General features: G+C 42.3%; 6 protein-coding genes across 13 annotated transcripts in view; 2 read left to right on the top strand and 4 right to left on the bottom strand.

The window, feature by feature from the left end:
- The window catches only part of PODN (podocan), a 22,670-nt gene extending 19,146 nt beyond the window's left edge, over nucleotides 1–3,524 (top strand). For all 3 annotated transcript variants that reach the window (XM_053392418.1, XM_053392417.1, XM_053392416.1), the window contains 2 exons: nucleotides 1,237–1,451; nucleotides 2,848–3,524. In XM_053392418.1, coding sequence (XP_053248393.1) covers nucleotides 1,237–1,414 — 178 coding nt within the window. In that variant the 3' untranslated portion in view covers nucleotides 1,415–1,451; nucleotides 2,848–3,524. The remainder of the gene's footprint in view (nucleotides 1–1,236; nucleotides 1,452–2,847) is intronic.
- An 8,885-nt stretch (nucleotides 3,525–12,409) lies between these two features.
- SLC1A7 (solute carrier family 1 member 7) lies at nucleotides 12,410–51,410 on the bottom strand. The gene is made up of 11 exons (XM_053392415.1): nucleotides 50,935–51,410; nucleotides 49,551–49,630; nucleotides 37,956–38,171; nucleotides 32,050–32,092; nucleotides 31,649–31,868; nucleotides 25,170–25,269; nucleotides 23,456–23,689; nucleotides 21,568–21,762; nucleotides 19,125–19,259; nucleotides 15,719–15,818; nucleotides 12,410–15,101 (listed from the first exon to the last, which is right to left on the bottom strand). The coding sequence occupies exons 1-11, from the start codon at nucleotides 51,073–51,075 to the stop codon at nucleotides 14,865–14,867; spliced, it is 1,701 nt and encodes a 566-aa protein (XP_053248390.1). The 5' UTR covers nucleotides 51,076–51,410; the 3' UTR covers nucleotides 12,410–14,864.
- A 2,220-nt stretch (nucleotides 51,411–53,630) lies between these two features.
- Nucleotides 53,631–67,160, top strand: CPT2 (carnitine palmitoyltransferase 2). Of its 4 annotated transcripts, XM_053392410.1 has the most exons (5): nucleotides 53,631–54,186; nucleotides 56,713–56,793; nucleotides 58,650–58,756; nucleotides 64,104–65,408; nucleotides 66,655–67,160. In XM_053392410.1, the coding sequence occupies exons 1-5, from the start codon at nucleotides 54,011–54,013 to the stop codon at nucleotides 66,984–66,986; spliced, it is 2,001 nt and encodes a 666-aa protein (XP_053248385.1). In that variant the 5' UTR covers nucleotides 53,631–54,010; the 3' UTR covers nucleotides 66,987–67,160. The 4 variants fall into 4 exon arrangements, with proteins under 4 accessions (XP_053248385.1, XP_053248387.1, XP_053248386.1 ...); XM_053392412.1 differs by lacking the exons at nucleotides 53,631–54,186; nucleotides 56,713–56,793 and adding an exon at nucleotides 63,559–63,753 and having other exon boundaries at nucleotides 58,732–58,756; XM_053392411.1 differs by lacking the exons at nucleotides 53,631–54,186; nucleotides 56,713–56,793; nucleotides 58,650–58,756 and adding an exon at nucleotides 58,765–60,289.
- A 2,558-nt stretch (nucleotides 67,161–69,718) lies between these two features.
- On the bottom strand, nucleotides 69,719–79,391 carry CZIB (CXXC motif containing zinc binding protein). Of its 2 annotated transcripts, XM_053392408.1 has the most exons (8): nucleotides 79,191–79,197; nucleotides 79,009–79,092; nucleotides 77,640–77,696; nucleotides 76,771–76,852; nucleotides 74,900–74,931; nucleotides 73,593–73,670; nucleotides 71,154–71,219; nucleotides 69,719–70,149 (listed from the first exon to the last, which is right to left on the bottom strand). In XM_053392408.1, exons 1-8 carry the CDS (start codon nucleotides 79,194–79,196, stop codon nucleotides 70,072–70,074), a joined length of 483 nt encoding a protein of 160 aa, XP_053248383.1. In that variant the 5' UTR covers nucleotide 79,197; the 3' UTR covers nucleotides 69,719–70,071. The 2 variants fall into 2 exon arrangements, with proteins under 2 accessions (XP_053248383.1, XP_053248384.1); XM_053392409.1 differs by lacking the exon at nucleotides 79,009–79,092 and having other exon boundaries at nucleotides 79,159–79,391.
- A 2,012-nt stretch (nucleotides 79,392–81,403) lies between these two features.
- Nucleotides 81,404–84,994, bottom strand: MAGOH (mago homolog, exon junction complex subunit). The gene is made up of 5 exons (XM_053392407.1): nucleotides 84,826–84,994; nucleotides 83,627–83,685; nucleotides 82,806–82,916; nucleotides 82,408–82,490; nucleotides 81,404–81,642 (listed from the first exon to the last, which is right to left on the bottom strand). Exons 1-5 carry the CDS (start codon nucleotides 84,950–84,952, stop codon nucleotides 81,543–81,545), a joined length of 480 nt encoding a protein of 159 aa, XP_053248382.1. The 5' UTR covers nucleotides 84,953–84,994; the 3' UTR covers nucleotides 81,404–81,542.
- Nucleotides 84,995–93,237: 8,243 nt separating this feature from the next.
- LRP8 (LDL receptor related protein 8) lies at nucleotides 93,238–287,446 on the bottom strand. Of its 2 annotated transcripts, XM_053392404.1 has the most exons (19): nucleotides 287,253–287,446; nucleotides 286,252–286,371; nucleotides 172,348–172,470; nucleotides 142,264–142,392; nucleotides 125,641–126,009; nucleotides 117,720–117,842; nucleotides 117,264–117,386; nucleotides 111,157–111,276; nucleotides 110,898–111,023; nucleotides 108,846–109,017; nucleotides 106,478–106,705; nucleotides 105,568–105,686; nucleotides 103,404–103,543; nucleotides 99,838–99,979; nucleotides 98,509–98,661; nucleotides 97,600–97,881; nucleotides 96,060–96,128; nucleotides 95,241–95,413; nucleotides 93,238–93,751 (listed from the first exon to the last, which is right to left on the bottom strand). In XM_053392404.1, exons 1-19 carry the CDS (start codon nucleotides 287,320–287,322, stop codon nucleotides 93,713–93,715), a joined length of 2,820 nt encoding a protein of 939 aa, XP_053248379.1. In that variant the 5' UTR covers nucleotides 287,323–287,446; the 3' UTR covers nucleotides 93,238–93,712. The 2 variants fall into 2 exon arrangements, with proteins under 2 accessions (XP_053248379.1, XP_053248381.1); XM_053392406.1 differs by lacking the exon at nucleotides 117,264–117,386.
- Between the last annotated feature and the right edge of the window lie 912 nt (nucleotides 287,447–288,358).

Here is a 288,358-nt window from a genome sequence, read left to right as displayed (position 1 = left end):
AACTCTTCTTTGGAACACCTAAAGTGTTTAGACAGGCCTGGTGGGATTTGTTGCATGTTAAATTGAACAACGGCATACCACCCACTCAGTGTTGTATCTAAAATTATCATTAAGAGTCTCCTCTGTTTTATAAGCGGTTGATTATGTGGCATGAGGAGATGCAATTCAAGAAGTCTAAAGCCCTCTTGGTCATGCAGAACCTAGCTGTGTGATTGTTGAATTCTGGCCATAGCCCTTTGCAGGTAACCAGAGTACAAATGACCAACGATCCAAACATTCAGATTACTTTTGCTAATCCAGATGTGAACATAAGGAGAGTTCTACTGGATCAGACCAAAATTCGACCTAGCCCAGCATCGTGCTTTCAGAAGTGGCCAACTAGATGCCTATGGGAAGCCTATAAGCAGAACATGAGCATGATAGCATTCTCTGAATCATAGGTAAAGGGACCCCTGACCATATAGGTCCAGGCGTGACCAACTCTGGGGTTGCGGCACTCATCTCGCTTTATTGGCCGAGGGAGCCGGCGTACAGCTTCTGGGTCATGTGGCCAGCATGACTATGCTGCTTCTGGCGAACCAGAGCAGCGCATGGAAACACTATTTACCTTCCCACTGGAGCGGTACCTATTTATCTACTTGCACTTTGACATGCTTTCGAACTGCTAGATTGGCAGGAGCAGGGACCGAGCAATGGGAGCTCACCCCGTCGCAGGGATTCAAACCGCCGACCTTCTGATCGGCAAGCCCTAGGCTCTGTGGCTTAACCCACAGCGCCACCCGCGTCCCTAATCATGTTCTGCAGCAACTGGTATCCAGATGCATCATGACTAGTCAACCAAGTTGGGAGCCATCACTAAATTTTGTGAAAGTGAGTTCCATCATTTAGCTATGCAGTATGTGAGGAAATACTTCATTTTGTCTGTCTAGGAGACTAGATGGATTGTCCAGAAGGTGGATTGGGATCTACTGGTAGATCTTTGGGTTAATAACAGTTTGATTATGATGGAACAACCTCCCCCCTCACTCCTCCTGCATGTGTTCTCCTGGTGGTTCTCCTGACGTCCCCACAGCTGATTGAGGGGACTTGGGGGTGAGGAGAATTGTACAAACAGGAGCACTTGCACTGGCTCCGGCTAGTGGGACTACTTAGTTGAATCCAGCCCCTGGAGAGAGCCCTATTTGCAACCCTGGGGTTAAGTTCCAACACCAGAAACTCTCTCTTTTTATCTTCAAGGTTTAACAAGATTGCATTCAATGCAGTAAAAGAAAGCACATTCCAGAGGCTGAAACATCTACAGGTGTTGGACATAGAAGGAAACTTTGAATTCAGCGACCCTTTGAAGAATAGGGACCATTCAGAGGAGGAAATGGAAGAGGAGGAGGAAGAGGAAGAACAGGAGGTCGAAGAATAATGAAGATAAACTTCGATTGAACCAAGTGTATCACATGGTAGAAAATTACTTTCAATGCTTTTCTAGTTATACTGTCTCTTTACACAACCTGCTTTTCTATGGCACCCCCAGCCTGTACACAAAATAATATTTGTGACCCAATTCTGTTAGTGGTTGGGTTGACAGATAAATATATATGTAGGTGCATGAATGTGTGCTGGTACAATGACAGAAGTGGATACATCACCAGGTGACCAAGTGTTGCATAGGGATAGCAATATGTGCCCCAGCAGTAATGCCTAATCCCTTGTGGCTTTCTGGAATGGCACAGTTAACTCACACATGGTGCTTGTATGTTTGCTGTAGTTACATCAGTTTTCATTCCTGATCCTGTAGCTCAGGTGTACTTTCAGTTCATAACCACTGTGGGATAGCATTATTCCTATATGAGTGTGTCCTGGGAGCATAGAAAACAGCCTCTCTGTGGCTGTCTCTATGTACTGGCCATACTTGCAACGGCACATAAAGAGGTATTTCTGTGGCTGCTGTGCAGCATAAAATGTAAGAAGCTGTTGTCTCCTGAATCAAATGAACCTTTGGTCCATCTAGCTCAGTGCTGTCTACACTGATTGGCAGCAGCTCTCCAGTATTTTTGAAAGGAGTTTCTCTGGCATATAGCTGGAGATGTCAGGAATTCAACCTGAGCCTTTGGGCATGCAAGTGCTCTGCCACTAAGCTATAGTCCTTTCCCAGTTTTTAACACTTCTTTTTTCCAAAGGCCTGTAAAAGCCCGAGTCTGGGGATTATTTGGAAGACTTGTTTTTATTCAAGCTTTTATTTTAAATGAGATTCTTAAGTCCTTTGCTTCTGATTTCCTTGTTACTAACCACCTTGGATATCTGGATAAAGGTAAAGGTAAAGGGACCCCTGACCATTAGGTCCTGTCGTGGCCGACTCTGGGGTTGCGGCGTTCATCTTGCTTTATGGAGCCGGTGTACAGCTTCTGGGTCATGTGGCCAGCATGACTAAGCTGCTTCTGGCAAGCCAGAGCAGCGCACAGAAACGCCGTTTACCTTCCCGCTGCAGCGGTACCTATTTATCTACTTGCACTTTGATGTGTTTTTGAACTGCTATGTTGGCAGGAGCAGGGACCGAGCAACGGGAGCTCACCCCGTCGTGGGGATTTGAACCGCCAACCTTCTGATCGGCAAGTCCTAGGCTCTGTGGTTTAACCCACAGCGCCACTTGTGTCCCGGATAACTGGATAGAGCAGGCTTTATAAAATCTAAACAACTACATTTCTGCCTTGAGTTCTGATTCTTTGCTTAAGTTCTTGACTGCATTTTGAAAGGTAGCTGCCAGCGTTACGAACTGGGATAAAAATAAATGAATAATGAGCTGGGATGAACATGCAACAAATACATGATTAAAATTTTGATTCTCATGTTTTTCAGGAACTCCTTCAGCAAAGCGGCATGCATCCCTGTGTTTATGTATCTATATATATCTGTATCTCCATAGATATACAGAGAGCAAACAGTGCAATGAATTTCATGCAGGCGGTTGGCTCATGTGATGGTGCTTGGCCAGGCCAGCTGAAGAGAGTCTGCTCATGTTGGGGGGAGACCCCCAAGTGCCACCCCATGTCTTATACTTCATCTTGTCCAAGTACTTTCTGGATCATCAGGGATTCTGGGGGAATTTTCAAAAGCTGGCTTTTGTTCCCCTTCTTTCACTTCTCTCACAGTTTTCCTATGCAAATGAAAGCGAAACTGTTTAAAGCAAGTTCCCTCAAACAGTGTTTCTGTGTCACTGCATTTCAGTGAACCACTGCACTCAGTGATGGGAGAAGGGAGAGCATCCCGTGTGGTTTTGTTTTGTAGAACAACCTGAAGCATCTCAGAACCATCAGATGGCAATAAGACTGACTTACCACACTGGACATTTCTGTCCCCTTTTTTGGTTCAGTTCAGTATGTATATTTGGATTAAGAAAGAAATCCTATTACGGCTGGATCCCATATATAATTTATCCCCATTCCCAAAGCCTGCAATATGCATCCACCTTTATGAAGGTTTAAAATATCAAATTATTATGTTTTGTGAAAATTAAAATATATTTTTGCCTTTGAGAGATTTGTTCCTTTGTGTGTGTGGGTGCTAGGTGGTTGCTAATATCCCTTGGACAAAGGAAATTATATGGACATATAAAGTTGGTCCATCTAACCAACTTTATTGGTCTTCAGTTAGTGGGTCGGGACCTACCACTGGATTACAGTCTGGCCTAAGGCGGGTCACAACAACACTGTACAAATATAGGATAAAGAGAAGTGGATCCTCAAGTACATTTTTGGAATGTACCTCTCCCTACTTTTTCTTTAAGAAATATTGTCTTTGATGCCTCTTCTCATTTGGGTTCTCAGCTTCCACACATGGGCACACACTGAGAAACAGTGTTTGTTGACAAATCATGTCTTACGCTAGCTTGTTCAGGCTGTCTAACAAATGGGTAGATCCACACCATCCATGCAGAGCACATTCAAAGCCCATGACTTGCCCCATAGAATCCTGGGAACTGTAATTTCCCCTTCACCAGGCAACAGTTCCCAGCAGCCTTAAGAGAACTACAGGATCCTTTGGGGAAAGTCATGTGGTTTAAATGTGTGTTGAATGTGCATGTGACTATAAGTGTGGAAATCTGATTTTACAGTGGAGAGTTCTTTCTTTTTACCGCTCACAACCTTATTTGAAGTTCCTGTGCACAATTTCATATATATATATATATATATATATATATATATATATATATGTATGTATGTTTGTGTGTGTTTGTGTGTGTGTGTTTCCCCTCCTTTCTTCCCAAACACAGTTTAGCTTTTTACATCTCTTGACTAGTGGATAAGCAGCACTGTTTCTGTTGGGGCTTAGCAAAGAGCTTGGAACAAGAGGAGCATTTGAAATCCAGAAAGAGAAGTTTCTAACTGTAGACCAGCAGGGAAAACACCTGATAAAAATCTGTGCCAACCAACCTTGCCAATAAATCTTGACTTTAGGATGGCCAGCTACTTCCTTCCCAACCTGGGCCTCTCCAAATGATCATGTTATTGCACAATGCAAATGCAGCTGTTACTCAATTGACCAAAGGATATGGAGAGGGGGGTGTTTCTGCTGTAGGGACGCCTCATGTTTCTTAACCCTTTAACTGTAATATTTTCTTTAGGAAATGTAATATCTGCTTGCAACTACAGAGCCACTTGCAATCTCTGAAGGGCAGGGTAGAATGTGGGTGCAAAGTTTCATTTTGATGAGTTTCAGTGATACCACCAGTGCACTATTTCAAAATTTTGATGTGCATGGTCACAGATTATGGGAATTGTAGCCCAAAACATCTGGAGGACAGCATGTTAGCTGCTCCTGTGCTATATTTCAGCTCAGTAGTAAAATCCCCGCTGCTTTTTCCTTAAATTCACCAAAAAGTTCACTATGTGTGTAAGTGTGTGTGTTTGTTTAGACTTTGGGCTTCAGACAACCTCTTTATTGAGCATTCAACCTGATTTGCTTGCACAATCCTTATGTGGTGGTTAGACTCTATCTAGTCTTTATTGAGGACTGATTTTGATTTGTTTCGCAGGACAGTTATTCATCAAGCATCCATCCAGATCTGCAGGGTGTGTTCACATCTCTCTGTTAATCATTAGTTTATCTCACACATTTCACCTTCACTTGCATTTTTTTAAAAGCAAATTTGCTGAGCTAGGACAAGAGTGCTTTAATTATGCCAGCCTAAAAGTTTGACATGCACTTGAATTCTTCCTGCAAAGTACCAACATCCTGGAGACACCCATACATAGTGATAGACCTCTATGTACATCTTGTTTCTTCTCTGTGTGTCACATGTAGCCTAGATATCTTTAGCAGCCACAAAGAATACTCCACAACTTGATCCCAAAGTCCCTTAAGTTAAGCCCAGAGAAGCTGAGCTGTGGTAGTCCTAAAGCTAAGGGCCTCATTTGTAATCCCCTTTGCCAAAGGCAGCACACTTCCAGCCCTGACCATCTGCTCACAATACAGCACTGCTGCTATCAGTAGAAGAGAAATCTCTATAACAATGGATGTAAACAACCCTTTTAGCCAGATGGGTTGGGTTTTTTTGGTGTGTTTTTTGTCTAATATATATTTAGATGCTCAATAATATCGTGACACCAGTGTGCAAATTTATTTGTTATTTGCTCAATTTATTTAGCTGGAGTTCATCAAAATATTCCAGGGTAGCATACATAATAAATACAAGAATAAATACAATGAAATCATATCAGTCAGATCTCACAACAGCTAAATATATCACAATATCTGATACTAGAATACATCAAACATTCACAGATCCTTGGGTAATGAGATGTGTCTTCAGGCTCTATCTAAAACTGAGAACTAAGGAGACCAATCAGATGTTTATTTCACACCAATCAGATGTCCTGGGGGTGGGCATTCCAAAGATGTGATGCCACCACCCAGAACACCCTGCAGTGCATCAGCCCGTGGTGAACTCCACGTATTGCTGGGAGTGCAGCAGCCTCTCACCCTGGCAGAACTTAAGGCTTGGGTTGGTAGATATCAGGACAGGTACTCCTTCAACTATCTGAGACCCAAGAACCTTAAACTGGGCCCAGTAAGCTATTGGTGCCAGTGTAGTGTGTGCAGGGTCAGTGCTACATGACTTCAAATAGCATACCACACAACACCCTGACAGCTGCATTCTGCAGCAGCTGCAATTTCTGGAGCATCTTCAAGGTCAGTCCCATTTAGAGCACAGGACAATAAACTAATTAGTAAAGCATGAAGCACCATGGCAAGGCTATGCTGTTGCTTGTGTCTCACTGGGTGTTGGAAAGAGGGCCTCTATGAAAGAGATGAATCCCAGACGTACTCCCAAGCTGTGTACCTGCTCTTTCATGGGGAGTGCACCCAGGACATCTTCCCGGTTCCTGGACATGAGAACCACCCATGCCTCTGTCATGTTGATGTCCCTTTGTTGACTCTCATCCAGCCCCTTTCTGCCTCTGGGCACTGGCCCAGCACCTGAGGAACCCCACCTGATTCCAATGACATGAAGAGCTAGAGTTAGATGCTGGTAATGCTGCACCCAGGTCCTCAGATGACTTCTCTCAGTGGCTTCAAGTAGCTGTTAAGAAGCATTGGGGTGGCAAGAGGCTGAACAATGGCTGAGCAGAAGTCCTCCACTGCCACTCTCTGGAAATATCCCTGCAGGTAGGAGGGCAACCATTTCCTACTCCTGCAGATATACTCAAGGGAATACCATGGTTGATGGTATCAAAGGCTGTTGAGAGATCAATGAATAACAACATTGTACTCTTCCTGTCTCTCTCTCAATACAAGTAATAAGGGAGATCAGGGCTGTTTAAGTCCTGAAACAAGGCCTAAAGCCAGCTTGAAATGAGTCCTCTGTGGTGCCATAGTAACCTTGCTTCTGGTATGAATCTAGGCCTCTGTTTTCCTCCTCATTCTAAGCTTCAGTGCCTAGCAGCTATGGAAGAGTACACTGAATAGAAGGCAGACATCACAGTGTATTAAGCGGGCTAACTGGCTTCTTATGCTCTCTGGAGCCAGCCACCTGACTTACTGCTACCACTAGCCCAATAGATCTCTCCTCTGAGCAGTCCTCGCCTCCCTTGCAATCACGCCAGATGCTAGCAACTGGAGTAGTGTATTAGGAAGGTGTGTCTGTCTCTGTGTGTGTGCAAATGGTTTTATGAGAGAGTATGTTTATTTGTTGGTATGAAAGGGTTTGTGTGTGCGTACAGCAAGTAAATATTTTTCAGGGGCTTAATTCATTGAATTTATGCCATGTTGTGATGACCTGTATTCTGTGGTTAAATTGGCTCACTTTTGCTTTGCGTTGGTTTTGAAATCTCTGCAATAGGTTCACTGTCCTTTGCATACAATAAATGCTTAGCCTACGTGTTTCTCATGTGTAAAACAAGTAAATATTATTGTTAAGAAATTAAATATTTAGATTACGTTCTAGGCAACCATTTAGTAAATAGTTTGCGATGTCTTCTAAATGCTTGATTCCTTAGTAAAGGTAAAGGGTAAAGGGTAAAAGGTAAAGGGACCCTTGACCATTAGGTCTAGTTGTGACCGACTCTAGAGTTGCGACGCTCATCTCGCTTTATTGGCCGAGGGAGCCGGTGTACAGCTTCTGGGTCATGTGGCCAGCATGACTAAGCCGCTTCTGGAGAACCAGAGCAGCGCATGGAAATGCTGTTTACCTTCTCGCCGGAGTGGTACCTATTTATCTACTTGCACTTTGACATGCTTTCGAACTGCCAGGTTGGCAGGAGCAGGGACCGAGCAACGGGAGCTCACCCTGTTGCGGGGATTCGAACCGCCAACCTTCCGATCGGCAAGCCCAAGGCTCAGTGGTTTAGACCACATTTGACTGCAATCCTATAAACACCAGGGAGTAAGGTCTACTCAACTTAATGGGACTTACTTCTGAGTAGACATGCATAGACTTGTGCTGTTGATGTATAATCTGAGGGTCTGCTTCATTTGGTTGAACTGTGCTCTTTTAGTCCGTGGTGGCGAGAGGTCTTATAATCATAGTCTTCAGCTTTACACCTTAGATGAACAGGTTATTTTCAGTGGGGTTTCCTTTACTACTTGTGGGGCTTTCCTCCTGGATGCATAGATTCTACTGTCTCTTGACACTGCTGGGCTAAAACTCTGTGTCTTAGAAGTTTTTGATTAAAGTAATCAATAAACGTGTCTCATCTTGCATTGGCTTACAAAGACAATTAATTATTCCTCCTCTCTTTTTCTTTAAGCATACCATTGTAAGCAGACAAGCAAGGACTAACAAGCAAAGCTGTTCATATAAAATATAATTTTAACACAGGATTATCCTCCTGGGAACCATGATGTGGAAATTTTCAGGCTTTTTATCTTTGAAGAAGACTCTCTGCATTCTTGCTTGCCTTGCTCCACACCCACTTTCCTTTGTAGAAGATGCTGGGACGTGTTCTCAGGTGCACAGTCAGCACAGGTCAGGCCTGGGAGACTTCATCATTGCTCACATCAGAGATGGGGAAGCTGTGGAACTTCAGGTGCTGTTGCATTTCAACTCCAGTCAGACCCAGCCAACATGACCAGTGGTCACAGAAGATGGGAGTTGTAGTCCAACAACTTCTGGAGGCCCACAGGTTCCATATTCCAACCCGTTGTGTCTTGAGATTGCTACAGATGCAGCTTGCAGGGGAAGATTAGTAGCCTAGTGATAGGCGAGCTGTCTTTTAGCCAAGCTAAATGTGTACTAATTTTATCAGTCATGAATCTTTGCTAAGCTTTTGAGGAACAGTGGAGTTCCCTGGAGCATGGTTTTATAAGTATTGGGTTAGTAGGTCAAAATAATGCCGCATCATTATTGGAATCATTGTTGTCCCATAAAATGTCACTGGGAAACAGGAGAATTCTAAGTTTGAGTGCTAGTTGGCTGCCTTTAGTTCACTCAGGAATAGATGAACAACCAGCCAGATACACTTAAAAACCACATGAGAGAAGAAGGAAGTGAGCTGTTCCTGTCTCTGCCCCCCCTCCTGACCTTCACTCATCCTTGACCTGCCTGAAATTAGAGCAGGGAAAGAAATATCTGTGGAATAGCTATAACAACCCTTTTTTGTGCCTCAGCCTAGCTACTCCTAGAACAGGGAAGGAGTGGCTTCAATATGTGGCATGTTTTCCATCTCTCCCTCTCTCTGTTTAACTAAAATCTGTACAGTCCACCAACACATCCACTTTAAAAAAAACAAGAATGAACACTCAGGATCTCTTGACAGTTAATCAGTAGCTAATGTATGTGAAGTTAGCCTGAGTTTGCACCCTTACGTAAGAATATTGAGTGCTGAGGCCCACACAGTCACCCAGCATTCTTTGAAAGAATCCCAGAAGCCCATAGAAAATAAGTGACCCACTGGAATTTGGCCAGTGGTCCACTACTAAGTTGACCGTGGCCTGCTTTTGACCTTCCCCTGCTGTAGAACAAAGGAGGCAAACTGTGATGTAGTCACTGACTGGTGGAAGATACATTTATTGATCCTAGACAGCATCCCAGAATGCCTGAGTTTTAACTGCAGTGCAGCTAGGATACCTTGACTTAACATGGAATTAGAAAGACAAGGGAATTCTGGGATGAAGAAGGAGGGCGCCTGGGTATTAAATCATAGTTTTCATCTCATAAACTGAATCATGTCTATTGTTTCTTAGGCTCTCCGTACATCAAGTCACAACATGCGGATCTTGAGTCAGGGGTGCAGCTCAGCTCCCAGAAAGTTAAAGAAAATTAGTAAAAGTAGCATTGAAACAAATTCCTATCATGCACATACACTTGGGCGGGTCCACGCATCACTTTCCCCCAGCTACATATGCGATCTAACTGGAGAGAGGCTAGAGGGAATTTGCAACACCTAGTCTGCTGCAGGAAATATTGGAAATCTCTCAGACAGGCATTGAAAGCTGCTGCCGAATTCACTTTTATTGCTCCACTTGTAAGGCAAATGAAACTCCAGCCTAAAGTTTCCCTAATAATGAATTCTTGGAGTGTTACATTGCCTATTTAATTGATCTGATTTCCTCTATTATTTTCTCCATTTAGTATTTGCCTCTCCTGATTTTCCTTTCTGCGTTCTCCAAGCCTGTTTATATAAAATGTAAATTACTATTTCAGTTTGGGGGTGGGGTTTAAGGCAGAAGGAAACAGCAGCAAACGTTGCCAATTCAAAGCTATTTCCCTTCCATTGAGCGGTATGGTATCTCCCGTACAGAATGCAGTTGTGATTTGCAGATGGTTTGCTTTATATTATCTTCTGAGCCTGCGGGGATCACATGTTTGTTGTCTCCTGGAGAACATATGAGAAGCATTTTCACCAGTACAAAGTATCTACACATACCACTTACATAATCAACAGCTGCAGTGATATATTGCAGGAAAACAAGACCCAAGCCATATGCTTTAATGTGAGACTGAATTCACAGTTTGCCTACCTAACTGGGCCCCGTCTTCCACACTACTGAAATGGTTTCTGTTGGGCGTGCACAAATAGAGAATAGAAGCAAATTCTGTGGCAGCCATATGTTTCAGGACTCTAACTATAGATCTCTTAAATAGTAAACTGTGGGAAATTATAATTGTGGAGAGACATGCGCCAAATCCATGTCATAAAGGAATAAGCAAAACAGCCTCCCCCCTTCTTTTTTGCAGAATGGAGTGGTTTTGGTTTTCATACTAATAAGAGTGATATAATAAAATAATAAATGCTACTAGTATGACTAGTATAAGGACAGTTTCAGCCCAATATGTATCTGATGAAGTGTTCTGCAGTCCACAAAAGCTTATGTCAAACAGTTTAGTATTTAAGTGCCACAAGACTCTGCTGTCCTATGCAATGGTATCTCACAAGTCAGGCAACTTTCTCTGCATCAACCAAAAAAACTCTTGCATATTTTAGAATGACTTGGGTCATGTCCAAGAGCGCACTCAGTTCACCTGGGCCACTGTTGGGCCTCACTACTGTCCACTGTTAACTGAGAATGTGTGTTAGAAAACATCTAGCATTCTCTTACAACTGTGCACGCCACTGGAAAATTAGTAGTTATGTACACAAATTTATTTTGTCCCCCATTAGTTATCTTCTCGTTGAGGAACTCAAGGTTCCCCAGAAGCACTCTGAAAACCACTTTGTATATAACATTTGACTGTATTTGATTGTTGGCAAACAGTAGCTTTTAATATTGAACAATATTTGGTAGTTATGATGCAATGTTATTAATCTGACATCATTTCATTAACATGTAATTATATGTAGTATCTGACGTGTTAGATTTCATATGCAAACCCTGCAAAGATCAAGACAATTGAGAGATGGCAACATGTCCAAAGTATTCAAATTTAAATTTTCCAATAATAATAATAATAAATCTTCTTTGAGAATGCAAATTTGAAAGCTATAATCAAAATATCTAATTCAAGAGCTGTAGAACATCTTGTCAGATATCTGACAATATTAATCTCTGTCTGAAGGTGAAAAATCATCTCATTTAAGTAGCACATAGGCAAACCTCTTCACAACGGTATGTTTATTAAAAACATTTCCCACCGAAAACACTGGTAATCAATATATGGTACAATTGGTCATACTGGTTGTACAGGGAGAGTTGTTTTATAATTTAAGGATTCGAGAAATAAAGAAAACATTCTTAAAGTATCTCAACCTATATATAAAAATAAGAAGCCAGGGTCCACAGCAAATTCCCACCAATATAAAAATGTTAGGGGTGGCTCTGATGTGGCAAAGATCGTGTCATCGTTTCCTCCTTCCCCCAAAGGCCCCGTCTCTATTTCTCATCAAACGATGTGACATAAAAGTTCCTCCCTCCCTCCAATGAAGGAATAAGGCAGGGGTGGGAGACCAGCGAAATGCCAGCGTAGTGAGTGATCCGTGAGAAAGTTTTTTTAAAAGAAAGGAAGGAGAAGTGAAAGAAAAGAGAACGAAAGCAGATGCAGAGAGAACAACTGTGAAGTCAGCTCAAAGTGAACAGAAGGGTTTAGGGAAATAATCTTCTGTGAAGGACCTCTCTTCTTCAAAGCAGGCACTGAAAAGGAGAATAGCTTCCAGTCTCAGAAGCAGGCAGCTTTCCAATCCGACCCTAAGTCATGGCCTACCAGATGAACCTGCTGATCCCACATCTGCTGTCCAGAGGCAGAAGAGAAAAGGGTTCCCACACTTTTAATGGTTCTGCAGAGGAGAATTTTGGCAGACGTACCTTGTCATCATGCAGGGGGCAAGAATAAAGCTACATCACCTGCTAGGTTTCTAATACATTTTTATTCTGCCTTTCTAAGGAGCTCTAGGTGGCACACTTGGTTCTTCCCCACCTTTCGAATCTCAAGAATTTTTTTAGGCTGGGTGACACCAAATGGCCCAACCCTAGCTAGAAAGCATTTTAACCCGACTCTCCTCAGTCACAATCCCAGGGTTGTAGACACCTAACTTTTACTCGGAAGAAACCCATTGAAATTAAGTTAGATATGGTCATTAATCTCAATGGGCCTACTCTGAGTAAAAGTCACTTGAATACAATCCCTACATCACACTAGCTCTCAGTGTAGAATCAATTCCATCTTCTGTGCAACAAGACTATGGGAGTCTTGGCTGCCTCTAATAACCTTCTGCCAATTAGACTGAGAAATTGGCATAGCCTATTCAACAGCCACAGTCTTCCCCCATCCTTCAAGCTGCTTCGACTTCCATTCCCATTATTAGAAGCACAGGAATGTGTGGCTGGATACTTGGAATGGAGCTGAAGGTCTAGCTGTGTGTGTGTGTGTGTGTGTGTGTGTGTGGAGCATGGTTATTAATTCAGAAAAACAAGTTTAAGGATGGGAGTTCACAAGAACATTTACTATGGAAGTGAGGACAGCATTACAATGAAAATGTGCCAGTCATGTACACTGGATCCCAGCCTATGTTTAGTCTGCTCTCTGACCACAAGCTCTATATTAGTCAAAGGATCTGGGCCATAAACGTCATGGTATATATACAGTCTATACAAAGAAGAGAACGTTACGTACTCTTCTGTAGCACCAGGTTTTGTGTGTGTGTCTGGACTCCTGCAGTCTAGATGCTGTGGATGCTGTTATAGAATGGAACAAGATTTTTTTAAACGAAGAAAAACGAAGAAGAGAAGCACATGCATCTGGCACTTGGAAGGCAAACATGATGGGATATTTGTAGACAAACTTAATGCCTACCTTTGAGAATCTCTTCCAAATAACAGGTTCATTAAAGAAACAAACAAACAACCTTCTCATTAGTTCCAAAAAGGTAATATACATGGCAACATACACATGAAAACTTTAAAAAAAGATTAGCCAAGTATCAAACACTCTGTATTGCAAAAGAAGTAAAAGAGAAAAGGATTTTGAGAATCCCTGATTTGCACAGACCCCTTTTTTGTACTCAGTCATTACCATCACAGCCAACGGTGATACAGGAGAATGCAGCTACTGAAATGCAATGAAATTGCCATAGGGCTCCTCTAGAAAACCAGTTTATTGAGTTTGCTTGCACAAAGCTTATGCAGAGGTTAGATTATAACTGGCCTTTATTGAGTATTCATTCTGTTTTATTTGCAGGGCAGTTATACAACAATGAGTATCAGTCCTGCATTCATCCTGATTTGCTGTCACGATATTTATACATCTTCCCATTAGTCATTTGTTCGTCCCTCACTTTTCAATACATTTCTGTCAGTTTCCAAACTGCAAAGGGTCTGATTCTTTTTTTAAAAAATGGATTTGATGTGAAGTGGTCCTTTTAAACCACTTTAACTGCACAAATCTAGAGTGCTTGAATTCCTCTCACAGAATAGTGAGTCAACCTGAGTACAGAGAGACTAATATTTCAACAGAATAATGGATAGCATGGAGAGTTAAATTGCAATTCAGAGTGGTTTGCTACATAATAACTTACTGGCGTGATTCACACGAACCACTGTTTCATATGACACACATGAATCATATGAGTCTTCTCTTTCCTCCTCTGGCATGCTACGAGGAGGAGATGGGAAGCATCCCCCTCCATTTTAAATTAACCGTGGTTTGTTTTTATGTCCCAACCAGGAACTGTGGTTAGCATTCCTATCAATTATTGAAATAAGCCAGGATCAATAACCATGGTTTAAAGTTGAGTTCTTTCAGTAAACCATAGCAAACCCTAACCACAGTTTGTCAAGGTTTGCATATAATGACAATCAGCAGCTGGCTGAAAATGAAAGCACATGCTTATGATCTCCTTGCAGAGATCATGATCTCTGGAGGAGAGGGAAGACTCCATGAGCTGATGTTGCCATGTGCAAACATATTTAATTTTGTAAGGTTTATAATAATGACGTCCCATTTCAAATGGGAAATATTATTACTTTGGCCTTTTGCTAAGATAAATGCCTTTTTGATTTGTTGCCCTGTTAATTGAATGCAAAAGTTTTACTGTTTGAGGCTAATGTTAATTTTGAAGCTGTTCAGTGAAATAAAGGAATTGTGAATATTGACGTTATCTTCACGATTAGGAGGACAGTGAGATGGTGAGCTCTTATGAATCATTTTAAAGGGGTTAGAGTTCTTTTAAAGAGCATCATAAGCAGAGTCACATAAGGTTGCCTAGAGTAAACCAAAGTTGTCCACTGATCAGTTCCTTTGTACCAAAACCAACCAAGCTGCTGAAAAACCCCCAAACTTGTTGAAGCCTTCTTTCTTCTTCTTCACAGATGTTCACAGCTGGCCTCACAGCCGTAGTTTGCACATGGCAGTCCTTCCATGTTTTCCCATTCAAGGCAAAAGGCTGTCTCCCAATTCCAGCTGTGAGGTAGTCATTAGGTTTCAAATACCTCCAGAATAACAGTTACACATTTGTCTCCAGTTCATTGATTTCAATAGTGCAGTGGTCCTTACTGCTAGATTTCTCTGTATGAGTTTCTGTCGGGTTTTCTTCTTGCTCCACTTGAACAGGTATTTGATGCTGGAATGTCTTTGATGGTTCAGGTCCATGAGGCTCATTCATGTTCTTCACACAGCCATTTCTCTGGTAAGCCATGATCTGGTGGATACTGATCGGTTTTGTTTCACAGATCAAAGGCACCTATAAATGGAACAGGGAGATTCCCATTACTATTTTAGAGATGGTAAACTATTGCATGTGGTATTGTTAACTTGTATGGAAACTTGGGGCCTTCAAAAGCTAGAGAAGAATTAAACCACACTCACTTTTGTGTGCTGTGAATTACCGTATATATTTATGGTCACAAGGGACACAGCTGTCAAAAACCAATAGGGCATTGCCATGTTTCAAAATGGCAGGATTTACAATCCAGATTGAAGCTGCAAATTCAGAAATCTATGCCCCTTCTGGAATTGTACCAGTTCAGATTAGGGGGGGTGTGCATGTGCGGGTGTTCCCTACACTAAAACAACAATAACTTCCTGCATATTGAAAGGCACACTTTAAAGCAGGCTCCAAAAGTATAGGGTTTTGAAGTAAGGGGAATCATTTAAACACATGGGGAAGGGTCATATTTCAGTGGTTAAGCATCTGCTTTGCATGCAGAATATCCCAGGTTCAATTCCAAGTTGAGTGATTCCCATCTGAAACCCTGGAGAGCCACGGCTAGTCATTGTAGACAGTGCTAAACTAGATGCACCAAATGCAGTGCTAAACTAGATGCAACACTATAACTCCATTGTTAAATTTTCTCCCACCTCAGACCCATCCTTGGTGAATTCTTTTCTGCAGATGTGAGCCATGATTCCAGCAGCCAGAGCATCCCCCAGAACGTTGATCATTGTTCGGAATCTGTCTCTGTCAAAACACAGTGGAGGCATTAAAGACGCCATTTCCTTTTGTTATGCAAATGCTCACAGATTTAGACTTCTCTCTGTTATACTCCCATGCAAAATAAAAGTCCATGAATGTAATCTGATATCATGCTAAAACAACCAGTTATGGAGAATTGGAAATAAAGGCACCTACTGAGTGTAAATTCATATATTACCATATTAGACCAAATGGGCCAAATACGGAAGCACCTTGAACTGATCTTATGATAGATTCATCCCAATTTGCTTGCAGGGAGGTGAGACAACAGTGAGTCAAAGCAAGTGTTATCCTACACATTCCAGTGCATACCCTCATCACTTTCCTTACTGCAAAAAGCCTAATCTTTGGGGGATGTGGGTTTCTTGCACAAGACCTTCCAATCAACCAGAATTTTCTGGTATGTGTGTCAAAACCATTCAAAAATAGGGGCAGTCGGGAAGCATCCCATGAATGCCAAAAAAAGTAAAAGGATATCACCCCAAAAAACAAATCTGTGATTCTACGCCATGACTGTCTGTTCTTCTGCACCTGCATTTTGTATTTAATTCCCCCATGTATTTTTTTTCCAAGGATCAAAAAAGTCAATTTAGTGGGGCGAAAACTCTTATACATTTTGCTTGCTCTCCTCTTTGTCATTCTAAATATTGGCATGCATGGTGGAATGCAAAAGCAAGAAACATGGAGCAAAATAGCATTTGGGTGGTAGATGAGTGGCTAAATTCACTCCGGATTTCCCTAAATCAACCTCCTTCCCCCAGCTGACATTGCACTTCTGGTCTCTGGATTCTATTTAAATGGCACCAGAAATCTCTTGAGTGGGTTGATCTGGAATTAATTCTGTAAAGTGTGGAATCCCGTGCAGCAGCTTTAAAAAGTTTGCAAAGAAACTTCTATCAGTCCTGAAATATTAAGGACCTTTTGTGAATAATGAAGGAAGCAATCTTGAGCCAAGGATATAAAAATAAAACTGGAATGTGTTTTAAAGACAAAAACAGGAGAACAAGGAAGGAAAGTGTACTTCGTATGGTGTGTTTTTGTGTGTGTGTGTGTGTGTGTTTTTAGACGGAATAAGCAGGAGGAGCCATTAAGCACGTCCAGATGGAGAGTAGAACACATTCTGATTCCCCTTGGAAAAGAGAAGGCACTCGGACATTTTCAGGGGCCAGGAGTGTGTTGGTTGAGCTAAAACAGGGATGAGGAAATGTGGCCCCTAATTTAATGTTCGTGGTGGTGGGGAGAGCTCAGAGAGGAGAAGGAAGGTGGGAGGCAGTGGTGGCTAGTGGCCTTTAGGACCGGTGGGGCGAAAAGCAAGGATGCCAACTGTATCAGTTATAACCAATGACGGGCAGAGACTACTAGTTCTCGGTTTGTCTCCTTGCTGAGTCCTACACAAGCAAAGCTGAGACTACGGAGGAGGACGCTGACAGCCAGAGCCACCTGTTGGATTGATGGTAAGAAGGAAGCAGCGTTTGGTGAGCTGGCTGATGGCAAACCGAGGTTGGCGGAGCAGTGCTCCATTTGCCCTAAAGGACCAGCTTCCACTGGTGAGAAGGGGGAAGCAGAAGGGCATCTGATATAGATTGAGCAATGGAAGAAAGCTCTTTGCGAGTGATCACTTCAGTTCCTCGAGTTGCTAAAGGAATGAAGTGGGAGAAGATATAGTATGTTTGGCACTGCAGTTTACATGACTCTCCATTACTAGCATTTACTATTACTGTGTGTATTAGCTCTTGGTAACATTTTTGTTTTAAAATGATATATTTCCCACTTTATTTTCTTTGCACGTAGGTTGTTTTGTAGTCATAAGGTAAAATCCATTTCATTTTCACAGAGCAAAAACTGAAAGAGAAACGTTTGTAAAATGCAGCTTTTAAGCTGCTTTGAACATACAAAATTGAGGTGAAAGGGCAGGTGTATTAGCTGGCACTACTCTTAGTACATTATTTGAAGCCGAGTCAAATTCATCTTGGCAGAGCTGCATTCAATCTGAAACACATCATGTGATTTCCTTATTTTTCCAATGCAAACAAGCACATCTGAAAACTCAATCACATTGGTTAATATATTGATGTGGGTCATAAAGCTGAAATCCAGGAACATCCAGATGTTTGGCTTAAAAAAGCAAAGGGTGGTCCAAGATCAGCATTGTCCAGGTTTTCTTTCTTTCTTTCTTTCTTTCTTTCTTTCTTTCATCTTAATGGAGGTTAGGTTGAACCAGAAAGGTTTTCATATGTTGTTAAGTAGATATGTGTATGTGGGTGAAAACATGGATCTGCCACTGCAATGTTTAGATCTGCCCACAGTCACAGCCTGTCCCACTGTCAAAGCTGTAAGCCCAAAAAAATGTAAAGGCAGCCCTCAGCAAAGTGCTCCCAGGGAATCCCCTCCCACATCCATGAGCCCTAGTGGCAGCGAACAGCAGCACTGCTAGCTGCCATTTTAGTTTCCCACAATGCCACGGTTATAGGCCAGAGGCATTTCACTTTTTAAATTTGGCTCTTTTTCCTGTCACCGTGAGGCAACAGAAAAAGACAGCAAATTCAACAATTGCATAATTACAGCTGAAAATGAAGAAGGGCTTTATGTTGTAAAGTGCCCTGTGATCTTTGGATGAAGGGTGTTCTAGAAATTTATTATTATTATTAACAACAACAACAGGGGGGATACTCAGAGTGCATTCCCATGTCTCCCTTTGCAGCTGTAGCTTGAATTCAAGCAGACGCTGCAAGTAAGAATATTTGTAGCCGCGATATGAATTCTTCTTTTAATTCAAGCCAGGGTCACAAACAAAGAAATGAAGAATCAAGAGTGTACTATTCTTCCTTTGCAGGCCACAGGTTCAGTTTAATCATCTGATGTCATGTGATTGACAGGTAAGCAGCCCCACCCACCCATCAAAGTGACCTACAGAAGGGGGCAGAGTTTTGGATCAGCCCACCATCCAGATCCAACTCCTTCCCTCTCCCCATCATAAAATCTATGATCTATTGGATCTAATTTTCAAATTCACAATCAGTATGTCTCATCAAAGGATGATTGCCATGTCTTGCTTATGGGCATCCTATGGGCATCTAGTTGGGTTGGCAATAGTGTCCTGTACTACAGAGCTTTGGTTTGATTCAGTCAAGCAATTCTGTGACTTTCATGACATGACCACACTCTATTGCACCTTTCAGCTCACAGTGTGCTGTAGGTTGCTATGAATGCAGCTGTTCCAATAGTCACACATTCAGTTTGGTTTGAAGATGAGAGAAAAGTCTAAAAAAACCACACCATCCAGTTACTTACAAGGCCCAGTCGACTGCAATGATTAGAGTGATATCATCTGTAGGAAGCCCCACTGATGTAAGAACGATAACCATAGTCACAAGGCCAGCTTGCGGGATTCCAGCTGCACCAATGCTGGCAGCAGTTGCTGTGATACTTTTACCAGAGAGAGAGAGAGAGAGAGAGAGAGAGAGAGAAGGATATTAATGATCTAACATGGAAGAACACATATTTGGAACCAACAGAGAGTTTTCCTCCATGCTTATATTTGATCCACACCTATAAGTGACTCTCAAATGCTCCAATCTGAACTGAGCTGGAACAGAAGTCCATTGAATAGGCTGGATGGGTTTTTTTGATGTGAATGGTGATGCACATCACTATCCGGGGCCTACCAGAGCCATTTCATGCAACAGGCTTCACACTACTAGAGCTGGATTGGGACCCTCCTTCACAAGAAATAGTTGATGGGAAAATTTTGTGCCACTGTCCCGCCACACAAAGCTGCCAAACTGGGCTTGATACTGTGTGAATACAATTAATGTGCCAGGCATGTCGCTGCCAGTTCATTTCCAGGCCTAATACAAGGTGCTCACATTAGTGTTTAAAGCTCTAAATTACTTAGGCCCCAAATATATGAAACACTGACTCCTTCTGTACAGCCCCCAATAATTCTCTCAAGTGACACTGTTAAAGTCAGTGGGATAACATCAGCAGAAGGTTTCTGCAGAGTCGGAATCCAGTTCCTTGTTTTCAATACACCTTACACACCTTATTACACCTTAGTGCAACTTGTGACCCATCAAGCTCGAATGCAACCAACCAACCAACCAACCAACCAACCATGTATTGTGCCATACTAATACTTGGCTACTGCCAGACATGACCCACATTTGTCTGGCTGGGTTGCACACTGGGCAGTATGACATTTAGCATAGAACAGAGCAATTAATTGCAATAAAATTAATGGCAGGAATCCCCCTGCTCTTAACAATAATCCCGGTGAGCACAAGAACTGAAATGGCAAATCACAGCTACATAAAAACATAGTCTGATATAAAGCTGATTACTTTGGTTCAGTCTGAACAAAATTATGAAGGATCTAGAAATGACACAGTCATGGATTTAAATATTCAGTAGTGAGTAGTTTTGTTTTTGGTCTGATAATTCATTTACCACTACTTTACTGGAAACCTGTCTATTTTATCCCCATCCCAAACACCAGACATCCTGTGTTTAAATTACCCACTCCACAGTTTGGACTCTTAGCCATTAAAAGCTTGTGAAATTTACAGCGCTTAACTATGAAGCTAGGCTTCACCAGGTCCGCCCTTTAGCATCCCAGGATTCAGCCCTGGCACATGCAAAGTAATAAATAAATCATAGTACGTCTTGGAGCATGAAGAGTGTCTTTCCCTAACCACTGTGTGACCACAAGCAGCCACACACTTCTGGAATTATGAGAAAGAGCTTCCAGATCAGATGTTTTAGCTCACAGGCTCATTTGATCCTTGAGCTTTTTTCATTTTAGAAATTCACAACGGGGAATCTGCTTAGAAGACAAATGTAAGCTGAGCCTAGTTTACAAGGAACAGAGCTCAAAGCACACAGAGTCTTCTGGCAGGCAGGGTAACAGAACGGGGCAAATGAATGAAGCTATCTCCAAGTCTCTGAAGTTACATGCAGTTTCAGAGAATACCTATGGTGGCGATCAAAAATTGTATATTTTCCTACTACATTTCTTTCTGGTCCGAAGTGCTATCCTTTGTATGTTAACCCAGAAGCAAGTCTCATTGTGTTCAGTGAGGATTAGGTAAAAGGTAAAGGGACCCCTGACCATTAGGTCTAGTCGTGGCCGACTCTGGGGTTGCGACGCTCATCTTGCTTTATTGGTCGAGGGAGCCGGCGTACAGCTTCCGGGTCATGTGGCAGCATAACTAAGCCGCTTCCGGTGAACCAGAGCAGCGCACGGAAACGCCTTTTACCTTCCCACCGGAGCAGTACCTATTTATCTACTTGCACTTTGACATGCTTTTGAACTGCTAGGTTGGCATGAGCAGGGACTAAGCAACGGGAGCTCACCCTGTTGCGGGGATTCGAACCACCAACCTTCTGATCAGCAAGTCCTAGGCTCTGTGGTTTAACCCACAGTGCCACCTGCGTCCTCCTCAGTGAGGATTACTCCCAGGTAAATGTGCAGCTCTAGAACTTGATCCCATAAAAGCATCATAATGCTAACAGAGAGGCTTGCCATGGGGCATCCATTCCGAACTTTCACTTCCCACAAAGCACTGTGCCTTCCTAACCAATTCACAGAAATATACTCTACGCTTTCCCATATGTAATTATGAATGAGGATGCTTGGATCATGTATCAGCAGTGTGCACAGTACGCAGATTTGCAGGAAATATCTGCAAGTCAAGCTTGCTAAATATGGGACCCCCTTTGTAAACTGGTTTTTTACCTTATGGTGATGATCTGCCCAAAGTCCAGCTCGTAATTGTTTACTTGAGCAATAAAAATAGCTGCTACTGCTTCATAAAGGGCGGTCCCATCCATATTGATTGTTGCCCCCACTGGGAGCACAAATCGGGCAATCCTCCTGTCCACATGGTTATTCTCTAACAAGCACTTGAAGGTTATAGGCAGAGTGGCTGAGCTGTGGAGCAAAAGAGAGTGAAGTCAGCAAAACTATAAGGTCTGAAGTAGGGGGGCTATCTCAAACCTGCAGGTGGCATTGCCAAGATGCATCCGTAAAAAACTATAGTCCTACTGGCAGGGTCAGTACTGACTGTAGCCGTACCCAGGAGGATGAGTTGGCCAACAACAGATGACAATAAAAGGTGGTGTTCTCTCTCCCCATTCCCAAAATTCAGTTGTGCTTCCTATCTACTGTCCTTCCCTCTCATTGCCTTTCATTCCATTCATTTTGCACTTTTTGTGCAGTTCAAATAACTAGCTGAAGAAGCCTTGCTGCAGGTAGTCACTCTCTGGAATGCACCAGGGAGAACAAGTCTTTCAGGATTTCTTTTGCCATCATATGAGCTGTGATGACCTAATGCCAAATGAGAAGCCAGACTGAAATGGATATAGATAATCAGCTTCTGTGAGGTGCTTAAACCTGAGCCTTAGTTCTTCTCTAATGTTACCTAAAAACACGGAGATGGAATTGAGTAGCAGCTTGTTGTCACACTTGCAGAAATAGGGGATCAGCCATTATGTGTTCTCTCTTTTCCAGGAGGCCTGGGTGCAACCCCAAACCTGCAAAGCGCCTGATATGACCTAACTCGAATGTCTCCCACACTCCATCTTAAGACCTAGCAGTTGCAGACACAGATGGAATGATCAGCCATTACTAGTCTTTCCGCACCCCTTTTGTAGTCTTTTTATCTTCAAGCTGACAAAGAATTCTGAGGAACTCAAAATCTTGAGCACTGTTTTTTGATGTTTTGGTTGCCCTAATAAACAAAAAACATAGCTTCGATTTTTTTAAAATAAGAAGAATGAATGCATATTATTTTGCCCACAATGTACTCAGGTCCAGCAGTCATCCATCTCAATATAATCAAAGCAAATGCTTCCATTATCACAACTACCTCTGCCCTTCTCGTGGCTGTCTTTGGAACTCTACCAGGGCATCATCAGCACCACATAACAACCTCCCCCCCCCCATGCAAATAGGACTTTTATCTCCAACTGGGTATTGGGTTGTTCTTATAAGAAGACTACATATGCTTGCCATTTGCATTGCTGCACTATTTCTCAAACTGCAGAAGACTGCTGGTATGAGACACCTGGTTTGACCCTGATCTCTCTATTTATAGTTTGGATTATGAAGTTAATCTGTAGAGCAGCTCTTGTGTTATGGGAATGTGGGGAAGTATTGCAGGGACCGGCCACAAAGTACAACATTGGGCTTCTTGCCAGGACCCTTCTTGAGCTTCTGTTTGTCTAGTGACACCACAAAGGATGATTTCTATGGGATGGGCAGAAGATTTCCAGATCAAACCTGGCTACATACCAAAGTGGCAAGAGGAAGCCCCCTGCAGATTAGTGTCCCCTATCCAAGTAATCCAGAAGGATTGCTATGGGTATTGAAGCCGCTGACAGATCCAGGAAAATTCTCTGAGCAAGGCAGGGGGGAGATGGTGGGGCCGGTGGAGAAAATGCCAGTGCTGTAGTCAGATGGATTGGACATGTCATTGTCTCACAGTTTAGAATCCAGGGATTGGGAGACTTGGATTTGGAGACCCTGCAGCATGAGTGCCTTAGTGAACTGGGAGTAAGGGAGCTAGACAAAAATAAGGAGTGCAAGGTAAAACTGCGCCAGTGTTTCATTCATTATATGGTACCTGGATGAGGTGGCCAGAGCAATAAGCAAGGCTTGAAGAATCCCTCTGATGAAAACAATGGGGTTCTTCTTGGTGATGAAGAAGTATGTCATTGGCAGAATAAAAAGTCCATGTACCACCAGGCCACAAACCACAGTAATAGCGTAAAAGCCTAGCTTCTTCCCGATGGCTGATGGATCATCCATTTCCAAGATCTTACCAGCAATAAGGAACACTATTCCAAATGGAAAATACCTGGGGAAGGAGACAGTGATATTCAATGTGAAAGAACACTTCCACCCAAAAACTGAAGGAACTTATGTGTATGTATACAGAACTAGTTCTGTGACACAGGCCATCTATTACTATACCCCCTCTGGCCAGTTCCAGAAGTTTTTAGAGCCAAACTACATGCGAAACAGGAGAGTTGTGATTAGTTAGTCTCCTGATTAGTTTTTTTAACCCGAAATGCACCCTTGGGAGCATTGCAAATTTTATTTTGCATCATCATGTAGTGTATATCCTGAACCCTTCTTCCACTACAGGCCATTTTTGCAGTCCAAGTTGAGTCCCTAAGCCACTAATTTTCCTCCAGTGATGCTGGTGTGTGTGTGTTAATAGTCTCTGTGGGTGATTTTCCCTGTGGGTGAGAAAGCAACTGTAATGGTGAACTTTGCTACAAAAACTGCCCCAAGTTAAAAGGTTAAGCATGCAGCAGAACTGGCTTACCACATTTTGAGGTAAATTAAGTAAGACATCTAAAAAGCCACTGCAGTAGATTGTTACGCCCAAAGTTTAAAATTACTGTACCTAATTAATAGCACCATTGATGCACGCCCAACAGCTGCTGCTATAATTAAATTTGTGGTTCCCAGATAACACACTGTGGTTAAAAAAAATAAAATCAGAACCATGAGTCTCCCATATCACATGTAGTTTGGCCCATAGAACAGTGGTTGTGGCACGCGATACTAACATAGCGCTTGAGTTCCTGTTAATAGGTGCTCTCTTAACAATTCTCAGTACCATTAACAAACCACAGTTCTCAAGATTCTTTGAGGGAAGTCATGGCTGTTTAAAGTGGTATGATACTGCTTTAGCTATTGTCATGGACTGGCTGGATGCAGAGGAATGGTGGGAGGAATCAGGTGGGGAACCCCAAAGGAACTCCAACAGAAGAAGGCTCAGAGCCAAGGGATTGGTGGTGGGAAGACAATGAGTAGTCAGAGGAAGAAGAGGGAGGAGGATGTGTTGGAAGCTGAGGAGGCAACAGGGTTTAGTGCACAGCAAGAGGCTGTGGCAGACAGCAATCCAGAGTGAAGACAGGCTGTTGAAGAAGCCAGGGAGTTTCTCCATTCTGTTGTGACCAGCTCTCCTCCTCCCTGGTCTCCCAGAACCAGCAGAGGAATGAAGAAGGCAGAGGAAAGCGACACAAGAAGAAAGGAGCCTTAGGTTGTTGGGGAAGGACCCTGGAGGAGCCTTAGAGAGCAGCAGCAAGGCGAGGACCTTCAGTCCTTGCAACTGCTTCATTGGGGCAATACCTACTGAGAAGAGTTGCTGTGATCACTAGGCCTCAGCTGTTTTCGTTTCTTTGAATAAAGAGTTAACTTCACTGACAGCGGGTGTTTTATTGCTGACCTGTGCCTGACTCCAACCACTGAAAGTTATATATTGCAGATGGGGGCCAAACTTTCACTTGCAAGTTTTATTTTTTCCTAACACTGCATTTACTTACCATACGGAAACAGCCACTATCTTCATGACAGATTCATTTAAGCACTGGCAAAAGCTAACCAAGGGAACGCCACTGTTGCCCATCCTCCCCAACATTATTCCTGCAAATAGATAAATATTGTTTCATTTTATTCACCATCATATGGATTTACATCACAGGCCACATTAGCATATAAAACTTAAGTGTGTATATCTATATCTATCTATCTATCATCTATCTATCATCTATCTATCTATCTATCTATCATCTATCTATCATCTATCTATCTATCTATCTATCTATCTATCTATCTATCTATCTATCATCTATCTATCTATCTATCTATCTATCTATCTATCTATCATCTATCTATCTATCTATCATCTATCTATCTATCTATCTATCTATCATCTATCTATCTATCTATCATCTATCTATCATCTATCTATCTATCTATCATCTATCTATCTATCTATCTATCTATCTATCATCTATCTATCTATCTATCTATCTATCTATCATCTATCATCTATCTATCTATCTATCTATCATCTATCTATCATCTATCTATCTATCATCTATCTATCTATCTATTATCTATCTATCTATCTATCTATCTATCTATCTATCATCTATCTATCTATCTATCTATCTATCTATCATCTATATCTATCTATCATCTATCGTGAATTGCTGGACTCAAATTTGGGACCTAAATTCGTGGGCAGGAACTGCTTCACTCTGTTTGACAACTGTAGACTCTGACCCCCCCCCGAAGCCCCATGAGTCTAATTTTCACTTCCATTCATACTATGCTAGTGCATTTATTATATAAGTATATTAATACCAAAATAAAATTCTATATTTAAGTAATTGATGCTACTGTTCCAGATTTGAATTATTTAAGCTACTACAGTGGTACCTCGGGTTATATACAATTTCAGGTTATATATGCTTCAGGTTACAGACTCCGCTAACCCAGAAATAGTACCTCAGGTTAAGAACTTTGTTTCAGGATGAGAACAGAAATCGTGCTCCGGCGGCGCGGCAGCAGTGGGAGGCCCCATTAGCTAAAACAGTGCTTCATGTTAAGAACAGTTTCAGGTTAAGAACGAACCTCTGGGACGAATTAAGTACTTAACCCGAGGTACCACTGTACATTTTTAAAATTAGCATTTATTTGGATTTTCAGTTCACAGAATTAGAAATGTTACATATGAGCAGTGATGTCTAATTTATGAGGGGCTGCAAACCACATATGGTACCACAATAAGACCCCCGAAAATTTGTCATATGTGTGTGTTACACTGCTGTTATACGTTTCCCACTGCAATGCCACAATACCAAAATATGTTGTGCCCCCCAACATTTTAAAAATGTTTTTAAAATTTCTAACCTTTTTTTAACCAGTTGAAAAGAAATAATCTTAAAAAACTACTAATTCCTCCATAGGTACCCTGATATTGTGATACCAAAAGTTGTTTTTTCTTACCATGCCTACTTTGATATGTGGCACCCAGAGGATTGACCATGAGTCTGTGCACCTCAACCTGAAAAAGGGCAGAGGTTTCTGCAGTAATATAAGCCAGACTCTATTATTCTGAATGGAATGTAGGCTTTTCTTCCTTGTACTGCCCAAAGGAAAAATACTGCTGAATCTCATGCATGTTTATCCAGAGGTAAGTTATGCTGAGTTCAAAGAGATTTACTCCCAGGTAAATATGTACACGATTGCAGTGGGACTTACTTCTGCATAGAAGTAAACCTACATTGGACTTAACGGTAAACCTACTGTGGGCATAACACTGACCCATAATACCCATTAGACACAAAATTATAACTTTGTGGTGGCTGTAAAGTGAATTTGGAAGTTTCAGTCCAGATTCTAGGTGAAAACTAGGTGAAAAAAGCCAGCATGCTACTCCTAACTACACTTGCCTTTTTTGCTTGGCAACCTTAGCAGACATAAAGAAACTATGTATGAAATCCCAGATGTCTAATTTCTACGCAGCAGAACAGACAAACAAGAACTTGACAAAGGCCAGGAACTGCTACAGGTAAAATCATTATAATTATGTATTGCTGGGTTTCCATATAGTAGGGTTTAGATTTACGGATTTGACACTCCTGTTTATTCATTTCAATAAGCAGTCCATCTGCTACAAAGGGTTGTGGCTGGTAGCAATATGTTTTAAAAAGGCATCACAAATTATAAAAACAATAATGTGTCTGCTTTAACTATCCAAAGCACTTAATGGCGGTATTCATTGCCCATGTTGCGCCAGTGCTTGGGTTTCCATTTGTGCAACAGACCTTTCTCCTCCCTCCACACGCAGCCCATACCCTCCCCAAATCTGTTCCAGGGGGTTGGGGTAAACCCTAGAACAAATTTAGGGGGTTCACGGGGAAGGAGATGCGGAGAATGTCCCATTGCGCAAGCAGAAATCCTTGTGGGGATGGAATGAGGGGTTTAGTGCTAGGTTGGATTCCACCCAAAGTGTCTACATGACTTCTGCAGGGTGAGTCCTTTAAAAGAGTATAAGATGCCCAGGTTCAAGCTGAAGTGACTTTCTGACAGAAGGCAAATATCATGACTAAACACCTGAAGGAGCCAGGACTGAACATGTGGCACTCCAAAGGGCATTATGACGTTGTGTACTTGGCTAACTGCCCATGCCATTCAGCATGGTACACAGGAGCTGCTATCAAAAAGAGAATAGCTCTCTTGTAGCTTAATGTCACTGCAGTCCTGAGAGGAAATGATCATTGTCTGAGGGTGGCATCTAATGCTAAGCATACTCAGAGCAGACCCACTGAAATCAGTAATTTATGTTCCTTGATTTCAGTAGGTCTACTCTGAGCGGGTGGCACTGTGGGTTAAACCACAGAGCCTAGGACTTGCCGATCAGAAGGTCTGCGGTTCGAATCCCCGCGACGGGGTTGCTCGGTCCCTGATCCTGCCAATCTAGTAGTTCGAAAGCACGTCAAAGTGCAAGTAGATAAATAGGTACCACTCCGGTGGGAAGGTAAACGGCGTTTCCGTGCGCTGCTCTGGTTCGCCAGAAGCGGCTTAGTCATGCTGGCCACATGACCAGGAAGCTGTACGCCGGCTCCCTCAGCCAATAAAGTGAGATGAGCGCCGCAACCCCAGAGTCGGTCACAACTGGACCTAATGGTCAGGGGTCCCTTTACTTTTACCTTGCTCTGAGCAAGACTTAGTTGGATATTACCCTGAATGCTTTGGACATTGCCATTAAACAGAACGTGGTCTATCAGCTTGGTACTGTCACCTGCCTGTTGCTTAACCCACCACACCCCCTTTTCCCCCAATCTTTGGTTGAAGTCAACAGAAACTGGAGGTTTAGGGCAAGAGCTCAATGGACGCCCGGCAACACAAACCTGTTCAGCAATTCATGCAACCACACCTGTGGATTTGACTACTTAGAGTGGGAGGAACAGAGTCACACTCATGGGCCACACTTCCAACCTCCACACATTCATCGGTAGGTCCGAACAGAGCATATCAGGGTAGAAATATGTATGTGCAGGCTGCAATCACAGATAATCACTGGAGAAAATGCAGGGTCCCTATGTTTAGGGTGAAATCCTACAGCCACACATTAGTATGTGTGTAGGCTCTGAGTCTATCCTGATAAACATGGGGCAGTAGAGGGGAAAATAAAGAGATAATAGATCCATGATCCAGCAGCTGGAAACGAAGTTAGGTCCCTTGCCAAGAACCAAGTGGGGACAGTCTGAGAGAAGTCCATAGATCAGTCACTGAAAAAAATGCAGGCTCCACATTCAGGGAACCATTTCAACAACAAAAAGAATACTCTTGAAAATGATTTAGTGAGAATGATTTTGGTTTTTTCTAAGTCTCAGTGAACTCTCATATCTGTCTGTACAGCAAATATATCCCAGCCAAGAACTGAGTGTCAGAGCTCACGTCTGTGCTTGTACAGCAGGTTCCAGGTCTCAGCACTAGTCTTGATTTAATGGCAAACAAGCTGATCTGCTGTCAAGATGCAGCCATTTCACAACAACACTTGCTCACTTGCTAATCTCTGGCTCGCCATAAATTTCAAATCTGCAATATGTTTTTTGAATTATGTTGCTCCTTCCTCTTAACATAAATTTGAAGGGCACTTCAGCATTTTAATCCAGTCTGGGCTTATTATGAAATGGCAGCTTCAGGAGAACATGGATATTCCATGTTGAAAAGTGGAAATGGTCCCTGTCCATAATCTAAAGGTGGAGGGAGAAGACAGAGAAGGCAAGGCTATAGGCCACATGAAAATGAATAGCAGGCCTGGGCATATTTCTCCATGTGACTGACAGAAATGTCCATCTCTGTAGTTCAGATTCATATCACTTCCATTCAATTTGGCCAGTGGGGATTGGTCCCTCCTCAACACCTACGTTTCATATCTCCTTTTCTTCGACCCAAGACATAAAGCAATGAATGAAAGGTTTGGGTGGATGTGAGTTCAGGGTTGGAGAAGTGATGCAGGTTCAGGGCCGCCACTGGGATTGCAGCCTAAATCCACTCTACCCTTTCTCACAACTGCCCTTGTTGCAATACTCTTTGCATGTTATATTTCCCTGTCATTCACCTTTCTGAAAGAATCAGTAAGAAGGAAATAGGTGTGCACAGCCAAACTGAGCAGGGTTCAATCCTACCCCACAATAAGCTGTGAGGCTGGCTTGGGATCCAGTGGGGTGTGGGCTAGCTTAGCCCCACACCCTTCCTAAGAATGTCCTATTTGGGGGCTTTCCACTTACGGTAACTCATCTGGTGGGGATATTGGCAGAGGGCCTCTTGCCCACCCATTCAGTGAGCAGAAGAGGGTGGTTGAACAGGAGGCCAGCTGGGCTGGCAGAACGGAGTGGAGGGAGGCCTCTGCTCAGTCCAGCAGCCCCACAAAGGCCAATGTAATGTAGGGGATGGGGGTGGACTGCAGTCTTACTCACCATTTTTCTAACCAAAAAAGGACCAAACGTTGTAACCTTTCCTCACAGCAGAGTATTCTCCACCCCCTTGATCATTTTGATTTCCCCTTTCTGAACCTTTTCCAACTTCACAATATCCTCTTTGGAAAGGGCTAAACAGCTTTTCATTTTAGATTAATCTGCTAGCATGCTTGCTCCAGAAACTGAACTTTACTTTCGGATGCTACAAACTTTTCCTCTTTGTGAAGTTGCAGTCCCGCACATGAATCAGTCCTCAGCGTGACAATCATGTGATAATTCATGCCAGCAAGATTTATGCTTAAAATAAAATTGACATCATTTTATTGGAGCCAATGCGTTGGGGGTAAATCAAGGAGAAGAGAGTGCTCAGCTACTGAAATATTCCACTGCTCCCTGCAGGGCATTCTGTGAACTATTACACCGAAGCTCCTAATATAGGAGTGCAATGAAAATTCACCAACAGGAAAACGTGAAGGACATTTCAGAATCTTTAGGCACCAGGCAAAAACATTCCTCTTAAACCAGGCCTTTCGCTGATTGACATCCAATGCCCTTTTAAAATGTGGGGGGGGGGGGCGGTGGTTATTGGGTTGTTTCTGTTTTTATTTTGATTATGTATTTTGTGATTTTATGTTGTGACTTTATGTTGTAACCACCCTGAGACCTGAGGGTATAGGGCGGTATACAAATGTAATAAATAATAATAATAATAATAATAATAATAATAATAATAATAATAATAATATAACAACAACAACAACAACCACCTCACACCAACATTCTACCATTTGATCACGATCTCACAGCCAAACCTACCTCACAGAGATGTTGTGAGGGAGGGGAGGACAATGTATACTGTCTTTAGCTCTTTGGAGGAAATGTGGAATATAAATGCAGTTATTAACTAATAGTAGCAAATAGTAAATATTATTGAAAACTGGGCTGGAATTGGGATGGGGCAGACTGGGGGGGGGGGTTTAATAGAATCCACAAGCCATTCCTCCCACTTTTAGCCAAATCATGGCCCCCTGTAGCGTTTAAAATCAGTAAGTATGTAGGCAATCTCACAATGTATGGGAGACTGGTCTTCACTGTTCCAAAATTTGAAATCCATAGAGAAGAATTTAGTGATGACTAGCAAATCCATTTCACTTTAATGGGGATAAGTCATGACTTGGGTCTGCTAAATTTTTCAGTGCAGTCCCCTAGCAAACATGAGACATCCTCTCTCAGGGTTTCCATGAAGAGATGTGGCCCTCAGGCCCCTAGCCCTGTCACACAAGCTCTATGAATTACAGAGGGAAGTAAAAATACCAGATGAGGAAACTACAGAGCAACGTAGGACAGCTGAAAACTGCAGCATGCTCTTTCGCAGGTGACTGGAAGCTTGGCTCCAATGCTCAACAAAGCTATTTCAAGTGGGTGCTATTGACGTGGTGAAAGAACATAAACGGCACCAGGGGTTCCAAACAGAAAGGTTAATTCTTCTACATCAAAGGACAACTTCACAGATTACAACCACATACCCATGGTAGCAGAGAATATTACAATCCCCAACACGTTCATGCCTTCGCTGGTGCCTGGTTCTGACTTGTAGATAACTTCGGGTGGTGGTGTGATGTCCAAGGCAAAATTCTGGATGTTGGATCCATTTTCATCCTGAACCCCGTAGATAATGATTCGGCGTGTGGTGCTTTCAGACGCAGCTTTGTTGGCTTTCACAATCGGGGTGCTTTTGGTTCGGTACTGAAAGAGCGGAAGAGCACCTCCATTACATGCAGAAGGATATTTTCTTGCTTTGAAGTTCCCTTCATGAACGGAACTTTATCAACAGATAACGGAATACCTCTGAAGATTCATTAACTCTTTGCCTATTTGAAGGGGAAATTTCCCTAGTGTTCAAACTAATAGTGGTCCAGACACTCACCTGTTTAAAAGTGGCCTCAACAAGGTTGGCAGGGAACATGTTCCTGAAAAGAGATAAGAAAGATGTTTGCCAAGGTATTAGGTAAGAATTGAACTCACTGGGCCACTAATCTTTATAAGTTACTTTCTCTTTTAGGTGGCCACTTCTATCTGTGTAGCATTTTATTTGGGAATCAATCACATTCCAATATTTCCCGTTGTAATATCTGCAACCTGCAATATGTGCCAAACAGGAGCTAAATGACATTCTGTTAATTGAAGCCTTACTACAGCTTCTTCAAAAGCTTTATTCCTCTGCTGTAGACACACAGAAGCACTGGAATCAAAGTGCTGGAAAAAGTCTGAAAATCATCTAGTCCTATTTCAGTAGGGTCCTGCATGCCCAAACTTAGCGAGATACTACTGTCTGTCCATCTCTATTTGTTAAAATACTTATATACCACCCTTCTGGTGCAAAACTATCACTAAGAGCAGCATTCATCATTTAGACATCCCTATTTTATTAAACAACAGTATAAAACAATCAACCAAAGAGATAAGGTCAGCTGTTAAAACCATAGAAACATCACCTTTCACATCCAGCAAAAACCTGCTGGAATAAAATGGTTTTCAACAACTGTTGCAAAAAAAGCAAAGGAAGGAGCCAGCCACATTTCACAGGGCAAAGTCTCCACAATCAGGGAGCAGACACTGAGAAGTTCCTCTCTCTTATCGCAGTCAAACATGCTTCCACCCTAGAAGGTACACAGAGAAGGTCCTCCCCTTTTGATCTTAGGAAGCAGTCAGAATGATTTAACTCTATAGCTCTTCCACAACGATGCGACTGAACATACAATGGAGACTCAATCAAGTCCTGGCATCTTAGGCAAACATGTCAGACAGTTTTACTTACATGCACGTCTGTTCAGAAATTAGTCCCACTGAATTTTCATAAGACCATAAGAAGAGCCTGCTGGATCAGGCCAATGGCCCATCTAGTCCAGCATCCTGTTCTCACAGTGGCCAGCAAGGTGCCTGAGGGAAGCCCAAAAGCAGAACCTGAGCGCAACAGCATTCTACCCGCTTGTGATTCCCAGCAACTGGTGTTCAGAGGCAGAGCTATCGTAGCCAGTCGCCATTGGTAGCCTTATCCTTCAATGGGACTTTCTCCCCATGGAGTAAATGTGCATAGGATTGCAGCCTGAGTTTTGTTCATACATGCATGTTCATCGCATGACAACTGCTAGTTAATGTGCTGTGTCACCTGTGTGGATGATGAACCATCCAAGAGCAAACAGCGTAGGCACAACGGTCTTATCATCTGAAACAGTGCAGTCATGTCACACATTCTGCTAAGAGTCATCCAACACTCGAGTAATCCAGAAATGGAAAAAGCAGAAAAAAAAATATTGTGGTATGAGTGCTAGAAAGTGTGATGTGAAAGATGTTGAGTTTCTCCCCAACATCAAGAGAATAACATCTGTGCAATTAATTACTTCTTGAGTAATAAAATACAGAGGTACCTCGGGTTACACACGCTTCAGGTTACAGACTCCACTAACCCAGAAATAGTACCTCGGGTTAAGAACTTTGCTTCAGGATGAGAACAGAAATCATACTCCGGCGGCGCGGCAGCAGCAGGGTGCCCCATTAGCTAAAGTGGTGCTTCAGGTTAAGAACAGTTTCAGGTTAAGAACAGACCTCCGGAACGAATTAAGTTCTTAACCCGAGGTACCACTGTAATTATTTGAGGGGGGGGGGGAATGCATGAACATCTAGCTACACCTTTACAAAACCGAGAATTTCCCTTTAACTTGCCTCTCAAATGATGCTGACTTCACCGGGACAATTAGTCCCCATGAAACCTGCATTCCATCCACACACATTAACTAATTCATGCTTGTCATGCAATTTTTGGATGCGAGGTGCTACAGACGTACAAAGGATTATTGCACTGATTAAATTAGTTTGCGATGGATAATTCATCTGGAGCAGCAGATTCCCATTGAGGATTTTCCTTCAACCTGAACTGAAGAACGACACATGTGGCCCATGGCAGCTCTGAGAGCAGAAAATAAATTGAATGTGGCTTCGCTCCCTAAACCATAATTGGCAGCATTAAAATGCAACTGGGACTCCACAGGAGAAGAAATATCAGATGGTTAGTAGCTAGATTTAATGTTAGCCAAATTCGTGGAGGATTACAGCATTTTATTTCTTGATCATTCTTTATCCTGCAGGAATTACAACTGCTCCTCTTAATACAGGGATCTGGAATACTTCCACTATATTTTAAATAGATTGCTGTTTATTTCTATGGTGAAGAAACATTCTTTGAGACTAGCTTTTTTGAAGTGACCAAAAAAGGATCACTTCCAGGTAAAAGGATGGCCTTCATATGATTGCAAAATATATGAGAAAGAAAGAAAGAAAGAAAGAGAATTTGCACTACTCCGCCTGGTACACCACCGTAATGTCACGCCAGCAGCAGAATGTAAAGTCAATAAATAAAATAAAATAAAGTAATTCATGTTGTACTGACTGACAATCTGATGCCTCAAGGGAAGAAATGGGGTCTCGAGAGAAAGTCACATGTTTAGGTATTGTCTGGCTTGCAGTGAAGCCCAAGATCAATAAAAAATTAAGAAATAAAAAATATTTTTATCACACAGAAGTACAGGTGAGGGGAAGGAAACTGGCGCATAAAACAGAACAGAGTTTTTGTTGGCTGAAATTCCAGACAAATGCCCAGTTTTAGCATGCAATATTAAATTTTTTAAATATAAAAATGTTTTGTTCCTGTTTAGTAAAGATAGGATGGTCCACACATCTATTTCAACACTCTCCTTAGCATTGTTTGACCAATACTGAAACCTGTATACCAGATACATGATCAACTTCTGTTCCTCAGCACTTTGTAGCTCTCACACATATTGGAATACATTAGGAAACAAATTCCAGAATGATGATTCAGGATCCACAGTTGGCTATCAGGAAGCATAGGGGCAGTTTGTTAATCTGTATTGAGTAATGGTGACAATACTCTTGTGGAACAGGGTTCTATGTCATTTTAAATGTGCTTGTGGGAGAGGATTGTTGGTTTGTTTTTGTTTTATTATGTATTTTGTGTTCTCATTTTGAATTGTTATGTTGCGAACTGCCTTGTGATCTTTGGATGAAGGGCCGTATTCAAATTTTAATAATTTTTTACATCGGGAGCCGGTGTGGTGTAGTGGTTAAGGGCGGTAGTCTCGTAATCTGGTGAACCGGGTTCGCGTCCCCGCTCCTCCACATGCAGCTGCTGGGTGACCTTGGGCCAGTCACACTTCTTTGAAGTCTCTCAGCCCCACTCACCTCACAGAGTGTTTGTTGTGGGGGAGGAAGGAAAAGGAGATTGTTAGCCGCTTTGAGACTCCTTAGGGTAGTGATAAAGTGGGATATCAAATCCAAACTCCTCTTCTTCATCATCAATGTTATTGAATAGTTTTGATGAAACCAATGTAAATATATTGTCAAAATAATTGGTCTCATATATAATCTTGGCAGCATAAATAGAAATTGCAGTTTAATGGAAAACAGTCCCAGATCTTACACTGATTGCTTGGTACTGCTCACTCTGGAGAAAATCACACATAATTTGTGATTTCAACAAGAACTATAAGCTCCAGACACTTTTTATATAATTTAGCATTCCTTTTATGACATATACAGCAAAGCCATCATTATAAAGACAATACGCCTCACAAGCCTGGCAAATCTGGAACTATACCTGATCTGATAAAGTGGATAGTCTTTACTTGGGCTTTGTTATTTTAACTCATGTGCAACTACTCATTCTACATGCCTATTTTATAGTTTTTGTTTTTCATCTTTTCTTTTTTGTCTGTTGTTATAATTGTTCTCTTCGTTTTATATATATTATAAAATGAAATAATACAAAAAAAGCTCTACGAATAAAAGTAAAAATTACTTCCGCTTGCAAAAAAACCCCAGTCAGAATAAAAATGTTTACACCAGCTGACAAAAAGGATCTGGAGAGGAGTCCATCCACTGTCCATGGACAAAGTATTCCACAGGACTGAAAAGTCTGATTTAGAGTTAGCAGGCATGTCAGCTCAGAAAACAGATCATAGCTATAAAAAAAGGTCACTCGCACCTTAATTCCTTCAATATTTTAACAGATTCAAAAGCACGTCAAAGTACAAGTAGATAAATAGGTACCGCTCCGGCGGGAAGGTAAACGGCGTTTCCGTGCGCTGCTCTGGTTCACCAGAAGTAGAAAGAAACCAGATATTTTGTATCTTCAAATAGTCCCTCCTTCCAGATGTTACGTAAACAGTATGAAACTCAGTCATAAGAAAGGTTCCTATGCCACTCTGTCAGTACGAACCAGGGTTTAGTTCAGCCTTCCTCAACTGGGGATCCCTAGATGTTGTTGGACTATAGATCCCAATGTCCCTGATGATGGACCGTGACACTTGGGGATGGTTTGTTTACTTATTAAAAGCATTTATAATCCTCTTGTCACCCAAAGGTGCTTGAATGGAGAATACATAACTATGCAACATCAGGTATTAACACTATGCGAACGCAAGTGAAACAAATGATGGGGATTGTTTATCTGGCAACAATCTGGGGGGGTCAAGATGGGAGGGGTGCTTTAGTTTGTGCTTCTTCAGGCCTTAACAGAGACCCGGCTGTCCCAGGCAGCCAGCTATTGATGTCACTTCATATTTTGAGAGGCTTAGCCTCCTCAGCAGGAGTCCAGCTCTCAGCCAGGTTGATGATTTCTTCTCTGTCAGCCAAGAGACAGGCCACTTTCTCTTGCCCTACCAGACAAGGTCAGCTTGGATGCCCGGGTTACAGGTTTTCATTTATTTAAAAGCATTCCCAAACTGCTTAGTATTTTTCAAAAGTCTCTAAGTGGTGTACAACATGAAAGCAATCAACAATATTGTTATAACAAAAGCATAACATAAAAGTAGTATAAAAGCATACAAAAACGACAGGAGTTGAGGGGATTCAAACAAATAGAAGCAGGGCCACCAGCACAATGGACCACTTCTACTTTCTCCTCATAAGTTGCAGGAAGATAATAGCCTGCTATCTTCCTTCAGCTGTTAAGACAAATGGTGGCCACAAAGAAAGAAGGGACTTTCCATTCAGTACTTCCCATTTTCCGAGTTAAGCCCAATTCACACAGGCTAAAATCCTGTATGCAAAGCAGTCTCACAGTTACAGCTGTCAATGCACTGCAGTCATTTTGGTTCTTGGTGGCAATTCACATAAACGCAGGATGTAAAAATACCGTATTTTTCGCTCTATAAGACACACCAGACCATAAGATGCATGTAGTTTTGGGAGGAGGAAAACAAGAAAAAAAATATTCTGAATCCCAGAAGCCAGAACAGCAAGAGGTATTTGGCTTCTGGGATAGCCTCTTGCTGTCCTGGCTTATGGGATAGCCACACGCAGCCTCTCCTGGGCAGGGGGAAGAAGGCTCCCCTTGCCCGGGAGAGGCTGCACGTGGCTAAGGCTCCCCCAAGAGCTGTGCTCCCTTTAAAGAGCATGTGGAGTGTGTGTGTGTGTGGCTCTTGGGGGCTTTTCCCTGAGGAGGGAGAAGGGCTCTTTAAAGGGAGCGCTGAGCAGAGCCTCTGCCTGCATTCGCTCCATAAGACACACGTTTCCCCTTACTTTTTAGGAGGGGGAAAGTGCGTCTTATAGAGTGAAAAATACGGTATGCTTCGCTCTGAGCATTTTTGAATTATATTTCCTGTATTTTCAGAATCTGGTGATTATTTTGAACTACCCTATGGAGAATTCACAGACTTCAAAATGTATCTTAAAATGCTATCACTCTTCCCCACAAAGTTACAGGATGCGTAAGATTTTACCTTTCATAAAAGCAGTAAGAATGAATGTAGTTACCGAATTAAGTCCAGCAAGGCATCTGCAGAGCTCATGATTGGCTTCCCACTTTCCTCCGTGTTCTCCTTCTGGGCTGCCCCACCAGGATGGATAATGGAGACCATAATGATTCCCACAATAACAGCCACAAAAGTGGTCCAAAGGTAGTATGTGACTGTTATGATGCCTAATCGACTAGATGTCTTCGCATCGAGGGCTGCTAGCCCAGACATTAAGCTGTTGAAAGAAAAGGCAAGATACGTGTTACCCTTTCCACATGTTTTCTGAATGAGATCTATTGCTCTAGGCTGTGAGAAGAAATGGACATGGTAAAGATATATCTCAGACGCTAGTTAACTTAGACTGACAGTCCTGACAGATTTGTACACTGTAAGTTATAAATGCAAAACTCATCCTTAAAATGAAAAAAGGCAATAGGCTGCATCTTTTTTTAAAAAAATATATTCTAATAACATAAATATTATTAGAAAAAACGCAACTATTAATTTATGTTGCTCCCCAGTTTTCTGCATTTTTCTTCTATTACAGATTGAGTAGTGGGGCTTGGGATGCTATTTCTTTTCAAATGTGGGCTGATATGAGTACAGATGTACAGATGATTACAGCCCCTTCCCAACTCAAACATACACTGGCACATATCTAAAAGAAGCACCACCTTGTGCAACATGACCTAAATTACAGGTAAGTTTGAAATATTGCAATTTTTGCATCTCTGTAATTCCTGTAATTTCTGTAAACTATAAGACCTCAGAACAGGCCAACGCGATTGTGTACACAAACTCAGCCCGGAATTAGTATTTTTCTGGGAACGCATTGAGGCAACACCGTACGGGTTTACATGGAAGTAGGATAGGAAATTGGAATGTGCACTTCCAGCACTTGGCTTTTAATCCATGTTCGCACAAAGTTGCCCGAAATGCATTTATATCCTGTGCTTTGTCATAAAAGACTACTGAATGATGCACCCTTTCTTAAACCATTTGGAGTCCTAATTTCTCTCTAGACAAGGTTTGAACACCTTTGCACAGGGTAAAGACACCCCGGCCCACTAATACTCCCTGGTGTCTACACAAACAGAAACAAACCTGACACTAATGAAGCCATGCTGATGTGAACATCTGAGGTGGGCAGAGAGGGGGATATTAGAAACTTGCAAGGTGTGGGATATTGAAAGGAGCATCACTCAACCTTCCTTTTATAAGCAAAAATATGAATGGGCGGCAGGAAACAGCAGCATGATTTGGTAAGATATGTAACAAGGCTTCCAGGCTGTCTTCTAAAGATTTCAACACTATTTATTAACAATAACCAAACAAACTAGCAAACATTATTAATTTATCCTAGATACCAAAATTCCCCCAAACATGACAAATGTCATTTGATGAATCTGTCTAGAGGTCAGGCTGAAAGGCAGCTTAACCTTTATAACAAATTTGGTGAAAACATAGTGGTAGGATTAAGCCATCAGGTTCCACTCATCCAGTAAATTAATTAAGAAAATGCACTGCTTAACTGGTTGCCAATCTTTAATCCTGCAGGTTTTGTTTTCAGTTCGATGCATTGGGGGGAGGGGCAGGGGGCTGGGACAGAGGGAACAGAGGGAACAGATTTTTAGCTTCATTGTATTGTATTTTCACTCTCTGCCCTAGAATTCCTCTCCTTTAATCCCCAGGTACTGGAGGGGAACTTGTGATTAATTCACAGTTATATTTTAACGGCTGTGTTCAAATGTGGCGAATGCTATTAGATGCAAGTTAAAGAGATACCTTCTTAAGAGATGGCATTTGTCAGCTTTTTTTTAAAATGAAAATTGCAAATTGCTGTTTACTCAAATGCATTAAAAACATTAGCAAAAGTATCGTTCATTATTTTTGCATTTATCGGCATAAGTTTAAAAAGTGAAATAATAAAAGTCATCCAAATACATTAATAATCCAAACGCATACAATATATAAAAGACTAGATTGTATCCCTCAATTAAAGAGATAAAAGGAAGAGATAAAAAGCAAAAGGATCAAGGCCTTGGAAGCAAATTTGTTAGGTGGTCAGGGTGTTCCTGCAACATTTTTTTTTTTTGAAGTCACTATAAACCCTTTCCAGGAAGTCTGTTTAACATATTTAACTTCTGAGAACATCTGCATTATAATCCGGCCTGCCAGGCTACTCTGAAAGAAAGTAAATCACAATGAGGTTGTTTTGTGCCATAATGACATCAGTGAAAATAAGCAGAATGTCTATTCAGTGAAACTATGCAGTGTACGTGAGTCCACCAATGCTCCCCCCCCCCCAGTTTTACTGTGATCCCAGTAGCATTTCATGTCACTTATTTTCTCCCAATGCAACATCCACTTGCAATGTCTTCCTGTTTCTGCATGAAGCGTATTTGTTTTACGGTCAGATTGCCAGGATATGAACACCATGCAATCTAGAGTGACTTTACTACAATCACATGGTCATAATGCGGAAGTAATAAGGAGCTGTTAAACAAGTGGCTAATCCTGGGAACTGTAGTTTTTTAAGGCTGCTCGGAATTGGAGCTCTTGGGGGATAAACTACAATTCCCAGGATTCTTTGGGGGTGGGGATGTGCTTTAAAGGTATGACATGTACACAGCCTTGCAAGAGGACAGGTCCTGCCCTAATGGAATAGGTAAAGGGTAAAGGGACCCCTGACCATTAATTCCAGTCATGGACAACTCTGGGGTTGCGGTGCTCATCTCGCTTTAATGGCTGAGGAGGCCGGCATTTGTCCGCAGACAGCTTCTGGGTCATGTGGCCAGGATTACTAGGCCGCTTCTGGCGAACCAGAGCAGTGCACGGAAATGCAGTTTACCTTCCCGCTGGAGCGGTACCGATTTATCTACTTGCACTTGTTGTGCTTTCAAACTGCTAGGTTGGCAGGAGCTGGGACAGAGTAATGGGAGCTCACCCCGTCGTGGGGATTTGAACCACTGACCTTCTGATCGGCAAGCCCTAGGCTCTGTGGATTAGACCACAGCGCAACCAAAAGACATAGCAGAGACACAACAGAGGAAGCGGAGGGAAATGGAGACAGGGATTTCTTCTGTCTCTTTTTTAGCCCGTGGCAGTACTACTGTTCTAGTCTCAAAAAAGGAAAAGAAAGACAGAAATAAATTTTCACATGATATCCCACCACCACGGGAACACCAAGGATAGACTTTCTGATGAGTCAAATTTGGATATAATTCACCCCAAATACTAAAACAAGAAAGAAAATGTAGAAAATGTTTCACTTTGACCTATCGGATTCATAAGAACTTAAGTAGAGCCCTGCTGGATCCAGCCAAATGCCCCTCAGGTCTAGCATCCTCTCCTCGTTCTGGTCAACTAGATATTAATGGAAAGTCCAGAAACAGGACATGATCACAACAACGCTCTCCCCCCTTTTGATTCCCAGCAATTGGTATTCCAAGGCAAACTGCCTCTGAAACTGGAGTTACTACATAGCTATAATGGAAGAGAGTCAAGGGTAGATTTATCCTTCACAATTTGCAAAGAACATTAAGGTAGAAGAAAATGATGACCAGTTCAGATATTAATCTAACAAAAGGTGCAGCATGACCTGCCACATCTCTCACATATTTACAGCAGCTTGGTTACAGATGATGCTTGATCACCAATCATGGTATGGCCTAGAGTTAGTGTCCATTCATATATTAGCTCCAAGGTGACAAATCCTAGAGGGGTCTAATAATGAGATTGTCCAGTCTTTGGAGCATGTTCATTAATAAGATCATCATCTGTAATAAGATTACTCTGTCACCAGATAATGTAGTGAGAAGAGTTAGAATTGTAAGGGGCAAGTCCACAAAAGTAATTAACTCTTTAGAAGCAGTTAATTAGGGGTGCCTCCTGAAAGGGTGGAGAGTCAAACTAAGGCTAAATGTTGCTAATCTAAATGCAGAATTCTGTGCGGAACCCAGGAATAGCAAACCAAATTTTAAAAACAACGCAACGCAAGGTGAGGTGAGGGGAAGGTATTTCTCTCTGTGTATGTATGAATGTATATACAGTATAGCCTAATAAAGACAGATGGCTTACACTGAATAACAAAGTAGTAAATCTACTTGCCAAAGATGACGATTAAGGCCACTGCATATACAGGCCATCCTTGTTTTGTGTGGGGGTTATGTTCTGGACACCACCACCTGTATGCGTCACCCCTCGGCGCTGGACCTCAGTGTCCGGGCTGAATGATGGGGGTGGATACGCTCCTTCAGGTATACAGGATCAAGGCCGTTTAGGGCTTTAAAGGTCAGCACCAACACTTTGAATTAAGACTACTGCATATACTGGCCATCCTTGTTTTGTGTGGGGGTTATGTTCTGGACACCACCACCTGTATGCGTCACCCCTCGGCGCTGGACCTCAGTGTCCGGGCAGAATGATGGGGGTGGATACGCTCTTTCAGGTATACAGGATCAAGGCCGTTTAGGGCTTTAAAGGTCAGCACCAACACTTTGAATTAAGACTACTGCATATACTGGCCATCCTTGTTTTGTGTGGGGGTTATGTTCTGGACACCACCACCTGTATGCGTCAGCCCTCGGCGCTGGACCTCAGTGTCCGGGCTGAATGATGGGGGTGGATACGCTCCTTCAGGTATACAGGATCAAGGCCGTTTAGGGCTTTAAAGGTCAGCACCAACACTTTGAATTAAGACTACTGCATATACTGGCCACCCTTGTTTTGTGTAGGGGTTATTTCTGGACACCACCACCTGTATGCGTCAGCCCTCGGCGCTGGACCTCAGCGTCCGGGCAGAATGATGGGGGTGGAGACGCTCCTTCAGGTATACAGGACCGAGGCCGTTTAGGGCTTTAAAGGTCAGCACCAACACTTTGAATTAAGACTACTGCATATACAGGCCATCCTTGTTTTGTGTGGGGGTTATGTTCAGACACCACCACCCTGTGTGCGTCAGCGGTGCCCGTATAAAACATTCTGCCCTGGCACACCCTTTTAGTGACCTTTTCAGGTCACCTTCGGGTTTGGCACCACACACACAATCGCATGTCAATCAGACACGTGTAAATCGGTCGTTGTCTGTAACGCATAGTGCTAAGACCACATTCACGTTATACATCTAAAATGCTATGGTATCACTTTTAACAGCCATAATGAAGGAATGGGTTAGGATTAGGGTTACTTCCTTCCTCCCGTCCGGAGCAACGCAGACCCAATCGGTCAACTCCAATAAGGCTACAATAACTTCCCACAAAGAATTCTGAGAGCTGTCATTTGCTAAGAGTGTTGAGAGTCCCCCTCACAGGGGTACAGTTCCCAGAATTCCCTGTGAAGAGGAATATATTACTGAACCATTCTGGGAATTGTAGCTGTGATGGGAATAGGTATCTCTAACAACTATCAGCACCCGTAACAAACCACAGGTCCCAGAAATCTCTGAGGGAAGCCATGGCTGTTTAAAAGATACCATAGCGCTTTAAATGTATGGTGTGAATGTGGTCTTACAAGAGAGTTCATAGCAACACATATAGAAAAGGAAACGTGTGTTAAATTAAACTCAACTCAATTGTCACATATTCACACTTGGCTTCAAGTATCTGTTGACACATGATGGAAAAAGAGCCCAATCTGCATATACATCAGCCTTAATAAAGGCATCTCCTGGCTATTCCTGGTCTACTGCTTTGACAATGACAGCTGGCAATACTTTCGAATTGGTGACAGAATGATAATGGACCATCTACTTGTCTGTTCCATTCAGCTAAAAGGTTGTTGGAACATGGCAGATATATATTTACCTGGAAGCTCCTGGTTTGGAAACCATTTTCAGGTGCTGACGTGAACACAACCATCATTCTTGCTTTTCTCACATTATTTCTGAATGTGACAATAAAACTGGCCAAATGATTCACAAAGTTGAGCTCCTGCACTTTTAAGATTAAAGTGAGTTTATTTATAAAGTGCAGTTGTTTTAATCCGCATGGCTCTCTGCTTAAATAACTGTCAGTCTCTTTCTGAATGGGGTTAGCCTCAAATGCCATAAACCCTGGGAAAGGGAAACATAAGGAGCTGACTGCAAAGCCCATTCATCTCATGCCTCTCTCTCTTGCTCTCTTCCTCCTCCATCAGAAGCCATCTGGATATTGCTTTGAAATAGATGGATTATGGATACAGTTGTCAAAGGGGATTAGTGTGATTAGAAAGGCATTAATCTTGTCAAGAAGTAATGGTCAAGTATTAACCACCAGGGCAGTCGCTAGAAGATGCTTGTTTGTTTTCATTCATTCACCTCCCGGTCATGTTCTCATTTCCTAATTGCTTGCTATGGAAAAGCCCTTCCTAAGTAAGAGGTTACTAGCGAGGTTCCCCTTTGTCAACAACATTAGTGATGATTAAATGTAGCATGATTATCATTGGCAGAACAGAAACATCAGCTTCCCTGGTTTGCTACTGCAAGGTCATTTTTTAAGGTCTTGGGGAGGGGAGAGAAGGGTGTATTTCATCTCTGGATCATAACCAATTCATATAAAACAGGAGTGGGGAACATGGAAGTTCTCTGGACTCCAGCTCCCATAAGCCAGCATGGCTAAGGGCTGATGTTCCCCACCTCTGACAAACAGTTTGTAGGAAATGCCTTTATTTTTCTAAAGACACTTTATTGTCAGGCCAGTTCAAATATAAACATACCCGCAAAACATTTTACAAAATGGGGCAAGCCTGTATTTTACTAGTACACATGTTAGTGGCTTTGGACATGGAAGAAAAAATGTTACTCTTCACATATGGTTGAAAGAAGCAATCTAAGTTTATGTACAACAGAAATACAACTCCCCCTATTATGAGCATGTAATTTGCAAATCTGCAAATATGAAAAGCCCACAAGAGGTATGCTGGGACAGAACAAGTGCATATCAGTGCTGTAAAACATTACAGAAAGATGCTTAAGGTGGTGGAGTGTTTTCCTAACTAAACACACATTTTGCTTAACTTGGGGAATCTGAGCAGAAATACAGAGAATTATCACCATCACAGCATTATGGCCCATCTTGTAAAAGAAGATTGCTTTGCATTTAGCTATCTAGAATTTGGATCAAGAAACAAAAAGCAAAATGTGGCTCTCCTCATTAGCGTGTCTCTGAAGATTTCAAGCTATACTATAATACTATACATATATATTAAGGATTTTATCAAAATTAAAACTTCCTCTTATCCCTGGTGAGGTGTTGAAAGTTGAGGTGTGTTGGGAATGGAGAGACCTTCTTGGAGCAATGGACTGCGGCAGGGATGGCTAACTTCTGGTCTGGGGGCCTGACCCACAACCCCTCTCCCACAAATTTTCTGCCACCTCCTCCACCAATTTTAAATGCTTTTAAAGTAATCTCACTGCTAGTATAAACCTCTTCATGCTCCCCTTCACCCTAATGAAGATGCACATCAGCTCTACCTCGTCAGCAGAAGGTAGGAAGAAGGGGGTTCTGTGCCTGTGTGTCTTGTGCCTGTGAAAGTGTAAGGTGCTAAACTCACTTCAGATCACACCCACCAACCCCAAGAAGGTTGGCTAAGGGTGACTCTGATCCTCAGCCTATAAAAGCTTAGCTACCAATGGACCAAGAGGAAGCAAGGTTTGCAGGATGGGACTCCTCTTATATTTAGATCTCTTCATTTGCTTTGTACGTGAATAGGGTAGATAAATTAATGATGGACCCATTACATACAGTTTGTAGTAGTGGGCTGCATGGTGGCCCCTGACCTCTTGATAGCGGAGTTGCTGTTGCTTACCAGGAAGGAGAGTGGAAGGGAACAAGGAGGCTGGCATAATACAAATGCACCATCAGGAACACTCTGCTGGTGCATTTGCACCACACTAAACTCCCTGCCACCTTGCCCCTCCCCCTCTTCTTCCCGGTAAGCAGCAGTGACGGTGCTGTTGGGAGGTCAGGTGAGCACCACCAACACATCACACTGTCTGCTATTGCCAGTTTGGCTCCAAGTGTCTCCAATGCACAAATGTTCATTTGACCCAGAACTTTATATGCAGGATTCTAACTTCCTTTATAAGTGTGTCCAAAATAATTCTAAAGGTAAAGGTAAAGGTACCCCTGCCCGTATGGGCCAGTCTTGACAGACTCTAGGGTTGTGCGCCCATCTCACTTAAGAGGCCGGGGGCCAGCGCTGTCCGCAGACACTTCCGGGTCACGTGGCCAGCGTGACAAGCTGCATCTGGCGAGCCAGCGCAGCACACGGAACGCCGTTTACCTTCCCGCTAGTAAGCGGTCCCTATTTATCTACTTGCACCCGGGGGTGCTTTCGAACTGCTAGGTTGGCAGGCGCTGGGACCGAGCAGCGGGAGCGCACCCCGCTGCGGGGATTCGAACCGCCGACCTTTCGATCAGCAAGCCCTAGGCACTGAGGCTTTTACCCACAGCGCCACCTGCGTCCCTTAAAATAATTCTAAGTGCTGTTTATTGAAAATATATACAGTGGTACCTCGGGTTACATATGCTTCAGGTTACATACGCTTCAGGTTACACACTCCGCTAACCCAGAAATAGTGCTTCAGGTTAAGAACTTTGCTTCAGGATAAGAACAGAAATTGTGCTCCGGCGGCGCGGCGGCAGCAGGAGGCCCCATTAGCTAAAATGGTGCTTCAGGTTAAGAACAGTTTCAGGTTAAGAACGGACCTCTGGAACGAATTAAGTACTTAACCTGAGGTACCACTGTAATAATAAAAAGATCATAAGTATTACTGCAGAAGATTACTGCAGAAGTATTACGGTAGAAGATTCATACTTCTTTCAGAGGTACGGTACACTGTGCAGGCTTATTTGCAAGTAAATCCCATTTATTACAGTGGATCCTACCCCCACATAAATATGCCTAGGGCCTCAGTCATTTTCTTCAAAACTACTACATTAAAATGCAGTTGTCCTGTTTAATCAGTTATCTTTTAGGGACATGGGAAGCTGTCTTACATTGAGTCAGACCATTGCTAGCTGTGGGTCTGCATCTAGCAGCTGCTCTCCAGAGTTTCAGACGGGGGCATTCCCAGCCCTGCCTGCAGATGCTGGTGACTGAACCAGGGACCTTCTGAATGCAGAGCAGATGTCCAACCACTGAGCTGTCACCCTGAAAATAGGCTATTAAATTACCAAATTGTAAATGCTGCCAATTGAATACAAGTTTTCAATGTATGCCTATTTGATAAACGTTATGAATGGAACTGCTATTAGTTCAAGAAACCGGTTTTAAAAACCCATTCTTAAGACACCAGTGCTAATCAGATGCTTGTTACGAGGAAACTCATTCTAGCCATCAGGCTGTGTTTGACTAGATGCTTTCCTTGTCCTGCACTCACCTTCGGCACAGGGCATCTTGCTCCCATGAGGTTTGAGCACATGGCAGACTATTGTCTGGATGATGCTGACTAATCTGTTAGAAGTCTCCATCTCAGAGGAGATGGACAAAATTCTAAACTTGGCCAAGTGACATTATAACTGCGAGGAATTGTTAGATACAGATAAGGGTCTACAGAAATGCTCTTTGAAGGGTGAAAAGTTGTTATGTTCCAGTATGGACAGTTTACATTTCATCAATTAAAAGTAAAGATAGCGGATGGTCTCCTGTTAGTTGAGGATCTCTCTTGAATATTCTGAATGAGACACTATCAGAGCTTAGGTGACATCCCCTCCAGCTAAGGTGAGGGGCAGAAAGGCCTTGGAGTGCCAGTCATCAGATGGAGTATCATACTTCGCATGGGCACAGCCAGGATTTTTGCTAGAGATAATAGTAATAAACATCTGATGGGAGGGCATTCCACAGGGCAGGAGCCACCACCAAGAAGGCAATTTAATTTTTTTTATTGATTTAGGTGGCAGCTGCCCCTCCCTGTCCGCCCCTTGGCTACGCCCATGCATGGAAGCATGCTGTGTATCTGTTATTGTTGCTGACATCTCTGGTTCAAATCTTCTGCTGAGTGTGTGCTGCACAAGTATGAAACCACTATCGTATTTGTTGATCTGCAGTGGTAGTTTTCAGTAAGTGCATGCACAGGCAGGCATAGAAAAATGAAATTTTGAAACTCCAATATGATGGTGTCTAACAGGCAGGAGTAGGAGTTAAATGTCAGCCAGGGGCAGCGTGTTCGAAACTTAAGAACTTTGGACTCAAAGTTTGAGCCATGACAGGTGGTGGAATCTCTTTCCTTGGAGGTTTTAAAGAAGAGTTTGTATGGCCATCTGTCATATATGATCTAGCTGGTGTTTCTGCATTGCAGGGGGGTTGGACTAGAATCAGCGGTTCTCAACCTGTGGGTCCCCAGATGTTGTTGGACTACAACTGCCATCATCCCTGAGCTCTGGCCTTGCTAGCTAGGGGTGATGGGAGTTGTAGTTCAACAACATCTGGGGACCCACAGGTTGAGAAAGGCTGGACTAGATGAAGTCCCTTCCAACTCAACAGTTCTATGATTCTATAATAAGCACTAAAACATTCTGTACAAGACCTACATTTTTTTATGTTAGTATTCTGGAGAAGAAAGCGTACCTTTGCAGGAAGCATCATAGAATAGGTGTGGTATATTGTACAATTGCAATATCCACCTTAATAATAATTCATTTCTGTGGGAGGACAAAGTTTGTCGCATTTGCATTGTTATTGACAGAATTTGTTGTGACTTATTAATGTCTAATGCTGTATTGTTTTTAATATTCAGTTGGAAGCCGCCCAGAGTGGCTGGGGAAACCCAGCCAGATGGGCGGGGTATAAATAATAAATTATTATTATTATTATTATTTGAAGTCAAGTACACCCAATATTTTTCAGTATAGTGTATTCTTAAATACAAGCCACACACCATAAAGCAATCAATCTTTGTCAACTACTAGGACACCATAAAAGTGATATATTACGGTTATATTATATCTATGTTATACAGCAACAGATGGGAGCTGGAACAATGTTGTTCGCCTTGTAATACATATTGGCAAACATTATATAACATGTTTTCCTCTCAGTGTTATTACCTAAACAAGGGATTATTTAAAACAACAACAAATTACATTTTCTATATAACAGTCTGTGTTAGTTGACAATACTTGATTTAGCTTGCTAGGTATGCATTGTATCCAAAATGCATATAGGAAGGTGTTAACTATAATGCACTGCAAGCACAGGCAATGAAGCACTAACTACATTTTATGTGCAAATGCATTTATATTAGAAACCCCATCTAATATAAAACAGTCTTAGGAGAGGGAAGTGGTAGCGAGAAAGGAGACCCTGAATTTTCCTTGTTCCAAACCACTCCTCTTTTTCATTACTTCTCCCCTCCCCCCCAACATCTCAAACACATGTTTGCCTTGAGTTACAAATAATCTGATTTAGCTGTGAATTGCAACTATATTTTCTACATATTTATACAGTATTATCATACCCTTGCTTGGTAATCCTGTGACATTTTCAGCTAAGACCATAACTTCTTGCTAAATCAATTGATCACAAATATGCATGTGCCTTTAAGGGATAAGCAACTTGAAAGTTAATTTTGTTTCTTTAATCAAAGGAACAAAGTTGGGTAGATCATGATACGGCTCGCTATCCACTAGCTTACCTTGAAACAACCAGTGGTAGAATCAACATTTTCAGCATTCTCATCAGTAACTCCCCAGGAAACTGGAAATAGCTTATTTCCTATAAAATAAGGAGGTGAATCAGTTATTTGAACATATACACATGTATCTCTTTGTTGAATCACAGTTAAAATGTGCTGAACTCTTTAATGCTACTTTCATCTCATTTCATCGCATATCATTTCAAATGATGGAGAGACATGAAAATCAATAGGAGATAGCACTATGGCTTGGGGGGAAATAATAAGGTTTCTCTCACAGTTAGATAATTCAAAATAATGAACCCAGTCTTTACTGCACTAACTTGAAAAGGTTTTCAAAAGCGATCAGATGACAGACAATCTGAATACAGAAACGAATTTGGTCTTAAGCGCTGTTAGGAGAAATAACACTAAAGCTCCTGCCAATCAAAGACATCTGTCCATATCTCTACTAATATCACAATGACCTGAAGGATAGTTTATATTAATCAAACTTAATCCTGAAAATGAAGCGCAAAACAAGCAATAAATAAGGGTATACTTCTGGCATCAAACACTACACATGATTTTCTTTTGGCTTAATGTTTACTCTGTATGAATGACACCCCTAGGAATGAAATTCAGTTTTCAGTTACCAGTAACAATTAATTTATGTCTAGATATATAATACATTCAAAACAGCAACACAGCATTCCTATTATATGCAAAAAAGAAAAAAGAAAAAAATCAACAGCCTATTTCTCTCTGGCTTGTTCAGTGTTTCCAGTTTATTCTGAATGGGGAAATCCGTACTGTTGAACAGATGAATTCATCAGATTGCTCGAACAGCTGGAATGTATTTTTGAAATAATTGAATTTTGTGCCCTGATTCCAGAATAGTATTTTGGCTACAAACCAAACCACTGACCTTGAAGCATTTTCCCTAAAACCTTATTGAAATTGTAGGGACTGCTCTGGGGTAAATGGCTAGCTGGGGGCATAACCTTTTTACATACTGCAAACCTGTTGCCACCAAGACAAAAGAACTTAGTTTTTATTAAAAATTAAGACACCCAAGCATACCAGAAATGCACCTTAAAGATGTTAGGAATCATTTCTCCTGCAGTTTCTTCTCTTCCAGAATCTAACATTTTATGCTCATGTTGGTGTTAGCTGTGAGATCCTTGTGATACCTGTAGCTTTATAGTCTATATAGCCAACATATTTAAAACTCTAAAATGAGCAATTCACGTTCTTTCCTACAAAGAGCAACACTAGAACCAGACAACTTGCTTCACAGATTATCATGTTCTGCACTGTGACACACTGTTTTATTTCCTATTTCGTTATGTAACAAAGACCTTTTTAAAAATACACCACTGCAACACCTGCTTATGTCACTGACCTGCTGAGAGAGGCGTCTGGTCCTGAGGAAGAACCCAAGGAGACATCCCACTATGACGGATAACACGGAGAGAATGAGCAAACCATTTCTTTTACACACATCCTTGACCCGAGCCAGCATTGCATCCAAAGCCACTGCCATGCTGTCCTCAGTGCTCTCTGGAAGAGAATCAGCATCCCATAGAGAAAGAGACCTCACCAGCCTCTCTTGTTAGAATAGCCAGCTCTGGCTTGGTATAGATTAGATCAAAGCGTTTCTAGTGCTGCTTAGCTGACCTGCAATGTCACCTCTTCTGCCAATAGCCACCAAGCATGTAGCTGGCATTATTTCCAAATTAATACCAACAATCCTATTAGTGACTACATCAATAAGAACCTGGAAGAAGATTACCGACTCTGGAAAATTAGAACAGAGTAGAGTAGTACTTTTGAAACAAGAGTGATATCTAAGCAAAGCAACACCCTATATGAAAAGCAAACACAGCTCAGTTTCAATGTTAGCTATAAAAAGAAGAGAAAAGGGTATGCAGCAATTCAAGTGTTGGGTGAGTAATGCTGGATTATCACAATAGGACAGACTAGGGGAAGAGACTGGGCTTCTTTAATCAGGTTTGCTTTTCACTATTAGTATCAGGATTAAAAGGGCAAGTGCACCTGTAAATGCATGATTTAAGACATATCCTAACCAGTAAAAATGCATATAGAGGCTACTGACAAAAACTGCCATTTGTGGTTAGTTTGGGAGAACAATAACATTAACTCAATAACCATCTTCACTTAAAGCAAGAGAAGAATTTGATTTATGAAGATTTATCAGCCACAAATATGTCTCACATTTTTCAAAGGGTTTGCCTCACTTATTTATTTATTTAGACAATAATTACTATGGCATTTAGGGAGCCTCTCTTGTAGAAATTATTTCCTTCCTCCCCCATTGGTAGCCATCCAGCAGAATTATTCCAGTGGTGAGGGTTTTTGTTTTTTTATCATCAGCCTTGATCAACAGGGTATTGGAACACTCAAGATACCTGCGGGGACAAATCCCTCATCTCTGTGCTGATTTGGATGCTATTTAATACAGTTCTTAACAAGCACACTGTCTAGTCCTGACCAAGCAGATTCAATATCTGGTGAATGCCTCATTGCATCCTGAAAGCAGTGGTAGTGCGACCACTTCATAAGGGCACATTGGATCTCAATTTATGTAACAACTACAGTGGTCCCTCGGGTTGCAGACGCTTCAGTTTACAGACTCCGCTAATCCAGAAATAGTACTTCGGGTTAAGAACTTTGCTTCAGGATGAGAACAGAAATGGCACGGCGGCAGCGGGAAGCCCCATTAGCTAAAGTGGTACCTCAGGTTAAGAACAGTTTCAGGTTAAGAGTGGACCTCTGGAATGAATTAAGTTTTTAACCCGAGGTACCACTGTACCAGCCAGTTGCTAATATCCCCTTTTTGGCAGGGGGCTCAAGAGGGAAGTGGTGACACTGTTCCAGACGTTCTTGGGGGAAGCAATTGCCTAGACCAGCCTTTCCCAAGCTTGGGTTCCTAGATGTTGTTGGACTACATCTCCTGGCAGCCTCAGCAGCATGGCCAATAGTCAGGGATTATGGTAACTACTGCACCTTTGCCAATCTGGGTTCAGGCTGGTGTTTGGGACTGAAGCAGCCTTGCTTGCCCTGACCGATGGATTGTTATTGTGAGAGGGACAGGGGAGTTACTCTTTTGGTTCTCTTTGAATTCTCAGTGGCTTTTGATACCATCATTATGGTATCCTCCTCGGATGTGACTCAGTAGGATGTGAGTTGGTTGATGTGGTTCCCCTCCTACTTGCAGGGCCCCTTGCAGGGAGCGCAGGCCCTGGGAGTCCCCAAAATCACTATGGAGTATATGATGTATATGCACATGTTGATGCACTGCCGCTATTGCAGTAAGATTAAACATGGGAGAAGCTTCCCATCCTTCTTGCACCACGGCACAAAAACATGCGGGTTTTTTTGCCCTTCCTCGTCGCCTCACCCTCACTTCAGATGCTCCAAGTAGTTTGGTTGCGTAAAATGACAATTTTTAATGTGGTTGTGGTTATTGTAACAAAGTGATTTATTTTTCTGGGATGTGTGTGCTGGTACAGCCCTTTATCAAGGGTGCAAAGGACCCTCGATATGCCTCTGAACATGTTTAAACATGTCACACAAGATCAAAGCTTTTCAGCAGATAAGATGCTTGTGCATCACGTAGGTTTCCAAATGGTGGGGAGAGCCTACAGCTAAGCACATAAGAACAGCCTGCTGCATCAGGACTAGCGACCACCACGGATCAGAAAGGGGGATGTCGCCGCCAAACATTGCAAAGGCTCGGTGGGCGCCTTGACGGACGACGTCTGTAGCCGCATGACGAAGGGGCCGCCGCTAGCGGAGCGTTCCTCGGAACTATGTGGCTGCCGTCGAGCTTTTCTTGTTAGCACGAGCAGCCAGCGAGAACGGTGCTCCCCGGAAGCCTCCTGGACGCCAGCCTGGAAACTCTGGAAACTGGGAAACAAGCTGCCAGCAGCGGCCCTTGCCCGCGGAGGGCGCGGAAACCTGCACAGCAGCTTCTTTCCTGCCCCGCTGATTTATGGGGCGCTGAGCGAAGTGCGCCTGTGGAGCAGAGCAATCCCCGGGCAGGGCACAGTGCTGATGCGCCAGAAGGCAGGCTCTGGTGGCCGCCTCCCAGCTGAATGAACAGCGGCATCCCCTTGCGGGAGGGAGGCCGCTGCTGAGAGCTGCTCCCCGTCCCTTCTCGGCAGCACGAAGCGCCCAAAGCCTCTGCAGTTTCAGGAACTGGGAAGCTGAATGCAGGCGGGACAAAAGGGTCTTGCGTTTGCCATGACGCTGGGTCGGCTGAGTGTCGCGGACCACCAAGCGGTCCCTAGCCCTTTCCTCCTCCGAGGCTGTGGCCTACAGCTGCCGTGCTCCTGCTTCCTCCTCCCAGGGAGGCCCAAGCTGACTCCTCCCAGGGGCGGCGCAGGAGTTGGCTGCGGCGCGGAGGGAGGAGGAGGAGCTGGCGGCGGCCGCACCGGGAAAGTGACGAGCTCAGCATGGCGACGGCGGCGCTGCTCTTCTCTCCTTGGCCGCGCTTCTGCGGGGCGTCTGCCGCCCTGCTCCCGCCTGCCCTGGCCGGGCCGCGGAGAAACTACAGCCAGGACGGCTCCGTCTCCCAGTATTTGCACCGCAGCCTCGTGCCCACCATGCATTATCAGAAGAGCCTTCCCCGGTAAGGTGGCGCTTCTGCGGCGGGAGGAGGAGGAGGAGAGGGCTGGGCTTGGCCTGAGGCGCCCCCGCTGCCGGCCAGGTTTCTTGGCAAGGGCGCCTCTAGAGCAAGTTTGGTTCCTGGCTCCGCCTCCTTCCTTCTGAGCAGGGCGGTGCTTTTCGGTGCTCAGCCTTGCCAAGATGGAAAGCGGAGCGCGGGTCTCTGGAGCATGTGCAGGGGGCAGAGTGGCTAGAGCCTGGGAGAGGCCAGAGTTCAAATGACCGCCCGCCACCCTCGGCCGCGAAGCTCGATGAGCTAGTCACTCTCAGTCTAACCTCCTTCCCTCACAGGGTTGTTGTGAAAATAAAATGGAGAGGAGGAGGATGACAACCATGTGCACCGCCTTGAGCTCCTTGGAGGAAAAATGGGATATAAATATAATAAATCAATACATGCAGGGCTTTACAGGGAGACTGGAGGCAAGGCACGTTGTAATTAAGCTGGGCGTTGAAGCATTTCTAATTAGATGTTGCCAAATCCAGGACACAAGAGACCTTTATTAAGAACCCCATTAGGTGAAAAAGAGAATGCTGTAGGATCCCAGTTCTCCATCACGGTGAAGTGCTGCATTTTTTACAATCTCCCTTCAATGCGAGTCTTAAAAGGTACAGGTGTGCTTTCACATCTGGACCTTTCAGCTGTAGCCCAAAGAATACAGTTTGCCTACCCTCTGAGTGGATGTCACAAGCAGATCAGCGAGGGGGAGGGGGACATTACCTACTGGATGTTGCTGACTGAGGCTGATGGGAATTGGAGTCCAATAGCATCTGGAGGGCACAGGTATCCCACAGGTTTTTTTAATAACTCAGACAGCCACCCACTGGAGGGCTTCCTCTTTGCCTGAAAACGCCAGGTGTCTCTCCCCCTGCCCCCATAGCGCACCTAAACAAGATTGTGCCCTTTTTACTCAGTGTTCAATCAGTCAGGAAGCACTATCACCCCTGGGTTACATTCATTAACTTGACATAGATAAGATCCCATGGATTGACTCACAAAATTACATTGCATGGATAGAAATGGTACAGTGTTTCAGTGAGTACAGCAGCGAAAGGATTTGCTATGTTAATGTGATCTGGAGAGGTTCCTTATGTTAGTTCCTACCGCTTTCAAAAGCAAATTAGTTCTGGAAGAGGGCACAGTTCATTGCCAGAGAGAAAGAGGAGAAGCATATGTAATACAACTGGTAATGCAAAGCCTTCTGTCTTCATTTAGGCTGAGATAAAGGTACAGTATGTAGGTGAAAGGTTAGTGCTAAAAGCAGGGCGTGATTTTCATGATTGCCATCTATATTTAAATTTAAACTAATATATTAGTTCCCTCATGCTTTTTTGCCTACTTTAAGAGTACCAGGCAAAAACATATGGAAAAGTTTGGAGAAAATAAAACTGTTTCAGCTTGTTTGCTTCGTGTATTGTTTGCTGTGATGTACTTCTAAATAAACATATTTAGGATCACACTGTAAAGATAATAGTTATATTCTTAGTGTGCCTAAGTACCAGAGAAATTCAGTGGAATCTACTTTTCTTTGGATTGTGACTAATATGTTTTAGAAGTATATTTGTCATATAGCAGTTCCTTATAAGCCTTGAAAACTTCCAAGTTACAAAAATTGGTAAAAGATTTGCAGATCTGGTGCCCCTTAAATGTTAACATAAAAGTAGAACCTGCAGCAAAATATTGCAGTGCTCCTGTTCAGAGTTCAGCTTTTCCAGGATAGTCCATTCCATCTCCTCCCTGTTAGCATTCTGTGCCCACTGAGAATGGTCAGTTTTTTTGTGGCTGTTTTTTGAGCTGTAGATTCAGGTAGGTAGCCGTGTTGGTCTGACGCAGTCGAAATAAAAATAATAAAAATTTAAAAAATTGTCCAGTAGCACCTTATAGACCAAGTTTGTTCTGGTATAAGCTTTCGTGTGCATGCACACTTCTTTTGAGCTGTTGTTTTTGATTCCCCCTCCCATTTAGGTTTTTCCTGCTAAATGTTTTTTTCGGGGGAGGGGACTTTAGCAATCCTTGGGTTTCCCCAAGGCTTTGTTGAAGGTATGTTATTGGTTTGGCTACCTGAATATTGGCACTTGAAAAACAAGTTTGCTATTTGTATATACTAGGATACTGTATATTGTACCATAAACTTTAATACAAGGTAATGGACATTCTCTGTAACTTTCAGAACCTTCTTTATTTATTCTTCTAACTTCAGAGCAGCTAATTGGGATTTCAATGACAGCTATGGGGGCTGTCATCCAGAATGTCAGGAAGGTACCAGGCAAAGCCTGATCTAAAGAGAAATGGGGTCAGTGTACAAAAGGTTAATGTGTAGTTAGTAAGGGATTATTTTAGACTGAGGTCCTTTCATACCTGCATTTAACTTACAATAAATTGCTAGGGAAAGCTAGTTATTACACAGAACAGTATTATTCTTGCCTTTTCCTTTGGAATGTTTAACATGGTGTGGCCTTATATTGTTTTGCTTCTCTTCTCCTGCCTTATTAGTTTGCCTATTCCAAAACTTGAAGACACAATCAGAAGATACCTAAATGCTCAAAAGCCTCTTTTAGATGATGCCCAATTCAGGTAAGAAAAAAGAAGAAACCAAAGACAGTATATATATCAACAGTAGCAATGTTGAAGGATTATGCACCTCTGTAGGGAGGGAGTTACACAGTTTGGGGGCCACCATGGAAAGGACCTTGTCTCTCAAGCTCACCAGTAGCATCAGCCTGGCAGGTGGGCATATGAGCAGAGCTTCTGAGGCAAATATCAATACAGTCATACCTTGGATTCCGAACACCTTGCAAGTCAAATGTTTTGGCTCCCAAATGCTGCAAACCCAGAAGTGAGTGTTCCGGTTTGCGAACGTTCTTTGGAACCCGAACGTCTGACGCAGCTTCTGATTGGCCAATCTGCAGCCAATCAGAATCCGTGCCTTAGTTTCCAAAAGTTTTGGAAGTCGAACAGACTTCTGGAATGGAATCTGTTTGACTTCCATGGTATGACTGTATTCTAGGAGACTTGTATTGTGTTCCTGGTCTTTTAGAGGACACAGGCTCAAGCCACTGGTGGCTTTAAAGGTCAAAATCAACACTTTGAATTGGATTCAGAAACACAACCTGCAACCAGTACGACTGGTACAGAATAGGAGTTGCATTCTGTGATTACTGTGCACCATCTAGCAACCAAGCAGCAGCATTCTGCACCAGTTGAAGTTTCTCAACTTAAAGGCAGCAGTCTGCCCACAGTTGTCTGTCCTAGATGTGAATAGTGTGTGGATTACTGAGGCAAGGTCTGATCTCTCTAGGTAAGGCAAAAGCTTGCATCCTAGCCTCAGTAGGAAAAAGGCGCTCCTAACCACAGATGTAACCTGTGCTTCCACAGACAGTCCCAAGTCCAGGAGAACTGCCAAACAACAAATGTAGTCGTTCAGGAGAGTTCAATCCTGTCTCTTTAGCCAGATAATTCGGCTTCCCCACCCAGAGCACAGGTATCTTGCCTAGATACAGTTTTAGCTAATTGCCCTCATCCAGTTAAAACTGTTTCCAGGTTCCTATTAAGGTTTCACAGACTCCTTGGGATTAACAGCTGAAAGAGAGAGTAGAGCTAGCTGTCATCCACATATTGGTGACACTGCAGTCCAAACCTTTGGGTGAGTTCTCCCAGCACTTTCATATAGGTGTAAACCAGCAGGGGGGACAGAATAGAACCTTGATGCCAAAGGCCAAGGGGTGCAACTTTCCGGGACTGATCCTCCATGAGGAACTGGCACCAACACAATAGTGTGCCCCCCGTGCCAACCCAGCAAGATGGCCCAGAAGGATACCATGACTGATAGTAGCGAGTGCAACAGAGAGATTCAAGGGGATCAATAGAATTGCACTCCCCTTGTCCAGTTCCCAGCATACATCACCCAGCAGGAAAACCAAGGCTGTTTCTGTCCTGAATCTGGGCTGAAAACTGGACTGAAGTGTTTTTTTAAAGAAATCAGTATTCTCCCAAGATTGCCTGGCTGCTCCCTGAGTGGCAGGTGTGAGCCTAGAACATCAAACCCTCCATGAAATATTAACCATTTCTGAAATGCAAGTCTTCGAACTGTAGACTTCAGTTTATCCATATCACACCAGGTTGCCTGAGCTGACAGGTACCTATGATAAAATAGTAGCACAGTGCGCCAGTCCAAACTAGTTCTTGTATCCTTACACATTCAGCATAGTGATTACAGAACCTTCTTCCAGTGTAGATCCAGAATGGATCAACTTCAGCCTTTGAATTAACAACAGCCTTTCCTCATTCTTAGCCAGGAGCATTTGCAACATCAAGGGTGGGGAAGGGAGGAGTCATACCAGTCCAGCCACACGGGATGTTTTCTTCTTGACTCTCAGAAAGGCACCACAATTTTACTTAATTTCTCTCTCTCTCACTCTCTCTTTTTAAAGGAAAACTGAACAACTCGCTGTCAATTTTAGGGATGGAATTGGTAGAGAATTACATGAGCAGTTGGTTGCACAAGACAAGCAAAATAAGCACACTAGTTATATTTCAGGTAAGGAAGTAATTGTGAAACCTGCTTTGCATTCTTGGTATCTGTTCCTCAAACTGCTTGCTTGAGAACATACTAGAATCTGGCACGTTAGAGGGCGCACTCTGATCATTAACTCTTCTGCAGCTTGCTTACTTGCATGCATCTTTTGAATGCTCAACATTTGATTCTCTGTGGCATGTCTAAATTGATGTCATTAAAAAGCTTTGTGTTGAAGGTAGTAAGTATGAAAGTTCATTCACACTTGCAAGTCACCCCGATGCTTTAGCCAGCTAAGTGATAAACAGGCATGTTTATCATTAACCTTAGTTATCATTAACCTTAGTTTCAGGTTAATGAAGCTGGATACTCTCTGATTTGAAATGCTCTTGACAATGTTACAATCAGTACTCCAAAACAACTGACTTATCTTTTCCCCTGAAATAGCAAGATGTCATGGAAACATCTTCACCTGGCAAGTAATGTTGACCCAGACATACTCTTTAAAGTACAGACAACCAGAATCAAAGTATCAACAACATAAAAGGTGCACGGTCCCTTGAGCACAGCACCATTCATTACTTTAGGCACGTTTGGTTCTGAAGACTTCATTCTGCAGTGTCTTGTTTCTTGGTTTACAAAGTCTAATATCGACTTCTAATCCCATAAGAATATGATGTCTTGGACTAAAAGGTCATTTTATGCAGAGAGAGGGAGAATTGGTTGCATAGGCAGATTCCTGGAGCTGTGTTGATGGCTCCAGCATTGGAACTTGAGGTCATAGCTAACTGCTAGGTCACTGTGCATGCCGAGGGCCTCAGGCTTAATCCCTGGCATCTCTAGTTAAAGGATTTCAGGTAGTACATAGGCACCACCTCTGCCTGCGACGTTGGAGAGATGCTGCTAATTGGAACAAACAGTAGTGAACTAGATGGGTCAGTGGTCTGACTTGGTATAAGGCAACCTCTTGTATCTCATCTCTTGCCTTGGAAAGTGGCAATGAAGGAAATGGGAAGGAAAGCTTACCACTACAATAAAATATCCTAAGTTGTCTCCAGTGTAGTACTAAGTCCATCAGTGCAAGGATCTCTGCTTGTGCGATGGAACAGTCTTCCCCTTTGTGCCACTTAAATTTATTCTAGGGGTTCCCCCACCCTCTGGAGCAGATTTGGTGAGGGTGCAGTGTGGGTGGGTGGATGGGATGAATTATTGAATGCCGCCTGTGTAGTTCTTAAACGGAAAGCACAAGGAAGGGAAATAGTTGCTGCGGTGATCCAATGAGTGCCTCAAACCACATGTAAATCTATTTCAGGATGTTGAAGCAAGTCCCACCTTTGGAGAATCTAGTCAATACTATAAAATGGCTTGCCTTTGAGAAGGCAGGCAGGATGACAGAGAGAGAGAACAGCGTTTCTTTTATCAAAGAACAAGAAAGATGAAAGATGCAGACAGCAAGACCAGAGAATAAAGAAAAGGAGACGGCAAATTTAATAGGACAAAAGTGATTGAGAGACAGAGACAGAGGAAAGAAAGCAAGAGAATGTCTATAGTGTTTAGGTTAGTGATTTTTATTAATTTAGCCCCCAAAGGCACATTGTTGTTGTAGCTTATAAGGATATCGGTGGAGAGCAGAAGAGTTTATGTACAGAGCAAACCTGGTATCTGTAAATTCCACCCATATTCTCCACTATTGTAATTCCTCATCAAATTAGCTCACTGACTACTGAGTGCTTGTGATGCCTGACACCCAAGATACTCTGCACTGCACATAAATGATAGTGAAATTAGTGAGTGTGAACTGCAATACAGTGGTACCTTGGGTTAAGTATTTAATTCGTTCCGGAGGCCTGTTCTTAACCTGAAACTGTTCTTAACCTGAAGCACCACTTTAGCTAATGGGGCCTCCCACTGCTGCCGCGCTGCTGGAGCACGATTTCTGTTCTCATCCTGAAGCAAAATTCTTAACCTGAAGCAGTATTTCTGGGTTAGCGGAGTCTGTAACCTGAAGCATATGTAACCTGAGGTACCACTGTACTTTCCCCCCTTTTTTTGATACTCAAGAATGTTAAAATGATGTTGAAGGTGAGCCAAATTATAAACCTTCCATTATAAATGAAGAATAAAGGGTGATATCCATGCTATAGCCATGGATTTAAAGGGTCGTCTTCTTCTTTGGCAATCACTCGTAGCCGAGTAAGATTGTCTTCCATAAACACTGTTTTAACAATGAGTCCATAAGTGACTGGAAACCAATTCTGGACCCACACATCCCTTCCACAGTGGGGACATTGGTTCCCCCGGGCGGGAGTTGAAAGGGTTCTACACTGAAATATGGCTGACATTCAAATATGGGGACCAGGGGGAATTGGCACGTTAGTTCTGCTGTTGCAGTTGTCATGTGAAAGAGGAAAAAATCCTGTTCTCTTTTTTATTCATTTGATTTTACTTGAAAATGAAGTAGTGCCTGGCTATTCCTGCATTGCAGGGGGTTGAACTAGAGGACCGTGGGGTCCCTTCCAACTCGACAGTTCTATGATTCTAAGACATTCATCTATTTTTTATTTGTCTTTGATGAATAGGAGAATGAAAGGTAAGGGTCTCCCTTCCTAGTAAACAGGCAGTGACCTAGTTGATGTTGATACAGGGATAAGTGGGCATTTGCAGATGAAAGAGCAAATCATTCAAGCCTAATGGCTGCAAACAATTCAAGCCAGCACCACAAAAGAGAGCTGAACTATTTTGCAGTGAAGGTGTAAGTGTTGCCCAATCCCCTGAAGACTAGAATTGGTGGGCTAAATATGTGCAATATGTGCCATTGCCCCCCATCATTGCCACTCTTCTGTCATATCTCATACCATGGTTGCTTGGTATAAAACATGCAGCTTATTGGTTTTGTCAATACCTGTGGATGATTTTCTTAAGTACCGTATTTTTCGCACGATAGGACGCACCGGTCCATAGGACGCACCTAGATTTGGGGGGGGAAATAAAGGGGAAAAAATTTATTCCCCCCCCCAGGCGCGGGGCTGGGGCGGGGAAGCCCGAGCTTCCCCCTCCCCCAGAAGGGGACCCAGAGCCATGCCGAAGCTGCGCACAGCTTTCGCATCGCTCTGGGAGCTTGCGGGGCTGGGGGAGGAGGAAGCCCTCCACCAGCCTCCAAACCATGTCGGGAGACAGCGGGATGGCGCGCTGCGCCTCTCCCGCTGTCCCCCGAGTTTGTGGGTCTGGCGACGGGGAGGAGCAGGCTTCTCCCCCCTCCCGCCAGCCTTCTAGCCAAGTCGGGGGACAGCGGGAAGGGCGCGCTGCGCCTCTCCCGCTGTCCCCCGAGTTTGCAGGGCTGGTGACGGGGAGGAGCAGGCTTCTCCCCCCCCCCGTCAGCCTTCTAGCCAAGTCGGGGGACAGCGGGAAGGGCGCGCTGCGCCTCTCCCGCTGTCCCCCGAGTTTGCGGGGCTGGCGACGGGGAGGAGCAGGCTTCTCCCCGTCGCCAGCCTTCTAGCCAAGTCGGGGGACAGCAGGAAGGGCGCGCTGCGCCTCTCCCGCTGTCCCCCGAGTTTGCGGGGCTGGCGACGGGGAGGAGCAGGCTTCTCCCCCCCCCCGCCAGCCTTCTAGCCAAGTCGGGGGACAGCAGGAAGGGCGCGCTGCGCCTCTCCCGCTGTCCCCCGAGTTTGCGGGGCTGGCGACGGGGAGGAGCAGGCTTCTCCCCGTCGCCAGCCTTCTAGCCAAGTCGGGGGACAGCAGGAAGGGCGCACTGCGCCTCTCCCGCTGTCCCCCGAGTTTGCGGGGCTGGCGACGGGGAGGAGCAGGCTTCTCCCCGTCGCCAGCCTTCTAGCCAAGTCGGGGGACAGCGGGAACGGCGCGCTGCGCCTCTCCCGCTGTCCCCCGAGTTTGCAGGGCTGGCGACGGGGAGGAGCAGGCTTCTCCCCCCCGCCAGCCTTCTAGCCAAGTCGGGGGACAGCGGGATGGCGCTCTGCGCCTCTCCCGCTGTCTCCCGAGTTTGCGGGGCTGGCGACGGGGAGGAGCAGGCTTCTCCCCGTCGCCAGCCTTCTAGCCAAGTCGGGGGACAGCAGGAAGGGCGCGCTGCACCTCTCCCGCTGTCCCCCGAGCTTGTGGGGCTGGCGGTGGGGCTCTCCTGAAGCCTGGAGAGCTAGAGGGGTCGGTGCGCACCGACCCCTCTCGCTCTCCAGGCTTCAGTGAAAGCCTGCATTCGCACCATAGGACGCACACACATTTCCCCTTCATTTTTGGAGGGGGAAAAGTGCGTCCTATAGTGCGAAAAATACGGTACTTACTGAAGTAATTGTGTGTGTGTGCGTATGCATTTGCATGCTGTATTATTATTATTATTATTTTAAATGAAATGGCTGATAATACACATACATATATAAACACATGAAAATTTAAAACTGAAGACCATCCACTAATGATTATGGAAAAATGCTTTAATTGCCTGGATAAGCCTGGCAGCATGGGAAAATTTTCAGCAGGCGTTTAAAGGTTGAAACAGAAGGTGGCTTCTGCATCTCTGTTGGCAGAGCATTTCACAGGACTGGGTCACTTCCTTACCTAAGGGCTTTCTCTGGAATGCTTTATGAATTAAAGAGGGCATGCTAAACACTAAAGGGAATGTTCAATTTTACATTTCCCTAGGGTTTTTGCTGTTGTATTGCTATTTAAAAACCATCCTGCTGTAAACTTTGAATGTTACTAAGCTATAAAACTGAAGAATTTTCAAAGCATCAGCTTGAAAATTATTCTAATGCATTTATGTTACTGCTTGAACTGTGTAGAGTGTTGCCTTTCATCTCCCACTAAAATTTACTTTGCAGCCCCTGTATTTGTGAAGAAAAACCACAGGTTTTAAGCCAAGTGTAAAATTCAGTTACTTTAGTGGCTAGAATGAAGACAGGGATTAGACATGAAACCATGGCTGAGGAACTGAGACTTGTTGCAGAAAAGAGGAAGAGGAAGGAACAGAAAAGGTAAAGGAAGATGGTGAGGAAAGAGCAGAAGTGGATAGGCAGGTAAACAAGTAAATGTTCTTTCTCTCTTCCCCCTCCCCTCACCCAAGACGACACAACACAATGGTATGTCAAAAAGGAGAGCAAATTGTGAATGGATCATAGATGCAAAATTGTAGCCCTCAAGCAATAAACATATATTATGCATGTTAATTCCACAAAGAAGAAATCAGAAGGTGATATCTTTTGGATTGCAGGAGCTTAGAAACCTAGCATGTTTACCATACCTCCTGGCCCACAAATTAAAAAAAGAAGGTCCCTCTCATAAACATTTGCCCACATTTCATGTTTATGAGCCTTGTTTGTCTTATGGTCTTTTGTGTTGATCTGTTCTGTCCGCCTCTCAATTTTAGGTCCCTGGTTTGACATGTACTTACGGGCACGTGAATCGGTGGTTTTGAACTTCAATCCGTTTATGGCTTTCAACCCTGACCCCAAAGCTGAATATAACGACCAGCTTGTGAGAGCAACTAACATGACAGTTTCTGCTCTGCGTTTCTTGAAGACTCTCAGGGCTGGCTTTTTAGAGCCAGAGGTTTTTCATCTCAACCCATCCAAAAGCGACACACAAGCTTTCAAAAGGTTCATTCGGTTTGTGCCTTCCTCTCTCTCGTGGTTTGGTGCCTATATGGTGAATGCCTACCCACTAGACATGTCCCAGTACTTCAGGCTTTTTAATTCCACACGGCTGCCTAAGCTCAGCAAGGATGAGCTGTTTACAGATGAAAGCAAGCGGCACTTATTAGTGCTTAGAAATGGAAACTTCTATGTGTTTGATGTTCTAGATAGAGATGGGAACATAGTGGCCCCTTCAGAAATTCAAGCACACCTAAAGTACATCATTTCCGACAGCAGCCCAGTTCCAGCCTTCCCTCTTGCTTGCTTGACTAGCGAAAACAGGGATACATGGGCACGGCTGAGACAAGAGCTACTTGAGAATGGCAATAAGGAAGCTTTAACAAAGGTGGATTCCGCAATCTTCTGCCTGTGCCTTGATGACTTTCCAATTAAAGATCTCAACCACTTGTCCCATACTATGCTGCACGGTGATGGAGTCAACAGGTGGTATGACAAATCCTTCAACCTTATTTTAGCCAAAGATGGCACCGCAGCTGTTCACTTTGAGCACGCCTGGGGAGATGGTGTAGCTGTACTCAGATTCCAAAACGAAGTGTTTAAAGACAGCACCCAGTTGCCTGCGATTGCTCCATCATCTCAGCCTGCTACTGTTGATTCTGCCGCAGCTGTACAGAAGCTGAGCTTTAAATTGAACAATGCCTTAAAAGAAGGAATTACTAAGGCCAAACAGAATTTTGACGCCACTGTGAAAACGCTGACTCTGGAGGCCATTCAGTTTGAAAAAGGAGGCAAGGAGTTCCTAAAGAAGCAGAAGCTGAGTCCTGATGCTATAACGCAACTTGCCTTCCAGGTGGCTTTTCTACGGCAATATGGCCAAACTGTTGCCACCTATGAATCTTGCAGCACAGCAGCATTCAAACACGGTCGCACTGAAACCATCCGTCCTGCCTCAGTTCATACAAAAAAGTGTTCAGAGGCTTTAGTCAGGAATCTGCCCAAGCACAGTGCCGCAGAACTGCAGCAGATGATTGCGGAGTGCTCCAAGTTCCACAACCAGCTCACAAAAGAAGCTGCTATGGGTAAGTGGCAAGGTGACTTGCGAAGCCGCCTCTCTCAGTTCGTTTTTTAGCATCGGATGCAGTCCCTCTCCCTGGTGGCTTTGGTCAAGATAGACCAAATGGGTTCAGAGCAATTTTCACCTTGACGCAGAGTGTCTTGCTGGACCCTTGCATCACATTCACTCACACAGCTAGCGTGTTTGCAGAGTTAAATACGTTCCCTACATTTAAATAGCGTTTTGAAAAGACTTATCCAGAATCTGTCTTCATTATATGAATGTTTGAAAAATACTTATTTGCAATATGCAAAACAGCCTTTCCAGGTACATTTTAATTTTATCCTTGTGTTACTGTAGTGAGCTGGATCTAAAGGTGCTTTTATATTCACGACAAGGACGTTTCTGTAAAGGCTCCTGTAAAGGAGGTTGGGGAGTAATTACCACCAATTCCTCCATCCCATTTCCCAGGCTATTCTGAAAGGTTCCCCCAGTCCTCTGTAGAAGATTTTCAAATGACTCCCTTGTTTTTGGTACTCCCTTGTTTGCTTGAGTTTCTACTGCAGCCTTCTCAGCCTGGTGCCCTTCAGATGTTGTTTGATTACAACTCCCATCAGCTCCCCAAGCCAGCATGACTGATGCTCGGGGTGATGGGAGTTGTAGTCCAAAACATCTGGAGGGTACCAGGTTGGGGAAGAGTTCTCTACTGCAAGGCCTTTCAGCAAAGAAAAAGGGCAACTTTGGATAGTCTAGTTGTGGTTTTAGTATTTGTTTGAACAAATGAGAAAGATGTGCACATATTTTGGCACAATAGCGCTTTTATTTTTTAAACCAAGCAAGAGCAGCTTGTCTATTAACTTTGTGGCTTTGGAAGTAGAGTTAAGCAAGGGGTAGGCAACCTAAAGTCCGTGGGCCTGATGCGATCCAATCGCCTTCTCAATCCGGCCCACGGACAGTCCGGGAATCAGCATATTTTTACATGAGTAGAATGTGTCCTTTTATTTAAAATGCATCTCTGGGTTATTTGTGGGGCCTGCCTGGTGTTTTTACACGAGTAGAATGTGTGCTTTTATTTAAAATCCATCTCTGGGTTATTTGTGGGGCATAGGAATTCGTTCATTCCCCCCCCCCAATATAGTCCAGCCCACCACATGGTCTGAGGGATGGTGGACCGGCCCACAGCTGAAAAAGGTTGCTGACCCCTGAGTTAAGCCATAAATACAGGAAATGTTTTCTGCAGTGTCATTCATTACTGCATTTTGTCTTGACAGGTCAGGGATTTGATCGACACTTGTACGGCTTGCGGCATCTGGCAGAATCCAGAGGTATCCCTGTGCCAGACTTTTACCAGGACCAAGCTTATGCCCAGATTAATCATAACATTCTCTCCACAAGCACTCTGAGCAGTCCTGCTGTGAATATGGGTGGATTTGCACCAGTGGTGCATGATGGTTTTGGTGTCGGATATGGAGTTCATGACAACTGGATTGGATGTAATGTTTCTGCCTACCCGGCTAGGAACGTGCAAGAATTCCTTCAGTGTGTATACAAGTCACTAGAGGATATTTTCAATGTTTTGGAAGGTAAACTTGGTAGCAAGTAAGACACAACAGGGCTAGTCTTCTGAAATGAATCTTCAGCCTAGAATTTTTGTACAGCACCTACTGCTTTGTAATTCCTTGGGGGGGGCGGGTGCAGCTTTCCAGGGGAGAAAATCATGAATTTGATTCTGCATGCACAGCTCATTCTAATAATAACGTTTAGAAAATAATTCTGCCTTTGTTCTGGTACCTGTCAGCAAAGACATGTTCTCACAGTCAAAGTTGCTAGGTTGCACGAGGTATGGCATAGCCTTCGTTCCTCACAAATAATGTACGTGGACATAGAGGACTCAGACTATTAACTTAATATATAGTTAATGCTCTTGTCGTCATTCAGATGTTTAAGACCAGCCCTTCTGTATCAGACCAAAGCCCATTCAATTCAGCATCCAGTTGGTATTCAGAGGCCAACTGACTCCAACACTGGAGATGGCACTGCAGCCGTCATTACCAGTAGCCATTGATAGCCTTATGCTTCATGAATTTGTCTCTTTAAAGCTATTCAAGTGAGTGCTATGGCTACATCTTAAGGTAGCAAATGTGCTATGTGAATAAGTACTTCCTTTTGTCTGTCCTGACTCTTCCAATATCCAGCTTCAATAGATGACCCCAAATTCTAGTGTTATGAGACCGTGCATAATTTTATACACCTCTATAATGTTGTTTACCTTTTTTCTAAACTAAAAAGCTCCAAATGTTGTCACATTTCCTAATAAGTGGGTTGTTCCAGCCCCATGATAAATCTTTGTTGCCCTTTTCTGAACTTTTTCCAGCTCTACATCCTTTTTGAGGTGCATTAATGGCCAGAGGTATATTTGAAGTGTGGTTACACTGTAGATTTGTATAATGTCATTGGCTGTTTTATTTTCAGTCCCTTTCCTAATGATCTCTAAAATGGTATGTTGGTTCAGACTCGGGGATCTGCCCTCCATCTTCAACAATGAATACAGATGCAAAGAATTAACTCAGCTTCCTGTAATCTCTTTTTCTTCCCTTGTCTTAAAAGGTTAGCTGCCTCCCTAGTCCTTTTGTTGTTGTTGTTGCTTCTAATGTATTTAAATACCGTATTTTTCATCCCACAGGACGCACCTACTTTTTTTGGGGGGAAATAAAGGAAAATTTCCCCCCCTTTATTTCCCCCCCAAAACCAGGTCGGGGAACAGTGGGATGGCGGTGCTGCACCTCCCCGCTGTCCCCTGAGCTTGTGGGGCTGGCCGATGTCTGCCCGGCGCGAGGGGTGCTCTGCATCAGGGCGCCCCGCGCGTCGGGCGGCAGGCTGCTATCCGCAGCGTGGGGAGCCCTGCGGGAACTCCCGCAGGGCTCCCCACGCTGCGGATGTCTGCCCGGCGCGAGGGGCGCTCTGCTTCAGGGCGCCCCATGCCCCGCGCTGCAGGCTGCCACCCGCAAGCCTTGCGCTCCCGGGGGGAGTTCCCCCGATGCGCAAGGCTTGCCGACACCTGCGCGAAGCACGGGGCGCCCTCCGAAGGGCGCCCCGTGCTCCCGCAAGCCGGGCGCGCCCGGGGGGAGTTCCCCCGGGCGCGCAAGGCTTGCGGATAGCTTCCTAGAGCCTGGAGAGCGAGAGGTGTCGGTGCGCACCGACACCTCTTGCTCTCCAGGCTTCAGCAAAAGCCTGCATTCACCCCATAGGACGCACACACATTTCCCCTTCATTTTTGGAGGGGAAAAAGTGTGTCCTATAGGGCGAAAAATACGGTAATTGTTTTATCAGTCTTTGCTGGGATGGCTTGCTTCTTTTTAAAATTCCCCATTGTCTGCTTGCATTTCTTTCCCCCCAATTTTATGTTTTTTCTGTTCATTTGAAAAAGGCGTCCATTTCCAGAAACTTCTTACCTCTAACAGCTTACTTGATTCTGCTAGTTAACTACACTGGCATACTCTCAGGCTCGGTGATATCAGTGCTATTTTTCTAGAAAAAGAGGTGCCAGAATTCACCATGAACACCTCCCTTGTCCTTTAACTGTATACAGTGGTACCTCGGGTTAAGTACTTAATTCGTTCCGGAAGTCCGTTTTTAACCTGAAGCACCACTTTAGCTAATGGGGCCTCCTGCTGCTGCTGCGCCACCGGAGCACGATTTCTGTACTCATCCTGAAGCAAAGTTCTTAACCTGAAGCACTATTTCTGGGTTAGCGGAGTCTGTAACCTGAAGCGTATGTAACCCAAGGTACCACTGTAATGACAAATGGCACCCACCTGACAGGTGCCGGAACTGAGTTTCAGCCCTAAACGTTCCCATGTAAGAATCTAAATACATGCACATGAAATATATGTATTTAAAAAAACAGCTGCCTTATTTTTGTTGATCAAGCAGAATGTTAATCTAAAATGTGCCTTTGTTGGAAACCATTTTGCTTCAGAAGGTTTAAAGTGAAACTCAAATGTGAACTGTTAGCAATCTTCCATCAAATATTCAGATGGTTGCAGAATGTACTTTTATTATAATAAACAGTCTAAAAAATGCTGGCCTGGATACTAACGTTACTTGCATGAACTTCAACTTTCTCATCTTCCCCTCCCTTCTACAGTCATCTCCATCCCTCACCCCAAAAGCCTCTCTAGAAGGCCTGGGGCTGCACCTGAACAATATGGAATTGTATTATTAATTAAGACTGTTTAGTCAGCTAACCTTGGAAATCTAATTAGATATATCCAGTAGCTTCTTAAGATTTCAAGATACATTTCTAGGTATAAGGCACCTGCAATTATACATAAATGTGAGAGAAGCCAAGAACTTTAATGGCAATAATAGTTATTACAATAGGTGAGCAAGCATCTTTCCCACCCTCCTATGAAAGCTCTTGGGCCTTACAGGAATAAACCTTAATCAAATTCTTTGAAGAGGCAATCCCAGCATTAACCAAACTGTAAGCATGATAAAAACTAGTATATTTTTCTGCATAAATATTCTTATTTGCATTTATATTTAGAGTTTGGTATAATAAAAAAGCTAAGTCCACAAGTGTTGAAAAACAAACCCTGCAGAAAGTATAAGACTTTTATTCTAGGTTCTGTAAACACAATTTAAACATGGCCACATAGAAAATGATCCCACACAAAACAATAGCTTCAACATTTGACAAACCTATGTGTCACTTCATAGATGCCAACAGATTCCTTTATTTTTTCATCGTAGTCATTCCAGTCCTGTGGAGTTAAATACACATTACAATTTTAGAATTCTCTGCTTAGGAGTCCAGCCTGAATTTCAGGCACATTATGAACTTCCTTGCAACCCTAGTATTCTTTAAAAAAAATAGCTTCAAGTTGAACATTTTTAGCACAAGGAATCAGATTTTCTGTGTGTGAAGTCCACAGTCTTACTAATAGGCAGACTTGCCATCTCCCCTGGTTGAAAGGATTAAATTGGTTGAGCTATTGGTGGGTCACCAGACAGACTGATCTTTGTGCCAAGAAATGGAGCTGATCCAGACACTGCTGCTCACTGCTGAGGAAGGCTATCAGTGAAGATTTGCTAGCCTGAGTTTTCCAAGAGTTTATCTGACACCATCTAACATTACAGAGAACAACAGTGAAGTCAATCTGAATTTGTATTCCCGGAAATTGTATTTTTGCATATATTAAATACTTCAGGGCTACGCCTGTCCCTACATTATACTACCACAAAGTTGGAGTTTCTCTAGAGCTTCTCATGCCGCTCCCATGGGAGCTTTCTTTGGTACATAAATAGCAGTGTTGGAAAGGTATTCTTGCTGATATTGTGATTGAGAAAGAGCTCACACACCCCTTGCCAGAAATCTTGAGGCTGCCCTGGTATCATTCTGGCTGCTATTTCTGTAATTAAAATATGCCCTTTATTTCCGTTAATATTACATCTAGTTTGGCTGCAAGAAGGTAAAAGGAATATCGAGAACCACAAAGCCCAAAGAATAAAGATTGCCACCTAGAACCTGTCAGATGAGAGGCTTGATTCAATAAAGTGATCCTGCCTTTACTTGAGAGCCTTCCCCTGTTTAGCTCTAAGCAAGCAGGATAACGTCTTCAGGCCCAAAAAACTTTATAGTGGTGGATACATTTAATATAAGGATGCGGGGCTAACTTTTCAAATGGAAATGTTTGAAAAGTCTGTTTGGGTGGGTAGAGGGGCAGGTGAGGTTATTTTAATAGATTTTTTTTTTCAGAGACAGTACCTTTTCCAACAAGTTGATGTCATCAAAACGTGTGCCAGATTCTGCGCCTTCTGCAGAAAACCCAGCCTATAAACATAGAAATATCTTTAGAACACAGCCATATATATATGGTCCTTCCCACACAATACAGGTGGAAAGAAACAACAAAGGAACTCTCCTGTGTGACAAAGGAGAGTTATACATAACTATATAGATCTATATAGAAGTATACATTCCTGCACCAGATCTGAATTCCTGGAAACACATGGCTGAGATGCCATCCATGGGGACAGCTGTGTGGGAAGGACCATTTCTCATTGGTTCAGCAGCTGTGTTGCATGAAGGTAGCCCCTGAAGGACCAGGTGCGCAGCCTGGGAGTCATTTTGGACTCACAGCTGTCGATGGAGACGCAGGTTAATTCTGTGTCCAGGGCGGCTGTCTACCAGCTCCACCTGGTACGCAGGCTAAGACCCTACCTGCCCGCAGACTGTCTCGCCAGAGTGGTGCATGCTCTAGTTATCTCCCGCTTGGACTACTGCAATGCACTCTACGTGGGGCTACCTTTGAAGGTGACCCGGAAACAGCAATTAATCCAGAATGCGGCAGCTAGACTGGTGACTGAGTGGCCGCCGGGACCACATAACACTGGTTCTGAGAGATCTGCATTGGCTCCCAGTACGTTTCCAAGCACAATTCAAAGTGTTGGTGCTGACCTTTAAAGCCCTAAATGGCCTCGGTCCTGTATACCTGAAGGAGCGTCTCCACCCCCATCGTTCAGCCCGGACACTGAGATCCAGCGCCGAGGGCCTTCTGGCGGTTCCCTCATTGCCAGAAGCGAGGTTACAGGTAACCAGGCAGAGGGCCTTCTCGGTAGTGGCGCCCACCCTGTGGAACACCCTTCAGATGTGAAGGAAATAAGCAGCTATCCTATATTTAAAAGACATCTGAAGGCAGCCCTGTTTAGGGAAGTTTTTAATATTTAATGCTATATTGTTTTTAACACTTGATTGGAAGCTGCCCAGAGTAGCTGCAGAAGCTCAGCCAGATGGGCGGGGTATAAATAATAAATTATTATTATTATTATTATTATTATTATTATTATTATTATTTATTATTATTATTATTATTTCCTGGCATGTCTAGGGAAGGCTTTGAAAAGACTCCATGCTGAAACCCTGGAAGGCTACCTGTTGATCTGTTGCATCAAAAAGTAGACTCTTGTGGCACCTTGAAGTCTAAATCCCACATCCAACTAAGTTTTGCTCATCCTGACAAGGATGAATCTAACTTAGTCTACATCTATGACTAGCACTATGATTCAGCCCTAACAGATTTACTGCAGCACAACTTAAGTGTTTATTGCGTAAAGATGCTCTGTGCTACAAGAAGTCTTAAGTCTTTGTATTATGTAAGATTTTATAAAGAGATCCAAACACAGTATTTTGTTTAGTAGAGAACTGAAATTTTTGCTAGAGTGTCTCGAATGGGCCAGCTGCCCCCTGCTGGCTGTTAAAGGAAGAAGCAGCATTCAGACATATTACAGAGGAAATCGCAATGATCAATGTAAATAATTTAATGTATAATTCCCAATACCTAGACTCCTTGTTTCCTGGTAGATGCTAATAGAATGACTACACCACCTCCCTCTGCAATATACAGTACTTTATCCATTTTTTTAAGCAGGCTGCCTTTGGACAAAAGGAAAAAATTCAGGGCCACTGACCCTGCAAGGTTTGTGGCCTGTGCAGATATAAAACTAGAACTTATGTCTACATGAACATGTGGAGTCTCCTGTGCTGATTCTCCCTTATCCAGTCTCAGAATTTCCTACCACCTGCTGCGTGCTGAAAATTCGTAGGATTTTGGGTGCCACATAATTTCAGGATTTTCAGAATATACCGTATTTTTCGCTCTATAACACGCACCCGACCATAACACGCACGTAGTTTTTAGAGGAGGAAAATCCGTAGGCATGCCACCCGTAGGCATTCCCTCCATAACACGCACAGACATTTCCCCTTACTTTCTAGGAGGAAAAAAGTGAGTGTTACGGTGCAAAAAATACGGTACTGTACTGGGAGGAATTCAAGGAAGCACTAAGCAGTTTGTTCCATCAGCAGAAGCATTTATGCTTGCCTAACTGAACAATCTGCCCCCTCCCCCCCCCCACTCTGTCCCGGGGATTCCTCAAGCCTCTCCATTGGCAGCGGGGGGAGGGGAGTCCTGTTGCGCTAGCAGAAGTCCTTGCGTGAGCTTCCACTGTTGGTGGAATCCTGCCTAATAGCTTGTAAATGTACCTATTGCACATGCCACTTTATCAAGAAATACATGTCTAGGAAATCACCATCTGCCTCTTGCCTCCTGGCTGTGTTACTAGGTCCCAAAGGGACTATTTACTGAAAAGCAAGTTGAATTATAATTCAGGGTTCATGTTCAGCAGAACATTCATGAGAACTTGCCTGTGGTTGAAAATCCACTGGTTCTAGGCCACGGCACTCAAACTCCACTATGGTCTTAAATGTCTCATTGTCTTCAGCCTAGGATGAAGCCAAAGTAACATCAGAGGAATAAAAATAGGCAGAACACAAAATTTCCAAAGTTATCATATCCCATAAAGATACAAAATAATGCAATGATTCTAACACTAATAAGTTACTCAGAAACGTTTGTTGGTCTCCATTAATAGTTTCAAGCTCCCAGGAAAAGGAGATAAGCAATCATTCAAGTGTTATTTAAAAAGGTAAAAGAAAATGTACATTCTACCTTGAACACTGAAGCTCATTTTAAGCTACAGGCTGTAGTGAAATAATCAACAATCAAATATCTGTTGTATCAAGCATGCATTGAGTAGGACAAATTAATAAAAATAGGTTACATCTTCCTATCCAATGGATTTGAAATATCCTCAGAATGTATCACTACATTTCTGTAGAGTTCTGCATGCTCAAATAATGCTTTCATATAAAGCAGCACAAATATTTTCCCTCTCTATCCTAGAGTGGCAAAAATACAAACATTTGGGAAGGTCCTGTGACTGAATCACCTACAATGCAATTCTAGGCACAGCTACTCAGAAGTAAGTTCCAAGTTCAATGGAACTTATTTCCAGGTAAGTGTTTCTAGGATTGAAGACTAAATTAATCTGCCCAATTGTCTTCCTCACACTGCAGAATCTAAGGGGATCTCACTACACATGGAAAACAAGAACACATCCGCCACTCAGCTTTCCATGTGCAGACAGAATATCAACACAATACGAATAATTAGTATCCATCATAATTTGCTTGGTTCTCTATAGGCTGAGCTCCAACAAAATTGTCACGGAGAAGAAGAGTTTGGATGTGATATCCTGCTTTATCACTACCTGAAGGAGTCTCAAAGCGGCTAACATTCTCCTTTCCCTTCCTCCCCGATAATAAATACTCTGTGAGGTGAGTGGGGCTGAGAGACTTCAAAGAAGTGTGACTAGCCCAAGGTCACCCAGCAGCTGCATGTGGAGGAGTGGCGATGCGAACCTGGTTCCCCAGATTACAAATCTACTGCTCTTAACCACTACACCACACTGGCTCTCAATGGGAGGTTTACAATGGGGAATCATAATACAAACATGAATGTATACCCATATGTAAATCCAGGTACTTGTGTTTATATCCCATTTATAGTACTAGCCACATGCAGAGAGTCATTCAAAACTGTGGCTATGTGCATCAAGCCCAAGAAGACCAGTATACCACATCCACAATAACAAAAATACAACAAAACTTACATTGTAAGGCTTCATTGTATGACTTAAGATATCTGAAAGAAGTGGAAAATGCATAGCAATGAAGCACATCTATGAAAGAACAGTGGAAATCACATTGTGTGCATCACTTCCTTTGGTATCAACCAGTTTTGAAAACCAGATGTCTCCACTTATAAATCCAGGAAAGGAGAAAAAGTAGATGACGTGTAGCTGTGCACTCCTAACACTTGGTTCTACTGAATTCTGCAAAGTGAGTTTAAGACTGCAACCTGAGCCATCTACAGTGTGATCCTAATTCCCCCTCCTGCCAGTGAGGATGCCCACATACCCTGTAACTATAGAAGTTTTTTTAGCTAGTAAAGCAGAGTGGAGGGGCTCCTCTGCTCAATCCACCACCACTTCCTAGCCCGGCATCGGGGGAGATACAATTGGTTTGTTCTGTTGGCTCTCCCTTCCTAAGAATGGCAAGCTTCCTAAGGGAGGAAAAAAATGGCAACAGTTTGGCAGGATGCTTGTAAATCTTAGTTTAAATGGGAAATAAAAACATTGGAATATATATATATATATATATATATATATATATATATATATATATATCACACACACACACAGTGGTAGCTTGGTTTAAGAACAGCTTAGTTTATGAACAACAATTAAGAAAGCTGCAAACCCATACGTAGTTTCGGTTTGTGAACTTTGCCTTGGAAGCAGAACATGTTCTGCTTCCTGTTGAGTGTGTTCCATTTGTAAATTGAGTCCCCCGCTGCTATGGGAAAGCATGCCTTGGTTTAAGAATGCTTTGGTTTAAGAATGGACTTCCGGGACGGATTAAGTTAGTAAACCAAGGTACCACTGTATACACATAAAAACAAACAAAACCGCTTAGCTACTTCACATTTGGCCCATTCAAAAATAGAATGTGAACGAATACATGGGGGTAAAGGCTGCAATCCTATACATACTTACCCAGGAGCAAGCCCTATGGAACTCACTTCTAAGTAGACATATATAGAATTGCACAAAAAGACCTGCACTGGAACTAATGCTGAGCATTATTATGCCAAACAGTTAAGTCCTGTTTAGCTGTGCAGCACTTAGTCACTTGGGCCTTGCAGTCATTTGCTGTTTATTGTCAGTTCCACTTACACTTTCCTTCAACATTTAACTGAGCGTTTACGATCTGTACTGCAAACATCACTGCTGGCATGCCCAGCACCCCTTAACATGGCTGCCTGTCAGAACTAGGCAAACTTCATGGGACTTTAGCTTGTCAGGGTACAAAAAAAATGTGTGTGGATGGGAATGACACAAACTGGGTCTGGCTGTTTTCCACAGGGTGTCCTTATGAGACAGCATTTCTTACCTACTTCCCCTCTTCCCCTTGGATGTCTTACAATTGTGCTTGTAGCATGGCAATACTGCAATGTCTGTGAGAAAATGTTGATAATAATAATAATAGAAGTCCACTTGAAAGGGGGTGAGGAGCGAGGCGGAATTGAAGTGCATTCAAAAATAGGAACAAGGGAGGAATAGACAACTAGGCTCAAATACAACATAAAGCAAATGGAACCAGCAATGCTGGAGGCAGAGGCTGCATGGTAAGGATGATTTTAATAGTGACGCTACACAACAGAAGTGAAAATCCTTATAAGGTTAGCAAAAATGGAATGCCACTTGTTCGAGCTTGGAATAAAGCTTGGAAAGATCGTACTCAATAGTCCCTGGCTTTGGGGAAATATTACCCCCCCAATTGTATTTTCTTAGAAGATATCCCTCTAATTTAGTATATTCTGCCCTCCATTTTGAAAATCTAACTGGGTCCCACAGCCTGCAGAGAATCAAGTTTCCGGCTTCTTTGTGCCTCTGGCATGGAGGTGCATGAATAGGCTTACCTATGGAGTTTTCTCGGGAGCACAGTTTGCATTTCTGCACCATTGTGGCACTTCCCCTGCCCCCTTTGAGAGGGTGGCTGTCCTAAAAAAAATGTCAAAGGGAGGCATCAACATCAAGGCATTCACCTTTTAGAGAAGAGACATCAGGAAACAAAGTTATTTTCCCCAGCAATAATGGCTAATCCTAATCCTGTAAAGTGTTGGCTAAGGCTGATGGAACTGTAGTCTAAAACATCTGCAGTTACCTGAGAAAATGCCTTAAAAAATAACTCATTGATGTTTGTTTGTTTGTTTGTTTGTTTGTTTGTCTGAACTCCAGTCCACCTTGTACATATAACAAAAGTCCATTTCCCTGTGTGTTGGAAGGGATGTTAAGCTTCCACATGCATGTAGTTAATTTGCAGGAGATTTTTTGAACATATAAGCTATGGGATATATAGAATGCTGTGCCAGTTGGCTTCCACAGCATCAGCTGGTTTTCTATTTTCCCTCATCCTCGTGTGCTCCAAAGATCTACTCTGGAGCAGACTGAAGGTGGAGGGGCAAGAAAGGAAGAGAAAGCTATGTTGCACACATGCAAATCTATTGCTACAGCGGAGCTGTAGTGTTAGATACCATCTTATATAAATGGGTAACGATTATACATTTTTTATATTTATGAAGATCACACCTCCCAACGGCTCCTTCTAGAGACAGGCTGAATCTGTTCAGACTTGTTGATTTGCCACCGAGGAAGATTTATATATAATCATTTTTCCAGAAGTAACTATCATTTTCCAGCATCATTTGAGTCAAATATAGATCTGTGTATGTCACACAGACAACAAACGGATAACTTAGCATGCTTGTCTTGTAGTTCCGAGACCTACCATTAATCGTAGATATTGCCATTTTTCTGAAACCTCAGCACAGTTTCCACACTTCAACTGAAAAAGAAAAGAAAACCAGACGCAAACAATGAGACACTTAGTGGAGTCAACAGCAGAACAGGTAAACAAAAAATAATATTTTTGTTAAGATTCAAAAACAAAGGTATGTAATGGACACAAATCGCAGAAGTAGCACTCCCATGAAAAAGAAGACCACAACAACTTAAACACAACAACTTAAACCAACAATTTTCATATGGTCGGAAATTAGCCCCAGATATAGCACAAAAGCAGTCTCACAGATTTGAGAGGCTTCCTAGAATGCATTATAGAAGGGAAATGTGCTATTGTGGTGCACAAGGACGGAATTTCCACCCTTACATTGCAGAAATGACATACAACTGCATTTGCTGCAGCCTAAATTGGTCCAAACCTGTTAGTGTGCACTTTCACTATTATCATGACTACAATATTTATATATCAGACAACGCAATCATAGGTATGATTATCCAGAAACAAGTCCCATTGAGTTTCCAACAGTAAGTTCGCAGGACCCATAGGTGTGGTGGGGCAGCATGAGAGTGCATTGCTTGCATATTCATTTGAAAGCATGCCAGTTGCCAATTGCATGGCAGAAATGCTAACAAAGAGCAATAAGATGGCAAAAAAGAACCAGTGAGATGAACATAGTACACAATGCAATGGTGACAAATTGTAGGGAAAAAATGTCTATAGCAGCATTTGTAGTGTTGGGGCTCAAGGCAAGCTATGAAACAATATCCACTGATTTAAGAAAATGATCCCTGAACAGAAGGTTGGCGGTTCGAATCCCCGCAAGAGGGTGAGCTCCTGTTGCTCAGTCCCTGCTCCTGCCAACCTAGCAGTTTGAAAGCATGCCAGTGCAAGTAGATTAATAGGTACCGCTCTGGCAGGAAGGTAAACGGCGTTTCTGTGCACTGCTCTGGCTCCCTGGCTCCCTCGGCCAATAAAGCGAGATGGGCGCCGCAACGACTGGACCTAATGGTCAGGGGTCCCTTTACCTTTAATACCAGATGTATGGGATATTGGTTGTGGTTAGTGAGGAGAGAAAGGCACTCTGCAAAGACTTACAATGTACCAAGAACCAGCAAATCCCACTAACTTATGGCTTAGGTCATGTAATAACATTCCCTGCCACTTTTAACACTGCTAAATTTAATGCGGTTTTAATGCTTCGTATAAACGAATAAGAAATCCTTCGGCCAGTTAACAACATCGACGTGCACGTTAATAGCAATACAGGAAATATTGTCATTGCAAACCAAGTGCATGGAGCGTTTGCGTGTGTGTGTGTATAGCGTGCACAGGTAACATCCGTCGAAGGCCCTACCTTCAGATACCATCGGAAATCCTCCCCCACCGGCCGGAGATTTGTAATATTTTCCAGAGTGGCTTTGAGCTGCAGCCCGATCTTCTGCAAAGAGAAGTCACCGTGTCAGCTCATGTACTCGAGGCATTCCCAGCCCCAGCCCCAACTCACGTTGTCTTTGCACAGGTGAAGCTTTCTCTTACCCCCATGGCTTCAAAGGGCAGCAGGCAGCCAGAGGAAAGCCTCGGAGGCGAGCGAGCCCGCTTTCCTTCCCAAACACTTACAGGATCACACAGGAGCTGCGGGGGCTTTGCAGAGACCCAGCGTCTCTCAGAGGGCGGGGCCGCTGAGAATCAAACCTCGCGAGACTTGATACATTACCGTTTTCTTGCGCCTCCCGTGTTGCCCAGTCCTATTCGTCTGTAAGCGGCGCCGAAGCTGGAACTTGCCCTTACTCAAGATGGGTGCCTCTCAGCTAAACTAGATAGTCGATCCATTAGCCAGCCTATCCTTAGGAGGCGTCCAGGGAACAAGGATGAGGTGCTTGAGATTCAATACAGCGTGAGGTGGATTACATGCCAGCGATAGATAGCCACCCAGAGTTTAAACAAGAAAATGCCTCTTGTTTTAAAAGCACTTGCCTACACACCACCCACCACTATAGCGATTCTGACTTTAGGCGCTATCCTTGGACAGTAACCCCAGCATAAATTGAGTGTCACCTGTAGTTACATTTGCAGCACTTTTTATTTTTTGTAAAACAACCCTCACCCTACAGTCCATTTCCCTGTAAGTTTCAAGTCTTGTTTTTCCTTTTGCATTTTTTGAGGTGGATGTGCATTCTTATCAAAGAATAAAAAAAAACACCTAGAAAATAGCCTGCAAATTAGCTAATACTTTTTGATGTTTTATAATCTACACAAACTTTAGTAGTGTTCCTGATAAATTATTGGTTTGCTTTACCAAGTGGTTGCATAGAGCTACAACTCTTAGGCATACTTGCTTCCTCAATTAGGATTTTTTTAAAAAAGCAACATACTTACGATTCAGGATATTAGGATTTAGCCAGTTATGATAAAAGATTTCCAGCTTAAAATACTGTAGACCTAGCTACCCTGCTCGTACAGTAAATCACATTCTCCTTTCCTAGCCCTTCAGATATACAGTGGTACCTCTGGTTACATACGCTTCAGGTTACAGACTCCGCTAACCCAGAAATAGTACCTCGGGTTAAGAACTTTGCTTCAGGATGAGAACAGGAATCGCGCGGCGGTGGTGCGGCAGCAGTGGGAGGCCCCATTAGCTAAAGTGGTGCTTCAGGTTAATAACAGTTTCAGGTTAAGAACAGACCTCTGGAATGAATTAAGTACGTAACCAGAGGTACCACTGTAATAGTCTCTGAAAAAATGCATTCCCTAGCTAGTTCTGACATTGCAATGAGTACAATTTGGGCAGAAATGTTGCAGACATGTTTTGCATGGTATACAGTATCCCCAGAGTTCCACTTCCCTAACAATACTTGTGCCATTTTTGTTAGTTTCGAAAGGGAGAGGGTGGTTTTTAAAACATAGGTAACACAGTCCAAGTGCACTTGCACCCAAGGCTAGTACAGTCGTTTTATTTTCAGTCCTCCAGCTAATGATTCCTATCATAGTATTCACCTTTTTCACAGCTGCTGTATGTACACTGGGTTGACATCTTTGATATATCCACTACAATTACAAGGTCTTGTTCCTGGTCAGAAACCACCACTTCAGAGTCCATGGGCATATATGCAAAATCATTTCTTTTGCCCCAGTGTGTAACACTTGCTTACACTGAATTGCACTTGCCATTTAACTGTCCATTTGCCAAATTTGGAGAGATTCATCTGGAGCTCTCTGCAACCCTTTATTGTTTTAACAACCCTGATACCAAAGCAATTTGGTTTCAGCAGCAAACTTGACGACTTCACTGCTCATTGCTCCTGTTATGCATCAGACAAGTTTCATATCTATTTTCCTTTGGCACCTAAGAAACAGCTTCTTTCAACTATCTTTTAGTGGAGATTGTTATCCAATCCCTGCAAATTTCTTCTTTTTTCACTTTTCTAGAACTCTGAAGAAGGGATTCTACTCTCAGTTGTAATGTTTCAAAGCAAGTAGACACATTCATTGCAATGTATGAAACAGCTCTTCCATGTATTAATAGTGTTGGCATCTGAGAATCAGCCTCAATACTGCACAGGAATATCAAATATCTAATCCTCATTAAAACCTCACTAAAAAGGGATAGATTAACAGATACTTTAAAATGTCCATTGTTGTGTTGCTGACCCTCCTCTTCCCTTTCCAGCAGAAATTAAGCCAGCCATACTTTTAAAAAATCTTAATGCTTTCCCAAAAGTTTAGTCTCGATAACAAACACATTTTAAATAAAAAGGGAAAAAAAGCTTTTTAGCATTTATTAAATTCACTCTGTAAAAAATCTGACACACATAAAACCAATGAGAGATAAGGAATGGAAAGTGACCCCACCGAAAGAAACTTTACAGTACAAATTTAAATCTATACAATTTAAATTGGCTTAATCTTGAAGTGTAATCCAATGAGACTGAAGACGAGACACTTGAGGTCCTGGACAAGGTAGTAAAACACTCTTAGACCTTCTGGATCCCTGAAGTGCAAAAGGAAAAACAAATAGAAATAAAATATTTTTAAAAATAGTATGTGACCAACTCATAATCATTACTCTGTGTCAGGAACTCAGTATGAGAATCTCCTAGTCACTTATCAAAATTCAAGCATCTTTTGGTAGTACAGTGGTACCTCGGTAATCCGTTCTGGAAGTCTGTTCTTAAACAGAAACCATTCTTACACTGAGGTGTGCTTTCCCTAATGAGGCCTCCCACCGCCGGTGTCCTTCCACCATTCAGCTTCCGTTCTTAGACCGAGGTAAAGTTCACAAACCGGGACACTACTTCCAATTTTGCGGAGTTCGTAAACCAAATAGTTCGTAAACAGAGCTGTTCTTAAACTGAGGTACCACTGTACTGCAATATTTATTTGGCTGGCTTTTAGCAGCTGGGGATAAACCAGATGGCTTTAGTAGGGCATTTATGAAAGGTTCTGTTTGTCCTCAGGGTAGATTGAGTTAAATGAGTGAGCAAATAATGCAATGCCACAGCTGAGACAAATTCTATATGCTGTTCTTCAGGTTTGCTAAATTATTATTACTTAAAATCAATGTAATAACTGTATTTCCAGATTGGCCACAAATACATGGTACAGCATTTATAGAGGCATCTTAAGCAAGACAACTGGACAGAGCTGCACTGCTTCTGTCTCACCTTCTTCCCAATCTGCTAACAAAACTAGCTTCGTGAATAGTCTTCAAAAAGAGCACTACAACAGTTGTGGCGGCTGGTCAAAGAGCACTTACTTGGACTGATTTACATCAATAAGAGAACCAATTTTTGATGTGGTAAAAGAGATGTGTTCATCACCAATTACAATTTCAAGCTCCTGGAAAAATAAATAAATAATTTCAGAGCACTGTTTGAAGATCAATAATAAAATGACCATTTCACACCTACTCAGAGGGAGGGAGGGAGAGAGAGAGAGAGAAAGAGGAGAGATATGGATCGCTTGTTCCCACCTCCAATAACTTTCTCCCAGATGTCTTTCAAGATCTACTCCAACAAGATATTCTGTTCACAAGAAACAGATATAAGATTTCCACCCATCTGTTTACAGAAATAGCAGCTGCAAGTGTACACATTAACTGCTGTACACCTGTCAACTTAAAATATTTATATGGGAAGCCGTGAATTTGCTAACCTGCCGGCCAACTCTGTCAGGAGGTGGCCATAATGCATCATCTTCTTTCGTGATTTCACTGTCATCGATTATCCTCTTTAGCTCTTCCATCACACTTTTGTGTACGTAGGCCTAGAGCAGCATGTAAATAGTAGCATTTTAACTTTAAAATAAAGTCTAGTACAGAAATAAGTGTGTGTCGTTTGCCCACTACCTTCTTGTTGAAGTATGTGTATTAATTTATTTTGATCAATAACTAAGTACATGCTTTGCTATCCACTGGAATGAGCTCAGCATATATTGGACAAAACATCTGCAAACAAATTTATAGAGTGAATACTAGATGTAACTTTTGAGATACATACATAGATTATTTATGACATTTTTTGTAGTTTGCAGATTTTTACTATCCAAATACATACACTTAAGACATGTGGAGATATGTAGAGAAACAAAAAGCTAAATTCTACTAGCTACAATTGAATATTTTGAGCCCAAGTTTCAATACTACAGCTAAAAGGGGAACATTAGATATGTAGTAAAAGACAGTAATAGGCAAATTTAATGGCTTGCATTGAATGCACAGTTATATAAACTCAAGACATCCACTGGTCACTCTAAATCACAAAAATACAGTTAAAATACAAGAGATGTCAAGATTTTTCCACATGCTTAATTTGTTTTTATTAACTAAATTAATAAAAATTAAATATGCATTAATTAGATTTTAACATGTATATGTTATATTACATTTATATTTTAATTTGTGTTGTGAGGTACCCAGAGAACTCACGCTGTAGGACACAAAAATTCTATAAATTATTTAAACACAGTCAACTTACTTCTTTTCTGATCATGACATCATTTTTATAATTGCTGTTGTTTGCATATCTCAGTTTCCCTGTTGAAAGAGATAATATGACATTCAACACTACACTACACAAAGCAGCAAAACAATACAGAACTTGGGCTTAATTTAATTTACATTCTTCCCTTTAACTTGTGCCTGCAAAGTCTTGAAGGGGCTAAAGAAGGCAATGGGTTGAAAGTCAGGTCAGGGATATAACTGTTGCCCAGTGACTTAAAAAGGGTTTCTGAGCCCCTTTCTGTTCAGCATTCACACATCCACACACCTTAGATACACTCAAGTTCCGCAGGCTCACAAAGACCATTACTTGCAAGTAGAGTTTGCTCCCTGCAAAGGGAAGTGTTCTGGACCACTATAAGGAGTGACTTGCTCCCTCCTCAGTCAACCAACAGGGAAGGAGGGCGGGATGTACGATCAGCTTCACAGCAGAGCGGATGCTTTCCTCTCCCTTCCTCTCACCATAAGCTCTCAGAAGGCTCTTATTCTAGCACTCCTGCAGCAAAAGACAGCTCTCAAAAACCCTCCGCCAAAAACTGTAACTTACTTTACCCCACTGAGGGTTTCACATAATAATAATAATGGGCGGCTTCCAACAAAACACTAAAATACAATAACCTATTAAACATGAAAAGCTTCCCTGAACAGGGCTGCCTTCAGATGTCTTCTAAAAGTCTGGTAGTTGTTGTTCTTCTCTTTGACATCTGGTGGGAGGGCGTTCCACAGGGCAGGTGCCACTACCGAGAAGGCCCTCTGCCTGGTTCCCTGTAACTTGGCTTCTCGCAGTGAGGGAACCGCCAGAAGGCCCTCGGCGCTGGACCTCAGTGTCTGGGTAGAACGATGGGGGTGGAGACGCTCCTTCAGGTATACTGGGCCGAGGCCAGCCTGCCACTAACCAACCCCTCTTGTTACTGAAATGCCCGTCTCCCCAGGAGCCACCTTCCTCTCTTCGGCTAACTTTCCCCCGACCCCATTTCCTTTTCTCAACGAGCAATACCCCCTTCCCGCCTCCCTCCACGCCAACCACCCCCCGGGGGTCTCTTCTCCCTCCTCAGGCGACAGGCCCCTTCTTCCCTTCCGGGTGCAAGGGGCTCCCTCGCTCCTCCATCCCGCCAGGCCTCAGATCCCCGGGGAGCTCCTCTCTTGCCTTCCCTAAGCGGAAATCCTGAGCCTCACCGTCAGGGCGGAACTCGAACTCGAGAAACTCGTGGCCGAACTTCCCTTTGTGCCCAACGTAATAACGCAGATAGAAGTCGCTCGCCATGGCCGCATATGCCCCGCCGGCCCGCCGAGACACCAGCATGCACCGCGCACGGGAAGCTCCTTGCAAGCGAGCGAGCGAGCGCGGGAAATGTGCGTCACCGAAGGGCAGGGTTGCGCAGGCGCACACGGAGGAATCAAGGTTTTTCTTGTCGCGGGCCTCACAGCGCGGTTTAAAGACCATAGAGATAGAAGTTATATAGAGTCAAACGCCATCGCTGTCAATATCTATGCTCACTTCCGACTTTAAATGCCCTGCTTTAACTTCCAATGCGAAGTGCGAAGGGCTTTCGCCATAGTGATGACGAGGGTCAAGTAGAGCGGAGCCACTAGACTCAGGCCGATGTATAGACTTACGTGTAGATTCATATAGGCTGTCTAGCTTCCGGGCTCTTTCCCCACTTTTGCATGTTTATTGCAGGGCAAAAGAGAGTATGGGAATTCTATATCTTTTGGGGGATGAATTGTTATCAACAGCGATAAAAAGCAAATTATCATCATCATCATCATCATCATCATTATTATTATTATTATTATTATTATTATTATTTCAAAGCAGGATTTTAGCGTGCTGTATTTGTGAATTGCACCTCCGCCCCCTGAAAAGTTATTACAAAGGGGAGCCCCATTAAAAATAATGAATGGGGTTCTGCTGGGAAGAAATGCTTCTACCGATCGCTTTCCAGCCCCGTTAAACGTTGCGGTTAAACCCAGCAGCGCTCAGAAGAGAGCGAGGGAAGAGCTTCAGCATTTCTGGGGTGCCAACCTAGGCAGGCTCCTAACACGAGATGACTGGCGGTGATTCAGTTGGGGTTGTCCGGTTAGCCAAAATTTCATATTGGCAGTTGCGTGACAGGTTAGAAATCCGCGAGGGGGTGCGCTTTAAATTCTGGTGGTTATTTTTGAAAAGAGCCTTCTGCCCCCTACATATGCTCAGACGTGCTCTCCCTTTTACATAGGATGGGAAGGCGTTTGGTATATTCTTAGGAGCAACCCTAAATTTATCCAGTGCCTCCTTGATGTAGCGATGGAGAAGGCTGTACGGTGTCTTGTTTCTACAAAGTTGCTAAAGGCACTTTAGTCCTGAGACAGACAATGTGGCAACTATATTGTTCACTATTCAGCCAGGATATGTGAACTGTTTATGGTCTTTCAGGGTACAGGAACGCCAAAATTGGTGCCAGGAATTCAATTGGCTTTAATTGGGTCACCAAGTAGGGATAACCTGGATTAAATTAGGATTTGCATTGAGCACTTGAATTTGTATTGAATCCACGGCATTTCAGTGAACAGCAAAACTATAAATCCCATTTGGTGTGTTTGTGGGATTGAGGAAGGTATGTATGTCCCATTTCATCCCTTGGGAATCTTCCAAGTGCATACTTGAAAGACAAAAGTACATTGTGCAGTTCAGATACAGCACATTTGGAGGGTGGGGACGTAGAGAGGAGAGTTATATTGGTGTTACAGTCGCCCTGCCCCTGGCATATGTATACTTGGGAAAAAAAACCCCAGTGCAGATGTGCGCGATAGGAAATCCACAACCAATTTTAAAAAATGACAGAAACAAGTTTTACTAAATATAGATGTCATTAGAAAACAAGAGTGTTTTCTAATTATTTTGAAGTTGGCTATGCCAATTGATGTTGTCTGTCTCTTTTTCTAGAAAAATAGCACTGGCATAAAGGGTTTTTTAAAAAAAATAAAGTTTGATTGACTTTAATGAGACTTACTCCTAAGTGAATATATGTTGGAGTGTAGCCTAAGTAGCTTTTCTTTGCAAGTAGCTAAAAGGTACAGTTATTGAGAGAACTGACTAGTTTCATGGGAGGAAGACTGATGTTAAAGTCCACGAGTCAGAACAAGCTTGTAAATAACCACCTGTGACATATAAAATATAAATCAAGGCAAATAATTTTTGTAAATGTGGAAGCGTTAGTCCTGCTTGCTTCCAATTTAGGCCAATGACATCCTACAAATGGTTAACCTAGGTTTGTGTTCATACTGAAATTAGCCATTTGTGCTAAACCCATGTGTAGGCTTGTGTGTGTAATCTGTCAAGTTGACTTAGGAGCAGTTTGATATTTTCTTCAGCGGTGGTGGGTGTCATTAAACAAAACAACACATTACAATCTGCCAATAAAAAAATTTAATCTCTATAGAAACAGTGCACTGTCTTACAAATGTATTCATTTGGTTTTCAGTACCCCCTACTGATGTAAGTACAGCAAATGTTATAAATAGCAGAGCCCTCCCGCATCCCAAATCCCTAGACCTTTTGTTCAGAAAAACAGAAACACAAAAGGCACCAAGCAAGAACGCATCCTAATGGAACTTCCATATGACAAAGACAGAGGTCAGAAATGGTTACAATGTTAAACAAGATTATAACGCTCCCAATTAACACATGGAAAACAAATCATTTTTCTTTTTTTAAAAGAAAATTTGGTTATTGACTTGATTTAGTTACAAATCTGTCAAGTTGGAAAGCAGGAAAATGTCACATTATAGTAATTTACAATGATTTGGGGGGTGGGGAATTCCAGCCTTTTTACACACAGGATTTATACAAGGTTTTTATTGTTTTTTCTTAAAAAAGTATCAAAACTGTAGAGCCTTCAAATCTATTTACAGATTGAGGTTAGTTACAGTTATTACATACAAAGATCTCTCCTTGTTATTGTTCTTCATGCACATAGTGCATGACCTTGTAGTAAAATTAACAATTGAATCACATTTTCTTTTCTCCCTCTCCAGCTTTCTTCAAAAGTATGTATTTACTCATAGGCCTCTGTTTGCAAAATCTAGCAGAAATGGGAAATATTTGTTTTTCAATACATATTATAAACAAAGGGCATATCTTTCTGAAAGTGCAAATTATACTACATCCTTAAAAAACAAACAAAAAGTCTTTTAATGGGACCTGTGTGGCCAGTTCAAACATGATTTCATCACTCATTTGTCATTAAGAGATGACTCACACATGTGAATGAACTATCAGAGATTTCATATAAAACAATACTTTCCATGAGGACAGTTCAAGCATTCAGCTGGAGAGTCATCATACCAGACAAGTAATATATAGTGGGTGTGTAGAACCTTTGACACTCCAGATGTTGCTGAACTACAACTCCCATGAGTCCCAGCAAGCATTGGGATGATGGAAGTTATAATTCTGCAATATCAGGCAGGCCAAAGGCTCCCCACACCTGATGTATAGAAATGTGTGAAAGAGCTGACTGACTGGGGAAAAGGGCTGTGCACTGATTACTGCAGGTGTAGCAATCCTTACATTTTTATGAGTAACTACTATTGCCTTCCACCCAAGTGCTGCTTAATAAACTGCTTTTGCAACTGGGAGATGAACCACGGATATCAGAAAACATGGGAAACTCTGACCTGGTTTGCATGTCATGCTAAACTATGGCTTAGTACAATATGCATGTTAGAAAACAAGCACCTCTTGTTCCCTTTCTTCCTGCACAATGGGAAGGACGACTTCAGCAGTGTTTACTTTTCATTTTTCGGCTTGCTGTTGGATGCGAATCCGGGATTGTGGTTTATAACAAACACTGGTTAATTAAATTTATTTTAATTTAACAAGCCAGATCACGCATGGTTTGAAATTGACTGGTTTTGAAATTGACCCATTTGTTACAATTCAGTTTTTGGTCTGCATCTTACAATCAACTGGGACTGTGTACTTATTAATGTTTACTCCTGCTCCAGTATGCTCACACCACTGGTGTTTGAAGCCGAATACATATGATGTTATCCGCAATATGTATCTTGAGAAATAATGCTATTTAATGCACTTCCTCTCAAATCAGCTTCCATCTAATTTGAAAGTATAAACTGTGCTTAAGCTGAGATATGTACATTGGAGATAACTGTTGCACATGTGTAGATGACAACTTAACTGAATAGTTTGATGCAGGGGAACAAATCAGATAATGAGCATTGGGTGGAGACATCCCTGCTCCATCTCTGAGGTGTATAGTGGTGTAAAAAAACAAAAGAAAAGTGACTTGAAAAGGAGTGTGGGAAAAGGACCTTGTTGCGTTTTAAGCTGCTAACACGCATATAGCCTGAGAGGCAGTAAAAATGAAAGTAAACAGTGCCGAAGTCTTCTTCCCAGCCACACTGGAAGAGAGGGGAGGGGGAGAGTGTGTGAGCCTGCTGCTCATTTGGGTTTGTTCCAGCTCATGCACATCATGCTAAGCCAAGCTGTCATGTATGCCAAAAGCAGTCAAAAAGTAGAGAAGAGAGACCTTGCTAGACCAGCATTTGTTGGAGAAAGAATGCAAACTTGAGTTTCAAGTATCAAATAGTTTGGGAAGTGTTCTGCAGTAGATTTAGAAAAAATAAAAACCACGAGTGTGTAATATGCCGAGTCCACACATAATATACATATATCACGTCATGTCTGCAGTGGAACATGTGAGGCATTTTGTCTGAGGTGGCATAAAGCAATATGAAAACCGTGCCGGCTGGGCTTCATCTGCAATGGCTGCTTAACATACAAAGTAAAGGTAAAGGTACCCCTGCCCGTACGGGCCAGTCTTGCCAGACTCTAGGGTTGTGCGCCCATCTCACTCAAGAGGCCGGGGGCCAGCGCTGTCCGAAGACACTTCCGGGTCACGTGGCCAGCGTGACAAGCTGCATCTGGCGAGCCAGGGCAGCACACGGAACGCCGTTTACCTTCCCGCCAGTAAGCGGTCCCTATTTATCTACTTGCACCCAGGGGTGCTTTCGAACTGCTAGGTTGGCAGGCGCTGGGACCGAGCAGCAGGAGCGCACCCCGCAGCGGGGATTCGAACCGCCGACCTTTCGATCGGCAAGCCCTAGGCGCTGAGGCTTTTACCCACAGCGCCACCCGCGTCCCCAACATACAACATACAACATACAAAAGTCATCACTTAAATCACTTGAGGTGAAATCCAACAAAGTGGAAGTGAGCTGCTTCTTCTCATCACTCCCCCTTGCATGTCCCCTAAAATCTGCTCTGGAGAGGTAGCGGACCTCCAGAGGAGAATTTTTGGGACAAATAAGGGGCTAGAAGGAGGAGAAGAGAATCCTTAAGAAAAGTATCCATTGTGCAAGTGGATTTATTTTATAAGTGGGTTGGCCAGTATGTTTGCAAAATTATTTATTTTCTAAAAGTGATATAGAAACAGCAGTGTGGTCTATATAAATCAAACAGTCACATTCTATAATAGACTTCCATTTTCTCATTTGCAGACAGAAGGTTTGACTCAAGTATAAAAACAGCAATTTTTTATTTATAACAATTAAACTTCAAGTCAAAGGCCTGATTCCACATCATGTTAAGTGTTTCCTGCAAGATGGAGATTCCTTCATAATGTCAATCCAGGGTTTTAAGTTACTGATGTTAACTTGAGACTACTAAGCAGTACAAAATGTCTGTTCAGTTCTAGTGGGATTCTTGTGCTAATGGATTGATCTGAAAAGACTACAGCTGAACTGGAAACTCTGCATTTTACAGGAGCTGCAAGAGAGTAACCGCAGGGAAAATAACCAGAATGATTGCAGGTTGGAGGTTCAGTGGCCGTAGACAGCTACAAAATTATATGAATTCAACAACTGTATGGCTTTCTGTAGACATCTGAAGACAGCCCTGAATCGGGAAGTTTTTAAAGTCTTCTTGTGTTTTTTATATTCTGTTGGAAGCTGCCCAGAGTGGCTGGGGCAATCCAGTCAGATGGGTGGGGTACAAGCAGTAAATTATTCAGCCAAAAGTTTAATTAGACCTCAAAGGTTCAAATTCCTGTTGTCAGAAAGCTTTCTGGGTGACCTTGGGCCTGTCACTCACTCTCAGCCCAACCTACCTCAGAAGGTTGCTGAGAAGATAAAAGGAGGAGGGACTCACATGTGTTGCCCTGAACTATTTGGGGGAAGGGAAGATAATGATAACAAATTTTTATCTTGGGTTGAATCATGGCCAGACTGTCCTGGGCTCTGGGGGAGTACATTTTCTGCTTTCCCATATCTGCTAGCTGAACATTTTTCAAACTTTCTTCAATGAACCCTTTGCAATTACTTGTCTACTGAGGAACTTTACACTTGTTGCAGGGGATTCTGGGGACATGTTTAAGGATGAATATTCAGACCACATGGATCTTTTTGGTCCTCACAGCCCATCTACTGAAAATGCATCCCAGGACACATTCCAAGCTCCCCTACAGCCATGGATTGCAGGGGAAGATCAGTAATGGTGGCCAAGATGCCTTTCAGGGAAAGTTTGTGCTTACTGATCTTCTCATTGAGGAACTACTGATAAGATTTGCAGGAAGAAACTCTTGAGTACTAACTGTTGCAATAAACATCAACAGCTTTATATAAACAAGCAATGATGAGATAAGCTGCAGCATATTGCACAGAAAAAAGTGAAGTCCCGACACACAAGCTAATAGTATGAATCAGTCTTCAGAAATTAGCACAGGGTGTGTATAAAAACAGATCAACATGTTTGGATTTCCCTGCCTCCAGTGTGGCTGTGAAGAGCTTAGGAGCCTTTGCTTCTGATTTCAATGAGCAACAGTTCAGTGTGTCATTTGCCTAAACTATGGTTAGTGTTAACTATAGTTTGAAGTTGGCTGTTTCAAAAGAGCCACAGTTAAAATTAACCACAACTGGCCCTGTTCAGATGATGCACCAAACTGTGATTAATTATAAGCTGAAGTGAAAGCTTCCAAACTCCTCCTAGCAGCTGCTCTGGAGGAGAAAGGAAGAATATGAGCCTGAGGTTTGCTGCAGCTCATTCTCATTATGCTAAACTGATTAAGTATGATGTATGTCTGCACCAGCATATTTTCATGCATTCTGCAACTTCTGCCTTTGTCTTAGCTTGCATCTTGGCACCCTGGCTAGCATTCTACTCTACAGGTGTTTTTCACATGCAGGTTAGTACCTTGTTAATGTTGCCCAAATATATACCTCTCTCATTTCTTTTTTGAGAAAGAGAAAAAAGGTATTTCTGTTTTTGAATAATCTAGGCTCCTTGACATTCCCACAGACATACCTCAGGTTCACTGATCACAGCAGATGGAAGCTACACCCTAAACCCCTCCACTTATGCAGACTGGGAATTAGGATTGCTCAGTTACTTCCAAGTAAACATGCACAGGGCTGCATTAAAGTTTCTCCCACCACCTCATACTAAAGCTATTGGTACAGAGATGGGCGCAAGGGTGAATTGTTATAGCAGCATGAATTTGCCATGATTTAAACCACCCCACAAAGGAAATCCATGAGGAATTGCATGAATGTAGGGAAATGGGTACAAATTAAGACCAGTACAACAATGCACAAAGCTAATCAGAGTGAAGTAAAAAACAATGTAAAGTTGTGCTGGTGTAGACATACCCTTGAGGGCATAATATTATTCAGCACCATTTGTCTTACTGTTCAAAAGCTACAGAAATCTGTCACAGGAAAGTGTTCAGATTACCTCTCTGGATACCACTGTCACCTTTATCATTGACTTTTTTGTCCTGTGTGCTGTTGGTTTTTTGTTTTTTGTTTTTGAAGGGGGGTGGGAGGTATAACCAAATCAAAACTGAGAATAATCCATGGGGCAGAGCAACCCAACTCACCCCCATTAAGTGTAATCTTAAACATGCACACTTTGAAGTATATTCAGTTAAACTTAATGAGACTTCTTTGAATAGATGCTAAGATTGACACCCTAAACTCGCTAATGTATGTCTAAACCTGCCAGATTAATGGTTTGGGATTGCAAGCATTGCCCTCGATGTCTGTGCTGAGGTTCTGGGCTTCCCCATTCACTTCAGTGGAGAGAAGACACAGCCCTTTCTGTGCAAAGCTGTTCCCTCCATTTACAATGAATGGGGAATCGTATTCGGGAGGTTCACCATGTGTGTGAGTGAGAACTCCTGTGCCTATGAGGATTTCCTGGAGTGCAACAATTGTGCAAAGACGTCTAAGCCATGAGCTGGTTCATCTGCCAGGACAGAATTTGGTTTGTTCATTATGGGGGCACATTTGTTTCTTTGACAGTCATGGACTATCCTACTGTAACAGCTGTAATCCTTACTCAGAGGCTTTAGATTTCAAAGCAAAATCTTCCACAAAACATCCCTTAAGAATTTTATTACCCTATTTCCCATAAAGCTGGGCTAGTCTTTCTAAAATATATTCATATATATATATATATATTTATATATATATACTTATTTATATATGTGTATGTCTATATACCTATCCAGTGTAGATAGGTATATACACAGATAATCTATGCACAGCGAGCCAAGCATACAAAAAATAAATACTCTCATCCTCTAAGTGTATGTACAGAACAAACCTTATATCCAGAATTTGTTAATAAATATCCTAAACTGCTTGTATAGACCTCTTTTTTTCCTTTTCTTTCTTATGTTGATGGATAGCCACAAAGTATGTCCGACATATTTACAAAATTTCTATAAATATAGCTTTTAAAAATGACACATATGCTACCGACCCTTGGGTCTGGCTGGTTCTATACACCGAGTTAGTAGCCCCACAGTAGAGCAGCCTCCTCGCCATTACGGATGGATAGTGCAAGAAGCTTAAAAGGTGTATAAAAGATTATACATACTAAACTCTCACATCCTTTGGATGTTTGCAGTTCATTATTACTTTGTGGTTACCCTTCTGCAACATAAATAAACCGTTAAAGGAGAGAAGGAGATAAAAGAAAGTGGACTCCGTGATCCACAGCAGGCGTGTTCAGTGCATATCTATCAATCCACCGGCTGTGGGGTTGGTGCAGGTGCGGTCCTCATGGTAACCCATCGTCTTCTAGGCTTAATGCTACACGCTGTTGGGAAGGAAAACAGAAAGGTGTCAATGTGACGTTAACATATATGAGAGAGTGCTGGAGGGGAAATAGTTAAATAGGTTGCACAGACAGGACCCAGGGGGGTGGAGTCAGTGGGACTATAAAACCAGTTCTGGGAGGAGTTCGTTGGGAGTTGTTGGTGGGTAGTTGGTTGGTTTTAGTGGGTTGGCTGGTTGGGAAAGGCAGTTGGTAATAGAGAGACAGGGCAGTGGGTTCTTGAGTGTGGGGAGGTAGAAGAGATAGAGAGAGGGAAAATAAGACTAAGAAAGTAAAGAGCAACAACGTTTAGAATGCCGTAAAAGTTTGTTTGTGTCTGAAATAAAATACACTCTTTTTATTAATTGAGAAGCTGACTGAGACTGAAATGATTTTACCATGGAGGACCTGGTTGGTGGCAGCGGATTAGTGGTGTACGGTCAATAGTCCGCGAGACGACCAGAGGCTCCGTACGAACGCCACAGTCAGTGCCTCTAGTTTTGGTGTGATGTGGGGAAGAAAGGAATTGCTTCCTAGAAATCACAGTGTGGGGCAGAATACTGGTGTCATGGGCTAGCTGGATGCAGAGGAATGGTAGGAAGCACCAGCTGGGAAACCCCCAAAGGAAGCCCCAGGGAGAGGCTCAGAGTGAGGGGCTTGGTGGTGGGATGACGGCGACGAGTGTTCAGAGACAGAAGAGGGAGCAGAGGAGGAGGAGGTGTCGGAAGCTGAAGAGGGAACAGGGTTTGCTGAGCAGGAAGAGGCTGTGGCAGAGAGCAGACCAGACTTGGAGGCTGAAGCGGAGGCCAGTCAGGGATGATGGGTACTGTAGTATTACATCTGGAGGGCCACAGGTTCCCCAGCCCTGGGTTAGTGGAATGTTTTAATATTCAGAATCAAATTCTGACATCCTCATTTATGCGCAGTGGTTTCAGTGTGACTGCTCACAAGGCAGAGGACAAGAGTACTGTAAAAATATGCACGTTTTAAGAGTCTGGATGATGGGAAGCACCTGACTCTTAATCTCTACCCATATTAAATGAAGAAGTGCTGCTCTTGCTCTTTCCTGCTCTTCCATACCTCAAAAGACATCTATCCTATACATTTTTATTTGAAGGTAATTCCTAGTGTATGGAAGGGAAACCTTGCCCAATAACTATGCTTAGAATTGTAGCCTTAAAGGCACATCTGCATGATGCATTTCAGGGACTTGATATAATTTTGCAGCACCTAAATGATCCATATAGCTCATGCGTGTGCCTGAGGCTTTAGCTTGTTCTGCTTATTTGTAGATACAACTGTTGGAGGTGATGGTCAGTGTCATGACAATATAATGAACATGGCCAATGCAGTCTTTGGTGGCTCACACCAAAATGCATCTCCTTCCTCTACACTGTGAAGCTAAAATAGTTAATGGTTTTGATATACACCCACATACCTTATAAAAGCGGATACCAGGAGACCATTAAGAAAGATAAAATCAGACACTTACTGCTGGATACACATGCCCAATCTGTGCTGTTCTCCCAATATGGATTTCATCTTCATCTTCCTCTTCTGTAGTTTTCCTGTACACAGGATTGTCAAAGTTCATGCTTTTCGTGTTTTTCCGTTTCCAGTTCCTCCAGATGAGATACCCTCCCATGCACAACAAACCAATCACCACTAGGGGGGTAAAAGAGAGAAGGGAATAAGCATATATGGTTGCCACAAGGGAGACTATAGTTCTCAAATTGGCTCTCCATGGGTGTTTCCATTCTTAATTCTTTATATCGGTTGTTAGCCGCCCTGAGCCTGATCTTGGCTGGGGAGGGCAGGGTATTAATAATAATAATAATAATAATAATAATAATAATAATGCCAGTTCAGGTCCACAAAATGGAAGTGAACAGGAAAACTCACTCTTTAAATTGTGGAGAGAGGCTCAGAACTCACAGGGTTAAGAGGTTCTGAGTGACGTCTCACATTTTGAGGCGTGGTTTAGAATACTGAGGGGAGGGTTTTACTGCGTCTCTCAGTGTGTGTTTGCTCCGTCGAGAGAGCAGCAGCCATGAGTGCATTGTCACCAGGCAGGAGATTTATAGCTGTTGTGTTTTGCTAAGGAATAAAGACTTAAAGCATAGATAAGGAGACTACTCGTCCAGCCTGAGTTATTGCCCTCACACAGAACGTTCCTGCTTCTGTTCCGCTGTGTTTACGTGCTGCTGAGTCGGAGGTCACTGGGGGAAGACCAGAGCCGCGCAGAAGAAGTGTGTCGGACCCCCGGACTGGCTCAGGTTTCGGAAGATAAATATAGTAAAAACATGCTTACCAACAGGAACCACAATTCCAATAATGGCAGCCATCACCGTTGATCCGAAACCTTGTCCACTGTTGGCATCTGCAACCAGAGAAGATTCAAGCAACAATTCATGGACAGCACCAGCAAATGCACCAGAATATACAGAACCCAGCTTTTCTAGAAACAGAATTATGTTGCTGTTAAAGTACAGAGAAATCACGGCTCTATGTAGCGCAGCAAGTTTCAAACTACTCCAATGAGGATCTACTCCAGTGAGGGAGCAGGTGGAGTTGCCACCAGACTTTGCAGGTACAGTATAGCCAATTTAATAGATCTCACTAGGCAAGGGTTAGGCCCCTAGTCAGGCCCCTGTAACTGCCACGCTGATTCAGTGATTCATTAGCCTGTCTGCTTAGAGGCCTTTACGTCTGCATGGTGTGCACTAGTGGAATAACCCCATTGTTGAAAAGGCAGAAAATTGTATGAAAATTTACTGTGCCATGTGTGTTTGGAAGTCGAAGGGTAACAGAGCGTTGTGTGCTTTCACACAAGAATGGATGCAGATAACTCTTGAAGCCATTCATGCATGTGAACTAGCTTTGAAAATACAATGGGAAAGGCAAATGGGAGCTCCATCTCAGAGCTGAGAAACAAGGAACACCTAATATCTGCCAGGCATTTGCTTCTTTATGTGAATGGAGACTTTGGATTCAGACACACCACCATCTGCTGATGTTTTCCAGGGCCTGCAAGGAAGAGCAATTCCTGTGTGGTGATTTCTTGGGGCTCATTGGCTTGGTTCAAAACTGGCTTTTTTCCATAGTGTACATTGGAGTTTCTACTTTCAGTGTGACAGGCTCTCACAAAACTGTGAAGACTGTAAACCACTGGTTCCAAAAGCATTTGTTCACACTTAAAATATCACTAAGTGCTAAGTAAGGAACCTCTGGTGCCTCTTATTTTTTTGTAAGAAAGAACTTAAAAGGCCAATTGTTATCTGAAGAGAATCCTGATGGCACACAAGGCTATTAACAAGAGACATTAGCTTGCTAATAAGGAAATAATGTTGCTAATAAGTACTACCACACCCGCCAACGTTTTAATAGGCACATGGCCTCATTGGTTTGGCTTGCAGCCTGAGGTAAAAAAGAAGTTGGGAACGAATTTCAGTATTCACTCTGAGTTTTGCTACGGAAACAAATCAGGTATGTATTAACATCTGGAGGACCACAGGTTCTTCACTCCTGAGGCAGATCTTCCATTTTAATTAATTAATTAAAAAATTGCTCCTATTACCATAGAACAGACTATGGTACCCACAGGAAAACAAGGTTCTTGAAGAAACTCCTGAAGCTAGATTCTTTACTATGGTGATGAGAGTTTATATTAAACTGATAGGAATTTTATTAAATAAAGGGTGGGAATAGACAAAAGATTCCCAATTTTACTTCTGCAGGGAGATGTGCAATGCCAACTACTTCAACCAAACTACACCATTACTAGCCTAACTGTCCAAGTTATGAGCCTTGGAGAATCAGAATGAAGAACGGTTCAAAGTCACTTCGCTTACAGTGTTGGGAGAGGTTGCTGTTTCCTGTTGTTGTAATCTTAGAGTCTGCCAGGCTGGATGTGGTTGTGGGTGAATGTAGGCTTGTAGTGCCCAGGAAGATGCGCGATGTGGTCTCTTGGCCTTCTGTACTATCGTTACTGTTGTTGCCAGTTGTAATGGTGGTGGTAGTAGTAGTAGTCATAACAACCGTAGTGATGGCAGTAAAATTGGACAAGTGAGTTGTAGCAGTAGCAACAGTAGTAGCAGGAGTAGTAGGCACATTAGTTGAGGTAGTTGGAAGCTCTGAAAACATAAACGATATACAGTCACCTCAACAGCTACACAGAACAGCTTCATTTTCCCCAGAAGACAGGGAATTATTTCACATTGAAGCTAATTGGAAATCTAGTTAAAGAGAAGGCACCCAAGTACTCCCGGTTTAGAATACTGCATGCAATCTTGCCCAAGAAATCTAATTCACTTATTTAAGGATTTGTTGTTTTACTGAACTGTTTCCAAGATCTTTCACAATAAGAGAAGCCACCCTCCCACCTCCCAATTCTACAGCTGGTGATAAAGGACATACAACATTAAGTACCCATGAACCCTCTCCAATCATAATTGTCTCCACCCATCCCAGTTCACTGATGAATGAAGTTCAGTGTCTCTAGGGATACAGCGGAGCTGGAGAACAGAGAGGAAAAAATGTCAGCTATCAACTCATCCTACATCTGAACGGAAACGACTGAGGGGAAAAGCAAAAGGTGTATATAATGCCATGAAAAGTGTAGAATAAAAACAATGAACATAACATGTTTATTCACAGAGTTCTGAAAAGCAGAAATGGTGGAGTGTCTATTAAAAGCAGAAGTGGATTTGCCCTAAACAGTGTGCGGGAAGGTTCACAGAGTAAAGGCTAATGCTTTTTACCTTTATAGCACTTTTTCATGTCGGGACCCAACCACATATTATCAGGACAAACACAGGTATACTTGGGAGAATGTGAAGAGATTTGGGGTGCAGGAAGACATAGGTATTCACAACCTCCATTTGGCAGAGAGCTGAGCTCACAAGCATCTGGAGCTATATGTGGGAAGAGAAAATGAAAAAGGTCAATTAAACATTCTTGTTAGTGCTTTTTTTTTCTAGAAAAAATGGTGCTGGAACTCGCCATGCAAGGGAGGGCTCTCAGATCCTGCCAGAGCACTGCACCTTCTTCCCTAAGCCGGGCCGAAGTTTCCCGGACTTTGGGAAGGAGGCGCGAGGCCTCTAACAAGATCCTGGAGCCCTCCTAATATCAAGGTAGTAGAAGATTATTGTTTCTTTAATCCATAACTAGTTACACTAGCTTCTAAAGACCCAGGCTCTCTTGGATGAGATGGATTTTCTAGATTCAATTCAATTGAAATTTAGTTCTGGGTTTGGCCTCCATGTCTGTGTTCTGGTAACCTGTAGGTTAGATTACTGCAATGCATTGTATGTGGTGCTTGCTGTCTTTGAATATGGTTTGGAAACTGCAGCTGGTGCAGAACTGAGCAGCCAGATTGCTAATTGGAAGTAGGAAGTTTTATCATACAACACTGATCCTGACCCAAGAGCACTGGCCACCAATTAATTTCCAGGCTCAATTCAAAGTTCTGGTTTTGACCTAGAAAGCCTTAGGGACCAAGGTTTTCCCCACATGATCCAACTCAGACTTTGTGTTCATCATCTGAGGTCTTTCTTCATGTGCCTCCTCCAACACAAGGTCACCAGAGATATGTGTCTAGTGCCATCACTATCAGTCTTTAGGCACCAGATGAAGATGTTCCTATTCACCTACACATCTTGCTCTTAATTGGTGTTCACCTTTTAGTTGAGAGGGATAGGATGTGCCCCTTTTATGAACACTTTTTGATGATATATATATTTTTAATCTTCAAATGTATTTTAAATTTGGTATTTTAAAATTGTAATGACTGTCATAAATAAAGACTATTAGTACTTCAGAACTGAATGGTCCTCATACCCCAGACTTCCTCAAACTTGTTATCCTCCAGATGTTGGATGACAGCTCTCATCATATCTAATCTTTGGCCATGCTGGCAGGGGCTAATGGGAGTTGTATCCCATAACATCTGAAGGGCACCTGGTTGGGGAAGACTATTTTTTCCTGTACTGGTTCAATGACTGGATTTGCTAATTATCCCCATTCAGTGAACCAGAGACAGCTACACAAGCTCTCGGGACTGTTTAAGCTTCAAAGACCAATGGCCTTACCTTTAGGTTGCTTTAGCTCATGAAAGACTACAATATCATGAGGGTTATTGAGGTTCTCCGCTAAAATGGAGATGTCCAGACCATTCAGTCTATTGGCACTGAAGATTGCTTCATTCTCCAGATCAGTCCAGAATACCCTATCCTGCAAGAACAGAGATCACAGGAGCCTTTTGAGAGTGCATCAATAACTTTAGCATTTTTAACAACCAATTCATACACAATACTGTCTAAATAAAAAGAAATGAGACATTTTCTGAGTATTGTGAGGCAGGGGAGGCACACTTCAGGCTTGCCAGATCTACATTGTGTTTTAGCAGAACCTCAACATCCAACAGCTGGAGCCATGTATGAAAAACATGTAAAGAACATGTTGCCTCTGAACAGCTGCTGAGCACAGAGAGTTGTTCTGAGCTCCAGAACTGAGCTCATAGGGCCAGATTTCACTAATCTGGTGTACAAGTGGAAGCCAGCACAAGGACCCCTGCTAGTGCAACAGGGCTTCCCCCCTCCGCCGACATGCCCCTTATGCTTCTCCCCAAATCTGCTCTGGAGGGTTAGCAGAACTCTCAGAACAGCACATGGGGAGGATCAGGTAGATCATTCTGTCTGGCCAGCAGAATTACTTGTGCTAATGGAACGATGGTCTGTGTGCACCATAGAACTGCACCACTGCTCCTTTTAGATAAAAAAAATCTACTTCTGCTTACACCCTTATTTCATCATCTCAGCAGTATCATTTGGGGAGGGAGTCATTTCATTGCTGCTACCGTTAAACAATTGGGAGTCAAAAATCTTTGCTGACGTACTGCAGATTACCCAGGGATCTCTACCAGTAGATCCTAATCTACCTTACGACCACCCCTGTTGTAAGATACCATACAGCCCATTGAAATGGATGGTGCCCAGTATATTTTAGGCCCATAGACTTAACCATCATGCGATTTAAATGACTGAGTCCTTCACTGCAGAATTAACATAAGCCATTTTAATCAGTGTCCAAATGACATTCGCCTTCCATTACTGGCTAGAGTTTAAAAACGGCACTGTTCACACACCAGTTCCCACCTCCATTCCTCCCTCTTGATGCTGCTACTTGAAGTAGTGTCCTTCCTCTTGCTGCCTAGGGTGGCCACCTTCTTCTTTAAAAGGAAAGAGTTTCTGTCCCATGGAGCAGTGACTTGAGCTTGACATTTGGGCTTTGAAAATTCTACACGGGCCCTTGGAAAATGTTATCGATTGTGTATGTGTTATGCATATCGGATTAACTTTTTATTATATAGTTGTGGGGGACCTGCCTATATAACAGCAAACAACAGTGACAATACACACATTTATATTTCTGTTTCAATGGAGAAGAGTAACAGGACAAAGAGGACATTTTTCTCCTTTTCACTCTTTCTCTCTAGCCACACCTTCCTTACCCCAATCCAACAAATGAGATTCATTCATGGAGGAAGGCTCTCTTATCGCACGTATTACTTGCTCGATCTGACACAAATTGGAGGTGCATCCAAGTGTGGCTGCTCCTTATTTACCCTGCATTTTCCCCACTAGGATGAACATTTGGACGTACATCTCCATTTACCTTCAGATGCGCATCTTATCAATGCAACACAGTGCTGAGAGACACCACTTGCAATTTAAGATGCACATCCAATTTATGCTTATAATTCCTGATGCACAAAATCACAAGCAGATGGAAGTCCACTAAGAGGATAGGCTGGAAGCCTCCAGCCAGGGTTTGTTTTGATTTTTGCACTGTTCCTGGTAATGCTAGGCAATCTATAAACAATGCAGCAATACCAAGTGCTGGAAAATTCAGGCTGATTAGCAATCAGTGCCCAGAATTAGACTGTGAAGAAGTGAAAGGTGTGAAGAAGGTAACTTCCCTGCTTTCTTTGTGAAAGGAAAATTTTACTTTGAATTTATCCTTCACTTTCAGAGACAAATCCCCCCTCCCATATTATATTTTGCAAAAAAGCAAAGAAGGTGATGTCTGTATAATCAGGTTATGATGATACTTCCTCTGACGTAACCCTAAGAGTTATGCAGACGTGCCTGGCCTACTTATCAGCAGTCCAGCTTGTGCTCTGAGCTGCATTTCTCTGACTTGTGGTCAGAATGGTTCATGAATAGGATTTCAGGGGATTTATTAGAAAGTGGAGTGATCCCTGGCATCCCAGCAAAAATGGCATCCCAGGCTAATCTTCTTTCTCTGTCCAAACGTGTGGCCTGCCAATTTCTTAAAGGAGAACTCCGTGGCTCGAGATAGGCTGTAGAGATATACGATTCAAGAGGAAGCAAAACAACTTTGCCTTGCTATTCGACAGTGACACACACTTAGTGGCAACTCCTACATGTTGAGGAGATGAGATAACAGAAAAGAGAAGATATGAAAGCCTACCATTCAAGAAGGAGCTGCATTTCATTGTAGAACGGTGAAGATAGCAGCAAAATGGTAAAATTACATGGTAAAGCTGAATGGGAGAAGTGAAAATGGAAACTTGGGGGAGTTAGGATTTAGGGGTTTTCGTTTTTTCTAACATGACTGGTGATATTGGCATAATACTTTTGTTATCAAATCCCTTGGCTTCTCTGGCTGCCAATACATTTGATAATAATATATTTAGGTTTAATTCAGAGACCTACACATTGTGGCAACGTTTTTGATTTTACCAACCAACCATTTTAATAAATAAATTTTGTTACACAATATTATTTTGATCTGATGTTAAAAGTTGTGGAGCCCATAGACCAGTGCCTACTGTGCCTATTTGGTAATCCAGCACTGCCCCAAGCCAATTGTTGGGGCGGGAGGCCACACAGAGGAAAGTCCTTCTGCAGGGCTTATGCTAACAGGACTAGTTAGGTGAATACTAGTCCTGGCCAGAAACTCTAAATTTTGGAGAAGGAAGCAGTAACCCTGAGTGCTGCACTCAGTGTTAGTTATAGAATTCGAGGAATTTAACACTCTTAAATTCACTTAATTAGATTGTGGCTTCATGTTTATCTTTATGTGAGCTGCCTTGTCAGTGCTTTGCAGGGCAGCATAGAAATTCTTAACTAACTAAATCTGGCCCTAATTAAACAGTAATGAATCCACTGTGTGTGTGTGTGTGTGTGTGTGTGTGTTGTTTAGCATTTTCCATCCCTACCAGAGTGAGAAAAAGTTTCAGCCACAACTTTTGACCAGTTCTGATGCGAGAAAGGAAAAAAGAAAGATGTGATCTCTTATTACATAGCTATTACTGAGCCCAATTCATTTCAAACTGAGGTCTTCTGCAGGGACACTCTTGAACTTCAGTCCTAGTCTCTTCTCATTGTTGCAAATTAATGCTAAGGTCTCCTTTTTTTCTTTAATTCTGATGTTGACTCATTCCTTTCTTTGGTGCTACTCTCACCCACAACACAACACACACATCCCTGTACTTCTTGAATGGGAAATATGGCTTGTACCTCATCTCATGTTCAACCATTGTTGAGCCATATGCTCACAGTGCCTCTCATTGCTACCTTGACTTAGATAACTGACTGGCTAGTGTTGGTCTCCAATCCACATCTCATACCTCAAAGACTGCTAATCCAAACGGATGGCTGAGGTCATCCACAGAAGAGATGAGAACTTTCCTGTTGCTGCCATTGAAATCTACGCTCGAAAGCAAGTGCAACTTGGAGTCTACCCAGTAGAGGCGCTGATTTAACAAATCTGAAGAGCAAACACATCAAGGCAGAATTATATCTAGGTACATTTGCCTGTTTGACACTTACTACTGCTACTGCTTCAGAATTTTGGGAAACTGTAAATAAGCCATTTCTGCAAATAACGAACTGAGGACAGAACCTGAAAGTGAGTTCATGTGCTACAGGTGGAATTTCTTAATAATCTCAGTATATTCGACTACCACACACCATAGGGTGGGGAACCTTTTTCAACCTCTGAGAAATGGACCCAGAACTGGCTCATCCTGCATGTGACATTTCTGACAGGTGTGTGGGGCCACCCACCAGTCAGTCACCTGACATCAGGTGATTGAAAGTTCAAGCTGAAACAGGAACAGGCTTAACTCCAGGCTTAGTGCTGTAGTCCCTCAACACTGAGATCAGAGACAGAAGCCTCTGCTTGCTCTTTAAAATGCACCAGGCAGAGACTAACATCTCTCTGATCTTAGCACTGCGGGATCAGAGCACTAAGATCAGAAATAAATCTCTGCTGCTGCTGCTGCCATTTACCATCAGAGAGCAAGCAGAGGCTTATTAGCAATGTGATGCATAGCACTGAGATGGAGATCCCTTATCATATGATGTCCAGTGTGGAGATAGGCTAAGTGAGCATGGTTTGCCCCAAACGGCCTTGTGGGTCACATTTAGAGATCCACAGACCAACAGGCTGTCGTCATCCCAGTCATAGAGTGGTGGTGTCTGGACCCAGGTTAATTCTCTGTTCATTTATGCTTCATACAAGGAAGAGTCAGGCCTGCATAGAAGCCAAATAACTACAGGAACAATGTTGGAATGAGGCAACCCTTTGCCATACTGTCCTCACTTTCTGGGCTGACTTTTCTCTGCACTTTTGGATTGTGGGGGAGGATCCAAACAGAGAATCTGAATAAATTCATAGACATATTATCTGAACGCTCATTAACATCAACAGTTGGCATTTTTTAATCATATCTTATTTTTAGTCTACGACATTAACTACCTATATGGTTCATTTGGCTAAATGGCTTACCAACTTACCAGCTTACTTGCTAATCTTGTTCCACAAACATCTACTATGCAATTCAGTGAAGGGCCAAACTAGACAATACTTGGTGGGGGGTAGTCTCCTGCCTTTTCTTCTTTTTTAAGAAAAACTGCACAGCAGCTGTGAGAGGATGCTAATTTCAGCAGAGGAAAGGGGGAATGGCAGCAAAGAACTTTTCCTTCCTGCTATTTGTTTGCTTGAGACCCACCCCCGCTTCCTCAAGTATTCCCCCCCCCTTGCATAGGGAGAAAAATGGGAGGACAGGGTTGTATCAATTCCTCTGTAAGTGGAGAAACAGGTGAGAGGTGATTCTGAGTGGGAAAAATAGCAGGAAGGAAGACTAGTTAGCCGCTTCCTCCCACCTACCCTTTTCTGCTCCCAAGAACAGAATTTGATGATGCTTCTCAGTTTTTTTGAAAACATGTACTGTCTAATTTGGCCTTATAGAAAGGTTTTGAAGGAGGCTTCGAAGGGAGCAGAAATTGCTGAATCAACAGGAGAAATTCAGGAGGAGCTGTGTCAGCAAACCTTTTGATTGGATTGAATGGACTGTCCATATATATAAGTGAGTGGTGAAAAAACCCACCTGAGACTAATACAATTATTCCCCCCCCTTGCTTAGTTAGCTTTAAAAACTACAGATATGAGGAGTCTGTGGGAAGGGCTGTTGCTCAGTGGTAGAGCATTTATTCTGAATGCAAAAGGAAGATCCCTGGTTCAATCTTTGGCATCTCTAGGTGGGCCTCAGAAAGACTAGCTGAAACCCAATGCGAAGTCACTGTAGACAACACTGAGTTTGCTTGGCCAATGGTCTGGCTGGGTATGCGACAGCTTCCTATATTCCTATTTCCAGGAACATTGGTAATTTACAATGATCATTTATGCACCTTATAGAAAAATCCTAATCACGTCTACTCAGAAGTAAGTCCTATTGAAATTCAACAGGGTTTAGGCCCAGGCAAATGGGTTTAGGATTGTAGCCTTACCTAGTGTGATGCCATTGGGCCATTCAATGTTGTCCATCACAAGCACTTGCCGATCTACGCCGTTCAAGCCAGACTTCTCAATTTTTGCTATGTCACCCCAGTCAGACCAATACATGAATCTATCGGAGAAGGGCAGAGAAAGCAGATGAGAAGGCCATGTGCTATGACAAAGCTCACACAATTACTGAACTGAGCTGCCTTTAAAAATGTGGTGCTAATTTTGAGTTGCTGTAGACTGCTTCTGAAAACTTAAACTATTTCAGATGATTGGGTTCTGTAAGGAGGATTAATGTGGCCGAGAACGGTCCTACATTCATTTTAGTAGTTCTCATGAACTCTAGGTTAACCACGAAGCAGCAAGTCAACCAATGGCTGCCTAACACAAATATCTAGCGATGCAGCTGTGTGATGAGCCTCTAACTATAAAGACTGATTTGGCATAAATGCACTGAGGAAGAAAGCCATTTGCAGCATTCTTCATATCACTTCAGCAGAATTGGGAGATAGAGTTGATGAATTCATAAAACAGAACCAGACTAGAATGGGCCAATCTGGGTTCTAAAAAGAACTATAAAGATGGGAAGAATACAAAAGGACATCTGATCCAATTTCCTGTTCTGAGGAAGGATCCCACACCCTCTAATGTTCCTAACACTCCACAAACTCCAATCCCTTGGTTAATCATGAAGAACTGTATGAATCAGTCCTGCTGATACTGTCATTTTAAAATCATTCTGCCTAGCAATCAGACTTCTGTATGCTGTAATGCACTGATTATCTTAGCAAAGCGCCCTAGACAATAAACTCTGATTGCATTGCATTCTACAGTCTGGCAAGCTAGAAGGACCAAGGGAAAGCAGGGAATATGTTTAGCAATATATGACATGAGTGTTCCCTCTTTTACACCTACCCCCGTGTTGGATCCACCACAATGGCTCTGGGCTCACTTAAGTTAGTACTGAAAAGTGTCCTCCTCTTACTCCCATCAGCTGTGGCGACAGAAATGGTCTTGTTTCCTGAATCTGTCCAGTAGATGTTCTTGTGAACCCAATCCATTGCCAGGCCTTCAGGAGAGTTCAAGTGGCTATCAATTAGGACCATTTGCTCAGCTGTGTCGCTGGCTTTGTCTATGTAGGCACTGCGGAGAGGAGACAAAATTATCACCGTATTTATTTAGGGAGGTGGAGGAAAGGCCACCTTTATGCAGAAGGAAAGGAAAAGAGTTGCAAACAAGGCACGAAACTTCACCATTAGGATCATGATAGGATAATTCTACATACCCAGTTTGACATTCTACAATGAGAAAAGCCATACTAAAAAAGGGAAAGCTTATTCATAAAATAAACATATTATGCACATTTGCATGTTCCTGGATAGGGGCAGCTCTCAACATGCACAGTTGTTTCTACCGACCAGCTCTTCCATTCTTGAGAAATGGTTTGATAAGGAAAGACTGTTTAGCAGCAGGACAGAGGCAGCTACTGCTTCTGGTGTTTTCCCCCAAAGCCCAACTTGCAGGCGGAAATAGCACTTTTCTTTTTCCTTCTCAAGAAGAAGGAAAGGTAGTTTTGCTCTGAATTGTGGTTTTTCGTAAATTGCCAGACATGCCTCGCTGTTCTCTTGCAGAAAACAAATGGGGATGGAGGGGAGAGACATATTCACATCTTCTATATTCCCTACATCCCATGCAGAAAATAAGTGGTAATTTATTTCTGACTTCCCCCAAATTTTTTTCAGGAGGCAGAAAGGTACAGCTAGGTTGTTTTTTTCCTTTTTGTGGAAACAAAACTCTCTTGTCTTTCCTCCACAGAGAACAAGGAAGAAAGGTGAGGTGGCTTTCATCCTGTTGTACTTTCCTGGAGCTTATGTCTATATCAGGCCCACCTAGATCTGGCACACCTGGTCCAGCATCCTGTTCTCACAGTAGCCAACCAGAGCCCTGTGGGAAACCTGAAAAGCGCTCTCCCCTCCTGCAGTTTCCAGCAACTGGCATTCAGAAGCATTACCGTCGTTGACCATGGAGACAGAGCATAGTTATCATGGCTAATAGCCATCAATAACTTATCCTCCATGAATTCATCTTATCCTCATTTAAAGTCATCCAATTGGTGGCCATCCCAATTGGTGGGTGAAGAAGTACTTTCTTTTATCTGTCCCGAATCTTCCAACATTCCTCTTCATTGGATATCTATGAATTCTAGTGTTATAAGACAGGGAGAATAACCGTTCTCTACCCATTTTCTCCAGTGCCTTGCTGCTTTTGCCCCCTGCAGAATTCCAATGGGAAGGGGAAGCTGGACCCTTCTTTTCTCCATGGAGAGTGGGGGGGGAAGAGGGGCGCTTTATCTCCCTTCCTGTTGAAGGAGAAGCAAGCAGCAATAACAATATACAGCTGCTGGTTTCTGCAAAAGCAGAACTTAGGGCATGAAAATCACCTCTCTTCCTCCATCCCTATGCAGAAAAATAGAAGTGTAGCTTATTTGATGAAGGCAACAAAAGTCAGCTGCCCATGCCATGGGCTTCAAACGGGCACCGATGGAAAAGCAACAGCAATAACCATAACCAAGTATAGCTATAAAGCTCAGGGCAAAACTGTTACAGTTGCTGGTAACGAGGAGAATAAACCCTTGGCAATAAAAGAAGCCTGAAAGATATTTGCTGCCGGTACGGTATAGGAGAAGTGCAATGTTAAATAATTATCCAGGTTTTAAAGGGCAGATCCTAGCTTTGTCCTTTATTATACATTTTGCAAGGTTCACAGTTTATAGAGCAAGCCTCCCTTCCCCCACATTTCTGCTGGCTCTTTCTTTTTTTGTAGGCTCCATCACTCTCTTTGAATCCCCAGCCAGCTATTTCAGTGTTATTAACTGGCCATATCTTAGAAAAGCTTCCTCTTCTCCCGGAGTTGGCTTGCTGATCTTTGAAATCACCTTTCCTAGTCTGCAGGTCACAGTGAACCTGCCTCTGATTATTAGCTGGAAACAAGCATGAGGAACTACAGATGGTGCAGCAGGGGGCAATAGTAATTCAGATCTGAGTGCCTAAGAGAGACGGTCAGCTTTGTTGCATCAAGCAAATGCTGTTTCACTGTGTAATTAGACACAGTCTCAGCACATGCATCTGGGCGTTGCACCCCAAAGGCACACAGATGCACACTTTCAACAGGCACATTTCCGATGCCACATTGAAGAGGGGAAAAAAACCTGAGTTCCGAAAGACCTTGCAATTAAGTTGACATAAGATGTGGCTGTTTGGGTATGCAAATGAGAGCCCCACACCTGTATATTTTCCTGTAGAATAAATCACACCAGTATATCCTGTTTGTTGCCACCTCCACATCCAAAGCAACCACGTTCTTCAGCATGGGGATGATGCGAGAGTAGTCCCTTTTCACCAAGTCTATCTTGCGTACTTCATGGCGATTTGTGAAAACCAAATACGGGCTCTTCCCTGCATGGAACAGAACTCCGGAAGTTACTTTATTTTATTTTTTTAAGCAGCTTACAAAATAGCATAGCTCTCTGGTGCAGAGTTAGATCTCACTTCTGTTGCTTTGTCATAAGAGCATGTCTGAGCTGGAAGGAAAATAGAAGCTTTGGGAGCATCTGAAACTGGCTAGAACAACAGGAAGGATCAGTAGTGGCTGCTGTTCTTACCAGCACTAGCAAATCACATTTGCTGTAGCTAAGTGGCAACTCACACATTATTTCTCTCAACTTGGCAGATGGAAGAGTCACTCACACACCTGAACAATTGGAGGATTGGGAACATTGCATTAAGAGCAACACAGGAATCTCCCCTGCAGTGAAATCTGTCTATTAAAAAATAAAATCAAGGGCAAGTTTCATGAAATATTGGCTGAGCAATTGAAAATGGAAGGCAAAGCTTCCAAACTCATCCTTGCAGCTGTGCTGGAAGAAAATGAGAGGAGTGCATGACCTGGGGGTGGGAGCTAGGCTTACTTCCATCATGATATTTATGGTTTATCATGAGGTCCTAATGCAGACAATGTTCCACAATTAGATTTTTCTGTCATTAAAAATTTAGAAAGAAAATGCTTCAAGCAACCATTATTATATCTAGTTACTGAAGAAATAATTGGGAGATTCCCCCCACCCCGTCTAGATTAGAGATATACCGTATTTTTCGCACTATAGGACGCACCGGTCCATAGGACGCACCTAGATTTGGGGAGGGAAATAAAGGGGGGGAAATTGTCCCCCCCCCCGCCAGGCGCGGGGCTGGGGCGGGGGAAGCCCGAGCTTCCCCCTCCCCCAGAACGGGACCCAGAGCCATGCCGAAGCTGCGCGCAGCTTTGGCATCACTCTGGGAGCTTGCGGGGCTGGGGGAGGAGGAAGCCCTCCGCCAGCCTTCTAACCAAGTCGGGGGACAGCGGGATGGCGCGCTGCGCCTCTCCCGCTGTCCCCCGAGTTTGCAGGGCTGGCGACGGGGAGGAGCAGGCTTCTCCCCCCCCCCGCCAGCCTTCTAACCAAGTCGGGGGACAGCGGGATGGCGGCGTTCCGCCTCCCCGCTGTCCCCCGAGCTTGTGGAGCTGGCGGCGGGGCTCTCCTGAAGCCTGGAGAGCGAGAGGGGTCGGTGCGCACCGACCCCTCTCGCTCTCCAGGCTTCAGCGAAAGCCTGCATTCGCACCATAGGACGCACACACATTTCCCCTTCATTTTTGGAGGGGGAAAAGTGCGTCCTATAGTGCGAAAAATACAGTATATGCACACAGACATGCACACCTCCACAGCTTCCTCAAAGGGGCAGGTCTAGAGAATTAATCTAAGATGGCACCAAGGCATTTAGGAAGGAGTACAGATTCTATTACAGCATATTAAGCTTGTATTTTGCACAATTTGTATTCGGTGTTTGTTTGATAATGTGTGGTTTGCTATGCCTAATAAAGGATATTTGAGTATTACAGCATATGTTGACTACCACCTCACAGATAATGCGAAAGCAAGAGGGTTGCTTGATGAAAACAAATTCTATATACCTTGCAAAGAAAACTAAACGTTGTAAGAATTCATTTTAGAATTCTGCAAGTAACAATTCATTCATTAGGTTTTCCTTTGCAAGTACATGGAACAGCAGTTCCTGCCTGTTTCTGCAGAAAGTAGCATGTGAATTAGTCCAAACAGAGCTGTTTGCATCCTCTAGATTTTAGAACAAGCACTTTCCTTCCACTCTGCAAACTGAGCCATCTATCATGTTTGACTTTTGAGCAATCATCTCAACAGAGTTACTTGTCAATTCTACTTGTGGGTCCTCAAGCCTGCACCTGGCTTTCTATGGATCATGCAGAATGGATTAGAGCATTTCCTTACCTACAGCTTTGCAGTTTTTGGACAGAGTGTCCATCTCGTAACCCTCATAGCATTCGCATTTATAGTCTCCCTTGTAGTTGATGCAGATCTGGCTACAAGCGTCAGGATTCTCACATTCATCTATGTCTGGAAGGGAAGTTTAAAAATCATCAGTAACTTGTAATTAAGCCCATCAGGATGTGGAGTGAGCCTGGAGTGACTATAATTATGTGCTGCTGTACAGAGAAAAACAAAGAGCTGCTGCTTCTATGCAAATTACCTCCACATGTTTTCTTGTCGAGAAGCTTGTATCCAGGAGGACACTCACACTCATAGCCAATCTTCAAATCTCTGCATATGTGGGAGCAGCCGCCATTGTTGAGTGCACATTCATTCACTCCTAGAAGAGAGGTATGGGCTATTTAGACTTAACAAAGGTTCAGTCCTAAGACTGCAAATTTCAAAAAAGACTAGAATATTAAATATTACCAGGTATCACTGATGGTACTCCCTCAGTATAAGATGTCCTAAACAGAAATAGCCACCAAATCTCTTTTTCCCCACAGCAGCAATTTGAATGGAAGACCTGTTCACATAACTTTGCCTTAACGTGTATCTCCTTGTCCAAATTACTTTTATTGTTTGTTTATGATCTGTTATACAGTGGTACCTCGGGTTAAGTACTTAATTCGTTCCGGAGGTCCGTTCTTAACCTGAAACTGTTCTTAACCTGAAGCACCACTTTAGCTAATGGGGCCTCATGCTGCTGCCGCGCCGCCGGAGCATGATTTCTGTTCTCATCCTGAAGCAAAGTTCTTAACCCGAGGTACTATTTCTGGGTTAGCGGAGTCTGTAATCTGAAGCGTATGTAACCTGAAGCATATGTAACCCGAGGTACCACCGTAAGCCAAAGCAGAAGGATGGAACTTTTAAATAATAAGCAAGTTAGCAAAAAACAAACATCTACTCATCACACTGATCACCAGTGTTGGGAAACCTATCAGCCCTCCAGATGAGTTTTTATAGTTATTTCATAGAAATCATCACTGTTTTTGACAATAAACAGTCCCAAAGCTGTGTACAATGGTAATAAAACAGCATACACAACTAAATTAAAATGAATTTCACACATTACAATACAACTAAAACAATACAGTACACAGCCTAGAACTAAGGCAATATTAGTACTCCCAAAGGCCTGGGGAGAAGATGGGCTGTAACTAGGTGACATTGCTGTCTGCTCTTCTAAGGGAAATGAATTTTAGAGTTGGGGAGCAATCACCAAGAAGGCCCTGTCTCACATTCCAAGACAATGAGCAAAAGAAGTCAGTGAGACTACAAGCGAGGTCCCCTTGATCAATTTCAGTGATGGCTGGTATGGGGAGAGGCTGCTGCATCAAATGCCCGGGTTCCAAGTTGTCCAGCACTTTAAATATCAAGGTAACACCTTGAATTGGGCCAGTTAACATATAGGCAGCCATGGCACATCCCACAAGGTAAGTGTAAGATGGCGCCTCCACAAAGTGCCTGCAAAAACTCCAGCAGCAGCATTCTGCAATAGATGCAGTTTTTTGCACCTGAAATTTCTGGTCTCCTCTGTCCCAGTCTGGCACTCTAACCAACTGCACTGTGAATTAACTAAGCCAATCTATGTCAGTTTTTCCATCTGAGGAACTCAATGGAAGGAGGAACAAAGGAACTCTGCAGTTCCAGATACCCTGCCAGTAATAATCCTGTCTAACCCTGACAACTTGTAGGGGGTGGGGGGGTGGGGAGTCCAGACCATTTGTTCCCCCATTGGCAGGAGCTGAAATTGAAAATCCACTACAATTTTATCCTGGCAACTCTAAACTGCTGAGGGGGTTGAAGGAGGTCATTTCAATGCCCGAAACAACATTTCGCTTGCCATTTCAATTAACCTACACAAAGTGAGGCACAATGTTTTCTTCCTAGTGTGGGATTTGCTGTACAGTTCAATGTAGGAATCCCGCAGTAAGAAGATTTGTTGGGACCAGTCTGAATCTAAGACATGAGGGGGAAAAGCTGCTGATGCATTCTCTCCCTGAGCCTCGCTGTCCAACTACCCGTCTTTTCATGCATGCAGTTATTTAGTGGGTAAGACGTGAACCTTGGAAGAAAATGTAACAGGCGGAAAACACTGTACAGGAAAGATTTCCACAACACCTTTGGTGCAGCATTCTCACCCTATCTGAACAAAAATGTTACAGTTAACAATGTTATTAACAGGAGGAAGTACACAGAGACCAGAACAGTCCCTCAGATTATGATGGTGGTGCATGTTGCCTGCTATCCATTGTTTAGATTGATCTTGCTGTGACTATTGGCTAGATTGGACATTAGCCAATTAGGCCATACACATAGTGAAACACTCCTGAAGGTTGCTGGAACGTGAAGAAGGTCTTCAATATTAATTGTTATTTTTGTTTACAGTAGGTCGTTGCAGCATAGTATGCCAAGTTCTATAACCATCTTACTGAAACGAGGAGAATGACAGGTTTACTCAACACAGCCTACGCCACATCTGTTAAAGCAGTCTCGCTTCTGCAAGTCACTCTCATGTCTCAAACTGGGTGTATAACAAGTGCCCCAGCAGGTGCAATGACCAATACAAAACCTTTGAACTGAAAAAGTCATGCCTCTGGGCTCTTGACACTGAATAGATGCTTCTGTTGTCAAACGGTATGATTAACACTAATTCTGAAACACTGGGATGACTTGTGGGAGTGCTCATGCGCCTGGAAATAATTAATGTTGGAGGTCTTGTTCAGAGGTTAGCAAGGAGAACAGAGGAACTCCTCATCTCTGCCTCAGGGCTTGTCTCTGCACTTAGGGCTTGTCCACACTTGAGCATTTGGCTGTTTATCTGCTTTTCTCCCATACAAATTAGACCAGAGTAGTCCACAGATGTATTTGAATTTATAAATGAGGAACAACTTTGATCTTGCCCATTCATACCAGCAGGCATTCTCTTTTGTGTTTGTCCTGCTTTCTAATGTGCTGATTCTATTTATGCCAATTAAGTACAGACAGGGCATGTGCATAGATAGCTGTGGAGGCACCTCGTGTGTGTGGTTTGGTGTTTTTTTTTTAGAAAATATTGTACACAATTGCGGCATAGATCGTATAACAACATTATGATTTTTGCAGTTTTATTTTCCATCCCTTTGTAATTTGCAAGTAATCATGCTGCTGCATTCCGGACCAACTCAAGCTTCTGAATAGTTATCAAGGGTTATCAATGCCGAGTGCATTACAACAGTCCCATATTGAGGATGTCCAGACACACATGACTGCGGCAAGGTCCCCATCTCCCAAGAGAAGGTGCAGCCAAACATGGAAAAAGGTACTTTGGATGAGCGTTACTACCTAGCCATCCAGAAGCACAAGCAAATCCAAGAATAACCCCCAAATATCCCTGACACAATTCAGAACAGATGGTACATACAATTGCTAAGCCATCTCTGACTTTTCTGGACTGAGCTTCAGCTTGTCAAGCTTCAGCTTGAGCCAGTGTGGTGTAGTGGTTAAGAGCGGTGGACTCGTAATCTGGTGAACCGGGTTCGCTTCCCCGCTCCTCCACATGCAGCTGCTGGGTGACCTTGGGCCAGTCACACTTCTCTGAAGTCTCTCAGCCTCACTCACCTCACAGAGTGTTTGTTGTGGGGGAGGAAGGGAAAGGAGAATGTTAGCCGCTTTGAGACTCCTTAGGGTAGTGATAAAGCGGGATATCAAATCCAAACTCTTCTTCTTCTTCTCACCCAGCCCAACAGCAGGGGTATGGAACTGAGGTGGTGTCCAGCTACCACCACCTCTGACCATTGGCCATGCCAGCGGGGGCAGATGGAAACTGGGTCCAAGGGTCCCAATTCCTGCACTAAGATAATCCTTACCAAAGCCAAATAAGGCAGACTTGCTGTTGCCCAGAAACAGAAACTGGGGTAAAAAGGTGAAACCAGGGGGCCAAGGCACAGAGGAATGTTCTACACAGCACCTTATCATTGATGCTAAATAAATAATAAATAACCAGAGCCTTCAAGATGTCACAAAAACAAACAGTCATGTATGGTACCAGCAGTAAAAGCAGTCTTAATGGTAAGATTCAGTCTGTTCAATCCCCTTCTTGACAATGTATTCAGAGAGAATCTGATTCTGTTCGTGGCCAAGAGCGTATTCAGCAGCGTTAACAGTTCAGTCATGTCCACATCAATAAGAATAGCTTTGTTTGATCATCCTAGAAAGAGATCTTATACTTTCTCTGCTCTAAGGGAACACGCTATTCTGAATTCATGATCACTTGTCAATAAAAAAACATGCCAAAAGAGACGACTCTGTTGGTGAATATTATTCAGTCAATACATATTTGGCTTATTTAACGATGTGATCAGGATTCTTCTATTTTTGAATACACCTCTAAGTCACAGATAACTGAATTATTCCTATATCTTAATGACATTTGCCCAGCGCCTCATCACTCAGAGCTTTTACAATGAGTTTACATGATACATTTTTATGGAAATAATCAGCTGCTGTTCTTCCATGGAGACCTTTTCTTATAAACACACCCCTGCTGAGTGCAACCAAAATAAAGGCAAATTTTAAGTGAGGATGCATTTGCAGAGTCCCATTCAGGCACTTACCCAGGTGCCAACACCTCTCACATGGCGTGGGAGAAGGTAAGCCTCTTGCCCCTAACAACTTCATGCATATCAGTGATGCCCATGTAGGTATATGCTGTTGTGGATGCCTGACTTGTGTGGTCCTTAGGAAAGAGTAGTGGGGCTTGTGTAAATAATGCCCTGTGTGGAGCTGTGTGTGACATTATCTGTGGACTGGAGAGTGGGGCATGTTTGCCCACTTCTCTACCACATGTATGCTGTCACTACCTGGGTGCACATCTGAAGCAACATCGTGGGAGGGGTGTTTCCAGCTACCCCACCCCTTGCCCTTGGAAGTCTTCTAAGAAGCTGCAGCAGGAGAGGGACACTGAACAACATCACAGGAGGGGTGTTCCTAGGACTAAGGTGAAGCTCGGGATTGCGCTATTTTTGCTACTTGATGCTGCATGCTGTTTAAGTAACCCAGAGGTCGGCAAACTAAGGCTCGTGGGCTGGATCAGGCCCAATTGCCCTCTGGATCTGGGCTGTGGACGGTCCTGGAATCGCCGCTTGGATTGGCGTGATCGTTCGGGCTGCGCCATTTTTTTTGCAATTTTTTCGGGCACCATTCCCCCCCACACACCGTGGCGGCGCCTCCTCCCTAATCCCGGCTTCTCTCCGCCCTGCAGAAGAAGGGAGCTGGGCTTTGATTGGTGCCAGCAGCCAGCCAATCCGAAGCCTCGCCACCCATGCACTGAGGTGTGGCTCAGACTCGCCACCCACCCGCCGGCCTCTCCGTCCATGGCCGTGCTATGGGCATCGTGACGGGTGCATTGTGATGGTAGCGTCATGGGGCTTCGGCTGGAGCTTGGCACGCCTGCTGGCCCCACGCCTGGCACCCAGGAAAGCTGGTGACCCAGAAAGGAGAGGCGCCACCGCCACAAGCAGCTCCCAACTGCAGGCAGAGCAGCGGAGGAGGTAGGAAAGGGAGGAGAGGGCTTGGGGGAGAGAGGGAAGCCCCCATCCACTGTGTGCATTGTGTGTGCATGCAGTCTGGCCCACCACTGAGGGGCTGTGAACCGGCCCCCTCCTAAAGAAGTTTGCTGACCCCCGAAGTAACCATATTATATTCATGGTATTGAAATGTATTTGGGGGGATATGTTATTATATTTGCTATTGTTTTGCTACATTATTCCTATGCCATTGTTTTGCTATATTATTGTGAAATTGTTTTTGTAGTGTTCGGTTGAAAGGCATTCCTGTATTCTTTCTTGTAACCAGTGTTGAGCATGATTTCGTTTGTGCAAAAAAGGCATACAAATAAAATGTATGGAAGAATGAATTGAGCCTGTGTGTTGACTTCACGCCACCCATTTATAAGACCTAACTGTAAGAGAAATGTGAACATTCACATAAACCTTGTCTTATACTTTACGATAGCTACAACAAATAATTAGCATCAGCAAGAGGTCAGGAGACGAGGGAAATTCATATCATGTGTGAGTTCAAACCTCTTTGCAATCAACCTGGATTTATTTCCTGATGTGACAGGGCATTTCCTCAGAACAATGCCTGGCCTATGACTCAAACTATTAGATTCCAGTTCCTTTTGCACCCATGCAATAGACACACAAACAAGGCGAGCAGAAAAACTACATTAGGCACATCACCAGCAACCATATGCCCCTGTTCTGACGGCCCTAAGCAGACAGAGGATGTGAGGGATTGTTAAAACAGGAGGACAAAATAAAGAAGAGTAGTGTACTGTACCACATGCTTTCAGGGGCTCGTCAGACCAGTCCCTGCAGTCCCTGTGCGAATCGCACACCTTGACTTCCTCTATGCACTCTCCACTCTTACACTGAAACTTGGTGGGATTCTCGCACGCCGCTTCTGTTGCGTCAGGCAAGGGAGGGAAAGCAGATGACGTTAGATTAGGCACGTGAAAATGAAGAAAGGACATAAAGATGCAAGAGGAGGAAATTTAGAAGAAATGGGATGGGATTAGGCAATGGGGTATTTAGCTGCAACATGTGACAAATGCAAAGCCTACTAAAGGTTTCTTTTTTGGGGGTTATTTCCCTGAGGAAGCCTCATTGCTGAGTTCACAGTGAGGAGCAGCTGAGTCGTGAAAAATGGACGAGATGCCATCTCTAGCATCTATGTGAGCTTTTCCAGAGCAACGGTTTCTGCTATACTCCATACAAGGACACCGATTGCACCTACCGTTAACGCAGCCAGCCTCATCACTGTTGTCAGGGCAGTCATGCACTTTGTTGCACTGTTTGGCTCCATGGATGCAAGTCCCATCACCACACTGGAACTCATCAGGGCTGCAGGTCACCAGAGCTTGGGGGGGGAAAAGGAATAAAAATCAACACACTTCTGAGTATTTTGACACACGTTTTCTGCTTCAGTGTTAATGCTGTTTTTAAAACAGATTGTGATTTTATTGTAATTAATTCTATCTTCTTATTACAGTGGTACCTCTAGTTACCAACTTAATTCGTTCCAGAGATACGTTCTTAACTTGAAACTGTTCTTACCTGAGGCGTGCTTTTGCTAATGGGGCCTCTTAGTGCCGCTGCGCCGCCAGCACACGATTATCGTTCTCATCCTGGGGTAAAGTTCTCAACTCGAGGTAACTCTTCTAGGTTAGTGGAGTTTGTAACCTGAAGCATTTGTAACCTGAGGTGTTTGTAACTCGAGGTACCACTGTACTTTGTGAGTTGCCTTGGATAGACTAGTCCTAAAGAGCAGGACTTAAATAAATGAAAACTTAAATAAAATAAAATAAACAGTTCTGTTTCTAGCGGTAGTCTCTGGGTTCTGGAATTCATTGCCATTTGACCTCTGGAAAGCTACTGCACTCCCATCCGTTGGAAAGGACCTAAAATAATTATTTTCTTCAGGTAACCAATATGTGAATCATATTTTTATTGCTGCACTGTTATTAGAAAAGGAACAGTTAGAGGAATTGTGTTTTTATATTTTGGGCTGAGTGGGTGCTTTTTTATTATTGCTCGTCATTTGGCGCTGTGAGCGATTTGTAGAAATTATCTTGTATTTCACATTGCTGTTTATATTTTTTATTCTTTTGAAGTTTCTTCCGTGGGGACTGGCACCATTGCTCAGCACACTAGAATTCAGTGTGGCATACATGGGGAGAGGGACTTGCCCAATTCTGACCTCACAGCCATTCAGTTATGGAGGTTAGGCTGAAAGAGGGTGAATAGCCCAGGGCCACTCAGTCAGCTTCATAGCCGAGCATGGATTTTCTTTCATTACTTCCTCCTTATTCAATTTTCAATGAAAACAAAAATACATACATACTTATACTGAGATGTGGGGGACAGATTCATAAATAAATACATATCTAAAAGAAGAAAATTCTTAAAAGTTCACCAGTGTGAGAAAAGAGAGGCTGTGAAAAAACAAACAAACTGTCAACTGAACAGGAAGTGAATGGTGAAATGTTATAAATCGTTTTTTAAAAATCCTTATGCAGGTACATATAAGAGAAAGGGGGTCTAAAACACCATCAAAAATTATCAATGTCACCCCCCCAAAAAAGCATCCCAAATATAGACATATTCTACTGAGGAAGTCTGAATTGTCTTTTTAAAAAGTCCAATACCCTATTCAGTACATTAACTCTCCTTATGGTCTTGACCAGTTTCTTGCTGAGAATGGTTTTCTCAGTAGGCCTTGCTGTTGACACCAGTTCCTTCTACCATGGGGATATCTTCTTCTGTCGTAGCTGCTTCCAGTCCCTTTTATTCTGGACCTTTTCGCTCAGCAAGCTTAATTGTTTCTATCATTTCAAAAAAACTGTCAGTAAAAAACAGCAACAACTGAAGGTTTTAGAGGGTGCAAAACAGCAACCTCTGAGCTGAATTTCAAAGCTTACAGCTGCCGCAGTGTCCCTGAATAAACCTATCTCAAAGCACTCATTTGAGTGCCTCCTTTTTGGGGAATTGCATCCTTATCCTAAATGACAGAAAATCACTGCCATTGAGTTGCTGGAGCAATATGACACAGACACTAATTCATGTGATCCAAGAGCCTCCCGGCAGAATCTCTGCGGCAATTTCACAAACTGTCCCGGAGATCAGAAATTATGGTTCCTCAATACCCTGGGGCACAGCAAGGAGGCAACAAGCAACAAGCACAGCAGGCACCATAAGGCATGATAACATGATATGGTACAATCCCCCATGCTGGACATACACACAGCAGGGACTCAAGATCACTATGTTGAACCATGCTCTGGCAAGGAGAACTGTTTGCACAATGCTTTATAGTGCTTCTGTTTGTCCTTAGTAAATTACAAATGCCTCCCAACTCGCCAAAGTGTCAAAACGTGCAGAAGTGTCTTTGCAGGTATGTTGAAAGTCAGATGTGGGAGTGCACCAAGGTTTCCACTCTGTGCTGCATGTTAGCACATCCTTTAAAAAGGACTTTGTGCAATTATCCTACGGGGATACTTTTTAGATCCAGCAACATGTGGCAGAAAGCACCAAAAAAAGGGGATGTTGCATTGCAAGGCACTGTCCTGATCATCTCTGGTATTTTTTATTCCAAAAGGCACATTTTACATGTTTACCTTCTGACATATGGTACATTGGGGGACTGCAGTTTTATCACCGTGTTTTGGATAGGGGACCTACTGTCAAGCACAGCCCTCTTCAACTTAAGCCACTTTGGCCTCATTGAAGTCAATGGGACTAAGCTAATTCAACAAAAAATCAGCAATTCAAATATTTTGAAAATTGCCACCTTGGGATCTGAGCAGCCATAGATCCAAGCTGGTTCTTATTTGTCCATGACAGCCTGTTAACAATCCATTTGGCTTGTTAATGTGAAGCAATATGGGAACACAAAAAAATAAGGCAGGTTGAAAACATAGAAGGATGGGACAATGCAGCGTCGTTCTTCACTAACTTGAATCATGGAATGCAAATGCTTGAAGGGTTTGGTGATGAGGTTGTTCTCCTGCTCTATCAGCCAGAAAAACCTACCCGCCAAACTGCTTAGGGCTTCTGTTGCCAGCTGGTAAAATGTGCCATATGGAGGCATTTGGAGTAATTAGTCCAAAGTTGCACGTGAAAATTTGTAGCACAAATGGGAACTGTGAAGAATGCACCTGTACGGGGTTATTTCCAGAGGCTTGCCACACTCATTAACCATATCAGACCTGCTGCAAGCCCTGTGCTGCTCATATTCAATCCATGCTGATCTCCTGCCTGTCTCCTTATGGCTATGTTGTTAATAGCTGAAACACTCCTTATATTACATTTCATATTGTTCAAAGGTAAATGTATTGTATGTCATATGAATAATTTTAAAGGCATGCATGTCTTTAGGGATACTTTGAGTTGCCTTATTCTGAGGGTCTATCTAGATCAGCAGTCATTCTCCAGTTATCTCAAGCAAAGGCCTCTTTCAGTACCATCACCTCAGATTATTTTGTAGGAGATGCCACACACAGCGCTCTGTCACTAAGCACATTTTAAGGGGTTTAAAAAATATTTAATACTTCTACAGAAACAAGAAATATCACCCACCGAAGCAAACCTTTTCTATTTTTTGGTTCATCTGCTCATCTCCCTTTTTGTTTTTCTGCCAAAGCATTTTTACTATTTATCATAATTAACACATAGCCAGTGCTTTCATTCTTTCAAAGTAATTACAGCAACAAGTGAAAGAACCTGGCCTCAGGACAGATTCAGTTTTAATTCCTGACATCCCTCTATTACGTACCGTATTTTTTGCCCCATAGGACGCACCGGCCCATAGGACGCACCAAGTTTTTTTGGGGGGAAATAAAGGGGAAAAAATTTATTTCCCCCCCCAGGCGCTTGTGGGGCCAGCAGTGGGGAGAAGCACTCTTCTCCCCGCCGCCTTCAGATCAGGTCCGGGGACAGCGGGAAGGCACGCTGCACCTCCCAGCTGTCCCCGGAGCTTGTGGGGCAGGCAGCGGGGAGAAGCGCTCTTCTCCCCGCCGCCCGCCTTCAGATCAGGTCTGGGGACAGCGGGAAGGCATGCTGCGCCTCCCAGCTGTCCCCGGAGCTTGTGGGGCAGGCAGTGGGGAGAAGCGCTCTTCTCCCCGCCGCCCGCCTTCAGATCAGGTCCGGGGACAGCGGGAAGACGCGCTGCGCCTCCCAGCAGTCCCCAGAGCTTGTGGGGCAGGCAGCGGGGAGAAGCGCTCTTCTCCCCGCTGCCCGCCTTCAGATCAGGTCCGGGGACAGCGGGAAGACGCGCTGCGCCTCCCAGCAGTCCCCAGAGCTTGTGGGGCAGGCAGCGGGGTCTCCCCGCCGTCAGCCTCCAAACCACTTCGGGAGACAGCGGGATGGCGGCGTTCCGCCTCCCTCTGTCCCCCGACCTTGTGGGGCTGGCGCTGGGGCTCTCCTGAAGCCTGGAGAGCGAGAGGGGTCGGTGCGCACTGACCCCTCTTGCTCTCCAGGCTTCAGCGAAAGCCTGCATTCGCCCCATAGGACGCACACACATTTCCCCTTCATTTTTGGAGGGGAAAAAGTGCGTCCTAAGGGGCGAAAAATACGGTACACTACAAAGAAGTGTAGTGGGACCAGAGCAGACCTTGTAATGTCAATGTTTTTAAAGGAGAATTTTGAACTTAACACAATAAACATGATGAGAAGAATTCAGTATTGCATTAAGCAAACATTATGCCAGCTCAAGCATTTCTGTTTGCCCAGCAGAACAACCTCCTCAATGAGCAATTCTGGGAGTCCTCAGGGAGAGGAAAGGGGGAAAGTCCCTTTGTGTTAGCAGGAGCCCTTGTGCTTGCTTCCACTTCTACTAGGTTGAACAAGGTCCACAGTATTGGAATGTGTACATGGGAATAAATCTCCAGGAAGAAAAAAATGACTGTGGCCTGCTTCAGACCTGACGGTCTTTGCCCAACAAATCATGGTTTCTATGGTTTGTTGGGCCAGGGATGTGCTGCATGCCTGTGGCTTCCTCTCCTCTCTCTTATGCTTTAATTCAATACTTTCTGTATTATGTTCACATTTGAAAACTGTGGTTTGAGTGCTACGTATACACCAGAATAGCAAGCCACACTCAAACTGTGGTTTGACCATTCCCTGCAAACAAAGATATCAAATCGTGATTTATCAGCTCAGTGTCACAGAAAACTGTGGTTTTAACAAACCAGAAGGTATTGAATTAAGGCATGCAAAAACAGGGAAAAGGAAAGAGAGGAGAGAACATGCAGGCAGAAGGCTTGTTTCTAGCCTACGTCAAAACAAACTCTACCTCTCTTTTAAATCGGAACCAGTGAAGGCAGTGAAGGTCCTGTGTGAGTGCCCGGAGGCAGTTGGAGGATGGATGGGGCTAATGGATTGAGGTTGAATCCTGACAAGACAGAAGTACTGTTCTTGGGGGACAGGGGGCGGGCTGGTGTGGAGGACTCCCTGGTCCTGAATGGGGTAACTGTGCCCCTGAAGGACCAGGTGCGTAGCCTGGGAGAAATTTTGGACTCACAGCTGTCCATGGAGGCGCAGGTCAATTCTGTATCCAGGGCAGCTGTCTATCACCTCCATCCGGTATGCAGGCTGAGACCCTACCTGCCCATGGACTGTCTCGCCAGAGTGGTGCATGCTCTAGTTATCTCCCGCTTGGACTATTGCAATGCGCTCTACGTGGGGCTACCTTTGAAGGTGACCCAGAAACTACAAGTAATCCAAAATGCGGCAGCTAGACTGGTGACTGGGAGCGGCCGCTGAGACCATATAACACCGGTCCTGAAAGACCTGAAAGTGTTGGTGCTGACTTTTATAGCCTTAAACGGCCTTGGCTCAGTATACCTGAAGGAGCGTCTCCACCCCCATCGTTCTGCCCGGACACTGAGGTCCAGCCCCGAGGGCCTTCTGGTGATTCCCTCACTGCAAGAAGCAAAGCTACAGGGAACCAGGCAGAGGGCCTTCTCGCTAGTGGCGCCCACCCTGTGGAACGCCCTCTCATCAGATGTCAAAGAGATAAACAACTACCTGACATTTAGAAGACACCTGAAGGCAGCCCTGTTTAGGGAATTTTTTTAATGTGTGACATTTTAATGTATTTTTAATCTTTGTCAGAAGCCGCCCAGAGTGGCTGGGGAGACCCAGCCAGATGGGCGGGGTACAAATAAATAATAATAATAATAATAATGTTTGTCTCCAAGACATCAAAATGACACATGTTGGATAAGACACCATCTTACTGATCCGAACAAGCTATTAAAAACAAAAAAGCATGGAAGGAAGAAGAAAATTCTAGGCTGTTCCTGTTAAGATTCCTTGCCACAATATAGGAAAGAGGTGTCACAAAAGCAAGATGGAAAACAAATATTGGATAGGAAAAATAAGTGGTATATGCAGGAGCCCAAAGGGAGATTTTTAAACCAGAGTTAAATTCCTGAAGGCAGGCATCGCTTAGTTATTGGACTTATTCATATGATATCCAGTGATTTCCCCCATAGTTTTGTATGTAAATTGAAAGAGGCTTTCTAAAGGGAATGAAAAAATTCAGCCCTCACAGATGGCCATTCATCAGCCATCCTGCTTACACGTAGCTGTTAAATGTAAATATTTCATGTCATTCCTGTGTCACAATTATGAATATTTCAGTGAAACATTTTCTCCATTTCCTTCTCTCTCTCCCACAGTCATTGGGTGAATGACCAGCTTAAGCTTTTTAGCATCTGAAAAATGGATGAAACATCCCCAAACATTGCAGCAATCTGTGGAAGGCACAAAGCTAACTGGAGAGAAATCCATTATTCAGTAACTTGGGGCCATAAACACTGTGATGACTTCTGTGAGAGGAGCTTCTATTTTAGCATGCAAAACTCATGCAGCTGTAGATAGCAGTGTTTCTTCAATAGTCTGAGCAGAAAAGTATACTGCAAATGCTTTTCTATGGATAGCCTTAACAGAATTAACTAGCCCATCAACTCTGACTGGCTACCCAACTGCCAGGAGAAATGTTATACAGAAGCCAGCAGCATTATCACTTTACCTAGAACTGTTGCTCATGGATTCAAGGGCTAATATGTAATTCAATAAATAAGGGTGTAGATTATTATACAGTGGTACCTTGGTTGTTGAACTTAATCCGTTCCGGGAGTCCGTTCGACTCCCAGAACCATTCAAAAACCAAGGCATGGCTTCCGATTGACTGTAGGAACTTCCTGCACTCAATCAGAAGCCATGGAAGCCATGTCGGACGTTTGGCTTCCAAAAAACGTTCACAAACTGAAACACTCACTTCCGGGTTTGCAGTGTTCAGGAGCCGATTTGTTTGGGAGCCAAGCCGTTTGACGACCAAAGTACCACTGTACTATATACATAGAAAGAAAATGGAAATAATAGTAATTGTAAAACAGTAGCTGAAATACCCCAAATGGGTATAATCCTACAGACTGTATAAAGAAAATGTAAAAAGGAATAAGATGGTGAGAATATTATCATTTCAAGGAAATAATTTATAAAAAGGGAAATCTGAAGCAGGTTCAATCTAAAATACATGCTTTTCTGAAACTGAAGTCACATTTGGGTACACATTGAATCTATTTTGCTCTGTCTGTGTGTGTCTGTGTGCGCGTGTGTACACACACACACACACACAGTAATAAAGTTTGCTTTTAAAAATATAACATGTTGCTCTTGGGAGCCTGTGGGCTCATTTCTACCATAATAATTTAGCCATCATGGGGCTGCACTTCAGAATTTTTATCTTGAAATAATAATCCGGAGTTTCAGCAACACTATTTTCCTGATTATCTTGGGTGACTCACTGGTCAGTATGGAACAGCAACTGAATCCACTAATGACACCTTATCTTGGGATAAAAGATGCATGAAAGAAGCAGCCCTGGTTTGGCTTGGTGGTGGCAGCTCTTCTGCAACTCAGTTCAACCTCCAATTCATTGATTCACATGTAATCATGAAAGGCTGCAGTACTATGCATCTCTGGGAGTAAGACCCTCTGAACTCAGTGAGACGTTACCTCCAAGTAAGCATGCATAGGGCTGGATTGCAAGGGCAATCACTTTAGGATAGATGACCGTTGACAGGCCCACAAAAATACCCCATGAGAAGGATAACTCCCCATGTGCCATTCAATGCCCCGTGGACACTTACGACAATCTTGCTCGTCCGACTTGTCTTTGCAGTCCTCATCTCCGTCACATTTCCAGTTCAGATGGATGCATTCTCCATTGCCGCACCGGAACTCGTGAGCTGCACAGGTGCTTGTGGCTTGCGGCTTGGCTTTGAAGCCACACTTCTCCGTTGACTCATCAGAATGGTCCTCACAATCAGGCTGATTATCACAGACCCAGATCTCTGGGATGCACAGGCTGTTATTGCACTGGAACTCATTGGGGTTGCAGGTGAGGGGCGGGCACTTCCTCTCGTCACTGCCATCACCACAATCATCGTCACCATCACAGACAAAAATTGTAGCTATGCAGGTCTTGTTGCTGCACTGGAACTCAGTAGGCGAACAGACTGTGGAATAAAAGCAAAAGAGGTGAGTTAGGAGAGCTCAAGCCTACCCAACAGACATAGTCTTCCATATTTTCAGCGTTTCAGCCTTTCTCCAAAGAGCCACCCAAATCTCTTTTTGTTTCCTATTTCCCAGTGGGGGTGGGGATTAACATGCATTTTATTGATGCACATGTGTGCATTTTATCACCATTGCCTCCTACTCTGTTCCATTCTGATGCTTTCACTTGCTCCTCATTGAAAGAAATAATAGAGATTGCTCTTGCTATCCTCATTCTTATCCACTACCACCAAGGGCGCAGCTGTTTCAGGGACTGGAAGGTCCACACAGTGCATCTGATATAGCTTATATTACTGCACCAACACCAACCCGATTCATAATGGTAACTACAGAACCAAAAGGTGCACAGCTTGCATGGCCTGCTTCCTGCTCATCAGCATAGAGAGAGCCAGGGGGAAAATCAGCTACCTATCTTTCCCAGGAATACTTCTTGCATTCCTGATTGTGTGCTACAGGACTGAACAAAGAAGAAGTGGATGAGTCGCAAAGATGGCAAACAAATGGATAAGGGGTATTCAGTTTACTCCAGGTGATCAGAAGGGTCATAAAATATATCTTGAATACTCAACTAAGGAAAGGTTCATTTTAATACTTCTCTCCTTGCTGGTGCCTGCTAACCCAACAAGAACCCAAAAAGGATGGCGCGTCCTGTGCCATCTTTATGTCTGTAGTGAGTGCAAGAGTGTCAAGGGGCTGGGGGAGAAGAGGTGCCTTCAGCTGCACAATGCAATATGCAACTAGGAACTCAAGACGTTGCCCCTGCAATGTGCATTCTCCCCACCCCCAAGGGAGCATCAAGAGGGGAAGAACACTTCAGTCTCATTTGCTCATGCTCGCTCTTCAAAATGAATGCAAATGGGAAAATGGCTTGTTGTCTAGCATTCAGCTGAGCTAAAGGAAAAAATGGCCAGTGAGAGGGAACAACTGTACAAATTTGGAGGGGGAAAAAGAGCAAATCAGTTGCATAGAAAGGCTGGAGATCAGCATTGCAGCCAGTTGGGGAGGCCAGATATCAGAATGCCCCAGTTAAAGACCAGGGGATGACTCAAGTGCGTGCAGGCTTGTTATCTGCACTACAGTATACTCTGCTCTGGCCCTTCATGAGTGCCAATTTCATTCCCCTCCAAACGTAAGTAGATTTCTGAATTTCATAGCATGTCTTGTTTTGAACACATTAAGAGGTATGCATAGGGCAAATGCTCAGTGAGGTACGCAGGGATTTAGCTTCTGAGTTGCACTGATAAGCCCCTTTGCAACACAGTGAAATTTTCCCCTGGAAGTCACCGTGTGGCATTTGCATACAAATGAGTGTTTTCTGAGCTATAAAGTTGGGATTGATATTTTTCTCTCTCCTCCAATCTCTGCATGCCTGATTCAAAGTTGAACTAGAGAAAGTAGTTCAAATTAAAACTTCCAGGTGCCGTAGTGGCAGGGAACTAATGGTCACTTAGATTACCAAAAGCAAATTCACCCCCCCATCAAGAGCTACCATTGAAAACTCAATTGTGTGTAATTTGTTTCGCTATTCAGACACACACACACACACACACACACACACACACACACAAACCTCTGCTTCAGCACTTTCAAGGATCCATAGGGAAATGATTACTTTTACAAATTATGCAACATGAAACATCACTCTTGGAAACAAGTTCTTTTAATTGGCGCAAGAGGGCATTTTTTTGTTAACAGTTGAAGTAAACATTGCTCCTCCTGTACCATTCCGGTGAGATCCCACACAGCTTACTAGTAGCTGAGATAATAACAATATGGAGGAGGGGGGTTAAGCTGGAGGAGGCTGTTAAAAAACCCCCACAACTGGTCCACTGGTCTTTATTTATGCCAAGGTATCTAATTACCGTAGATGCAAGCCTCAATTCTAAATTTCTTTCCTTGTTTCATTTGCAGCATCAGGTGGCTTGTGCCCAAAGACTGTGATATGCAACTTAACTGCAGGATGGAGGTGCACAGAATTGGGTCAAACTGTACATAGAAGTGTTTATGAAACATGCCTGTTTGACTTTAAGGCAGGGGGTGGGTTAATGTTTTATCTAAAAAGCAGTAGAAGAGGAGAGTGAAGCCCACACCCTCCTCCTACTTCACTTTACCATACTCTGCTGCTTTAAACTCATAGAAATCATAGAATTGTAGAGTTGGAAGGGACCCTAAGGATCATCTAGTTCAACCCACTTCAATGCAGGAATATGCAGCTGTCCCATATAGGGATCAAACTTGCAACCTTGGCATCATCAGCACCATGCTCTAACCAACTGAGCTAACTGCTTCTCCCAAGCTTGGCTCCAATGCCAGAAGTAAGTCAGCAGGGAAAGAACAGCTTAAAACAGTAGAGTGCAGTGAGCTAAGGCACAAGACAGGTGTGGTGTGACAAAGGCCGACCCTGAATCTCTTTAAGTTCCACATTACAGCTAAAAGCTGCCAAGCCACCACTTATGAAAACACAATTGGAGACTTCCTTTGAAATACTGAGAAAAGACTTGGCACTTTCCTTTTTAATTAACACCTTGACCACCCCAGCTCCCAAAAGATGTTCTGGTCTGCCGCTGGATTCTACAGGGCAAGAATTGCCGGACCACAGAAAGCTCCAAGTGACCAACAAATAGAGGTTGAGAGTAGACTGAGCCTTTTTAAGCCTCAGCCTCAAGACTTCCTCTCCTGGGCTCTGCCCCTTTGTTGAGAGCTTCAGGGAGCCAACCCTCTGGCTTGAAGATAGGCACTCCCTCCCTCCTTCCTCCATTCCTTAGCCTACCACCTGGTACACTCCCTGCACCACTGGGCTTGGGAGGTGCTATGAGAGGCCTTTGGATACTCAGGAGCAGGGGAAGACACCTGTAAGCCCTGGCTTTTGCCCACAGGCCCTGGTGGTACAAGAAGTTCTTTTGGAGGCTCCTGTCTGCTTGAGTGAAAAGCAGCCTTTCTCAGCCTAACACCCCGGGCCCATGGCTGAAAGTAGCTAAAGAAAACTGGTCACTTTCCCCTCACCTCTGTTGTGATTGTAGGCTGAGCTTAAAGACAACAGCATTGCAGCAGCTTTGCACCAACTAGGTCAGGAGTGGAGGAAGGCTTTGGCAACAGTTCCACAAACCTACCGTATTTTTCGCTCTATAAGATGCACCAGACCACAAGACACACCTAGTTTTTGGAGGAGGAAAACAAGAAAAAATATATTCTGAATCTCAGAAGCCAAAACAGCAAGAGGGATCGCTGCACAGTGAAAGCAGCAATCCCTCTTGCTGTTCTGGCTTCTGTGATAGCTGCGCAGCCTGCATTTGCTCCATAAGACGCACACACACATTTCCCCTTACTTTTTAGGAGGGAAAAAGTGAGTCTTATAGAGCAAAAAATGTGGTATTTACACTGATGGGGGCTCCTTGTGTTTTTGTAGGGGGATCAGAGATACCTTGGGGGTTGCTCATGCATTCCAAGATTGAGCCTGTTGGTTTTGGAACTGCAATCCTGAATTATCAAGTTGCTGTGAAATCTCTCCTCAATCCGAGTCCACATGGGCTACATAGCATGTAATTCAGTCTCCTATACGAAGGAGTGTGTGACTTACCTTAATGCCAGTCCTTCTGGTGCTTATTTCAAACCGCCAAAGGTCTAAGATTTCAGAACTTCATGATCATGCAGACATGATCCAACCCATGACCATCGTAGTGAACATTTTCTGATAGCCAGAGAGTGATCATCTCTCCCTTCGCTTCCCCCAAGTACCCTGTACTTAATTGGCACTTTCAGCTGACCTATTCATCTTGCTTAATAGCTCAACAGCAGCCCTCTTGGATCACCAGCCTCATTCCCTTATTAGATAATAATTTACGGTAGCAAGGATAAAAGCTTTCCTGAAAAGTTCAAAGAGTTGTGATAAACGTGAAAGATGCAGTGACTGTACGCTGCTAATGTAGCACTCCAGGTTGCATAGAGGAAATTGCCTTTGTAGATTTCATTTGAGTGGATTACAAATCAATGAGCAAAGTTTGCATAAGCACCCCTCCTTTTTTTTGGCAGGGCTGATGCAATTTATAAACTTCAGCTGTGAATTTATTTCTCTTTCCTGTGGGTCTAACAAGCATTTCTTTCTTTCTTTCTTCATTAGCTCATCTCCGCCCTTCCTTCTGCTTGTATACCTTTTCTCTGTCTATTGAAATCTGCCAAACATGCAAATAAGACCATTCCACACATATGCACAAAAATGACCCTCCAGCAGCAGCTGATACAAATTAATATAATGCTTCTTCCTCATCTCCTCTGCGCCTGCTTATGGACCTATGTGTTCTCACATCAAAGGCCATCTCAAATAACCAATGGATGCAATGCTAAATGATCATAAATAAGATGTGCTGGCTTTAACAGAAGCCATCTGTTTACTTTCTTTGATTTTGCTATTATTACAGTACGGTATGTGTTTCTTTACTTGCGAGGGGAAAGATATGGATTTCTTTTTAGTTTTGTTCTTCAAGGTTCCAAGAAAGAGCTGCTGCAATTGCAGTTGAAGAAGCCACTTAAAGAGCTCTCAAAAGTAATCTTCAGGATCCTAGATACCAAGGAATGTTGTACCAGGAGCATTAAAATGAGAGCAGTAAACAATAATGCAGCCTTACTTTCCCTATCTCTTCCTCTAAAAAGAAAGAAAAATGTGGAGTGGGGTAGAAGAGAGAAAGAGAGATGGAGAAGCATATTTATTCATCTATAGACCAATATATATCTTATGACCAAATGCCCCCATACATGTTTTGTTCACTAGAAAACTGAAATGATGCAGTTAAGAAGAGTATATTATGAAAACTGGCATAATGCACCTCATTTCCTACAGTTATTTGTCTGTGTGTATGTGGAGGGGGGGAAATGGAAGGAAAGAAAAAAAAGCACCGACTCAATATGCATGTAAGGGCATTTAGATGTCTCTTGCATTCTTTTCCTTAAGAGTGCTTTGTAATAAAAGAAGGGACAAGCAAAAAAAGCTTCTCTAACTGTAAATTTCCATACAAGTGCTTTGACTGAATGGTTAGTCAGATCATTAACCCTGGGGAGAACAATACTGGGAAAATAGCTCCAGAAGAGATGTTAGGTATATTGCTACTTGAGACTGAAAGTCCAAAGAGTGCCACTCCTAATTTGACAAAATTACCATACTTTAATGTAGGGATGGGCAAACTATGGTCCTACTGCCACATGTGACTTAATTTCAAAAGCCCTTTGCAAGGGATCAGCTCAGACTGCTAGCAAGAGAGATCTGTTTCTCTCCTTGCAAACCACTGGGAGGAAAGGAAGGAGGGGAGAGAGAGAGATAAAAGGGAGTCAAAAAGAGAGGGGAAAGGGGGTGTCAGAGTGAGGGTGGGATTCTGCTCACTTTTGACTCCACTACTGGCAAGTCACCCCTGAAAGATGACCTCTGAGAGACTGTAGCACTTAAGAGCAGGGAGGGGAAACTCTCCTTCAATAGCATCCCAGTCTACTACCTGAGATGACTACATCTCTATGGGTTGTGGTAATAAACTGTTGGGTTTTTTAAGCGTGAGAAATGTTTAGAGAGTTCATATCAAGTTTAAAAGTTTATAAACCACTATAAATGTCCTACTTTTGTTTTTAGTTGACTAACTGTAACCAATTTAACCAATTAACTGGTAAATCAATCAACCCATTTATATACATGCCACAGCACTTTTGGGCTATGTAATAAAGGTAACAATTTTCCTCACAAATATCACAGGTAATGTATTGTTGTGAAAACAACTTTTCCCAAAATAGTTTCCGAGGCAATGGTGCTTTTCAGGCAAGTTCTTTTCAATCTGCCAATCACAAAATGGTCCATCAGGTTATTTAATGCACTTTACCCCTCAATACAACAAGTGCAGCATTACAAACAATTAGCATTCCCAGAGTGTTATGTTCAGTTTGTACTGAATTGCTTTGGTATGTGCCCATTTATTCTCCAGTCTGGATGAGACTTGTCAGCTAAACTAGCAATTTCGCAACAGCTTCCCCAGATATTTGGTACATGGCATGGCATGTTGAAACAGCTAATATTATTTGTCACATAATAAAACATGGTCCAGTGATATGAACTGTGGCAGGAAAACATATTCCTGAAATGCATAGAGTAAAATTTTGGAACAATTTCCCTGGAAACACTGTGGATGCAAAAGAACCATTACTCATTTTGAAAATGAACTGGATCAAATCAATGGCTGATGAAGGCTAGTCTGGTATCTCAGAATGGCTCCACTGGAATCAGTAAAGAACGCTTCACTTCCACATAATCTTCTGTTAGCTATTTTGTGCTACTTGTTCCAAAGTACTGGAGTTATCCAGAAGTGGAGCTGGAAAGCAGGACATGAGCTAAAGGAGTTAGGGCCAAGGAAGGAGCTTTCATTTCATGCTCTGGCCAACCTATCTGAATGCAAGAAGGACTTTTTCAAATTAGACAGACTACTATTAACAAAGCTACTGTAGCAGCCAGTGTGGCATTGTAAGGTAAAGGGGAAAAGGGACCCCTGACCATTAGGTCCAGTCGTGGCTAACTCTAGGGTTGTGGCGCTCATCTCACTTTATTGGCTGAGGGAGCTTCCGGGTCATGTGGCCAGCATGACTAAGCCACTTCTGGTGAACCAGAGCAGCGCACGGAAACGCCGTTTACCTTCCCACTGGAGTGGTACCTATTTATCTACTTGCACTTTGACGTGCTTTCAAGCTGCTAGGTTGGCAGGAGCAGGGACCGAGCAACGGGAGCTCACCCCGTCGCGGGGATTCGAACCGCTGACCTTCTGATCGGCAAGTCCTAGGCTCTGTGGTTTAACCCACAGTGCCACCCGCGTCCCAAGTGCTTTGACTGAATTGTAAAACTGCCTTAAAAAGAGGAGTTATTGAAGGTTTGAGTGTAAATTTTTAAAAGTTGTATTATTATGATCTTTTTAAAAAGAATTCAATGAATTAATGAAAAACAGGCCAGTTTTGCATTATATAAACAAAGTAATGACACATTTTTATAAGGAATATATAGGTGCACAACCTTTGAAAAATGCTATCCTCCCATATCCAAATGATACACATTTTGGATTTCAAATTCTCAAGCAGATACAGGCCCTGGAGATGAGGAAGCCCTGGAAACCCATCTATCAGAAGCAGAGCAGAAACTCCCTCCCAACTTCTACGCTCACGGTCAACTTCTGAGTCAATGAGCAGAATAAGAATAATCTAAGCTGATCAAAAGGAATAAGAAAAGCTTGCTTCATTCAGTAAGAGAACCTTGCAGCTACAATGACTGAGACACAGACTCCCAGCAGTGCAGCTCTACTGAATAATGATGTATAAGGCACTGCTCCTAGTACAAGTAAGTGGGGTCATCGCCCCATAAAACTTCTACTTCCGCTAATTTAATTCTCTTGATGGGAATTCTCCACTAGGGCAGAGATGAAGACTGCTGCATTTCAAGGCCTAAATATCCCCAGTATTTAGCACATTTTGTCATTAACTCCACTGAAGCAAAGAGGAAAAGAATCAGGAGAAAGCTGGAGTTTGGCACATCAAATTTTACCCATAAAAGGTTGGGACAGGTGGAGAAAAAGGCCCGTGGGAAGGAGTGGAAGGAAAACAGGAGACATTATGAAGAAATTATCTTCAAAAATAGTTTTCAAGTAAAATACAAGGTAATGGGCTCTTCAGTTAGTACTTCCAACTAAATATGAAGTCTGATGCTAAACATTATAGCAATACATATCTCATTATCTGAACTTATGCCTAGTGGAGACTGGAATAGCCCCTTGGCTCTCTTCCAAGCCATTAGAGCAAAATGTTTCTTCCAAATTCCCCCATTTCATTATTTTGTCAGTCACAGAAGAATCTAAAAGGAACACAGAGATGGAAACAATAATAGTTGCAGGTTTATCAAGTGTAAGTCTTTGATAAATAAGATAAGGCAGGAAAGAATACTACACCATTGATTTTACATGCTGTTTAACTACTGGACAGCTGGAAGGATTAATGCTGTGCATTATGCCCTGGCTATTCAGAAATTAAAACATAGTGTGCCAGCTGCTACTTTATCACTGCTTAAGGTATTAGAGCTCCTTAGAAAGCAGGAGAAATTGTTCTTTAGTTACTACCTCATCTCATATTCAGATTTATCCTGCAGGTTCACAACAAAGAGGCAAAAAATAAAATAAAATTGTCTCTGTGGTTGCCTGTAATCACACACTCACAAACAGAAACGAGGGTGCTTTTGGCATGAACATATTAGCTGTTTGTCATAGTTAAATGCAAAGCAGTGCATTCATGGAGCATTCAGCCTGACGCTTAAATTGGGCAAATAATTTTTCTTTGCACATTATGAGAGCAACCTTGCTTGCCAAAGAACAGGGACACAGGTGCTCTTGTTTCTCTTGCACAGAGAAGTCCTCCGCATGACTCTCTTTAATGTGAAATGGAGGGACTGTGTTGAGGGAGGTGCAGAAGCAGAAAAGTAGGACCTTGGACCTCCAGGAAGGCTTGGAGCAAGTTACTGTTCTTTCATCCCAGTTATTCAAAATAGGAAACAGGTTTATTGGGAAGGTAAATGATGGCTGCTTCACCATACAAAATTTGGTATGTGGAAGTCACTTTTAGGTAGGCAGGAAAGCCATAGATCTTACATATAGTTCGTTCAGTGTGTGTGTGTGTGTGTGTGTGTGTGTGTGTGTATTTTGCCAAGGCATTTTACCACAGTGTATACTTGTGGAGAAACAGATGCATGTGCATTTATCCAAAATGACAAATCTACACAGGAGAGTCAGGCTGCTTAGAAAAATTGAATTGACTACTATGTGGGAAATTTTCATCTTGTGTGTTGCGGCCCTTAGATTAAGACTTATAAACCACTTTGTATACTAATACAGCAGTGCATTATAGAGATTGTAGTAAAAAATAAAATAAATCCTAGAATCCTAGAATTGTAGAGTTGGAAGGGACCGTAAGGATCATCTAGTCCAACTTCCTGCAGTGCAGGAATCTTTTTGCCCCACACCCATGACCCTGCAATTAAGAGTCTCATGCTCTACTGACTGAGCTATCCTGTGGGCTAAATTGTGGAAGAAGATACACCTCCACTCATCCATAAATCTGTCACAGAGGATGTACCCATGTTGTGATAAAATAATAAAAATCCTACTACCAGAAGAACAAAAAAATCCTATGAAAGGATTTTTCTGCTTCTTAGAGACAAAACAAGTATGCTTTGAAAGATCCAATGTGCTTTGAAGTTAGGAAAGTGGGCAGTAGTGCTATGGCAGGGCAACTCCAGAGAAGTCACTCATGGCATTTTAAGAGACCCCTTTGAGCATGCTATAAAGCTGTACTGTGAGATGCAGAGACAAGCAGAAAAGTTAGCTCTTTTATTCAAGAAAACAGCATGCCACCAGACAGCCGTGCCTACAAACAGGACTGGCCCCTATGAAACAGTTGCCAGGACTGAAGGTTTTGATCTTCTACTTCCCTCTAAGTCCCGCCCCCCCAAGCTGGATGTTTTGCCAAGCAACCTCAAACTATGTGTAGTGTGTGTGGATCTGTGCCCTTTGTTTTGCTACACATACTGTATAGCCCTCTGTGACCTTGGAGAGAAGTGGGAAGGGGAGCTTAGTACAGGAGGAGCAGCAAGCTCCTGAGATATTTCATCAGCTGAGTCAGAACTGCTTTCTGCCCTTGGCTCTTCTTGCTCACTAAAGTCTGTTGCCTTTTCAGAATCCAACCACTCCTCCCCTCCTTCCCCCTATGACCTGTCCTCAGTGTCCCACCACCACTCCTGGGCTCTGATCTTTCCTCCTTTGATGCATCCCTAGGGAGTTCCCTGCCTGGTGCCTGCCACCACTCCTCCTCATCCAGCCAGTCCCTAACAAGTACATGCTAAAAACAGTGTGCAATATTTCTCTAGTTCATGCTGAAATAGCTGAAGGGGACACTGAACCTGCTTAATCTTTTCCTAGTTTTAGTAAGTGATGCTGTCAGTAAAACCAATCTAAAGCTTCTGCTACTCTTCAATGATTCCCTTCCTTGATAAAAACACCCCTTCGGATGCCCAACTCAATAGATCAATAGAGAGAGTTGTAGCCATTAATAGTATTGATAATTTAATCTAGGAGACCACTGAACTGTAGGTGGCTTTGTCTCTGGAGTAGAATTAAACAAGATGTGTCCTGTTAATGGGTACACATTGGTTAAAACTAAAGAGTAGATGGTTCGGGGAGTACTTAAAATCAGTCCTCCAGGCCAGGGAGACAGGCAGTGAATATCTCACTTTAATATGAGAAGAAACTAGCCTCCTTCTTCTTTTTCTTTATGGGCAACTACAGATTTGTCACAGTGTGCTGTAGCCACCTGGTAAGCCAGTCCTCTGTATCATCTTGCCAAATGAAAAGGACAGCTTTACAAATTTCTGCTTCCACAAATTTCTCATCAGCTGTAGAAAGATGGCAAACACCTTCCATATTACTCGGCAGGATGATACCTTTCAAGTAAGGGCACAATTGTATCTCCCATCACATGAAGGAGGGGCTTTGCAGAGTGTCAGAGCCACTCATGGCAGTGGGAGGTAGGGAGAAGGACAACCAGGCCCAATGCTACCACATGGAGTTTGTCAGCTAAGCCCCCCGGCCCCTGTGAACTCCATGTCTCCACTGGTCCAAGCCAGCAGGCCTCCTGCTGATTAGCTGAGCTGAGAGAGCTGGGCGGAGGAACACTTGTACCTAATCTAACCCCCTACACTTCCAGCCTGGTGTAAGGAGCGGTGGTAGTAGATTACTCTGTAAGTTACTACTTGTCAAATGACTGTATGTATAGCCATGCGCAGCAACAGCACTCCTTGGATGGCACTGAGAGTACCTAAACTCCCCAGAGATGTCCTTAGTTTGTACAAGAAACCGGCTGTAGCCCTTTGGAATCAGTTACCAGATGGAATTAGGCAAACAAGATGTTTAGGCCACTGAAGGTGTTTTTGTTTAAGAAGTCATTTTATGGAAATTCAACTGTAGAAATTGTTTTCTTGTTTGTAAGAGCTTGATGTTTTGTATTTTATCTTATTGCACACTGTTTCAATAGCTTCTGGCAGCAGAAAAGCTTAAGCATTCCTTCTTCCTGCCTATCACTTCTCCCCTACAAATGTTCTTGCTCTGACAGATGCAGGTTTGGAAATATACACTTGCCACTGTGTAGTTCCAATCTTAGTTGCCTGTATGGTAAGACATTGCCGAAGGGACTCTTGCAACATGTAAGCCATTGAACTCAAACTTACAAGGAACTACACCAAACTCTGGTAGGGGAATGAGGCTACAAAATGTTCTGTTGTGAGTGTTCAGGGAAGATTATGGCACACAGTAGAGTGGGTTCACATACCAAGTGCAGGAGGTATTTTTTAATCAGGGAAGAAGTACCGATGGGGGTCTTTACCATGCCAAAAATCAAAATGACCAGGCATCAACCTGCCAAGGGAGTTAAGATCAGCAGGGAAAGCTTTGTGGGCAAAACATGTATGGTGGCCCCCAGGTGTTGGAATGTCTTCCCTCTGAGATGCATCTTGTGCCTTTATTGTAAGCAGTTGGACAATTGGCCAAGATGCACCTCTTTACCCAGAACTTTGCCAAAGCGGATATCTTCCCTTCACTGGCATTGCTGTGCACTGCTAGTCTGTGCTACTGTTTTGCCACATTTGTTATGCGGTTCTATTTCATGATTTAAATGTGAATTTTACGTATTTTAAGTGCAGTATTTTTGTAAGATGTCCTAGGACCAGTTGGTGAATGGGGCAGGCTATATATGCAAATAGTAAATGAAATAAACAAATAAGAAGGAAAGAAAGAAAGAATCAGCACAGAATCAGACAAAGGGGCTGTTACAATGCAGCATCTGCATATTTACATCTTTCTCCCTGCATGCCAGGTAAGGAAAGCTCCAACTCAAGGATGCTGATGTGGCAGCAGGGCAGGTGAATTTCCTACACATGAACAAACTTGCCATAAGACATAAAATGAAGCTGAACACATAGTTTTAAGATGCCGCCTGAGTCTTTCAGAAAGATTTTGCTCTCTCTGCTCACTGTGGGATGAAGTTCTTCCTGCTTAGGTTGGCACTTAGGTCTCTATGCAAGGAGCATTTAGGGGTCTATAATTAACTATGGCATGAGTGGGTACTGGCGGGGAGGGAGGGAATAGACTGCAGCTTTTGTAGCACAAATCCCACTGTGCTTGATGATTACTCTCCCACTGCTGCTTTTACAACAACTCAATTGGAGGCCTTTTGCCATCTCTTTGGGAGATTATCTTACAAGCCGGCAGAACCACTCCTTAAAAAGGAAGTTTTGCTTTGTATTATTGGAATTCCCAAATCAAATACAGCAGTTTATAACAGCTTATTTAGCTCAGAATTTCCTACCTGGTAGGGGCAAGGGACACTGATTACCTTCACATTCTCTGGGATAAAATCATTGAAACTAGAAAATGCAGAGATCCTTACGAAGACGGATAAAGAAACAGTTTCTTTAAATTTATAGCATAACTAAGCCAACAAATCAATGCTCGGGAGAATTAAGGTGCTTATGCACTGGCAGTTTCCCAGGAGGAAGTTGAGGATCATCAAGCACACTGTCTCTAGGGCAGGCATAGGCAAACTCGGCCCTCCAGATATTTTTGGGACTACAACTCCCATCATCCCTAGCTAACAGGACCAGTGGTCAGGGATGATGGGAGTTGTAGTCCCAAAACATCTGGAGGGCCGAGTTTGCCTATGCCTGCTCTAGAGCCTTGTCAGAGGCTTTGTTTTACTTGCAATAAGCCCCTGTATCTCCTTTCACTCTTAGGGAACTGATCCCTTCCCCCTACAGCCACCAGAAACCTATGATTCGCCTCCACTGTTGGAGGCTATATGCTCCTTAATACCAGCTACTCAGAATCCCAAGTGGGGACAGCGCTGTTGTACTCAAGTGCTACTTATAGGCTTCCTACACGCATCTGCTTGGCCACTGTGAGAACAGGATGCTAGACTAGATGAGCCATTGCCCTGATCAAGCAGGCTCTTTTTATCCATAAGCATTACCACCTCAAACCACAGAGGCAGAGCTCTGCCATCTTGGCTAGCAGCCAATGATAGCCTTATCCTCCATGCATTTGTCCAATCCTCTTTTAGAGTATCCAAGCTAATGGCCATCACTGCTTCCTGTGGGAGCGCTATTATTGCAAAGAAATTCTGTCCTCCCACCTTCCACAAGAACATTTATGGCTGCTGCATTTGCTTCATTCACAACTTTCTGACTTAAAAGTTTGAATGTGAAACACAAGTTTTCTCCCACACCAGAGCATTTATTGACATGAAGTCTGATATGGCTATACAATCCCTCACCCGTAAACCTCACCATATGAAAAGTCCCTGTATTTTCCAGCCATTATCAAACGGATTTGTTGCCATCTGAGCTCTGCTTCATCACAGGGCAACACCTTCCAACTAAAATTCAGTGTGGCATAGGTTTTGCACAAGTCTCAGGTAGAAACTTAGCAAAGCCCTCAGAAAAGCCAGTCATGCTATTTTCCATGCAGATATGTTGTTTGTTTGGATTTTAGAAACAGCCACTGAGTTTTCTTCCTGGACGCTTCCTCTGGTTTTTAAGGGTTTTGTGTCTGTGTGTTTTGCACAGCGAGATGTGAAAATTATCTCCAACAATGATGAACTCCCTTTCAAATAGATATATGAAATGTGATGTTACTTTGAAATTCAGATACTTTCTGTGAAAGGCACAGCCTCTAATGTGACAAGGAGACGTCACATTTCAGAGGATGAGCTTGATAGCTTCAAATTTAACTCCAAGCAAGTAAGCAAGCAAGGCAAAAAGGAAAGAAAGTCCCCCCCTCCTCCCCCTCCCCCAAAGTAAGCTCAGGAAGAATGAAGAGATAAGTAAAACCTCCTCTTTCCCCCTGTCCTCACCCCCCATCCATGTTGAGGACAAGCAAACAGCAAAGATGAGAAAGAAGATGACAAAGATTCTAAGCAGAGAAGAAACAGGGATGCTTACAGAGTATCAGTAGATAAGCTTAGAGGGATTTTATCAGATTTGGATAACAGAAAGGATTGAAATCAATCCTTTAAAACTCAGAAGGCTTGTGAACAGCAGAGAGGGGGTCATCTTCATCCGGAGAAGAATGGCTTGATTTGACAAATGTGCTCCTTTCCAAGAAAAGAGAACTGCCCACAACCCAAGGCGGAGAAGAGATGTGGGACACCTAGGCCACAAAAGCAACCTTTCCATTCTCTGGTTCTGCCATGCTTAGTCTGCCATGCAGTGTGTAAAACAAGCCCCTAGCTGTACGAATAAAACCAGCCTCTTGTATGGCTGTGCAGCTATTCACACAAATGGAGGGAGACTAGGGATGGGGGAATCAGTCGATTTCAGGATTTTGGTTTCTCCTATTTCTTGTCCTCACACATTTCCACATCAGTTTGCATGCGTGCGCACGAATGCACGCAAGCACTATATATATCATGAAAATTCATTACCATTTTAGTTAACTTTTCTGCTAATGTATACATTTTTGCCTGCATTTCCTCACAATGTACACATTTTTGCAAAGCAATTTTCCCCAATATAGAGCATAAAAAGGGCTGTTGATGGCTATGCTCTGCCTCCAAGAATGGAGACCCCAATGCTTCTGAAAAGCAGCTGCTGGAAACCACAGAAGAGTTTTGGAAGAGTTTGGATTTGATATCCCGCCTTTCACTCCCTTTAAGGAGTCTCAAAGCGGCTAACATTCTCCTTTCCCTTCCTCCCCCACAACAAACACTCTGTGAGGTGAGTGGGGCTGAGAGACTTCAAAGAAGTGTGACTGGCCCAAGGTCACCCAGCAACTGCATGAGGAGGAGCGGAGACGCGAACCTGGTTCCTCAGATTACGAGACTACTGCTCTTAACCACTACACCACACTGGCTCTCACAGCAGGTGAGTGTGCTCTTGTGCCTGAATCCTGCTTGTGGTTTCCCATAAGGATCTGGTTGGCCACTGTGAGAACAGGGTGCTGGACTAGATGGGCCACTAGCCCAATCCACAAGGCTCTTCTTGTGTTCTTATTTTTGTATATTATTTTCACTACTATATATGTTTTTGTACATATTACTTGTCTGGAGAATTGCTAGCTAAAGTGTGAACTCTGAAGGATAGCTTGTTTTGGTTTGTGCATTGCTATGGAATGTACAAATTTGGTAGATTTGCCTTTAAGCATGAACTAAATTGAATTTGTCCCCCTGTCCCTACAAGAGACACTGCTTTGTTCCTTTATGTATGATTCTTTACTCACCCATAGAGGTTTTACAATACTGTACATAGAGCTATTGGGAGGATAAAGACAGTAGCACTATCTGCTTGCTTGAAACCATTTACAATAGATATTGCCTTTCGATCTTTGTGGGTTACTAAAAACACAACAGTCACCTATTCAGTGGCTAATGGCTGAAGAGTACTGGAGCAAGATCAGTCTCTCAGTCCACATTCCCAAGTACTAGCTAATATGTAGGTGGAACTTGCAGCAAAAAATTAATAGCTGAAAATGAATTACCTGCGACTTCAACAGCTTGAGAAAATCTTACTGCAGTGTTTGGGAAACAGAAAACATATCCAGCCTTCTGGGGAATCCCACAAATTATTTTCTCATTTTAACTTTGCAGTGTGCTTTACGGAGTGGCATTTTCTCCCTGAAGGACTATTATTATGTGCTGTAGATTCTGACCCTGCCTAGAATATTCTTTCCAGAGTTTGAAGTTTGAATATAGAATGGAATCCTCTTAAAGGAATAAAGTGCCAATTCAATGTTTCTCCACCACTACTCCTACTCATGGGTAGAGGCAGTGGACCTGCAGCCCACACTAGTTCCCAACTCATCTATGCTCTGGGGGGGGGGGGTCTGTGGAGCTTGCATAGGCTGGGTGGCATGTGTGTCCCTACAATCTAATGTTGGTAAGATTGTCTTCAACGCCCTTCCTAAAACCTACAGCATATGGAAAAACAAATATTGATTTTTGTGGCTTAAGATGTAGTACAAACACATTTAATCAGAAAGGCTGGGGTAGATAGGAAATACAGGAGGGAAGGGATACAAAAACTGGCGTCAGATAATTTGGAGTTTGAGTTCATTGAGGTCAAATAACAGCATCAGTATGAAAGGCCCAGGACTCACCATTAGTGCACCCGGCCTCATCAATTCCACTTTCACAGTCTTTTTCTCCATCACACCTCCATGAAGATGGGATGCATTTGTTGCTGGAGTCTCCACAGCTGATTTTTTCAGCTAAGCATACTTGTTTGGCTAAAAAAAGAAGTACAAAAATAACATAATTAATGAATAAAAAAAACTATATATAACTTTACCTCAGAGTGCCCCATATTTCCATCAGGCAGCAGACACAGTAGAAAGACAGGTGGATGTCCTTTGTGGGCGGAAGGAATGATTCACTGAAAGCTTTGTACAATTACCGTATATCTGAAAGCTTTGTACAAGACACTCTCATTGCTGCTTTGCTTTCTAGAATGCTTTCTAAACTTGATCAAAATACTATGCAAATAATTTAGCTGGCATGTATTTTCCTGTTTATTGGTTTGATATATTTTCACTACCTGAAGCACAGTAACAGAGTTAAAAAGAATAGATCTCCTCCAAGTATAGCAGGCTGAATAATCTCATAACCTCAGGATATTATAAAGGAATATAAACAGGTGTAAATTAGTAGACAGTGTACCCAAAATCACTATACTGAAGCTAAACCCAGTGTACCATGAGTGTCTGGAGAAAGAATTTAGGAATTTAATTCTGAATAGATTTAAACAACAAGGCGGAGGGGGAAGCTGCCTAGTTCATTACAAAAACAAGAATCGGTTTCAGTCTGAAATCTCTTTTGCAACACTTTGAACCCATTGCAATGTCCTTGACTACAATACCATAGATGAACACACCCAAAGAATAGGATTAAATCTTTTTTTTTTAAGTACTTCTTTGAGATACTGTATTTAGGAATGCAAATACTAGCTACCTATTCCAGGATAAGGAGAAAGGGTGGTGAAAAGCAGTCCTTACTACTCTTCTTGCTCTTGTGGGTACCATTGCAGAAGATCAGGCTGCTGCCTTTGGAGGCACTGTCTCTTACCCAGTATACAAGTCCAGATTCCCTTCCCCTTATTGTGGTTTCATATGATGATATTTAACATGGAACTGTTTTGGAACACAAGTTAATTTTGATCACGGACGTTTGACAGGCAGATCTGCCTTTGCAACACTAAGATACATATTCGTAAGTTTGAATTTCTCTGCTTCCCACAAATGCACCACTGACCTAATAATAAGAGGAAAGAAGTGTTTGGTGGGCACCACTGAAATTGAAAAGGAACTGGAAATTAAGGGATTAATCAAGCATTTAATAGTGTCCAAAAGGTGATGCTTCCCTGCCACCGCACTCCCATCCCTACATGGAAGCCATAAAAGTGCTCGGTGAATGAAACTGCCCTCATTGACATTTTCTTAGTGGGTTTCCAATCTGAAGGCAATCAAAGCAGCTGCAGCTTCACCGCCTGGTTTTTTTTTTCTAGGTAGCTCATCATTCTAACAGGAAAATGAAAGGCCACCAGGAGCTGTCAATAAAAATGTAGCACGTTACTGAAGTTGAAAAAACAACAACCCTGAATAATTATAGAGTGGATGCTGTCATTACCTAACTTAGTGAAACTGTTTTGAAGACTAATTTCATTTTAGACCAGCCTCTGCCAACCTGGTGTCCTCCAGATATTTTAGATTATAGCTTCCAATACATCTGGAGGGCATTTATATGAACATCGTAACAGCCACAGGCCTGGAATGTAGAAGGCATCCACCTGTCCCTCATCACAAACAAAATGAAGTTCTGAAAGCTCCCCAAATGTTGTGCATTAGCTCAGTGTCCAATGCAAAAGGAGTTACAGAGTGCACAGAGGTAGCCATGCATTTGTCTGGATCACATCAGTTGGGAGTTTCTAAATAGCTGGAAACATATGTGGTTAGTAAACCAGTAGATTAAATGACTGTCTGAACAGCTAGCTTTTCCAACGTTTACACTTTTGGAGTACCAGAGTGATGGTATTCTAACTTTGCTCCCACTGTGCCCTGAATGGAAGAACAATATCTGGAAACCCTCCAGCTATGGAAGTTTTTTTCCTGGCCTGACATGTAAGCAATTTAATTTCTATATACTTACATGCTTACTTGCAACTCTCCCAAAACAGAAGAACCTAAGAGACCGCAGTTTTGGGAAAGAAACAGAACATAATAGAGTTGTTCAGCTGAAATTTATTTGAGAGCAAGTCTCTGAGGAATTGGCCATTTCTGTTTATGTGATTTCTCTCGCCATCAGAAAAAGCCTGAAGGTAAAATAGCTCAGAGTTGTCTTAAACTTGTGCTTTTGGGGAACAAAATCAAGCAATAAAAATATAAAAATTATGGTGAAATGCAGCAAAGTGGCAGGAAGGTTATGTAGGAATCTCAGTATCAATTTGATCTCAGAGCCCACGGCAAGAAACACCTTTGGAAGAATAATGGATATGAGAATGGTAGGACGGGCAGCATCTGTTTATGAAAAGGACACCGGGTTAATCACCACAATGATACAAGTAATTAGATGCATTTTGAAAAGTAAATCTGAGCAGTTAACCCTCAAAGCAGAAAGCCATCAGTTGTCAGTGTACATCAACTATAGGGAGTTCAAACACAACTGGCAGCTAAGCCTGAATCATTTCAATCTCAGCTTTTCACTATGAAATGCAAAGGTAAGGAAAGGAACTTGGGCAAAGAAATGACAAATTAAATCAAAAGTGTTGAGGAAAAGTCAATGCTATTTTGGATTGCTTCATTTCAAATAAAAATGCTATAAGAATACTAGCCAACAGGTCATGAAAGAAGGGTAGAGTTGAAGATGTAGATCTCCTCTGCTTGCTTGCTTTCATTTATTTTAGGCTTTTGCAAATTTGTCTACCCACATTTTTCTCACACTCTTTTACTCTGGTCTTCCCTAATCTTGCAGAGAAAGAGAAGGTTAACTTGTACTTGATAGTGACTGCTATCAAGGCTCTTGAGGTTTGTGTTGACGCAAAGTATAAGGAAGCTGGACTTTTCCAAAACAGCCAATGAAAAAGACTTGGTTAAAAAAATGTCAGACACATCAAGACCAATTTATCACAATGAAGCACAAATGCCAAGGATGGACAACAATGCTTTATTTATACAGAGACAAGAGCGAAGACGACAAGACGGTTCCATTGACTAGCCACAGCAAATGGCCCATTCATTCTTCTTGTTTTCTTTACACCCCAACGCTACAAATTCTTTTACAGAAATTGTAGAGCCTAACTGGCGCCCCACTGCTTGGCTTCCTCTTACGCCACTGCTGAGCTTTTCAAGCATAGAAACATTATGCATATTCAAGGAAAGGGGGAGATAACAAAATGGATTTCCTTTCACAAGACCATTTGTCAGGTTCTCACCATGCAGGTACTCTGCAACCACGTAGAAACGGGAATTCAGCAAATTCTACGTGTGGGAAACCTACAGATCTCTTCATTAGCAGGCTAGACAGTATCTGGGAGCATGAAAAAAAGGCCCATTTTGTGGAAATGTGTCATCTTGAACAATGAGGCTTGCTTTCCCACTACCACCATGTTAAGAATCCTTAACACTATTCTTGATTTCTCCTGAGGACATAGATTAGTATGAGGCAGTAGTGGTTTTGCTGTGGCAACAACCTCAATAAAGTGGCATATGAAAGAGACACATTTCTGAAGGCTGGCCAAGACTTACCACAAATCTCAGTCAAATATTGCTTGTGGTAGGAAAAGGTCACAATATGGGTTAAAAGTACTTGAACTGGTAACCTGTTGTGGAGGTTGAGAAGGCTGGTGCTGGCATAACCCATGTAATTTATTTTTATTTTTCAGTTAACAACTTTATATGTATATGAAACAGCTGTGGGTGACTATGCTAAGGCAGATTAATAGGAAACCACACCCTGGTAAAAATTATAACATTTTCAGATTCATATAATTAACCTACGGCTTTAAGACTTTAATTGCATATTACTGCAGAGAAGCCACAGAAGTAGAGAAAATATCAAACATGAACAGCAAAACTTTATGGTCAGAGCACAGTATTAATAGGATCATAGCTGTGAAGGCTGATAAATATTAGCTCCTAGTATGTGATTTTGTTTGATACAGATTATTTTTTTCACATTCCCAGGAGAATAGAAAAGGATTTGCTTGAGCTTAATTCCTTTGGATGAAGCCGCACAGCCCTCTCACAAATGTAAGTCTTGGGATTTTGTGGCCAAAACTGTTGTATTTGGTCAAGCAGGGTTACAGACTAGTCTCTCCATCCCCCTTTCACTGACTCTGTGGATCATCTGAAGCTTGTTCATCATCAAATAAACATGGCAACCATTGGACAAAGCAATCAGTTGCCTTGCTTTAATGTAGATTAACACACATAATTATCATATTGGAGATAAGAGTAAATAATCAGGCATTCAAAATCCCAGACTTAATCCTAAACACTGAAATTCTACATTTTATAGCAGGAGCTTAGAACACAGTGATAGGCATTCATTTCAGGACATGCCACTAAGGCCTTATAAATCAACTTATTTTTGAGACTAATGATCTAAGTGAGAAAGATGGATCTCCGGTAGCTTTATTGTCATTTAGGCTTGTTGGGGGTGGAGGCTTTTCTTAGGTGGGGCAGAACCTCAGATTTGTATTGATTTGTATTGGTTTTTACTTACTGAGGGGGCAGCTGCCTTGCTGCCCCCCTTGGCTATACCCATGGGGGGGCACAGGAAGGAAACAAGGTTGGAAGAGTGCCACAGTCGAAAAAAGGTTGGGAAACACTGATGTAAACTACTTGTGGTTTTTGTTAATCAACAAAAAAGTGCCAAATAAATTGTGTCAAATAAAATCAATCAATTAGAGTATGGGAGGCTGGGTATCACCTCTGACTGGTAAGCCTTCTGGACATGTTATACCATATTTTTCCATGTATAAGACTAGGTTTTTTTGTTTTTGTTTTTTTACCAAAATAGTAGGTTTAAAATTGGGGCTCGTCTTATTCACGGGTAGTGCTGAGGGGTGTTTTCTTAATTTGGAGTCCCCCAAAATAGGGGGCGTCTTATACACAGAAAATGCAGTAATTCTCATAGGAATGTCTATTTCCATAGCAACATGTGCTTCTTGATGAACCACATTTCAGCCACATATACACTGCACTGCCCCCAGATGACAAAGTAGTGGCTAGGGCAAGGGTAGCTATCTAAGTGCTCTTCAGATGTCATGTACTGAGCCAGAATGGCCAATAGCCAGGGAAGAGGACAGCTGAGTCCAGAACATATGGCTAGGGGGGGGCACTACACTGGCTACCCCATGCCAAGGGCCTCACCTTCCCTGTCCAGACCAAAACCAATTTAAGACTTCAAATCATCAACAGGTGCCAACGCCTAGTGGAGCACTGGACTTCCCTCTTTCTTTATATCAGCTGCCTAAAACAGTCAAGGCAACTTACAAAATACTCTGATAATGCAATCGCAAAACGTAAGAACAATTTTACAAAATTAGGTAACAACCTGAAAGCGAGGATCAATTAAAAACAATTACTTCCCCATTCATTTTGTTGTTTTTTTTAGGAAATATTTATTAAAGTTTTACAAAAGCATGAATACAAAAATACATGAAAGAAAAAATAAAAATACAACATACAAAAGACAAAAAAAATAAGAAAAATTTAAAAACAAATCCATTTTTCATAACTTTAAACTCCTTTGCTTGTTCCTTTGACCTCCTCACACCTCCCCTTTTTGTATTCCCATTTACATAATCAAGTCAGCAAATCCTTACCCTCTTTCATTTATCTTAACTCTATATCTTAACATTTTTTAACTCTATATTTTCATCCATTATCAATTCATTTTTGCATATTCTTATTAACTTTGTTGCTAATGCCACTTATTTTCAATCCAACATCATTTTAACATTCATTGATTTTACAGTATTTCTGCAGATAGTCTTTAAATTTCTTCCAATCTTCTTCCACCAACTCTTCTCCCAGGTCTCGGATTCTGCCAGTCATTTCCGCCAATTCCATATAGTCCATTACCTTCATCTGCCATTCTTCCAGGGTGGGTAAATCTTGTGTCTTCCAATACTTTGCAATAAGTATTCTTGCTGTTGTTGTTGCATACATGAAGAAAGTTCTATCCTTCTTTGGCACCAATTGGCCGACTATGCCCAGGAGAAAGGCCTCTGGTTTCTTCAGAAAGGTATATTTAAATACCTTTTTCATTTCATTATAGATCATCTCCCAGAAAGTCTTAATCTTTGGGCACGTCCACCAAAGGTGAAAGAATGTACCTTCATTTTCTTTACATTTCCAACATTTATTATCGGGCAGATGATATATTTTTGCAAGCTTGACTGGTGTCATGTACCACCTGTATATCATTTTCATAATATTCTCTCTTAAGGCATTACATGCCATAAATTTCATATCGGTGGTCCACAACTGTTCCCAGTCAGCAAACATAATGTTATGTCCAACATCTTATGCCCATTTAATCATAGCAGATTTAACCGTTTCATCCTGCGTATTCCATTTACTTCCCCATTCATTTTGCATCCAGAGACCTCCCTGCTCTTACACAACTGAATCAAAAGCAGGATCAGAAACAAATACTGTCTTTCAGGCAGCTTGGAACTACCTTCTGCTAAAAGACTGGCCATCTTAAATACAGCTGTAACAACACAAATATTACAGTGCTCAGTCAGATATCTTCTGATATATCCTCTTGTTTCAGAGGTATTTGTAGCTTTGCATATGTCTACATGTAGTTTTTGTTGAAAGGCTTATTACTTTTTTACTGCTTCAATACATATTTGACACTCTTTGATTTACACAAATTGGAAGCTTCATAAATGCCTCTTCATCTGTCCCATGTGAGATCGCAGAAAATGTAATTTAGTGAATAATTAGCTATGTTGCTAAGCTAGGCAAGTTCTATATCCAGAAGAAAACCCTTCCTTGTAATAGTTGATGCAAGGAAAAATACCCTTCAACTCAAGGATTTAAAAGGAAGAATAAATGGACAAGGCCAAGGTTGCTCAGGGCTAATTAATTAAAAATAATTCATTATTAATTAATCTGGAGTGTGTGTGTGTGTTCAAATAGCCCAGGATACGTGTAGGAAGTGAGCTGAAGTTGTGTTTGCACATAAACATTATTATTATTTTATTAATTTTATTTGAAACATTTCTATTTCACTTCCCCACTGTTAAGCCTCCAAAGCAGCCCACAACATCAACACTCAACAGCAAGACATCCAGCAGATGCTGAAATGAATAAAACAGTTTTACACTTGCTGTCTAAAAGATGGCAGCAATGGTTCTGGGGAGAGATTCCACAAATCATGCATCACGACAGAAAAGGCCTCATCTCCAGTCTCCACCCACCTAACTTTGGGAAATGGTGGCACTCAAAGCACGGCCTCAAAAACCAAATTTAAGCAATGGGCAAGCCCATATTCATTAGGAGAGATACCACAGATTTATTTATTAATTTTAATCAGGAATACATTGTGATGGTATCGCATAACTACTTCACATACCTTCCCCTATATCAGGGGTGCCCAAACTTTTTTCAAAGAGGGCCAGATTTGATGAAGTAATTTGTTGAGCTTTTTTTGGGATTGAAGTTGCTGAGCCTTTTTTTAGTATTTTACCCCAGGACATATACTGCCACGGGGCCAGATTAAACCGACCGGCGGGCTGGATTAGGCCCCTGAAACAGACTTTGGACATGCCTGCCCTATATGAACTTGCTAGAATGTTCGGTCAAACTGGAGGGAAAAAAGGAACATTGCCCCTGGGCTTTTTCTTTATATTCTGGCAGGTTTAATGCTGGATTTTCTTGCTTTTGTTCAATCAAATTAGACCCATAAGCCTCATATTCTAAAGCTTTTAATTGTTCAGTCAAACCTGCCTTAAGGGATTACCCAAGGAATTAAGGAAAGGAAAGAAAAAACAGCAGTCGCCTGAGGTAGACTTTGAACTAAAGGTTGAATCTAATTGTTTTGGAAAAGTTGGGGATACTTTGAGGTAATTATTAAAGCCAGAAAGCTGCCTATATGAAGCATGCTTTTGAGTAAGTTAAGTATACTGGGAATGTGGCTTAGAGGAGCTCATATGATCAAAGAAAGCATCACATGGAGAAGGGCAGAGGAATCCTTCAGTCAGTTAATTGACTTAAGTGATGGTTTGAGGACAGGGACAAGCTCTCAAGTACATAAAACATTTAATGAACAAAAAAATTGTTTTATCATAACTGATACTGTAATTGCAGGTACTCATGTGACTGGAGTTTCTGCACACCCTTAGGACATTCTTTGCAAACTCATGTTGTACATTTCTTTTCTTTTTTTAATCATATTTGTATGCTGCATCTCCACAGGAGAGCTTACATAGCGTTTTGCCTATTTTTATCTCCACAAGAAACCTATAGGGTAGGTTAAGATAACTTATTACTGGAGCAAGTTTTATCCAATGAACTTCATGGGGGTGCAATGATTTGAACACTTGTCTCCCTGGTCCAAATCCACTACTCTATCCACCACACCACACTGGTGTCAAATCATTTTACATTTCAGAAGCTACATACAGCTTTATACATCAGCTGGAATAAAGTACGGTGCTGCCAGTTCACCTGTATTCAGGTTCTATTCTTCTTCCTGGAGATGAATTGTACCATCCAGTGTCTAGAGCAGTGGTTCTCAAACATTTTTCTCTGGGCAACACTTTCAGAATAAAAATTTGCTTGCACTGCACCAATTTTTTATTGATAAGAAATATATTGGAAAGCAAAAAGAAGCAACTTCTAGCAGTGCTTGATTTATAGCACAGAGCACATCTTTGTTGTTGCTGTTTAGTCGTTTAGTCGTGTCCGACTCTTCGTGACCCCATGGACCAGAGCACGCCAGTCACTCCTGTCTTCCACTGCCTCCCGCACATCTACTTTATAATATAATCATGGGGCATCCAGAAAGTATAAAACAATGCAGCTACATAAGAACATAATTATTCACAAAATGTAATTATAAAAAAGTCTCTTACATATGTATGTATACAAATTCCATGAGGTGTGAGCTTGCTTTTGCCGGGTACAGGCACCCCCCCTTACATTGAATCAACTCAAGCACAGCGCTAGGAAATCAATCAATCAATCAATCAATCAATCAATCAATTCAAACCTAGAATTGGCAGGAGAGAGCTGGAAAGTCCTCATGGCAGCAGTTGTCTGAGGTAGACTTTGAACTAAAGCTTTCATTGCTCTTCTAGATCACTTCCCTAAGTCAACCTAATTCTCTTCCTAATTCTCTCCCCCCCCCCCCCCGTTTCTTGTTCAGACAAAGTCTAAAATCTTAATTGGAATACGTTGACTAAAACCATCAGAATCAACCTACACTGACAACCTTCTTTGCAAAGTTCTATTAGGTCTAGTCTACCATATTTCTCATTCCAGTTGCTTTTCCTCTTTCAAAGCAACTCAGGCCTACTTGATTTTGTAGGGTTGCCATATTTTGAAGAGCAAAAAAGAGGACACATTTGCCGACTTCTACTTTTAACTATGGATCGCTATGACAACTCTTATTTTACATGCCCATGAAAAAAGAGGACGTGTCCTGGAAAATGAGGACATATGGCAGCTCGTTTCAGTGACTTTACTGCCTTTATTGTAGCTGTGCTAGTGGCCATAACTGGAAATCCAGCTCAGGTCTTAGATGTTCAAAAAACACCCCATCTCCCATACACACTGTATAAAAGTACTGAGCAGAAAATGAACTGATCAGTGTGTATGGACTGTAGTGGCATCAGTCATTCACTTAAGGAAAACATCTGTAAATACAACTCACACCTCTGAAATTTATCTTGCATGCCAAATTTGGCATTAATTATAATTGTTTTTCATTATAATTTTTTATTTTACTTGTAAACACTAATGTGTGTCCTCCTTGAGTTGGCTTCATAGGTTACCTTCCTCCATCAGAAGAAGGGAATCTCTGGATCAAAACTGAGATTTCCTACATTTTACTGTTTAAAGAGGCATTGTAATATGTACCATAGACCACATATGACGATAATTAGAGTGCATAAGACTTTATGCAGAACTATAACAGGTTCTATAACATGGTAGGCATACTTGGATTTTGTTTCACTGTTTGGATTTCATTTCATTGCTAGCAGAAAAACTCTAATGCAAGATGTAGAATAATGCTTCAATGAGCAAAGGGCACCTGCCATATGTGGATTCAACCCAGTCACATTGCTTAAGCACAGAGCAACAGATTCTATACTCTGTAACAGAGGCTGGAACTGGAGGACAGGTTTTCAAATTCATCTGACTAACTTAGTCTATTCCAATTTGCCAACAGTAGATACGCAAGCTGAATTATAGATGTCAGACATTGTTAATACAATACATCCATATCCAAGTGGTGAAGTATTAAGACAGGTGGGCTACTTAAACAGTTAAGAATGGTTAGTACCTGTTAAAAACTCATCATGAATATTCATGACATTAATTGCACAACCTTCCACTGCTGCAATAGTTGACGTTCATCAAGGACACAGCTGCTTCAGAGTTTCTCTATAATTAATATATGCTTAGCCATTTCTAAATATAACAATTAATTATGGCCTTTGAAGAATTCATGCTGCACCTTTCATCAAACTCTTCTTATCAAAAGGGAAGGAACAAACTTCATTTCACTGGTGAAACTTTTCTTAATTTTGAATTTTTGTATCTTTTGTTTCCCTGACAATGATCGGGGATGGGGGTGGGGATGCTGTTTACTGCCCACAGGTGGTGATAGAAGGGCCCACCCTGACAGACAGGACAGAGCAGGATTTTCTTAACAAGAATATAACAAGATGCAATTAATAATAATCAAAATACTATTTCCTCAAAGGACCCAGCCAATGAATCCTTGTCCATAAGACTCTTGATTCAATCTAATATTTGATCCCTGTATTCTTATAGGCAGCATATTTCCCAAATGTCACTGGCCTCTAGAGAACCAGGTTTGCAGCCAGGCTTCAGCAAATAATGGCAAGTGTGGCACCACCCTCTGGCAAGCATGATACAGCCAGCCTTCCTTCCAACTTCGAAGCTGCAGAAGTGGGCAGGGATCATCTGGGAGTTTGTACAGTGATTCCTCCCACCTCCTAGCTCCAAACTTGGAATGAAGCCTGAGGTTTGTTTGGTAGCTGGGTGGCCAAGGCTCAACTGGCAACTCCACCAAAACCATTTTTCCTATTCTTGAGCAGGAAAAGCAGACAAGGGGATGGGAAAAGAACCTGAGAAGAGCTTTGCTGGATCAGGTCAGGCCAAAAGCATCCTGACCAGCCTGTTGCCCACAAGCAGCCCTCTCTCCACCTGGTATTTAGAGACACTGTGCCTTGACAGACAAGGGACAGGCGATTACCATGTTTGTTCTGACCTGAAAGGAAAGCAGCAGAAGGCTACACATGTCAAAATTTTGCTCATACTGAGCAATCAGGACTGTAGGGAAGAAACCTTCTTCCAACCTTGATCCACTTTCAGGGAGGGTGAAAAAATGGGCAAAAGAGCCCTGCAGGTGTGTTGTCCAAGAACATTCAATTGTCCTTCATTCAGTGCCACTGATCTGCACAGAGAAACTGATTTCCATGTGCAGGTTTGCTGCAGAACATGTGCTGGTGCACATATAGCATGCTATCGCATCAGATAACCTGTCTGCACACCTTACTGGGGGCTGGCTGGGATTGGCTAGTCTCATTTAAAGAGGATCCAGGGGGTATTTATACCTCTGCACACAATTCATATCTACTGAGCCATAAGCATTTCCCCCTCCCCTTCCACTTCATGACTGTATTTATGGGTGAGTAAGAGAAACCCCTTGTAAACAAAATCACCTCGTTTGGCAAGGCATAGTAAAGCTGCTTGCATAATTCTGGCTTTCCCTTCCAACCTCTCCCACTCTGCCCACAGATGTCATAAAGTGTTTCACTTAGAATGATGTCCATGAAGTTAAATAAAGAGAAGAAAACTGACTTAGCAGTGTGTTTCAATAGCTGCAGACTGATTTGAAGGCTGCATAGAAATATAAATGTTACTGCATCCTCTATAAATGCATTACACTCCTAAAGCAGCTTATTTTAATCAAAGTTATCATGCCAAGAGAAGAAACATCCTGAGCACATTTAAATAATAATACCAGTTTATATTTTATCCCTTGATTCAGATTGCAACCATCCTTGATCCACTTATATCAAAAGCACTGTGACAGACTGAGACAATCTGTGCCAAACTGTGTACTGCTGGACAGTTGCTTGATGGACTGTGGTTTGTATGGGAAAATGGTCCAAATCCACATGCTGGAAAGTTATTGCTGATTATTCTTCATAGCATTTGACACCAGTAAATCTATAAAATAGGAAAGAAGAATCTAGGCAAATACTACATAGAGAGCTAGAGATGCCCTTTTCCATAGCTAATGGAGGATCTTTTTTCTAAAAAACTGAGTAATAAGCATTATGGAAAAGAGGCTGTGGAATGAAATAGTGCCTGTCTTTGTTTGTTGTATACAATTTCAAGTACAGTGGTACCTCGGGTTACATACGCTTCAGGTTACATATGCTTCAGGTTACAGACTCCGCTAACCCAGAAATTCAGGTTAAGAACTTTGCTTCAGGATAAGAACAGAAATTGGGTGGCGGCGGCACAGCAGCAGCAGGAGGCCCCATTAGCTAAAGTGGTGCTTCAGGTTAAGAACAGTTTCAGGTTATGAACAGACCTCCGGAATGAATTAAGTACTTAACCCGAGGTACTACTGTATGCTACCTCAAACAGGAAGCTGCTCGAACATGAAACAGGAAGTGACTGATAACATCGGCATTATCTGAACCAGGGATGGGGAACCTCCAAGTGTTGGCTGGCTCCAACTCCCATCAGTCCCAACCAGCATAGCCAGTAGTCAGGGATTATAAGGAGTCCATCATCTAGACGGCTACAAATTCCCTATCCCAATCTACTGACTAGCAACACCTCTTCAGGTTTTCTGACAGGAGTTTTTTCATAGCCCACCTGTATGTGCCTGGGACTGATTCTGGGACCTTTCGCATATAAAGCATTTGTTCTACCACTGAGTTATGGTCCTTTTCTATAATGCATCAAAAGACAGTAGGATAGAAATTATTAATTAATTATCTATGTTGAACGGGGCTAAGCCTAGCCAAACGAATATTATAGCAACACTCTCAATTTCATTATTGCTATGGGCCTGATTATAGCGGGGGTGGGGGGAAATCTAACAAATTAGAAGCTGAAAATATTTCAGGGTAGATGTAGAATACAGAAGTTATACTAGAGTTAACTTATTCTACCTAACCATGCAAGAGAAAACTAGCTAGTATATAAGTTAAACATTAAACATTAATTAGGGATAATTTGCATTTCAGATCATGTTCTGTTGGTTGATAAATATGTAATAATATACTTAAAATCACCATTTTAAATTATCAGCCACAGGTTATTTAGAGAGACTATTAAATGTCTATGCAGCTCCAGTAAACAATTCAGATTGCAGCTTTACCAGGGAGCTGTCCTTGGTCCTAGAACATCAGCTTTCATTCTGTAATGATCAGGAATGCATTCAACAACTAATGTGTATGTCTCCATACCATTTTTTTTAATCTACAAAGGTATGTATGCAAGGGGTGTGTGTGTGTTCAGGGCAAAACATGTGTGAAAGTTGCACAGTGGGTGGTAGCTTCTGGAGACACATTAATACATTACAGTATTTTTAAAAAGGAAAGAGAGACACATATTAAGCATGATTACTTCTGACATCTGTATATAACCACCTATGTATATGTCATATGTCTGCATTTCTCAACTATCTTCCCAAGTCAATTCCCACATTTCTGCTATGTAGTTTGATCCTTTTCTCTTCTAGAGCTGTGGAAATCATGTCTTATTTCCAAAGGTCCCTCTGCCTTGCAGCCTGAAGAATGTTATTGTCCTGTATAACCCTGTCCCCTTTCCCCATCCCGGTTTTTTAATCTACTTGTTCCTGAAGGAACAGTTTACCTTGCTTCCTGAACGTTTTGCTAATCTTGTATATAGAAAGACTAGTCAATTATTTCCTTAATTTGGGAAGGCCCATTATGCTAAATGCAAAGATCTCCCTGCCATCAGAATTAGACATTTCCTCAAATGTTTGTATATCCAGATGGAATGGAACAGGTTTCCCTAGGAAACTATAAAGAATTTGCATTGCAGTCCTGCTTTCACTTGCAATTTGTGTTGCAGATGCCTACAATTCCTGAAACTAGTACAGTTTTTATAAATAATACAAAAGGTCTATAAATATAGCTTTGCTTATTAAAAATCAGTAGCATAAGGAGAGCTATATTTAAATTCTCCAAAATCTTTTTATTACATACAGTCCTTGGTTGTTGAGAGAGAGAAATTACAGTTCATGCCTATTTAAATTATTTGTGAAAGCCACATAGGATTTCATTTTTTTAATGAGACATTTAAATTATTGGAGACCACCAAACTTCCAATCTCACACTCAAGTGGATAAAAATTATTCACATATAGTATCTGAAATGACTCTATTTCTGACCACATTGAGTGATTGAAATGCTTCTCTACTACAGAACTGCACAGATGTCACGCAAGTTGGCTTGCTCCACTTTGGTTTTGATGGACCAGAGTTCCAAAACTGAGTACCATAATACAACAGTCATATTTTTTATTTCAAATTCTATGATGCTGCCATTTGTTACATAGGACAGACCATATAGGCACAGAATTAAGAACTGATCTTTTTCTTCTAAAGCATACTGGGTTAAGTAAAGAAAATGCTTTATAAAGACATACATTCTAAATGTGGCAGAAGTAGTTTGAACTTCTATTCTTTGCTTGAAAACAAATGCCTTGATATGAAACCGATTTCAGAACAGCTGTCTGTCTTCATCTATGACTGCTTTAAACCAGGGTTTTCAAATGAAATGAATGGTTTACACAGGAAAACGACATGATGCACAACATGATGTTGGTTTTTGTACTGGCATTAGGAGTTCCATGGTTATTTTGTCATGTGTAAAATCAGTAGAGTGGTATCTCTAGTTGCAGACACAATCTGTTCTGGGGTGCTGTTCGCACCCCACAAAGTCTGCAACTAGAGCGGTGCTTCTGCGCAAGTGCGGATCACGATAGAGCACTTCTGCACATGCACAAAGCACACAGAACGCTTCTGCGCATGAGGCGAAACCCAGAAGTATACACTTCCGGGTTTGCCGTGTACGCAAGCTGAAAAGACGCAACATGAATGCAAGACGAGGTATGAAAAAGGCTGTCATGGATGTCTGAGCTGAGATTCCTGCATTGCAGGGGGTTGGACTAGATGACCCTTGGCTCTCTTCCATCTCTTAAGATTCTGTCATGCTAAGGCACAGAATGGCTGCACAGATCCATGGACACTACAAAGTCCTTCGAACTGTAGCCCTTCTGCAAGGAAAAGGTCTTAAAGATACCAAAACATAAAACTAAGTATAAATATAATTAAACAAGACAAAACTCAGTAAACACTGAAAGAGGGATAGTGAATGGGAGACTCAGTTTGGCTTTGAATTTCTCTTCAACAGCCTCCTTTTTATACATTATGAAATTACAGCAAATGGGAGGTGGGGGGAAGGGTATAATGTAAAAGGATATAATGTATTTTAAGTATGCGGTATTTCAATCCCTTTAAGACAGGCTCTTTACATTGCTGGTTTGTAATGAGATGTGCAAGGAAATGGCTTTTCATCAATTAAATGAGTGGATAATTATGGGGAGGAAAGGTTTTCATTATGGATTTTTTATTGAAAAAAAAGCAAATTGTTCTATTATACATTTTATACACCATCGCTATTAATAGATAATTAATATGCTCTTGAAGTCAAGACTGGATGTCGTTATGCTATGCTCTCTCTCTTTTTGTATAAACTGTTGACACAGATTTTCTATAAAGCGTAAAATATAGGAATTCTAAAGCCTTCAAAAGCTCACATTCTGGCACCACCCAGTTATAGAAGATTATAATTGTCTACTGCCTTTCCTCTCTATTGAGGCACCCCAAAACCTTCCAACAGAACATCAAATGCAGAGCATGAAAAAACTCTACCAATAGTCTATACTTTTCCGCTTTACATAAGCACTTTTTTTTTTAATTGCTCAGACTAAAGACAAAGCACTGTGTCCAGTTCTGGACACCAGAAAGGAGGACACTGACAAACTGAAGCATGACCAGGATGACCAAATCCTATGATGAATTGTTGAAAGAGTTGGGTAAGTTGTAGAAGGCTGTAAAAGAGAAGATTAAGGGGAGGACATGGGAGTGGTCTTCAAATGAAGGGCTGTCATGCAGAAGATGGAACAGACTTGTTCTCTGTTGCTCAGTAAGGATGGACTAGAACAAATGGGTGGAATATAAGAACATAGGAAGCTGTCCTAGTCTAAGATATTGGTCCATCCAGCTCAGTGCTGTCCACAGTGACTTGGCACTAGCTCTCCACGGTTTTAGACAAGAGATGAACCTGGGACCTTCTAGATGGAAGGCAGATGCTCTGCCACTAAGCTATAGTCCTTATCCCTGTGGAAATTGATGGGAAGCATATTATGGCTAAACATTAAATGGAGACCCTTCCTAACTATAATAGATGTTCAGTAATGGAACCAACTGCCTTGGCAGGTGGTAGGCTCTCCTTTTCTGGTGATACTTAAGCAGAGGCTGGAAAATCATCTGCTAGAGAACCTTCACTGCAGACTAGACAACCTCCAAGCCCCTTCCTAACTCTACGATTAAGGAGCTACTTTAACCATGAGAAGACCATGAAAGCTTATGCATCCTTAAGAACAGTTGTTCTTTATCCTGTGGCAATGCAAAGGAGAAGCCAACCATGAGTCTGTGTCCAGCATGTACTTTCTGGATTTTTTGAGAACCCATACCTAGCAACTGCGCTCTCATTTTCCTACGTATTACTACCTGTAAAACAGGTTCCCCAGATATAAAACTAAACCAACCAAACTAAGTGATCAAATGATGAAGGCAAATTGTGCAGGTCTCAATGAAATCAGCAGCAACATAGGAGTTAAATTGCCTTTCATGGGCTGGGAATTTTATTTTTATCCAGCTGCCTGATATCTGCTGGAGCAGGAAAGTAATACATTAAAAACTTAATGCATTTCTATTGTATTAGTTAATGCATTTCCTTTGTATTGATGGAAAAATACTTTCCCTTTAGCTTTTCAATGACTGCATAATGAAAACAACCACCAAAAACAAGGGAAGCCTAATGTAGGTATGACAGACAATACTGAACTCTAAGCTGCATATAATCAAGGCATACACTTCTTTGCCAGGGTTGGCTAAATTGTTGACCTCCAGGTGTTCAACTATAACTCCCATCATTCCTGACAACTGGTTACATTTGCTGGGGCTGGGGCCCACCCCTGCTCTGTGGGAAAGAAATAATGCTATACATTTGTGGATTCAACCTTTATTTCAGAAGGTTACATTACCTCAAAGCCTTGACTTTAACTTACCGAGGCTATAGGCCACATGATGGGACCTATGGCCAACAGGGCTGAAATGTGACTAATGGGGCGGCTCGGTGCTGCCTATGCCAACTTTCTCTATCAGTGTCTGGGATTCAACAAGATAATGGAATGGGCAAGTTAATGTATCTAAACAGCAAGAATGAGACATTGACTTGCCCATTCCATTACGTTGTCAGTCATAGGAGTGCCACTGCAGTACCAACATCAAGCTTTTATATAACTGAGTACATGAAAGAAAGAAGAGTCATATCTTCTGGAGGGAATATGCTCCTCTACCCAGTTTTTCAATCACACTCTAGGGAACCACTCCTGGACAAATATTTCTTCATTTGCTTTTGGGAATCCACTTAGAAGGGATCAGAAGCTGCCTCATACTCTCACTTTAAGAATTGCTTCTGCACTGTAGATGTTTCTTTCACTGGTTCCACACAAAGAAAGCATTTCACAGCTGCCTATCTACTGCCTAGATAGCCTCCACCACCAATGTCATTTGGATTGTCTTCCCTATCAGTAACAGGGTTCTACATCAAAGCATCTTCCTGTGACAACCAGATGATTGTCACCCGCTCCTCTCATGACAGAAGTCTTCGCCTCACCTTACCATCCAGGCAGACAAAGCATAAAAGTTTTAGATTCAGGCAGGTAGCCATGTCGGTCTGATGCAGTCGAAATAAATAAAAATAAAAATAAAAATTGTCCAGTAGCACCTTAGAGACCAACTCAGTTTGTTCTGGGTATAAGCTTTTCGTGTGCATTTAAAGGTATCTGATGAAGGGTGCACGCACACGAAAGCTTATACCCAGAACAAACTGAGTTGGTTTCTAAGGTGCTACTGGACAATTTTTTTTTTTATTTCTTAAAAGTTTTGAAAGCTTGGAAATGTAACCAGATATCACAGCAGCAGCAGCAGCAGCAGCAGTGACCACTCAAAAACACACCCCTTCTTCAGTCTAGTCACAAGTAAAGGATCATTGGCTCTTGAATATTCTTCATTAAGTACCATTAAGGCCAAGTTGTCATTGGTTACAGCTTGTAACTTTACCTATCCCAGTTAAAACTCACATACTTTTTGTATTCACTTACTGTTCTTGTGCACCATTAATCAAGATCTGTACATGCAGCCAAAGTTTTAATTGATTTACAGAAAATCATTCCTAGTCACATTAAATCTCCTGTTCAGAGGAAGATGCCAACCTTCCATCTATTACTTGAAAGCATACTGCATTTGCCACAACCAAAGCCAGGATTCTTCTGAAAGCAATGAAATAAACACCCCTTTCTGGAGACAATTATGTTAAACTTGCCATGATTTCTCTTCTCTATACAATAGCAGGCTGCCAAGGGTGGGGTGGGGGTGGTCATTTAAAAACTTGATGCCTAAAACTTGTTTCAGTACAACCCAAAGCATCTTCTGTCTTTAAAAATAGGATAGTACTACAATTGTAATCGCCAATGACCTCACATCCTCTACCCTTTCACTTGAATGGGTGCAAGATTCATAACAGCTATAAAAGTGATCCCATCAAGCTTTTTACTGCTGTCCTTGTTTATGAACTACTCAAATGCATTAGTGGAATAACAGAAATTTGACACTGCTACTATATTCATAGTATTTGATGAACAAACTCTAAAAAGAACTGACTTAGGGAAGAATTGCAAGGGCAACATAAACTTTGTTTCACTATAGCATAGTATGAGAGAAAAAGGGTAGCTGAAATACTGAAGGGTAAATCTATATGTTACTAGGCTCAGTTAAAGGTGTATAAGGCCCTGACTTGGAATCTGGATATCTGACGGAGTATCTTTCTCTATATCAGTGACCCCAGAACCTGAGATCAATTGGGGAGGGAGGTCTTGCTTGCAGTATCACCATGAGTATTACTTGTCATGCTAGACACCAAACAGTGCCTCCTTAGCGAGTTTCTCCAACTTAGGAACACTCCTCCCCTAGAAGTACAGATGTCAGTGTTGTGGCTGGCCTCCTGTCATCAAGTCAAGACCTATCAGTTCTCCTTGGCTTCTGGAAAAGTTGTTTAGTTTGCCCTGGTGCTTTAGGTTGCCCTATTCTATATTGTTCAAATTATATCTGGTTTTAATCTGCATTTTTATTGTTGGAAACAACTTTGGGACTTTTGAATAAAAGTGGTCTAAAAATCTTATAAATCTATAAATAATCATTCCCTTAGAAGAGTTGCATGATGACTCCAGGAAAAGTTCCGGCTTAGTCTTCACCCCTTATGTATTGAAATCTTATGTCTGGGTCCTTTCCCCATGGAGGATTCTGTCATACTATCTGCCATTAGCAGACTAAAGTGGCATGCATGCCACAGGACTGTTCACCTAGGGACCCTCTTTCTTTAGCTAAAACACAATTTGCACTGTTGAAGATCAAGACATAACTCATAATTATGAAAAATCATAATCAGTGAAAGAGACAAGTTCTAGGTTTAATCCCTGATTTCCACCTGTGTTCCTTGGTGAGTTGCTGCCAGTCAAGAATAAAGCTGCCAGTCAAAGCAGCTGGTGTTGGACTTCAGCTCCCATCAAAAAGAATATGTTATTTAACTCTGCCTCCCATCAGCCCCAACCAACAAGGCAAATTCTCAGGGATGATGGGAGTTGGAGACCACAACATCTAGAAGGCACCACATTGGCTACCCTCAAATTGGACAATACCAGGCTATGTGAATCAAGAGTCTGACAAGCAGAAACTTAGTTTCATAAGTTGCTGACAGTTTAACCTGCTCAGTTGTTTTTCACTGTCCTATGCTTGACTGTGCATTTTAACATTAATTGTTGTTTATTTTATTATTTGTTCTATATCCTACCCTGGTCTCTATATGGTATCTGCCTTCCACAACCCAGAGTGCACTTCCAATCAACCTCAGCTAGCACAGCTGTACTGCCTGGAGTTGATGGGAATTGTGGTCCAAATCATCTGAAGGGCACCAGATTTGGGTCAGGCTGGTATAAAGGAAGGGTGAGTTATAAATGCTTTAAATACATAAATACATTAGTTCATATAAATGTGCTGCTTAACTGAACTGATTGCTGTGGACAGATGACTCATTCATCAATGGTTGCCTGCTATATCCTCTAGTGAAATTAATATGGATTCATAAAAGGCTATAGTGATTTCCCCCCTATTCTTTCTATTTATGCTGTGGGTCTTCAGATTACATTTGCATAAAGCAATTTCTACTGTTTTCTGTTAGAGCATTGTGTGTATGTAATAAGAGGAAAGTGGATGGGGAAAGTATACAGCTCACATCCTTGGATTTCATTATATACACATGCACACATAAGACCTTTGGACTCACCTTTTGTGCTCACTTTTTGTCCTACCCCTTTGAGCTTTCACTAGCACTATCACAATTCATTAGCCAATATTATATTTCCTAGAGCTTTTATTTTATTTTTGACCACACACAAAGATCTCTGGGCTAAATAAACACAATTCAATATTTAAATCTTTACCTCTTTAAAGTAAGATGGAACTCATTTAGAAGACTTGTCATTTTTTAGTAAAGTAAAATCTCTAGCCCTTGTGCATATGAATAAACATGTGAAAATATACTGCCTCAAAAACCAGAGGCAGATTAATTTCAGTTGTCCAGAGTAAGACTCCCAATTCTTCAGTCAAGTTGTTGTAGGTTTATAGATTTAAAGGCTACACTGTCCTCAAAGACTCCAGGTGGATCACAATATTTCTTTATCCAACTACTATTTGCAGTTTACAGACAGAAAACTCAGGTCAAAAGATAGTGGTTCCCCTAGGAGACTCAGTGGCCAAAGTTGAGGGATTCTCAAGTTCAGAACCGATCATTTTCACACTGGATCGTACCAGTTACAAAAACAGCTGCCCTTCTGATAAGCATGGTGCAGTCACATGATTTAGTGTGGATGCATGTGGTGGATCTCTGTGGTAAAGCTACCCACATTTGATAATGCAGTTGTGTTTCTATTTATGAAGTGGCAAATCCTTCCACAAAGCTGCCTACAGCAGCCTTCCTCAACTTGCTGCCAACTCCCATCATTGCCAATGGTTAGCTCTGTAGACAAACTGGAATTAACCGAAGGTGATAGCCATAGAGCTGTTGTGCTGGGATGGCTGTGAAACAGTGGCGACTTTATGAAGCAATTGGAAAATTCACATTAAAGCCAGGAGGAAATGGCTTGCTGAAGGAGCCAACCAAGAAGCCCATGGCTAAGCTGTGTTGAATGGTTTATTTAAATGTAAAGGTTCATCATTGTTGCACCCGATGTGTATGTCTTTAAGGGGCCAGAGCAAGGGCCAGAGTAAGATAACGAGACCCAGCTTTACAGCTGTGAAGCATAGCAGGTGTATTTGATTAAGGTGTGTCAGCATTTGGGTGTAGTATATAAGGAGCAGCACCTAGCTCTCCCATTACCCTGGGGGATGGGTTGGTGGTTGGGTCTGGTTTGGTTGTTAATGTATTTAGTGTAAAAGGAGTTTTTGTTTTTCTTATTAAAACCTTGTTTAAGTTATTTTTGAGTCCTTTCTTTTTAATGCATGGTCTCCCCAGCAAGCTCTCTGCAGCGTTACCATACTGCAAAAAGCCAACATCTTTGGTTATGGGCCCAGCTGCTGAGTGGATGACTGCATATTTTTGGACTCTGAGAAAGGTTTGAAAACTCCTTCTCCTGTTAGCGTAGTTCTGTGGGTCTGGAAGAGTTCCAGAATGGTTGACCGGGTTCCTGAAGCTGAGAAGGCTCTGGTCTTCCCACAGCTAACAGATGAGAACTATAGTTTATGGTCTTTTCGGGTGGAGGCGCTTTTGACCTCTAGAGAAGTATGGACCTATGTAACTGATGACCCTCCTGACCCTGTGACTAATGCTTGGTCGAAAGGAGATGCAAAAGCCAGGGCGATAATTAATTTGGCAGTCAGCGACCAGCAAGTAGTCTATATAAGAAATAAGAAAACTGCCAAAGAAATGTGGGACAGTCTTGCAGCAGTGCATGTTAGAAAAGAATCAGCATCTGCATTGACGTTTTTAAAGCAGTTGTACCAGACGAAGTTGCAGCCTGGTGGTGATTTGGCAGCACACTTGAGACGTCTGGAGGCAATACGCTGCGAATTAATTCGAAGGGACATGGAGATACCTGATATTCAGTATGTTTTTAGCATACTTTGTTCCCTTAATGAGGACTTTGATGGCATAGCTAGCCAGATATCTGCCGTTCCACCAGCACAATTAACTGTGGAAGGGGTGACGGCAAGATTAATGGGCGAGTTGGACAGAAGGGAGGCTTGTGCCATAAGCACTCCTATTTCCAGAAGTAATGAGGAACGCCATATGCAAACTTGTGGTGATACAACTGTATTTAAAGCTGCCAAGCGTTGTTGGTTCTGCAATAAGCAAGGACATTTTGCAAAGGACTGCAGATCCAAAAGAAAGCAAAGTACTCCCAAGCCTGTTTCTGTTCGTCAGTCACGGTCGTCAGCCCAGCAGCCGACATCGTATAGTAGAGACAGAAACGAGCCGCGAGTTTTCCATGCTAGGACAACAGATCGTAAAAGACTTAAACGTGCCAAGTGGAAGTCTTTTGTTGTGGACTCAGGAGCATCTCAGCATATTTGCAACGATCAAAGCTTGTTTATTTCTTTCGAAGAGGAAATTGGTAATGTACATTTAGCCAATTCACAAGTCTTGCAGTCGCTTGGCAGGGGTACTGTTAAACTTGACTCTTTAAACATTACAATAGCGAACTGCATTTACTGCCCGTCAGTGGACAATTTATTGTCAGTAAGGTGCTTTGCTCGTCAAGGCATAACTGTGCGTTTCTTAAAGTCAATGTGTGAGTTTTTCGATGGGAACAAACGTCTATTATATGCCCGGGAATCTGATGGTTTATATAGACTGTATTTTCGCACCTACTCCCAATCGCCTATAAATTGCAGAGCAGCACAGTCAAGCCAGGGGTTGAGGAATGTAAGGCCACATTCCGGGTGTGTCCATGAGGCGCACAGAATTCTAGGACACCTGAATTTTGCTGATGTAATTAAGACAAAGAATATTGTTAATGGCCTCAACTTAAAACCATGTAAATTCTTTATGCAATGTCTATCCTGTTGCAAGAATAAGATTAAGGTTGCATGCAAGGGTAGATGCTCAGATAGGAAAGTAACTGAGCCATTTGAGCGTGTACACTGTGATTTAGTTGGGCCACTCCCACCATCATTAGGAGGTTCTAAGTACTGGCTTACTCTGATAAACCAGTATAGTAGATATTGTTGGACTTATGCAATAGCTGAGAAGTCCCAAGCATTTGAGAAGTACAAAGTTTTTTGCAACTGGGTAAAAACGCACTTTAACAAATCAATTAAGAACCTGTTTTCTGACCGGGGCGGGGAATTTGTTTCTGAGGATTTTGAGAAATTCCTGGAAGCACAGGGGACTACTCATGAGTTATCTTGCCCCCGAAGTCCCTGGCAAAATGGGCTTGTTGAAGTTGTGCAGCGTGACCTACAGGCAGGGGTTAAAACGTATCTGCACGATGCTAATCTGCCCAAAGACTTTTGGGCTGAAGCGCTTAATGCGTTTTGTTATGTAAGAAATCGCAGTTATCATTCTGGTTTAGATGTCACCCCCTATGAGAAGCTGTTTAAAAAACGCCCTAATCTGAAATACCTACGCATTTGGGGTTCAGATGTAATAATGCATTATCCCGCTAAGCAGAAATTGGGTGAACGTAGTGTCCAGGGAAAATTAATGGGCTACCAGCAGGGGGCGTACAGAATTTACATACCAGCAACTGGCAAATTTCATATTACCAGAAGCATGATACAAACTGTAAATTGGAATGGAGTTGCTGTCTTCCAAGATACTGATGGTATAGATAATACTGAGGAAGAAGAGGAAGAAGCAGCAGCAGCAGGAAATGGTGCTTCTGAATTAATGGGAAAAGACAAAAAGTCTGTTGAATCTGATTTGTTTGATGATTTAAAGTCACAGGCACCCAAGGGGAGGTTAGATTCTCTTGAGTTTTCTGATCGTGAGCTTAGCCTACAGGCATCTCTTCAATCTGACAATGATTTACAACCTGAAACTAGTGGTTCACTTAGTCCCATTAAGTCTGAGGAGTCTGACTCTCCTTCTGGACTAAGACGTTCAGATAGAAAGAGGCAGAAGCCACAACGTTTTGCAGATGAACTTTTTAATACTGTGTATGTCAATAAGGCAGTTTTTGAGCCAAAAAGCTACAATGATGTTCAGAAATTACCTAAGCAACAAGCTGCAAATTGGTATAAAGCTATGAACTCTGAGATAGCTTCTTTAAAAGAGCATAACACTTGGTCTCTTGTACCACAAACCCCAGATATGAGACTTATTGATTCAAAATGGGTTTATAGAGTTAAAATGAATGACAAAAATGAAGTTGTAAGGTACAAAGCAAGATTAGTTCCTAGGGGTTTTCAACAAATTCCAGGCGAAGATTATGATTTGTGTTATTCACCAAGCGTAAAATATGAAACAGTTAAGCTTTTGTTAAAAGATGCATCACAACGTGGACATTCTGTTTATCACCTAGATATAAAAACTGCATATTTGTTTGCAGATTTAAAAGAACAAATTTTTATGCGTGTTCCTGAAGGCATAGACGCCGCTGAAGGTTTGGTATGCAAATTAAATAAATCCCTATATGATCTGCACCAAAGTGGAAGGAATTGGCACCAAACTTTAGCAAAAGAATTGCTGGATATTGGTTTTTCACAAGGAAAGGCAGACAACTGTGTGTTTATAAAGGAAAGGGCAAACTCTGTAACAAAAATATGTGTGTATGTAGATGACGTGTTAATTTCTACAAAAACTAAACAGGAATATGAACTGGTAGTATCACAGTTACAGAAGAAATTTGATGTGGTGGAATTAGGCATAGCTAAAAATTACTTATCCATGCAAATTGAGAAAGGCAAAAATGGATCTTTTCTGGTTCATCAAACTGCAAAAATTGATGATCTTGTTGAAATGCTAAGTTTAGAAAATGCAAATGGGAAGGAAACGCCTATGGTGTGTGGTTTCACCTTTACAGGTGAAGATAAGCCATTTCCTAACAAAACTTTGTATCGTTCTGCTATAGGCAAGCTAAATTTCATTCAAAGAATCTCAAGACCAGATATAACTTATGCTTTTCACTTTCTGGCAAAATTTGTGGAAAAGCCTACTACACAATGTTTCGCTGCTCTTAAGAGAGTGGTAATGTACCTTAAACACACCAAGCATTATAGGTTGCAGTTTACATCATGTATTGACAAAGGTTTTGAAATTTTCTGCGATGCATCTCATGCAGTGGAACAAAATAATTGCAGGGGTGTGTCTGGTATGGTGTTTTGTTATAACGGTTGTCCATTTGAATGGAAGTCCCAGACACAAACCATTATTTGTCTCTCCACAACAGAGAGTGAATTATGTGCATGCGTTCAGGCCACTCGTGATGTAGAATGGTATCTGCAAGTATTTGCAGACCTACAGATGCAAGTAACACTACCAGTAAAAGTTTACCTTGATTCCCAGAGCGGACTTGCTATCCTGTGTTCAGAGACCAATACGCAGCGCACTAGAGTCTTAAGGTTACGTTTACAGTTTGTAAAGAAACTAATTGCTGACGAAATGATTGTATTTGAATATGTTCCAGGTGACAATCAAATTGCAGACATTTTTACTAAAGCACTTCCAAAGGTTACACATGAAAGACATGTACAAAATATGCTTTATGTTTTTGTTCCACAATGATGAACCGCAGGGGAAATGTTGAATGGTTTATTTAAATGTAAAGGTTCATCATTGTTGCACCTGATGTGTATGTCTTTAAGGGGCCAGAGCAAGGGCCAGAGTAAGATAACGAGACCCAGCTTTACAGCTGTGAAGCATAGCAGGTGCTGCTGAGTTGTATTTGATTAAGGTGTGTCAGCATTTGGGTGTAGTATATAAGGAGCAGCACCTAGCTCTCCCATTACCCTGGGGGATGGGTTGGTGGTTGGGTCTGGTTTGGTTGTTAATGTATTTAGTGTAAAAGGAGTTTTTGTTTTTCTTATTAAAACCTTGTTTAAGTTATTTTTGAGTCCTTTATTTTTAATGCATGGTCTCCCCAGCAAGCTCTCTGCAGCGTTACCATACTGCAAAAAGCCAACAAGCTGGAGTTGGAAGCCATATCCAAGTTTTTCCTCTTGATGCAGCTTTCCTGTTTCTAACCAGAACATAATGAGTCACAATGCACTGTAAGCTTCAAGGTGAAATGGAAGCCTCTTGCAAGACTACTAAGCCAGAGGCATGCAAGTATAACTGAAGCCAATGCTCAGGTAACTGAAGGCTCAGCCTTTCTATAACACAGGCTGATCTTCTTTACAGGAAGAGTTGCATCGCTGGCTGACGGAGGTCAAATGAAATCCTCATGGACCTCACAGTGAACTGTGCAGTCTAAACATAGCTGCTTCGGGCTAGAGAGATTTGCAGGCAGGGAATTCTGGGGAAGGAAACTGCTAAGTTAATTTAAACCCATCCAATGGGAGAGTGGCATTGCATTAATAAGAAGACTCTGGCTGAGAGGGAGAGAGGCAGCCAGAGACCAAACCCTAGTGCATTATAAATATGTTAATGTCACAGCTGAGATGATTACGTTGATACTGTGTGTGGCTGCTTAGAAGAGGGCTTTGTTAGGAAGCAGCGTGTATCTTTCCTAATTAGGCAGCAAGGCAGAGTTGGCTAACGAAATAAAGAGGAAAGAGGGTGGATAATTGTACTTTCCTCTCTGCACTGCACACTGACAAAGTCAAACAAACCATCTTCCCTTTTGCTAGGATCATCCATCCTGGGGAAATACACTTAAATGGCATATAATTGAAAATTCAATGTATTGTCTTCAATGAACTTAGAAAGGTTGCAACACATGGTGGCGTTCAGGGGGGAATGAACAGGGTTGGAGGGAGTGGGACAGAGGAGGAGGACACCTGTTTTGCTACCTTGGATATCTTTAACATAAAATTGGCTTATAAATTAAATATAATAAGTCATCACAGGGAATTGTATATCCTTATTGGAGCCTATTCAGTTTCTTCTTACAGGAGAATGTCCCCAGAAGGCCCAACAGGGTTGTGGTAGCTTGAAGAGATTAGCTATCAGTTAATGAGAGGAATATATTAGCACCTTAAAAAAAATAATGTTCTGGGGCCTGTGTTGCCTCTTTCTCTTCTATGCTGCAAACCCATAGTCATGTCAGCAGCTGCACTCTAGCTGGACACATGCACTGCCCACTTAACCACTTCCTGCTCTTTCCAACCAGCTGTTTTGCTGGTCTGGGCATCCAGTAATGAATCATGCAGAATGCTTCCTTTTCTGATACCCACACCTTCCCCTCCACACCTGTTCTTGTGACAAGTCCATGGCAGGAGCCATCTTCAGTATCTTCAGCCATCTTTCCCTCTCTCTACCTCCTATTTCTTAAGACAATTCTGCATTGCTGCCTAATTAGGGAAATGCACACAACACACACACACACGGCACCAGCATTCTCTACTTGATGCTTCCATCTGGCATGATTAAAATTTGCACGTGTTCATTTCAAGGCAGCTGTTATTAATAACATCATCATATACTACTAAAAATGTAAGATCCTTATGCCGTTTACAAAATGAGAAACCTTTGACCAATTGTGGAATGTGTTTTGCCCAACCCAGTGGGTGGGGCTGTGGTCTAAACCACTGAGCCTCTTGAGCTTGCTGACTGGAAGGTCGTTGATTTGAATCCACACAATGGGGTGAACTCTGTTCCAGCTTCTGCCAACATAGCCGTTCTAAAGCACACCAGTGCAAGTAAATAGGTGTGATGGGAAGGTAAACGGCATTTCCGTGCACTCTGGCCACATGATCTGGAAAGCTGTCTGTGGACAAACACTTGCTCCCTCAGCCTGAACCGAGATGAGTGACGCACCTCATAGTTGCCTCTGACTGGACTTAACCAGGGGTCCTTTACCTTTACGGTCTACCTATTCTTTTCCATACTTAAAATGTGTATGACCTGCAACAAATCTTGCAACCCAAGTAACTAGTCCATTATGACCACATAGCTCAGTATCCACTCATAGAGTTTGTTTTCCCAAACGAAAAGTATGTCAATCATATTCAAACACACACTTTTACACTCGTGTGTTACCTAATATTTAAGTTCAATTTTTATTTGGATTAAATCCCCATCTAGTCAGTATCAGCAAATGTTTAATAACTCTCTAAAATCAATGGGAAATAGATGATCTGTCCCACAGGATGAGAATAACAATGTGGTAAAAGGTATTGAAGCAAAGCTGAGTGTTTCCTGACACTTACAATAATGTCACATTTGCAATTGAGTCTATCCTGCTGGGGAAATTTGCCACATTTGGCTTCCATGTCAGTTATTGCCTGCAAGCATTCTTTACTTAACTCGAAGTCTCCAGCTTGCTTGCTTTGTGCTGCCCAATGCAAGTACAGCTCGTGAAATGCCATGCTGTCTTGGAGAGCTATTATAATGCAACAGGAGAGAGATGCAATATGGTACAGTTTCAAAAGGACAACATGTAACCTGAAAAAGATTTTTGAGGTTGATTCCTTTCAGGGTGCCACTCAAAGCTAATGAGATCTATAGAAAAACCCCTACTGAACATAGTGACTCATGACGGACTTAGACAATAGTACTACTATTTAAGGGCATGACAATTATATAAAAGAGAGGAACTGGTGAAATTCCAATAATTCCAATCTAACCATGAGCAGTGGAAAACATTTGCATCAGAAGTCTTCCACTTGCACATCTTTTTGGGAAACAACATAAGCCCAAGGAGATTTAAATTACAATCAATCTTCTAAAAAAAGAACTGTCAGCAATGAATGGTGGGGTGTTTTTTTATTAGCTGAGTGCATATGCAAAGCAATGTCTGAATCTTCCTTATTTTGAATCCCATAATCACATTTTTCAAATGAAATTCTCTACAGAAACAAAAGGAGAAAGCTTTTATTTATTTAATAAAATATATATTTATATACCGCTAAACTCTACAGAAAACATCAAGCGGTGCACAACAAATATAAAATCACAATAAACATAATTAAAATATAAAAGTGGAAAATGTCATAAGGAACTGGCTAATCACATAAAATTCATCCAACTGAAAAGCCCCGCATTTTGGCCTGGCCCCCTGGCAAGTGGACATGACTTGGCCAAAGTGACCTGTTGGGACAACTGGAGAGGCTTGGCAGGCTTAATCAGGCCCACAAGCCAAAGATTCTCCACCCCAGGCTTAGGGTTAGCCTTGCAAGTTTCTAGAGGTAAACTGCTAAGTCCTGAGTAAGAGGACAGATTTAACTTGTGCACAACATATCATTTGTTGTCCTCAACCAGACATAATAATAAAACCACATCACTGATTGCTTTCAGGACAGCGGTATGGAGAGGGGGAGCTCACATGCATGTGCACATGATATATAATTTCTATTTGTTTATCAGTCCACTTTCCAAACAACTATAAAGCTATGTTCCATAACCAGTTAGCAGGAGTACTCACTGCATGAGGCTTCGGATTCATCAGACCCATCTGGGCATTCCTCTTCACCATCACATTTCCACCTGGAAGGAATGCAGTGGCCATTGTTGCAAGTGAAATCACTTTCTGCACAGGTCTTCTTGGCTGAAAGAAGAAATAGGGAATGTTAGACCATTGGATTCAATCCAACACAATTATTTTCCACTAAGTGCTTCTCAAAGTAGAGCTGTAAAAATAATGGATGTTAAGGTAGTCATGCCCATTATTTTCAATAGGTTTACTCTGAGGAGAACTAACAGTACACACCACCTTTGATGTCTGTCTCTCATTTGATCTTTCAGGCCAAACATGCAATGACCTCTCTGATGAAATAGCTCTAAGACTCACTGAATCCAAGGATAAGGCAGGATACAAATATAAATTTTAAAAATGTAAACCAGTTTATTATTGGTTTAACTTTCATGGTCTCAGCCACCGTGGTTGGCTTCACAGTTTCCCCACATTGTGATTTTTGCATAGCGCATACACCTCATGATTCACAATATATTGCTAGGTCAAAAATTATGAAACTGATATCACAATATGCACTTCAAAATGATTTTGGACAATATATCACCCAGCCCTAGGGCAGAACGTGCATTCCAAGTGAAACATTATCCTGTGAGACTGGATCAGGGGAGATCATAAGAGCATTCACACACTCACACAAAATACCTAATTCCTGAAGCGTCCTTATACTTTGGAACTGGGTGCTGAGATTTTATGATAAAAGTCTCTCAGCTCTTGCAACGAATTACAGTTCCTAGGATTTTAAAGTAGTTTATATTTGTTGCACAGACATGCTTGAGTGAGTGATCTAGTGAACATGAGCTTAACAGTAGCTGAAGACAGAGATTAAGCATCTCTATCCTGATGCAAACACTCAACATTAATGCAGCTTTGGGACTGAAAGAGTTGTTGCCATGCCTTGCCAAAGCCCACCACTGGAGGCATGAACAGTAAAACCGCTAGAAAAACAGAGAGAGGCACAAATATGGTATGAAGGTTGAAGAATGATCACTGGCCCACTTGGTAAAATATTAATTTTGTTATACCAAAGTCAACTGACAAGCTGTAAAGGAATAGTATGTCAACAGAGAGGCGGACATGCAGGTGAAAAAGGGTCTGTGATGGGAGCATTAATTTTCTGATTCATAAAACATGCAGTTTCCTTGCTGTGGCATCCCAAAAATAAATGTTGTAAAGCCTCATCAAACATAAACATAATCTACTCAGACAGGCATTCCATAAGAACAAAGTGTATTTGTTTTCCCTTGCATTCAACATATGAATTATGAGTTGACAATAGCAGGTATTTACTTCAGTGTCACCAATAATGGCGCTGAACTAATACAGAACAATTTAGCTAACGGTCCATCAGTATGATGGTCTGCAAGTTTCATTCTCCTGTAGATTCACTTCCTTGTTCTCACAGCATTTTCTACCTGGTGTCAGTATCTGCTCCCTCTTGATGCCATCGGCTGAACTGCTCTGGTGTCACAGTGACATTCTGCAGAAAGAAGTGTCACAGACCCTCTAGCTGCTATTCGCTTAATTATTTCAACACCACAGAAGAGAGAAGGTGGCATAAGCCAGGCAGCTGAGTACTTAGAATCTAAAACTTCAATGTCCACGAGTGATGTTTGCTGAATTATATCCTTTCATTTTGTTTTTATTTTTTGTATTCCAGGGATTATCAAATAACACCTCTGGTGCAGACTGCTCCAGGTGCTTCAGAGTCTTTGCACAAAAACAGATGGTGCATAATGCTTAACTTTGTGCCGGCACTGATTTTGAAACTGGAGAGCAATATGAGCCATATCCAACTTACATCATTTTAAAGAAGCCCGCTTTGAGCGGACAGCCAATAGCGGAATATAAACTCGGTTTTGAAGGTATCTCCAGACATTATGTGCACGGTGATATAAATTGTCTGCTGAGTTAGACAATGGGAAATTTCAGCACACAAGGAAATTCAAAAATAAAATAAAATTGCAGGTGTTGGTATTCTCCCTCTTGAGCTGTGTTAAGATACACTGCAGGCTGTACCTTAAATTTCGGAGTTAAGGATAGAGTTGGCTTAGCATTTATTGAAAAACGGTTGTATAGCTCTCAGATTGTACACTCACACGCTTGCCTTTGAATGGACTCCCATGTTCAGGATCAAAAGTTTCTTCTTAGGGAAAGATCAAAAGAATTTAGATAGTACAGCATTAAAGTCTAATGGCCTTCATAAAGTATGCGGCCAGTAATTTTTCACATTTTGTTTGATCTGCTTCAGCCTTAAGCATCTAACTTATGATAGTAGCATTGCACCCAAGGGGCCCGTTATGTCTGCTTCCAGCCTGCCACTGCCAAACCTATTTATTCACCTTAGTCTGACAAAGCCATTTCCCCGCTGATCTACTCACACAAGCCCAGGCCTGTGGCTTTGAAGCAAGGGACTGCTGCCAGCATCAGGGTCCGTAGACATTCCTGAGTGATGGAGATATGCAGCTCCTTCAACACACAAACCTGCTGGCAGCAGATGGTGTCACTGATTGCTTTGTTCCCTTGGCACTGTTTTTTTCGAAGCACAACTAATTTATTATGAGAAATCACAAAAGGCGAGAAGAAATACATTGTTGACAATGAACCACAAGGTGGCCTTTGGAAGATGTTAATGTGCTTGATGTGCATCCCGACAATCAGACAGGCTGAAGCATCTTCTTCTCTGCAATGTCACATGTGCCAAGCCAACATCTGCAGATTAAACTGCAGGGACAAACACTGCTGGTAAGCAAACTGACCCAGGAGGTCTGGTATTCTGTGCCAGATTAATAGAGGAAAAGAAATCCATACGGTCTTTCATCTCAACAGAAGCCATCTAAATATCTCAAAAGGACACTGCAGAGACACATAAAACTCCCGGGCTGTAATTATTCCTACCACAACAGAGTTCAGGGATCTTGAAATGTGAACACACCCCCAGCGTGCAAATCCTTTCTCTTAATTAAAACAAATATATTTAAACAAATGCTGCTGAATATGATTAACCTTGGAAGATTTCACACAGGCAATTCATTTGCTACCAAATCACTAAATATAACGCTCCTCGGGGGAAAGTGTAGGCCCTTGGCAAAACTATACTCGTGGGCCATTTCTTCATCATTATTATTTTTACTGTTTATCACATTTCCATGTCACTCATTTGTATTTGAATTACTTTGCCATAATTATGTCATCCTCATAATAAAGCTGTGAGGGAGGCGACTGAGACCTCCCATTTTATAGATGGGAACTGAGGGTGGGGGGAGAACGACTTGCCTGCTCATCTAGGTTAACAGCAATGATGCTAATGGCAGAAGGGTGGCTCCCCTCCCGCTGCTACTATTTCTTGCGGTTGAGGCTGTTTCTGCTGCTCAAGAGTGCAACACAATGCATGAGATTAGAAGATATTAATCCTTTGTAATCATCATTTCCCTAAACTGTGTGGAAACCAATTCAGCTAGGAAAGAACCAGAGAGATTCCTTTGCTACTCAAACAAGTTTCTAATGGGCTGCTGTTTGAAATAAAGATAACCTGTATGTTATGTACTGAGCTGAATCCTAGAACAATAGGATCCAGAATGAAGCAGTTGGATTCGTCCGCAGAAGCCACCCAATCCAGCTCCTGGTGGAAGTGAATCAGCAACCTGATTGGCCTGCAGGAACAGCCAATCAGGCTCCTGGACGAAGTGAGTCAGCAACCTGATTGGCCTGCAGGAGCAGCCAATCAGGCTTCTGGAGGAAGTGAATCCGCAACCTGATTGGCCTACAGAAGCAGCCCAGAATTAGCCAATCACACGGGGCCCATTGTGTAAATAATGTATATACAGCTAGACGTTTTGGGGAAAGATTCATTCATTGCTACTATGAGCTGAATAAAGAGCCTGAAATTCACACTTGACTCCAAGTATATTTCATGTATTAACATTTTCAGATGAACTTTGCAGAGCAAAGAGCTGGGGATCAGACAACAATTGATGTGGCAGTAAGACAGCATCCTTGAATAGTATTAGGAACTCAGATATATAAGATGGGGACCAAATGGCTTCTTAAACCTAGGTTGCAGTCACCAAAATGGAATGTCTAGTTGCCATTTTGGGACAAGATGGCTTTAAAGTCTTATTTTTTGAATGATGGACTGACTGTGATTGATTATCAGTTAAACTACTGGCGAGGACAGATGACAACCTTCAGCTAGGTTAAGAACTTTGAGAACTTAAAGAAGAAAAGTCACTTAATCCAGGGACAGTTCTCATATGTATTGGCCTTTTCCTACCTCTTTTTCTTAATGGTGACACGGACCGTTTATAACCCCAGGGCAGTGGGGTAGGGCAAGCAAAGACAAGCTACAGCAATTAACTATAACATTGTTCACTACTCCTGCCCAACCACCAGGAGTAGAAGTTTTTCAGGACCTCCTCCACCAGGTTGAAGAGCTCAAAGTCTCCGCTTTCCCAAATGAAGGTGGGCTGCACAAGCAGGAGTGAGAGACAGCAGCAGGGACTGGCACCCAGGGAATTTTGAACACTTGGCTTGAACTGAATTCTTTTGTCTTGATTTTTGCTGTACATTTTTAAAAATGTATATTTATTGAAAAGTTGCAATTCTGAACACATTTACCTGGCGGTATGCCCCATTGCATCAATATGACTTACTTCTAAGGATGTGAAGGTCTTACTTCTAATTGCAGCTGACTTTTTTTTTTAAAAAAAAATGGAAGATAAAATTCCATTTATGTTTATCCATTTCTTATCAGTTAATCAGCTGTGCATCATAATGAGCTTTTTCACAGTTGCCAGTTTAAACTTTTTAAACACCAGGAATGCAGAATATTAAATTGTATATGAAAATTGATTTATCTCAATTGATTTATCCAAGGAATTGTACATCACAGACTTGCCCAATATTTCCTCACATAGAACAGAAAGGTAACATGGAAAAAACTGAAGAAGTGTGCATGCACACGAAAGCTCGCGCCAACAACAAACTTAGTTGGTCTCTAAGGTGCTACTGGAAGGATTTTTTTTTATTATGGAAAAAACAAGTTAGCTTCATGGAAAAATATAAGCTGTATAATAACCTTTCTTTGTCTCACCTACTCCTGCCACGCTGCAATTCCTTTCCTCCGCCAACTCCCCCCACCCTGCCATCTCATTGGCTAGAAACCACTATATACCCAGTAATTGACAGGGGTCTACAAATGCAATTGTCAGGTCAGTTTAGCTTTTACTACAGGTGTAATGAGTTTGTTTGTTTGTTTCAGCTGCCAGCCATGCTGGTAAGCAGATGGTGCCTCTTCAAGAATGTCATCAGCCTGCCAGAGTCAGAGCCATGCATCGGATGGGTTGCTAGAGATAGTTGCTCCACTTACCACTCCTTCCCTGTTAAATCCCTTGTCAGGAAACAGGTGCAAAAAAACCCCCCACAAAAACACAACCCTGCTCAGTTTGGCTTTGTTGTTCCTGGAAAAGAGAAATTTGAGCTTCCCTGTCTTACAAAGTATTACCAAACTGGTTACCCTCAAGATCAGCCAGCATCTGTACAGCCCCTCTTGATCAATGACTATTGAATATTGTACAGGAAAAACAATTCTTAGAGACAAAGAGAAAGTACATCCTGGTACAAGCATTCTATAGATGTTTTGACAGCAAAATTATAACAGATTTTTTTTTTTTTAAAAGTCCAACTGTTTATTTTAGCCCACAAGGCAATTTCAAACACCCATCAAATATAAATTAATCTTCTCCAATGAGCATTTCAGTGGCCATTCAAAACAGTTACCAAGGGCTGAATCTGTTATTTTGTGCTTGTGATTTTGGAATTGCTGGGGAAGGGCAGTTCTTTTTGTTTAATGATTTAAATGCAAGGAGAAGATAAAAGAGAAAGGGTGCTACACTATATAAACGGCTGCTTTAAAGGCAGCCATCTGCTCTGGTTTTTATGGGATCATTCAACAAGGCAATGCCAAATCCTGCAAGCTGTAACAGTTCTGTTGCAATCAGACATGGGTTATGTTTGCAGAAATTGAAAGATCAGATTACAGGCATGATCCAAAGAAGGACGTAAACAATGTCAACAGGTAAGAAAAGAGATTTGTGGTGATGGCAGTCTGAGGGTCTGGGAAATGGGTCACAAAAGCAGGTGCCACTGCCGTTAGATAAGAAGGTGAGAAACTGATAAGAGCCTAAGGAAAAGAGGCAGGAAATTGGCAGCTGAAAAGATCAGGGCAGAATTTTATTTATTTACATTTGTGTGCTGCTTACCCAACCAAGTTCACAGGATAGTTTACACGAAGAATAATTACAAAAGCAAAAAGACCAACAAAAAACTTCCTAGAATTGGCACATGGCACTACCACTAAAATGATTTAAACAACAAAAACCAGCACTAAAACCAGCCAAGGGAACAGGGTCCAAAAACTAAAGCAATCAATGGATTATTAAGAAGGCCTGGGAGGAACAGGAAGCTTTTCTCCTAGTAACTAGAAGACAAGCTGAGCCTCTCTGGGATTTTGCCACTGAAAAAGCTTTATCCTTCACAGTTATTCGCCTCACTTCATTAGATGGGGAACTTGGAGACAGGCCTCTGAGAAAGTTCTCGAGGTCTGGGCAGGTAAGGAAGGCATACTTCAGAAATCCAACAGGGAGGTTACCAGAGGATGGATAGCTGTTGCAACACTATCTCTGTTCACCTAGGATTGCAGCTGAAATGGACAAAAGCACTCCATCCCACCAAGCCCCCTGATGCTCAGCGACAATACTATACAGTTGTACCTCGGGTTAAGAACTTTGCTTCAGGATGAGAACAGAAATCAGGCAGCGGCGGCACAGCAGCAGCGGGAGCCCCCATTAGCTAAAGTGGTGCTTCAAGTTAAGAACAGTTTCAGGTTAAGAACGGACTTCTGGAACGAATTAAGTATGTAACCAGAGGTACCACTGTATCTAGGAGCACACACAATGCACCCTCATCCATGAGCCTGCTCCTTTAGGATAAGTGCAAAATAATTCAGGATAAGTTGAATACTACCAGCCTTGACAGATGAAGCACCCACCAACTATATCTCTGTCTTGTCTGGACTAACTCTCAGTTTGCTGCTCCATTACCAAGCCCAGGCATTGGTAGAACACACAGTGCCTCACCTGCAAAATCCAGAGACCTACTGCCTATATAAAACATACAGCTATCTCTCAAATAACCAGATTCTGCGTGGTGTAGGACTTTATCTATTAGTATCAAAACCTTGAACTTGGCCCAGTAGCAGATTGGCAGCAAGCCCAAATTCTCTAACCAAGGTGTGATATGCTGGTGTTAGTTTGCCCCCACAAGCAAACTAGGGGCCACATTCTGCATTAGCTGCAGACTCTGGACCAACCTCAAGTATACAGCACACTGTACATACAGCACATTGCAGGAATCCAGCCTTGAGGTTACCAATGCACAGACATCTGTTGTCAAGCTATTTCAGTCCACAAACAGTCACAGCTGTCTTTATCAGTGGAAGTTGGTAAAACAAAGCACTCCTAGTCACTGACGACACCTGTGGGTCCACTGATAGAGCTGGATCAAGGAGCACCTCCAGACTATGCATCTCCCCCTTCAGGTAGAGTGTAACCCCATCCAGGGCAGGCAATTTCCCAGACCTGGGAACCACTCTACCCTAGAGCCCCTGTCTTGCCAGAATTCAGATTCAGTTTATTTGCTTGCATCCAGACACTGGTCCATGACCTTTTCATCCATTTCTGATCCAGATGTTAGAGAGAAAAAGCGCTGGATATCATCAATGTACTAATTACATCTAGCTCCAAATCTCCTGATGACCACACCCAATATAGATGTCAAATAGAATTGGGGATAATATAGTGCTCTGTGGCACCCCACAAGAAATACTCATCCAGTCTCCTGGAACATCTTCATAAAGGGCCACGGCTGAGAGGATATACAGTATCACTGAGTGCATACTTGGAAGCACCTTGTTAGCAGGAAACCTATGATGTAGACAAAGGTCTGTGACAAGGTTTGTGTACAAAAGCTACATCTTCATAGAGCCTCAAATTGGAAAATAGCAATGTCATCTGACTGTAAACTCAGCAGGTTTCAAGCCAGCAGATGACAGCTGCCTTCAGTTTAGCTTCTTCTGTTGCACTGTCTGTGTCCAGTCTGAAATTTTGGAAATGACAAGAATTCCTGCTCAGCAACTATTTAAGCCCAACTTTGAGATTTGCTCTGTTCAATAAAAGCCCAGCTTGCAGGATAAATTGAGTTTACACACTTGATTTTAAAAGGTCTGCTCATCTTGTTCCCAAAGGCATAAAAATATTGCAGCAGGTCGACAAGACCTCTAAATTAATATGCCAGTCTCTGCATACTCAAATATTTGTGTGTCCCCAGGCAAAATGTGCATGCCAGACTTTAACATATGCCTTGTAAATGATTGGATAAATCCATGGGAATTGAATTCAATACACAAAATGCCCAGGGCTTATTACCCTTTTTTTCTGAGTTGGAACACACATTTTGCATACACATTTGATAGGTACTTCCATGTCAAGAGGAGCTTCTGCTTGTGCAAATTCAGTCCAGTGCAAAAGACAAGAGCCATGTCAGGGGATGCTGTTCAACATTTCTCCAATGAAAATAGGGATGTCCTAAGGGAAAGCGGGACTGTGTGGAGCAGAAATCCAATTGTGCAACAGGACTTCCTGTTTCTATTCTCCCTCCTCCACCCCCGTGAGCCCCCCAAAACTGGTAATGCATGGAAGGGGGCCAGCAGGGAGGAAGAGAGGAGTGAGAAATTCCATTCCATGGATGAGTGCCCCCTTGCACTACACTGGAACTCACCATATGGATGCACTAAAAGTTCAGTCTGTTCTCTCATCTGAAGGAAACAAGACGTGTAATAATGTATTATTTATAAACGTATACAGAAATGCTTGTTTCTTTTCCCAGATGTTTGTGTGCAACGAGAAAGCAGTCTGGAACTATCAAGAAAAGGCATTATTAGAGTTATGAGCAGAATCTGTTGCTAGCAGTCGACTGGGAAATGAGTTGTTGGGCTAATCTATGGAATAGGAAATTAAATGTGCAGCAATGTGCCCTGATCACTCTGCTTTGCAAAAGGAAAGAAAAAATCCTTACTGTGCCTGAGTTTTTTTGCTTTTTAAAATTTCACGGCATTGTGAAATAGCTTTATACACTATGCAGTCACCTTAAATTAAATCATAATGTTTGTTAGTAACTCACAATTCCAGTAACAAAAGGATTACATTTTTAAAGCAATTCAAAAATTAAGCTGTTAACAATTGCCACATTCTCACGGTGAAAGCAAGAGAATCCTGAATTCACAATGCAAGAGGTGCAAATTTGATAACCACAAGTATTACAGGAATTTGCCACTGTTCAAAGCAGTAACAAACAATGCAACCATAAAACTGCTTGTATCCCTCAAGTCTATTTTGCATAGCATATTCAAACTTTATACAATCCAAGTTTTCCATTTAAGCAAAATCGAATACTTAAGTGCTCAAGAATGTAGACAATTGACTTAAAATGTTTGTGTTGAGTTAAAATAAGACAAGGGTTATGTTTTTAAAAGAAAAGGAAAAGAAGCACCTGCAACAGATGCTAATGATGGCAACTATCTGCAGTAGGAAGGCTTTCCAATAAATGGAAATTGTACACATAAAATGCAACATGAAGAACACCAAGATGAAGACAGACATCTCTCGTAACTTGTCCATATACAATAAAGAACAAAGATTTGGAAGTATAATACTGTTCCGTTTATTCATGAGGACACACTTCACTTTGGACTTGACTGAACCTGATCGCCAATAAAGCTGGCTGAATTATATATAAAAGCTATTTTAATAAACCTTTCCAAAGCCAACATCAGTTGCAAATCGAACAGCAGGTTTCCCTTCCAACCCAAGCCTGTTACTGTGGAACGATGCCAAGCAAATGTCTATTAATATTCTAACACAAAGTGCTGGTTTCCTTGGTTTTTGTGCTCATGCAATAACTTGAATAATCAGAGTCGCTTAAGGATTTACATTACAGCCTTCAGCAAAACAGTATGTTAATAGTCCCACCTTACACAATTTCAGTGCAAAGATTAATAAAGTAAAAAAATAATAATTTTAGATTAATAAAGTAATTTTATCACACCTAAATGCAGGGAGTAAATTCAAAGTGATGCACACTGGAACAAAAAAACCCTTACTTTACAAATACGCTGATGGGTGTGTGAACTGGTTCGCATACTAAAATAAACCAAAGTTTATTTTAAAGGATGGTTTAACACAAAATCCTTTGCAGTGTCAGAAAGGAAACATTCCAGAGGCTGACTTCATGTTACTTGTGAACACAATGCTCATGGTTAATTTTCACCAAACAAAACCCACAAGCACTGGTTCACATGTAAAGAAAGCTAGCTTCTGGTTTATTTTCACCCTTGCACAGAAAAGGATTAGTAGGAGAGAAGTGGGTTAGGAAAATCTGAGCAGCATGTACTGGTACACTACTCATTCATATTAAGGGTAAAGGGACCCCTGACCATTAGGTCCAGTCATGACCGACTCTGGGGTTGCGGCGCTCATCTCGCTTTATTGGCCGAGGGAGCCAGCGCACAGCTTCCGGGTCATGTGGCCAGCATGACTAAGCCACTTCTGGCAAACCAGAGCAGCGCACAGAAACGCCGTTTACATTCCTGCTGGAGCGGTGCCTATTTATCTACTTGCACTTGACGTGCTTTCGAACTGCTAGGTTGGCAGGAGCAGGGACCGAGCAATGGGAGCTCACCCCGTCGCGGTGATCGGCAAGTCCTAGGCTCAGTGGTTTAACCCACAGCGCCACCCGCGTCCCTTCATTCATATTAAACTATAGTTTAAAATAAATTACAGTTTAATGCAGACAATGGGGCACCAGGGCCCTCCAGAGGTAGCCGGACTACAACTCTTTGAACATTTCAAAAGCACTATGAAAATGCTTACCATATTAGTGAGTCCCATTCTGTCTTCCACTGGCTTTTGTACCACAAAATCTATCTGCGATCTAAAGCCATTTAGGTGCATTGAGGTAAGTTATGCATCAGCATTAATTTTATTCAGAGGACAAGTAAAAACAGGTGGGTTTTTTGGGGATGGGGATAAAATAAGTGAGTATATTCTTCCTTGTGCTGCTTATTTTATTTGTACAGTAGAATCTTGGTTTTCGAATGTAATCCATTCTGGAAGACCGTTCACTTCCGAAACGTTCGAAAACCGAAAGCGGAAGCCTCAATTCAATAGGGAAACTCAAAATGGAAGCCGCGTAGCACATTTGACTCCTGAAAATCGTTCGAAAACTGAAGCAGTTACTTCTGGGTTTTCGGTGTTTGTGTTCCGAAACGTTCATCAACGGAGACGTTCAAGAACCGAGGTTCCACTATAGTGGTTATTTATTATGTTGATGTGCTTATGGAAGCAGTTCCATTAGTGTTAAGGCTTCTAGCTGCGCAATGGAACTTCCCTTCCCTTTCCTCTTCTCCACGCAGCTGCCTCAGGCGACAGAATCCAAGGGGTGGTGACCCTGCAGGAGAGAAGCAGCAGCAGCAGGAAAAGCTACTGGGTTCCAGTGAGAAACAGCCACTTCACTCCTCTTTGCTTCTCCCATGGCAGGCGGCGTTCCCCCCCCCCCCCCAGCTTCTGGGTGGGGAAAAAAAACTTGTGCACCTCTTGCAAGATCTTGCAGATCCTGGAAGCTGCTGTCACCCACCCTGGTGGAGGGGGGGAGGGCCCCTTTGGCAGTGAAATGGGATCAGCTGCCCCTGTCCCCACATTACGTGTTCTAAGGGTTCCTCCAACACACATGAAGAGGGAAGGGAAGGGAAGTTCCATTGTACAAACAGAACTATTTCACTGGCTATTGCAATTTTAACATTATTGTTTATGACCCTGAAAGTCTTGCATGAAGGGTAAACAACTGTTCATTCATTCATTCAGTTTTGGATGATTAACACTGAAGATTAACTTCTTACTGGCGAGAAGCCTTACTGACTTCTATAGGGCTACTTAAATTAGGAAATTAGATTTGGCCCCATATTTCAGATCATCAGGAGATGGTGGAACACAAAGCGCAGTCAAATCACAAATAAATTCCAGTTATTAAAAATGCCAGGCGCCGTAGTTCTGCAGATTGACCTGAGTTTCATTACAGCTCCTGGCAACCTATTAATTAAAATGCATTATTTATATCTGGGAGCCTTGGTTGCAGTTTATAGAATTTAGGCAATTACATCAAATTAATCCTAGCTACAATCAACATGCCTCTTCCCTTTTGCTGCAGTGTGAGATAATCTCTCCTTTCCCCAAAAGATCTGCCCATAAAGCACCATATATTAACAAACCATCCCTTTCTTCTCAGCATGTTTCCACAAAAGTAAAAGCAAGTAATCAAAGAAACAGTGTTTTTCTCTGCTGTAGAACATATTGGGAGAGTGAAAGAACATCAATTCAGAACAGTTTAAAAAGAAACAAACCTTTGCATAGAAAACTCAAAAATCTTCCTCATACAGCAGACCCTTTGGAACAGAATAAGGCCATTAACTCAGAAATATTTGTACTAATTATGTTATTCCATCATCACTTTCTAACATCTCCTGCATCTACCAACTTATCAGGGGCAGTGCAAGAGATTGTGCTGCCTATGTTGTTTCACCCCACCTTCATTCCTCCTCTCTCTATTCCCACTGACACCCCCCACTTTGTTGCCACAATAGCTGAGGCTCTGCTGGTGCACCCCTGGTCTCAACAAAGCTCTGCCTCATCTAGCCATGTCCAAGTAAGCTGAAATGATGCCAGTGCTGCAAGGGTGGCTCTGTCCAGCCACAAGGGCAACTACCAAGGACAAAATATTTGTGATGATAAAGGGGTACCTGCCTTGCCAGTTCATATTTCAGGGGTTCAGATCTCTGAGGATCTCCTGCACTCTTCTGCTGTTTTGGCTTCAGTGGACCATCTTATTCGCCCCCCCCCCACAACTAACAGTTTCAAAGACAGTTTTAGATCTTTTTAATTCCAAGAAAGAGCAATGGGGTTCTTTTATTCCAATATATTTAATATGCAAGTGCTTGCCTGCCAGTGACTCCCTTGGTTTTGCAGAAAGATAGATATGTTTTAAAACATAGATTATATAATTGGCAAGTGTAACAGAGTCTGCTGTATATTTTAACATTCAGAGGTGTCTGGGATTTGAATCATTACTCAGGAACTAGGAAAACGGAGGCACCAAAGACACACCTCAAATGTTCAGCTACTTGAGGCTCCCACTCCTTGAAGTTTGGGACATGTAAAAACAGAAAGCATTGGGACAGATGATAACAGATTGTTGGATTAATCGACACAGAGATGAATTTGACACAGAACAAAAAGCTATGCAGCCCTATCCTATGCACAGTTTATTGGAAGTAAGACCTATTTAGTTCAATGGTGCTTAGCCCCAAATAATCATGCCTAGGATTTCAGCCATGCAATGCAATCCTATGTATGTTTACGCAGGAAGTTCCACTATAAGAAGGCGTTCTCAAGCAGGTAGGCCAGCTCACATGCTGGGAGGAGAGCAGGCTCGGAACAGGATATAGATTTCAAGTAACACTAGCAGTATCTTCTGGAATAATTTTTCACTGAGAGTCAGAATTGGTGTGAGAATGTGGAATCCTATTTAAATCTTTGCTTGCCTGCAAAGTTGTTAAGTCTCAAGAGCCCTCGGCTAAATCTCTCTCACACAACTGCTGTGAAAATAACATCATTACTAAGTAAGCAAACCAAAGTGTTCTCAAGTTTTCTGCAAAATTTCTTAATGAAACAAAGAGACTCCTCTCAGAATGAAAACTTGGAAGTCCCTCGTCAAACACGGGGAAACAAAATTACTGAACATTTCAGAACATCTCTATCACAGTTGAATATGTGTTCATAATCAAAGGACAAAATAATAATAAATGGACATCATCAGTCTTGGCATGATATTGTTTCAGCTCACTTTTTGTGTGCTTGCTGCTGTGCTCAGTGGTGCAAGTGATATTGCTGAAAGCCTGAGAGTCCAAAAAGCCAGTTTCATACTTTAGTTGAACAGCTCAGCTGGAAGTTTAGATTGCCTAATGTACCAAATCCAACTGGGCAAAGTAATAACATCTTTGTCTTTCAGGAATACTCAAAACCAACAGTCACCATGACCTCCTCTGCTTTCAAAGTTTCTAAACCACAGAGGACTGGCAATCTTCTCATGTCCAAAGCTTTTACCCCTAACCCCAGGCCATGTTCGTGGCTGACTTTCAGGACAAGAATAACTGATGTTTCCTAGGGAGTTAGAGCTCCAAGTCTCAGCAGTCATGAATTACAAGGCCAATGGATTTGTGCGTGAATGTCTGTGTCTCCTCCTCTACTTGCTCCATTTTGTGTAACATTCCCCCTCCCCAACAGACTACAGCTCCCATTGACTCTTCTGATGGTTTATAGTAGCTGTTGTTTACTCAGTTGTCATTTAAATTTGCATGCAGGGTTAGTTGCCGTCAAACTTTGCTGTGGCACCCCAAAACATAATTTGTATTCCAAAGGACATAGTTGTCTTGGTAACGGTTAGGTGACTGGAAAGCATTTGCTGAGGGGAAGCTTCATTCCACTATTGCTCACTAATCCCCATGTGTCTTATAAACAGGCTGTACAGTGTTTGGTAGCTATGGTGCCTTTTAACTTGACCTCACAACCTTCTAAGTCTTTGTGTGGTCCATCTCATTCCTCCCTGCTACCCTTTGGCAGGGTCTGAACATGCACAGAAGTAAAACCAGAGCTATTTTAGAGGCTTCAGGGGTTATTAAAATTTTATGGTAATTTCACCCCTGGAGCTGGGAGAGGAAAATAGCAGGTGCTGTTTTCCTCTGCAGAAACAGGAGCTGTTTCTCTTGCTGCAGAAAGTCAACCATAAAAAAATTATTTAACGGAATTTGTAGTCCGCTTAATTGTAAAAACATCTAAGCAGCTAACATAAAAGAAGGGCTTAAAATTATTCATAAAAACCAGAGTTAAAGGTAAGTTAACTTTTTTTATACATACTTTATAAAATAAAATTACAAAAAAATAATAATGAACAAAACTCCCTTGACCCAGAGATTGAGCAGCTTTTCCAAATTCTTTTCATCAGACTAAATTTCTCCTTTGAGTTACGAAGTTCCACAGGAAAGCTGATTCTTTTTATCTGCCACCCTCCATCTATTTCATTCACTCTTGAAAAGTCATTTATAACACTGTATGTAACAACAACAAGCCAAGTGTACTCTCAACAGGAATCTGCAGCCAATCCTGTCTGACAAATGTATTCGGATGATACATGGTATGAAAACATATTGATACTTTACGATACTTTAACAATACTCAAATACTTTTGCGTTGTATTCAACATAGTGCTAAGGCTGTTTTGACAGCACGTGGATTTTTCCTTTCACAACAGAACCATCTCCCCTTCCCTTGTGTCCCCCCAAATCTGTTCTACTGCTTTCCTCTAAACCTCCAAAGCAAATTTGGGTATCATATGGGGGAAGGAGAAAAGGGAAATCCCCCTGCACTAGCACTAATCCTTGCACTAGGTAAAGGTAAAAGGGACCCCTGACCATTAGGTCCAGTCACGTACGACTCTGGGGTTGTGGCGCCCATCTCGCTTTACTGGCCGAGGGAGCTGGCGTACAGCTTCCAGGCCTTGTGGTCAGCATGACTAAGCCGCTTCTGGCGAACCAGAGCAGCGCACGGAAATGCCATTTACCTTCCTGCCCGAGTGGTACCTATTTATCTACTTGTACTTTGACGTGCTTTCAAACTGCTAGGTTGGCAGGAGAAGGGGCCGAGCAAGAGGAGCTCACCCTGTCGTGTGGATTCAAACCGCGACCTTCTGATCGGCAAGCCCTAGGCTCTGTGGTTTAGACCACAGCGCCACCCGCGTCCCCTAATCCTTGCACTAGATGGCTTTAAAAGAGAGGATTAGACAAATTAATGGAGGATAGGCCTATCAACTACAGTTAGTCATGGCAATAGATGCAGCTGGTTAGCCATGAGGAGACAAGGATACTGGAGTTGGCAGACTTTTGGTCTGCTCCACCAGGGCTCTTTTTATGATGGTACCAGTATTACTGCCATAACACCAATTCAGAAGCCTGAAAATACACCAAAAGGTATTCTTTCTGGCTATCTAATAGCTCCGGGGCTCCCATGTTATCAATATCTGCCGAAATCAGAAAAGTGGCACAAAGTTTTCTTATTTGGATTCTCATACGGCAATGAGAAGCTATTTTTTAACGCACCATCACCTAGAACAAGTGGACCATTATGTGCCCCGCCATGAATACAGCCGTCTACTGCATAACAGGATACTGAAAGAGAAAGGACAGCTAGAATTCAAAAAAAGAGAAAGGAGCAAGGCAAGAGTCCCTTCCATCTCTACAGTTTATAGAGATCCTAACAATGTTCTCCAGGCCCTCATGCCAGACGACAACAGCAGGACACAAATGCAGAGGAAGAACTGTAGGTAATGGGCATCACTTCATCTCCCCCTCATTTCTACATTTCCACAGAAGCAGCAGGAAAGAAATAACAGAAAAATCCTCAGGAAAAAGAAGTCTAGAGAAGTCAAGGGTTGCAAATCACTTTGGAGTTCTGGCAAATTAGAAATAAGTTTGCACTAATGGGCTTGTCCTGTTGCAGCAGGAACTGGGCAGTTTAATTTCAACATCATCAATCAGCGGGTGAAGTCCGAATTCTTTCCCCCCCTACAGTTCCTTTCTTCCAAAAGAAAAGAAACAAAGGTGATGATGAATCGGTGTAAGATTACTTTGTCCTGCCCTTATTGTCTTCCATTGAGCAGGAGTCCTGCTGGACATTAGCACTGGGAAAAGACATTCAGACAAAGTACAAAAAAGCAAAGGAGAATAGAGTCTTTCTTTCCAGGTAATGAATTCAAAATTCAGTTCAAGTTGGTAAGTGGCAAAATTTATTCAAATGTGAGGCTTTGAATAAAGATAAAATTCCACTGGAAAAACCTGCTAAATAAAAAGTTTGAGAACAAAAACTAGGGAATCAATGAAATCTGCTTGAAAGATGAGCACATGCTGGCAAATTCAATTTACCCCAGTTCTCCATCTGGTCCTTTTAGGAACACTGTTACACCATCAGTAATGATAGCAAGCAAGCCGGGAAGCAGCTTTCCAATACCAGGCTAGAAACATTTCAAAGTCTGAAGTTGAACAGTAATAGGAGAGCCGTAGATGGACTTTGCTCACCAATTAATTCCCTTTAAGGTTGCAGCTCTTGCCTGAGAGATTAATCATTTCCTTAAACATTAAAGTTAAAAAATAAAAACTTTGAACTTAATTTTGAGAGTTAGAGCTACAAATTTATCATCTATCCAAGGAAGTGGGCTTATATAAATCATTCCATGTAACATAAAAATATGAGAAAGCTGCAATTTAAAATAGTTAATATTTTGTGCAGCTCCCCAAAGATTTTCGTAACATCTCTCTTCTTTTGAGCAGAGCTTCCACTAGAAGCTGCACAGCAGCAAGGGAAGCCTGCAGGTTGTGTGCTGTGTGAAGACCGCAAAAAACCACAATACATTGCCTTCCTAATTCTAACAAGCTTTTCATTTAATTACAGGGTGCGTCTAGACATCAAGGGAAAGAGCTCTGAATCCTCTTTGCCTTCCTACCCAAATAAATACCTCTACGGCCAGTTTTTCAGTTCGGAGGCATTTGGTCCAAAATCCTAATGACCACAGTGTGATGCATGGACCCATAAATAACAACATGAAGCCACAGCAGATTGGAAGTCCTACCTCTGTAAGGGAAGTGGAGTTGTTTAAGCTCCATATCCCTGCCCTTTTAAAGAAGACTCTAGATTGGTGCCTTTCTCAGTATCTGTACAATTTATAACGTGCTGCTTCCTCTTGTCCACCATAACCTTATCACTGTACTATGAACAACTTCCAGGGAAAGAAAGGCAAAAGCTCAGTTGTCCTAAGAGAGCCCGTCAGCTCCTTTTTCTGACTTACTGCATCTGAATAACCCGGCTGGGGTTCTGCATGTAGGCAGCAGGGCAGCTTTACATGAAACTCATTAGGGCTGATTGGATGAATACGCCCCCATCTTCTTGACCTCTCATGAAAGCGTAAGACTGGCACTTTACGAGACATTGTAGCATATCATCCTTCCAAAATATGCACTGCCACATGCAGCCTGACACAGATCAATGTTAATGAACACAAGTGGCACTTTACATCTTTCAAACCTACTTGTTGATGAAGACAGCAGTCCAAGTGCGGAAATAGCACATCGTGCCTTCTTGGCAGTCTCTCTCCCCCTCCACCCCAGGTTACATAGCAGCAGTGGGAGTGACAGATGCATGGATCCGAATGGAAAACAGGAACTACCCGGAGAGGCCTTAGAAGCTAATATTTGATTGTCACAAATCCTCAGCTTCATTGCCATTCAACAAATGTGAGTCGCCTTGGGGAAGGGCCATAGTTCAGTGGAGGAGCATCTGCTTTGCATACAGAAGGTCCCAAATTCAGTCCATGGCATCTCCATGTGGGATTGGGAAAGACCTGAAATCTCGGGAAGTCACTGCCTGTCAGTGGTAGCCTATGTAGAGCCCTCCAGATGTTGCTGAACTCCAACTCCCATCAGCCCCAGCCAGCGTGATTGATGGGAACTGTAGTCCATCATCTGAAGCAAGAACTACCCCTGCAATAGTGCTTCCCCTGGAACTTTCCATTGCTTGGAGAAGTGAGGAGCATTTAATATTTTGGAAAGATCCATGGGATATTCAGATAAAATACCGTATATTTTTCAATGTCTATATTTCAGTAGAAATATATGCAATATGTGTTGACCAGTGGCTGTTTAGTAATAATATTTCTTTTTTTCAAAAAATGTTAGAAGTATTATCTTCCCTCTCAGTGTACAGTAAAAACACTCAGTACTGTATGTCCAATTCCAAAACTGTTTCTATGCCTGCATAATCTCTGGTGACCTTTCAAGACTGCTTGTCCATATCTCCATTTTTAAGCAGCCCTGTTGCCCCACAGTCTGTCTCTGGAAATTGCACAAAATGTTTCAGAGAAGATTACTGTACCACAACAGCCTTCATTCACTCATCAGTCATGAGCAATCTCTCTGAAATAAAATAGGATTTTTCCAGTTTAAAGCATCATTGAGAAATACTAACACAAATAAGAACCAAGCAGTTTTAAGTCACTTTTCAGGAGACAGAAATAACTTATATATATTTCCTTAGACCTGTATGGCCACATATATTATCCTGGTTGGATTTTGGCACCAGCTAAAAACACATTTTTGTGTCCAGGCCTTTGACTATCTTGTTATTGGTGGATTCCTGCCCTGCTGGAATTTTTTGCTGCTGTTGATGGTCAAAAGTTTTACTATGGGCTACCACTTGTTAGTTCCAATAACCAACCCTGCCTACCCACCAGTCCCTTCCTCCTCCACCTAGCCAACCACTCCTCCTCACTTTAGACCTGCACAACCCCTCCCTTTACACCTCACCCACCCCTCCCAGCTTGCCACAAGCCCCTCCCCTCCTTACTTACAGCCAGCTCCAGCAATGTTTAATTAAAGGGGGAAGGTGCTCCAGATAGTAGTTGCCAAACAGCTCTCTGAATCACCTTCTACCCTCCTTTATATAGTATGCTTGGACTGCCTGAGACCTGCACTGCTTGCTTGCCAGTCTGTCATCATGCTGGGGTTGCCTGTTGGCAGCTACACAAAGTGCAGCGTGACAACAGCATTACAATTTTGATACAGATAGAGAGATAGAGATAGATATAACTTATGTTTTATTACGTATAATTTTTCTTATATTGTACCCTGCTCTGGAATTATTTTTAAGAATGGTTTAGAAGCCTAAATAAATAAATAATTGTGATCCGCCTCAAATTGAATTATTCCTTTACAGAGTTAATTAAGGAACATCTGCCTAACAACCTTGAATAAGGCAATCTAGGACACTTTTTTATCCCTTTTGTTATTATCTCATGGGGCTCCCCAGGTTGGCCCCTGCAACTTACTGCAGAATGAATAATCTTGTTAGAGCTGCCCATTTCACCCTATATCCCACATCCCTATTGGCTTAATTTATTGCTTATTTCAATAATGCTTTTCTTAAAATGTATAAGATCTGTGCCTCAGACTAAGTAATTTGATAGAGCAAATCAGAACAGATTAAGTGCTTTTCTATAGTTACTCCCATGTGAAGAGATGAGAAAACAGGCCAATATTACAGGTCACTGTCTCCTTTCAACCGCAGCTCAGTTTTGCAATCTGTTGTATAACTGGATTTCTCTGCTAAACTTGGTTATAATTAATCTCCAGATTATAAATATGTATATTTAGATTTTTATTCTGCCCAATCCCAAAAGATAAATAACACAATGGAACAACTTGACCACTTAAAATTCAATCTAGTAATTTCCACTTCATTACATTTCATTTTTAACTTGTAGCTGCCACCCACATCTGTGTCATTCCTTGACACTCCAGAGATCTCCTGGGGGTTGCTGTAAGGCTCTCCAATAATACAGCGGGAATGTGTTCACAACCTTTATATCCCACAAGCCCTTCCTTGATTTACATCGCTTACGTCAGTGAGCCACTTGCTACCTGAAGCAAGGACATCATAGATCAGTCTCTAGTTCTGTTTGGCTTAGGCAGATACAGTTAAATAAATGATTTCTATGCTAGCATATGGCACAATACTGTAACTGCAATGTTCTTAAGAACTGTATAGGACAATTATGTTTCAAAAGAAAGGATGCTGAAAGTTTCACAGTTCTAACAAATATTTTCTTCACCCACAATAGCCAAGCACACAGATCTGCATATAGATGATTTATCTCCAAACCAGAATTTAAATTTAAAGACACCTAGCACAAAACCCTTGCACCCGCTTTCCTGAAAATTGGCATGATTAATATTCTTGAATGTGCAAATTTCATCCAGTTCTGCCAAAAAGCAAAAAAAGCTATAGCCATGTGTTGACTGAAGATTCAGATTTTCTGAAGAAAGGTTCTGATTCAGGGGAAGCTGGTGTCCTCCCAAGAGATCTCAGCTAAATCAACCCACTTTACAAAGTGTTGGAGAAGGATTGGAATCAAATCTAGTCTTCTGTGGATACTCATAATATGTTTCCAACCAACTCAGTTTGGGCTGAGTTGCAAGTCATCACCTGATATCTCACTAATGGAAAGAAAACATGAACTAAGGAAGTTAAGAGTGCAGGTGGTAGTTTCAGATTCAGCAGCAAAAAGTTTAAATTGGTTGAAGCCAGTTGTATAACAGTTTCACACGCATGCCTCTGCACAACAAAAGCCATTAAGTGTACAGCCCTGATGCAAATAAAATATATTCTCTTAATAATGTAGCACTCCATGTATTATTCATTCCAATGCTTCTCCTAATATGCTTATATAAGTTTCAAGAAATTATTCTCTCAACAGCTTAATGCACAGAGTGGTTAGAGTGCTTGTCATTTTTCTGCTTATACAAGTGAGTTTATTTGGGGTTTTTACTTGTAATGGTTTTTTCTGCACAGCCTTTTTCTTTTCTTTTGCAAGACACATTAGACAACTTAAAAGGAGAAGGGAGGAGTATTAACCCCAAATATACTTTCACAAGTAAGACCTGTTTCTGCACCAAGCAGAGAAGTTTAATTCAATTACATTTCCCTTCAATGTACCTTGATTGATGAGCAGATTCAGTCATAAAGATGGTGTGTAGGATGAACACAATATAGTATAGGAGAAAGGGTAAGGGACTCAAAGAAGAAAGGACTGGTAAAATTTGCAAGCACCTTAAGTTGCAATTCTATACTCACTTACATGTGGGAATGAGCCCCATGGAACTCAATGGTGCTTACTTTTGAGTAGGTAACTCTAGGTGTGTGCTGTTATTCTTTAGAAATAAAAGCTCCCACAGGCTAAAAAGAAAAATCTGTTTCAATATAAATGACAATACAACGCTGTCCACCGATGTAGTCTACCATGGCCAAAAGTGATTTATACAGTTAATCTTCAGATAGCCAAAGACTGCAATTATTCTAACTTCACTACAGAATCAGATCTTAGGTGTGACAATATCGGTGTTACGACCTACAATTACAGTTCCTTAGCACCGTAAGCCAGATTTGTAAAATCTTAATGGCTATTCATTGGGTTCCGTCTGTCACTGCTTATACTCATTTCTCAAATTCATTGAGAGAGAGGGTGTATCTGCTTTTCTGGAGAGGGGAAGTGTTTATTTTAAATGTGATACCACATTTTGGATTTTGTTTTTAAACCTGAATTCAATGTATTTTGCAAACTCTGTCGAAACTGTGTTACCAACTCTTTTAAAACAGAATTTAAACATTCTAATCACCTGTGGAAGGCCTGGGAATAGACCCCAGAGCGGTTCAGTTGGAATCTGTCAGCATGGGGTTGGCAGGACTGGAGCTCAGTCCAAAAGCTGTGCATCTTAGCACAAAAGCTGACCTATTTGCTTTAGATGTACAGCTCTTAAAAAAATAAAATAAAGGAAGGGAGACATCTTTAGGCCTTGCTAAGCCATTCCCACTCCCCTGGATCTGCTGGCAACCGAAAAACAGTCCATTTTGCAAACAGTTCAGCTAACTTTAAAAAGCTGGGGCAGGGGAGAGAGAGTCCTTAAAAATAAGAAAATGAAACAGATTCACAGCATGAAGAGTGGCTCAGGAACATGCTCAGAAGTTTGGAGGTAGGAGGAAGGATTATTTAGAGGTTTGATTAACACTAAGCGCTTGTACTTTAGGCCTCTTATTTCCCAGGGGCCCTGGCATTCTGGATGCTGAGAGAGCACTAGGAAGAAACAATAATAGCTCCTACAAATAGAAGCTAAAACTGCACATTCCGAGAAAATGCTGAGATGATTTCTATACCATCAAAATAATCACAGTGACTTCAGGCTTAGTCACAGCCCAGCTGCTATGCATCTAAGGCTGCTGAATAGGGCTTCATTTAAAGACTCCAAAACAGCTACCAAAAAACTCAGAAACATGTTGAGAATTTGGGAAGTACTGTACTGAAGGATACAATATTTGCACACTTTCTCTCTTTCTACTCCACCTTTCTACAGAGGCACTCAAAATGGCTACTCTAGTAGCATACCCTGCAACTGTTCTGTTTTAAGTGGGGCATCCTGGATCACAGAAGCCAATCCTGGCTTCTATTTGGATCCTGGAATGTCCCATTTAAGACTGGCACCCTGGCATGAGTCAGCAGGGCTGTGCCCGCCCCTGTTGACGAACATCAGAACACCTTCCAGGATCGCTTTGGCAATCGCCAAAGGGTTGCACCAAAGAGCCTCCGCTCTGGCACAACTCTTTTACTTACGTGAAGGCGCTTGGGCAATGTCTAGCGCTCTGGTGTGACCTTTTCATAATTGCCAGCTCGCCTTCTGGGAGGCTGCAGTGGCAGCAGAGGCGGGGGCAGCAGGTGAAGATGCGAAGGGCGGAGGGAGTAAGTGAGTGGGTAGGTGGGTGGGTGGATGGATGGATGGGCAAGGGAAGGGTGAGTGGGTGGTGGGCACGAGTGAGGGTGCCATGGGGGTGGCAGGGTTTGCATCCTGATTTGCCCTCCTGAAGTGTTGGGGTGGGTATGTAGTTGACCGAATAAAAAGCTAGCCCTTCTGTGGAGCAAAGCTGGCAGAAACTAGGGGTCTGGTGCTATTCAGATGTCTTGAACTAAAACATCTGGAAGGCACCAAGCTGCAAAAGACTGCTTTATATCTTCCCCATCTCCAATAGCTACATGCAACACTTACCCAAGAATGGCTTATTTGTGAGAGTCATAAGTTCTGTCACCCTGGAAAGTACTAGCCTACAGCCCTTATGCAGTAGAATAAAGCAATGGTTTTAAGGACCAGGTACACGGTACCCCCTCTCCCTTTTTATTCAGATCTCACCAGAAATCCCAACCGGTCAATTCCCAAATGTACCTAAGCTTTAAGAAACCAGAATGGTATTAGTCCAAGTTATTTCCTCCCCTATCATTGACTCTCCCTTGGTTGCTTCACAAGGGTCTATCTCCTTGAGAGCAGCAGTCCCTCATGTGTTGCCTCAACCAGCTAGCAACGGTCATGAAAAGACCTCCTGAGATTCAAGGGGCAGCGTCTGGGACCTACAGAGGAAGAAGCTTGGTACTGTAGGAGTGGGCAGTGCTTTTTTCTGGGGGAATTCAAGGGTACACAGTACGGGAACCATTTTTTTCTAGAAGAAAAGCACTGGGAGTGGATATAGTGGCATCTGGTGGAGATGGAGGCAGGTGAAGAGCAGAGCTATGCCTAGTATCTCAAGGATGGAGCCTGATGGACATGGGAGCAGAGAAAACAGGAAATAATTTCAAGCTAAGCAAAAAACAACCTGCTCCCTGCTTGATTCTAGCCCTTTATTCTGAGATGACCTTTCTTGCCCAAAGACCTTAAGGCTACAACTCCAAAACTTTAGATACATTCCAGACTTCTGGCAAATTTAGTGAAGATAGTTCAGCCTTTCCCTTGTTTCCAAAGTTGTTCTAGCTGCGCCAATAATCTCCACAAAGTATTCCTTTCGTACTCTCTAGCAAAAAGTACTTTGAACAAACATCCCAATTTCTGCAGAATATCCAGAATGTGCCATAGAACAAAAGAACTATATTTAGAAGTCTAACATTAACCTGTTATCCCCAGTATAGCTGCTTATCACTGCAACAACAGCAGGCACTACAGTTGCTACATATGGGATGGGAAGCAACACAGAGACACAGTCTTTGTGTATCTGCCATTTTCTACAAAAGAGTAATTTAATAACAGGAAATGAACTAACAGAAGGATAAAGTAATGCACAGCAGAAAAACACCGGGCTCATCTTTTATTCTGGAACAGAATCTCCCATGAAATTAATAGTCAGTGCTGAAAGGTCTACATAGGCAGCCTGCCAAGAAACTCTTCAGAAAATGTGGATTTTCCTAGCAAGATAAGTGAGCGTACGTAGAAGCCAAAGTTAGCTACAAAAGGAAGATTCTGAATTTCAACACATACTTGCCCCATACAACTGAAGATTCAGACGGAAAGGTGCAATGGTTTCTCTTTGCTTGAACTCTGTACCACTATCTGAGAACACTTAATGGCGACCATGTTGTTTAGATCATTTGGGCTACAGTAAGCGGAGGGTTGACAGACTGAAGCCAATGAGATTTCACCAATGAGACTTTGAATTCAACTTGCAAGCCCCCTACTTCCAAGGAGATAATGATGAATTGGTGAGAGTTCCACAAACACTGCCTTAAGCTACAATGCATTGTGGCAAGAAGGGATTAATGCAATGACACCTCTGTTGCTGGTGGGCTACCCTAGGGGCCTGGCACTGAAGTGGGGTGCCACCATTCAGGCAGTGAAGAGTCTGCAATGCCAGGTGCAGCTTCAGCACCTCTGGCAGATGGCCAGTCATCACTTAAGCATTCCACGATTTTCCAAAGCTGCCTGTTCTGCTATAGAGAAGTTCCTACCATGCAGATGTTTCTCCTAATATTTAACCAAAATCAGCTTCCCTGAAGTTTCTCCGCACTGGTTCTAATCCTTCCCTCTGGAGCAACAGAAAACAAGCCTGTTCCATCTTCATCATGACAGCCCTTTAGATATTTGAAGACTGCTATACAGTGGTACCTTGGGTTACATACGCTTCAGGTTACAGACTCCGCTAACCCAGAAATAGTACCTCGGGTTAAGAACTTTGCTTCAGGATAAGAACAGAAATCGTGCTCCGGTGGCGCGGCAGCAGCAGGAGGCCCCATTAGCTAAAGTGGTGCTTCAGGTTAAGAACAGTTTCAGGTTAAGAACGGACCTCCGGAACAAATTAAGTACTTAACCCAAGGTACCACTGTATATGTGTGTAAATAAACCATATATCCTAAAGGCACCACAGTCTCTGCTGTGCCTCATTTCCAAAAGGAAACACAAACCCTGGGTAAGTACCTGAAACCCCTGGAATCCTGCACCGCTAGGAGACTGGTGTGGCGTGCAACCATATGTAATAGTTGAGAAATGGGCACCACTTACACTTATTGTCCTGCCCATGCAGTGAGGAAGTGCACACAATTTGGAAACTTTTTTTGGATGTCATGCCAAATATTAGGCCACAGTTATTAACTCTGTTCTTTCCAAGGTAATACTTGATAATTGATTCAGTTATTTCAAACCCTGAATACACTAATTCAAGCAGAACAAGATGGGAAAATAAGTGGTGGTTTGATACTGTGCTTTCTCCCTAAGCTGCAGAAAGTAGCATGCCTAACTATACCAGCCCAAAGGGCATGAGAGCTTAGGGCGGATTTTAATTTAATTTAATGATACAGAAATAGCCATTAGCTGAAAACAGCAAGACGCACACTCTCATGGTTCAGAGAATGTGCTGCCTACAGAATCATATGCAATTATATACCCCAGAGCCTCTACTGATCATACTGTAGGGTGATCAAAATACCCAGCATCTGTGTACAGCAAGTACTTCTGACAAACAGAAAAGTGTTTGGATCAAAATTAGTATCGAAAAAGTCTTTAAACTAATGGCTTTAGCACCTAACAACTATTTTTGCTAAACTGAAGAGTCGGACATGACTAAACGATTCAACAACAACAACAAACACATTGAGAGAAAGTGACTGGCCTAAGGTTGCCCATGGAGCTTCATAGCTGAGCAGAGATTTGATAGCGGGTCTTCCCCAAATGTCTTTGACTGTTCATGCCTTCCTATATTCTTTCTCCTTCTGTCCAGCCAGGAAACACTGTGTTTGAAGACCAAGTGGAGCATTCCCCACAGCAGCCAGATGCAGTAAGAACCTGGGAGCGTACACTCCAAGGATTGTGGAGTGGGAGATTGTGCTCTGTTATGGGGATCCCATCACATGCAGGAACTGTGCTAACAGTGGACTGGATCATGCCCAAAGCATTTGTGTAAGAAAGCCATGAGGAACAAACCATAGAAATTTATGACACAATTTTAAAAAGCTCTACCTTATCCAGTTTACTTGATGAACCAGTGTTGTTCTAGGATTTGAATAACTGCCTGCGTAAGGTGCAAATGTTATGGAGTAATTCAGATGGACAGCTACTAGCTGCCATTTGAATAAATGAGAATAATTGATAAGGTGCATCTGCAGTCATTGGTAGAAAGTGCTGGGGAGATCTAATGAGCAAACTCATTTGTATAGGCAGAAAACATCAAAACAGAATGTGTATATGCATACCAGGACTAAAACTGAAGGGACAGAATGCAAAAGTAGCTGTTGATATAGTTTATACACATATATCCATAGGAAGCACTAACAATGTAAATAAGCAAAAACAGTCAGCCACAATTCTGCATGAAATGCTTTGCAATAAAGTATCATCATCAGCAAATAAAAATGGAGAAGATAATAAAAGTACATCAAGCTCCTGTTCACTTGGATTAACAAGTTCCTTTATCAGAAGGACCTAAACGACAGTCTTTGAGCCTCTGGATTTTTCAAACAATATTCTTGGATGATGCAATGTCAGTACAGTCATATCTCTTGTTGCGTTTGCTTCATGTTGCGGCTATTCAGGTTGCGAACACAGCAAACCCATAAGTGTATACTTCTGGGTTTCGCTCCGCGTGCAGAAGCGCTCTATCGCGCTCCGCACTTGCACAGAAGCGCCACTCTAGCTGCGGACTCTTCAGGGTGCGAACGGCACCCCGGAACGGATCGTGTCTGCAACTATCCTGCCAGGTTATTTTGGCCAAACCATGCCCACATGCCAATCACCTGATGCCATATATGGTGTTTAGATGGGCAAGTAAAAAGGTAGCTGAGCTGGGCTAAAAGAGGCTTCTGAAGTCCCACCAATCAGATTGATAGAACTTCAAAGCACAGCACAGAGCTCTTTCAAAGGGGCTTGCAAAGAGCCCTGCAATGAGCTTTCAATTCCTGCCAATCAGGTGATCAGTGGTGCTTCAAAGCACTCCACCAGTCTCCTTGCAAACCAGAGTCTGCAGGCAAGGTTTGTTCTTGGCTTGCTGATCATGGTATGTTGAGAGCAAAACAAACTACAGACAATGACTGTTTTGCGCATGTTCAAAGCAGCACAAACATGCAGGCACACATCACTTCAACCTGGAAGTGATCAGAAAGGGGTGCGCAACAGGGCAGGCTTACATGCCTTTGCCAACATGCGTGGGAGCCAGGAACACAACCCCCACGTAAATTGGAGGTTGCCTGTATTGCTCCCTAGTTGGAACACAATGTTAAATCAGGGATTATGGTTGGTTTCCTCTGTGCGCTAGCACAGAAGACACAAATAGCTCAGAAATGCGTTCATGATTTACTACATTTTGGCCTGTTGAAAAACTGGCCCAGTATATAGTCTACTGTCCTGATGAATAGGGATGCACACAATTCCCCATACCCAATGAATATGTGTCTAATACTCTTTAAGAGTGAGATAGAACTGAAAGCTGAAAACAGAGCACAGGAATGTTCAGAATATTATCGGAAGATTAAGAAGTTACACAAATGGTCATTTCTTGTAACAATTTCTGGAACGCAATCCTCTACCAGCATACCTCATAAGCCTCCTGCTGGTAGATACATTTACCAAGTAGGATTGGTGTAGCTGCCAAAGGAATCATCTTTCTTTCTCTGCACCCCTGCATGCTTACCTGCAACTCATTTCATAGAACCTCCACACCTTTCACTCAGAAATATTTGTGAACTTCTTTGAGGCATATAGAAAACGCAAGCCCTCTTTTACTGCCGTTTATAGATTTATGTCCCCTATTTCATGGCACTAACTTTATTTACCACTTTTATTTACACACATACAGTGCTCCCCACAATACAGTAAATTATCCAACATTCACAACTTCAACAGATGCAACTGCTTATCTAATAAATCCTTCAGAAAATGTGGTGCTCTGAGACAGCAGACACTTCTCTGTGCAAACCTCTGTTGAGATGAAATATGGAACCCCGCACTGTTCCTTGCCATTATGATTAATTGCAGGTGCCTCCTCCTTACTCTAGTAGTAGAAAATAGCATGCGGAAGTAGGCTACTTCTTCCTAAGAACCATCATTACAGCTGAACAAGGTATAACTATCTATGCCTGAATATCTTTCACTATTTAAAATTCCTAAAGTATCTCTTGAGTCCTCTGCATATCAAAGCAGTCAGGAGAGGGAAATACAGAAAATGCTTTCTGCTTAAAAAACAAGCAAATCAAAACCAAAACAGGTTCCCTGCAGAAATCTCAGGTTTTTAACTCGTACATTTTCATCTGACCACATCCTTTCTAAAGTTTCAGCTTTTTATTTTTTTAGTTCAATGCTCTTATTGGCAATGGGGGATAAAACGAGTCTTAGCAGTCAGTGAAATGTTCCATTTTACAAGAAGTTTGGAGCCAGGCTGGTCCAAAGACCTTGTGCTGAAAGCAGGAGATAACTCCATATCTAACACCACTTGGGAGATTAATCCACAACTTCCAGATTATAGTGTATCATAAAGGCTTGTAGGACTAGCAACCTTGACAGGTGCTCTATAATCGTCTTGAAGCCGAGCGGTATTCAACAAGTAACTCCCACAAAAATTCCTCTGCTGAGGCTTGGATATAAACTAATGAATGGGAAAGTAAGTGCAATTAGTTCTAGACAAGCAATCCATACAAACTATAAAAAGAATGGAACCAGACACAGATTTAGCTGAAAACCAATGGCAAATAGACATAAGCAATTGTTTACATAGCTCACACAGGTGGCTGATTTGATCTGAGCCTCCTCTGGAGAGACATTAGGCAGACATTAGCCCTCTTCTTGTTCACACGCTCTTCATAATCAGCTAGGAAATGCCACCAGTCACGATGACCCTGATTCAGCACAAAGGGTATGGGTGTATTGAACACCTGTAACTCTGGAAAGCTCAAAGAGACAAGTTCATACTTTTGAAAGCTACATGCATGATGTATGCTCGGATAGTAAATTTGTATGCCCAGCCTATTATCTATTTGCTAACACAGGCTAGAAAGGGAAAGGGAAGATCCCGAAACACATGGCAAATGTCTTCCATGCCCCAGCTATTTCCTGCCCCCCCCAACAGATCTTTCCATGTTCGTCATGTCATTTTACTGAGAGTTCTTTCAAACATGTCTGAAGATTTCCATAACCATTTCCTTCTGAAATAAAATAAATTGAGTGCTACCAACGGACCTTTCTCTAGTCACAAATACTGTAGTATGAAATGCTCATCCCACATGTTGTTAGACCATAACTTCAATCATCCCTGTTATAGTCCAACATCATCTGCGGACTCAAGGTTGAGGAAAACTGCCTTAAAAGAAGTGGTTAACTGCCTCCCCCCCCCCATTTTGGGTACTTCTATTAAAATCTTACCCCTCCAGAGCAAACAAGAAACTGTGCATCAGGCACAATCAGTCTGAGGCGCTTGGTCATGTACAATACATGCAGCATTAATATTTACATTTTGTTATTCTCCTCCTTTGAGCATTGTTTCCCTGATTACAAGCATAACATGTAGCTTTCAAACTTCAGTTTTGAGTGAAGTGGTTTCAGAAGGCTCTGGTACTCATGAAAGACCCTAGAAATAAAACAAAACCTTGTGCTTTGCATGAGGTATCCTGGCCTATTAGGCAAATTAGATACATAAAACATCCAGGGGCAGATGCATATACCTCCTGAACTCCAAATGCTGGGGACATACAACCAAGGAGGGATGCTGCCTTCATGTTCCGCTTATAGACCTCTTTCGGATGAGGACTAAATGGACCTTCAATTTAATTTAGCAGTCTAAACCTTTTATATTTTACCAAATCTGTTCCCAGTGCTGTCTGTGTGACTGCACCTGCCCATGTTAGCAATGTTCACGTACTAGCAGGAGACAATTAATTTCTTTTGTTCTTTCCCATCACTCCACATAAGAGATGGTTTTAATGAGGGTCATGAGAGGCCTAAACCACTATTCTCACTACTGCCCTGAATTTTGTCAAATATTAAGTGCACTTACGCTCCCCATATTGCTTAAGGGTTGACGAGTACAACTAAGGAACCAAGGCATTTTGTGAAAGGGCAAAAGAGGGACATTTCCATTTAAATCTAACTATATCCAGAAGGAAATTAAATTCTAATCTCTTCTGAAAAATTCCCTCTCTATCTCTCTCACACACATGCAAAATACAAGGAAAGAAAATCTCCTGCTGCCATTGCAATACCACCGGCATTTCTATCACTGGGATATTAGGATCACTCTAGTAGGTAATAAGTTTTTATTGAGTTCTCAAAGCTGCGTCATTCGTCCATCTGACTTTTTAATTTCCCACATGAACGCCTCCATGTTACATTAGCTCATGGTGTGTTTAGGAAGGCTATAGTTCACGCTGAGCGAGTGCCTGAACCCAACTCTGGCAACATTTCCCCAGTGAATACCCAAATTAAAAATTAGTGCTCTTTCACAGCAGCATTCAGGTGCCGCTTCTCACGCAGATGGCTAATTTGCACAGGGCTATTTATGCCAGACAATTAGCTGGCATTCTCTCCAACTAAATTACCTTAAACGAGCAAGAAACCTGAAGAGTCAGCTTTCTGGAGGAAGGAGGAAATAAGAGAGCAACTGAGGGTGACAAGAGACAGACATTCTAAGTGTGGAAGAAGTGTTGTCTTAACTTGCCATCCAGAAAACAGATGTCTAGGAATGCCCACTGAAATGGCAACGATTATCCTGTAAAACGGACTTTCGCAGACTGGTACCCTCCGGAAGAAGCTTTGGACTACAAGTCTCATCAGCCTCAGCTGGCATGGCCAAAGTTCACACATTTCATTATTTATTATTTCATAGAACATGGGTATTGCTTTTGGTTTTGTAAAAAAAACTAACTAACTAACTAACTAACTAACTAACTAACTAACTAACTAACTAGTCCAGTAATATCTGGAGATGTCTGGTAGATTCAACATCTACCAGAAGATGTAGAAGAATGCTTGTCTGTCATTCCCATACACTGGAATTCCACCACTTGGGGGGGCAGGGACATCTCAGGAGCATTGCTCTTTGATGGTTTCTATTTAAATTCATGTAAGCCATAATCAAGACACTGGCTAAGGTATACTGAATATAGCACTATATTCAGTATAGTGCTAAGGTGAACATTCTGCCAGTGTATCCTTGTTTCATGAAACATTCTCCCCCTCTCCCACCCCCACCCCATGCCCCTAAGTCTGTTCTGGAATTTGCACCGGGGTGTGTGTGGAAGAAGATAGGGGGGGGGACTAGTTGCACTAGCTGAACGCCTTATTTAGTTGGCAATACCACCCTAATTTTTTAGGTTACAATTTGCAGATGGATAGATAGCCATGGTAGTATGTTACAGCAGCAACAAGACCATTTTACAGCACTGTAAAGACCGGCAAAGTCCCATGGCACCTTAGGCTGTGTACACACTAAGCGGCTGAAATGTGCAGCACTTGCTTCCCCACTCCACGCCCAAGAATACTTCTGTACACATCGCTTCGCAGTTGTCCATACACCAAAAGTTAGTGTGTTATCTATATAGCTGCCAGCCATGCATACAGGTTGCCATTTCCTTCGCAGGTAGTGTGCATCAGTGCTAAAAGACAGAGGACCCTGAATGCACACCAAACTGTTGTGTGTAGGCTGTCTTAAAGATCAGTAACTTCGAAATGGAATGAGAACCCACCTTACATCTGAAGTCTGGTCTACAGAAGACTATGTCATAATGAAGTTATTGGCCTTTCTATAGTGCCACAAGTTCCTTCGCTGTTTTTGCTGCTACAGACAAACAATTTGTAACACTTAAAAAAGGCCTTAGCTGTCTACCATCTTGGTTAAAAATTCAGTGAGTGGATGTAGAATTAAAGTCTCTTTATTCAGTTGCATAAAGGTGCTCTTAATGTGCTTCTCTGAAAAGGGAACGTAAGAACTAAGAAGTTCTACAAATTGCTTCATTACTTTTGGGTGCTTTATGTTTTATCATGTGTTGATTGCTGCTCCCATAGTAATTAGCTTGTTAGAATTAACACACCCACTGACAACCTATTAAAACTCTGTTAATTACTGTCCCTCTAGCAATTTCACTCTAGCTACCTTTAGTATTTACAATGGATACAGCAGCTTTTATTTGAGAAAGAGAGATATACACAGAGAGAAAAAGTATAATCTGGATGTAGAATTTAGCTGGATGAAACTACTAAATGTGGTAAGATACTGTAACTCTCAAAGCATGAAGTCTCTTTATGCTGAGACATTTTTCTCACTTGCGAGGAATGTCACTGAATTACAAATACTAAATCCCACTTACTCAAATGCTCTATAACCGATTACTGAACGTATTTGATCTAAAGAAAAGAGCGACACAAGAAACCTGTAGGCCACCAGCAACTCTGGTTCAAATAGAGCACTCAGGTATAATATCCCAGTCAGAAATTTATTTCCTAATGTAAATGGATTATCAAAACATCAGATGGGAAAGATTCTCTGAATAGGTAGCAGAAGTAAAACCGTTGCATAAAGCAAACAAAATCATAATGAAGCCAACAGAATGGTTTTTAAAAAATGACGAAAAAAGAGGCAATCTGTTAACCTGCGATGAATAAAAGCCTAAAGAAAAACAGGTAAGTATGCCAATTCACACTTACGAAAAACATAAACATTCTCAACAAGGAATATTGTTCACAGAAAATTTTTAGATTGCTGGACTAGCTGTTGGGCGGTTTTTACATTGCTGTAACTTGCTCCGCTTTCATGGTTTCTGAACATTTTAAAACTATATTGCTTTTTATTTTCATAAGATTTGTAATCGGAAAAGCCATATACTGAGCATGCAAGATACAATATCCATCCATCCATCCATCCATCCATCCATCCATCCATCCATCCATCATCTATATACCCATCCATCCTCTGGGGCCCAGTTTATTCATCCCACTCAATTGTAAAGACTCTGGCTGCATCCTGACAACACTTTTCCATATGACTGAGTTGTCCGTGACACTAAATTAGAACTTTAGCACAAAGTAGCCAGCAAAGGGCCCTGTAAAAGTTGGTGTTGGGACTCCAACTCCCATCAGCCTCAGCCAACATTTGTCAGTGGTCAAAGATGATGGGAGTTGTAGTCCAACAACATCTGAAAGGTATCACTTTTGGCTATTCCATTGGGATATACCACCTGCACTTACTGTGCTAGAACTCAGTTTGCTGTTTGAACATCATCTAGGGTTTGGCACTTCCCCATGAGGCTTTTGGGCATCAGGTGCACTGAATCTTTGTGCCTAACACTCGGAAAACCCTCCAGCTGGAAGTGCCTTTATGCAGATAAACTGGGTTACTACAGATAAACTGTATTAGACACCCTCCATATATTTGCTAGCACTTTGCATATGGTGCACGTAGAAGTGATCTACAAGCAGCTAGGGAAATTCAGCTTCTATAGCCAATTTTTACATTTGTTTTTGCCGAACTATATTGTTTGCTTATTCATGTTATATATACACAAAAATATTATATCTATTAATGTGACAGATGCAAGGTTAAATCTTCTCTGGAAATGGAGGAATGTAAATAAAAGAAGTGATTCACTGCTCAGCTACTAAAATACACTATTAAGTTAAAACTTTTTTACATTGTTGTGATATGTCTTGTAGATTAAAACCTATGAAAGGGATAAACATAAAAGAAATATAATCAATGCCATGTGTTATAAATGGAGCTTGATTGCAGAGGTACTTTGATTTATAACCCAGATTAGCTGAATCTCAGGGCCAGTTGAAACAATTATTTTTAAAGGAAACAGGCTGCTGCAAATGAATTATAAACATAACTATTTCCCAGGATATAGAAGAATTATCTTTAAAAGGGGGGGGTTTAGTCTCCTCTTCATGGGTGTATTTACCAGGTAGAAGATATCCTGGTTGTAGGAATATGGAAGAGGCACAAGATTTGTCTGGGTCACAGAAGAGTCCCTTCTGAGAGAGACATGCTTATCCTGATAGCCTTCTACCGACTCAGAGAAAAACTCCCGAAACTGTTCATATTGCAAAATCTTTCATTTTTTAGGTTTGTCTGCTATCTCCTGGTCTCTTTTTATAATTCTGGTTGGTAGTTTCAGGGCATGAGAGCACATGATGTTGCCACATTGCTGAAGCTAAGCGAATTTGAGTCCGGTCAATGCCAGGATGAGAGGCAACCTGAAAACCCCCATGTATTCCCACCTAGACTAGTTCCATGATGGAATCATGGCAGTTGATAAATGTAGTTAAATAAATACTGCCATAAGCCTCATTGAGTAATGTAGGGATATATCTGGTAAACAGCAGTCAGAAGCAGTGTCTGGGTGGCAAAATGGCAAAATGTCCAGGACAAATAGCAGCCCATGGCAGCAGTGCTGTTTTTGCCGATATAAAAATAGCTCAAAAACAGCATTTTTTGTTATTTTGCCGAAGAAAAAAGTTCAACAACTTTTCTGTCCAGATTTTCACTGTTTGAAATATGGCAACCCTAATGGAAAGACAAGGTTTAACTGTAGTATTGATGATAATGATGGTGATTGAGAAGGTATATATGTAATAGCAATAATAATAAACTGTTGCCAATATTTTCCAATATTTTGGCCATTTGGCCTCCATATTGAGCTTTTTCTGAGCCTTCGCTTCCATCGGTGATAACCACCTTGGGGTTTTATTTTCAAGTAAGTCTTTATATCTTATCCAGACATTGAACAATGCTTTCCTGACAATATGGTTTTTGAATGCTTTATGTGCTTTAACCTTATCATACCACAAGTATGCATGCCACCCAAAAACGTTATTGAAACCTTCTAAATCCAAAATGTCTGTGTTCTCAAGAAGCAGCCATTCTTTCAGCCAGCAAAATGCTGCTGATTCATAGTAAAGTTTAAGGTCTGGCAGGGCAAATCCACCTCTTTCCTTTGCATCGGTTAATATTTTAAATTTTATTCTGGGCTTCTTGCCCTGCCAGACAAATCTAGAAATGCGAGATTTTGGAACAAGAAGGAAACAAATTGAAATTGCAGAGTTTTGAGAAACTAAAAGATAAAGTGCGAGATTGGCTTCATTATTATCAAATAAGGGAGGCTTACAATCTTACAATCTGGACAAGAAAATTGGCTTCCAGGTGGAAAAATCAAAATTGGAAACAGAAGTGTTAGATCCTAAAACGAAGATACTATCAAGAATGTATAACTTGCTGTTGAAATGGAATACTCAGGATGAAACGGTGAAATCTGCTATGATAAAATGGGCACAAGATGTTGGTCATAACATTATGTTTGCCGACTGGGAACAGCTGTGGACCACAGGTATGAAATTTACGGCATGTAATGCCTTAAGAGAGAATATTATGAAAATGATATACAGGTGGTACATGACACCAGTCAAGCTTGCAAAAATCTATCATTTGCCCGATAATAAATGTTGGAAATGTAAAGAAAATGAAGGTACATTCTTTCACCTTTGGTGGACGTGCCCAAGGATTAAGGCTTTCTGGGAGATGATCTATAATGAAATGAAAAAGGTATTTAAATATACCTTTCTGAAGAAACCAGAGGCCTTTCTCCTGGGCATGGTCGGCCAATTGGTGCCAAAGAAGGATAGAACTAACTTTATGTATGCAACAACAGCAGCAAGAATACTCATCGCAAAGTACTGGAAGACACAAGATCTACCCACCCTGGAAGAATGGCAGATGAAGGTGATGGACTATATGGAATTGGCGGAAATGACTGGCAGAATCCGAGACCTGGGAGAAGAGTCGGCGGAAGAAGATTGGAAGAAATTTAAAGACTATTTACAGAAACATTGTAAAATTAATGAATGTTAAAATGATGTCGGAATGAAGTTAAGTGGTTTTAGCAGTAATGTTATAAAGGAGTCTGTAAAAATGGACTGTTAACAGGTGAAAATGTAAAGTTATAATATATTAAGATAAAGAATTAAGATAAAAACAAAGAGGTAAAGGATTTGCTGAATTAACCAACTGAACTGGAATACAAAAAAGGGAGGTGTGAGGAGGTCAGGGAAATAGGTAAATGAAAGACAAGACATGGAAAGATGGATTTATTTTTAATTGTTTTTGTTTTTTCTGTACTTTGTATTTTTTGCTTCTTTTTTTATCTCTTTTCTACTTTTGTAACTTTTTCTGAAACTTCAATAAATATCATTTAAAAAAAACTGTTGCTTCTGTTGTTATTTAGTTTCTGTATTGGATGTACTGGGGGAAAGAGGCAAGCAGGGAACAAAAAGAGAGCAAGCAGAAAGCAGGACAGAATAACCTGGAAAGGATGCAGTTCTTTAAACCTCTGCATCTAAGAAGGAACAAGCAAAACACCACACATCTTCTGAATCCTTACTGATCTGCTTGGCTAGGCTCAATTTGAATTGGACAGAATGCACCCAGCCAAGGAAAACCCTGAACTAAAAGCACATTCTGTTACCTCCAGTCCTTCTGAAACATCTCCCCATCATGGCCAGTGATCTATACTCAAATGTCTTGATACTCATTTGCTCCCTTCCAGCTCCTTCCAAGTGGATTTGTTTTTGCAAAATTTATACCTAAGTCTGAAAATATGTCATGTTTAATAAATGCCATTTATGTCACACTAATATATTTGTTGCCAGCTAGAACTGCCTTTTTTTCTTCATTCATATTATTAAACTATCCTCAACAATGCAATCAAGCGCTTAAACATTTGTTTCGCTTCCGTCCAAAGTTGAACTGTGCATTGATTCAGAACATGTGCAATTCTGGATCGCAGCAGAAAAGGACATTAGGTCGAGCAGCAGATGCTAATGCAGATTTAATGTTGCTGGTCCTGTGTTATTAACCTTATGGTTACCATTATTAGAGCAATCAAATGAAAATGAAATGTTATTTAATCATTGCAAATGGATATCGTTATGAAAATGAGCACTTTAAAAGATACTTGGGATTGCTATGTGCTTCACAAATCATTAATAGAAGCATAACATGCTAGCTATCAAACTATTGAGAATATGGCAGACTGTGGCCATTTAACTAAGACTCAAGACTGCAAATATTTGACATAACTGGCATGGTGAGGATGCACTCTGTAAATAAGGATACACATACTCTTCTTACTGTATCAACTCACACCATCCATGGCACGCTGCCCACCCAACACAGAAATATTCAAATATAAGAAAGTAAAAGCTTGCAAAAACTTGCTTTTGACTCTCTGGAAAAAAATAATGTGTTGTGCATCTGACATGCAGAACAACTGCTCATGTTATACAAAGACAATAATTGCTCCTAAAAGTCCATGTCTAAAAATGCCACCTTGGAAAGGTTCATATACATTAATACCTCAGAAAAATGGCCATAGGCCACTTTGAGGTCCTCAACTCACATGAGGTCTTCAGCAATGTGCAAGGGTTAACCTGGGTCAGGGCTGCCTACCTGCAACTATTTTCAGCACCCAACTCCCAAATGAGAAAAGATCCTAAAAGGATTTGCATTGACTGTTAAACAATTTGCCGCAAACTGCTGACATTGCTTTTCAGACACCGGGGGAGCAGGGGAGGACTTTTGTTGCTTTTCTATCAAGCAACTCACAGCACCTCTCAATGCCATTAAATGCAGCAAAAATTAAAATGAAAGAAATACCCAAGCTGCTCAGCAAAATCCAGGTGTAAAGCAAAAATGTATTTTAAAAGTTAGTGGGAAGTACACAGCCAAGGACCCAGACGAAAATACTGGGGGAGGAAGGCTTTTAAGAAGACAATTGGTTTCTCTTTTAAAATCTAATAGTTAGGGCCTTCAGGACTGTCTCTTAGCCACCCGCCCATTAACCACCCACCTCCTCTGCTCATCTTCCCTCTGCCCTAACTTGTTCCTTGAATTGGGTTGGAAATCAACATAGGCATCTCACGAAACAGATAAAAGGCTGAAGAAATGTGATCTCTCTTGCCCACTCTCACAAATGACCTGCAGCATTTCAGCATTTATCCCCATCCCACCCAGTAACTGTATGTGTGTATGTGATATATAGATAAATATGTGATACAACATACCTATTACTCAAGGTTACATCCAGCAAAAGGATACATATCATAACCTCTGGGTAGGTTGATATGGCCAGATTACTTTTACGGCAAGAATAATCAAAATGCCCGCTTCAGTGGTCAATTTCCACTCCCTGGATTCTGCTTCAGAAGATGATGTCTGGCCTAAGGTCTTACACTGAATGCTGCAGTGGGGATTTTTCATCCTTTGCATCTGGAAACAAGACTCAAGAGTGCACCTCTGAACACATGCAGAGCCTTCTTTGTTCACCACCAACTACAGTCTCTCTCTCTCTCTCTCTCTCTCTCTCTCTGTGTGTGTGTGTGTGTGTGTGTGTGTATATATATATATATATATATATATATATATATATATATATATCCAGCCAGCCAAGGGCTTCTAGGCACACTTGTGCCTTTTTAAAAAATTAAACATTGGTAACAAGCACTACCGCTTTCCACACAACTTTAAGTAACATTCAGTAGCACTGCCTCAAATAAAAATGCTGTATAATCTTACAACATTGCTATACAGTGATACCTCGGATCTCGAATGTAATCCATTCCGGAAGACTGTTTGACTTCCAAAATGTTTGAAAATCGAGGCGCAAAGGGCTGGCTGCAAGTTTAATTGGAAAAATGGGGGGGGGGGGAGACACAGCGGAAGCTGTTTGACTTCTGAGGTGCGTTTGAAAACGGAAGCAAACACTTCCGGATTTTTTGCATTTGAAAACCGAAACATTCAGCTTCCGAGAGGCTCAGAAACTGAGGTACCACTGTACCTCTAAGTGTCATTGGTGTACCAGTTCTCCAGGGCCCAACCAGCAGGCCACAAGAGCTTTACTGAAGGATCAAGTGTCCAGTCAAAAGAAACAGTGAAATTACATAAAATTCCACTGGTGTGTTTTCACAAATGAACCAATACAGAGGAGGATTGGCTTATGCTATACTGAAACAATTTAGATTTTGAAAACTGAATAATATAAAGCCTTAATTCATAAAGTAACAGTAAATAGTTTTGTTTAAATGCAGAATAATCTACCCCAAATGGCCCTGCCTTTCCCCTTACTTGACACAGAAAGTTTACTGATGAGAAAATGTGACCCTCCCACCATAATGATTCAGCACCCATCTTCTTGTATGTCTGTCTGTCTACCTATCTATCATGTATCTATTCTGTCTTTTGGCCTCATAGTGGGGACATCCCACCAGTAATCCATCTTTGCTTGTTTAGTAGGCAGCACTTTTGTCTCCTTGGTTGTGGATGGGGAAATTTTTTTATTTAGTTTGCATTTAAAGGTGAGCCACCCTAATTCACACTTTCTGAAACCCATTCATCCATCCATTTAAATTTGCACTTCTCCAAATTTCGCAATGCAGTTATCCAAGCAAGGTGATATTTACAACACTGCATATAGTAGGGTAACGTGTGCATACATTAATAAATAAATAACATAAAATGCATTATATTGGGAAAACTGTTCCACAAAATGTGTACAACAGGCAAAACTGCACAGAGATATGTACTTATTACGAAAAAGTCACACATACATTCTGACGAATTTTCACGATGCCTTTAAAAGGAAAAAATGCAAACCAATGTGGAAATATGGAGAACTGAACCCAAGTTTAGAAAAAAATGGGAAACTGGTAGAAACTGAAGTTGATGTATTCACCCATCCTTATCCTTTGTATACACAACCAATAGAACAGGAAAACACAGCACTATATGGAAGGCAGACTGTACTCTGCCCTGCTGTGTCTTGTCTATTAGCCTGGGAAGGGGGCCTCATTCACACCATCTTTCCTTTCCTTTTGGGTTCTGGCTTTTAGTTTTGCCTTTGGTATGAAAAGGGACAGAAGCCAATGTCAATTAGTATCATGTGTCTTCCAGCTGCCTAATGAAAGAAACATCACACAATCAAACAGATTTGAAAACTAGAGGGGAAAGGAACACCACACGCATATTTCATTCAGAGGGAGGATTTTCACCCCCTTGCAACAAGTCTTCAGAAGAGAAGAGATGCATATTTCATATGACAGCTCCATTGATTATGCACTCAGTTCTCCAGCTTCCATGCCAGGTCACCGCAGCTCCATGGAGGCAGGGTCTTCAGAAACGTGTCGGGAACAACAACAAAGCAAGTGCCTCGTCCCTGTGGGGCTGTTAGAGTGATTCTGAGAAATGCTTCTCAGTCAAGGCAAATCACCTGGTGGGAAGAATTTTACTAAGTTGGATATTTTCCTAAGCTCGCTCTTCTGTGAATCATGTTTGTCTGAAGCCAAGGTTTAAATGTGAACTTGCCTCCACCTTGCTGCAAGGGCCCTTGCATGCCTTTGCACCTCAACCCGCACGCAGCTCAAACAAGCCATTGCATAGCTTTTCATGTCATTCAAACCCAGACCCCAGAAGGGTAATCCAGAAATAAACTAAGGTCCGTTCTTAGTTTATTTCTGGCTTACCATTAGTGCTTTGCTTGAAACAAATAAGCCATGGTCCAGGTTCGGATAACATGACAAACCAAACTATGTCTTGTCTGAACATGCAGTGCTGTGCAGGGACTCACGTCACAGGAGGAGGCATGCTCTGAATTAAGCCATAGTTTAAGACAAATTGTGATTCATCAGGATATCGAAACCAGCCCACTGGGTATCAATATACTAAATAAAATCAATCTAGTGTCAATATCTGAAGGCAGCTCTATTTAGGGAAGTTTCTAATGTTTGATTCTATTTTTAATATTCTGTTGGGAGCCGCCCAGAGTGGCTGGGGAAACCCAACCAGATGGGCAGGGTATAAATAATAATAATAATAAATTATTATTATTATTATTATTATTATTATTATTATTATTATTATTATTAGCAGTATTAGCAGTATTAGCAGTATTAGTAGTAGTAGTTTCCTTGAATGGCCCTGGGATCCAAGATTTACAAATGGAGAACCAACATTCTGATGTTAGAGAAGTACCTGACGGTGCATTCCTGTACTCAGAAGTAAATCTCACTATTTTCAATGGAGCTTAGTCCAGGTAACTGTGCATACAATTGTACCTTAACTAAGCCAACCAGACTCTAGACAGGGAGCAATGGGTTGGAATGGAGCAGCAGAGCCGCTACTTCAATGAAAGCCCTGCTTTCACATTGTTTTCAGCTGTGCTAGTTCCAGGCCAGTACAGTAGAGGGACCTCTCTCCAGAAGCTGTACCAGCTGATCCATGGCCAGCCAGTTCCATGCTCCATGTTGGGTCTCTCCACAAGTCTTCCCACACTTTCAATGTGGTCCCTCCATAGTGAAGGAGACACACACACACATGTCCACTGACATATGTAGAGGCTCACTCAATACTAATTCCCTTCAGCAGCCCAAAGCAGGGAGTTAAAGTAAAGTTTATAAGCTAGAACCCTTAAACTGGAAGCAGATGAAGATTGTTTTTCTGTTATTTACGCTATAAATAAAACATTGTGTTAGATGAAATCATCAATCATATCCATATCTAGGATCTGTATCTTCATTTTATCCTTTTGACAACCCTTAGATGTAGGTTAATGGGAATTTGAATGCAGGTCTCCTTGGGCCAACTCCATTATACCATATTATCTTTAAAATAATTTCCAGAGACAAGTAACTAAATCAAGGCAGTTGCCAAAACTGTGGCAAGCTTGATGGATAGTGGAATAGACAAACAAATTTTAAGTATCTATAGCTGCTAGTACCCCCCCCCCCCACATGTGAAAGGGCAAGGCTGTTTTAACTGGAGACATGAAATCAGCAACTCCTATGTGTATGAGCAGAATGAATATATTAAGAGCAGGTGAAGTTGGGGACCAGATGGGGGTGGAGAGAACGAGAACTCAAATGGAATACTGACATTTCACTCCAGCGTATCGTTCGTTCAGTGTATGTGCCTTATAGAAAGAATATGAACCTTTCATTCCTGCCTTAGGGGATAGGCCAATCTTCATGCATCACCAAAAAGATACATCTGGTCCACATATCTCACTTCTCTTTTTGCCATGGGTGGATAGGACAACAGGGGGAAACCTTGCAATCTGCTGCTATATGAATATCTTTAAACGGAGCCACATTTCCAAATACATCTATTCCTGCCTATAGAGAAACCTGGCTTTGGGACGTATAAGAGGGCTCTCTCTCGCTCTTGTGCACAGTCTCTCTCTCTCTCCCCCTCCCTCTCCCCCCAAACACACAATACACTATCTCTGTAGAGGAAACATTTGTTCCAAACATATGGAGGGACCCTGCTGGAGGCCAACATTTAATGCTCTAGTTAATAACATTTTCAAAGAAGAAGAAAAGCGAAGAAACCCACACACAATATGCCAAATAAGCACATCAATGTTTACACAGCCTCTCAGGTGTGATGGCTTTCTATTATCTTTAGCCCTTGCTTTAGCCCCTTACAGAACCACTCAAGATCAGAAGGTTCTATTAAAAACCAATGTATGTGTGTGCCCCCAAACTTGCTTCTCCCACAACAGTGGGGTTGAGATATTTTTGCAAACTCTGTTGAAGAGCCACAGCAGACACAGCCTACTACTGTGTGCAAGAAAAGGCTAGGCACACTTGTGGTTACCATGTTAATAGTTTTCATTGTGAAGAAAACTTCAATTCTATTCTACAACATAACAGTGAGCTGCTAAGTATGACCCACAAACATTCCAGCAACTTGTCTTCCGCAGTGAAACAACCGTCTGGCTGATGCTTTGGGCTGTTTGCAATTCTGGCTGGGCTCCTCAACATTTGCTGCCAGCACTCTTGCCCTTTCCACTATCTGAGCTGGTACCCACAGTCAATGAGACTGGCTTGACTGGTCTACAGCAGTCTACAGCCCACCCCCATACACTCCAGCAAATTACAAGTCCTACCTTCTGATCAAGCACTCTGAATATAAGGAGGAAAAACCTAAACATCTAATACGATACAATCCTAGATAGTCTGCTGCTACTAAGTTATTAAACACATTCTCTCTGCTCCAATGCTGTTTGCTAATGACGACTGTGCCCAATTCAAAGAAATACACATCTGCACATACTTGAGAAGAAGAAGAGTTTGAACTTGATATCCCGCCTTTCACTCCCCTTAAGGAGTCTCAAAGCGGCTAACAATCTCCTTTTCCTTCCTCCCCCACAACAAACACTCTGTGAGGTGAGTGAGGCTGAGAGACTTCAGAGAAGTGTGACTAGCCCAAGGTCACCCAGCAGCTGCATGTGGAGGAGCAGGGAAGCGAACCCAGTTCACCAGATTACGAGTCCACCGCTCTTAACCATTACACTACACTCGCTCTCTCAAGCTCCTCAAGCACTTTGTAAGTCTATCTGATTAGATGATCAAATTTACAAGAAACTACTCAGAAGATGCTTATTGTCTGCTCCAAATTCCAGTTAGCCAATGGAGCACTTTAGTGACCAGATCCCTAGTGTATAAATGTTAATGGGGATGGTACAAAAACAAATAGAGCACCTAAAATTATTTGCCACCTGGGGTTCACAGATATCTCCATTAATAAACAGGACTTAGATCATACCAGCTGAATGGAGCAGAGACCAAAAGAATAAAAAATGAAAACATGTGATTTTATCATTGTTGCACTGCTAGTTGTAAGATTGATTTGCAATAATTTCAAAATGTAGTGCAAACTTAAATCCAGCCCACAGACCCGTTCACTTGCTCTGTGATTATTAATGCCATAAGGCACTTCCCCCTTTAAACTTCAGCACACAGGTTTAAAGCTACATCCCTTTCAGCTGGCATTTACAATCAAAGGTAGGGAATTATCTTCTTTTGCCATTGAAAGCCAAGCAGCTAACTTTAAAGTAGGAACAAGGTACTACATTTGACCTGTGTAATTGCAAAGCATTTGGTTCACTAGGCTATCTATCTGGTCATCCTCAAGCAAAACCTACAAATATCCTTATCTAGCAGCAACTCAAGAGTCCACAAGAATGAAACTGTTGTTTTCATTGACTATGGGGAGGGAGGGGAGAGGAAAAGAGCAGGACAAGAGCAAAATGTGGTTCCGACTCCTGTAGAGATGCTTAATTGAAGCAAGTGTGAAGAGAATTCATTTACCCCATAAGGAACTGTATGTTCTTTCTATCTCAACATGTTCTCCATATAACATAGAGAAGATAGATGAACTAGAATGTTCCAAGTACTGCCAATTTGCTTGCAGTGTCTTCGGTTTACTGAAGAAATTAGAGCAGCAATTCAATTTCTCCCGAACCCAAGACTATTTCTACAAGACTATGTCAACTCAGAGACTTTTCTTTACTCCAGCCTTCAACAACCAAGTGCCCTCCAGATGTTTAGGACTGCAACTCTATGGCATTACAACCTGTATCTCTCTCTCCCCCCCCCCCCCCGCAAATCACTGACCATGCTGGTTCAGGCTGATGGGAACTGTAGTCTTTCAACATAAAGGGGAAACCAGATTGAAGCCCCAGCTGGCATGGTCAATGACCAGAAGGATACAAGTTGTAATCCATGGACTCTCCATGCTCTGGGTGGAACCTTAACGTAAAAGTGGAAGTTATATTCAGGAAAGCACCTTGCTGCATATGGCCATCTTTCCACCATGGGGCTGTGCCATCCATGCAGACCCTAAATTCTCCTGGTCCACCATTCTTGCAGCAAGATTGTGTATATAAGCCAAACTCTTATGCTGTCATAGTTACACTTTGTGGTGCAGGGTTATTTTGATTTATTCTGGAATTAGCAAGGGCTATGGCAAATTAGTAGTATTAAGTTAACATGCTAAAAAACAACTATGTACCCAAAAATGCCATAATGTGTACAGCACAGCTGTTTTCTTCATCCCTTTTCTTTGCCACTCAAGAGGGATTTCAGTGACCAGCTTTTCACAACATGTAGCACAGGCATAGGCAAACTCGGCCCTCCAGATGTTTTGGGACTACAATTCCCATCATCCCTGACCACTGGTCCTATTAGCTAAGGATGATGGGAGATGTAGTCCCAAAACATCTGGAGGGCCAAGTTTGCCTATGCCTGATGTAGCAGCTTTTGTTATCCTTGTAGAAATGATATTGGAGAGGAATGACTCTCCTGAAGAGGTCTCATACATGACAAAGTTTGCAGTCTCCAGACTCCGGAGCTCACTACACACATTTAGATGACTTGTACTCAAAAGTCAGAAATACTTCACCACTGCTCAGTCCACCTCAACAGAATGTCTGCAGAGCTGTTCTTCTCTTTTGTAGCCAGGAATTATAACTTAGACAGATCACAGTTATTTGTGAATTCCTAACCTGAGCCAAAAGAATAATCCTATAATAATAAATATAGTTGCTATGGCTGTGCCTCAACAATTAAGAAAAAACTGCTCTGGTCAAAAGTTGAGCCTTTCTGCCTCTTTACTCCTCATTCACACCGAGGTTTCAGCTACAAGAGGAGCAACAAAACACTGACCACATTAAAAGGACAATTTGTGACCAAGATTGTGACCAAGGGGATCCCTGGCAAGAGGTATTAAAATGCTAGGCGCACAGTAGTCAACTTTTCTCTTGGACCTTTTGCACTTTTAACCAGGTCTTTGAAAAGCAAGTTGTCATGACAGTGGCATAGGGGGAGGCATCTATGAAGTAGACATTTACCAACTTGGCTTTAAAGCACTTTCATTTGGATTGTTTCTTCCCCGCCCTCCTACTATGGAGCATTACAATGACTGTATTTAGCTGTCTGTTACAAATCATTTCTCTTTTCTCCACACAGCATTAGCAGTGTCTGGGCATTGATCGCCAAGGGATGCTGACAGACAGACGGTAGAAAAACACAGGCTCCAAGCAGAAGGCGTGGGGCGGGGAGCGCGGGCAGGGGGGAGTCCATGCTTCGCTGCCGAGTCCAAACTCCTTTCTCAATTGTCGCACAGAGGTTTCCTATGACCATTAATAGACTAATGCCCTGTTCTCCCAGCAACGCATTAATCCAGCATGTACCTCAACAATGCCCCTCATTCATTTGACCCACCATCGCAATGCATTTTTTGCCTTTCACTGAGACCCGGTTGCAAATTCCATTTTGTCGTTGCCACCTTGGCAGGAACAGAGGGAAAAGGGGGTTGTTATTACACATGCTGTTTGTGTTTGCAGTGTGTTAACACAAATCCCTTGCATTGTCAGCTGACACACACAGAGCACATCTTTTACTCTGTATCATAGTAACTGCTGCTGCCTGCTGCACAGAGCAGCACACTCAAGCCAATCCTATTCATTTCTACTTCTCTCCCTTCAGACTCCTTCCTCAGCTAATGCACACTGTATGGTAGTTTTCAGCTAACTTAGCTAGAGGGAGATATTAATCTCTTGGCACGACTGTTCTGCAATGATTTCAGAAAAGAGTGTTTCAGTCTCCCTTGTTCCACTATAGGGGGCACAACACCCTCATTAACTACACATCTCCAGCAGAAATGTACAACACGAGATGGCCAGGTGAATCTCAGCTCCCAAAAGGAAAAAAGAACTTCAAGGTCCATTCTGTTGCATGACATTCTTCTATGACTGACAGGTGCATGCCACGGTGCTCTCATTCACACATAATGCTAAGCCATACTATGGCTTGGCACAAAGGAGCAAATCTGGAAGCTTCCCGAGAGGAGGCTGCTTCGCTTCTCCCTGATAGTTTTGCTACTGCATGGAGCTAAAGTGTGGTTTGGCTTAAAGTATTATCCAAACCTAGGCTTGAATGAATTGGAAATCAAAACACAAACCTTGGTTACTGCTCATGGTTGTCTGGAGAGAGCTAAACCACAAGTCCGGGTTTTGATGACGTGCTAAGCCAAACTATGGCTTGGTTTACCACAGTGCAGCAACAAAAGGATTAAGAAGGAGCGAAGTGGCCCTCTCAGCTCCAGGAGCTCTTACGTGGGCCAAAGTTTGGCTTAGTGTTATCTGTACTGGGCCCATTCGGGATGTGCAGGGGACAGTTCCATATCACACAGTTCCATATTGCCTCCCACCCCATTCCCCAAATATTGAATACTAGGAAAACAGGGCTAGTTTCAGAAGCTTACAGATTTATACTCATTCTTTGCTCCTACACTGGCTCATAGCCACTTATTCTGGGTTTTTCTTCCATGTCTTCATCTGCATCTGACCTCCACTCCTGGGTAGCTCCCTCAGCCTGTGATTCAGAGAGTAAAGACAAAGAAGCAGAAAGTGTACAGTGGCATTTGAGAAGCTATCTGGTTTACTGTGGCATGATGTCAGAGGATAGTGCCAAAGCAGTATTGTATTTAAAATGCATCTGTAGTGTACCCAAATTTCTTAGTTAAGTTACTGTGTTGGTGATATACCACAAATGTGTCAGTTTGCATTTTTTTAGTACAGAAAGTATTGATCTAGAGAGCTTTCCTAGTCTAATTAATTTAAGAGGGTTCTGGAAGCTTCTCTGTGTTAAAGAAACAAGCAGAGGGTTCATGATGTTTGGGTTATTCCTTCAGAGAAGCTGAGTACAGCTGGCTTAAACTGACCCTCTTATCTTTTTCTGTCAAGGTCCTGCTGACTATAATAGTAAGGCCAGAAGGAGCCCGAGTTTCCCTTTCCCTGTCTATCTCTCTTTCTTCTGGTGTGGTGTTTGGTACATAGTATGCTTAGTGCTAATGTTTTAGAGTTATTATAAGTTATTGTAAGTTTAAGTTAAGTCTGCTGCAACTGGATTTCTTATGGACAGTGCCAATCCTGAATGTATTGGACTTGTAACCATTATGCTCATTTGCCTTCAGTAGCAGTAAAGCTCTGCTGGATGAAATACAATTGGCTCTGGTCTATTTTTTGGGAATCCTGCAATGTGTTTAAGTTTTTACTCTGCTAACTATACATCAAGAGTTCTGCTCTAGATCAATATTGAGTAGAGTTCCGTGACAAAATGAAGGTACCAAGTCAATATTGGGACACAATATCACTTAGCAGTTAGACAGAATGAGTTTTAAGAGGCACCCATCAGAAATCAGAGTGAATCCTTCTACATAACTATAAAGCTGCTAAGACAAAAGGTCACCCAGTATAGTTTAAAAACAAAAAACCAGCAATTTACAGGGCGGGGGAGAAATCTGTGCCTATGTCTTTTTTTAATAGGTAAACGTGCTGTAGCTCTGATATTATGGAGAAAATTATTTTCAGTACCTCGCTCATGTATTTGCTGGATCTCCTCCATAAAGTATCCCACAGCGGCCCAGCAGAATGATTGAGGCACTCCTACACCCTTTGGCATCACAAGGCTTTAAATACCATAAGCCGACCCATTTCTCTCCAACAGTGAAAATGACACACTGACAGCTTTCAGCTCAAGCAAAATAACCCTCTTTCCCGTTCACAGCATTTTTAGCCTTTTGAATCAGACTTTCAAAATAAAACGGAAAGCTCCACTTCCAAGATCAGTCTCACCCAATGCCCCCTCCAACATATTCTGATATTGCCAAGCAGATCAAGCTGGCAGCACAGGGAGAAAGAACAATCAGTTTCAGTGTACAGGGGTTATTAGAGGGATTACAGTGGATGCTACAAAATTATAGGAATTTTGAAGGTGTCACAGCTATAGGTACCGGTATCATCAAGTACGAAAGAAAGCTCCCACCTAATCACACCCATCAGTTAACAGCATTAAGAGCTATTGACAACTTTCCAAATGCCAACTTGCTACCCTAAGCATGTGCCCACGACATCTATCTACACTTGGGAAGCTTTTTCCCCCAGCCTCCCATTTAATTGGCACCAAGTAGCCAATACTTCATTTCAGCAGCGAGAAACTATTTGCCAATATTGTCTATGACGATCAGCAGATCACATGAAATTACAGGTTGAAATATGAAGTGTTGTCTTCAGTTGTTATAAGAGGCTGCTGAAGCAGTAAGATTACAATACAACTCAATAAAAAACCAATATAGCTATTGGTTATATAGTAGACTCTTGATCATTCTTGTCAAGATCTATCCATATGAAGCTTTAGAAATGAAATTTACAAGGTAACGCTTAGCACACTCATTCAAAAAAGCAGCCACGTACTTGTAAAAAATACATATGGAAGGAACTATAGTGGTGCACACATTTTCCCCCAAGATTCCAGATTACATGAATAATGTAGATTATTCTTTTCTTTACTGAGCTGAACACTGCCAACTCTGAGCAGGTTGTTATTTTTAGCCCTGGGTTTTCAACTATCCATAAAACAGCAACAAACTGCTAATCTAAGAGGGTTAACTCTATTGATTATTTATTTTTATTTTAAAAACTATACCCCTCCTTTTATCCTATCTGGATCTCAAAGCAGCTTTTAAAAAATCAAATCATTGATTAAAGCACTGAAGAATAAAGCATTAGAACAGCATATACAGAACAACGGTCTCCTGAAATAAAACTGTTTTAATGTGGCATCTGAAAGTTGGCAAGAAGAGTGCCTGTCTGGTTTCTAATGGGAGAGAGTTCCACAGAATTGAGTGTACTACACTGATGCCTTGTCGGTGTAAGTTATGCTTCTGGTCCAGGGGGGATTCTCAGTGATCACTCTGGGACATAAAGACTAAGTTTGTCCTTAAGATATTGTGACCCCAAGTTGCACAATTAATATAAATATATTAACATAAATAATAAGATGAAGAATACTTGAAGACTTTTAGAGTTAGCAATATGTCTATGTCTTAAGGTCACAAATTCCGAATGGGAAGAGTTAACCATGGATGTCCAATTAGTGCCTTTTTCTAATGCTACTCCCCTTCTGCAATCCTCTGCAATGTATCTAGCATATGCATTTTGATTATATATTTTGTGGTTTTATATTTTGATTTTGTTCTGTGAACCGCCCTGAGACCTCCGGGTATAGGGCGGTATATAAATTCAATAAATTAATTATAATAAATTAAGAAGAAGAAGAAGAAGGTGGTATACTAGTTTAGACAACAGAGTGACTCAGATTATTCGACTGGAATATCTCTCATTCCCCACCTTCCTTTCTTAAAGACATAAAATCAGAGATTGACTGAAAAATATTAAATGTAAAGTAACAAGAGTAGTGTTCCTATATTTGGAAATCCTCTACCGTACATGACTTCTGCTGCATATGCTGTACCCCCATATGTGTGACCATGTGCACACAAATAGAGAGGATGAAAAGTATAATAAGAATGACACCAATGTGAAATGTGGAGGTCTGTTGCATGCCTATTTTGCAACAGAAAGAAGCTTCCCATCCTGTGTGTGCACTGCTGTCAGCCAAACCACCCTGATCTCTGCTCACAGCCCCTACTTGCCTTCTACAATTAAAGCTATAAACTGTCAAGCAAAAAAATAGTTGTCAAAATTTAACAGTCCCTGTATAAACTGAGCAGCACAAAAGGAAGTGAAAGCAGTGACATAGCAAAGAGTGGCTTGCCAGTGGATTATTAACTCTTCAGGGAGAGATTTCACACTCAGAAAAGCATGGGCGTAGCCAAGGCAGCTGCCCCCCCCATCAAGTAAAACAATAGAAATATTTAACTAACTGACCAACCATGTAGGTTCTGCTCCCCCCCCCCAACAAAGACCTGAACCCTCTTATAAAAATCCTGGCAATATCCATGCAGAAAAGCTATAGGCAGAACAGGAAGCCAGTTCTAAGATGAAGTGTACTCTTCCCATCATGATCCAGAATTATTCACTCATACTCTGTGGCTATTCCTTGCCACTTTTCCTAGTGGCCAGGATGCACCACACAGTTAAAAAAAATAAATGATGTCAGGTGGGCCACTAGGCCCTTGCTAGAAACCTGTACATTCTTTCACCTTTGGTGGACGTGCCCAAAGATTAAGGCTTTCTGGGAGATGATCTATAATGAAATGAAAAAGGTATTTAAATATACCGTATTTTTTGCACCATAACACTCACTTTTTTCCTCCTAGAAAGTAAGGGGAAATGTCTGTGCGTGTTATGGAGGGAATGCCTACGGGTGGCATGCCTACGGATTTTCCTTCTCTAAAAACTACATGCGTGTTATGGTCGGGTGCGTGTTATAGAGCGAAAAATACGGTACCTTCCTGAAGAAACCAGAGGCCTTTCTCCTGGGCATAGTCGGCCAATTGGTGCCAAAGAAGGATAGAACTTTATTTATGTATGCAACAACAGTAGCAAGAATACTCATCACAAAGTACTGGAAGACACAAGATCTACCCACCCTGGAAGAATGGCAGATGAAGGTGATGGACTTTCTTCATGTATGCAACAACAGCAGCAAGAATACTTATTGCAAAGTATTGGAAGACACAAGAGTTACCCACCCTGGAAGAGTGGCAGATGAAGGTGATGGACTATATGGAATTGGCGGAAATGACTGGCAGAATCCAAGACCTGGGAGAAGAGTTGGTGGAAGAAGATTGGAAGAAATTTAAAGACTATCTGCAGAAACACTGTAAAATTAATGAATGTTAAAATGATGTTGGATTGAAAATAAGTGGCATTAGCAACAAAGTTAATAAGAACATGCAAAAATGAATTGATAATGGATGAAAATATAGAGTTATAATATGTTAAGATACAGAGTTAAGATAAACGAAAGAGGGTAAGGATTTGCTGACTTGATTATTTAAATGGGAATACAAAAAGGGGAGGTGTGAGGAGGTCAAGGAAACAAGCTAATGAGTTTAAAGTTACAAAAAACGGATTTGTTTTTAATTCTTTTTTATCTACTCGTTTTTTGTATTTTGTATTTGTATTTTCTTTTTTATGTATTTTTGTATGTTTTCTTTTGTTTATCTTTCTCTTTCCATATGTCTTCTTTGTATTTTGTAAACCTATGTTTTTGTAAAATCTCAATAAATATTTTATAAAAAAGAAAAAAAAAAGAAACCTGTTTCAAAATCACAAAACTATTAAAGGTGGAATTTACTACGCTTCTTTATAAAAGCCAACAATCCTCCCTGCCTTGCCTGCATTCTGCTCTAGTTTACAAAATTATTAAGAAAGTCTCAAGCCCTTCAAGAAAAACGTAATTTGGTAGTTACTCATCTAATTGCTTACAGAACAATAAACAGGAATTTTGTTTCATCCAAATTTACGTACTTTTGGTCCTCCAAAAGGTACTGGTGTTTGATCAAATTCTCTCTTGGCCTATAGAACAAAGGAGGCAAAATAAACCAACACAAGTGGCTGAGATGAAAAAAGGCGAAAACATGCTTAAAAAACTTATGCACTTTAGTAAATAGATGGCATGGATCATTCCGGAGCATCCAAGCTCAGGAACTAGTTCATCCAAGAAGTGAACTAATTCTCTTTTCTTTTGTCTGAATCAAGCCTGGAGCCAACACTCTTTATCTGCCACACAAAGGTGTTTGATCTATTTGCTTGGTAAACTGACAGGATGTATAAGAAAGCTTAGCAAGTTCCATTACTTCTCATGATCTATGAAAACGGCAGGGAAATTACACGCAAAACTCCTGCAATTCTCCATGTGGAGAGAATTGCATTTTTTTTTCTCCCCTGGAAGCAATGAGCATGGACAAACTTCCACTAGATTTTCAGAAGTGGCTTTTACATCATGGGAAAGATCACAAAAAAATGTAGAAATGATCACATAAGGAAACGTCGAGAAGTGTAATAGCTAGCCCACCCTTACCACCAACTAGCAGTCTCAAATACATAGCCCTTCTTCAGATAGTTGGTCTTGAAACTCACAAGAGGTCAAAATGTAGATTGCTTTTCCATCAAAGAAACTCTGGATTCAAAGGGGTTAATTGCTACCTAATTACAGCACAGTTATTTTCCTTGATTTTAGTAAAAGCCATGCTGATGCGTCTACAGGATTTATTAATACCATAAAGAGCATCCTGAAGCATGAATATCACACTGCCAGAGGCATCTTGTAGAAATGCTTTCTTTAAGAAATGGATTGCATATATAACGCTGTGTATAAATTGTATAAACCGAAGGTGTTGTACAGATGCACCTAGCAGGTAGTTTCAGAACCAGACAGTGGCAAGTTTAACCAATCCTAAAATTAAGCAACTTGACACGAGTGACAGCATTAGAAGTAATCACATGGAATGCTGGCAATTGCTGCTTGGATTGGGATCCCTTTTTCATCCTATGATGAAAGGCTCGTTAAAAGAACAACCCAAGATCATATCATGGGGGTTTCTTGAAATAATGAGGTATGAATGGGCTGAAATAAAAGGAAACACAAAACGAACAGTTCTGCAGAGCTGAAGAAATTGAAAACTGGCAATGTAAGAAACTGTTTTTAGCAAGCCAAGAATCCTTTATCAAAGGATGACAGCTCGAAAAAGTATGCACAGTGTCTAATTGGCTCTTCCACCTTCCCCAAAAGAAACTGTTCCTCTAATTTATTTGCATCTCTTAATTAATTTAGATGTATGCACATTTACTGTTGTTTGTTGCCTAGTATCACAACTCTCGTGTGTTTTTGTCATTAAAAAAAAATGATATCCAACTGGTATGAAAACAAACCATATGGCAATGCTATAAGACGAACTCTCTTCTTTGTTATTTTTCCACATTTATTCCACCTTTCTTCTCCAATGGCTATCATAGCAGCTTTGAACACCACAGGATCAGTATCACTTTCAAGGTTATCATATTTGCCCATCTTTTATTATTCTAAAACAATATCTCTTCTGCAAAATTGTATTCAATCATGTTGATTACTTTCCAGCTCTATATTATGGTTGCTAGTATTAACGGTACAATACACAAGGTCTAGCTTGTTTTGTTTGTTTTTTGTATACAGTGGTACCTCGGGATGCGAACGGGATCCGTTCTGGAGCCCCATTCGGATCCTGAACAGAATGTAAGATGTGAGAACGCGTCTGCATGTGCACAGGTCGCGTTTTGCTGCTTCCGCGCATGATGTCATTTTGACCGTCTGCGCATGCGCGAGCGGCGATACCCAGAAGTAATGCACTCCGTTACTTCCGGGTATCACTGGAGCGCAACCCGAAAATACTTATCCTGAAGCGTATTTATCCTGAGGGATGACTGTATTTATATGTTTACTTATGATTTGGTTTTGTTGTTCTTAGTTGTTTTACTTATGTAAATTGTTTAGACATTCATTGTTTAATTAGGTAGAGTTCTTGCTATTATTTAGTGGTATTGTTTGGTTTTGAAAGTGGAATTTATAGTGAATTTCTAATATTGATTCCCTTCTTGCTGGGACATAGAAATCATTCAACTGTTTAACTATGAAGTAATATACAAATTAACTAAATAAAAATAAAAATAGGTAAATACCACCTGCTGGGCCACACTGTGGCTGCAACAATATGCACACTTACTTAGAAATAGCTCCACTGAAGGCAGTGTGGCTTACTTCAGAGTAAACACACAGAGTCTTGCACTGCCCCAAGGATCCTTCGTGGGGGGCAAGCTTTCCAACTAGCAGCCATTTAAATGATATAGCTTTTCCTCCTACCCCAGGAATGCAAAGATGTTTCCACTGATTTGCCTGGGGAAAGCTGTGTGCTTGCCCCCAACCAGCTATGGGGAGACCCATCCCCCAGCAAGAATCCTTTTGCCTCAAGGGTCTCGGCCAAGACTCACTACCCTGATCCAAATAATCTGGGGGTGGGGGGGATTAGACAGCTTTGTAAATTTAGAATCACTGATTCAGGTAATGCTATACGTAACATTAGCTTGTTATCAGTTCAGTGTAGCATTCTTATGTCGGAGTTTTATTTTTTATTATTTAAATTAGTTTTTAAAGGTCCTCTGGCGATAACGTTGGTCAGCCCCACTTCTGAACTGAAGCACCCAAACCAAATCTTTGTACAGTATACACATCGTGGGGTAGGGGGGATGTAAGACAAAGAATGTGTTCAGAAACCATATTGGATAGCCTGCAGCAATCAACTGTGCAATTCAGTACATTTCTGTGAAAGTTTAGAAAAAAGGTGTGGGAGGGAGAGAAATACAACAATCATCTGCCTCTAGGAAGTACAGTGGGACAGACCTTAGAAGCAGAAGTGCTTGAAACCAGATCAGTTTCTCAGACAGGGCCCTCCTCCCTTCTTGCACATCCTCTAAGTAAAGGGACCCATGACCATCAAGTCCAGTCGTGGCTGACTCTGGGGTTGCAGCGCTCATCTCGCTTTACTGGCTGAGGGAGCCGGCATACAACTTCCGGGTCATGTGGCCAGCATGACTAAGCCACATCTGGCGAACCAGAGCAGCACACGGAAACGCCGTTTACCTTCCCACCGGAGCGGTACCTATTTATCTACTTGCACTGGCATGCTTTCGAACTGCTAGGTTGGCAGGAGCAGGGACCGAGCAACGGGAGCTCACCCCGTCACGGGGATTCGAACCGCCAACCTTCTGATTGGCAAGCCCTAGGCTCTGTGGTTTAACCCACAGCGTCACCTGCATCCCATCCTCTACACATCCTCTACTTGGGCACAAATCAGTTCCACTTGCTTTGATGCAGTTCCTTTGAATAACAACAATAATAATGCAAAACTTCCGTCAGAACCTGACAACTGGTGAAATCCAATAAAATGAGTATTAATCAGCTTTGTTTATTTATGACTGATTAGCTACAAAAGGAGCCATTAGGATTAGTAAACAGAAGTATTATTTACCAAGCGCATCAACACCTAAATTGTTCCTATTAAAGCTTATCTTAACACTGGGTGATCGTTTTATCTGCTCCATTCCATCTACATCAATTCAGCTGCTGTCACCTGAGATGAAGCTTAAGAACTGACAAATCAACTTGTCTCTTCAGAACTTCTAACACTATAAATCCAAGAAGGCGGCAGGAAAGGGACCACACAGACACAGGCCTTGCCAAAAATAAGAAGTGGCATAACAGGGGTGGAAAGGAGAGTAGTCATTTTGCTGCTTTTATTATGGTTCTAAGAAGAAAAATGCTCCTGGCTTTATAAGAGCAGGCATGTCCAAAGTCCGTTTCGGGGGCCTAATCTGGCCCACCGGCTGGTTTAATCCTGCCCCTGCGGCAGTTTATTTCCTGGGGTAAAATCCTAAAAAAAACCTCAACAACCTCAATCCTAAAAAATGTCAGCCCCCATGGCCCTCCACTTCATCAAATCTGGCCCTCTTTGAAAAAAGTTTGGACACCACTGGTCTAGACTCAAGACACACTTCCAAAATCTTTTAAAAACTGAGGTAACAGATGATGCTGGATAGATAAGGATACGATAGCCTCCAATATGCTGGTTTTTTATTATTTTTATTTTAAACCTTAATGAAGTAGATTTTGTAGTAGGTCACAACCTGTACAAATACATATTTATGCTTTCTGTTGAAGTCATATGGATTTCTCCAGGGTAGAAAATAATGTTTACACTTGTTTCATCTGATAGTGGTCATCTAAAACAGCTGTTTATTTCAGCAAGGCTGTTTTCCCTTTCTTATAAATTAGCACTAAGTATTCAGTGGAAATTGATTTCCAGGTTCTCATCTTCTGAAGAGAAGCAAATGTCTCCAATATTCATGGAATTGTAGAGTTAGAAGGGACCACAAAGGGCATCTAGTCCAACCCCCTGCAATGCAAATATATTTTGCCCAATGTGAGGCTTGTAGTACAGCAAGCAATTGTTATGAGTGAGAAGCTCCCTCCACTGTTGCAGATGACAGCTACGTCATAAAAACTTGCAAACTGCATTGAGGCTAGCTGCTTTTATTTCAGTGCCATTACCCAAGTCCTGACTGTACTTTACCAAGGCCAAACACACACAAAAATTAGACATAGGAGAAGTTACAAGAATTCCCCCTCCGTCAGTAGAGCCCTGCTCCCCTGACCCTCCAGAGGGGCTTTGCAGATTGATGCAGGGATGAAGTGAAAAACTTTATTTTGTCCACTTATCTTATAATTTGAGCCAAGGAATTTTTGTATGGTGGATGACCACAGGAGGTCTTGAGGAAGGCATAGCCCATGAGGGAGTCAGTGTCAAAGCAAGAAAGCTAACATGCAGAAAAAACATGCTTTGCAACCATAACATAGAGAGGGTAACAGAGCAAGAGAAGGCTGAGCAGAAATCGCCTTTGGTGGTTTACTGCATCACATCATCAAAACGCATCAAAACACCCATCCTGCACAAAGTTCCATAAACTCATTCTTGGGGAAATACCAGCCTGGCTAGCATCATTTCCTAAGGAATAAAACATTTCAGCACATTACTCTCAGTCTGTAGTTTCAAGGCTACAGGGGCAAAGCCATCATGGAAAACAGATGCTAAGCCACAGAGGTGCTTTGCAAACATTAATTTAATCTTGTGCATTTTCAGCCAAAACCAATGGGCCGTACATACTAGATCAACGAACCCATGCAGGTTAGAACGGTATTCCTCATAAGAGAGCAGCTTTGTCTGGTTAGAAAATTACAAGAGACAGCCACAAAACTTCCGCCAGCCTGCTCTCCAACTCCTGCATCCACAAAATTCATGAGGCAGTGTTTTGAGCTGGCTAAGACTGCACCCTCATCCATGCATATTCATTTGTATTATGCTGCTCTGCAGCTAGTGTAATGGCTCTTTGCATACATTACAACAATTTCCCCCCAGATTAGCCCTCATGCTTCAGAAGTTTGTGGCAAGCTGCCAAGCCAAGCCAGCCTGACTTGACATGTACAGGCCAAGCAGCTGGCTCAGACTGGGACTGGTTCCTTCCTGGACCCTGGCAATAGAGCAGTTGGTCACATTGTGCTGGATGATGCACACTCATTACAATCAACCACTTTTCTGTTCCCCTCTAATCCATGCCATTCAGAAGCCTTCAGGAAACGATGGGCTATAATCGCTGCGCTGGCTCTTAATTGAAGGGATCATCCAGCACTTCAAGTGCTTCCCTGTCACGCCACATAGTCAGTGGATGTTAATGAGCCCATAGGCTGCACACACTGCTTTCGCCACGTTGTTTTGATAGCTAGCATATTATTTCACAGTGCACAATGCCAGCCAGCCCTCTGAATCGGAGGAAAGATGTGTGGACTATGTACAAAGAACTCTGGGCTTTCCCTGCCAAGCAATATCAGCTGGTAACTACAAAAATCTGCTTATGGACTATATGGTTGAGTCATTAATGCATTTGCTTTTGTCCCCAAAGACTGTGGGCTCCAGCATTACGCTGGAATGATCATTGCAGCTGAGGAAATCAAAAGCTTTTAGATAGGACTGCTCCTGAGAGAAAGAAAGCAGTAGGGCTGTTGCCTTCGTGTCCAGCTAGTAGCCTTCCCAGAGGTATCTGATTGGCCTTTGTGGGAAACAGGACTAAGGCCTTTGGTCTGATACAGCAAGGCTCTTGTCAACCAACAACAAAAGGCTGGTATCAATATTTGCAAAATTCGCCCCAGTGCAGCTGAATATAGGTCACATGCACACCATACATTTGAGGCATTATTATACCATTTTAACAGTCATGGCTTCCTCTAAAGAATCCTGGGAACAAGTAGTTTAAGGGTGGCGCCCCTCAATAAGTTACAATTCCCAACACCCTTAACAAACTACAGTTGTCAGGACTATTTGGAGGGAGGCCATGACGGTCAAAGCGGTATAAGAGTGTTTTAAACGTTTGGTATGGATGGGACCCAATAACAGAACACAAGTAAAGCAGACAGGCCTGCTCAAGGCTTGTCCAGTGTCATTTAGGTAGGCTAAGAATTCCGTTTGTTAGTTTGGTTGGCAGGAACAAGGACTCCAAAGAATCTTAACAGCAATAGCAGACCCAAATGTTCAGGAAACGTAGACTCCTACCTTATCACCTGCTAGCTGACAAGTGAGCCCATTGAGAGATGGCAGGCCAACTCCTACCCTAAAACTGGTGATTGGTTCAGTTGCTGGCTAGATGACCAGAGTCCTTAATTTAGCAAAGCTCAACAGGTCTAGAGACTTCTCTTGGTTTATATGAAATACTTCTATCCAGCTTGCCTTTTTTTCCAAGGCACCTATCAAATGCACACAAAAACCGTATCATGTAAGAGTAGAACAGAAAAACACAGACAGCGTGGCAGATTAAAAATCAACTTTAAAAAGCCAAGGGGATAACAATTTGCAAGCCACTCAGGTCAAAGCCCTACTGAAACAAATATGTTTTCACTTGGCATCAAAATGTCATTACAAAAGCAGCCACGGAAATCGCTGACACCCTGATGAGACTTCTTTGCATTGTTGGAAGAACTACCTTGGGAGCCAGGGCTAATGTTTTGTCTGGCTATGGGCAGTGTGATTGCAAGGGAACAAGGACTGAATGTAGAACTTAGAACAAACAACAAAAGGACTTTAGTAAGGAATAACAGCCTGTAAATTAAACCGGAGTATCACTAACCCTTTCGAAAGCATTCAGCATGCCAACAATAACAAGCCTCAGTTCATTAGATAAGAGAATAACTGAAGACTACACCTGTAATGCAGCAAAATGTCTTTCAATATTCACAAGTGTGAACCAGAAGATGGATACGGAGGAGTCCCGTCAGTCACTTCTCCCCCATTTCCCCAAGTTCCTAATGGCATATTTTTCCATACTTTCTCCACACTCTAAAATGCACCTTAGCAGAATGCGCCTCACCTCCCTTAATATAAACACCACTCTGAGCTGCTATTGTGTGGCTGCAATCCTATATACTCCCATCTCATAGAACTCTGTGGGACTTTGGTTAAACAAGTGTTGGAACTGAGGTGCGAATTTTAGTATGCTTATATAGGTTATTCATACCAGAGAGCACAAGCTGTTTGCGTAAAATATCCAGAATAAATTTGTAACATTTAAAAAATCTTTACGAGAGAAGCTCTATTTAGGCAAACTGAGTATTGCGCTGACTAGGCCCGTGCCAACATTGTGCATTCTGGCTAGCCCCAGCATACACACTGCACACACCTGCAGGGAGGGAGTCTTCATGCATATGGCTTTATTCACGAAAGCCTCCATGAAATCTAGAACCCAGATCACCTGAAGTTCCAAATCATGCAAAAACTCCCTCCCTACAGACATCAACACTGTGCACATGGACACCAGGGCATAGGGCTAGTCTGTGAGTAATGTCAGGATGGGGATAGTCAGCACCACCCCACACTCATGCTCACATGAGGGCTAAAGTGTACCAAGCTTTAATATGCCAAAACATGGATGTGCTGGACCCCTGCATTGCCTCAGTAATGGACTGGATAAGAGCCAACAAACTGAAGCTCAATCCTGATTAGACTGAGGCACTGTTAGTGGATGATTGTCCAGACCAGAATGATGCAAGGTTGCCTGCCCACTTAAGGAGTGTGTCCACAGCTTGGGGATCCTTCTGAATCCTTTGCTGTCGCTTGAGGATCAGGTGGCTTCAGGGGCATGGAGTGCCTTCCATCAGCTTCAGCTGGTTACCCAGCTGCACCTGTATCTGGACAGGCATGGCCTAACTTCTGTTGTCTATACTCTGGTAACCTCTACAGATTAGATTGCTGCAACACATTATACGTAGGGCTACTTCTGAAGACAGTTTGGGAACTTCAGCTGGTGCAGAATTTAGCGGTCAGGTGGCTCATAGGGGCAAGGTGGTTTGAGCATATAACGCCAATCCTGCCCTGAATGCACTGGCTATCAATCAGTTTCTGAGCCCAATTTAAAGTGCTAGTTTAGATCTATAAAGCCTTAAACGGCTCAGAACCACAATACCTCAAGGACCACCTCTCCCCATATGAACCACCCCGGACCCTGCAATCACCATCTGAGGACTTTCTACATGTGTCTCCTCCATGAGAGGTCTGGAGAGCATAAACACAAGACCTTTTCTGCAGTGGTTCCTTGCTTGTGTAATACTCTCCCCCCTGGAGTTATCTTATTTGCTTGGTTTTATTTGTGATATGCAGTCGTGTTGTGTTATCATTTGGTTTAAATAACATTTTGCTGATTTCTATGGTTTTTATGTAAATAGCTTCTTCTTTTTTACTATATTAAGTGGTATTCAGTTTTTAAAATAAATTCATTTCCTTGCTTCCCTCCTTGTTTTACAGTAATCTGTTTCACAAATAAAACTTAAAGCACAATCTGGAACTTCCAGCTTTTGGTTCTATCCTGGCATTAGCACTACAAAAATCTAGTTCATGTTTATCATTAACCTTCTGATAATTAATATGGTAACTCAAATTATAACACTGATTATTACTCCAAATGTTACTCTGTTAAAAATAGTGGCTAACACTAAAGGGATCTTTTAGTGTCCATTCCAAACAATTTTACTGAGCATTTAAGTGCCTTAACTATTCCAAAATTAATAGTTTGAGCCAGACAGACAGATGGAACTCTAAAGTTCATTAGTAGCTTGCAATTTTAAAGAGTACAAAATGCACACACTCCTAACCTTAGTACTAAAGTGTGACACACCATGCCCCACCCCCAAACCCAGTAAAAGCAACATAGGGAATAGCAGTCCATCATCTATACACATTCATGCCAGGGCTTCATTCTGCACTCACAACCACAAAATAATCCCGATCTATTCTATTGCCAAATGCGGCTGACAGGCTTCAACCCAACAAAGTACTTCATTCAACACATTTGAATACTTAAAGTTAAACCAAATGCTTAACCAGATGCTAAGAGACTGAATGACTGACCGCTTTTTAATTAATATTATAAGTTAAATCATCTCACTGTATTTCAATCAGGTTGTGATGAGCTCAAAGGGGATTTTGTCTGATTTCTGTCCACCGCCACCCAAGTTTATTGAATTCCAGCTACTATCCTTAAACTCGTGTCCAAATACATAGTGAATTTTCTCTCAAGGTGTTCCATAAACATGGTCAGCCAAAAAAGGTTTCCTCAGTGATGAGGCCAACTGAAATCTGTTTCCCATTATGACTAGTGGCTCTGTTTAAACCAAGGCTATGTTAGCATTATTTGCTGAGATTGTATGGATAGATATTTCATTGCCAAAAACAAACCACTGTGTTGCAGTGAGAAACAATCACAGAAATATAGACACAACATGTAGGCTAATAATTGTTAAAGTATATATAATAGAATAATGATATCATTCAAAAAGTAGAAATATACCTATTAGATTTCGTATATACAATGTAACAGACTAGTGGTGCAGAACGTCAAGCCATGTGTTCAAGATAGGCGTCAAAGGTCAGTCTCACAATGGTTATTTAAAGGTTTCAGCAGAAGAAGTCTCAAAAGTCCAAAAAGTAAAGTTTCTATTTCTATGATTAGGTATTTCATTGGGCAGCATCTTCATTTACTTGAAGCTACAATCTAATTGAAGTATCTTCAACCGTAAAGCATATAATTTTTATTCTGTAAACATTAGACTAGAGGCTGATTTCCCCCCACCCCCACCCTGGCTTTATGCTATCCCATATCCTTTCCTGCCATAGTCTCTATCCCTCCCCCAGCACTATGTCTGATTCCAGTAGCAACAGCTTGAGGAAGAGTAGAAGAGAGCATATGAAGCTTGGAGGTTGTTTGGTTGACCAATCAGTATCTCAGCAGTTCTACTGTATTGTCTAATGTCTTGCAAAATGTATGTCAGCTTTAATATCCCTACTAGACCTCAAGCCTCCTTAGCATAATAAAGGGTCATGAGCCCGTTTTCTAATATCTGAACAAAAGCATGTATTAACTTATTTCGGAGGCGTTGCCCTAAGATACTTTTCCCTCTACAGTCAGTCCAAGCTTCTCCCTCTGTAAATGTTAGCAGAAAGCTGTCGCCAAGAAATAGGTCAATCTTGTTTCCATGTTTCGCCCTTTAGCTTTTCTTGCAATTTACATTTGTTCTGACTTTTTGCCCGATTCAACATCACTTAAAGATGAATCGGGAAGGAAATGATATGAAGTAAATTAGCAACAACGACTGCCACTTGGCAGCTGTTGTGGAGACCTATGTGACTGGAGATTGTGGCACCCTTCCAGTAACCTAATGGAGAGGTGGTCACAGACCAATTAACTTCAATTAACGTCCTTTGCTGACCATCTGAGCAAAGAAGTAAAGGATGGCATACAATGGACTAAATTCAAGTGTTTACTCACTATTAATGAGGACTTTAATTTTGTCACATGACACTGAGGATACTGTTAAGTAACCAACATTTTTTATAAGTACGCAAAATAGGGGGAAACTGGTTATAAAAATTAATATAATTACAAAAAATTCCGTCTGTTTCAGTGTATCTGAAGAAGTGTGCATGCACACGAAAGCTCATACCAAGAACTAACTTAGTTGGTCTTTAAGGTGCTACTAGAAGGAAAAAAATTTTTTTGTTTTGACTATGGCAGACCAACACGGCTACCTTTCTGTAACTAAAAAATTCCTTGTATCAGTATGATGGAAAGCATAATTAAAACAGGATCTTGTCTGCAAACAAAGTCATAACCTAGAAAGCTCTTGTTAGAGAGACATTTTAGTCTATTATACATAGTTATATTTATGGTTTTTATTGTACTATGAAAACACTTCAAGCTTCTTCATAGGAAACCATTCATAAATGAAGTAATAATGATTTGTGAATGGTTAGTTCCAGTTTTTCCCATTCCTTCCCATCTCTAGGTGGGCTGGACTATTTTTTTAAAAGTGGGTACAGCCTGCCTAATTATTACATTGGGGTCTCAGTATTTAATCTTTTTGTTGTGTTATCTTAACACAAAAGCAAGGAAAATATTGTGAAAAATTAACTTTTAAGATTATTATAAATGAAAAGTTTTAAGATATACATGCACACATACATTAAATTCACTATGGCAAGCTCTAAAGGTAAAGGTAAAGGTACCCCTGCCCGTACGGGCCAGTCGTGTCCGACTCTAGGGTTGTGCGCCCATCTCACTCAAGAGGCTGGGGGCCAGCGCTGTCTGGAGACACGTCCGGGTCACGTGGCCAGCGTGACGAAGCTGCTCTGGCGAGCCAGAACCAGCGCAACACACGGAAACGCTGTTTACCTTCCCGCTATAAAGCGGTACCTATTTATCTACTTGCACTTGGGGGTGCTTTCGAACTGCTAGGTGGGCAGGAGCTGGGACCGAAAGACGGGAGCTCACCCCGCCGCGGGGATTCGAACCGCCGACCATGCGATCGGCAAGTCCTAGGCACTGAGGTTTTACCCACAGCGCCACCCGCATCCCTACTATGGCAAGCTTTAGAATGCCTCAAATGTGTGGTCATATGTTTGTTTCATTTGCCTTTTGGTCTGGATTTTAAGCACTGAATGATGCCCCACAAGAAGCCACAATCTGACCATCACCTCATATTGTCTCTGGTGAAAATTCTCCTTTGGTTAAAATGTCAACCCTGCTTCTCTGGAGATTGATGGAATCTTCAGATCTGCAGAGGCAGGCTTAGAATGACATTGGCAGTTCCATGATAAGATAGTCCATTTTATTTTCCAGAAGTTACTGGGCGGGCAGGCAGGTGGTGGAGGACTGTACTGCTATGGAAGGAAAGTTAACTTACCATGCAAGAGGAAGTCACACAGTACGGGGTCAGGAGTGGGGAGAATTTCGGGGTGGGGAGAAGAGAATGCAGGAGAGCCAAAACACAGGTTTCCCAATGTTGCACCAACTAAAAGGGGCCTTTGCAGGCTATGCACTCTGCCTTTCCTCTCTTCTTCCCCTTTTATTTCTCCCCCACCTCCCTATATTTATTATCATTCCCCTTTCACAAAACTGGAGTTTTGCTGCAAAAGCAGACCTTCCTAAAGTTAATCTCAAAGTTGTAGCCAACCTGAAGTCCATGGTGGTCCCCAAAGACATGTCTCCCAATTTTTCATTTAAAAATATTTATACCCCTCCAAAAGGTTTCCTGCTGAGACACTGTGATGCCTAAAGTTTTTTTGGGGGGGGCCTCCAAACTTAATTTTAGTTTTTAAACAGGGTTGCATCCTGTGCTAAACCAACAGAACAGTTCCCCCTTTTCGCTGCCCCCCAGATCTGTTCCAGAGGATCTCCCAAGCTCAGGGGGCAGGAGAGGACACAGGAGGAGAAAGTTCTGTTGTGCACACAGAGGTCCATTCTACCAGAAGACCTGCAACATTGGATAAAGCAAAAAATGTTGGACCCTCCTCAGTGGCAGAACAACAAAACAGAGGAATGGTTTCAGATAATGCGCAGAAAAGCTCTCAAGAACTTCACAGTGCTGCAACCCAACAGAGCTCTCCACCACCTCAAGTGGAACCTCAGTCATTCTTTATACTAGCAGAATTTACATGCTGATTTCACTACACACTTGGCTGGAGGGCTTTTGCATATCTGCATTTCAGAACGAGCAGGAGAACGTATGGGGTGGGCAGTGTAGGAAGAAATGGGCCCCAGTCCCAAGTTTGAAGGGTTGATTCAAAGTTGGGAAATAAATTATCCCCCCCCCCCCGCCAGAAAAGGTAACAACAATGTACATTGTTATTCTCTCAAAAGTAAACCTTTTGAGCAAAATCCCTTTGAAATGGCCTCTGGGCTTTATAATGGCTTAGTTATTATTTGTTAGTAATGTGCTATTTTCCTCAGATGTGCTGGCAAGCATGAGGTGAGCAGGCAGCTTCCATAAAATATGGTGGAAAACACAGAATCATTTCATCCCCTTATACTTAGCCCAACAAACTAAAGAGCACATTGTTTATCAGGACCACGTTCCTTGGTGTGAAAATGTTAATACCTAGTAACAAATGTTTAAGCAGCTGCATCGTGAGAAGCTTTGCACTGTGGTTGGGGCTCTAATTTCTGGGACAGTCTTACAGCACACAAAGAGTGATGAACAAGAATTCAATTATGCAATGAGAAATAGCTTTAATTAGTCAGTTAATTGACTCCTCAGTCACAATAAGTAATATTGCTTGTTTATAGCAAGAAATAGTGATCCCTTCCAGGACTTTGTGCATGAATCAGCCCAGTCTCTTGAAGCTTCCTTGGCAAATTTGTAGTTGGCAGGTAGATGAGGTGTCTTCCCAGTCAAAATTTGCATGGATTCTGTTCAGAATGCTTTCAGTAAATAAATATAGTGCAGGGACAAAGACGCTGAAGGAAAGAATTACTGTTCATACACAGCCAGGTAACAAACTAGCTCTCGTCTTTTGACTGGCAGGAGGTGAGGGGGCACACAATTCAGAGAATGAAGACTGAAATACCAGAGAGTTTTTTTAAAACAACGGCAACTGAATATAAAGGGATGAGGTTTTCCACAAGAATCTTTGCCAGTAAATATATTTTCATACCATCACAGGTCAAATGACAGGACTTTACGCAAACAAAGATACGCCTGAAATAAGCTTCAAAGGTGGAGGATTTAGGTAAGAAAGCCTTGGATAACTTTGTTCCAGTCTGTCAAAAGCAGGAAGTTGAATCAATTAGAGGGCAATGGGACAGACAAGTTGAGGTCAAGGGATAGGCAAAAGGAAGCTATAGACATAGAATATAGTAAAGTAAAAGCAGCGAGCCATGGGCATAGCCAGGACTTTTATGTGGGGGGCAGGCCTTTTGTTATGGGGGACAGGCCTTTTGTTGGGGGGGGGCAGAACCTCAGGATCTGTATACCATCCTCAGTTTAAAATACAAACTTGAACAAATGGGAAAGACCCTTAAAGTGAGTTAAATGAAATAATAATAATAATAATAATAATAATAATAATAATAATCACCAAAGCTGTGTGAACATCTAAGAACAAAGTGTTGTGTATGAAGGGAACTGGAGATTAAGATTCTAAGTGTCAGATATACTGTATGGTCCAACTCAGAACTGAAGCCCATATGATGCCAGCAGCATATTCTAATCATGCTGCTTCCAAGCACGACAAACTGAAGTCAACTTGTTCACAGCTGTGCCAGAAGAGGGGGATCAAGCTCACTGAGGCTCATCCTTGTAACACTAAACCACAGTTTGCTATTGTGCTATCTAGATCAGTGAGTTTGGTGGACTCAAGGGAGAGGGGCTCTTTCTATTTACCTAGAAGTACATCCCAAATGAATTCAGTGGGGCTTACTTATGAGTAGATCTGCATAGGCTAGCCCTGTAAATTGTTTAAAGTACGCTTAAGGTTCTTGCGCCAGTGGATTTCACTGCATCGCTAATGTTTTCATTTCTGCCTTTCGTGATTAAAAAAAGTCTCTGATAAATGAGAGAGTGAGAGAGAGAATGGTAGCTCAGAGACTGAACATATTAACAGAGCATAATCCCAGAGCTGGAGACCAGGTGTTGTGCCTGTGCATTGAATCAAAGGAATCAAAACAAGTATAGCCTTAAGGTACCAGAGGAGGAGCCACACAGAAGGAAACCATGAAATACCTTTTGCCAGTAAATGGAGGCTCATATGAGCATTGCTGCTCCATGAAAAAGCGTAACAGCAGATTGGCAAATTCTTTGATGCTTAAACATTTGATTATTAACATGAGGAGTATGCAGGGAGGGTAAAGTTTCAAAAAGCAGGTATAGATTTGGGATGCCCTTTGGGACTTGGACTGAAAGTGAAGTCTAAAAGCACACACCCCAAGAGGCTGCAGGAAACAGGGCACTCAAATTCCTCATTTACTTCATTGCACTTAAAGTAGGAAGAAGCAGTCATCCCTGATTGTCAGGGGTAGAAATGCTCATGCAAATTAAAGGTAATGATAAAGGGACCCCTGACCGTTAGGTCCAGTCGCGGATGTCTCTGGGATTGCGGCGCTCATCTCACTTTATTGGCCAAGGGAGCTGGCGTACAGCTTCTGGGTCATGTGGCCAGCATGACTAAGCCGCTTCTGGTGAACCAGAGCAGCGCACGGAAACGCCGTTTACCTTTCTGCCGGAGCAGTACCTATTTATCTACTTGCACTTTGACATGCTTTCGAACTGCTAGGTTGGCAGGAGCAGGGACCGAGCAACGGGAGCTCACCCTGTTGCGGGGATTCAAACCGCCGACCTTCTGATTGGCAAGCCCGAGGTTGGTTTAGACCACTCTGTGGTTTAGACCACAGCGCCACCCGAATAAAATTACCTGAATAAAATAGCACACATTTTTGAAGTTACAGAAAGGAAGGAGGGGTCAAACTGTCTCTCAGACTTTGGTCAGGACACTCTCTAAGCTAGGTGAAGCAATTTGCTCAAGGCTACCCAGTAAGGAAGCCTGGTCTCTCATCATATTGCTTAACAAAGAAACATTCCCATCATCCATCACATTTCCTTAAATGGAGAGCATCATGTTTTAATTACCCCACAAGTTTTTTTCTTCATTTTAGATAAAAACCAGAGTCATCCACATATTCCACTGGTGGCTGGTACACATTAAGGCTGGTAGGGTAAAAGGCAGGGAGACCACCACTAGGTGGAGCCAGAGCCAGTGAAAGACAAAGCCACCCCCTGACAGGTGAGAAAGCAGGCAGTTGGGAGCAGACTAAGTTGGTGGGGCAGTGTCCCATTAGCCCTAATGAACCAGACTCCACTTCCATTATCTCTGGCATTAATTATCACAGGATACCTACTGAATATTTAGATCATGAAGTCATCTATTCTGCTTATGCTATTAAGATTTTCTTAAAAAATAAAAAAATAAAAAAGCTATGAAAGCAGCCACAGGTATCAAAAGAATGACAGCTGGGAATGAAGGCTGGTGTATGCCCCACTGGCTGAGGAAACACAAAGAGCTGGCGACAGAAGGATTTAGGAGACTTATGCTTTCTGTGTGGCTGTGAATTTTCATCAAACTCTATCATGTAAAGCCTTGGGCTTTCGTCAGAAAGCGTCAAACTTTGCAGCAGCACTTGCTGGCATCTTAATGAAAATTGAACATTTCCTGAGGGAACATGCAGCCCCTCTCACAGATCAGCATGTGAAAAAGTTCCACTGACAAGTATGGTTCTCTATGCTACAGATAAGGCTTACCTTTATTGAAACCAGGATTGGGGGGTGAGGGGAAGAGTAATAAAGATCACTCAAGGCAAAGAAAAAGTTCAAAGGCATACATCACAGCAGCACCTTCTTCCCCAGCTCTGAAGAAGCTGTCCAACCATGGCCTCATTTCATGCCTGGCGGACAGCTTGACAAATGCTCTGCTATTGCAAGAGAGCAATGCTGACCACTTTCCAGGTTAACCCCAGGACCTTATGCACCATAAGATCAGAGTTCAGAATGGCTGAAGGAGTTACTCATCTCAAACACCCAGGAAAAATCAGGATACATGAAATGTTTGCTTGTCTCCCATATTCCCACTCTGGCAAGTTTGTTAACTTCACCTGGTCACCTGTGTTAACAGTCACATTCAGCCAAGCTGGCACACATACTGTTGTAAATTTAAAGCAATAACTGGTTCTCTCTGTCTCACACACACCTCGCCTCTCTCATACCCTCTATTTATTTACATCATCCCAAGTGACCTAAGGGACGCGGGTGGCGCTGTGGGTAAAACCTCAGTGCCTAGGGCTTGCCGATCGCATGGTCAGCGGTTCGAATCCCCGCGGCAGGGTGAGCTCCCTTCTTTCGGTCCCAGCTCCTGCCCACCTAGCAGTTCGAAAGCACCCCTAAATGCAAGTAGATAAATAGGTACCACTTTATAGCAGGAAGGTAAATGACGTTTCCATGTGCTGCGCTGGTGCTGGCTCACCAGAGCAGCTTCATCACGCTGGCCACGTGACCCGGAAGTGTCTCCGGACAGCGCTGGCCCCCGGCCTCTTAAGTGAGATGGGCGCACAACCCTAGAGTTGGACACGACTGGCCCGTACGGGCAGGGGTACCTTTACCTTTACCGTTAAGTGACCTAAAGGGTGTTTAAATAAATTATGGCATAATAACTTTGGTGGATAAAACTGTGGTGAAATCCACACCAAATCTACTTTGCATCTGATGATGGGGAAATGTTTACTTTGTTCTTCTTTAAACTATTGCATAATCAACAACAATATATTTAATATTTGGAATCCCTAACACACCGTTAGCCTGTGATTCACTTATTAGACTGTAATTCATTCTTGCTTTCTTCCTATCCCAGATAAACTTCTTTTGTCATCCTTGCGAAGTTTGATCAGATAACATGCATGGTACGTTTTGAAATAAAATATTTACTTTTGGCTAGATACATATTTTCACAATGTTCATTTTCTCCATTGTTTTAATTTGTCCAATCTTGCAAATCTTTCTGAAGTTTTGCATTTGTTAATGCCATGTAAATTATTCTTATATAAATGCTTAAAGCTTCCCATCTACAGTAACTCCCAGATACTGAACACATGAAAACATTCGCAGTAATTCACTGCTGCAGTATAATAGTAAGGCTAATCTGCATGGCAGGAAAGTCTTCACCGTGAATTGTCAGACCCAAATTATTGCAATATTCTCCCCACTTACCCTCTGCTAAGATTAAGAACGGAAAAAAGAATATCCTCTTCTAGAAAGTTAGGATATCTTCAAAGATAAAAATGAGAATCTTGGAATATTTGTTTGTATTTATAAAGGAATTCATTGTCCCTCCTCAGAAAAGCAGACCTTTATTCTTAAGACAATGAATTTAGAGTTTAATTTATGCTACCTCCTCCTCAAAGTAGTGGCTTTCAAAACTGGAGCTTCCTGAAAGAGAGTTCATCACTGACAAGAACAAAAATGGTGAACAAACTTTCCAGCTGGACTGGTTGCCTACCGTTATTGATCTTCCTTTGCAATGCATGGCTGCAGGAGCATGCTGGTCAAGTTCTAGGTTGCACTGAGTTCAAGCAGGGCAGAAGTAAGGCTCAACAAGCCTGGCTAATGTGTACCCCATGAACTCAGGCCACACCCTGGAAGATGCTCCAGTTTCCTCTAGGGTTCCATGGGAGAGATGACTTGATAAAGAAAGGGTACGAAGTCTGAAGAACCACAGTGCCTCAGCAGATTTGAAACCTCTCTTTCTAGCATGGCTTGGGAGTAATGAGCCATTGTTCTACTGAAACATCACTATTACACACCAACATTTCAACAGCACCCTCAAGCCAGCTGGTACTTTACAATTCTTAAAGACAGACAACGCACTAGCCAGAGGAGCCTGAAGTCTAAAACTGAATGGAAATGTAAGAAACAAATCACAGTTATCCATCAAGACAGCAAAAAAACAAAAACCCAAAACACTGTATGCACACATGGTGCTGGAGATTTAGGGCCTGTAGTGAAAACTTAATGGGATACTGTGTGGAATAAACAGGCTTTGAGTCGGAATTTGAAAACTGAGAGCAAGGCAGCACAATTGGGATATTACTGACTCACAACGAGGGAACATGGATGGCGTGAAATCAAGTTGTGGCCAGCATGAAAAACAAAGCTCCATTTCAATCTGAAATAAAGCATTTAAATGCACCATTTGTTTGCTAACCTTATTCTAAGTTCACAGCAGTGGTTCAGCTTCACAACAACCCTGTGAGGGGGCTCAGGTAGAAAGTGGCCTATCCAATGCCACAAGGCAAGTATCAGAACAGGAATGAGATCCTGAGGTCCTTACACATCCAACCTGAACATTCCGGTCACAGCCTTAAATAAACCTGCTGAAATGTAATTTTATCCTTCAGATTAAAACCTTTCAGTTCTGGAGGGGAGATGTTACACAACACACAGGGCAGATAGAGGCAGAGCTGCTGAAACACAACCACAAGCAAAATGGACAGGAAATGTGATAAGGAGAAAGAACACCTTTAAGAGACTTATTAGCACCCTGTCTATCTAAATAGCTGGAAAAGAGAAATAATTCTCCAGCTTTATCAGTAATCTTCCATCTTCTCCTGAGAGGAGCAATCACGGCTCCTCTTATCTAGTCTTTCAGAGGAAAATTAAATGACACAATTTTCACTGCTGCTTCAGCTAGAAGCTAATGCAATTATCAAGGTGACAGGGCTAACCAGATTTCCTTCCAGCTAACAGCAGGCTAACCCAAGGGAGGACGTATGGAGAGGAGCACCCGATTTCCTAGAGTTAAGAAGCCTTGAGACGGGCCATACTAGGCGGCATGCTTGCTCTTCCAAGCAAGGGCAGCGCTGTCCTTGGATGTGAAAAAGAGAGGCAAGGAGCAGAGATAACAGTATCGGCTCTCATTTCTGTGTGTTCTTTTCACAAGGCAGAAAAGGAAGCAGGTATGACTCAAATCCCAAGAGAAGCTGTGCACTGTGCATCTGTAATAGCAATTAGGCCATCTCATTTTCTGTGTCAGTTGACCTATGGAGAGTTGAAAGCACTGACAAGATTAAGGTCAGGGAACAGCTAGTAACTATGTATTTAAAGGGGAAAGTCCCAAATACATTCTTCCTCCAAGGATGAATCTCAGCCAACACCCTAAAAGATACAATGCGTGACGCTAGAAATTCTGCAGCTGCAAAATGTTTCCAAAAGGGAACTGTAGAATTGTAAGCATATGTTAAAATATATGCTGGTGGTGTCTTATTTGTTTAGTCTTTTCCAAATGCAAAATTGAGATTTCTGCTATTGAATTTGGGGGGAATGCTACACCAGTGGCATCTGCCAGATAGTTCTCCCAATGAACTAGAAATATGCCCTTGCTACCGTAATAATTGCTGTGGGAGTGAGCATATAGTGAATGATCTCAAAAAAAGAGCTTGCTAGGAGAGAAAGGAAAATGGAAAAAAACAACATCGCAGTATCCTATGAATAGAGCCTGAGGACAGTAGCAACAGCTCTCAGTAACAAAAATCCCAGCTGCAAAATCAGCCTTGTTAGAGAAATGAGGAATAAACAATTCTGATATGAAAGAGATGGGATTGAACATACTCCTTTAATTACCCTGTGGGTTTTTTTGTGATATACAGAAAGTTTGCCAATGCTATGATTCTCCACAAATACTTAGCATTCAGATGTTACAAATTGTCACATCATGACTTGATTTTTAGTTTTCTCTACACCAATTCCTCTTTCTGTGAGCTTCCACTATCCTAGAAGTAAATGCCTACTTCTCTGAAACCAAACTTTAACTGGCATGATTTAAAAATACACACCAATAATATATACCCCCTTTCAGCCAAAGATCACAGGGCAGTTTAGAACATAAAAACACAACATACATAACAAAATAACAAAAAAAAAAAACCCTACACACACTTAAACCCACAACAAACCAAGAGGGCAAGTTATTATTATGATTCTCATTTTCCAGTCAGGGAAGAAGGGCAAAGAAATGATGGTACTCTGTAGCTTAACCCCGGATGCATAAATGTTGCAGTCTGAGCATTACTTTATTCAGAGCCCCTCCAGACACACGTGTGTGCGTGTGTGCAGGTTTATAAGAGGGGACTGAGAGGAGATATGATGGCCATCTTCAACTATCTGAAGGGCTGTCACATGAAAGATGGAGCAAACTTATTTTCTCCTACTCTGGAGGCTAAGCCCCAAACCAATGGATTCAAGTTAACAAGAAAGGTGATTCTGACTAAACATCAGGAAGAACTTTCCGGCAGTAAGAGCTGTTCAGCCGTGGAACAGACTCCCTCAGAAGGTGGTGGACTCTCCTTCCTTGGAAGTTTTAAAGCAGAAGTTAGATGGCCAACTCTCAAGGATGCTTTAGTTGAGATTCCTGCATTGAAGGATTGGACTAGATAACCCTCAGGGCCTCTTCCAACTCTCCAATTCTATGATTCTGTATGATGTCACTTACACAATAATATTGAAATTAATGGTGCATTTATACTGCATCATTCATGCATCTCTCTACCTTAAAGGTTGTTCTGCAATGCTCATCCAATGTTTCTTCATTATTGCTGTCTGGATAACTCTTGCACTACAGTGCAACAAAAGTTGGGGGAAACCATTGGTACCTAAGTGGTATGAGAAGTGACTGGATTTCAGCAGGAAGCTATGGGGCATGCCGTGATGGGAAACAGAGCAGTATGCTAACCCGGAAACTTTTGCAGGCACAGTCTTGGAAGAGGGATCATGTATCGTCCCAACACCATCATGAGCACAAATAATCATACATACACAATAAAAATAATGTGTGAGGGGACCCACAGTCCCTGGTGACATTCTGTCACTCTTTCCAATGAATATCTATGAAGGAAATAGGTTATAGTTTCTGCTCATCCTTCCCACATGCATTCCCTGGATAAAACATCAGTACCATTTGCAGGATGTATTGATTCCCCCTTCCCTTATAATGAGGAAGCTGCTGCATCTCTTCACTTCTCCACACTTTCTTTTCTATTAATTAATAGGCATCTCACTCACATACATACATACATACATAGCTGCTTATATTTTCTGCTATTTCATTGGGTGCAAAACACCTAATTCCTGAACTCAGCAGGTGTTAAAAGCTAACCAAGCCTTCAAATTCCAGGAAACAGCCAGACTAGCCTCCTGGTGAGGTGCAAGGAGAGAAAAGAAAGGGGCTCTGCGGGAGATGGCAAATGGGTGGGGCCCTTCCCTCGACTTGCAGGTAGGAGGAGTTGAGTTAGATGTTATGTGAGCTAAAAGCTGCAGGCAAAAGCAGCAAGCACCTGGGAGATGGGCCAGTAAGAGAGCAGGGGGGGGGGGCTCTGTGCCAGATGGCAAAAGGTTGGGACACCTCCTCCAGCTCTTAGTTAGAAGATAAAACTGGAGTTTGAAGTAGAGCCTTTAGGGTTGGCTGTGGCATGACCTAGAGGTAAAAAGGTTGCAGGCTGGTAAAGTCAGCAATCTGGTGAGAATGTCAGAGCACAATGTTTCTTTCTGTTCGAATCAAAGGCAACAAGAGAAACTTGTTTCTGTAGGCTCAGGTTGTATAATGTGTAAATAAACCATATATCATAAAGACTCCACTGTCTCCGCTGTGCCTCATTTCCAGAAAGAAACACAGACCCTGGGCAAGTGCCTGAAACCCCTGGATTCTCCCTGCTTGGGGATTGGGGTGGCATGCAACACCATGCATGGATGAAGCCCATCGCTTCATTATCATTCTTCGTGATCAATAGGATTATTAAATTTCTCTTTTAATAGAAACTGGAGCTTTCAGGTGTTATGAATCCACTAACTTAGCTCTTTCTCAAAGCATTGGCCCAGAGTGATACAGAGGACACATTTGCAATTAAAAATACCGTGTTTTTCCATGTATAAGACAATGCTTTTTGTTAAAAAAAGTTAGGCAAAAACTGAGTGTTGTCTTATAAACGGATGGTGAATACAGAAGGGGGACGTGTGATTAATGGCAGCAGCAAGCAGGAGATTGGCAGCGCCGATTGGGCGAATGATTAGTGGCTGCGGCAAGGCCTGCTGGTGATTAGCTGTGGCTGCCACACTTGGGCAGGCAACTGGGGGTTGTGGCAAGGCGGGCAGGTGGGCGATTTGCGGCTGCGGCAAGTGGGCGGGTGGGTTGTTGGTGGCGGCAAGCGGGCAGACAATTGGCTGTGGCAAGGTATGCGATTGGCAGTGGCTGTGGCAAGCGATCGGCAGTGGCGGGCAGGCAGGTTAGCGATTGGTGGAAGTGACCTCCCCCTCCCAAAAGCTAAATAAAGTAATTTCTTAATTTTGGGTTAAAAAAAATAGGGGTCATCTTATACATGGGGGCATCTTATACACAGAAAAATATGGTAGTTGTCCTGTAGAATCTCACCAACACTGACTTGGTTTAGCAAACAATGTGTCTGCCAGGCAATCAGAGTTGAGATTTGGAAGTTGTGTGAGCAAAGCAGAATACACATACACACATCATGCAATTCAGGGATTTTAACATCTTATCTTGACAATGTACCATTCAAAATCTAGGAATCACTTTCTTTGAGTTAGAATGTGAGGGAGATTGCATGCTAATTATAGCAAGTTTCTGCAATGAAAAGCACGGAATGAGGTTATGCATAAATTGGGAACAGCTTCTAGCAGCAAGGAAAACTAACAATTGTAATGTGTGTTTTTCTTTGGATAACTCATGCGACAAAAACAAAGGTTTTCCTCCACTGTCAAAATAGGTCCTAGAACATACATTTGATTCAAAGAGCTCTTGTAAAGGCTTCTCTGCATTTTTCTTCTTTCAAATTCTTGATCTATGCGCCCAGTTCTAACCATGGGGAATGCCAGTTCCTAGCAGAATGAATCCATGTCATATTCATGAGAACGTAGGAACAAAAAGAATACATAATATATCTACAGCAGTGTAAAATCCTGTGTTTGGGGCTGCCTCATATTGGACAAAACACATTTTTCAGTCTTAAATTAACAGCTGACTTTAGTAAATGTTTTCCATCAAGCATTAAAAATTTAGCAGTAATTTGTTTATCTGCATTTAAATGAAAGTCACCCGAAAATACAATAGACAATAACTGAATTTAAAATGTGATCATCTATAGCTAAATTTAGCTCACCCACACCGCAAGAAAAGGAGGGGAAGGCAGGGAGCACACATAACATCCACTTCTTTCTTCAATTACCACTGGCACAGATATGCTAAACGCCTTTCATATTTCACTATGAAGTACTGCTTGCTAGGTTCCCACAAGCATCTGGTTGGTCACTTGTGAGACTAAGATGCTGAGTTAGATAGGCATTTGGCCTGTTCCTGGAGAGCTCTTCTCATGTTCTTATGCCAATGAACGAGGCAAGGAGATTTTAAACTACTGTGCCCACCACATGGGAGCACTTTTCTGTGGCTTCCACTTTGAGGTAGATGTTTAAATCGGCTCCTAACTGCTTGACATTAGAACAGGATACCACAAGATTATGGCTAAAACCAGGCACCCCCAACCCTCCAGGTGTTTTGGCCTACAACTCCCATGATTCCTAGCTAACAGGACCAGTAGTCAGGGATGATGGGAATTGTAGTCCAAAAGATCTGGAGGGCTGAAGGTTGGGGATGCCTGGCTAAAACAGTCTTATGGCAGACACTAGGGATACAGCCCTCACTGGAGTGACAGCAGATATCTACTAAGAGGCAATCTACATTAATAAAATGTCAACACTTTCTCATGAATCTGCTCACCTGAGGGGTTTGAGCACCAACTTTTAAACAGGGCCTTGTTGTCTTGTGACTAATAATTCCTCCCTTGAGCTTATCCACAAAGCTCATCAGCCCACAACATATACCTAGTGCAGGCCTACAAAATGTGTGACACAACAAACTGAATGGAGCCCAGCTACAAAGTATGGTACCCTAAACCCAGAACTCAATAAACTTGTTTGGATGAGGGAAGCTGTGAAGAGCTTGGTTGACAACGACTTATGGGTTTGGTCTGCTGATTCAGTTCAGGGGAGTAGTACTATTTGTGTGTGTAAATGTGTGAATGTAGGTGGGGGTATCTCGGAGTCTCAAATTTCAGTGGCCCCTTGTGTTATGCCAAAATGTGTTGCCCCTCCGCTTCTCACGCTCCATTGTAATTCATAGTTGCTGGGCCCTTGGTGGTGCTACTGAGACTCCAAGCTCAGTGTGACCAAATTGGCCATGCTCCCCCAATTCCACCCCCCTCTATATATTCATAAAATTAATACACCACTTGTTTTTTTCTTAAAGAAACAAACCTCAAAGAGCTTTACAAAGAGAAAACATCTGCTGTCCTTTCAACAAATGTTTTGTGACTATCTGTCCAAAAGGCCACATTTAAAACCAAAATACTAATAAGATGACTTCCTACTACTCAATGCCATATAGCCTCGCCACAGTGACACACACAGAGACCATGCCCTGTATGGCAAATTGGCTTTTTGGACACCTCTTGGTAAAAAATGATAGAAGAGCACTCTCAAGTTGCCTCACACAAGGTCATAATGTTTTAATTAAATTCAACAAAGTGCTTTGAGATGACCCATGGAAAAAAGTTCTTTGGTATAAAATAATAGGGAAATGATAGTTCTATCAAAGTATTATTATACTTCATGGGCTTTAACTGTTCCCAAGAGATTTCCCCTCATTAACAAAGAAAAAGGACCCTGGTTTTTCCTTCAAAGGAAAGCGTTAGTAATTTTCTATGTCAATTTTTTATGTGTTTATGTGAATTACGTATATTTATAGTTGAGGCCAGTGTGGAACACTATTTCTCACACAAGGAGGGTGGGGAACAAAAGATGAACAAAGCATAAATTAGTTCCCAATCTGTGGAAGTGGCTGGAGTGCCAAAGCAATATTCCCATAAAAACTGGTCCCCAACAGCTGATAAATATACAACTTCTCTTTTGTATGCCACTTAACTTGAATCACAGTATTTAGCAAACACTTGCAGCAATTATTTTAAAGCATCCAACTATTTTTAACATTGGATTACAGATTAATCCTTTAAACTGCTATACACATTTATTAACTACAGAGTGATTACAAAAGTTATAAGGACCAATTTGATTTTCCAGAAAAGAATGTGCGATCCTCAATTAAGTAGGTCGGCAGATCAGTTCCCAATGCCCAGTATGTAATAAGAAAGGGAACAACTGCCTAGAGAAAGCCATACAAACACTGGAGAATATATTAGGGGCTAGCTGAAGGCAGTCATGGGGCGTTGTTCCAACAAATTAGCAGAGGTGTTCTCAGCCGGTGTTTAATTTAAGTTCCTAAACATCTCTAAATTACCTCAGGTCCCAATTGGTATTCTGGTTGTCATTAGGATCAGGGAGGGAGATGAAGAGATCACAGATAGCAACCTCACCCTTTCCCCTTTATCACACCAAACTGAGTTCATAACCATTAGCTGGGATGACATTTAAATGTGATGTTATCCTCACTGCCAAATACTCACAGGGCTATTCTCTTAAACTGTGACAGGTGGCACAGGGAAAACTGTAACTGTTATTGCTCACTTTTATCTTGTGGAAGGGACAAGCTGCAGTATTGTCTACCGTTAACACTAGCAAACGGGCACAGTCTTGTTGAAGCTGAAGATGGGGTCATTCCCTTCCTAGTCACATTTACAAAGTGGTGAAAGGTGACCAAGTTGTTCTGGTTTAATTCCCATCTTCCTCCCCTGCAAAGCTGTGGACACTTCATTGCAATTTTAAATTTACTTGGGTGATAACTGTTGGTAAAAGTGTCTTACCTTGGTTCAGAAGGGGTTCTTGCTGTCAACAGTTCTAGTGTTGGTTCATGTCAAAGAAGCTATACATTTCTCAGAAGTAAGCCCTACTGAATTCAATGGGAAATACTCCCTGTTAAGTATGCACAGGACTGCAGCATTAATTGGTTAGTCTTAAACAGGCATAGGCAAACTCCGGCCCTCCAGGTGTTAGGGACTACAATTCCCATCATCCCTGACCACTGGTCCTGTTAGCTAGGGATGATGGGAATTCCAGCCCCAAACATCTGGAGGGCCGGAGTTTGCCCATGCCTGGTCTTAAAGGTGCCATCTCCACACTTCTCTCAAACCTAGAGACGTACACAAACCGTACAGTTCCAATAACATACAAGTGTTGAAAGTTGCAGCACTTACAGAAGCCATCCACCATTTTGCATTCCGATCTTCCTCCCCGGTACATAAAAATGAATAAGTAAAAAATAGATGTCACCGGTCCTTTTTTTCTACGAAGCTGTTACAGTAAGTGTAACAGCTATGTACCAACTATGTACCCTTGAGTACTGCCTGAAAAAAAAGCACTGTATCTCATGCTCCCTGTCCACTATTGCTGTCTCTGAGCAAATATTAATAATAAGGAACACAAGCCACTGAAACTAGCAACCACACCCTTCTCCTGGGTAGCCACAAATAATATGCTTTGAGCTGTTTGGAGTGTGGGGGGGGTTAAATGAAACAACTCTAGGCATGCTCAGGACTGCTCTTAAAGCAGCCCCTATCTGCTCCTATGCAGAGGCTGAAATTGCCTTGTAGTAACACAAGGAGCAACCTGTACAAATGGAGATGAAAAGCTGGCAGCCCTGCTGGTACTCACATGTAACATCCTTTTTCTTCCCAGAAAAATATGTGAGGAGACTTTTATTTGGCCATAGCTATAAATTTGGATTAGGATTAGCTGAGCACTGCAAAGAACTGATTGGCCAGAGAACACAAGAATGGCAGAAGTGTTTGTAGAACTCCGAGTCCTAATAAAAGTATAAAATATATCTGGGGCAGGAAAGAGTTTGTGGCTTTGATATCTGCAGGATACTGGTGGTTTAAAAATGCTTAAATTCTCTTTGGGAGGGCTGTGCCCTGTAGCCCTACTGGACCAGCCAGAACCTTTGGCAGGTGCCTATCTGCTACTCTAAACAGAGAACATTATCATTCTAATTTGAGGCCTGTGTTATCAAAGGGAATAAGCAGAAGGAGGGGGAAGGGAGGGGGTCTTTTGTTTTTATCTAGCAGCAACCAATAAAACTTGTGAACACCCCCCTCTGAAAACATTCAATTCACAAGTGCCCTAGTTAACAAGGGGAGTCAAGCACTAATCTGCTGTGTTAATTGGATTGAAATTTTGGAGTTGGTAGATTTTTGTGGTGGTACAAAACAAGAAAAGAAAAAGCCTCATCCCTCTGAGGCAGTGAGCCAAGGGAGCCAAGAAAAGACAGGAAACACAACTTTGGGCGATGCCAGTGCCTATTCAAAGGAGAGGCTGCCATCTGTAGAATGGAGGAGGCAGCTGATTTCCATGAAAACTGGCTTTCCCTCAACCCCTTTCTCTCCCTTCCCCCAGTTTAAATCTCATTTTTGTTACCAAACCCTGCAACCTGGAAAGGAGGGGAGATCTGCACGTTTTCCCTAACGTTAAAATAAAAGTACTGATTTTAAAAATCAACCAAGCAGTAAACTTTGGCATAACAGTCGACTCTAATTACATACATGCTATTTGTACTGATTAGAACACATAAGCAACGGCAATAAACTGTATGAGCTTACAGCGAGGGCAGGATCAGATCCCAAGCCGGGAATGAAGAAATACAGCATTTGTATTTCCACTGTGATTTAGAGCAGGGTTGTGAGTGAGGAAGAGATAAAGAGATAGATGATTAACCAACATTAAGTGGTTACAGGGATTAACATTTATTGGAAGAGTGTGTATATACTGCATATAAATAATCAACTGCACCTCTTTTCATTCTGAAATGGAGAGGATGACACACACAAAAATTACCTTAAAAAAAAAAGTTACTGAATTTCCGGAGCTTCAACCTTGAACACAGAGTTCCCTGCTGATAACAGGAGAGTCCCCTGAGTAGAACTCATGGGTTGCTTTCACTAGTAGAAGGAACACTAGAGACTTTTGCAGATTCCTCACCATGAAAATCTGCTTTGGAGGGCTGGGGGGGGGAACCCTCTAGAAGAGTAGGGGGAGGGGCACTGGATGATGTTGCCCCCCCAGCTCCCCCTTTCACCAAAAGGATTCTTTGCTGGATCACAAGTCATCCCATGGACAGAGGATCTATTCCACAAATACCAACAAAGGTCCGTGTAGTTAAAGCCATGGTTTTCCCAGTAGTGATGTATGGAAGTGAGAGCTGGACCATAAAGAAGGCTGATCGCCGAAGAATTGATGCTTTTGAATCATGGTGCTGGAGGAGACTCTTGAGAGTCCCATGGACTGCAAGAAGATCAAAGCTATCCATTCTGAAGGAAATCAGCCCTGAGTGCTCACTGGAAGGACAGATCGTGAAGCTGAGGCTCCAGTACTTTGGCCACCTCATGAGAAGAGAAGACTCCCTGGGAAAGACCCTGATGTTGGGAAAGATGGAGGGCACAAGAAGAAGGGGATGGCAGAGGATGAGATGGTTGGACAGTGTTCTCGAAGCTACAAACATGAGTCTGACCAAACTGCGGGAGACAGTAGAAGACAGGAATGCCTGGCGTGCTCTGGTCCATGGGGTCACAAAGAATCGGACATGACTAAACAACTAAACAACTACATTAGAAGTGGAAAGATAGGTTATAAATTTGGTAAAGTAAAATTCCTGCATCAAGCTCTTCTTTTAATTGTAAGTTTCAAAAACCTGTTTAAAACTGTATTTTAAATTGTTATACCCCACCTTGGGACCTTAGATTGAATGTGCTTACAATTTTTAAGCAGCACAACTGCCCTGGGATTGTGTCACTTTAGAATGCAAATGAAGAATGACATAATAGAATGTCCCATTATGTCAAAAGTTCCCTGCATGCAGAAAGTTAGCATTATCAAGGAGCAGTGCCTGTCTTTCTCACTGATAGTCTAATTTTTTTTCTATGCATAACAAAACCATGGGAAAGAATTCAAGCATTCTTCTGTGACACGGTCTTAACAGGCCTATATTTAATGATATTGCTGAACATAAAGACTCTCATTCATAGTCCTAACCCTATTCAGCGTCTCCAATGAACTCTTTTTTAATAATAGGTATTATTGGTTTTTCCAAATATTTTCCATCATAACATCAATTTTATAAATAAAACAAAGAAACATTTGGCTATATAAGCCTAGAACTTCCTTCCTCCTCGACTAATGGTTTTCCAGATTAATCTCTAATATGCATTTTATTCTTATTTATATTACCATTAGATCATAACCTTAAATAAACAATTTGTGAATTACATTTAGCAATAAATGATAATTTAAACCTACAAAGCTTCTTGTAACCATACTAGCAATGTCAGTTGTTTACAGTTGTCTTTCAAATACAACATAAATTTATTCCAGTCTTTCAAGAAATTCTGGTCCTGCTGGTTCCGAATTTTCCCAGTCAATTTCGCCAATTCGGCGTAATTCACTAATTTCATCTGCCACTCTTCTTTCAATGGTATCTCTTCCTGTTTCCATCATTGGGCTAATAATATTCTCGCAGCAGCTGTAGCTTATAAAAATAATGTATTATCCTGCCTGTGTATTTCTCTACCTATGATTCCTAGTAGGAAGGCTTCTGGGTTTTTTTTTACAAATGTATATTTCAACATTTTTAAAAGTTCATTATATATCATTTCCCAGAAGGGCTTCATCTCCAATGAACTCTAGTAAGAAAATTTTAAAAAGCAGGAGAGCAAAGAAGCTGGTAAAATCCCTTTTTAGCTATTCAACACACTCATAAACTGTACCATGAAGCAAAAGATGCAAGAGAAGTTCTATTTGTATCCCAGAGATACCTATCTTCCAGACACGCAATTAAAATTAAAAAATCTTTTTGTCCCGCTTATAAACAGAGCTTATGGGCAGCTAAAGCCCACCATCTTCCCCACCCCATTCCTAAATAAGAACACATCTTTATTTGGGCTTCTATCCTCCAGTCTCTGATCACAAGCATTGCCAAGCATCTACCAACCACCACATTTTAATGAGCAACCCAAGCACCGTTTTGATAGCCTGGCTGACTTTTTAGACACTTTCTATTATACATCAGACTTCAAGAGGTAAAAATGCTGCCAGCAATGTCTGGTATTCCAAAGCGAAGAGAAAAGCAGAGCAAGGCTTCTATATCTATCCTATGTGACAGACACAGACGCAATAATGATGTGCTGGCTTTATCAGGAAAACAAATATGCCCCAAAATAATGATGTTTTTTGTTCTTGCTTGGACTGGAAAGAAATCTTTCAATGCAGCTTTAGACACGGAAATAACAACTAATTACCACATATCTGTTTGGGGAAGAAACTTTAAATGCTGTTAGCCTAAACTAAGCATGTGGTGGTTCCCCACCCCCACCCATTTTCTCCCTGCTGATTAAATACTGAATGCAGGACAAGGAACTACCCTTTTGCAGAACTGTAGATACCAGTCACTCAGTTATCTCCAGGTATGAAGCTGTCTTAGGAATTCCAGATTCCAATGCGGCAGCCCTGAAAGACTGTATATATGCTATTGTCTGTGGTTTGAGGCAAGGGGACCTGTACACAAACATTCAAGTATGGTTCCAACTAAAACAAAACTAGGCTTTTTAAATAGTTACATATTTATCTTAAAGAGTAGTACATTCTGTTTCTACACGAGACACAAAATTATGCAAAAAGCAAGGTACACAATATATTAGTTTTTGTGGACTGCACAGAAGATTTGTAATCTTGATCTGCAATGGCTATGCTGCCAATAGCATAACCATTTCCTTTACATTCCTCAATAGGTCAATGTATTTCTGGATCGTTAACTATTCAACATGTTAAGAGCTGGGGCATTCTCTGTCATCACCACTCTTCCACCATCACCTTTGACTATTCAATTATTTTGTACACAGAGGTTGGTCTAATATGACTGAGAAGAGGCAAATTGTTTTACTTTTACTAGATTTTCATACAATCATTCCTCAAAGGAGTTCATGGTGGCATACAAGACTTCCCATTTAACCCCCCAAACCCCCTGCAAGGTAGGCTGGGTTGAGGGATGAGCAACTCAAGATCACCCAGTGAAATTTGTACCTAAGTGAGAATGTGAACTTGGCCTTCCCCCATTGGTGTCTGTTGAAATGTATGCCTTTTCCACCTGAAACTTACACCTTCAGGATTGTAACTGCCCATCCTCAAATGACCACTTTCCCCTACCTAGCCACTCAACTTTTAAGTTCAATCTCATCTTTAGCCAGTGTGTCAACAAAATGAAGTTTGCTAGGTAATAAAAGGCAGGCAGAATCTGTCCCTTCAGTGAGGTCTGGGAGGGTATATAAAGTTCCACTAGGTTTGTTCACTAAGCTGTAGAAGTCTCTCTTCATTAACATCAACACAGTAATTATTCTGGTTTTGCGGCTGTTGCCGTTTTACCGTCTAGTAGCCATCAATAATTGGCTGTTCCACCTGAAAGGAGGCATTTCAGTTTTGCAAAAACTTTAATTATACACAAATGCAAACTCCCTTTAAAAAAAAAAAACAGCCAAATTTAAGTACTGAGTGTTGTTTCACGTGTTCTTATTTGGATAATAATTTTTATGTATGAGGAAAAAATACTCATGGGGAGAGGGGAGCAAGGCCAAATTTGACCCACGCCCCAGCCTTTGCGCTGCCTTCCCAAAACCGGCTAAGCAGGTCACCAGGCTTTGGGAAGGAGGCGTGAGGCTCTGGCAGGGTCCTAGAGCCCTCACTCCTCCTTCCCAAAGCCCAGCACCTCGCTTACCCAGCTTTCGGAAGCAGCGTGAGGGCTAAACTCTGATGTGAGGTCATTGACGGCACTGGCGGACGAAAGTGGGGGCAGGGGTTGGTACACCCCAGGTGCCATGCCTGGGGGGGGGTGACAAAATCCCCCGGCGGGTGGATTTTCATGATCGTCGTTGCGAAAATCGGCCTACTGATTGGCAGGTGGCACTCTTATCCCTGGCATAACGATCCTCCTGGGGATGCTAGCCCGCCCATCGATCGTGCAAATATGCCCAGCAGGTGGCGAAGATGCACCCCACAGTAGGTGGCATTCAGGCCCCCCCAGGGGGCAGTGCTCGCATCCCTGGCAGCCAGTGCCACATGCCGGGCATATTTGTGTGACCGGCGGGCAGCGCTGGCACCCCTGGGAGGATTGGCGTGGTGCCAACAGCACCCCCAGGGTGCACGTCATATTTGCAGGTCCGGGTGCTCCAGCAGCATCCTCCGCCACTGATTGAAAGGTAGGTGGTCCTGCCCCCTGGTCAGATTTGGCCTGTGGGCAGTGGAGGAGATAAGGTTCTGGTCCACAAGCCAGATCCAATTCCCCATGCATTCTTTACATTGTTCCTTACAGGCCACGTGTTAGACCACCCTGTTCTAAAACATCTAAAATCATTGTCAAATTTTTAAAAGGGAAACCAAATGATGTGTTTGCTTCGCTGAACAGTTTCTTTATTGAACAATATAATTCACAAGAGGCAACATAATGACACCGCTAATATATAGTCACCCACTTGGACTACCTTCCTTTTCCATTCTCCAGGAACAAATTTATCTGGCTCTTCCTCAGCCATGACAACACTTTCATTACATTACCCAGGAAGGGCGTCACATCAGAACAATTCAACACAGAGCAGATGGATAGGGACACATCTTCGCATTGCTTCACATACTCTATCTTATCCATTTATTTTCTGCACACCTGCCCACACTTCTGAAGCACACACTTCCATCCTCACAAATCAGCACTCAAGACAAAAATCTGGCCAAGGAAACATTTTTATTGATAGCCAGAGTTTTATCTAACTGAAGCATCTGTCAATGAGAAGACTTCAACATTAACTGCATGGGTACAATCCAAGAGTAGAAAGTGCTCTTAAAAGGTAGCTATTCATTTATCAAAGGGAAATCTGGCAAGACATCATGGATTTACAGACACCATGCCATATTCAGACATCATGCCAAACCATGATGGTGGAAATGCATTTATTTATTCTTTAAAGGCTCATATACTGCTTTGCAAAACAATCATCTCATAAAGTTGTTTACAACCAATAAAACACTGCAATGTAGCTATCAAATCCTATTACAATGAGACAATGAGTCTATGAGTCATAGACGTGGTTCAGATGAAACACAAAACCATGTTTAGTGTAGTGACAATGATTAAACCTTGGTTTATAATCCTAGCTTGCCACAAAACTAAGAAAAAAGGAACCTCAGTTCACAGGTTTAATTGATTAAAAAGAAGCACCATGCTTTGGTGCTACATCTGAACAGGTAAAATCACTAAACATTGATAAGGAACCCAAAGTTCACAGAAATACCACTGAGCTAGGAGGAATTCACTTTTCTTTCATGAACTGTTTATGTTACACTTTTGATGTAAACAATCAGTATCTAGCACACCATACTGTGTTTAATGGTAAGTAAGTTGACTTGTTCATCTAACTCATTTAGGAAGGGAAGTAATTTAAACAAGCAGGAGTTTTCAGAAGGATACCAGATCAACCACCTTTGAAATAAGGTCGCACAGCAGGCTCCTTTAGCTATAATCTACTCTACACTTACATGAGTGAATGATTTAGGGACAGTGCAATGTCTGTTCAAATGTACAGTAAGTCCCAGTGAGTTCAGTGGTATTTACTTCCAGGTAAGGTGGTATAGGACTGCAGCCTTAATTACTCTTTTCTTATAAGATTTATTTTTTTTAAATGACAAAAAGGAACAGTAAAGCAGACTATGACATTCACCACTACAAGTTAGCAGATAAAAGAAATAATAGAGCTTTACAATGGATTAACCTATTGCAGAGAAGACGAACACAGACATTATCCTGGGAGTTACAATGCCCTGGGGACACACTCTCCAGAGACTCCAGCATTACAAAAGCTCTTCCTGACAGTTCCTTACAATCAAACTATGCCCTCACTGTAATGTCTTGCCAATTCCCTGCATCTCTCTCAAAAACGGAACCAATATGTTTTTTTTTTTTTTACATATTTGGAATATTTAAGACCCTGCTCTTTGGTCCAGTCTGGAGATTTGTTTTCTACAGATGCAGAACCAATATGAGAGGCTGCACACTGGCGAGAGAAAAGGAACCTTCACATGTTTGCTAATGTGCTTTTTCTCCCAAAGAAGAGTAAGGGGGGGGGATTGCAGAGAGATGTTTTCCTGCAAAGAAAAGCCTCCATATGCAAGCTCCCTATCCATCCATCAGTCCAGGTGAAGTATATTTGGCTTGCTATAAATTAAGACAAAACACATTCTGGCATGTGTTCAGTGAAGAGGCAGCTACAAATAATCCAAGCAATAAACAGCTCAGCGTGCCATTCTTGGCAGAATACCCTCTTCTTAACACCAGTGTCAAAAAAAGAAAATCACAGTCAACAATTTTTGTGTCTGCAACAATGAACTTCTCCTACCCTACCATCTAGAAGAGAAAGTAGTGTGATCTCAGACATTAGACAGGATTATAGTGGGGTGGAACTGGTAAAAGTAAACACCGCTGCTTAAAAGGAACACATCCAAGTAAGCGTTTGTGGGATTTGGGCTGACAAGAACTCAGCCGAAGCTGCAGCCCCAGACCTGCTCAGCAATTCTACGAGGTCTCTTCAGCTGCTCCAACCAGTTCCATTTCATCCTCTGCCTCTAAGGGCAGTTTCACACATTAAGGACAAAGAATGTCACCTTTCAAGTGGCGACATGCATCTGTTCCACTATGTGTGCACACAGCAGGGAACTGTGACTGGCTACAATTCGAGTGCATGCATGGCCCAGTGCAATTGTTCCTTTTGCTGCATGGCTGACACACACACAGAGAGACATTTGGTACGCTTGTTGGGTATTGAAGTTGGCATCAGATTTTGTTTTGCCACAAATACACCTACGTGTTCTGTCAGTGACTGCCTCAGCTACCTCAGTTAGGCAGTTACTTGCAAGATTGCCAGATCATTGAAGCAATGCTGCTTTGGGAGTTTAGCTCAGCTCTTAAGTACCAGCACTGATGATACAGCTGTATTAGAACACCATACGATCATTACATACGCAATGGATTTTGTGTAAGCTGCAACAAACAGCAGCGAGTAAGCGATAATAGCATGGGCTATGCAGAGATTTCATGAAGCACCTTGATTCAAATGCTTTTTATTTCCCAGTGCCCAGTGCAGGTTCAGTGAAAGAGTGCAATGCAATATATAGTATCATTTTATAACCTAGCAGCAGTTGTTGTGTCATATAGCAACTGATAGCAAGCAGTTTCTTTCATACCTACTGCCTAATGGAATATCTATACACTGAGGAATTTCACATCTAATTGGATGCCCAGACTGCTGGAAGGCTTCAGGTTAACCTATCAGTTTGCCTGTAACCCAGTGCCAGATCAGAGCAGTTAAAAGGGTCGTCAGATCTGTTATTGGCTACATAATTTCTTCACACAAACCAAAAACAAAGGAACAGATGTGTCTATGCCATTGGTATACACATTCACAGAGTGGATAAGACTCCTCAGCATAAGGTAGTGCAGGAGAACCTGTGGCTTTCCAGATGTTGCTGAACTACATCTGTCACTTTGGAGCATTGGTCATGCTGTCTGCGAATAATGGTAGCTGGAACCCAGACAATAGTGTCCTGGGGCCATGTCTAATTTATGCATTCTGATTATCAGAAGCACATGAAATGTGTAATAAAGAGACTTCACAGTACAACACAGACCTTTTTTTTTTTTAACCACATTTCAATTTTGTTTGAATGGACTCACTATAGGAGGATAGGTAACACCAGATAACCATGTCAGGGACTCAGGCTGGGCAAAGAGTCAGTGGAAAGCATGGTTGTGATTAGGAGAACAGAATGAAGGTTAAACATCCCCCCCCCCAATTCCTGCCCGTCTCTACTATGGAAATTAGCAGCTCTTACAGCTGCACTTAAAGGGGGGGGGAGAATAAGTTTTGGGATATTCTATCAGGGCCTGCTGACCCACAGTCTGTGAACCCATGAGTGATACCTCTTCCAAAGGACAGCAGAATTCTACTGTATCCCTTAGGAAACACAGGAACCTTGTGGAATCAACACCCAGAAGCTACTCCCAAGACAGACAGACAGACACATCCCTGCCCCAAGCTCTGGACCATCTGTCATCACCTTTTCACTTCCAGAACGTTAGAGATACTGAGTCATTCTCAAAGTCCAGGTAGTGTACATTGCATGTTCAAGGATTCCCCTGTCAACAACCTTACTCAGAAGGAGCACTGCTGCAAGTGCTGGATCAAGGCCCTGCTAAGATCCAGGAAACGACTGAGAAATCAGATCTGCTATAAAACTCTTCAGTTGAGACCAGCTGTTGATTCAACAGCTTTGTGGGAGGAAACTCCCTCACTCAGCCTTTCAATCTAGCTCCTTCTACTCATTCCCTGCTGGACAGCTCCCCTGCTTCTCTAGGCCTCCTGCCCAGTATTTGCTTCCACTGCCTGAATCTTTGTGCACCAGAGTGGCAGACATAGATTTCCCACATAATCTGCCGTCGTGGCCTTCAATTGTGGAATTAAATAAATCGAAGTTCTCACAATTTGCAGATGCTACACTGCCAGTGCTGGCCTTCTGGGCTAGTAAGACATCATGGCAACACCAGATTAATGCCTCAAACAACAATGAGAAGCACACTGAGGAAGACCTCTACCACAATCACCCACTATACTTATCTGCACCAATGACAATACTGTTAAGCGGACCTGTAGTAGCTCAAAGACTTATACCCAACCCCACACACAATTTATACAACATCGACTCCATCAGACTGATTCAGCTCCAGAGAGACTCCTTTTACTCTCTCCCCTCATCAACTGAACTACCGCCATTTCTCAGTGTCAAAAATGATTGAGCATAGTAATAACTCTAATGTATTTGATCGCGGTTAAATTCTCTTCTTAAATTCCACAGTGGGCTTCACTATAACTGCGGTGCCAAAGAAAGAAGGCAGCATTCAAACATCAGCCATAGGCATTCAAACCTATATGCAAGATCCCAGTCCTTTAGAAAGCTAGAAATGTGGCCGCACATGGGTAAATACGCTTCTTTAACAGCTGCTGGAAAGGGGCGCCATACTCAATCAACACCTACTAGTCTTTCAATGTTGATTATTCTTTAGTCCTTAAACTTATGACAATAATGACAGGGACAAAGAATTGTAACCCACTGCCATATGTCTTGTCAACAAGCCTGCACATGCTCAGTGTGAGCGTTGCAGCAGCAGTAGCCACCATTATGAGCTACTAGCTTATTACATTAACAGTTGGATAGTGCCTGTTGCCTTTTTTCTGTGAGGCCCAGAATCCTTAAGAATAGGTTAGTAATGAGGTTTCCTTTCAAGTTTTAAAATGAGTTTGAAATTTTCCCAACACTGCACATTCCTCTAGGCCTGGGTAGGCAAACTAAGGTCCGGGGGCCAGATCCGGCCCAATAGCCTTCTAAATCTGGCCTGCAGATGATCCAGGAATCACCGTGTTTTTACATGAGTAGAATGTGTCCTTTTATTTAAAATGCATCTCTGGGTTATTTGTGGGGCATAGGAATTCATTCATTAAAAAAAAAATAGTCCGGCCCCCCACAAGGTCTGAGGGATAGTGGACTAGCCCCCTGCTGAAAAGGTTTGCTGACCCCTACTCTAGGGCTTTAAGTTTCCTGAGTGCCAACCCTTCTGAGAAGACTGCCGAGGAGCTGAGGTGACTGAGCCAGCGGAAAGATCAGGCTTCAGGAATAGGTTTTTATGGTGATACAACCTGACAGAACTTTGGGAGGAGGACGACCTGCTTCATTAATTTTATGATAATTATATCATTTATGCAAAACCCTTATGCGTGTGTTACTGTTTGCTGTTTTGAGAGTTTTTGTGTTATTTACCTCTGTATAAGTCCTTTGCTGCAAGTACTTTCAGAGACACTTAATAAGGACTTTTAGCATGCAAAAGAATGCTATTTTTTTTATAAAAAAAATAGTTGTAGGATTACTAAAATAATCTATTTCCATAAACAAGCAGGTTTGGGATTCTTATGTGTTACACAGAAAGGTCTCAAGGTCTGTGTTTCATCTGCATGCACATGACAATTGTTTGGTACATTTTTGGCTCCCACAGTCCAGTTCTTGCCCGATTCTACTCTATACCTGTTGTTTACCAGCTCAATTTTGATGAGTGTCCAGTTGCAGCCACTGGAATAAAACACACAGTTCAGCCAACCGGCTATGTCTTAATTAATTTGCAGTTTTTGTTTGGCTTCAAAAGCTACTGCTGAAAGCATAATTTGTTTGTGTTGTTTGTTTAGAGACGAGCCTTGTAAAAAGGCACTTGCCTGGCCTTCTTTCAAGATACAAATTCTGCTACAGCCATGAAGTTCACTAGATGCCCTTGGGCCAGTCGCCATCCCTCCATCCAACATACCTCATAGGGTTGTTGTGAGAATGAATTGGCAGGACAAAAAGAATGTGATTTTAAAAATGTTGTAAATAAAATAAAGATCTGCTATCAGGCAGGGGTTTTATATTTATTTATTTATTTATTTATTTATTTATTTATTTATTTATTTATTTATTTATCTGTTTGTTTGTTTGTAAATTTGTTGCTTCACAAGTGACTAAACTAGATACTGTACATGTGGGCAGTTGGGCCCAAAGTAAGATTTTAAGCTAGAAACTGTTATGGACCAATTTGCAAATCTGATGAAAGGACAGCTCCAGAACATTATCTACCCAAATGAGATTTTGGCTTTAAACGCATTGTAAGGAGTCTGTATGGGAGTATATTGTATTTAAAAATGGGGTATCAGAGTTTTTAGGGGGCTAACCAGGTTGGGATAGCAGGTTTGAAAATTCTGAAAAATGTAGATTTTTCAATTTCATTGTTCTGTATGGGACAATGCCAATAAAGATTATTGTAACTATATATTTGTGTATATACTATAATGGTATCAAAACCTAACTTGGAGGGCCTAGCACCAATCTCCTATATTATTTTTTCAAAAATATAAATTTCTTAATCAGAAAACTCTTGGCGTACAAAAGCTCTTAGAGAGTGTAGTATTAACTTTGTCTTAGCTAGAGATTTTATGTAGGTTTTTTTTCCTGCTAAAGTAGAACAGCAGCGAAGTCAAATACACCTATGAATAGAATGCGATGAAAATGACAAATGGTCTTTCTTTTAAAGATCTTTATTTAGTGCACTTGATGAATTGTTCAACTCATTAAATCGGACACCAAGAGCAAAAAGTTGAGCACAATTAAAGCTAGGCACTAGCAAGCATGAAACAAGCCTCCTAAGCAAGCAACATACGCAAAAAGACCTTCAGGGTGACCGTGAACAAGAGAGTATTTTGGGATGGGCCTTTCCCAAACAATCAGTTCTGAGAAAAGTCTTCTGGAGACCAAGGCTGTAACCATCAGAAATACCTTCATCAGCATAAACCAGTCACATTTAACCTCAATGGTTTTTGAAACTGCATTTACCAATAAAACACATTTTAAAAGATATTATAATAGTATTTGCAGATGAAATATCTCATTGATTAGTATTGTCCAAACTAAGCTAGCCCATACTGTCACTAAACCTATGCCTGCCTGTTCCACTTCAGACTATATATGGCAGCTCACATGATGGAATTCATGTTCTTCCACCGGGAGGCAACGGTGATAATTCTCCAAATAGAGATGTCACATGTCAGAAAGGCTAATCCGCAATTTCTCTCCTTAACATCTAGTTTTCTATGTACAGAGATTAATTTTTATATTTAAAAAAGACTTTCAATTATATGAACCACTCCACCGTCTGCAATCTTAGGTGGAACAGTCCAGACACCGCATGCAAGATGTAAGATACATAGATCTAGACCAAAGACTTTTTGCCTTGTCACACTGGAAACTTCATAACCTGCTTGGAGTTTTGTGAAGCCACAGTATAACCCTAACTTTAGGACTCTGAAAACTTACAGCTTCTTGATAACATCTGTCATGGGAAACTTTCTACATACTGTGTCAGGGCCAATGCCCATCTCTTATGAGAACTGCCTTTCTGGACCAGACTATGGGTTACTTCATGCAGCATTATGTTTCAAATAGGGCAAGGATGGGTAACCTGTAGACCTCCATATGTTGACAGACTCCAGCTCCCATTAGTCCTTACCAATGGTCAGGGATGACGGAGGTTGCAGCCCAGCAGTATGTGGAGAGCCACAGATTTCTGGTGCCTGAATCAGAGGCTAGCAAGATGTCTCCAGATGCTTACAAGCAGGGCCTATTCCAGGGGTCAGCAAACTTTTTCAGCAGGGGGTCACTGTCCCTCAGACCTTGTGGGGGGCCAGACTATATATTTTTTGGGGGGATGAATGAATTCCTATGCCCCACAAATAACCCAGAGATGCATTTTAAATAAAAGGGCACATTCTACGCATGTAAAAACATGCTGATTCCCGGACCGTCCGCAGGCCAGATTTAGAATGCAATTGGGCCGGATCCGGCCCCCAGACCTTAGTTTGCCTACCCATGGCCTACCCCTCTTATTTCTCCCCACCAGTTGCTTAGCTCCCAGCAATGGCATGTGCCCTCAACACAGCCACTGACCCTTCTCACTAATGGATGATAGCACAAGGTTCGAGTGGACATTAAGCCTGCTGCAGATTTGTAGTGGGGAGGAGCTACCCAACCTAGGTCCTGGGAAGATACTTGTTTGTTGCTATCTGTGAAAATGCAGGAAGAGTGGGAGCAGGTGTGGCAGTGCTCAGCGTTTCCCCATGTCAATTTGTGGATGCCAGGAAGGGCAGAGGGCAGCACAGAGCGTGGAAGCAAGGTCATTTTATAGAATCCCAAACAACCTGGTACCATGTTGTCTGGGTGGACTAAAATTAAGCAGATTCTACTCCTGCTTTATTTTAAATGAGATTCTACAGTAGCAAGACCTCTGATCAAGTCCAAGATATTTCCCAATGTCCTCAGACAGACTTTGTAGAGGACTGGGGAAGCAGATTCCTGACTAAAAAGTTGTTGACACGGTACAATAACTTGTATGTGACCTAATTATTCCAAGATATCATTCCACCATAGAAAATGTTGATTTTCTGCGCCACAATACTGTTTGATCTTTGTAAGAAAAAGTATGATCACAAGGTTTTTCTTTCCCTTTCCTGGGGGAGGGGGATGGAAGAGGAAAAACCCTGCCTTGTGAAACAGTCACACATTTGAAGACATGCTTCATTACAAAGACTGAGAAAAACCCAAGAAGGAACTGCAAACTCCCTGAATCATCTCTTCTTCATGATTAATGCCTGGGCACAATAGGAACCAAGTATCATTCAGACCACGCTCAGAAGCCTGCTGGATCAGAATAGAGATGAACATGGCTTTAACAAAAGCAGACTGAGATCTCAATATCAGTTACTATATTACAACCTTGGGGAGGGGGGTGTTGTCATTACCACTGATGATTCAGCAAAACAAGCTGCCACCACTACACATCTCATTCCATTTCTAGAAGATCTGATTCCTAACCATCCACCCACAATTTGCTAAATCCAGCAGGGTGTTACATTTATTGTATTTCACAGAAGACGGAGGAGAAATTTGAGCAACACGACTTAGAGAGGAATGTGACGGGAAGCACAGCAGTGACGACTTTTCCAGTACATCATTACACTCTTCTAAGAAGTGGTAGGTTCTCAAGAGTTGTCAGACTGAAACTCGAACTCAGTAAAACATCTCCACCCCCATCATTCAGCCCAGACAATGAGATCCAGCTCCGGGAGCCTTCTGGAGGTTCCCGCATTGTGAGAAGTTAGATTACAGGGAATCAGACAGAGGGCCTTCTTGGTAGTGGTGCCCATAGTTCTGCATTATATGCAACTGTAGTCAATATACATATCCAGGAAAATGCATGCAGTTCAGATAGACACCCTCAGAATGCAGGTGAGGGGAGCCACATGGTTCAGTCAGAGTACAGGCTGGGATAAGAATACATCTTTCCACAATGGTCACCGGATGTCTGTTTTTAACTTTTTATATTTGGTCTTAACTGTACAGTATATTTTATTTTATTTTGTTCTAAACCGTTTTTATATTTTTAATGAAATAGGGTATATGAATATTTTCATAAATAAATTAATAAGCACATTCTCTTCAAAAGGCTACTTTTCCAAAAACAAGGATTTGTGGTGAAGAGGAGCTATCAATCATGGCAATTCCCATCTGCCATCTCAAGCGATATAATCCCAGTGGGGTTATCCTCCCACCAGATAAATTATTAACATTCTGCATCACAATTCTGCTTGATCTATTCTATGTTGCTCTGAAACAAAAAAATATCCAAGATCCTGTGCATGTGTGTGTTCACACACACATAGAACTTATATGTAAAATAAATATGATACCATATGGTTATGAATTGTTAAATGCATACATGAACAAATAAGATATCTAAAAGGCAAATGAGCTATACAAAAGGGAGAGGAATTGTGTCATGATACCAGAAGGGATGTCCACAAATCACCATATTTCTCCAGATCCACTTCAATGTTATGCTATTTATATCTCCCTTTGTTTTTACATTTCCGCAGTAGCCAACCCAAAGCATATTAGAATGCAGATTTAACAGTGGTGGAATTCCTGCCTCCCCGGGGTGCGCAGAGGGTGCAAATTATTTTCATGTTAAAGTGATAGGAGGAGAGTGCAAATTGTAGAGATCCTTGCCTCCTACCATCAAGCAAATCTCAGATCACACAAAAGGCACCAAAACAAAGTCTGTGTGCTCCTTGCAGCTGCGCCAAACATTTATCAAACCACAGTCCTTAAAAAGCACAACCCAACAGATGCTTGTTGGCCTGGTTTCAAAAGAACTTTAACATACACAACCACCTTTTTAAATGTTGCTATATGGGTAAGCCTGTTTGTTTACAAGGCTTCAACTCTGCTAAATCTTGGTGGGTGGGGAGCCAAACACACCTACGAGGGGGTCTCTGTAGCCTGAAACAATAAACTGCACTGCAGTGCAGGCTTCCAGAACATCTGTTCCAGGAACCTAATTAGCCCTGCTTTTACACAGGCAAAAATAATAGTAGCAGGAAAGTTAGTATTAGAAAAGACAAAAGAGTTCAAGTTTTTTAGGAAATGAATTTTTAAAAATAGGAAAGGAGAAAAAACAAATGGTGATATGGACTTAAACTAGAAAGAACTCTTCACAGGCCTTTGGATGATGGACTCTCAAACGTTAATGGAAATACAGATCACTGAGAGAAACCAGCACATTTGTGTAAAGGTAAAGGTACCCCTGACCATTAGGTCCAGTTGCGGATGTCTCTGGGGTTGCGGCACTCATCTCGCTTTATTGGCCGAGGATGCCAGCATACAGCTTCCGGGTCATGCGGCTAGCATGACTAAGCAGCTTCTGGAGAACCAGGGCAGCGCACGGAAACACTGTTTACCTTCCCGCTGGAGCGGTACCTATTTATCTACTTGCACTTTGACGTGCTTTTGAACTGCTAGGTTGGCAGGAACAGGGACCGAGCAACGGGAGCTCACCCCGTAATGGGGATTCGAACCGTGACCTTCTGATCAGCAAGCCCTATGCTCTGTGGTTTAGACCACAGCGCCACCCGCATCCCTAGCACATTCTAATTACAGCTAATTACAGAGCAATCACCAATTCTGCGGGTGGTATCCAACTAAGTCATAGCCAGAGTACACCAAGTGAAATGTGTCTAACTTAAGTTCATTGATTTCAATGGGTATGACTTAGATACTACCCTGTGGTCTAATTCGCACATCACACCAAGCCAACATATAACTTGGTGTTAGTTTGAAGGATCCAGGTGAAAATGCTTTTAACGTCTTGCTTCTCCTCTGATTATTTTATTGCTGCACTACATGGAGCTGAACCATAGTTTGGCTTAGCATATCATATCATCCAAATCAGGGCTCGTGGTTTACCTTTCTTAATCAGAGAACAAATATTTGTTACAGACAATGGTTAGTCTGGACAAAGCTAAACCAAGAGCCTAGGTCTAGATGACACTCACGTGTGGCACAGCAGCAAAACAACCAGGAAGGAATGATGTGGCCAGAATCTTCTCCCTGGGAGCTCACACATTTGTGCTGAGCCATGGTTTGGCTTAGTGCAGCATTCAGAGTTTTTGCAGAAAAATCTCATCTTACCTGGGCTTTTTGAACTTATGAAAATGGACAAGAGGGAAGGAACACAGCAACAGTGAATGGTCATTCTAAAACCCTGACAGTGATGAAGTAGCCTTGTTTCCTTTAACTAAGTAATCTCCAATGGAAGCAACTGCATCTCTGAAGACAATGTGCTTCCCTCCAGATGATGTGGACTACAACCGCCTTTAGCCCACTGGCCAAGGATGATGGGCACTTTGGTCCAAAACATCTAGAAGGCACCATGTTCACCACCCCTGCTTTCCTGGATTATATTTTTATTTGTGCATCTGTTATAACTGGAGTCACATAGAAAGTGAATGACTTGCAAGTGCCCAACCTCAAAACACAGCATATGCTCCCAACATAGAAAAACTGAACGAAGCATAAAACCAGATTTAAATAAATTGTTACAAATCAATACTGTAGGCTTAAGAGCATTGCTAGGTACTTAAAAGAGACTTGGGGCCAAAGCCCATTGCATAAATTTGCATATGCTAATTTATAGATGCTCTGAGTAAATAAAGATGATGGGAGGATGGGATCTCACCAGCATGGCATGTTGTAATACGCCAGTTACTGCATAAGCAAAGTGAAAAAATAAAAGTAAACAGATGGTCAAGTTTTTTTAAAAAAAGAAAGAAAGGAATACGGGGTCCACAGCAAAAGATCCAGGAGTACTATTGCCTGGTCTATCTTCTAACAACATCCATACAATATGCTACAGAAGCTAAACAATCTGCATTGCAGATACAAGCTGGGACTGTTCATTTTCCAAAAACAGGGTGGATCAACAATACCTCCAGTTACTGTTAGACTTCAGAAAATCGGTCCAAATTAGCAAACCACTCTCTGGATATGAAGTTGCACTAAACAGATGCCATAATGACACACACATTCATCCCGTAAGTATAAAACAGATACTTAATTGGCCTTGGGCAGTAGTCACTATACTTTTTGGCGTGGCAATTCAGGACCAAATTAGCTTATCCAAAATCAAGTGCTCTCTGGCAGCTGTAAATGGATGCAAAGCTGCAAGAGGGATAAATTTTGAGCTCTTTAGAACAAAGAAAGCAGGAGGCTAGAGCAGGCTATGCTAATTAGATGCCAAACAGGCCCAACTCAGAAGTCTTGGGATACAAAAGCCTTTCAGAGACAAAATGATGAATGAAATGTACACAGCAAGTGGCAATACAATAAAACGAATTTCTCTTATTCTACTTTCTTTGGGATCAATTACTCTTATTTTTATAACCCCAGGAAGAGACTTCCAAGCAAAAAAAAGGACCTCACTGTAAAAATTCTTCCTTTACAAGTTAAAAGCTGAATTGATGGGAAGCATCAACCAGCAGAGGTGCACTTCTCCAACTCCCCTCAAGTCAGAATCTGTAGATATGTCTCCTATACAGAATGCCTAGTCCAATAACTGCTCCCTAGATTGTAGCTTCTTCTGCGCCATTTGGCACTTGGCAGATTCCAGGGTCACAGAGACCTCAGCTCTTTGGGCTGGCCTACATCACATAAAACTTTAACAAATGTTACATATGGTTCAGTGGCTTAGGCATGACCCACAACATTCTTGGTCAAGGGGCATGTTTGCTACTACATAATGAAGTTAGCAGCCTCAGTGAATCCAGCGCTGGGCACATAGTCGCACTGCATATTGATGCAAGGGAAGACAGACAGAAACAACAACGTTTATTGTAAGTGTAACTTTATAAAGAAAGTGACAACAGCCCAAAATACAGTATGTTTTATTTATTAGGTAGATAACTAAACTGTACTGAACCTTACAGCACTGAGTTGAACTGCAATTGAACAATCACTTCAGATTAAGCTAGACAGTCTTTTGATACTTTAAATCATAAACACCAAATTGACGTTCCATTCTATTATTTCTGCCTTGTTGGAACCTCTCTCTTCAAACTCACCTGTCAATCCAGGTTGCCTACCTAACTGCCAAATTACTCACAGTGGTCTAGTGGACTGATAATCTCCAACAGGCAATCGGAGATCTTCAACAGCATATACAGTAAACATAAACAGCCCTGTTAAGATCACGGTCTTAATTCCCAATAGGATCCATCATAGACCCATTCTGTCATACAACTCCCCTACTTAACCCCTATCCCAGCTTTTTTCCTCAATGAGCAGAAGTTGTGAAAACTGTGCTTCATGCTAAACAATAAGAAAGTCAACTAAGGTCTGTAGATCCCGAAAATTCATAAAGAATCCAACCAACCATATTAAGCTACTGATATAAGCCATCAACACAATAGCAAACATTTTGCTTTAAACCAGAGATGCCCCAATGTGAACTTTATGCTTCAGATTTACAGCAATTAACAATGAACTGAGCATTTCAGTATGTACTTTGCAGCAACAGCCTGAGAAGTATTGGAGCATGACCCGCTGATTATTTCCAGTTGCGCTTACATCTGTGTCCACATAGATCAGCAAGACTGCAATGTATGGGCCCTTTCAGCTAAGCTTCAACCAACAAGAAGGCCTTGATAAGAATTACTAAAGGACACAGCCAGTTTTTGCCTGCATCATCACCTGCCCTTCCAACCTCACAACTATATCACAGAAATATTTCATAAAAACAGATTTGCTGCCCATAATCACAGGAAAGAAAGGCAACTGGGGATATGGGGCTGGGGGAACAGTATTATTTTCCCCAGGCCCTGCACCCCTTAGGGACAGCCCTGACAGTAGCCCTTTCCTAAATCAGAGTGTGCCCAACCGTTTTCCTGGTTGGTTTGATATTAGCGAAGTCACAGCCAATTAGAAGTGATGCTTGAATCAAGTCTGTGTATCTACATCTTCAGTCTTTAACCCAAGGTGTAACCCCCAACATTTAGCAATAATAAAGCAAGCAACTTTGGGCAGCCAAATCAGATCCTGACTGGGGTTTTTCCATAGCCTCTGCTTGAACTTGCTGGCTCATTAGGAAAACTTGTCTACAAAAGATGCTCTGCAGCACCGGTGGAAGAGACTCTCATTAACAACAGGACTAATTTGTATGCTAATTGCCATTACCACAGACAGAGGTGCAGCATTTACAAAAACAAACAAGGGAATTTAAATATAGCAGTTGCTAGATAGAAGTTTTCGAATTGTTGTGCTTGGCATGCCAGGCACACAGTGAGGCAGCTTCCACACAAAGTGCTTTGAAGTTTCAAATGCCGGCTGCACTGTTTCAGGGTATCAGGCACCTGTGAACCCCACAAGCTCACCTTGTCTCCACTAGTCCAGATAGGAGTCTAGCAAAATAACCACAGGTAGCACAGGTTAAACAATGCCTCAGCTTGCTGGCACTTTTTCTTGTGCAGCCTCTGCCTCCTCATTTCCAGTTTAGCATTACAACAATAGGACAGTGATAATTGGGGGAAGAAGCCATGGCTAGCTATGAATGAGGTGAGTGCCTATTGCACAAGTGCTATTACAGTGACTGTTATGACTAAAGCAATGGTGAACAGAAGGTAGATCTGGATCTACCAGAAGATCTCTGAGTGATCTGGAGTACATCCGTAAAAACATCTGACTCCAAACTGTTTCAACAACGGCAAAAACAAAATGGCTTTCTCCACCCCCACCACCCAAATTATACAACTGAACTAAAGAAAGTGTGTAAGGACTCTGAGCATATGGCTCGGTTCCAATACTCAAAACAAATTCCTGGGCTCAGAATTCTTAAGTTTTAGGTGTATGTCTTTTGCTTCTCCCATAAATTTTTATTAAATTTCAGTACACTTAAACAATTTTATCCAAATTTCACAAACTATCACACCCATGTCTTTTGCAACTAAATCCAATTGGTGGGCTCTGGGTTTTAGTAAAATAGAAAGTAGATACCCTGCAAGCCTGAAGTTTTCCTGCCTCTGTCTGATCTGCAAGAGGAAGAGATGGTATTTCCAAATTTCCAAAGAGATGGTATGATCCCTGAATAGTGAAGGCATGCTCCAGAAAGAAAACTTTCTGGAAGTTTTCATAACTTTGAAGGAAACTCATTATTTTTTCTTCTCTTATTTGCATTAAGGTAAAAGCAGCTGCTGCCACGTTAGGAGCCCCAAAACCAGGTGATGCAGAAGCAACGAGGGCAATATTGCTTAGCTGAACTAGCCTCTAAGCCTGTAGAGGGCAAATATGAGCTTTCCTCACATCAATACAAAAATTATGAATATTCAACCACACTGAGGAGAACACTGTTGGAAATTGATTCATGTTGTTCGTGAATTCGAGCTTTGCATCCAAGTTCCATACCTCCTTTTTAAAAAATCTGGAATTAGTAGCACCCACAACTACAGAGCTTTCCAAGACAAGAGAGCTTTGGGGCACCTTAAAAGAGCAACAGATTTATTATGAGCCAGAACCCATTTCAGAGCATGAACCATTATCTAACATTTCCATGAGGAAAGAGCTCTGCTCTGCTCCAGATGAGTTGAAAACGAGAAACCACCAGCGGCATACATACAGAATAAGACCACAAGATAAATATAGCAAATCACAGCTGGGAGTTAAAAGGAGACACTGGATAGGTATGGAAGAGGTCACTCAGGCAGAAAATTTGAACAAAGAGCCAGTGCACTCCAGCGGATAGCATGCTCAGGTCTCAGCAAAGATATCCTATGCATTTATGATTTCGCCTTTGGCAAGTCACTATTTTCGGTCTCAGCTGAAAACCCATTGAAGAGCATGCAGCTCATCAGATTAAAGCTGTTTCTGCTAGTCTTAGTTTACTCAGTGAAAAAAAAATATGCTGTACTAAACTAGCTAAAGAGTAGCAGAGCAAATAGACTATGAAATAATAGACATCAGGTGTTGGTCTGATGCAGTTGAAATATATAAAAAAATTGTCCAGTAGCACCTTAGAGACCAACTAAGTTTGTTCTTGGTATAAGCTTTCATGTGTATCTGAAGAAGTGTGCATGCACATGAAAGCTTATACCAAGAACAAACTTAGCTGGTCTCTAAGGTGCCACTGGACAATTTTTTAATTTTTTTATATATTAAGAAAACTGACAGTCATTTAAAAAACTATTATGTAGAGGGACATCACTTACAAAAAGCCAAACAATGGACTAAGGACAGAATATGCATATAGGAAGCTGAATACCGTAGTCTGTTTTCATACATTTAAATCAGATCATTGGTCCAGCTAGCTCAGTGCTGTTTACATTTGGGGAAGGAAACCTTTTTTGCCTTGTGAGCCAGGTCTTTATCTGGCAGGGCCACCCAGCTGTCAGAGCTGACCCACAGAGGTGTGGGGAGCTACTGGGCAGGACTGACCTCTCTGCTCACCAGCTGATGATCAGTGACTTCAATCCTGGTCTCTGCAGGAGTTTTCTTCACCAGTATGTTCCCTGAGACCTTCTGCATTCAATGCATGGCCACATTCTCTGCATCTATTTGTCAGTAAAATGTGTCAGCGTCCTCCATTTCTCTGCTGAGCATGAGAAATGATCTTATCTTGGGCCTTCTCTTTCAAACAGACACGGGCTCAAGCTGTGGTTTTTTCCATCTCCAGTAAGCCATGTACAATAGTCTGTTATTGGGAGGGCAGACAACGGATGCTCACACAGGACCTGAGCTTATGACATTTGACTATTCTTTGGAGTAGGCTGAGTGGTGTCACATCTGGTAGGAATTGGCCCAGCAAAGGCAGGAGCTTTTAACAATAATTAATCCTAGCACAATCAGCCAGCCCAGCAGCTGGTATAATGACCGTACACAGCTCAGGCAGAAGAACCCCCCTAAGATTGCAATCTCCCAGAGCAACAGACAAATAAAGGACTTGATTCTTAGGGGAGGGTAGAGAGCAGTATCTTTGCCAGGTAATGCACAGAAGCATTCAAAATATGGCCTTCAAAGTCATTCTCAATGGCATGGCCAGCAAGGAATTAACACAATGGTTCCCACACATATTTTGAAAGAAATTAAGGGAACAAACTTTCAAAAACCAACTTTCAGAGGGATCAATTTGCCTTGAAATATGGGACTGAATACAATGGCATGATTGCAAGCCCCAAACCATAGAAAAGCCAGTCATCTCCCTCTAAGATTCAGTTCACACAACAATCCTATATGAAGTTCACCCAGCGAGCTTCATAACTGGACAGGGATTTGAACCCAGGTTTTCCCAGTCCTACTCCAGCACTCTTTATTACTGACACCACCCTGTACCATCACACGCAAAGAATTACATGCTGCTTCTGAGATAGATGCGACTGTCAGGTGGAAAATGTATCTTACATGAAGCAGACTTTGGAATCCTTGTAAAATATTCCTTCACTCTGAGCAATCTTTATAAGTTCCACGCCACAGGGTAGTGGTTTCCAGCATGTATTTACTAAACTACTTAAGCTGTTTTTATTCCTGGCAGACCTCTTTTTAACCAGCTGAAGAGAAATTTGCATTAATTACATCAAAACTTTCCCTTCCTGTACTTGAATTTATGTAAATATTCATGAAGTTAACATGAAACCGATTATTTTCTAAAAGATCAGGCTCGTCATTTTATATATCTTCCCAAGTGTGTAGCATAAAACTGGGATTCCTCCCAAAGGGAGGAAACAGATGTTGGTACCAAGGGACAAACACCCGAGAATTTAAGACGTCTTTCTCTTTCCAGGCCACAAACAATTAGGATATCAGCTCAAACATACCAGCATTTGTAATGTTTAAGCAAGTAGCAATGCAAGCCTTCAGCACAAAAACTAAGCTAAAGATGTTCCGTAAGCACTGTCTTCACTTTAATTATTCCCCAAAACTATTTATTTAGAACTTTATTCTAACTTGTTACATTCCAAGGGAGTTACAGCTAAAGTTACAGACTGTGTTTTAAAAATGCGTGTATATTCGAGGGCCAGTGGGGAGGGAATTACAAGGAATGAACAGGCGTGAGGCCTCCCACTTCCTAAGGATGAGTGAGGATTCCTTGCCATTCCCTTAAGCAAGCCAGGATAATTTCCTTCCTTCAGTTTCCAAGTGGCACATTTGACCACCATCAAACTACTAATTTCAGCTGAAAAGCTTATCGTTGGTCTGGCTTTCCACAGTTACTGCCACTGGCATTTTAATTTAAAACTTTTTTTTTTTTAAGGAGAGTAAAGTCACTTGATAGAAGTTCCACACGTTTACAATCATGTCCTAGCAAACTTTGCTGGAAGAGAAATACACCACCATGAGAAACTTGGGAAAAGAATATGACCAAAATGTAAATAACGGTAACATCTCAGCGTTCTTTATTTTTAAGGTGGTATAACAAAATTGCCATTTTGTTTTTGATCTTTTACCTGCAACATTCAAGAAAAGGAATTCCAAGCAAAATCAGAAGATTCTTAGAATGTAACAAACTAAGAAGAGGGCTATGTTCTTCTATAGCTCATAAAGTTGGTCAAACCCTTCTTATGCCACTTTTTTCATAAATGCAAATCTGAAATCAAGAACAAAATTCACTAACCATCAGCCTCAAAAGTAGCAAAATTCTCATTACAATATGATTTTTGAAAGAAGGCAATACAGTAGCTTTTTTCAATCAATTGCTAGGAGTCTGCCAGATGCAGACTCAATGTTTCAGACCTACTAAAATTAATGCGTCTAACTTAATCAAGTTCATTAATTTCAGGAGGTCTACTCTGAGTTGAATACCACTCCATGGCTTCACTATCAGTCCACTTTCCAGCCACCCACCCAATGGCCCTACTTTGTTGACTAACAGAGTCCTAGAGGACTTGATAGCTTGCACACTATTTTGTGACAACTTGGTTGGCCTAACAGAGGTGTTGCCCTACTATTGATTTTGGATTTTTTAATGGGCCAACACAGCTGCCTTTGTGTGCGACTATGAACCAGTTCACCTTTAGCTAAGAAAGAATGTTTTCTCCTTCCCAAAAGAACTCTAGGCTTTTTTGGAGTTACACCACGGGTTAAATTGGCCCCTGACGCTCATGCCAACTGGCCTGTTGCACTCCTGCCAACATCCCTAATGAGGGAGGTGATCTAAAAGAGAGGCAAACCAAATGAAGCCAGCCTGCCTTTTGTCCTAAGACAAAGAAATAAAGGAATCAATATTTGCCAGTCTCCAAAAGGAGTGGGAGGAATTCTACTGAAAATTCAAAGGGTTGTAAATTTAAGTATTTACAAAGAAAAAAGGAGAGAAAGCAGTGACATGTCCTTTTAAGGCAAGATCACGCTGAACATAACTCATTATTTCTAACACTTCCTCAGTGTTTATTCATGCTTTCTCTTTTGATGAATTTGGTTGATAACCAGGCACTTGAGGCTTTAGGTCCAAATCGTATCTGCAATTCATATCTGTTTCTTCTATACTCCCCCCCACCCTTTGAAAAGTTAAAGCAGGACGTATTTCATAACCTCTACTAAGGTACCAAAAACACCCAAGTAAACAAAATCAATTAATGGAAGCATTTCAGCTTGAAGACACTGCTAATTCTGTGATCTACAACACAATCAACAATCAATCAAATTTTCTTTATTGTGAACTTTTTTCAGTTATTGAAATATTCTTGTTGCAAATTGCCAATTGCAGCTTATAGCCATCATCTTTCATAAAATGAGCAGTTTGATAAATAGTGTACATTCTGACGGGGTATCCACTCAGCCCTTTGCTAGCCTTGAATTTACCCTTTCCTCTATTCCAGAGCTGGACAGACATTATGGTTGTGGCTGTGCAAACAATGTGGAGTGGACAGAAGATTAATTAACTCATAAGGACATCCAGAGTCCAAACACAATCCAAGCTATCCAGTTGCTATCACTCCAAGGCTTGTAGCTACATGATAGAGAAGGTAGTCTGCTGAAGGAGATCTAGATTGCCCAAAATGTGTACTGATAGGCGATATTTTTGTAAATCAATATATCTTTCATGCATCACTGGGCTTTTTAAATCACACTCAGTCTCAAAACATGTTGATGGGAATGCAAAAACAGTATCACCAAGAAGCAACACAATATTTATGCTAAATACGTAGAACCCATGCTATTTCTCTTGTACTGGTCATACAAAAGCTCAAAACAGTTATTTTATGCATCCATAAATGGTGGTAATGATTGTGTTCATGAGTTAGAGTCACTGGGAGATGGCATTAGCAGTGATTAGGGCCTTTTGGAGGCTGCAAATGGTTGCCAACAGTGCTATATCTTGTGGAATCAAAGGACCAGTCACAATAAAGCATAACCAGTACTAATTACAGTAAACAAACAGAGGGATGAAGTTCTGGGCAAGAGAATGTCCATAGAAGAACCGCATACTGGTGAATACCAGATGGTGAGAACAAACCTGAAAGGGCTGTTGCCTTTACGAGCAGCTTCTAAGTATCCTAGAAGCTAAAGGACCACAGCTTAGAACAGAATTATGGACTGGATAGAGTTTGGTCTAATCCAGCCTTCCCCCAACCAAATGTTTTGGACTACAACTCTAATCAGCTAGTTGTAGTCCAAAACATCTGGAGGGCAGAAGGTTGAGGCAGGCTGATTTAATCCAACAGGACTTGTCTTATACTCTTTTAATTTGGCCAAATCAGATGTACAACACTAAGCCTCCAATCAAAGAGAAATACAGTATCTGGCATTAGCGGTGCCTCTTGCTCAAAATCGTCTCCATCACTAAATTGTCAAAGGCCCATCTGTACCAACACCAATACATTCAAGCACTTTTAACAACCCAGAACGCAGCCCAGAGAGAAGGCATCCAAGTACATTAAGCTTTGCTAATGAGGCCTTGCTCTAGATACTATCTGGCTGACAAGGTAAGTCTGTTCATTGCAAGAGGCACTTACAAAGCAGAAGATGACTATTGAAGGCAAGGTAACCCACAAGGTGCAATGTGAACATACACTGCCCCAGGTGATTATTCTTCCCCAAAACCAAGACACAGCAATTATCTTGCTAATACAAACTCCAGCCAAGAGCAAAACCCATCCCAGTTATCCCAAAGAAGAGTGATATGATAAAATGCCACCACCTCCTCTCTCTACTTGTGCCATTCCTGCGATTCTTCACAAGCAGTCCAACTATTGTGCAGGGTAGAATCATAGAATCATAGAGTTGGAAGAGACCACAAGGGCCATCGAGTCCAACCCCCTGCCAAGCAGGAAACACCATCAGAGCACTCCTGACATATGGTTGTCAAGCCTCTGCTTAAAGACCTCCATAGAATCATAGAATCATAGAGAAATGCTATGATTAGTAGAAATAGTAGAAATGCTAGCAAATTTTACCTGGCCAACTAGGCCAGAACTAAGGTAACAGAACAGAATTCAGAAGGTATTATTCAGAGATCTACATTTAACTATGCCTTTTGCTCCCAGAACTGCTTCAGAGACTGTTCCACTGTTTTATGTCTCTGACTCTTAGAAACATTTGCAGCCCCATTGAAAGCAATTTGCTCCAGATCTCTGGGTACTTTTATCACATCCTTTTCACAGCCCCAAGGTGTGCTGAAGGAAGAATGTTCACCAAGTGACTCATTTTTGTTGAAATAATTAGCCCAACTCCCCCAATCTTAGCCTATTCATCTCTGCAACTCAAATGTATAAAATACTATGCATTCCACAGCAAGAGTACTTTGTCTACAACCAGCTTTTGCCCATGGACACTGAATCTTATATCATAAACATCTCAGCTTATGAAAATAGAAGGCCTGGACTTTTTAGTGAAACTCGTGCTGTGTTGTATGAAGTTGTGGCACTGCTGCTTACAACTGCAAACCAGCCCAGGAAATAGGACTTTGTTATACAAACTTGATAAAGAAGACATCTAGTCAGAATGGAGTCTTACTGATATTCCTTAGTACTGTAATTGGCATGGTTATTCATGGTCTGTATGGGGCATTGCAACTATGAGAATTTAAAATACAGTTTATGAAGTTCTTTGACTAGCTGTTGTTTGTCTTATTGTGGTGGGAACCCTCATTGTGTATAATTTTGTAATGAAATACTGCTACAAACAGACAAATATGTAGGCTTATCTGTTTTGTTTTTGCCTTCTTATCAAATTCTCCCCACCCTATTCAAAAAGGAGAAGAGGGAGAGAAATGTTCCCAGCAGTATTTAGCTGGAAGAAAGACTAGTGGCCAAAAGCAGGTGTACCATCCCATTCCCAATGAACTTTGCAGGAATGCACAAAGTATTTATGTTCCGTTAAAGCAGGCTTCATCAATCTTGGCCCTCCAGATGTTTTTGGCCTACAACTCCCATAATCCCTAGCTAGCAGGACCAGTGGTCAGGGATGATGGGAATTGTAGTCTCAAAACCTCTGGAGGGCTGAGGTTGAGGAAGCCCGCATTAAAGCTACCAAATTCCACAAAAGAATTTTCCCCATCATGAGATCACCCTTCCCTACTTCAATCATGTATTCTTCTACAATACACCCCAACAGCCGATGCAAATCCAGCAGTGTCTTTATAACCCAAACCACAGACCTCAGGCTCTTACCACAGGTCAGGCAGGGATATGACAAAATATGCCAAGAAACACCTTCTTGTGGTTGGCTGATGAACGGACTCTCTTAAATCTAGCATGCCTTTGACGTAAGACAAGCAACGGGACAGCCAGGAAGGAGGAGTGCAGGGACACCAAGAGCCTGCTCAAAGCAGGATGCTTTCCAGAAGCACAGCAAGTACCGCCAACTCCCCACACCACTTTCCCCCCTCCCCAGAGCAAGATACAGCATAATTTGCTCATTATTGCCATTGCAAATATACCACATTCTTTTTGAAATTGGGAGATATTTAGACCATTACGCCTACAAGGCCTAATTTGTTTTATAAGCCGATTATTTGCAGAAGTAACAGCCTGAACAAAAATAAACATTTCATGTTTTTTGAAGCAGTTAAAATTTAGGGTGAAAATGCTCACTTATGGCTTGCCCCTAAACAGTATACGTTTTGAAGCTGCTTGGGGGTGAGAATTACCTTCTCCCTAGCAATTTACAGTTTATTACGGAGATGCCAATTAACTTTTACCTGCTTGCTGAACTTAATAATAAAAAAGAGGAGGAAGCAAAAAATAGAAAGTGTCTGTGTAGATCTGGAAGCTTTGCTCCAGTTGTGGTCCTCCTAGACCAGGGTTTCCCAAACTTGGGTCTCCAGCTGTTTGTTGGGCTACAACTTCCATCATCCCTGGCTAGTAGGACCAATGATCAGGGATGATGGAAGCTGCAGTTCAAGAAACAGCTGGAGACCCAAGTGTGTGAAAAGCTGTCCTAGACCCAGAAAGCAATCTGGTCACCACTCACGTTATATTCTTCCTGACAACAGGCTTCCAAACAATACAGCCACAAAACAACAAGTTACATTAATCAGATGTTGCAACCACATATTGAGAAGATGCATTTATGAAGAGCAGAGGAGGGGAAGAAGAAAAGAGAGAACTTTTAATAGGGGAAAGGAAGCAAGAGTGAATACAGCCGTACCTTGGTTGTCAAACGCCTTGTGATCAAATGTTTTAGCTCCCGAGTGCTGCAAACCGGGAAGTGAATGTTCTGGTTTGCGAATGTTCTTTGGAACCTGGACGTCCGACGGGGCTTCCGATTGGCTGCAGGAGCTTTCTGCAGCCAATCAGAAGCCACACTTTGGTTTGCAAACATTTTGGGAGTCAAACGGACTTCCGGAATGGATTCTGTTTGACTTCCGAAATCAGCAAAGCTTAAACTAAAAAAGATCAAAGGCAAGAGTCCCCCAACCAGCCCCCTCAGCAGAAACCCTGCACAAGGATTTCCACTTGCACAATGGGGCTTTGCCCCTCTTCTCCCTGCTGGGGTCTGTCCCTCAAAGAACTTCCAGAGCAACCTGCAAAAAACAGCTGGAAGAGGAGAGGACAGACGGTGAAGAAAGAGCTATGAGAAGAGGGCGGTCATTTCCCCATCCTTTGAACCCCTGGAACTGGGTGTGGAGAGTGCAGCTGAATGGGACACAGCTGTGGGCAGACTGAGGAAGTACCAGTCACAGTGAGAGACTAGAGTGATGGTAACTTTTACTGTAACTCTTCCCATGAGACTTTTGTGGGTGAGCTGAGAGTTTGTTTCAACCCTGCGTGAGGAGCCAGGGCTGAGAGGCAGTGTCAGAAGGAAAATGAACCAATATTGATTTATATATACAAGTAAGTTTGTTTTAATGTAACATTTTTATATATAACAATGTATTTTTGTAACATTTTGTTTAAGTTGTCTGTTGTTGCTTCAGCTTTTTGTACACCATTCAGAGGTATACATATATTAAGTGGTATAGAAATTATTTAAATAAACATCTTGACACAGGCGTACCACCTCTTCTTCTCTTCGCAAAAACTAAGCCTTGAACATTAGCCAGGGATAAAGATTGTGAAATTCTTCAGCAATAAGAGATAACCAAAGCAAAAGCATGGCATAAGTAGCACAAGTAACCATTTCCCCAGTGCCTGCTATCAACTTATTCCACAGAATAAGCAATTACGATTCATGGAACAAGCACTGAGGACTTCATAAATTACAAATGCAGCATTCATTCATTCAATAGCAATTTCCCTAAACAACTAGAACATGAGTCTCAGGCACACACATTTAGTATTTTAGCTCCACCATCAAATAGGAAACTTTACCACGGCTCAGAAGATTAAGCAGGACTTCAACACAAAAGGCATAATGTTCTCCTTCATCTGTCATTAATCTCATGCTCCTTTGCCATTCATAATAGTCAGCATGAATCAACAGCTCATCAAGCTTGCATAGCATAATTACTCAGTAAAGCACCCTGACACATGTACATGCTGACAATGCAGTGCAGTATAAACTAAAAGTGCCTGACTTGGTCTGGGGAGAGCAGAGTTCAAAACCCCTACTAAGCCATGATGTTCACTGGGTGACCATGAGCCAATCACTAACTTTCAGCCTAACTTACCAAACAAACCATGGGATTTTTACAAAGATGGAGAGAAGGGAGCACTTATGGACTACTCTTGCACGTCAAAGTGCAAGTAGATAAATAGGTACCGCTCCAGCGGGAAGGTAAACGGCGTTTCCGTGTGCTGCTCTGGTTCGCCAGAGGCGGCTTAGACATGCTGGCCACACGACCAGGAAGCTGTACACCAGCTCCCTCGGCTTATAAAGCGAGATGAGCGCCGCAACCCCAGAGTCGGTCATGACTGGACCTAATTGTCAGGGGTCCCTTTACCTTTATCTTCAGATGGGTATAAAAGGAAGAAGGCAACAATCTTTCTTTTTGGAGCCCCAGATGCATAATAATTTTTTTTTTTTTTAAGAACTTACTGAATTAGCTGCCTAGAGTTCGATTATGTTTTACCTGGACAGCTCGTCATGCAATTTAACTATCCATTTTTCTGCACACAATAAACATACTGCTGTTTTTAAAACCCAACTTGAGGAAAGGTTTACTTAGGATGATGAACACATAAAATGCCAGAAATGCAGTTCACACACAATAATGTTCACTCCAGATCACAATAATATAAAACTACTACTTGCGTAAAACAACTTCAAAATTTTGTTTCCTGGAAAAAACAAAACTAAAAAACAATAAAAGCACTAAAAGCCATTTCCCCAGCATAGTTGAGAAAGTTTCGCACACTAAGAGAAAGCTCTGTGTTTCTGAAACTACTAGACTGAATCATCACCTGCATTGGCACTTGCTGTTAAAGAGCTTAATCATCCCTTGCCCTAAAGGATTCATCATGACTATGCAATACTAAACGGCTTTGAGTGCATAAATTTAGATTGTCAGGCTGCCTCCACACACCACCATGTCCTCTCGGCCTAAACCAATGACAGGGAGGTGTGGCCTTCCAGGGGCAGAGCGAAGGTGAGGCTGGTTCAATGTGTGTCCAGAACTCTTACACACACACACACACACACACACACACACACAGCGCCGCTCCTATAAGGGATCCGGTACCATGTGACCTATCTGGCGTTTACCCGGCAGCCAATCAAAAAGTCGCCGGCACAAGAGGCAATTTCATTCATAAACTGGAAGAGGGTGTAATCTTACACAGTGCCACGAAACTTTGAAACGGGATTTCTCTCGCACGGGACCATTTTTGCCAAAGCCAAGCGAGCCAACTGATATTCTGAGCTTCTTAAGACGGAACCATGAAGCCCTGCGCGGCTTCGCTCCAGGCTGGGAGCCACAGAACTGCATGTAATCCTTTCGAACACAAACGCCCACGTCTCACCTAGGATATAAACTGAAATCCACTCCCTTCCTGCAACCGGGGTCAATCCGCTGATGACACACACGTCTCTCGGGAGATGCACGCAGGGCATTGCCCTCGCCATTCTGCCCATCGGGGGAGACCAGGGCAGGCGAAACCGAGCCTTCATCTCTCACCCCCCCACCCTGCAGACACCCCGGCAGAACAGGAGCAGATTGCCCCCCCACCTCCCCCCCCAGCCAGCTGTCTTCCCGCTCGCAAGAGAGGATTTAAAAGAGGGCTGATCGCCTCCCCACGCCTGATACTCACGGCAATCTGCCTCGTCACTATTATCTGAGCAATCGTCATCCTCGTCGCATTTCCAAATGGAAGGGATGCACCGCTCATTCCGGCACTGGAACTGGTCCTCTTCGCACTCCTTGGCGGAGCCTGCAAGCGGCAAAGGGACATCCGGAGTTTTAGAGGGGTGGTGGGTGGAGGGGGGTCAGTCCCCTCCCTCCCTCCCTCCGATCCCCCAGCCATCCCTTCCACAGCCCGCTTGCAAAACGGCAAGCAAGCCCGGAGCGTTCTAGGCCACGTTCTCCGCGAGAAGGCGCAGAAAAGCGCACAAAGCCCCATCTGCATACAAGGAAGCATCTCCGCCGGGAAACAATGCTCCTCCGCCCCCACCCGGCGCGTGCCCATTTTGGGGAGGCGGCACGGATCGCGCTCGGCTCGGGGACAGAAGGCAGGCATGGCTCAGGCGGGATGACAACAGCAGCAGCAGCAGCAGCAACAACAACAACAAAGGGTCATTCCAAGCCAAGTGGGAGAAGGTGCGGGAGCCGCCGCTGTTGCTTCCTAAAACATAAGCCTCACCCCCCCGGCAATGTTTCAAAAAGAGATTGGGGGGGCGATGAGAGCCTAAAGTGCAGATATGGCACCTTTCCTCAACCCAATTCCTGAAGGCACATTGTATTAGCCCAGTTGGGGGGTGTGGGGGGGCGGTAACGACCGATGGCAAATTGCAACGGTGCTGATCGGACCACAGCTAAATAGGAAGGATGTCCTCTGGAAAAGGTGTCCCCAGGTGAGAGGTGTCGTCCTCCCCCCCCCCCGGCTTTGGCTTAAAGCGATTATCCCCTTGGAGCAGTTTGCACCGGGATATCCGTGGCTCTGTGCGCCTTGCCCATTTGCGCGTACACGCACCTCCCGGGTGGCCTCGGGGTCCCACCCGCCACGCCGAGGGTCGGCCAGGAGTTTGGGGGCAGCCAGCGCGCGCCTGGCGCTCGCCCGCTCTCTCGGCTACGCCGCCCGCGCCGCCCACCCACCTTTGGCGATGTGCATCTTGACGAGCAGCAGGTGGAAGAGCAGCAGCCTGGTCAGAGCTGGCCGGCACATGGCGTCCCCTCCTCGGCGGCTATGGGCCCCTGCGCGGCTGCCTCTCGCATGCAGCCTTCGCCAGCCGAGCGCGAACTGCGGGCGGCTGCTTCCTCCTCCCGCGTGTGTGCATTTCAGCCCGAGCCAGTGACGCTCCCGACTGGGCGGGATTTCAGCGAGCGAGCCAGCCAGACCTGGGCAGGCCCGCCCGCCCGGCAGGCGGCACCACGTGGGCGGCCGGCAGGCAAGCGGGGCCAGCCCTACAGCCAGTCCCCCTCCAAGGCACACTCTCGCCCCTCTAGGGCTGGGAAGCCTTCGGAGCCAGCAGTGGGGTGCGCGAGGCGGCAGCTGCTGGCGGTTTCCACCAATCAGTCTTTCATCTTGCTCGCTTCCGGCAGGATTCCTGGAGGCAACCCACCGTTGTTTCTTTACTAAAAGTGGGAGGGGGAGAGAACCAGCAGGACTTCGCCCACCGGGTGATCGAAGAGGCCACCAGCACGGAAGCTTAGCCGGCTTTGGCCTGCTCGGAGCCTGGGTGGGTGACGACCTGGGAACCACGTGCAAAGCCGCTTGGGTTCCGCAGCTGCTCCAGAGTGAAAGTGCCAGGCGTGCTTCTCTGAGGAAGGAATGCACTGTCCTGGGCTACGGCCCCCCCCAATGTGTGAAGGCTCCCTCTGCTGATCTTAACACCCAGGAAGGTGAATTGGGAATGAACTGGCAACCAATGCAATGGTTTTAACAATAAAACATTATGCAAATTTATGCAAATATGTTCTAAAGGAAACCCCAGCCAGTAATCTGGCTGCTGTATTTTGGACCAGTTGAAGTTTCCAAGTTATCTTCATGAGTACCCCCCTCCCAAACACATTGCAATATTCCAGTGTGGAAGTTGCCAGTGTATGGAGTATCATCTCTATCCCAAAGGGTCCAGTGAACCAGCTGGAGTGGGAAATTGGCACTCCTAGGCACCAAGGCCACCTGGGCCTCAAGTAATAATGTTGGATTCAGGAGAAACTCCAGCCTATGAACCTGCTCCTTCCAAGTCGTGTTACTACCT

This window comes from Podarcis raffonei, chromosome 6 (assembly GCF_027172205.1).
Source record: "Podarcis raffonei isolate rPodRaf1 chromosome 6, rPodRaf1.pri, whole genome shotgun sequence".
In the NCBI taxonomy this organism is placed as follows: Eukaryota; Metazoa; Chordata; class Lepidosauria; order Squamata; family Lacertidae; genus Podarcis; species Podarcis raffonei.
This window is presented reverse-complemented; position numbering and strand designations above follow the sequence as displayed.

What these genes read in the sequence shown, in the direction of transcription:
- SLC1A7 (XM_053392415.1), bottom strand. Translation starts at nt 51,075, where the DNA reads ATGGCAGTGGCTTTGGATGCAATGCTGGCTCGGGTCAAGGATGTGTGT. An exon ending in ATTGCAGTCGACTGGGCCTT is followed by an intron (nt 15,819 to 19,124) that starts GTAAGTAACTGG and finishes GTGTTTTGACAG; the next exon opens with AGACAGATTCCGAACAATGA. An exon ending in TCACCAAGGATGGGTCTGAG is followed by an intron (nt 15,102 to 15,718) that starts GTGGGAGAAAAT and finishes TTCCATTTATAG; the next exon opens with GTGCCTTTGATCTGTGAAAC.
- MAGOH (XM_053392407.1), bottom strand. Translation starts at nt 84,952, where the DNA reads ATGCTGGTGTCTCGGCGGGCCGGCGGGGCATATGCGGCCATGGCGAGC. An exon ending in GTTCGAGTTCCGCCCTGACG is followed by an intron (nt 83,686 to 84,825) that starts GTGAGGCTCAGG and finishes CTCTTTCAACAG; the next exon opens with GGAAACTGAGATATGCAAAC. An exon ending in CTGACAGAGTTGGCCGGCAG is followed by an intron (nt 82,491 to 82,805) that starts GTTAGCAAATTC and finishes TTATTTTTCCAG; the next exon opens with GAGCTTGAAATTGTAATTGG.
- CPT2 (XM_053392410.1), top strand. Translation starts at nt 54,011, where the DNA reads ATGGCGACGGCGGCGCTGCTCTTCTCTCCTTGGCCGCGCTTCTGCGGG. An exon ending in TATCAGAAGAGCCTTCCCCG is followed by an intron (nt 54,187 to 56,712) that starts GTAAGGTGGCGC and finishes CTGCCTTATTAG; the next exon opens with TTTGCCTATTCCAAAACTTG. An exon ending in GCACACTAGTTATATTTCAG is followed by an intron (nt 58,757 to 64,103) that starts GTAAGGAAGTAA and finishes TCTCAATTTTAG; the next exon opens with GTCCCTGGTTTGACATGTAC.
- CZIB (XM_053392408.1), bottom strand. An exon ending in ATACAATGAAGCCTTACAAT is followed by an intron (nt 73,671 to 74,899) that starts GTAAGTTTTGTT and finishes GCTTCATCCTAG; the next exon opens with GCTGAAGACAATGAGACATT. An exon ending in ACATCAACTTGTTGGAAAAG is followed by an intron (nt 70,150 to 71,153) that starts GTACTGTCTCTG and finishes TTAACTCCACAG; the next exon opens with GACTGGAATGACTACGATGA.
- LRP8 (XM_053392404.1), bottom strand. Translation starts at nt 287,322, where the DNA reads ATGTGCCGGCCAGCTCTGACCAGGCTGCTGCTCTTCCACCTGCTGCTC. An exon ending in CAAGATGCACATCGCCAAAG is followed by an intron (nt 286,372 to 287,252) that starts GTGGGTGGGCGG and finishes TGCCGCTTGCAG; the next exon opens with GCTCCGCCAAGGAGTGCGAA. An exon ending in TGAGGCCGGGTGCACTAATG is followed by an intron (nt 126,010 to 142,263) that starts GTGAGTCCTGGG and finishes TTTATTCCACAG; the next exon opens with TCTGTTCGCCTACTGAGTTC.